The 288358-nt window shown below is 46.8% G+C and overlaps 1 long non-coding RNA gene and 1 pseudogene across 1 annotated transcript; one reads left to right on the plus strand and one right to left on the minus strand.

The window, feature by feature from the left end:
- Window positions 1-58876: 58876 nt before the first annotated feature.
- Window positions 58877-237608, minus strand: LOC138566114 (zinc finger protein 585A pseudogene; annotated as a pseudogene).
- Window positions 129075-140156, plus strand: LOC138566120 (uncharacterized). Its single transcript, XR_011301843.1, has 2 exons — window positions 129075-129266; window positions 139807-140156. It is a non-coding gene; the product is annotated as an uncharacterized lncRNA (long non-coding RNA).
- Window positions 237609-288358: the final 50750 nt, after the last annotated feature.

The raw sequence follows: 288358 nt of genomic DNA on the forward strand, positions 1-288358 counted from the left end.
GCTGCAGAAATTACAAAAGTTACAGACATGCATATTGTATATAGAACGGATTTACAGAGGTAAAACACATAGAATTACAGACAAACAATACTAGTGATACTAACTTATTCGGAATGTGCAGTCATTGATTCGGATTGGGGGTTCGGAAGTGGAAAGGTAGAGAGGAATGTTAAGGTTAATACTACTCAGTTAGCCATTTGATGGAGTTGCTTCTGAAGTTTGCAAATTACTTCAATTTTTTTAAGGATAGAGGGAGCAAGTTCCACAGCTGAGCAGCCATGACTGGGAAGCTAGTCCCACCAGATTTTAGTAATTTATATCTGGGGACTATCAAGCCGAGTGTATTAGTTGACCTAGTGGTTCGGGTAGATGAATTTAACTTGAACTTTTCTGTTAAGTACAGGGGGCTGCATGGTTTAGAGCTTTATAGGCGAGGGACATAGTTTTGAGTTGTAGCTTGTCCTTGATCGACATTCATTTATATTGTCTACTTGTTTCAGATATGTGAGCTCTTCTTGAGATGCTCAGAGCTGATCTAAGAGCATTATTTTGCAATGTTTGTAGTTTATTGAGCACATATTTTCTGGTTCCCAAATAGAGTCCATTGCAATAGTTCAGCTTGGACAGTATTAATGCTCTGGCAAGTGGGATGCAACTTTCCTTAGAGAGCAGGGGTCTGCATGCCCGGATTAGTTTCCCGGTATAAGCCATGGCTGAGGCTGTAGCGTTCACCTGTTTATGTAGATTTAAACAGCTGCACCTCCTCAGAGGTATTCTTCCCTTCCTCTCCTTCCCCCAGAAGCTCACTGTCTCCCGAGCCCTGGTTCTCTCAAGGCTGGACTACTGTAACAGCCTCTATCTTAATCTGCCTGCCTCCACTCTCCGCCCTCTGCAACTTATCCAGAACAGAACTGCGAGACTTGTCCTTGGCCTCAAGCCCAGGGACCGTATCTCTCCAGGACTGAAATCTCTTCACTGGCTCCCAGTGGCTGCGAGGATTAAGTTCAAAACCCTCTGCATTGTCCACAAGGCCTTCTGGGGCCTGGGGCCTAAATACCTTCAACTCTCTCTTCCTAAATATCTTCCTTCACGAGCCCTTCGCTCATCCTTCTCCAACTCCCTCATGGTCAGCCGCTTCTCGAAGCAACGAGCTGGGGGTAGATCTCTCTCCGCAGCAGGGGCCTCCCTCTGGAACAGCCTTCCTGCCTCCCTGAAACTTGAGGAGAACCATCTCCGGTTCCGGAAGCACCTCAAAACCTTCCTCTTCGCTTCTGCCTTCTCTCTCCCTCTCCCCTGCTAAACCTGCTTAACTCCCCACTGAATTCTGCACTAAACCTGCATCTGAGCCACTCTCAGCGACCTCGGTCCAGGTCCCAGCCACTCTCCACTTGCACTGCCTCCCTGGCTCCCCCTGCACTGTGGGACTGTCACTGCATCCCTACAGCCCCCTTCCCAGCACTTGCTCTGCACTTACCTCGCACTTTGCCACCAGCTGGCCCTTTTATTTATTATTTATTATTTATTTATTTTTACGCTACTTACCTTGTACCGCACTTCCCCCCCACCTCCTCCCCCTGCACTTTCTCCTTTTCCCCTTACCTCTGCACTTGCGCGATCTGAATGACACCTGGCCTAGTAGGATCGTTTGTCTGTCTTCCCCTTGTTTCCCTCCCTCCCTGCCTCGTCGCGCCTTGAAACACTTGTGTATAGGCGCGTTACAAATATCATATCATATCATATCATATCAAGGTGGCGTCGAAATAAAAGCCTAGCGTTTTTACCTCTTTGGCCATTGGGATCTTGTTTCCATCGATGTTGAATGATGCGTAATCGGAGTTCCGTATTTTTAGGTTAGCTGTGGAGCCTACGATCAGCAATTCCGTTTTGTCATCATTCAGGCAGGGACTGTGTGTGGCCATCCATGCCTGAATAATGAGGTAGATTTTGTTCACCAATGCTACATCATCTTCATAAATACCCGACAACGGGAGGAGGATCTGGGTGTCATCTGCATAGTTGGTGTAGGTGACACCCAGGTGATCCAGTTTATCGAATAAGGGCTTTGTGAAGCTGTTGTACATAGTAAGTGATACACAGGAGCCTTGGGGAACTCTGCATGTGATGGGAATAGGGTTGGCTGCTGCTGAGGGGGAGAAGACTCTCATAGTCCTATCATTTAGAAAATATGGTATCCAGGTAATGGCGTTCTGGGAGAAGTGGCCTGCAGAAGCGAGGTGGTTGCATAGTACCTTGTGGTCAACCAAGTCGAACGCAGCCCATAGGTCCAATAATAGTAGTAGGGCCATTTTCCCATTGTCCTTCAGTTCATCAATCTGAGCTTTTAGGTCAATGAGTGTTACACTCCCCTGGTCTCTGCGGGGACGTTGGGGCACAGTCGCAGCCCTCCCTGGAAGTGAATTCCCCTCGTCAGGGTCCCTCCCCTGCTCGTGTGCGGTGGACTGCGCTGGTTGTCGGCACTGCCCCTGTTTGATGATGGCGAGCTCTCTGTCCTGCTTCTCACAGCAAGGGCACGTTGACGGGACCGAGTTCCTTCACTGATCCATGTGATGTGCGCGGCAGCCCAGACCGGCTGTGGCTGATCCACTCCTAAAGGTAAGTGTCTTTTGGCTTTTAAAATATTGTAGTGTTGATTATTGATTGATTATTGTCCGTATCCTTGTAATAATGTCTTTCCTCCGCTTTCTCCCAATAGGTGATATGCAGCCCAGCGGTAGTTGCGGTGCATTTGGCGAGGCCAAATGGGAAGAGAATGGAGGTCACGATGTTCCAACAGATGGTGAGTGTTGGTTTTAGGTCAAGCATGAGGATTGGGCTAAGCGCGACCTTAAACGTATTGTCTTATAGGTTTCTCACCTTGTCTTTGTCTTTTTCCCATGCAGGCACTGTCTGTCACAAAGTCGAGTTGGAGCGCCGCTACCCAGAGGTCTGGAGATGGAAGATGGATGTCTGACTCCACGAGGAGGCGTACCGAAGGAAGCGGATGGCAGGTAAGATGGAAGATGAATGCCTGACTCCACAAGGATGCGTGCCGAAGGAAGCAGATGGCAAGTTAAGTGTTGTGGCTGGTAGCTGACGGCAGGTAAGATGCACTCTGGAGAGTTGCTGAATGAAGGTAAGGTGTGCTCTGGCCAGTAGCTGAAGACAGGTAAGATGCGCTCTGGCTGGTAGCTGCGCTTAGGCGGCAGTGAGCGTTAGCAATAGCAGAATAACGCGAAGCGCATGCTGGGAGGCAGAACTGGCTTATATAGCCTGCTCTGGCCACGCCCATAGTCATGACTCATCGGCCCCACACTGGCACTCCTGAAAGGATGCTACCACGTGCATTCAGCCTCTCCAGCAGCCACGCCAGACCCAACGCACATGGGGCCCCCTGTAGGGGAAACCAAGTACCTGCAGCAAATAAAATGTGCTAGTGCACATTTATTTATGAGCCTGGCACCAAAGGTGCCAGGACTGAGTCCAGTTGGGCTCTCCAAGTTGTATTGTCCCCAAAGGACAATAAAAGGTCATGTTGCCCCTTGATCTCATGCCCTGATGGTGCAGGGTCTGGGCTTCTGGGGCCATGGCCATGACAATGAGTGCCGTTTTTCGGTCCCATGTTGGGGTCTAAATCCCGATTGGCGAGTCCCAAGAAGGTGGTTAATCTCTAGGTATTCTTGGATCTGTAGATAAACTACGCTGTCCAGAATCATTAATAAAAATGGGACTCTCGCAATTGGTCTATAATTTGTAGGGATGGTCGGGTCCAGAGATTGTTTTTTAATTAGGGGTAAAAACCCAGGATTCCTTCAGCTTATTACTTACTGTACCCGATGTGAATGAGCCGTTGATTAGTTTGGAAATGAAGGGTGCTAGATCTCTAGCAGCATCTTTAATTATTTGCGCCGGGCAGCTATCGCCCTGGCATCGTATAGGTTTGAGGGAGGCAATGATTTTTTGAACCTCCAAGGCAGAGACTTTAGAAAATGTAAAGTCTGGGAACTTTCAGGTTCACACGCATGCCGTTTGGCCCAGTATCGGCAGCGGCTTTCTTTGAATGAGTTATTCATGTGGTACTAGGACATATAAAGGGGGTGCTGTATTTCCAGATTGACTTCCTAGTGACGGGAAAGACTGGAAGAGCATGGCTATAGGTAGAGTGAGGTACTCAATGAACAGAGCAGGCTTGGACTAACATTACAGAAGAGTAAATGTCACTTCAGGAGTCAGGAGATTGATTATTTGGATCTACGTGATCCGACCGCGGCCAATTTTCCTGCAGCCGAAAGTTTGCATGTGAAATGTACGAACCACCAAAGGTTTGTACATTTCCCATGCGAACACACGCCTAAAACCCCTACATACCCACACCCCCACCCACAACACAGCCAAGACACACCCCGCACCCACACCCTCAACACACCCCCACCTACACCCCCCAATATAAACAAACCCTACTTACCTTTTCTTCAGGCTGTGACCCTGCAGCGCCAGTTCCCTTTCACTTCTGTGATCGGGAACTGGCGCCGCAGGGTCCTTTTCTTTTTTTCTTTTTTTCGGGAGCTGTAGGGGTTTCCCCGCAACCCCTGCTCACTATACTGGGCGGTATAGTGAGCGGGGGACAGCCTGCAGCCTTTTTTTTTTATACTTACCGACATTGCTACCACCAAAGGTTTGAACTTTTGGTGTTTGAACCTTTGGTGGTAGCATTTTTCGGACATTTTCTACGGTCGGACCTTTATTTTTGGTCTGATCGTACAATTCCAATTATTTTGACACAGGCTAAGTGCAATTGATGTGTCTCCAAAGAAGAGCTTGGTCTCTGCCATTTTAGATATTGTGTCGACTACAGGGTCGGACTGGCCCCTCGCCCTTTCGGCCCGTGGCCGGGCCGAAGTCGGCCCTGGGGATTGGGGGCCGGTTTGGCAAAAATAAAATGAGGAAAAAAAAATGTTTTTTTCTTTTTTCAAAAAGCCTTTCATCCTTCTTAGGTCGATAAATGAGTACCAACACATGTGCTATGCAATAACATATCATTTGGCCTTGTACGTCTGCTTGGATTCACAGTAATTTGACAATATGGATCTATACACAAAGATATTAATGATGCATATGGTGATCCATTCTTGTATGAAATCTATATCACATTAGTGAAATCTTAACAATTTTTTTCGGAGTGTGCTTAGGAACAATGCCATTTGATGCCACTTCCTGTTTTGTCAAGGGGTGAAAGGTCATGTTTCATCACTTCCCAGGATGCCACTTTGGGGTGGGGTCAAATGACATCACTTCTGGTGATATCATCAGAGGTCAAGGGTCGTGAGGCAAGGGGTGGGCCACTTTTCTGAGGCGAGGGGTGGGCCTATTTCTTGTCCCAGTCCGACCCTGGTCGCCTACAGACAAGCAGGGTGCGATATCCTTTCTAGGTGTTGAAGAACACTATTCAAAGTTTGTCAGGAATTGTTTTGATTGTTGCAAAAGCATAAGATGGATGTGGCTTTTGTTTGGTCCCAGGAGTGTGACATGGAATTCGAGGAGATAAAAAGAGCTATATCAAATGCTCCCACTTTGGGGAGTTTTGATTCAGAGTGTGACACTTATAGTATGGCGGATGCCAGTAGCACCGGGGTTAGGGGCAGCTTTAATGCAAAAGCAAAATGGTTGTGACAGGGTGATTGCCATCACATCTAGGGTCCTCGAGGGGGTGGAGACTTAGTATTCTGTAATAGAAAAAGAAGCCTTGTGTGTGATGTGGGCAATAACGAAGTTCAAGGCATTGCTGTGGGTAAGGAGGTTTAAAGGGTTCAGTGATCATAAACCCCTGGGTCAGTATTTTTGGCAGTAAGGGCCTGGATGGAGGGTCCCGCAGGATTGTGAGGCGGGTCACAGGGCTTCAAGGACATGAGTTTGTAGTTGAGCATATCCCGGGGAGAGAACATATCTTGGCAGATTTTCTTTCTAGGGCACTGAGCAAGTCTGCTGCATTAGGGGAGGTTGAGGAAGATGGAGAAGTGGAAGATCAGGAGGTATTTGTTATTTGCAGTGGTGCGATACGAGAACAAGACTGGAAAGATGCAGAGAAGGTGGACGAGGTGCTGGAAACATGAAGAGGTGTGTGTTGGACAATTGGTGGAGTTGGACCAGTGAAGATGGTTTAGGCCCCTTCATTGGGTGAGAGTTGAGCTGAGTGTGCAAGGGAACAAAGTGCTGAGATCTGGGCCGGTGATACCGCCGCTTGGGGTGAGGAAGCGATTGTTGGAATTAGGCAACAAAATTCACATTGGAAAGAACAAGACCAAGGGGCGTCTAAGAGCGGACAACTAATGGCTGAGCCGAAATGGAAAGGTGGAGGACTTGGTGAAGAATTGCAGTGTGTGCTGTGATGCAGACAAAGTATTAAAGAATCATGTTCAACCACTGAGGCCTTTAGAGTTTCCAGAAATGCCATCAGAGTTCGTGGCTATGGACATATTTGGTCTGATTGTAGGTAGGGGAGGTGTCAAGAAATATGTTAAAAGTGTTAGTTGACTTCTATTCCAAGAGGTTTGAGGTGGAGATTGTGCAGGAGGCGGATTCAAGGACTGTGGTGGTGTTTTTTCTGGAAAACTGCTCACTGATAATGGTGTTCAGTTCACTTCCAGGATAATGAAAGAGTTTCTGTTAGGCATTGGGGTGGCACATCACAACACGGCAGTGTTCCACCATGAAATCAATGGGGCCGTGGAACAATTAATCGTACAGTGATGTAGGGTACGCACCCGTTTATAGAAGGATATATGCAGTGTAAGGGTGCAGAAGGAGGAGGCTGACACACAGGTGGCATGATTGTTGCTAAAGACTTTCATTGCAATGTAAATTAAGAGAAAACCTACCTTCCCTATTACTAAGAGGGGGTTCTCTACCTTAAGCAAAAACTAAGTGCGATGTCGGAATGTCCGTCTAAACTAAATAGTCCACCGTCTTGGCTCAAAACCTATTTTTGCTGAGTACCTGAGAGGAATCATTTGGAAAAACGAACGTTGTGGAGCAGGGAAACCGGCATTGCGAGCTGGCCAGAGGCTCTTGCCGGCATCCGTTCGCTTCCACGAGGAGGAGGCGGAGCCACCCTTCCCACGTGACCTATCACGTGGTATCACCCGACCTTAAAGCACTGAGGCTACCACCCTTGCGGCGGTAAGCCCGTCGGAGGCAAGCCCACCGGCTGTTGTGCGGCGCTTTGGCGCTGGTGTGCGCTACCGCAATTTGGGGAGACTGCGGAGAAATTATCTCTTTGATCCCCATTCTGAATACCAACTCACGTCAGTCCAGCATCAAAACCCGCCGGAGAGGATCTGTATTTATAGAACCCCGTATTGACTTACCCCTCGGACTCAGGGCCGTGTTCGAACTCTACTAGAAAAGCACAACGGGAGTCCGCAGGAGCTAAGGCTGCATGGTCCGGACCTTGACGAGTGCAAGCAACGGTCCATGTAACACTGCATAGATGGCTCATCTGGAATGCCTCAATGAAGGAGAAATAGAAGAAATCCCAGAAAAAGCTAGAGAAACCGGCGATCCTGACATGGACAATGAACAATCCCGGTGCTGGCTGAGGAGCGACAAAGCAGAAAAATCCCCCCCAAAAAAGCCAAAAGTAAAATCTGTCGGGAGCGAAGAAGGAACCCAGGCAATGAACAGAGTAACACAAGCCCTAAAAGCTCGCCGGAAGGCTCTTGCAAAAGAAGCAGGAAAGTTAGCCTTATCGGGGACGAAATTATTCAATGAAATAAACCCTCCCTCTGCGTTGCACGAAGTAAATGAACAGTACAAATCACATGAAAAGTTGTCTACAGAAAAAAACCACTTACCAGGGCAAGAGGTATCCAACATTCCGAGTTCCGCCGGCAGGGCGAGTGGGTTTCCAGCACTGGCGGCCGTAGGGCCGACAGTGACGGACCCTCAACGGATTTCCAGCGACACTGACGCCAGGGGAAAGTCGCACGCACAGACGCTCACGAGGTGCAGCGAGGAGGACCAGCAACACGTGTTAGAAGCAGGAGAAACGACAGGGACCACCGCGGAGAGGGAAGAGGGGTCTGTCCAATTCTCAAATGAAGAGAACCTTGACAACCAGAAAATCCAGGAAAGATCACATGAGACAATTAGGGCGAATTTAGCCCAGGCTCTGATTCACAGTGCACTGAATCCAATAGAAATTACCGAGATACCAGCAACAAAGAAAAATAATGTGACTCTAAATGAAGAGGACAAAGAAAAAATAGTAAGCGAAAAAAACAACATCGTTGACCAGGCAAATATCACCAATACAGAAGCAAATAAAAAAGGAGGAACAGACACAAGTTCGCAAGAAAGCGAATCTACGTCTTCAGACTCGGACATGGAGCTGGGGAGAAAAGAGCAAAAGGCGAAACAGAAAAAAGGAAAACATTTAAACAAAACAGAGTGGCTAAGAAAAAATAATGAAAATAGCAATGTGACAAAAACAACTAAATGCAACCACGAGAAAGTAGCTAAAGTAAACCTGACAGGAGAAAGCAGTCGTTTAAAGCAGCACAAAGGACACCCACCACCCTTGATTTCAGGAACTTTAAAAGCTTTTTTCTTCAACCAACAGAAACGGAAACGGGACTCAGAAATTGAGGTATCTGATGCGGAAATCTTAGAGGCGGCGATGGACCCAGTACCAGGAAATAGACAACATCTACTAGAACCAGAAATAGCCCAGGAAGGCACACTGAATTCGGACTTAACGAAAGCCTTGATGGAGAAAAGAAAAGCGGCCTTAGAAATTAGACGTCAAATAGTAGAAAGAGATGAACTTCGAAGACAGAGTATGTTGAAAGAACAACAAGAAAAAACACTAGGAAATGAAGAACGCAGCCAAAAAAGCCAACAGACTGATAAGATGGTCGATATCTTACAAGAAAGTAACAATGGAACACAAGGAAAGTCACTAACAAACATGCAGGCATCTATCAGAGAGGAAGTTTTAACCCTCCCTAAACAAACACAACAAGAAAAAGACTCGTGGCTAATCGATCTGCGGCCAAACGGGTCGAAAGGGCAACTAAAACCAAGCCAACAAGAACAGATACCTGTCAAAGCAAGAGCAACAAACGATAAGAGCCAATTAAGAGATAGTGGGGCAGACATAACAAAACAAATGTCCCCAGAGACAGAAGTACACAAAATCAGACTGAGTGAAATCCTATTCATGGAAGCAATGGAAACCCCGAGAAAAATACCCAACATGCTAAAATCAACAAACAATGAAAGGCTGAGTGAACTAACTACTCCAATGCAGAAAGAAACACCAAATAAAAAGACAGATCTTATGACCATCATGTCAGCCATAACAATTGCAAATTATACGAGGCAATTAAAGAAGGAATTCAAGACAACACTTCGATATTAGCATCGATGTCTGCAAAAATTACACACATAGAAAACTGCATGACATCAACAGAAAGCAAGACCATGGATCACCAAAAAGACTGGGAAAAAGAAGTGGAGGAGTTAAAAAAGCAAATCAGGCACCTAAATATGACGAGAAATCAAGAAGAAGAAAAAATCAGAAAATCCCATCTGGATAGACAAAAGGGGGATTCAGTGGGAAGGAAGGAGGAAAGTCACAGAGATAAGGAGGAGAAGGATCCATGTTCAAGTGGTCAACAGCCATACCCAATCAAATCGGGACTTTGTACTAAGGCTAAGAAAAAACCTCCAGTCCTACTAAAACTAACCAACAACGAAAAAGCGCAGAAACAAGCGATGGCAGAAAAGGTAAACCAGCAAGACTCAAACAAACAAAAAGAAAATAAAGAAAAGAGTCGAAAGGATAGCCTAAGAGATACGCAAGAACGGGTAATAAAGGAGAAAAAGATGAGCTCCCCACGATCGACAGAAGACTTCATGTGTGATACAAATATGATGAATATATCCCAACATTGGGAGACGGCTTCGGAAAATTCAGTCATTGAGGTCAGCCAGGATAACCAAGAACTAGAACAACAAGAAAGAGCACAAGAAAAACCAACTTTAGAAGTCATGAAAAAACAAAAAAATATTGAAAGAGAACAAAAGCCTGAAAAGGAAATACAAGAAGAAAAAAAGGAAGACACCGACAATTATTCAAGAGATCATAAACAAAGGCGACAATCACCAATACACCGAAAAGAAAACAAAAAATCAAATGACAATAATGACAAAGCAAGAACAAATAAAACAGAAAAACAAGTACGGATATTCAAAGTCACCCAAGTAGATCCGAACAGAGGACACATGATCCTGAACAGGAGGACATTTCTGAAAATAATGAGCACATATCCATTTGAAAGAAGAATGTGTACAAAATATGGACAAGATAGTAGGCAGAGAGATGGAAGAAAAGGGGCTTGAATTAACTGAAATAACTACAGATAAACAAACAGGGAAATTAGACTCTTATCTCAATCGACAAGGCAAAAGGAAAAACCGTTATACATCACGCACAGACGAGTGCTACCGAGGCAATAGAATCGGAAAAAACCAGGAAGTTGACGACTACAGCAGGGAAAGAGCTTACGTACACGATAAATATCGAAAAGAATACCATAAAAGAACCAGTGATGAGAATAACAAACTTTACGGACAAAGAAGAAATGAGCAACAGGGAACAGAGACAAGTAACCTTAGACACCGATTAAGAAGGGACACCAGATGCGATAAACAACAAGCAAGTCCGAGACATAGATGTCCCTCGGGTGGAAAGGAGAAGTGGGGAAAGCCTGTTCTGGTGAAAATAAAAACCAAGGCACCAGGAACTGGTCCGGTGGCCTGGATAAAAACGGTACTCAATTTGAATTCTGAAAATTAGCAACGAAAACAAACTTCGACATCCACAACAACGAGTTTACGGTATGAAGAGCCAGAAGAAGAAATGACAAGCTTCATACTTGGTTCATGGAATACAAGGGGGCATGTTCATCTAACTAGACCTGGAACCATTGATCTAGGTCAACTAGACATTATATGCCTCCAAGAGACGTGGCTTCAAGTGAAACCTAGCTTAGATGGTTTTGCAGTGGAAATTTCACCAGCAATCAGAGGAACCTTTGGATGTCCGTCGTCTGGTCTTCTAACAGCGATAAAAATGGGAGCAGGGTTGTCAACACCGATAAAATTGCACGAATCCTACGAAACGCTTGTCCTGATGACCGCATGGACGGAACAACGGGAAGGACATAAGAAAAGGCTCACTAACCAAATAATTATAATAAACACTTATTGGAACCCCTTAAAAATGACAACTAAATCCTACTGCACAAAAATGGAAGACCTTATAGATTATCTACACACAGAATACGAGAGTGCCTATTACATAGTGTGTGGAGATCTAAACACGGACTGCATAGAGTGGACCAAAGCGATAAAAAGAGGAAAATCCAGAGAAGCCACGCGAGAGAGAGGAAAAGCTTGGAGAGCCATGATCAAATCTAGAAACCTTCACAACGTCGCTGAATTGTTCCCAAAACAAAAGAACATTCCAACCTGGGAAAATTCGAACTTGAATGCTTCCTTGGATTACATATACGTGGCAATTGAGCCGACAACACGGATCCAGGAGTATAAAGTCATTAAAACAACACAGAGCGACCATAATATGTTAACATGCAAATGGATAGGCAACCATTCACAAAACCCAAGATACAAATATAACTTGGACGTAAATAAACAACAATCAAGAGTTTCTTTGAACGAAGAAGAGATTAAAAGAATAACAGAAAAATACGCACTGCCGGACTTAACTAAAACGCAAGAGACAAATCGACCGAACTATTTACCTTTACTGATCCCATTTAGAAAACCTGTGGGAAGTCAATTGAAAAAGAAATCGACCAACCCGTATGTATACGATAGATTGGTGGTGGAAAAAAGAAAAATTGTCAGGAGACTGAGAAAAAACGCAAAAAAAACAGACTCCAAAGAAGATTGGGAAAAATGGAAGAGGGAGTTGAACTATAAACAGTGGGTAAAACATCATAGGTTACAACTCTACCAGCAAGATGCAGAAAATATGCAAAAATGTCTCAGTTCAATGAAATCAAGTGACTTTTGGTCAATAATCAAAACATCTAACCCTGCAAAAGAAACAGATTTAACGAACGCGGTGGAGGAAAAAAGATGGAAAACATATCTAACGACTCAATTCCAACAACCAGAGACGCGAGAACCACCCCAAATAATTAATCACATAATACCATGGGTAGACGTAGCAGATCCCGAAGAAATCGAAAAAATCATAATCAACTTGAAAACATCAAGGGCCCCAGGACCAGATGGGCTGACTAACGTCGAGCTGAAGCAAGCACCGAAAGCTTGGGCAGCGATTATAAGCAAAATTTTCACACACTGTGCTCAAACAAAAATGGTCCCAGAAACGTGGTTAAAGGCAATAATAGTGCCGATTTATAAAAAGGGCGGAAGAGAAGATCCGGAAAGCTACAGACCCATAGCCCTATTAGACATTGTGGGAAAAATATACACATCACAGCTACTAACCCACTTTAGAACCTGGGCAAGGCAGGCGCCGTGCTTTGACATCTTACAGACTGGTTTTCAAAAAAATGGAAGTACAAGCATTAATATTCTAATACTTCAAATTTTGAAAGCAAAAGTGAGAGAAGGGGCTCCCTGCGTCTATTTGGCCTTTGTAGATCTATCAAAAGCCTTCGATAAAATCGACCGGGAAAAGCTATGGTCTAAACTAGAGAAATGGAAATGTCCAAAATCTATCACGGGACCCATAATAGCACTGCACAAAGATACAAAGATCAGAGTGAAACTAAGCAAACAAGGCGCCCTGAGCGACGAGGTAATGGTCTAGCGCGGCGTTAAACAAGGCTGTCCGTTAGCTCCGGCCTTGTTTATAACCTTCTTGGGAGATTACCAACAAGAGGAAGAAACGGTAAGAAGCTTCCCTCCCAAAATTGGCAAAAGAAGTATTTCGAGGTTGTTATATGCAGATGATGCCATTATCATCGATCAGACGCCCATCGGCCTACAGAGAAAATTGGAAAACCTGGCTAGATACATGAAATCTAATAATCTCGAAATCAATACAACAAAAACTAAAGTGCTGGTTATGGGAAAAAATACGACGAAGCGAAGAAATCTACCAACATGGAGACTTGATGAGTACAAACTAGAAGTAGTGGAAAAGTTTAATTACCTAGGGGTGTCCATAGACGGATCAGCAGTTGAAAAAACAATGCAAGACCACCTATGGGACAAAGTGAAAAGGCTTACGGTTCAAATAAAATTGATCGACAAAAAATTTGGCAAATTCTCCATCATGCCAGCAATAAAATTCTATAACGCAAAGGTGGTGCTGGCGATCATTTATGGTATGGAGGCCTACCTCAACGTGCCCCAACCATTATGGCAAAAACTGGAGGGCTACGTGTGGAAATCTGTCTTGGGTTTACCCAAGTCGACGTCTATGCCAGCAATAAGAAGGGAATTGGGTCTGGTTTCTCTTGCGGCTTTGGTGGAACAGAGCAAGCTAAGGCTTTATAGAAAAATCATAATGGCAGACTCACTCCCAATATTCACAGTGATCGCGGAAGAAGTGAAAGACGGAACCTGCAAAGCTCTCAACAGATGGGTGGCAACAATCCAAGAGTCTTTGAGAGAAATTGCATGTACAGAAGAAGACTTAATAACCAACCCTAATCGAGTAAAAACAAAAATAGAACTCATGGATTGGATTCGATCGATAGAAGCGGCAACCTCGAACAAGCTACTCACTCATCTCCCACCGACATACAACAAAGTAAAAACGCTGCTAAATTATTGCAGGAAATTTCCTAACAAAAAAATGCGAGAAACATTTCTAAAGGCCAGACTTAACTTACTAAGGACACAGCAAATCCTAACAATTAGGTCAACAAAGACAGACAATAGCTGTCGCCTATGTGGAGTAAGAGAGGAAGTGGAAACACTGAAACATCTGGTCCTAAAATGCTCAAAGACACGTCAGAACAGAGACACATACCTGCTGCCCTGTGTGAAAGAGGTGACCACGCTAGATACGGAAGAGGTATGGTGCAGATTGATTTCGGGAGACATGACAAGATGGACAATCGTAATGGTAAAGTTGATAGAACTGGCTTTCGAAATGATCTCAAAAGCACCATTAATTGATCCCGCCTGAGAAGAGATGGATAATTTTAACCCATCCATTAGTTACATTACGTCAACGAGAACTTGAAGACACTGGAAAATTTTAACCCCACAAGAGAGCCCTGAGGCGCATCGGAAGAAGCAAGAAAAACTTTTTCTTCTTTTTGTAAAAATCGTTAAAATCTTTTCGATTAAATTAAAAAAATAAAAATAAAAATAAAACTATTTCCGTCCCTTACACTCTTATCTGAAGTAAGGAAAATGCTGGTCTCCTTGGTCCAGAAGAACGGCTCCCTTTGTGTGGCCTGTTATTTGTAAGACCAAAACTGAAAGTTCCACAAACTTCCCTGGATTGGTACTCTACAGGTGCACACAGAAAAGACAGTCTCTCAAGTTTGCTTCTCAGTCCACACCGTTATTGATATTGATATTGTATTTCTATTGCGCTCGTACACAAGTGTTTCAGAGCGAGACAAGGCAAGGGAGGGGAACAGGGGAGAACAAAACAGCGATCTTACTAGGGCCAGTGACATTGAGAAAGCGCAAGTGCATGGGAGAGGGTGAGGGGGAAAAGTGCATGGAAGGTAGGAGAAGTGGAAAGTGCGAAGCAGAGGAGAAACAGATAAATAACAATAAATAAATAATAAAGGAAACAAACCGTTTTAGTGCAGCCAGCAATTTGCAAGTGCTAGGTTTAAGGCAGCAGACAGGGTAGGTCTGATAAAAGCAGGAAGAAAAAGGGGGGGGCTGTATGGGTACAGATACAGACCCCAGTGCAAGGGGTGGCCCGGAGGCAGTGCGGGAGGGTGAGCAGGTACCTGGGCCCGGAGGACAGAGGGTGGCCAGGTGCACGGTGCCAAGAGAGAACAGATCAGCAGGGGACAGGGGGAGCGAAGGCAGAAGAAAAGAGGAAGGACTTGAGGTGCTTCCGGAACCCGAAATGGTTCTCCTCAGGTTTTAGAGTGGCAGGGAGGCGGTTTCAGAGGGAGGCCCCAGCCAAAGACAGAGATCTACCCCCAGCTCGTTTCTTTGAAAAACGACTGACCCTGAGGAAGTTAGAGGTAGAGGAGCGAAGAGCTCGAGAGGGGAGGTATTTGCGGAGGGATAGCTGAAGGTATTTTGGACCCAGGGCCCAGAAAGCCTTGTGGACAATGCAGAGGGTTTTGAATTTAATCCTTCATCCACTGGGAGCCAATGGGGAGATTTCAGAGCTGGAGAGATACGATCCCAGGGCTTGAGGCCAAGGACAAGTCTCGCAGTCCTTTTCTGGATTAGTTGCATAGGGCGGAGAGTAGAGGCAGGTAGATTTAGAAAGAGGCTGTTACAATAGTCCAAGCTAGAGAGAACCAGGGCTTGGGATACCATGAGCTTCTGGGGGAAGGAGAGGAAAGGCAAAGTACCTCTGAGGAGGTGCAGTCGTAAATGTGACTTTTTAGAGACCTCAGAGATGTGGGCGGAGAAGGAAAGGGTGGAGTCAAAGATGACCCCGAGGTTCTTAGCATCGCAGGTGGGGGTAGGAGGAGGGCCAAGGGACGCCGGCCAGAGAGTGAGGGGAAAGGATGGTGAAGGTGTGCCGATGAGGAGGATCTCCATCTTTCTGCCGTTCAGAACAAGATCATTGGCGGCACACCAATCTTGAATGGCAGTTAGGCAATCAGAGATGGGAGAGGAGGTGGCAGAGGGCAGCCTGAAAATGAGTTGAGTGTTGTCAGTGTAGCACTGGAAATTTGAGCAGAAAATGGCAATGCAGTCGGCGAGAGTTACCAGGTATTGGTTGAAAAGCCAGTGCGAGAGGTTAGACCCCTGGGGAACACCACAGGTAGAGAGGAAGATAGATGATGGGAAGGACCCAAGTTGGACCTGGGAGGGTCGATCTGAGAGGAAAGAGGTCAGCCAGGCCAGAGCCTGATCAGTGATACCCAGGTTTTCACGGAGACGGTTGAGCAGGATGGTATGGTTGACCGTGTCGAAGGCAGAAGAGAGATCAAGGAGGATGAGGACAGAGGGAATGTTAGAGTCAAGGTTGGAGAGCAGATTTTCACGGATGTTCAGGAGAGCAGTTTCCGTGCTTCTGGCAGCTCTGAAGCCAGACTGGTGGTCATGGAGAAAACCAACAGAACTAGAATGAAGGTTAAGCTGAGAGATGGCCAACTTTTCCAGGAGTTTGCCAAGAAAGGTAGAAATGTAAATTGGGCAATAGTTAGCTGGACAAGAAGGATCAGCTGTGGGTTTCTTGAGAAGAGGATGCACAAAGGAGCGCTTCAGAGGGGAGGGGAAGGATCCCAAGGCAAAGGAGTGGTTGCAAAAATCAGCAAGGGCCGGAGCGAGGGTGTCAATGTGGTCCTTGATGGTTTTAGAGGAACATGGATTAAACTGTTTTGACAAGGCTTTCATAGATCGGACTTGTCTAGCGACCTCGTCAGGATTTGTATTTGTATTTGTTTTATTTGTAACACGCACCATCCGGCCTGGAGGCATCAGGGCGCAATTTAGACATGGTTACATAAGCATACAATTAAATATATTCAAAGCATTAAACAGTACATAGTATACAAGGCATACAGCAATATACATATTTACAGAAGGTAAATTAGCGCAGGAGTTTCCCAGGGCTGGTCCGGACATCATGGCTGGTTGGAGAGCCAGGATTTGGTTTTAGCTTTGAAGGCACTAAAGCGTTCTTCGGATCGGATGGTGAGAGGGAGGGCATTCCAAAGCTTAAAGGCTAGGACGGGGAAGCTAGATCCACCCGCCTTTTGTAGTTTGAACCTAGGGATGGTTAGGCAGTGGGTCTGAGCTGTTCTTTGTGGACGGGTGGGCGCGTGTCGGGATAGCCGGCTACAGAGGTATGGTGGGGCTTGGTTAGCTAGGCATTTGTGGGTGAGGCCTAAGGCTTTCAGTGAAATTCTCTGTTTGACCGGTAGCCAGTGTAAGTTAGATCTAGATTCCGAGATGTGGTGGTTTCGTGGGATGTTTAGGGCTGCTCTGATAGCGTTATTCTGGGTAATTTGCAGTTTATTCATATTCTCTTGGCTCGTTCCAAGGTAGAGGGCGCTCGCATAGTCAATTTTGGCCATGATAAGAGTTCTGGCCAGAGTGACTGCATTGGGGGTGGTCAGGAATGGCCTGCAAACTGCAATGAGTTTGCAGGTGTATGCTGAAGAGGATCTGACTGCATTTGTTTGTCTGGATAGGGATAGGGTGGCGTCAAGATAGACACCTAGGGTTTTGGTGTCTTTCGAGACTTGGATGGTGTTGCCATCGATGACAAATGATTGGTAGGATGGCTCAAGTTTACTAAGGCGTTGCGTAGTGCCCAAGATGAGGAGCTCAGTCTTGTCATCATTGAGGCATAACTGGTGTTGTACCATCCAAGCTTGGATAACCAAGTAGACCTCGTTCAAGGCCTTAGTGTCAGCCAAGTAGTCACCAGGGATGGGAATGAGTATCTGGGTGTCGTCAGCGTAGTTCGTATAGGAGACACCCAGATAGTCTAGTACATCAAAAAGTGGTTTTGTAAAGACGTTTTAGAGCGTTGGCGACACACAAGAGCCCTGGGGGATGCCGCAATGAATCGGGGAAGGATCTGCAGCTGCAGATTGAGAGAAGACCTGCATAGATCTATTACTCAAGAGTGATTTGATCCAGGACGTGGCTGATGGTGAGAAATGGGCGGCCGAGTGAAGATGCTTGCATAGGATTTGGTGACTGACCAAGTCAAAGGCCGCAGAGAGGTCAAGTAGGAGTAATAAGGCAAGTTTGCCATTGTCCTTTAATACTTCGATTTGGGTTTTTAAGTCAAGTAGAGCTGTCTCTGTTCCGTGTTTGGGTCGGAAACCAGATTGTCTAAGGCCTAGAAGATTGTTGGCTTCCAAGTGCTCTTGGATTTGCAGGTATGCTGCACGGTGTTGGATTTTTAGCAGGAACGGGACAGTGGTGATGGGTCGGTAGTTGGTGGGTATGCTAGGGTCGAGGGAAGGTTTTTTGAGCAAGGGGATCACCCAAGCATCCTTAAGGTTGTCGGGGACAGTTCCTGTTTTGAAGGATGCGTTGATGAAGGATGTGATAAATGGGGCCAGGTCGTGGGCGGACTCCTTAATAATTGGGGAAGGGCAGGGGTCGCCCTGGCAGTTGGACGGTTTGATCATCAGGATAATAAGGATGGAGAAATGAGGAAAGGACGAGAAGGATGGTGGGGGGGTGGCTAAAGGAGGGTCAGCAAGCACATATGGGGAGGGGAGAGAAGGGGTGTGGGTGGACAGGATGTCCTGGATTTTTTAAATGAAGTGAGAGGCATGGGCATTGCAAAGAGCCTGGGAGGCAACAGGAGGGGTAGAGACTGCAGCAGGGTTGGCCAGCTCCTTGGAGATTCTAAAGATTTCGGCCGAGTTGTTAGATGCCGCAGAGACACGAGCTTGAATGTGGACTCTCGTCTTGGTGAGGACAGAGAGTCGGTATTGCCTTTGTAGCAGGCTGTTAGGGAGAATTCTCTTCTATGGCTAATTTCCCTTACCTATAGAGTCCCCCAGCAGCTTTGCTGGATTTGAAGGGTTTATTTTTTTCTCCTAAGAGTGAGACCCTTTTTTCCCACTCTTAGGCAGATTGCTAGTGTGTGTTTTAGGCTATCTTGTGTGCTTATGGTCTATGGGGTTTTTCTCACCCTCATAGGAATCATCTTTTTACATGTCTGGTACACAGCACCCTCCGTGCTGTACCACAGGGGTGTCATAGTGACCCCCAAACATAGACTCCATACCCTGGGACTGACTACTGTCTCCCAGGGCATGTAAAGTCCCCATTGACTTTACCAGTCAAATCTTATGTTAATGTTAAAGGATATTTGTACCGCGCACTATCACCACCGGAGCAGTCCCCTGGCGCTCTGGCGGCGCTGAAAAAGAAAGGGGGAAGAGGGGGGTGTTAGTGGGAATGAGCTGGAAAAGTGCAAGAGAGCAGTGATGTGCTGTTGGCAGCCTCAGCCCGGTGGTTCTTGGCTGGGCTTGTGGTGTTTTTCGGTCGGTAGTCATCGTGTGCTATTGTGCAAGTCTATGTGCAGTTTGTTTTGTTGTTGCAGTGTAGTGAAGTTTGTCCAGTTTGCTGCGTTTCGGGCTTGTGGTTGCGTTTGGTTCGTGTTTGAGAGGTGTATGCAGAGGAGTGACATTGTTAATGGGTTGGTTATTGTTTCATGATTGCACACTTAGTCTAGGCAGGAGAGTCATATATCAATCATTGAATAACATTTCTATCTAGATGCGACGCCGGCTATGTTGAGGATTCCATCTAAGTGTGGCATATGCTAACATTTATAATTCTATCTAGATGCGACGCAGGCTATGTTGAGGATTCCATCTAAGTGTGGCATATGCTAACATTTACAATTCTATCTAGATGCGACGCCGGCTATGTTGAGGATTCCATCTAAGTGTGGCATATGCTAACATTTACAATTCTATCTAGATGCGACGCAGGCTACGTTGAGGATTCCATCTAAGTGCGGCATATGCTAACATTTACAATTCTATCTAGATGCGACGCAGGCTACGTTGAGGATTCCATCTAAGTGCGGCATATGCTAACATTTACAATTCTATCTAGATGCGACGCAGGCTACGTTGAGGATTCCATCTAAGTGTGGCATATGCTAACATTTACAATTCTATCTAGATGCGACGCAGGCTACGTTGAGGATTCCATCTAAGTGCGGCATATGCTAACATTTATAATTCTATCTAGATGTGGCGCATGCTAAGCTTAGGAGTTCTTTCTATGGCTGCACATGCCAACATTTACGATTCTATCCGGATGCGATGCAGGTTATGTTGAGGATTCCATCTAAGTGTGGCATATGCTAACATTTACAATTCTATCTAGATGCGACGCCGGCTATGTTGAGGATTCCATCTAAGTGTGGCATATGCTAACATTTACAATTCTATCTAGATGCGACGCAGGCTACGTTGAGGATTCCATCTAAGTGCGGCATATGCTAACATTTATAATTCTATCTAGATGCGACGCAGGCTACGTTGAGGATTCCATCTAAGTGCGGCATATGCTAACATTTACAATTCTATCTAGATGCGACGCAGGCTACGTTGAGGATTCCATCTAAGTGTGGCATATGCTAACATTTACAATTCGATCTAGATGCGACGCAGGCTACGTTGAGGATTCCATCTAAGTGCGGCATATGCTAACATTTATAATTCTATCTAGATGTGGCGCATGCTAAGCTTAGGAGTTCTTTCTATGTGTGCACATGCCAACATTTACGATTCTATCCGAATGCGATGCAGGTTATGTTGAGGATTCCATCTAAGTGTGGCATATGCTAACATTTACAATTCTATCTAGATGCGACGCAGGCTACGTTGAGGATTCCATCTAAGTGTGGCACATGCTAACATTTACAATTCTATCTAGATGCGACGCCGGCTATGTTAAGGATTCCATCTAAGTGGGGCATATGCTAACATTTACAATTCTATCTAGATGCGACGCAGGCTACGTTGAGGATTCCATCTAAGTGTGGCACATGCTAACATTTACAATTCTATCTAGATGTGACGCCGGCTACGTTGATGATTCCATCTAAGTGCGGCACATGCTAACATTTATAATTCTATCTAGATGTGGCGCATGCTAAGCTTAGGAGTTCTTTCTATGTGTGCACATGCTAACATTTACGATTCTATCCGGATGCGATGCAGGTTATGTTGAGGATTCCATCTAAGTGTGGCATATGCTAACATTTACGATTCTATCCGGATGCGATGCAGGTTATGTTGAGGATTCCATCTAAGTGTGGCATATGCTAACATTTACAATTCTATCTAGATGCGACGCAGGCTACGTTGAGGATTCCATCTAAGTGTGGCATATGCTAACATTTACGATTCTATCCGGATGCAATGCAGGTTATGTTGAGGATTCCATCTACGTGTGGCATATGCTAACATTTACAATTCTATCTAGATGCGACGCAGGCTACGTTGAGGATTCCATCTAAGTGTGGCACATGCTAACATTTACAATTCTATCTAGATGCGACGCCGGCTTGAGGATTCCATCTAAGTGCATCTTATGAACAAAACCAGTACAACCCATCTTACTATGGAGGTACTAGGAAGGGTTAATAGTTTTTCCCTAGTGTTCATTTTCGAGGGGGTACCGTACAGTCCCTCTCTCAAAAGTTTCTGGCTGGTGGCAGTGTTTACTACCGTAAATATTCGACCGCAAAAATTTCCCTATGGGATTTTCTGATTGTTCGAGGCTACCACTTTTACTGACAGCCTCTAACATACCGCCGGTTTATTTTAATATTAACTTTACTCCGGTAGGATTTTATTGCCAGAACTTTGATTTCATTTCTTTCTCGTGTCTTTCTCTGTAGTCCTAACCCAGATCGGGGATCCTTTGTTCGTCCTTTTGGCAGGCTTCTGCACAGAAGCCCTCCTCTAGGTGCCACTGAGTCTGGGGTACACAGGATGTGTGGGAAGGGGAATAGGCATCCTGGACAGGGTTGCATACGCAAACCAAGTCACACTCTGCCCTGATAGACTGGAGGGGGTTCTCCCACCAGGAGAGGCACCCCATTGTGTGGGTGACAGCTAGGCTGTATGAATGGGGGTATTGCTGCATAAAAGCAGGGACCTGAGGACTGGAGGACAAGATGTCGCCACTGGAACTAAGAAGCCGAAGAGGAGAGAAGCCAGAGACATCTGCAATGACAACCACCGGTGAAGCCCTGCTGCAGATCCTCACCACTTTTCTCCAACGACTCGAGAAGATCTTCAACTGCAAGAGTCTTCTACCCTTGAGCTGGTGGGGCCAACCAGTTCGCCAATCACCTTCCAGGACCTGCCTTGGTCGAATCACCAGTGCCAAGCACTAGGAGACCGGATAGCCAGGCACCCGTCCACCGGAATGCGATTTAAAGGAGCGTACCTTTTATTCGTTTGGCAGCACCGCGGCTGGTTTCATCCCTGGTCAGTGCACTATCTTGAACCTTCCTCCATGAGAAGAGCTTCTCTTCCTCTGCTGATCTCCAGAACTGCAGGAACTACCGCCACCGCAGGAGCCACTTCCACTTTTAAGGTACATTGTTCCGCCAGGCCGCCCTTTTCGTTGGGTACTGCTAAAGATGTTTTAAATCCTTTACTTACCTACTGGGTTGGCCGCCCCTTTCATCTTTCACCTTCTGCAACCGCCTTTTCAAATCCTTTAACAAAGACTTGACTGCAGCTACAAGAACATTTTTGCTCCTGGGCAATTTGCCCTGTACCACTGACTCTTGGACAGGCCTTTTGACTCTGGCTAAATCTGTATCAACTGCCTTCTCTAGATTGCTTCTCACCTAGAAATGTGTTGGTGCACCTAACTCTTATGAACACCTTTTTCTTCCCTCTTTTTAAAGTTGTGAAGTGGCATTTTGCTCGGTTTTCACCTCAGTATTATACATGCTAAAGTTCTGCCTTGCCTAACTTGTTCACAATCTTATTGGGAAGTGTTGCTAGTGTGTTTAAGAGTATATTCCTGTATAACTTGGCGTTTCCCTCCCTTTTGAGAAATTGTTAGTGCCATTTCTGCTTGGATTTCACTGTGCCGTTTTGCTCAGTTTTCACTCTTGCTCAAACTTGTCTACAATTTAATAGGGAGTTGTGTATACTTTTCTTGACTGGTTTAACTTGCTTTTATAATAGTGATTTGTGTGTGAACATCAGAGTGTGTAAAATAAATATATATATTCTTTTTGATACAAAGCTTTGGTCAGTGTTTCCTTGTTCCATAGTATTGTAGTCCTATTGTGTAAACCCTGAATACTGCTCATATCTCCCTCTTGAGATAAGTGACTGCTTAGCCACAGCTACCAACTAAATCTTTGTGGTACAGACTGATACCAAAGGGGATTTATTGCATATACCTGTAGTCCTAATCTTCTGTAGTGCTCCCTAAGGGAACTGCACAGGATTCTGCCCAACAAAGACGACAGGCCAGTTTGTCAGAAGATGAACACGAAGTCCTCCATTTCCTCTCAGCCGCCCTACACTTACGTTTATGTTTAGCTAGGTGACTCCCTCCCCCTAACCTTCTTCAGGTGTCTCTAGGTATTTTGCATTGCCAGGAAGAATGACTCCCGCCCCCTGGACTTTCTCAGGCTTTACAATACATTTCTTAATGCCAGGAGGAATAACTCTCTTCCCCTGGCATTTGACAAGCTTTCCAATGCAGTTCGCAATGCCAGGGAAAGTGACTTCCTTCCCCTGGCCTTTTTCAGAAATGTAGTTCCTTGCGGGTCCTTGTCCCAGGTTTCTTCCGTGGCTCATCTGGGCAGACTCGCTTCTCTACCCTGCCAGGCACGACCACGAGTAGGATCCAAAAGGAGGCTCTCCTGCTGTTCCTGCTGCGGGTGCCAGACCCCTTTCTCTCTATTATTTCTTCTTTCTGTTCTACCTGGGTAACGGATCTGCCTGGTATTATATTTTGTATCAGGGTCCCAGACCCTAGTTATGCAGCGTCTATAATTTCCCTTTCCGACTTAAGCAGCCCCTGTACCTTCTGGGTGGTTGTCGGACCCCTGCTGCAGGTCTCTGGGTCTTCAGATGCCTTTCTGGACTTTCCTGCTCTCTTCCACTGGCTCATGCTGCATGCCACGGCTCTGCAGCACTCCTTCGGGGACCGTCTGCGTGTCTCCCAATGACCGCGTGGTCTTATGGCGTCTCTTGCCGTGACTTACACCTTCTGCTGTGTCCAGTCTGCCTCTGCACAGAGAACCAAATGGGGATGCCTGGGCTTCTCTGCTCGCGTTCCGGTCAGGGATTCTCCTCCCTTTACCAAGGGATGTCCCCCTCGTAGGCAGTGACTCAAGGGAGGGTCTGACTGCTGCGTCAGTCCTGCCTCTCTTTTTAACCACTGTCCAGAGTCGCTAGGTAGGGGACATTTTGTGGAGTGGGATGTGGAGGCATTAGGAGAGCAGGTCAGTGCAAGGAACAAGATGATGGAGAGGTTGGACTACAGAAATGGTGCTTGACTGACAAGGGTGACTGAAGGTGTGGGGGTGTTGGTGCGCAGACCAGGGTTTGTATGCAAGGGGCAGGGCAGGTTTGAAGTGCCGGTGAGAGTGTTGAGTGATGCAATGGTGTTGGAGGATGGTAGGGTATGGAACAAAGGGAGAGTTGCTGTGAAGTAAGGCAGGACGTTGTTTTATTCTTGTCTGGGGGAGGTGAATATATATATTCACTGAAAAAAACATTTTTAAAGGGACGGTATGGTTACAAGTAAAACCGAAAACCCACAGAAATTCACCAGTTATGGCAAGCTAAGAAACCATAACTTGCGCCACCACAGTGCACTGCTAAGACTAACACCCAGGACATCAAAGATGTCATTACAAATGTCATTGATGACATCACATATCTGGGCCACTTCTCTTTGTTCACTGACTTATCTAGGCCACATGGTTTGTTAAAAAATCGAAAGGCATTACATATGTAGACATTGGGCCTCATTACAACCTTTCCGGTCGGGAAAGAACGGTGCCGGTAGCATCGTACCGGCACCCATTCAGACCCACAATGGCGTTAACACCGTCACTGCAAAGCGACCACTGCGGTGCTACCGCACCCGGTAGCCCCGTGACTGCAAACAGCAGGACGATGTGCCGGACGTCCCTCAATTACCGGCACAGCGGTATACCGGGTACATTACGAGTACCACCTAAACAGAAACACCGCCATGAAAATAGTGGTAGCACTGTGACCACTGTGCCTGTAATACTGTCCCTGCGGACCAGGCCTTGTGCAGTGCCAGCTGAGCAGCAACAGGCCCCAGGTGGGCCAAATTAGCCCAGCTGCACACCTTTGGCCACTGGGAATATACAAAAGGACCACACCCACACCCAACCCACCTCCCAACACAACCATGCTGGCAGTCAGTCTAGCAGCAATTAGGATGTAGAACCAGCAAGCAGCAATGGAGTTAGAAGCAGCACTGAGGCAGAGTAGGAGGCGTAGGTGCAGGAGGCAATTGAGGAACCCGTGGCCATCCCAAACATCATTGTACAGCTGGTACCACCCCGCAGGCAACCACCAATAACCCGCATCAGGGCCTCGCCCTGGGACCTGACCCCAAGTCAAATCCACACATTATACCGGCTTGACAGGGACACAATATTATCAATCGTCTCCCTCATCAATGATGACACCTGCAGCATAATTAACATCCGGACTGCAATTCCACCCTTGCTGAAGGTAGTGTCGGTACTGCACTTCCTTGCAACTGGCACCTATCTGTACACCGTTGGTGAGCTGCACGGGCTATCACAACCCTGTTTTTCAAGGATACTCTTCAAGTTACTGGATAGGCTGCTGCGCCATGTGTCAGACCACATCGCCCTACCCCGAACCCCTGCACAGGTCAATGCCACCAAAGTGGCCTTCCATTCCCTGGTACGCATGCCCAATTGCATCGGTGCCTTAGATTGCACCCATTTGGAGTTGACTACAAGACATGTCATTGTGGCTGTCTATCGAAATCGGAAACAATTCCACTCCCTGAAGGTGCAGATGGTCTGTGATGCACAACAACTCATCACACATTGCTGCGCTCTCCCGACTCCATGGTATTGCGGAACTCCACGTTGCCAGGGTACATGGCATGCTACGGGGAGAGCGCACTGGCTGTTGGGGGAGTAGAATGAGCATGTGTTCTCTAGCTCACTCAGAGGTCTCTACTATAGTGCCATTTAGTGATATTTGTCCAACCGTTTCCATTGAGATTGGTACCTCTTACAACCATAGTCCTCCAACTTGCAGCACTCCTTTGCCCACTATTAGCCCTTATGTGCATTTAACAGTATTGCCCACCATGGTTGCATTTCTAGCAATGCTCTTTGCTTGACTCAGTTATGATATGCCTAGCAATGCCTACCCTGTTTGCATTAACCCTCTATTGCTCACTACCTGACTCAGTTATGATATGCATTTAGCCTAGCAATGCCTACCCTGTTTGCATTAACCCACTATTGCTCACTGCCTGATTCAGTTATGATATGCATTTAGCCTAGCAGTGCCCTTCCTGATGCATTAACCTATTACCATCACTACTGCTTTGTACTGCATCTAGTGGTTTACCATTGCTCCACCCGCCCACAAGTGCTGATTTTACGCAGCACTACCCATAACTGGTCGCCACTGCACTCAAGCTGATTCACTTAATTGGCTGTACCCCACAAGCTACCACCATATACAAGTACTCTCAACACAAACCATCTATGGCATGTCTTCAATTTACTATCATCACACTCTCCATATACCTCTACCACATCCATTCCACCACCATACAGCCCCTCCACCCCCCCAAGAGCCAATATGCAACTCCCAACCATCAGTCCACCTTTCCACTATACGACTCACAGCACCATTGGCCCATCCCACCCCCCTGAATTCCACTTCACTCAAGCGCCTTACAATCTCATACGCAGAAACTCCTTCTTAGGATACCATACTTCCCAAGTCCCTGCTAATAAATTCAGCCACAACTCCCAAACAACGCCACATACTAACAATCACAAAAACCTAAGCACCACATCGCTTGACAAACCTAAACGTCCTCTAGACACTCCGCCACCAGCCACCATCAAACTCAATTGTGCCCTCATAAAGGCCAGATCCCTTGTCGCACATGCTCTCAAGATATCAGATCTCATCCTAGCCAACAACCTGGATCTACTACCAATAACTGAAACCTGGTAACATCCAGCAGCAGGACCTGCCCTTATGCTTGCAGTTCCAAAAGATTACACCATCACCAAAGCTGATAGAACTTCCAGCAAAGGGGGAGGAATTGCCTTCATTTCCAAAACCCAGCTATGCCTAAGAGAATTCCCCTCTCTTCCGTTCCCATCTGGGGAACTTATTTCCGCAAAACTGCCACTCTCTGCCCAAAGTACACTTCTGATTCACCTGATCTATAGACCACCAGACCCCACCTCCACATTTGAAGAAGACATTTCTAACCTACTCTTCCACAACACCAAACCCACTCATAAATCCTACTACTAGGAGACCTGAACCTAGACTCCCACGCCCTAACTGTAGAACAATCCCTACTTGAACTAGGCTTCAAACAACACATGTAGGGACCCACCCAAAGCCATGGCAGAACCCTCGACTGGGTTGCCAACTTAAACTGCAATCTGAACCTAATCTCTAATAGCCCATGTGCCTGGTCCGACCATCACTTTATCCGCTTCGAGCTAGATGCTTCAACCAGCATCCCTCCCATGACCACCCATTCTCCTCCAGCTTCCACTAGGAACAATAAGGCCATCACCATGGATTCTATCCACCCACTCATCCGACCCATAATCAATCCATCACATGCCCTTGAACTTGATCCAGAAGCTCTAGTGAACATGTTCAATAAAAACCTACAACTAGCCCTAGACCAAATCGCCCCTATCAAACCCAGAAAAGCCAAACAACCCAACCACCTCAACAACTGGTTCACACCTGAACTACAAGCATTGAGGAAAGCCAAAGGATCTGCAGAATCTACCTGGAAAAAAAAAAAAACATAACCCCACAACAAAGATCTCTTCAAGACAGCAGCCGCCACCTATAAAAAAAAAAGCTATGATCAACACCAAAAGCGACATTTTTAACAACAGGATACAAAATGCAAAATCCAATGTGAAAGAACTTTTCACCATCCTCAGAGAACTGGAAGCGCCCATACCCCCTCAATCCACTTGCATCAAAGACGCCACATGGTGCGCCAAAATCCAAAAGGCACTATTAGACAAAATAGCCCTACTCCAAACTAAAATAGAAGCCAAAAGACTCCTCCTAGCCACTAAAGGTACAAACAACACCAACCAAACCCACCAACCGCAACCCAACAACTCTGATCTCTTCGAATTTGCCCGGTCACCATCGCTCAGGTTGAAGCAATAATTACCAGTCTCAAACCATCAAAATGTCAAGGGGACATCTGTCCCACATCCTTCATCAAAGAAGGAGTTAAAGACGTTGCCCCATTCATCACCATGCTCATAAACACTTCCTTTGCATCATGCACTGTACCCAAGAATCTCAAAGATGCCTGGGTCAAACCACTGATAAAAAAAAACACCCTAGATCCAATCATTCCCACTAATTACTGTCCCATCACCACCGTCCCATTCCTGCTAAAAATCCTTGATAAAGCAGCCTATATCCAAATCCAGAACCACCTCGAAACGCTTAATCTTCTTGGCCTCCGCCAATCTGGTATCAGACCTAGACACGGCACAGAGACAGCCCTTCTAGATCTGAAAATCCAAATGGACGAGGCCAAAGGTAAAGGCCATCCTTCCCTCCTCCTACTTCTTGACCTCTCGGCGGCCTTCAACCTGGTCGACCAAAACATCCTAACTGCACATCTAACCACCTCCGCTTCCTTCTCGCCAAATGCAGCCAAATGGATCCAATCCTTCCTAGCCGAAAGATCTATGAAGGTTTTCTCAGACAACGCATCTGCAGAACCCGCACCCATCACGTGCAGAGTTCCCCAGGGTTCCTGCATCTCCCCCACCCTCTATAACATCTTTTCCAAGATGTTATTTGACCTCCTTGATGACATGAAAGTCCTATAAACCAACTACGCTGATGATACACAGATCCTCATGACGCTCACAGGCTCACATGAAAACGACTCAGCCCTTCTCAATGAAATTTACAGCAAGATACAAAACTGGATGGCCAAGCACGGGCTTTGTCTAAACGATAACAAAACCGAGCTCTTACTCATTGGCTGTAAACAACGCCTCAATAAACTCGACCCAAAACACAACTCATTCAAGCTCGATGGAAACTTTATTAAGGTCTCCAATAATGCCAAAACACTCGGTGTCTACCTAGACTCCACCCTGATACTATCAAGACAGGTCAACGCCACTGCCTCCGCCTCCGCCTCGGCCTACACCACTAAACTTATAACGGCCTGCAGACATTTTCTATCCACCCACTGTTGTATCATATTGGCAAGAGCCCTAATACTTTCCAAACTTGACTATTGCAACACCCTAGATCTAGGCACTAGCAAGCAAAATATCCACAAACCTCAGATTTTGCAAAGTAACACTCTTAGGGCAGCCCTCAACATATCACGCACGGACCACATCTCTCACACAAGACAGACTGCCAACTGGCTCCCTATAAAAGACAGAATCACCTTCAGGACCCTCATGATCACTCACAAATGCCTCAACAACACTGCTCCAAAATACCTTGTCGACAAATTCTGCACCAGGACATCTTCCAGAACCATCTACGCGCATTGCCTCAACATTCCCAAATACAGACTCCAGAAATCAGGCGGCACCAGTTTCCCAGTCTTAGCGGCAAAAACATGGAGCTCTATGCCCACATCACTGAGAGATGAACACTCCTTCCTTGCCTTCCGCTTCAAAGTCAAAGCATGGCTTTTCTCCTCAATCCCTTGCTCATAACCTATACTCATTTCTTCAACCCTCACCTTGTATATAGTTCAAACTCCAGCCTGCACCCTCAGTGTTCCTACTATTTAATTTTGTAAATGACGTTAACACTGCATCTTATTCCTGTCTGTAACCAGCATCCCCGTTCATACGTGTACACTTCTGTATACTGTATTTTATGTAACTGTACATGTATGTAACCTTCACACAAGACCAAGCGCCTAGCTACACCTGGGTTCAGCGCGCTATATAAGCAAATAAAACAAAACAAACAAACAATGCAGGAGCTGTGTGTAGTAGCTGTGTGTAGTGGGGGAGTGGGGCAAATAGACACTCACCAGGGTTCACCCAGCTTACCGCTGCAATAAGCAAATGGCAGTTTGCTGTGTCACAGTAAAACATACTGGCAAATGGAAATACCCTAAGAGAAACAGCACCTCAATTTTGAGAACTCATCTCACTGAAACTCACTGAAACTCTCCCCATCTCCAACGAACACCCTTACTCTCCACCTAATTTACAGACCCCCAGATCCTCTGACATCATTTGAGGAAGACCTAGGCCACCTCCTCACCGCCAACACCAAGCCCCTATCAAAAATCATCCTCTTGGGGGACTTCAACCTAGGCCTCAACGACCCCTCAGTCCCTCAGGCCCTCAGGCCCTCACTCTTGCAAACACCATCGAAGCTCAAGGCTTCACCCAACGAATCTCCAATCCTACACACGACAAAGGAGGCATACTGGACTGGCTAGCAGACCAACATACTAACTAATAACCCATGCCCGTGGTCACATCAAAGTATTAACCATCAGTCATTTTACCCAATCTAACATCCCACTGCAACTCTCCAAAGCAATACCTTCTAGAAACTCTCGAAACATCACCCCAGCCAACATGCTCCCCAGGCTACTACCGCTCACTGCCCACCACCTTAAGACCAGCTCCGATCCCATCTGCATGGTGACACTATACAACCAAACCTTCCTAGGCACTCGCAAAGCCAAACCTACAGATCAGCAAAATTCCTGGTACACCACTAGCCTCAAAGACTTCAACGCTCTAGCTACAGAGTACAAACAAGCCACCATCCAATCGAAAGGCAACTTCTACAATGCAAGAATCGAGGATGCCAAATGAGGCACAAAAGAGCTCTCCTACATACTCTGAACTAGAATCACCAGCCCCACCCCTAACCACTGCATCAAAGATCAACCTTGGTGCCTAAGCATTCAAAACGCCCTCATCGGCAAAATTGCCCGACTCCAAAATAAAATCAACAATTAAAAAAAAACTCTCCATTGCTGCCGAAAGCATTGACCATTGATGCCCCCAGATTCTAATTCACCCCTGTCACCACCACCGAAACCTCAAAAATCATCAAAGGCCTGAAACCCACAAAATGCCACAGAGACGTGTGCCCAGCCTCTCTTATTACAGACTGCGCTGACAAACTCTCTCCATTCATCACAGCCCTGATTACCAACTCCTTCTCATCCAGCAGAGTCCCAGAAGACCTGAAAGAAGCTTGGGTAATCCCGCTACTCAAAAAACCTACACTGGACCTAAATGTCCCGACCGACTACAGCCCCATCACAACAGTTCCCTTCCTTCTGAAAATACTTGACAGAGTTGCTTACTTGCGAATACAAAAGTACCTGGAAACCCACAACCTCCTCCGTCTATGTCAAATCAGGCTTCCGCCCCAGTCATGGAACATAAACTGCCCTTTTGGACCTCAAAATCCAAGTGGAACAGATTAAAGACAAAGGCAACATGGCCATTATCCTCCTACTTGACCTATCCGCAGTCTTTGACCTGGTAAACCACAATATACTCTGCCAACACCCGACTATAGCCGCCAACTTCTCAACCAACGCCATAAATTGTTTTGAATCCTTTCCATCCAACCGAACCATGAGAGTCTTCTCCACACCTGCTGTCCCCCCCCCAAAACCCCAGTCTCCTGTGGAGTGCCACAGATGTCCCGTGTCTCGCCAACACTATATAACGTGTGCACCAAGCCCCTCTTTGAGCTGTTAGACAAACTGGTTGTCACGTACACCAACTATGCAGACAACACCCAAATACTCCTCCCCATTACAGGAGACCATGACACAGACACAAACTTACCTGACCATCCAAGCCTGGATGACACAACACGAACTCTGTCTCAACGACGAGAATACAGAACTACTCATCATTGGCAATCAATCCAAGCTCAATAATCTACCACATTCCTATAATTCTTTCCTTATTGACAAGAGCATCATCAAGGTAGCAAAAGAGGTAAAAACATTAGGCTTATACCTAGATTCCTCACTCTCCCTAACAAAACAAACCACTGCTATTGCAACGGCAGCTGCCTACACTGCCAAACTAATCAACGCCAACAGACCCTTCTTATCCACTGACAATTGCATCACCCTTGCCAGAGTCCTCATTCTTCTCAGCATCGATTACTACAATTCCCTCTTTGCAGGCTCCAGCGCCGGAAACCTAAAAAAAAACTACAAATAGTCCAGAATAATGCAGTCAGAGCTGCACTCAACATCCCTAACTAAGAACATATATCCTCAGCCAGACGTAATATCCACTGGCTACCAGTGCGGTCCGCATCACCTTTAAAACCCTATCACACATGCCTCTCTAACAGTGCACCGATCTATCTAGCCAAACAAATCTCCAAAACACACTCAAAAAGACCCACCTGATCAGCCTACTCCTGCCACCTTGTCCTCCCAAGATTTAGACAGCAAAGAGCTGGAGGGTCCAGCTTCCCTGTGATTGCGGCAAGGCAATGGAACGCCATGCCAATATCCCTGAGATCAGACTCCTCCATCTGGTCCTTCTGCAAAAACCTCAAACCTCGCTCTTCGCTCAAGACAGGTAAGAGTACCTCAGCCCCCCCATTATACCCGCCTCCCCCAACCTCCCATAGCAGTAACTAATATGTCCCAACCTACCTGTATTGAAATAGTGCCCCTCCGGCAAATTTTAATCTGATGTAACCCAACTGTATAATGCAACCACTGTAACCAAGACTGCATCCTAGGTCTGTATTGTTCAGCAACATGTAACCACTGCAACTAAGGTATGTATCCTATGATGTAACCATCCAACCTAAGCAAAAAGTGCCGAGATGCCCATGGGTTTGGTGCCATACAAATGTCAAAATAAATAAATAAAATAAACATCCAATGTTTGAGAGATTCAGGCTCCTCACCCTGAGACGGCATCAACCAGTACCCAGATCTCTCTCTAGTGTGGAATTGATTTAGCTTAAAGCGTGGGAAAACCTGTCAGGTCCTACGACAAGGAAAACACTTCAAATATACAGGTAGATTCCCCCCCGCCCCTTTTTCTGGGGAACTTGGCATATTTGCTACTGAGTGAATATTTAGACAAGGCCTGGATAGTCGGCCTCCAGTCATCTGGAAGAGTTTGAATTTCACTTGATCTGGATTCAACTTAAGTTCTATGTCAGATGAACTGATTGGTTCCAATAATTCCCTCATGCAAGTCCTGAACACATTCACGGAGGGAACTATACCACATCCTGCCATAAGATGAAAGTCCACAAATAAGGAGTTTGCTGGAGGCCTCAAGAACTTGGAGTAGAGCGAGAGTTGTTTCAATTGCAGTTGAGCCTGAAGTGTTACAAGGTTGAGTTCATGGTGAATTATCGCATTAGGGATCGAGGATGCCACCCCAGTACATTCTTCCACAAAATTCCTCGCAAGGTATCAAGAACAGGCCACACATCGACAGCCGCCATATCAAGCCCATACAACAGTACAGGTTCTACCGTACCCAGGTAGTATTTGAGTGCTTGTAGAAGAGAGAAACCACATACTCTCCTAACTATACGTTTCATATGGGACCTCAGAGGGATTAGATTGGCCTTTAACAGATCATTCTACATCTTAATAGAGGATACATATGTCAAATTATACTCCAAATAGCGGATGGAAGCCACCCTCTCCACGTGATCAGTGCCCAGTGACCACTGTTGAACCACCGACTTCTTGCCACTAGAGAAAACCACCACCATGGACTGATCACCATTTACCACCAGATTATTACACAGAGCATACTCATGAAAAATATGAAGCTGACAATATCACCAGCAAAAGCCAACCAGTGACTGTCAAGATGGCCAAGCCTGCCAGTAATCAAACCCTGAGCGCGCCAAATCGCCTCAATATCACTTAGATAGGCATTGAAGAGAGTTGGAGCCAAGGTACAATCCTGCTTGAGTCCCACCTTAACCAATATATGTCCCGTAACAGCACCATCCTTTCTAAGGTGAACCTGAAGGTTGGAATCATGATGGAGTTAAGAAATTAGCTGAACAATCTTCATGGGAACCTTATATCCGAGTAGTTCAGCCCACAGACATTCACGTACTAAGCAGTCAAAAGTCACAGATAAGTCCAACGAAGACATGTATATTTCCAACCCCTGTGTAGCTTTTACTTTCAGCAATAGACGTTTCAGCAGCGTAGCATTTAGAGATGTACCAATTTCTAACCGAAAAACCCACCTGAAAACACGAGTGAGTGTTGTTTTGGTTCAGGGAGATGTTGAGATCCATTAAGAGCAGTATATGTGGAATCAGTCAGAGCGATGGGCCTATAGTTCCGAGGGTCCATAACACAACTTTTTTTGAATATGGGAATAACTATAGACTCATTTCATGACAAAGGAACCTCATTAGTGACATATTTCCTCAAAATAAGGTTTAAGGAAACGCGCCCGAAATTCTGGTTCCCGTTTAAAAAAAAGTGGCGGCAAACCATCAGGACCAGGAGCCCTAGATGGCTTAAGTCTATTTATAGCCCAGACTATATCCTCCATAGTCCATGGGCAGGGTTCATCAGTGATAGGTCGTTAAAGACACTAGGAAAGCGGGCAGCCAATAGAGGAAGCGTACCACATTTATTAGCATAATAGGAAACCCATGTGCTTTCTTGTATAGAATCCACCATGGAATCATAGGCAGAATCTTGTATTTTTAAACATTCTTAATTTTTATTTTAAAATGATTTAGTTTACACATGTTAAACTTTTCATTTATAAAATTTCATTTAAAGTGATGTGATCGAACTTCAAGGGAAACAAAACCTAAGGATAGATAATTGAATACTGTTCAGCCGTTTGATCCTCGCCGAACTTGGGAGAGTTCCGTGATATTTAGAAACTGAATGATAGTGTAAATCGGTGTTTTATCCTTTCGCAGAAGAATCTGTGCCCATCTCGTTTCTGAGTCCATCTGTATGGTTGAGATCTTAAAGTAATCTCTATGTAGGTTTCTCTTTTCTGCTTGGGTGGTACATTCCATTATGATGTGTCGAATTCTCTCTTGTGATTCTTTGTTGAGGCAGAATCTACAATATTGATCCGTGGTAGGAATTGTTCTCATTTTTGCAAGTCTTTGTATGGTAGGAAGAAGATTAAGTCTTAGTTTCAAGTATGTGTCTCGCAATGCTTGGTTTGGAAATAGGATTAGATAACTTGGGAGCTCGTTGATAGCTCTTATTTCAATCTCGCAGTGTAAATTCATGTGGTACGTTGATTTTTCCTAAATTGTTTTGTTCCAGTCATTTCACTTGATCTTTGTGTTTTTGCATTCTGCGGCTGTGCTAAGAGCATTTCAAGTGATATTTCTTCTCTTGCAAAATTCATTTCCATGTCACGTTTCCAGGCATTCAAGACAGTGTTGTTCATACCGGTCAGGTTTGTCTTAAGAATTTCGATTGCCGGAATTTTGTCATTGTTCATCGTTTTTCGAAATAGGTCTAGCTGTTTCCACAATACCATTGATGCAAGTGACAGTTGCAATTTCGAATCTGATTCTTGGCATGGGAAAGGCAGGAGGGAGTGCTAGAATTTTCCTCCTGAATATTCCTTTGTATTTCTGCCACATGGTTTGAGAAAAGTTGATCAAGGTTTCGCTCCCATAATTCAGAACTGGTACGACCCTTTGTCTATAGAAGGCGATGATAGGTTTAAATGAAAACTCTGCAAATTTGCAGTGCAGGAATCGGCCTTGTCTGGAATCCTGTATTTTATTTATACAAGATCAAAATTGTCTATTGTCCGAATGAAGAAGAATCTTTATCATAAACTGATTGTTTTGCCGATAAGGGGCATATTTGAGCACTTTAACCAGATTCCTGTGTTTAGTAGCCTCTGAATGTCATACGTCGATGAAATTCACAATCAGAAAGTTCCAAGCCCCTCGAATGCTTAATAGCCTGTCTCTTTTATCATCCCTAATTCTAGGGTGATATTGTTGAGTGTGGGTGACTGAGGGGAGGAGAAACCTACCACTAGAGGCCATTCTAATGCCGTCAACAATGCATCTGTCCAGGGGTCTGTCACCAATAGTCAGTGAGGAATCAAAACAAATGGAGTTTACAACCCCTATATTGCAAGCCTGCTTCAAGTAGCCTGTGGACGGCCATAGGTCCTATTATGGCATCTACAAGATAAGCCATTCATAGAAGGTTTTACAGGAATCGAAAAGGGCAGAGTATCACATCTATATGTAGATGCCAGCATGATAAAGTGAATAATAAAATGATCACTAATTCCCGGGTCCATCAAACACATAGGAGTACGCCTAGATTTCATGGAAGAAGACAAAAAAAGTAATCGACTGATGAAGTGCAAGGACCCCTATGCCAAGTATAGACAGGAGCGCCAGGTGAGGAGGCGGCCTCAATTTGCAAAAGATCCCAGAAGGTCATGAAAGAATCCCAATCCATACCCGTCCTGAGATTAGGGGAGCATTCACAAGGTATGATAGATTTGCCATTATGGATTTACCCTTCTGCACAATAAGCACTGAAGTCTCCTCCAACAACCATAGTGTGCTGGTATCCATCGGCCAGCCAACAATCAAATAGTCTAGTAAATAGTTCCAGAAATGCCTGGATAGGATGTTTAGCACCTGGATAGGATGTTTAGCAGGATTCCAATGAACCTGTGTGATTTTTCCGTTGCGGAAACGTCTGCGACGGAAAAGTTTGCATGAGAAATGTACGCACCACAAAAAGGTTCGTACATTTCCCATGCCAACATACATTTAATACCCCTACCAACCCACACCCCCCCACACCCACCCAAACCCCCATGCACACCCTACTCTTTCAAGATGCGCTGTGTCCCTGCGGCGCCGGTTCCTTTCACTTCCGTGATCGGGAACCGGCGCCGCAGGGTCCTTTTCATTTTTTTTTTTGTGTTTTCAGGCAGCCCCAGATTTTTCCTCAGGTGTCCCCCCCACAACGCCTGCTCACTATACTGTACAGTGTAGTGAGTGGGGTGTTGAGAGGGACACGCAGCCCCCATTTTTTTTTTTTTTTTTCTCGGGTGTGTGCCCCGCAACCCCCACTCACTATACTGTATAGTATGGTGAGCAGGGTGTTGCGGGGGACAGCCCCCGCAGTCTTTATTTTTAACGTACCTAAAATGCATGCCACCAAAGGTTCGAACTTTTGGTGTTCGAACCTTTGGTGGCCTGCATTTACAACCTTTTTGTATAGGTCGGAACTTTCGGTGTGGTCATTTTGGCCTATACCGATTCCACTAGACATTGACCAGTAGTACATTACCTATACAACCCGACAAGCAAGCATGTATGCCAGGGTGCCTTCAGATATATACCACACTGAGGCTAATATTTAAATACAAATCCTTAAAGGGACAGCGTCCCACGCAAGGAGCACTATGGAGCGCCGGTCCTCTCTACTTCAAACACAAAGAGCAAATGCAGTTAAACTCTGTTCGCACCGGAAGACTTTGCCACACTTCCAAGACTTGAAATTGTTTACTTGTCTTGAGGACGGAGCCTCAGGATATTTTGTGTTTTCAACTGTGCTTTGGAATTTGGGAAAGGGAACCCAGAGTATTGCTCAAACATATGATCTTTTTGGAACGCAAGGCAATCTTAAGACTGGTTATGAGAACTGCTTTATACTTGGGGAAGGGAGCTGAAAGAACATTAACCAAGCACTGTTGGTTTAGTTGTGAGGGCAAGCATAGGTTTTCAACACAGATTCCAAAGTTGAACTTATTGACATCATCATCCCGAGTTCAAAGAAACTCAATAAAAGGGGGGTGTAACATGTCATAGCTGATTGTATGATATGCATTTTGTATATATGTAACTGATGTACGTAATTCGTTCTCTTGCATCCTTCGAGGTCTAGAGAATACACGTCGCGGGGCGTGAGACCATAGTTGACCAATTGGGACTATTTTGCTTGCAATAAACCCTAGCATTGGGAATTTTAACCTCGTGTCTGGCGCATCCTTTCGTGTATGGTTATTGCCTTGTTTCCATATCGCGAGGGACCCCTAAGGGCCCCTTTCAAGATGGCGCCTGAATAGGGACCCTCCCCCACTTGCACCTTCATAGACATAACGGAGTAGAGGCGGAAGAACGGCGAGGACGGGACGATCGAGCCGGGATCAAGAGGTGTACGGGGCGCCCTGTAGAAGTGAAGAGAGATTCCTTCGCAGATCTGCACACATCTGATCCCTGATCGACGTACCGGGCCAGAGGGCAAAGGAGGCGAGGGTCCCGAAACGAGGCAGAAGCCAGAGAAGCACAGACACGACGTTGGGAGGGGTTGCGTCAGGACACAGGTGACTTGTTTTATCAGGTGAGTCATTCCCCGATTCAAACGAAACCCTGATTATTGGTAGAGTGTTGATTTTGCAAATTCAAACATCCAGAGTAAGGTTGGTTAACCAAGTGGAAGGTTAAAAACATGCCTGGAGTACTGTCCACTTTAGCGGGGCTTTTCCGCTGCGGTAGACTGTCCTTGGAAAATGGCCAAAGTGCACCGCATGGGGGTCCGCCGGCTTATGACATGTATGCAAAATATGGTGTGGGTGCGATAATATTTTGTGAAATTTGGCATAGGCAAACTAGAAAGCAACAGGACCATCAGTGGCTGATTAATGGTAGCTTTGAGATTGCAGGAATAGATAACCTAGAAAGGGTGTTGATAAAGGGAAAAAGCGCGACCCGCAGCTTTTGAGACTATCAAAGATTGGAGGAGGGAAGCAATGCTCCGACTTAGGAGTAGAGAGAAGCATGCACGTAGGCACAAATCGAAGCTTGAGGTAGCAGAAGAAAAGGAGGAGGAGGAGGAGTGGACAGCAAGTCTAAGACGGGAAGGGAGACGTGAGCAAATGAACATAGAAGGAATATACCTGCAGCGGGAACTACACATAGCAGACGAATTAATGGAACATTTGCTAACCCATACGGGTCGAGGCCCAAAACCAGGATCGAAACCAAACACGCCAGTAGTGACTGCGCAGGCCCAACCAGTAGCTCTCATACCCCCTCCCGCAGCCCAAGCACTTCCCCTCACGCAAGCATTAACCCACGCCCCACCCACAGCTCGAGCCCTCCCACAAGCGCAGACCACACACGTGCAATTTCCCAGCACCCAGCAAGGCCCTTCACAGATGCCACCTGTGTCTTGACCCATCCGCACCTCCCGCTCCAGAGACAGATTCAGCACCATCCGCCCCTCCCAAAGTCGAAATTGAGACCGGGGAGGCGAGAGGTGGGGCTGAAGGAACAGGATTTGGACGGGTAACTCGCAGAGCGATCAGCAAAGAAAGAAAGGTTGAATTACAGCAAGAGGCAGAAAGCTACATAGAAGGAAATGATGGGACGGCAGCATTGGCCTCATTATATGGGTACCGAAGAAGCAACGAGAGACAGGTAGTGTTGGAATACATGGGGGAATTTTTGGTGGGAGAATGGAAAGAGTTACTTGGGAAACTACCGCCACAACGATTGTTAGATTTGAACCAATTAGCACGTTGTAGAATAAAAGATGAAGTAAAAGAACATGTGAATGGACTTTTTGATCTTAAAAATGAGTTGGATAATGATTATGCTGAAATGTTTGCTGCACCTGGGCACAGGGGTTGGGATATTAGAAGAGATGGGAGAGGGACGGTAGAACCATACATACAGCGGAGACATTCAATGTCATCTGTACAGAGGGGCGACAAGCTGAAAGTATGTATACGGGAAGCGATAAAGTGGATGTCGAATCCTAGTATCCCAACAATGGTCATAAATGACATATTTGACGAATATTCCATGCCAATGAAAAGAAAGGCACTGCAATCGATGGCTGAACATTTAATAGACAAGGATATAAAAAACAATAAGGCTAGCCCACCCGAGATACTAGCGGTATACAAGAGAGCATTTGAGCGAAGTACAGGAGAGACGGGCCTATCACTGGACTTATGAATACTATTGAACCTAAGAGAAGGGGGAGGGATCGTGAGTGGGGCATTTCCAATGAGAGAGGTTCCGCCCACGTTTGTACCAAAAGTAGAGGTCCCTGCGACGGGTACAGTAGGAGCGCAGGTAATACCAGCCCATTTCACCGCCCAGTATGTGCATGTCCCCTTTCCCAGGCAAGAGGTGAATACTATAAAACAGACGATTCCTGATATAAGAAAGAATCCCGCAGGTTTCTACAAGGAAGTAGAGTCAACCCTGAGATCAGCAGTGCTTCCTATGAGCGATATAGATTTGATTTTCCCAGTCATTTTGCCAGCAGATATATGGAAACAGATAAGGACGGTAGATGACGTGGGGGCTTTTGGCGCCACATAGGCGGAGTTACTATTGGAGGACAAGAATAGAAATGTTGGGGAAAATCCAGGAACCCGCATGGCAGACCTACCAGAACGGATAATGCAGAGATTGAGAGAAATAATTCCAAAAAGAAGGATTCAGTGGGACAAATTAACTACATGTGTACAGGGCAAGGATGAGCAAGTAATGGATTATTTCAATAGATTTGAAGGAGTATTCACAGACTTCAGTGGGCAGGATGTGAGCACAGAGTCGGGGAAAAGGCTATTTGTTGATAAATATGTGAGGGGTCTAATATTACCAATTCAAGATATGTTAATGGCGTTGGAAAGTGCCTGGGCAGCAAAACCGGTGAGTGAGATATTACACATAGCCCAATATTACGAGAACAGGGTAAATGAGGCGAAAGAAAGAGATGAAGGATAGAGTAAATTTAAAAACGAGGGTGTTACTGCAGCAGGTAATTGGATACAATAGAGGTAGAGGAAATGCACAAGGCAGGGGAAATTTAAATAATATGCACGGGGTGTCATTGGGATTAAATCAATGTGCGTACTGTAAAGAAGGACACTGGCGAGCGCAATGCACGCACCTACAGAATAGAGGTGGGTTTGGCCAGAGCAGGCCTCATAGAGGACATCAGGGGTCAAACGGCCCAAGCAGAAATAACATGCAGCAGCAGCAGGGATATACCACTGGAGGTACTCAAACCCAATCCTATGGTCAAAACCAAGCGCAACAGAACCAGGCATTGAACTAAAATGTTCCGAACCAAAATCAGGGCGGGCAGGGCCAACAGAGAAATGATCAGAGTGGAGGACACTGAGGGGGAAATGGGAATATTTTTGATACACAGCCAAACACGTATTATAGCAGCAGCGGTGACTACGCATCGGACGATGCATTATTTTCGCAATAGGACAGCCCACGGCAGGGGTCGGAACCAATGTCTATTACCATGAATCAGAGAGGACCCTACGTAGAAATGAGAGTCGGGAATAAGGAGCACCGTTTCCTTGTAGATACATGGGCACAAAAGTGTTCGATAGACCACCACTTGGTTCCGGAGATCCCACTGTCGGGGCAAAAGAATGTTTCTGTAGGTTTAGCAGGTAAACCAGTAATTAACCCCGTGTCCAAAGCTGTCCCAATTACAATAAAACCATTTACGGAACAGTCTGCATTTCTTCTGACAGAAAATTGTGGGGAGAACTTGCTAGGATTAAATTTGTTGAGAAAATTGGGGGCAGTTATACATTGTACGGCAGATGGGGTGTTGCTCACGATTTGGCCTCACGATGCACCGGTGACGGAATTTATGTCAGAAGCGTTACCAGAAGAGCTAAGTAGAGTACCAACCTGTCTGTGGGCAATGCATGATAACGATGTAGGATGCTTGAAAATAGAGCCAGCTAAAATAACTTTGAAAGTAGGTGTTACATTACCACGAATTCCCCAGTATAAAATTTCTGTTGAAGGTGAGAAGGGATTAAAGAGTATTGTTACTGACCTGGTGAGATTGGGGGTGGTTGAAGAAATTGCAGGTAGCACGTGCAACAGCCCGATTCTTCCAGTTTACAAGAAAGGAGGCAATGAAGTACCATATCGTTTCATAATTGATCTGCGCGCATTGAACAAAGTGGTAGACCCACAATTCCCTTTGGTCCCAGATGTCACAACAATACTGACAATGATACCAGCCACTGGAGAATACTGTAGTGTAGTTGATTTGAAGAACGCGTTCTTTAGCATTCCAGTGGATAAAAGCAGTAGATATCTGTTCGCGTTCACTCTAGGAGGTCGATCATTCACATTCACACGCATTCCACAAGGATACACAGAAAGCCCGAGCATTTACAGCAGGGCACTAAAGGAACAGCTAGATATGCTAGAACTACCAACAGGTTGCACACTCTTGCAGTACATAGATGACTTGTTACTAGCTGCTGACACAAAAGAGATCTGCAATAAAAGTACTATATTACTATTGACACACCTAGCGACCCATGGTCACAAGGCAAGTTTGAAGAAATTCCAGTATAATCAAAAGGAGGTGTCTTATTTGGGTTACCTACTTTCGAAAGAAGGGAGAAGATTAACACCAGAATGCATAGAAAGTATTTCTAGTATGCCTATTCCAAAAACTCAAAAAGGAGTGAGAGCTGTAATAGGCATGGCCTCTTATTGTCGGCAGTGGATCAGTAATTTTGCGTTGATTGTGAAGCCGATGATAAAATTAACTAAAAAGGATGCAGTGATGCCTTTGTAGTGGGATGAGGAATGTCCGAAAGCGTTTGAAGAATTGAAAGTTGCATTATGTTCTGCGCCAGTTTTAGGCACACCAAACTACAAAAAAATATTTAGACTATTTGTGAGCGAGAGTGAAGGATGTGCATTGGCGGGACAGGAACAAGATGGAAGAAATAGGCCGTGCGGCTATTATTCTTCCTCGCTGGACCCTGTAGCGGGCGCACTACCACGATGTTTGCGATCTGTTGCAGCGGCTGCTGCATCAGTGAAACAAACTAAGGAATGGTATTGGGGCACACTTTAATTCTGATGGTGCCACATGCTACAGACGTTCTATTAAATAGGACCCAGACGCAACACCTCACCTCCGCGAGATTAACAAGATATGAACTCATCCTGTTTGCACCCCACATCCAAATTATGAGGTGTAGCGCATTGAATCCTGCAGAATTAATGCCATTGCCCATAGCAGAAATTGGTGACAACGAATCACCACCCCATGATTGTTTAATGGTCACCGAGGAAGAAACGAAGGGAAGAGTTGATCTGAGTGTCACCCCACAAAAAGAGCCGGATGGGGAGTTGTTTTGTGACGGCTCTTGTTTCAAATTACCAGATGGCACGTCAACTGCCGTGTATGCTATCACTACTCTAGAAAGGGTTGTGGAAAGTAAAAGAATCCCATATAATTCAGCACAAGCCGCAGAAATTATAGCCTTGACTAGAGCTTGTGAACTCTGAGAATTTGAACGTGAATATTTATACGGACAGCCAGTACGCCTTTGGCATGGTTCATAACTTTGGCCGACTCTGGGCTGAGAGGGGCTTCTTGACATCACATGGGGCCAGGATTCAGCATGGCCCTTTGATTGTACGATTGTTGTCTGCACTCACGTTTCCAAAGCGCCTAGCTATAATAAAATGTGAGGCGCATAAAAAAGTAACATGTAAAGTGGGAGAGGGAAACGCATTTGCAGACAGGATTGCGAAACAAACAGCCACTGATTTGGGAAATAAAATGAGGACAGTACAGACTGAGGAAGTACCTTGTATGATAGAGAATGGAGTTGCCACAGTCAAAGAAATGCAGGCTGAGGCCACGAGCAAAGAGATTCAGGGGTGGGCTGAGGGCTCTGCTGAGTTAGATTTGGAAGGATGTTGGGTGGACAAAGACCAAGAACTGGATGTTGCCAAATTGTTACGTAACCGCAATGGTTACAATGGCGCATAGCCCTACCCACATTTGTGTGAAGAAGATGGTACAGCATTTATCCACAGTATAGAAAAATTAGCACACAAAAAAGAATGCAGAAAGGCTAGTGCAGAATTGTATAACGTGCCTGCAACACAATGTAGGGAAGGGAACCGTGACTCCAGTAGGTAGTTTTGGCCCACCCTCTATGCCATTCGAGGTGATCCATTTTGATTTCATAGAAATGGAAAGGTGCCAGAACTACAAATATGTGTTAGTGGTGATTTGTGCATTTAGCAAGTGGGTGGAGGCATATCCTTTAAAAGACTGTACTGCCATATCAACAGCAAAAGTAATGTTGAAGGAGTATTTCTCCTGCTTCGGGCTAAGCCGTGTCCTGTGGTCAGATAACGGCCCACACTTTGAGGGCGCAGTAGTACTACAGATCTGTGCAGGTCTGCAGATTGACAAGCGATTCCACAGCTCCAGGCATCCGAGTTCCGCCGGACTTGTTGAGAGACATAACGGCATCCTAAAAGCTAAGATAGCAAAAATATGTGCCGGAAGCAAGTTGAGTTTTGTAGATGCATTACCTCTAGCACTTTTATGCATGCGCACATCTGTACAGGCTAAAACTGGGCTCTCTCCCTATGAATTTATCATGGGGAGACCGGCAAATGTATGGTGCGCACCGCAGCCCAAAAGATTAAGTGAGGTCGAGCATCCTGTGTTAAGAACGTACTGTGGCCTTTTAATGCAGAAGTTGCTTTGATTCATCAGCAGGTGCAGGAGGCGTTACCAGTGCGATACACCGGACCGGGGCACGCGCTGGAGCCTGGAAGCTGGGTCCGGATTAAAAACTTTCAACGGAAGACGTCATTAGCACCCAGGTGGCGCGGCCCCTACCAAGTACTTTTGGTGACACAGACGGCCATTCGAGTGGACGGTCGCAACGCATGGATCCATGGGACACATGCCAAAAGATTCCCAGGACTGCTGACAACTTCCGACGACCAGAGAAAGGAAACGGTCTCGGAAACTAAAGAAACTGTTGCCAATCGAATGACACAGCACCAGCCTGAGCGTGAAGTGAAACTCGAAACAAAGCCTGAGCAAGAAGTGAAACAGAAACCAGAGCCTGGAGAAACTGCCAAAAAGGGGGAAGGGGGAAAAGTGCCCCAACGTTGCTCAGCAGAAACAACATCACTGCCGAGCGACACAAACTCTGCATTGCAAACACGAGCAGAAACAACGCGTGTACCCCTTTGGCGCCCAACAGCTTCTGCAAACGCACCAAGGCCAGAGAAAGAAACTACATCATTGCCACGGCGCTCATCTCTACCTATCGTTTCGCCACAGGCTGACACTGAGGCTGATACTGGAAGTGCAACGGCACTATTCACGGATCATACAATACCAGGAGTGAAACGGTATAATTTGCGGCCTCGACAGGCAAAGTGATCCACAGATCTTTGGTGCTTTTCTTTTGCCTTTGGTTCCACTCACAGACGGAGTAGGAACCAAGGGGCGTAGAGGAGAGAAGTGTGGGAGTTGAGCAAGTCGGACAATTCAAGACTCACGGCTCCTCGGTGCGCTTATAATAAAGTACATGTGTCAGGAGCCAGAGCAGGACAAGCTGGATGCACATAGTACTCTGTCAATAAAGAACTGTTCAGAAATCGTCTGAGCAGTGGGAGAAAGAACAACTAATCTTGTTCGGAGTGGATAATTGATCTAGGCTGTGAAAAGGCTGGCAGAATTGAACTGTGACATTTTCATTGAACTTTTGGCCTCAAGAACGAGAGAGATCTGCAACGAACTTTGTCAGCAAGAAGAAGGACGATGAAGAGCAAATCAAGACCGATTTCAGCCTCCTCCTGCACCATTGCTGAAGAAATCATAGTTTTAGAGACTGTAAATTCAGGGAAAACGCATGCAAAGAAAAATCATGTACTGACTTGGACACTGGTCCTGTGTTTCTTAAGTATGGCAATACCAACAATAATAGCTATTAAGCTATGGTTTATGGAGTCAGCACACCCATTAGAAACACTCTTGCGAAAAGTGACTACTGAAAGCCCGGTTCATGTAATCACTGGTACATTGTCCCCAATGGAAGAGAGACATAGAGAAGGGTATGGCAAGAACACATTGTTTGCAGTTTTAAAAAGAAGAGATTATTGGGTTTGTGCCCATTTACCACACAGGGTGGGAAAGGGATAGGCTGGTATGTACAACCATTGCCACTAAATTCTGCATGCAGAGCATCTTTGGGTGCAATGTTTTTCGGGAAATAGAACAGAAGCAGTACAAGTAAATTAGATAAAACAAATATGGATGAATTTGAAGAAATTGTCATGAGACCTGTGGGCTGCTCCATATTCCACAAAACACGTGTAATAATCCCAAAACCCACGCCAAAGATTGCACGAAAGATAACAAACCAATATAGGCAGGATAGATTGTCCCCGTCAGAAAAAACATCAGTAATGACGTTCCGCAAGAGAGCAGAATGGAACAAAGATGCTGTGCCACCTTCCTATGTGGTGAATTACAGCCCAAGAACTGTCCCGTTATGCCTGAAGAAAAAAGGTACCTACTTAATAGGCACCTACTCTGGGTGCATGAATACAGTGGTCTTGAACCAGTATATGTAGGAGACCCTGTTTATTTCATATGTGGGGAAAGAGCATATCCATGGTTACCTAGAAACTGGGGAGGTACGCGTTACTTGGGTCTACTATTCCCAGGAGTGTTCCTCTTGGAAACTGCAGAAGTAGTGAGGCGATTAAAAGGTAGAACCCGAAGGAGTAGTGAAGATGGAATGATAGCAATGGAAGTAGCCAAATCGTTGATACCATTCTTGGCCCAAATAGAACATTCCTATAATATAAGAAAACTGTCTAGAATATTAAAAAATACAATAGATTCAACAACTGATATTTTATTCAATATGACGTTAGAAGAGAAAGATTAAGACTAATGGCACTACAAAACAGAATGGCTCTTGACATAATATTAGTTGATCGTGGGGGAGTTTGCAAACTCGTAAAAACTGCATGCTGTGTGTTCATAGATGACTACTCCCCTACCATATTCAGAGCCATCAGGAAACTACATGTCCTTAGTTCCACACTCTCTAATGAAGAAGGGGGTTGGGGGATAGGATCCTGGTTTTTGGGGACTATTGCGGTCCTGGGGCTGGAAGCTAATTTTGATACTAATGGTGGTACTTGGTATATTCATAACATGTTGCTGTTGCATACAATGCCTACCAATAGTATGCACTGAGATAACTGAGGGATGTACTAAGGGATGTATGCACATGGTGTCGAGAGGAAAACAAACGCATGGCCGGAATAACAGAGACACTGATGAAACAAAAACAGTAAAACAATTCATGGCTATAGACATTAATGATGAAGATGATGCTTATGATAACATGAAAGGTTCAGGCATAGATACCCAGACTTATCCTCATCAGAGGAGGATACAATGAATGAATAAGACGTTTGGCATACGGCCAAAAGGAGGGTTTGTCAATCTCGAAAAGTGAATACCCTTCATTTGGATGATAAACGTATCTTGATGGCCGAAGGCCAACCGTTTTATGCACAGAATTATAGAAATACAGACTGCTATGCTTGACCAACAAGCGGCCATTTTAAACGTAGCAGGAATCGCCATTTTGCTTGTTAACCATTGCTCATTGCTTTCTGTCTAAACTGCTTTGCCGCTTGCAATTCTTGCGAATTCTGCTTACTCTGCTCAACTGTTAACATTGTTGTCTGAATATGAAAGGGCAAGGCCGCGGGACTGAGGAGTTCGTTGAAACTCCTCATGAGCAGCCCAGAAAGGAATGCTCACGCTCCCTCTCTGTAGCCTTGAGGGAGAGCTGCAGGGCATTTAATCATTTCACAGCTGCCAGCCAGTCTCGTACTGTGATAGAATATGTTAGAATAAAGCAGCTAAAGGCTTGAATTATGCTCCTCTTACGGCCCCCCTTCACAAAACCCTTTAGAGCGTGTCGGCTCCCAGGACACGAATAGCACCTCATAGATGGCAGAGCTTGGAATGTGACTCTTCCCCCGTGTGCGGCTTGCTTCCAAGAACAGAAGCACCGTGTTCTGTTCAACAACTAGAAGATGCCTCCGCACTTTCTAAATTGCACATTGTTACTAGAATAGACATCGAAAGTGTCATAATTGTCATACTTGTCGGAAATGTCCATCATCATCCCGAGTTCAAAGAAACTCAGTAAAAGGGGGGTGTTAAACATGTCATAGCTGATTGTATGATATGCATTTTGTATATATGTAACTGATGTACGTAATTCGCTCTCTTGCGTCCCTTGAGTTCTAGAGAATACACGCCGCGGGGCGTGAGACCATAGTTGACCAATTGGGACTATTTTGCTTGCAATAAACCCTAGCATTGGGAATTTTAACCTCGTGTCTGGCGCATTCGTGTATGGTTATTGCCTTGTTTCCATATCGCGAGGGACCCCTAAGGGCCCCTTTCATTGTGAGTATTCATAACAAGCAAGTGCAGCAAGGAAGAGGGATGGCGGGGGTGTGCTAAAGTGTCCGTGAGTGAGCCACCGATAAATGCAAGCTGGAAGTGCATGTTGAGGAGAAAGCTATACGTCCTGGGGCCGCCATGGGTAAGTGTGAGCCTCCAAGGCAGAAGGAGTGCAAGGGCAAGTGCTGAGGGTAGACAGGAGCTGGGACAATTGGTTGTGGGAGGTCAGGGGTCCCGAGCATGCATGAGGGCCCAGGACACTAATCACAGCAGCTGTGCAAATTAGTAGAGAGAAAAAAAGAAGGAGGTAAAGAGGAACGTCTTGAGTAGCTTCCTGAATTTAAGGAAGTCCTGCTGAAGGCGCAGAGAGAGGGCGAGGCTGTTCCATAGGAGGGAGCCAGCAGAGGAGAGTGATCAACAACCTACTCCCTTTTCTCTGTACGCTTTACACAGAGTTGGTGCCAGAGGAACGTTAAAGGAGAGTATTTAGTGAGATAAAGTTGAAGATAGTGTGGTCCGCAGCCCAGACAGCCTTATGGATGATACAGGAGGGATTTAAATTTAATCCACGCAGTAACCGGGAACCAGTGAAGACTTTTTAGGGCAGGAGAGATGCAGTGCCAGGGCTTAAGGCCAACGATAAGATTTGCTGCCCTATTCTGGATTAACTGGAGGGGTCGCAGAGTGGAAGAAGGGAGATTCAGGGGAAGGCTATCGCAACAGTGAAGCCTAGAGAGAACCAGGGCACGGGTAACTTTGAGCCCCTTACGGAAAGTGAGAAAAGGGAGAATTCCTCTGAGAAGGAAGAGCTGAAAGTGGGACTTCTTGGCAATGTGCTAAGTGTGAGGGAGGAAGGAGAGAGAGGAGTCGAAGATGACTCCAAGGTTTCCGTCTTCAGAGGAATGATCAGGGGGAAGAGCCCATTGTGGAAGGCCAGAGTGAGGATAAGAAGGAGGAACAGGGGTTGTGGCAGAGATCATTGGCAGTGAACCAGGATTAGAAGGCAGATAGGCAGTCAGGGATGATGGAAGGTGCAAAAGGGTCAGCAGGAACTTTGAACAAGAGTTGTGTGTTATCAGCATAACACTGGAGAGAAAGAGGAGATGAGGCGAGCAAGCAGAGCAACGATAGATGTTGGAGCCAGGGGGAGAGGATAGAGCCCTGGGTGACACCACAGGAGGAGAAGGAAGTAGGAGAGAAGAAGCCTGGGATGACCTAGGACGTGTGTCACATAGGAAGGATGTCAGCCATTGCAGTTCCCAGTCCGAGATACCAAGGGTATCGTGGAGCCTTTGTATGAGGATGGAATGGTTGACCGTGTCAAAGGCGGTGGAGAGATAGAGTACGATCTGTACAGCTGGGGAGTTGGAGTCGAGAGATGCGAGCAGTTCTTCACAGGTGTTCAGAAGAGCAGTTTGTGCATCTGGAAGCTCGGAATCCAGATTGATGGTCGTGGAGACCACCAACAGGTTCTGTGTGCGAGCTGAGTTGGGGCAAGGCCAGCTTCTGCAGAAGTTTCCCCAGGAAGGGGGTGATGGAAATAGAGCAGCAGTTGGCTGGACAGATAGGGTCTGCTGAAGGTTTTTTCAGGAGGGGATGCACAAAGGAGTGCTTGAGCGAGGAGGGCAAAGATCCAGTGGAAAATAGTAATGACAGAAATCAACAAGTGTGGGAGCAAGAGAGCCAATGCTGTCCTTAATGGTTCTGGATGAGCAAGGGGAAGCCTGTTTAGAAGAGACCTTCATGGAGCGGACAACTCTGCTACCCTCTTTAGGTTTAACAGGGCAGAGGGAAGAATGTGGAAGGTGCACAGCCAAGGGAGGCAAGGGGGAGTGGCAAGGGCTGGGCCGGTGAGTAGCAAGGGTGTACAGGATGTCATGAGTTTTTGTGGAGAAGTGAGTGGCCAGAGCATTGCAGTGAGCCTGGGAAGGGGAAGGGGAGGAGGAGGAGACTGCGGAAGGGTTGACAAGTTCCCAACAGATCTTGAAAAGTTCAGCCGTGTTGTTGGATTCACTGGAAATTCGTGCCTGTATGTGGGCTCTTTTCTTGGCTCAGATGGAGTCTGTATTGCCTTTGGAGCAGACGACAGGCCATTTTGTCAGAGGATGCACCAGAGGTTTGCCACTTACGTTTGGCCAATGTGCACTTTGTTTTCAGGTGCGCAAGTTCAGAATCATACCAGGTGTTACACTTAGAGGCGGGTTTGAGGCGGATCCTCATGACTAGGGCAAGAATGTCAAGAGTATTGGTAATGGACAAATGGAGGTTGCTGAGGGCAGAGTCAGTGGTAGGGGGTGTGGTGGGATGAACGCAGAAACTGACACTTTTCTTTGGGCAGATGTTAGTGTATGAAGTTGGCAGGGCTTTTGGGGGTGCGGTCACAGTGCCAAAGTACCCAAATGGGAGGAGAGAAGAGAATGGCCTGACAAGGGGGGAGAAGAGAAAAAGAGAGGTCAGAGTGAATGAGGGCATCAAGAGTGTGTCCAGCAGAGTGGGTTGGACCAGAAGGGAGAATGGAGAGGGACAGAGAGGTGCAGAAGCGTAATGAAGAGTAGATGTTGCGACAGGGGAGTGCAACTGGATGTTGAAATCCCCCAAGAGGAGGAGATTGGGGGTGGAGGAGATTAAGGAAGAACAGAAATCATCCCATTCAGAGGGGAACAGGGTGGTAGTGTCTGGAGGCCTGTAAGGGAGGAGGGAGTCAAAAGCAATGGCTGAGCTGGCATTGAACCAAGTGTAATGCTCACCTGATTCTCGCAGAGGCGCCGGTCTTGACTGGGCGACTACCATATCTTCAAAGGTGATGTGTAGCACCCGGTTGGCTCTTTGGGCTGGACCTCTGTGCACTGTATGCCTGACTTCAAGAGTAAGATGTCTGCAGATAGAATATGGGATTAATGAACTGGGGTTATTGGGGTGTCCCTATCTCTTTCCTTTTTTGCTCTCCTGTAGACCCCCAAAGGTTAACGCTCTCACCTTAGGTAAGTGAATGCCGAGCTCTCCATCTGCCTCGGGGCAGGGTGCTGTAATCAGTTTCTTCACTGGATCGGTAGCGCAGGCCTCTTGACTTCAGAGGACTGCTGTCCGTCGTTTACTGCACGAACGGTAAGTTTCGAGTAATTCTATTGTCTTTAAAGTCTTTAGTAATGATGTCTCTTGTTTTGCAGGTTCCGGCGATGGCGGATGACGGGCTGAAGTGAGTTGAAGATGGAGTCCGTGTGATGAATAGAAGCGCCTGGAAGCACGTAAGTAAGCGCTTGTTGCCTGCTTCACGATGCGCTCTAACTGTCTTTTATTTTGCAGGTACGAGTTCGGAGCGGCTGCAGGGTGCCGGAATACCCACTGGGGTTGATGTGGAAAGGAGTAATGGCACGTGAGTATCAAAGTTCCCCAATGTCTTTAAACGCACCTTGTTTTGTCTTTCAGATGCAGGATGCAGCGCCGAAGGCCTCCGGAGCGTGCGAAGAGTTGGTAAGCTTTTGTCTTTCAGATGCCGGAATGCAGTGTGAAGACCTCCGGAGCGCACGAAGAGTAGGTAAGCCTTTGTCTTTCAGATGCCGGAATGCTAACCTGTTCTTTCTTGTCTTTATAGGTGTTGCTGAAGACTGGATTCAGGATGGTAAGCCTTTTTCCTTAGGCCCAGGATCCGATGCAGAAGACACGATGAGCGTTCTGCTGCAGAGGATGCAGAATAACGCAAAGCAAGATTCATCCACCGGGTGTGGTTTAAATAGCCTCCTGTAGTGCCTAGGTGTCTCCTTCCACAGCCACGCCTAGGTAAGAAAAGAGTTCCTGCTTTCCAGAAGAGTTCCAGTGTTCTGAATCTAGGAAGTGGCTCCTGCCCCACCCAACAGGAAAAGTAGTTCCAAACAGAAGAGGATCAGAGGCTCAGCTGGCAGGCAAGTAAGCAGCATGGTCTGCTGCAGGTAAGTCCACCCAAGCATTATGAGCCCGGCGCTTCCAGCGCTGGGACTGGGCATATTTATGAGCCTGGTGCCACTGGCGCCAGGACTGGGTCCAAAAGGTCCCAATTGGGACTGGTTGGCCCTCGGAACCTGGGTTATGGATCTGCTTCCAAGGGAGTTGGGAAAACCCTGACCTTTTGGAAGCAGAGATCATGACACCAAGTCTCGGTAAGAGTGAGAATGTCGAGATCAATGTCTTCAAGGAGGAGGCAGATGTCAGCGGAGTGTTTGTTGGCTGAGCGGGCGTTAAGAGTAGCCAGGTGAAGGAGGTCTTTGCCTTTGAAAGTTTTCTGAGGAGGGGTACGAGGGCGTGGTACACTGGTAGAATCTGGTCAATGAGAAGGAGGTTGGTTTGAGGGCCCCGACCCAAGATAGTGCCTGTGTGGTAGACATTAACGAAGCAACGTGTAGATGTGAAGCCAGCCAAGAGGACTTCCCACTTGGAGCCACCGTTAATGGTAGAGGTTGTGGAAGGAGAAAGAGCGGCGATGAGATGGGAGACAGAGAAAAGGATGTCAGCGAAAACCTCTCTGGAAGAAGCGCTGTCTTAGGTGTCCGCGATGGTAAGGCCAGGGTTTAACTCAAGATGTCTTTTTGTGCTTTTGTCTTCCTGATTTTGAGAGTGGGGGGGATAGGTGATAGTGTAGCAGGTAGAGAAGATGGGAGAGATGTGAGATCCATAGGGGGCGAAAGAGGATAGTAGAGGAATGAGGAAGAGTGGCTGCACTGCACAGTTCTAGCTAAACCCACCATGTGGCCTAGTAGACACAAAAGGCAAAAAGTGAAAATCAAAAGGAAAGCGACTTTTCAAAAATAGGACTTAAATGCAAACCAAAAAAGAGGTGCACAGATGAAAGGGCACAGCTAAAATCGATTTTCAAACATAGGCCTTAAATGCAAATGCAGTGAGAGAAGTGGTAGGATTAGGTGTGGGCAGGGAGGCAGTAAGGCAGAGAACAAAGGCACATGACAAAGTTCAGTTCGTGGAGCAGGCAAAGAGATAGTTCAGCCATCACTCACTAGTAAGTGTGCATGGAGCGTGGTGATCCATAGGTCCGATGTCAATGGAGAAGCAGTCATGACGTCTGGAGGTAGAATCATACTTTGAGAGGGGGCAAAGTGCAGAGAAGGACCACCAGGCCCTCCTTGGCCCGGACAGGCACAGACAGGGCCTTAGGTGAGGGCCATAGTTAGGGGCCGGCTTGCCGGCACCAATTGGGTTTATGAGGCCCCATGGTGGCCAATCACAAAGACTGTAGGGTTTGCAGGAGAGCCACTGCTGGAAGACAGATGGCATCTCTGTTACGCTCATCTGGTATCCACGGGGACGCCACCCAGCCCTGGTTGGATGATTTGCACCCTCGAACTCTCTCCCGGTCCCTTGGTAAGGCCTCTGGTTAAAGATGGGTCTGCAATATAGGAGAGCTGGATTCAATACCAGATTGTCTTTATGTGTTCCCACCTCCCTTGACCTCAACTCCTTCCACCCCCTTGGGCCTTCTCCTCACCTTAATATTGTAAAAGGTGGATTCTCCATCCTGCTCCTCATGGCAGGGGCGTGTAGATGTGGGGAGCGAGCATCGACCAAGTGACTTCACTGGTCAAGCCCCCTGTGGGAATCCAGGCCTGCTGCGACTCCGTAGATTTGCTGTTTTACAGTCTTTATATGTAGTTTTTATGTTGCTCTTAGTTCGAATAATAATGTCTTGCTTCTTTCCTTTTAGGTATGGAAAGGCATTTTGGTGTTGTCATGCAGTTTGAAGATGAGCATGGGCCGGTAGATGAAAGCACAGTGTGCGCGATGCTGTCCGGTGAGTAATGCGCGATGCACGGCGCTGTTTCGCCTTTTATATTGCTAACCTGTGTCTTTTCTCTCCTTGCAGGTTGCGATGTTCCTCGCTGAGCACCGTAACATTCCAGCAATGATACTGACCAGGAGATGACTACCCAGGTAGGAATTGTGTGGCTTTCTTCAATGGGAGGAAACGTGAGTAAACGCTTACTAATGCTGTCTTTCTTTCTCCTCTTTCCAGGTTATGGTATTCCAGGATGCATGCGGTGCCAGATGATGGAGTTCGTACCTTCAGGTGAGTGGACCTGAAGTCAGCGATGGATTGAAGACCGGATCCTGTTGCAGGTAAGTTTCGCAGTGTTCTTTCTCTCTCTGCAGGTCCTTGGTTTCACGCAAAGCATGTTCTGCTGTTTGGGTGTGGTTTAAATAGTCTCAAGTAAAGTAGTCCAGGTAAAATAGTCCCAGGCCTGCCACAACCAAAGTAGTCCAGGTAAAATAGTCCCAGGCCTGCCACAACCAAAGTAGTCCAGGTAAAATAGTCCCAGGCCTGCCACAACCAAAGTAGTCCAGGTAAAGTAGTCCCAGGCCTGCCACACCCAAAAGACTAGACCGCATAGCTCAGTTCCTTGTAACTGAGCTATGTTTGTGCCTCCATGTTGGCTGACTCCCCCCCCCCCCAAAAGTTAAATAATCCCAAGTAAATAGTCCCATTCTAATGTTGGTCTTCATGATGGTTATGCGCCAGGACTGACTCCAAGAGAGTCTTGGATGAGGATTTAAGGCCTTTGACCTGGTCCTAACTGGAAGGCTGACTTGCCAGTAAGGGCCAGGGGCAAGGGTCATGACAGTCGGCCATTTTAAAATGGGAGCCCCTGGAAGCAAGGAGAAAGCCAGGGGGACTAGCAGCACCAATAGTTCCAATATGCACCCTTGCATCACAGATAAAAAGACAAAAATAATCACGCTGATCCCACAGCGAATATTAAATGCTAAATGTGTCTAGAGATGAAAAGCGCCACAAGTGCACCACAAATTGCAGGCGCGCAAAGCCCAATACTCCATCTGTTCCTTCATACACCACCTAAAATATAGGACATCACTTCTCACAGCTGTCAGACGGTGGGACGATGAGGTTGTTGGCTGGAGCCCTACGGTAGACATTTTTCTTCTGATACACCGGGGAAGAGCAAGAGAACACACTGCCCTTCCCAGTGAAACAGAATCAGAATACCAGGCATTCACCGACAGTAGCCTCATGAGTGCGCTCCAGAATCCTGAGATGAATTGTGACCCTCCAGCTGAGATATAATAATAATAATAGAATTATAATAATAATGGCTGGTAGACCAAAAAAGACAGAACATGTGTTGAAAATAAATACATTTTAAATCGTTTATGACCGGGGAGGAAGGCAGTCCCTTGCACGGTATGAACCGAGCCATCTTGATGAATACATCCACCACAACCCACGCAGGTTTTATTCCTCGCACATCCAGGAATTCGCAGATGAAGTCTGTGATGATCGTAACCCAAGTCTTTTGGGGTATGAGCATGTTCATTAAAACCCCATGGGTCACCCCAGTTGTTTTTGTCCCTGAAAACAAACGTAGCAGGACGAGACATTTTCCTCAACAGAATTGAGGCACACCCAGCGACCAACACCATTGGTGTAACATTTCTCCTGTCTGCTTGGTTCCTGGGGGGAGCACTGACCGAATCCTGACACCACTGTAATGCATTCAATCACACCTTATCAATAGAAAGGAAGCGCCTGTCCTCTACATACGGTAATCCCTCTAATGGTATCACAGGCAGCTTCTCCAGTACTTAGGGATGGGCTTGCACTCGGATCTCTTGCCACACGATGGAGTTTGGGAATTTGGACAGAGGAAACGCTGAGATGGCAGTTACTTCAGGAGAACGCGATAAGGCATCAGCTTTTCTGTTCCGTGAGGCCGGGCGGTATTTGATCACAAAGTCAAACGTAATGCAAAACAGGTGCCATCATGATCAGCAGGCCAGAACACACTGAAGCAGCACAGTTTCTTTTTACTTTGAATATTAGTGAAATTGGATCTGTACAAGGTTCCTGGTGCCCATTTACTGCTGCATAACCAGGCCTGGTTGCATATTTATATATCCCATATAATTCTGGATTATGTACACTTTGAATTGGTTTTACAAACAGTTGACGCACACCAGGGCATTTATTTCTATATTCTTTTTTTCTGTTTACCAACATAGACCATGTCATATGACATGCATACAGGCATGTTGTTGAACAATGGTAGTATTATTTCTAAAAGATTATCTCCTGTGGAGGAGACACATCATACGTTTATTTGTTTGTATCATAATTGTTCACAGTGAGAGGCCCTGAAGATGGACTCCCCAGTCCTAATGCATTGGCCAACACAGGATGCCTTGCAAAAACATTGAAATAAACAAAAATCTAATACAAAAATCTACATTATTTTTAAAAAGGGAGAGTTGGATCTAATGAGCCTTGTGTGAATGTTTCTCACCTGCAGTAGTTATACACTACAGGGGTGCAGCCAGAACTGCGAGTGCTTCCCACAGTAGTTTTTGATCATTTGATAGTGGTAAATCTGCCATAAGTAGCCGCTGAACCCTTCTCTGTGTGTTCCATCGTGTGCCATTTTCTCCTCTGCCTCACCTATCGCACTTTCTGTCCTTCCTGGAAGTAGTGGTGTGCTTTTAGAGGAGTGCCAACACCTAGGAGTTGTAGTAAAAACAGAACTGAAGCCAACGGACGCTGCGCGCACTATGTGTGCCTTCAGTGACGTCGACATCGAGACAGAGGCCTCCGAGGGACATCAAGATCAGAGCCCTCTGCTGGAAAACTCTTCCGAAGCAGCTAAGCTGGATATTGGAAATATCTTAAGATAAGGAATAGGTGGGCAGAACATGCAGTCGTAAGAACGTTACCAGTGGCAAGTAACTTGTTCATCCAGTGAGTACACACAATGAGCAGATCAAGGTGACCTGCTTTGGGAAGCCTACTACAGCATGGTTTTAGCACACACATACTCTGGGTTCTTGGACTTCAAGATCTAGCACCTCTGTGTGGGAAAAGGTTGGTAAACAACTATTCCAGGTAAACCAGCAGCCTTCGCTGTGGCACACCTACAACAATCCCACTGCACCCGCCACTCATCAGAACCTTCCACAAGAGAGACCACGAAAAATGAGATAAATAGCCCATGGAAGCCCACACCCATCACTAAGACAGCGCAATATACCCACCCATGCCCGGCGCATCCTAGGACACTTTTCACCGAGAGACCATGAATGACAAGACCCCGCCGTCTGCTCTGAACGGGGATCACACCAGCCATACAACTCCGAAGGCCACAGTGTGTATAATCCCTGAAGTCCTTCGGTATGTAGACCTACACCACATATGTGGACACAGGCTGCAGGCACGACCAAGCACCCATGCACCATAGAATGCAGCTACAGCTAGGCTTTCCGGTCTAGCAGCACATACAACTGTCCACATTGAAACACCAGACGTACCTCAACACCTCTGCCACTAGCATACAGCGACTACAAACAAAAAGAAATTCAGTATAGCCAGCCACACACCGAATCTCTCAACAATAGCTCTCCATTACAACCTCCAACAGCGCCCTCCTACATGCCTAGACCATTCAGGCTGCTTAGTCGAGCCAGGCCAGCCACCCAAGTCCAACAAAAAATATATATAACACACACACACCTCCTAACCTAAACCTCTAACTTTCCTTGACATATGGACTACGGTCACGGAGGGCGTTCCATTCCGGTAAAAGCACATTGAGGTCATACAAATGGGGAAGAGCGCTATAAAAATAACCAAATACAATATAATACATCATCATCATCTTCCCCTGTATTTTCAGAGCACCCAATGTCCAATCAGCACAAATCACACTGTGTACATGTTTACACAAGACTTTCTGGGGCCTGGGGCCAAAATAACTTCAGCTATCCCTCCGCAAATACCTCCCCACTCGAGCTCTTCGCTCCTCGACCTCCAACTCCCTGCGGGTCAATTGTTTTTCAAAGAAACGAGCTGGGGGTAGATCTCTTTCTTCGGCTGGGGCCTCCCTCTGGAACAGCCTCCCTGCCACTCTAAAACATGAGGAGAACCATCTCCGGTTTCGGGAGAACCTCAAGACCTTCCTCTTTGCTTCTGACTTTGCTCCCCCTCTCCCTTGCTGCTCTCTTGGCACTGTGCACCTGGCCACCCTCTGTCCCCTGGGCTCAGGTACCTGTTCACCCTGCTAACATCCTGCACTGCCTCCTGGCCACTCCTTGCACTGGGGACTGTATCTGTACCCATACAGCCCCGCCCCCCACTTTTCCTTATCAGACTTACCCAGTCTGCTGCCTTAAACACAGCACTTGCCGGCTGCACTACCACTGTTTATTGCCTCCATGTTCTATTTATTATTTTTTTATCTACTCCGCACTTCCAATCTCCCCCTTCCATGCAGTTTTTCCCTGTTCCCTTTCCCATGCACTTGCGTGTACTCGATGGCACTGGGCCTAGTAAGATCGTCGTTATGTGTTCTCCCGTTCCCCTCCCTTGCATTGACAAATAAAATATCATATCATACATTGGCTGAATTGATCATTGCATATACCAATATTCCTATTGCAGTCAGAATCGTGTAGCCTCAAGGAAAATTCGGAGAGATACAAACATGATAAGAACGCTTAAAAAGTTGACAATCACATTCATTCTAACAAAGAAATCAAGACAGTCACCCACTACCTAGAACACATCAATCGCCTCTGTTACAGGAATCAGTTTACTCCAGAGTAAAGACAGAAAATAAACAGATTTACCATACAAATGTAGGTTCTACTAAAGATTTATTTGTAATGTAACACAGCAACATATTGGCTGAAGTGCAATATTCTTTTAATCAGCATTTCATTCAATGTGTGAATACCAGTGGGTAACGTTTAAATTCAGCTTGTCAGTTTTCCAGGATTACTTTAATTTGGTAAACATTTGTGTCCACTATTCCTGCTCAGAATTCAGAGAGCACGGCTATGATATCATTACACCCAAAACACGTTCATTTCAGACAGAAAGGCACCATTTCATTTCCATGTTTTCATGGATTTCATTGTCTCACAATTTATTCCATGTGTCCTTTCTACTCTATTCATAAAATGTCACTTTTCTAAAACACACGTCCACATAATATAATGGAACTCTTGACTTCTTCCCCAGGCCCTTCACACCAGGCCAGTTTCTTATAAGACAGTGCTTTGACAGAGGGCCTTCACCCTCCCGCTTATGTAACTGCACCTCCATATTGTAGATATAGGAAACCGTGAAATACACCAGAAGGGATCCTGAGAAGAGTCTTGGCAACAGTGTAATACACTAGAGGGGATCCTGAGGAGAAGAGTGTTCCACTAGAGACGGGCAATAGTGTAATACACTAGAGGGGATCCTGAGGAGAAGAGTGTTCCACTAGAGACAGGCAATAGTGTAATACACTAGAGGGGATCCTGAGGAGAAGAGTGTTCCACTAGAGACAGGCAATAGTGTAATACACTAGAGGGGATCCTGAGGGGAAGAGTGTTCCACTAGTGTTCCACTAGAGATGGGCAATAGTGTAACACACTAGAGGGGATCATGAGGGGAAGAGTGTTCCTCTAGAGAGAGGCAACAGTGTAATACACTAGAGGGAATCCTGAGGGGGAAGAGTGTTCCACTAGAGATGGGCAATAGTGTAATACACTAGAGGGGGTCCTGAGGAGAAGAGTGTTCCACTACAGATAGGCAATGGTGTAATACACCAGAGGGGGTCCTGAGGAGAAGTGTGTTCCACTACAGATAGGCAATAGTGTAATACACTAGAGGGAGTCCCGAGGAGAAGAGGGTTCCACTAGAGATAGGCAATGGTGTAATACACCAGAGGGGGTCCTGAGGGGAAGAGTGTTCCACTAGACATGGGCAATAGTGTAATACACTAGAGGGGGTCCTGAGGGGAAAAGGAGTAGAGTGTCGCAGAATGTGCTGCCAAAGCCTTTTCACATGTGTGTTGCCAAGCTTAGTCTAATTATCCATATGAGAATCCAACTTTCTCCCAGTGTATTAAGGAGGGCTCCAATGTGGAATGTTTTAATCCATATGTTGTGAAGTTGAAAGTAATATTACTTTATGGGGGTGTAAAAGTAGGATTCTCATTTTCAGTAGAATTTTTTTACTTAAGCTGAAAGAAATGTAATTGTTTGTTTTTCACGCATCTCTGTATCTAGCAATTCATGTAAAAGAAAATATGCCTTCTTCCTTTAGAGTTTCTCTACATATCAGTCAGTAACACCTGTAGAACACCTCCGAGTGGTGAAGCGTGGCTGGTATCACCGGGCTGAACATATCCATTGAACTGAGGGGTGAAATCAGGAAAGCCGGCAGCTATGTGCCCATTGCTTCCGATGTTATAGCTGGGAGCATTGCTACTTTTACATTGAGAGCGTTTGAAAATTCTTGGGGAGTAAATGTGATCAATACACCGCTTATCTGTAGGGCTGGGATTAAGAGATGCCTTCTTTAAAAAAACTAAGAAAGCTTTCTCTACGGTACTTATTCATCCAAAGGTCACATGGTCTGTGGTGGCGTGCATTCTTAGAAGGCATTCCAGATAGGAGGAGCTAAAACCCAAAAAGCTACACCACCTGGTTACCTTCTGAAACAAGAAATCCTCGTCTAGAGGGGTAGAACTAAAAATACAGGCAGGACAAGGGTGGAAGGATGGACTGCAGAAAAGGGGGAAAGTGTGCCATACAGTACACAATGGGATAGACACAGCACCTTAAACCCAATGAGCGGTCACATGACCTCTCGCATTAGCCAGTGCAGATTGTAACAGACCAGAGTGATATGGTCACATTTCTGAACACCTGAAAGAAGCAGGTTGGCACGTTCTGTGCCACCTGAAGTTAGTCACATATGCCAGGGTGCACAGAATAAATGGCATCGCCATAGTCACGTCTGGAAATAATGAGGGCTATAGCAAGTGAGTATGAAGGTTAAGAAATGGGAGGTTATTGTGCAGCAACTTAAAGGAATAGTGCGCTCTAAAATTGCCTTAAGAGATGGGCAATAGTCTAAAACATACTTTAAACATATTTTTAATGAAAGTTCCTATGTAAACACTTTTGAGCAAACGAGGCTCAAAGCGTTTACATGGGAGCATCCATTTTGCCATTTCAGGCAGCCTCCTCAGCTCATGTTAAGCTCTGCCCTGGAGGCACTAAACAAGCAGCAAAAGCCCCCTACTGGGAGCTTTTGTTTACGGCAGCCAGAGCAGAGCTGCATGAGCTGAGGAGGCTGCCTTCACTTTCATTTTACGTTTTCGGTGCTCCCCAAGCCCAGGGAAGCACAGAAAACAAAATGAAGGCAAAAAGCAAAGGGACAGCAATTACAAATACAACGTTGTTGTATTTGTGATTGCCTTGGTTGGAAAACCACGGAAATCAAATACAAGAACGTATTTCTGACCGTGGCTCCTGGGCTCCAGGAGACACCAAGCGAAAGCCGCCGCTGTCAGAATAATAACGTTCCTGTATTTGTAAATACAGCGGAATTTGCAAATACAACAATGTTGCATTTCTCACTGCGGCACCTTTCGCTTGGAGTCTCCTGGGCTACCCTGGGGGAGCCCAGGAGACTGAAAGTGAAATCCATGGCAGGCAGAAATAGAACGCGGTTGTATTTAAAAATGCTGCGGTTTTTCTTTCTAAGTTTCTCGGGCTCCCCCGGCTCAGAGGAACGCGAGAAATTTGGAATGAAAATCACAGCGTTTTCAAATAATACAACGTTGTATTTATGTTTGCGGTAGCCTCCGCTTGGAGCCCAGGGGGCTACAAGCAGAAGCCACCGCAAACATAAATACAACATTTTAAAAGCTGCGGTTTTCTTTCTAAGTTTTCCATGCTCCTCCAAACTTGGAAAGAAAACTGCAGCTAGTGCTAAGTTAAAAAAAGAAATAAGCACTTACCCAGATGCAGCTTTCCTGCCTGCAGTCTCTGGTCTCCAGCACCAATGAAGCAAAAGCCACCCAGTGGTAGCTTTTGTTTATTACAGCTGGCTGGCTTTTGCTTCATTAGTGCCGCATGGGCAAGCACAGGAGGCATCCATTTCACAAAATGGATGCCTCCTAGTGCTTCACATTTTTGAGTTTGAGCTTCATTTGCTCAATACTTTACATAGGGACTTTGTTTAAAAATATTTTTTAGATATATTTTTGATTATGGGCCATCTTTTTAGCCAATAATATTTTAGAGCACACTATTCTTTTAATCTGGGAATAAACTGCTGCCAGCCACAGCATCTCAGATACAAGTGAGAGCTCACAGGCAGATGGCGTGAGCACCAAGCTCGGAGGAATGTCAGGGAAGCATGCCAAGTGCCCGGTGCAACCCCAACAACCAATATATACTGGTCAGTCACTGAGAAACCATTCACTCGTTCACAGTTATCAGACAGCTGGTATAGTGATACCTTTGCTGAGCTCCCAAATAAGCAGAAGAGGATCATCCTGTTAATAAGGGACTCTGATATCAAATGCAGCATCGTAACCGCTAATGTTCTATTATCCTGCAAGGATTTTACAAAGGATAAGTCTGAATCCCAGTGCAGGCATCTCATAGATTAAGCAGGAGCTGATGATTAATGGCGTCAAAGCAAACAGAGAGGTCCAAGAGAATTAGAAAGGTTTCCCACAATCACTTCACCAACGCGGGCTCTCATCTGCATATGTTCTCTTGCACCATCTACACAAATGACTACTCATTTAGTGCTAGGTGGCCACTTAGAAAATAATTCATAGGACAGTTCCCCAAATAAATCCAAAGAGTGTCTATAGTTATTGATTCAACTACTGAGTCTTTAAACTTTTTCAAAATGCTGTTGCACATTAATCTGCATGAGTTCCTTAGGCAAAGTGTTGTATAGGATGGGTACCTTAGTACAGAAAGTCTCCTTTTAGAATATTCCAGAAGGTCTGCATTTGAAATAGCAGGAATTCAACCAATCATATTCAGCCACCATTTGTGTGCCAAAGGAAACTGGGAACAGCTGTGGTGATAAGTTCACAGTTTTAGTAAATAGCCATGCCAAAGTCAGGCCCATTGAAGAATCACCACCTCCTCTCTGAAGCTTCAATTGCAGAGGGGACTTCACCACATGTCCTCTCGTCTGGCAGATGAGAACACTGGAGTATTTTCCACATTCACTACACTGCAATCATGCCTCACACATGTTTATCTGGTGCCTAATAAGGTTACTGTTCACAATGCAGCTCTTTCCATGTTCTGCACACGAAATTTCTGGGCTCACATGACGTTTCTCAACTGTATGTGTTCGCTGGTGGTGCTTAAGGTCTTGTTTCCAAGCAAACCCTTTCCCATTCAGTGCACTCATGAGGTTTCTCACTTGTATGTGTTCTCTGGTGACGAGTAAGAGCTTGTTTCCCAGCAAACCCTTTCCCACATTCAGTGCACTCATGAGGTTTCACACCTGTATGTGTTCTCTGGTGACGAGTAAGATCTTGTTTCCCAGCAAACCCTTTCCCACATTCAGTGCACTCATGAGGTTTTACACCTGTATGTGTTCTCTGGTGGCTAGTAAGAGCTCCCTTCAGAGCAAACCCTTTCCCACATTCAATGCAATCATGAGGTTTCTCGCTTGTATGTGTTCTCTGGTGACGAGTAAGATCGTGTTTCGCAGCAAACCCTTTCCCGCATTCAGTGCACACATGAGGTTTCTCTCCTGTATGTATTCTCTGGTGACAAATAAGTTGTCCCTTCTGAGCAAACCCTTTTCCACATTCAGTGCACTCATGAGGTTTCTCACCCGTGTGTGTTCTCTGGTGAAGAGTAAGATCGTGTCTCCGAGCAAACCCTTTCCCACATTCAGTGCATTCATGAGGCTTCTCACCTGTGTGCGTTCTCTGGTGAAGAGTAAGATCTTTCTTCAGAGCAAACCCTTTCCCACATTCAGTGCACACATGAGGTTTATCACCTGTATGTGTTCTCTGGTGGCGAATAAGAGCTCCCTGCTGAGCAAACCTTTTCCCGCATTCAGTACACACATGAGGTTTCACACCTGTATGTGTTCTCTGGTGACGAGTAAGATCTTGTTTCCCAGCAAACCCTTTCCCACATTCAGTGCATTCATGAGGCGTCTCACCTGTATGTATTCTCTGGTGACGAGCAATATCTTGTTTACCAGCCAACCCTTTCCCACATTCAGTGCACTCATACAGTTTCTCACCTGTATGTGTTCTCTGGTGGCGAATAAGATGTCCCTTCTGAGCAAACCCGTTCCCACATTCAGTGCACACATGAGGTTTCTCACCTGTATGTGTTCTCTGGTGGATAGTAAGATCTCCCTTCAGAGCAAACCCTTTCCCACATTCAGTGCACTCATGAGGTTTCTCACCTGTATGTGTTCTCTGGTGGGTTATAAGACTTCCCTTCTCAGCAAACCCTTTCTCGCATTCAGTACACACATGAGGTTTCTCGCCTGTATGGGTTCTCTGGTGGTGAATAAGACGTCTCTTCAGAGCAAACCCTTTGCCACATTCAGTGCACTCATGAGGTTTCTCATCTGTATGTGTTCTCTGGTGACGAGTAAGATCTTGTTTCCTAGCAAACCCTTTCCCACATTCAGTGCACTCATACAGTTTCTCACCTGTATGTGTTCTCTGGTGGCTAATAAGATGTCCCTTCTGAGCAAACACTTTCCCACATTCAGTGCACACATAAGGTTTCTCACCTGTATGTGCTCTCTGGTGGATAGTAAGAGCTCCCTTCAGAGCAAACCCTTTCCCACATTCAGTGCACACATGAGGTTTCTCACCTGTATGTGTTCTCTGGTGGCTAATAAGACCTTCCTTCCTAGCAAACCCTTTCCCACATTCAGTACACACATGAGGTTTCTCGCCTGTATGTGTTCTCTGGTGGTGAATAAGACCTCCCTTCTGAGCAAACCCTTTCCCACATTCATTGCACACATGATGTTTCCCACCTGTATGTGTTCTCTGGCGACGAGTAAGATCTTGTTTCCCAGCAAACCCTTTCCCACATTCAGTGCACAGGTGATGTGTTTCACCTGTATGCATTGTTTGGGGGCAGACAGGTGTATCATGCAAATGGACACTATTCTCAAATTCAGTGAACGGATAAGGTTGTTCACCCATGTTCGCACGTGGGCAATATCTATGTTCTTGAGATGGCAACTTTTCCCCTATTCTGTGCATGTGCACGGTTTCTTGTCAGTTTATTGTGTCAGGTGCTAAATAAGAGGACACGTCCCACTGAATCTTTTGCCAAATTCAGAGCACAAATGAGCTCTCTCGTGTAAAGAACATTTCTGGTGACAAACACGATTTTTCCTCTGACTGAAAGTTTTAAAACATTCAGCCCAAGGATACATTTTGTCCAGTCACATTAGAAACTACCTTTACATTCAGAATGCATATAAAATAACACTCACATGTGTGTTATCAGGAATACTAGTAAAAAAAAATGTATTTTCTTACTGCACATCAAACATTGTGGCTGTCATGCCCACTATCCCTCAACCCCAGGATTGACAGAAGAAACAAGCTTGGTTACTGGATGTAACCAGGAAGGAGTTGCATGGACAGAAGCCTGACAGCTGGAATCCAAACTTGCACACTTGTCAGGTGCTTGGAAGTTGCATATTCTAATAATGACGCTTTCCACTGCATTAGTCCAGAGAATCTAACAATCACTGCGGTTGTATTTCTGGGGCATCAGTCACCTGTTAAAATAAAAGGAGAATGTTTCAACACAATCACAGGCATCACATGTAAAAGGCAGACTGGTTCTCAGTAGTAGTGATGTGCACTAGTTAATTACTCACACAATAGCTTATAAGACTTTGAATACTAGGGTGCCATCTATTGGGGACACAAAGTCTAGACGGCAGAGTAGTGGTTCTCTGATGATAACATAATCTGATGGAGGCAAATGCAGCAGGAACAGAGGAATTGATTTTTACGAAGACCATTTTAGTATCCAAGAATAGGAGAATGAAACACAGGGTGAACACAATTTAAGTGGGAACTTTAATGATCAGGGCCGTGCATATACATTCTACCATTTTATTTATTCAGACATGACTAAAGTAGTTTGAAAGCGCCACATTTCCATAAACAAACGATAAAGGCAGGTGTTTGACACTAGGTCAGCAGTTTGACACCAATCGGGCACATGTTTGTCTATTTTGTAATCACAGATTACTGTCTTACATTTAGGCAAATGTATATTCACCCAAACACAGACTGATAGAAAGCAATAAGGCAAATTGTACGGTAGACTCCCCTCCTACTTTTTTATTTATACATATGCCCCATTGCCATGTACTGAAGATAATTTGCCAAAGGGATACTACTTTTGTTGCCTTTTAAATATACCACTGGATAGCGTTCAGGAGGGGGGAGAAACACGGTTTCATTGTTGAGTTGGTGTAAATGGGCCTGTTACTTGCCAATTTCCCATAACCCGGTCCAGACCCCCCTTTTTTGTGGACTCTGATTATTGCACCCTAGGTTGCATCTCAGCAGCCCCTGTACCCTCTGCACTGTGAGCAAGGATTGCTTTCATGACATCTCCAGTAACCAATGGGAATGCAGCCCCAACATTGTAAATAAACAAGAAGAGATCAGCACCATTTACTGATTACACACCAGTTGTTTGTGTCCTATATGGCATAGATCCTGGAATAAGATTTATGTACTTGTGAATAGTATGCATAGTTAGTCACCCCATGATGAGCGGGCCGCCAGTTGTCTGCCTGTCTGTCAGACAGTCCTAGATTATTCGTTGTGTGACAGACTATATGAGAAACTATGAGCATTCCGGTATGGGACCCAAGCAGTAGTTTTAGGAGAACCGATGCAATCATTTCCCTTTTTGGCTTCCCCTTCTTGCAACTTCAAGAAATACAATGTATGTACTTGCGTGCGTGTATGTGCGTGTGCACGCTGATAGGAAAGATTTCCATTTACATGTAATTTTCCCTCCAGTTGGGCCCCCCCCCAACTTTTTGCTGTTGTCGGACCATCTTAGCCTGATTTTTGCCAGTGGAGCCCAGGCTTCTGCTGCACTGCGCTGAATTTTCGATCACTTTGTTATGTGGAAAATGACATGCCCTTGAAGACAGTCAGTACTGGGAGACTTGGTTTCCCTTAGTCTTTCACTTTGTTGCAAGTTCTGTGCAACATGTTTACCAGTGCAGAAAGTACCTTACAGTATAGTGCGCGGGGGTCTTCCTTTCATTTCATTTTCTAAGGCCCTAGACACCCTCAAATGATTTATGTTGAACTACAGATGTGCCTTGGACAGAGCTGTTGACAACTGTTAATTTCACATATGTTTAACCCTTTCTTTCGGTCCATATCGCGTTTACCACGTTTGGCCTTGGACAGTGGCTTGGCCCCAAAATAGCCATTCCACAAGATCTTTTGTTCTTTCCTTTGGCCATCTTGTCCCTTTGCCTTCCCCAGGTGGAGCTGACACGGGCCAGTGCTTATTTGGTCATGCATTCTCCCACGAAACTGCAACCTTTCGCAGGCTTCTGCATGCCTTGTGTTTGTGCCTCCAGGATGTGGGCTGGACTGTCTAGTTCCAATACACATCCTGGGTGCCAGAGAGTCTGGTGTGCTGGGAATGACTGGGACCACCGCGGTCCGTGATTGGTCCACGTCTGGCATGGCTGTATGTGAGCAGGTCTCTCATTGGGTCCTCTTCATTTTGGCACGAAGGAGTTTCTGGATAATATAAGGGCCCAAACACCCACACCAGGTCAATCTCTTGAGTTCTCACTGAACCTAGGATAGGACCCATGCATCCTGAAGCTAAGAAGCTGAGTCAAGGAACCGCTGGTGACTCACTGGAAAGTTTGGCACCATGAGCCTGCTGTTGTCCCGCAGGACCCTTCTGACTCTGATCGAACTAGGTCTGCAAAGGCGCTTCAACCCATTTAAATAGTGGGAACAACTATTCACAGCACCTCCACCTTTACCTGCAAGTGAGCCTTTTCGGATGTGTCCCTGGGCCAACCAGTGAACTGACCAGCTTGCGCAGGACCTTTGCCCCGGACCTGCCACCGCCTCGAGTTAACTCTTGAGACTTTGGAGATTGTAAGTACTGGTCCAAGGCACTCTCTAGCCGTGTTTCGTACACCTAGGTGCCCTAGGTCTGGAATTAGGAGAGTATGCCTGAACCCGTGTACACATGGGCACCGTGTCGCCCAACTTCATGGGTGCACTGCTGCTGTGCCTTCCTCTGCCTTGCGACGAGATGCAGTGACATTGAGTTGATCCCTTCACCAGGAGAGGAGAAATCGCCACTGTCTTCACTAGTGAGAAAAGGACCTTGGTAATGAGCTAGCGGCACTCCCAAATGACAAAAAACATTAATATATTTTTTGACTTCCTTAATCTTGATAAATTACACTGATTTGTGTTTCTTCACACCAGTTGTGATTTATTCTTCAATCAATCTCTTTACTCAATTGTCGTTATTTTCAACTTTGCCTAGACAAGGGCCCATGCATTTCGTACATCACAGTCTTTCATCAGGGCCGGTTCCATCTTTATCAAGAAGCTCGAAATCATGATATTGAAAGAACCAAAGTAAAACTAAAATTAAAATAAATATTTCCATTTCGTCAGAATATTCAGTGTGTTCGCAACTCGCTATTCAAATAAATTCACATTATTCAATGCATTTACCCCAAATAACAAATGGATATTGAAACGATATGAAGCATATACATACGTATTGTGGAGTACCCATGTAGCGGTGCACCAAAAAGGAAAGTAAAAAAAGTCCTGTTAAATGCTGTACATATGGTAACTGACTCATAATTTGTTCTGTAGAGTGAATAATCTACCTATATTGAAAATCTCTCTACTGACCGACATACTTAGTAAGTGTAGCTTACGTTCTGTGAAGGAGTCTCCGTCATCCACGGAGAAAGAATGTTCAGCTATGCTATCTTTGTGTCCGCTCGTCACTGTTAATAAGGGCTAAATGTAAAACTTGTCTGTCACTATCATGTATTTAGATGACAGTATAAAGTGCATCTTACCCAAAGGTTTGGCATTATGTAGACTTCGTGCGGGGCACTGTACGAATTCTTCCTGCTGGCTGTGCCGATAATCGTATGCACGTCCTAGGTGTAAATCAGCACTCGTTTAATACGTGTACATGCCTTATATTGTGAATAGAATAGTGTATAACTATAGAGTTCGAAATACTCAAATCGCATTCCTGCAGTGAAACGCCAACACCACAGCAAAAAAGTCTGTAGTTGTGCGTTCCTGTAAATGTAAACTCATGGTTACCATGGAGCTGGACCATGTGTTCAGGACAGCCATGTTGGGGTGGGAAAAGTGAAGTGAATATCCAACAAAATAGTGCATATATGTTGACACATAGTTCGTATAGAACAAACTCATCAGAATATTGTCTAGATGCATAGGACAGTGTAAAAATATAAATATAATTGTGACCCCTACTAGGTCATGGCTGATCTGTATTATCTAGGGAGTGCAGCCCACACTGCTGGCTCATTAGCCATGGCCCTTTTCTCACTATTTTGGAGTGCTGTTCACGGAGTCACCTTTTTTACTGGGTTTGCACCCCACGCAGACACAAATTCAACAAATAATTAAGGAATACATTGAAAAAATTGCTGTGCACACCCCCCACTCTTATAAATTACATCTGTGTATTTCTTTGAGTGGACGCACCCCTAACATGTTTTATGAGGAAATTGATCATCTTACAGAGAATAGAGCAACCACACTCGGCTTCACAGCTGACAAAGCAGATGCGATCCTAAGACTGATCAAGGAGACGACTATATCAAGAACAGCTACTACTAATCCGCAAAGCAAAATCAAGCACTTACAATACGCAATTCACAAAACAATTAATAGGAAACTTAACTCAGCTACATTAGGAAGATATTACAAAGCTCAAAGGATTCCGAGAGGACTAAGGGTTCCGTTATGACCAACCCTTTGTAAAGAAAGCAAAGATTTTGTGGCCAGATGGGAGCAGATATTGAACAAATGTTCCCTGGACTTAACTCTATTGACTATTCAAGAATTATCTAACAACATAGCACAACTTGACAAAGAAATTGAAACATTGAGTTAAGAAATCACTGATTTGACGGATGCGGCTTCTTTCAGCGAAATATTGTTAGACATTAATACCAAATTAGAGGGATACACAGATCTAGAAGCCTGTAAGGTTAAGAAATTTAAGCGGGATACATATGAATATTTAAATAATCAGGTCTAGACATGGGCCGACAAGTGTCAGCTTCAAGGAGCTAGACCCAGTAAGACATCCACAGATAATAGCAGTTCCAAATCTGATACCACAGAACCAAGAGACAACACAACAACAGATAGTCAAACAGCAAGCACTTCAGGTGCAACAAGAAAAACCACTAATCAAAAAGGAAAAGGACGAGGAGGGGGCCAAGGAAAGAAATCAAGGAATGCAAACCAGATTCCAAACACAGCGGAATTAGTGGTTAACTTATCCAAAAGGAGACTGTCTAATCATGAAATTCAAAGACTTAAAAAAGGTCTGAAGTATGTGCCCACGTATAGTACCAGTAGGTTTAATACTCAAGACGAACTACACAAATTAATACGTAAGCTTAAGCTGAAGGTATTTTTTGTTGAACTTCCACCCTCTACAAATCTGAATCTGGCAGAGAATGAATACAACAGGGTCGCATATGGGGACACTTTTTAGAGACATGGGGTCTTCATTATGCCTGAGATCTTTTGAAGAATGACTCAGATCACTTTACTTGGTTCAGGTGTGTTTACCACTGTAATTCATGATATTTTTTTCTCTGCACCAATGATGAATTCGGCAATGGACTATAAGCTGCTGAGAACCAGATGTAGTAACCACAAGATTCTACAGCTAAAATGTGTGGGGGTGTGGAGTAATGCGTGTGATACTTTTTGTGAATCCAATTTACAGGTTATATACTGAAAACTTGGTGTTAATTATTCAACAACTTGAAGTTACTCTGCGACCCAATTATAACTTAATCGTCTATGAATGTGTCGCACTTCCAGGAGGGTTAGAGGCCCAGACCCCACCTCTAAACTTGAATCATAATGAAGAAAAACACCCTCCTGTATAGGAATGCGCCACACAAAGGAATTGCGTGATTCTGGACAAGTGTTTATTGTCACACTCAGTTCAAAATGCATGCTACATTGATAGCCCTGTATCGGTGACACGTGTTTCAGGGCTCTGTTCCAGAAATTAACAGTTTTATTTGTGCAGTCTGTAGATGCACGTAATAACTGGGTTAAATCCCCTGCATGTTTGTGGTTCTTCAGGTCGTCATAGTAATCTTACGTCGTTGTAGTAGTAAGTTTACTACGACGACGTGAAGAACCACAAACATGCAGGGGATTTAACCCAAAGCACGATTCATTGATCTAGGGTTATCACTGATGTGCATTTTGAACTGGGCGTGACAAACACTTGTTCAGAACGACGCAATTCCTTTGTGTGACGCATTCATATACAGGAGGGTGTTTTTCTTCATTATGATTCAATTTACAGGTTAATGTAGCAAAAACGAGAATCATTTGGCATAAAGGCAATGTTGTGAAATTGAATGCAGATTTCCCGTCTGATTTTACCACCTTTAGCTATGGGAAAAAAACAGTGTACACTAATGATTCCTTTTGCTATTATGTGGGGAATGTAATTAGGCAGTCTTTGGGTCGATCTGCAAATTCTGGTGTTCGGAAAAAACATTTGCATATCTATGATCATGTGATTAGAACCTTTAAGAACAATAGAGCCAGGGAGCTGCGTACCCAAACAAAAACCAGTTTTCCATTGTCTAAAAGATTGAAATTAAGGAAAAAGATTAACAGCAAATGGAAATACAATATCAAGGCTCAACGTGCTGCACTTTATCAGGCAGACAGTGAAAATATGATTTCCTCTTTGAAAGACAACACAGCTAAAACCTTTTGGGCTCTTATGAACAACCAAATTAGCCAGGAACTGTGAGGCCCTTTCCTGCTCTATTTCTGAACTACAATGGGCTGGACATTTTGGGGATCTGTACAAACCAGCACAGTGTCATTTGTTACTCCCAGAGGGTGTACGAGATGCCGTGTGGCTAATTAAGATCCAACAGGCGGATGTTGAAGCTCCGATTCAGAAGGTATCAGCATCTAGGGCGGCAGAACTGAATGGTCTTGCAAACACCGTCTTTAAGCAAAATCATGGTCTCAGGGCAAAAATCGTGTATATACACTTTAATGACATTGTTAGGACTCGCACAATTCCCCTCTCATGGCACATTTCCTTTGTTGTGCCCATCTAGAAGAAAGGTGATCGGTCTTGTCCTAAAAACTATAGGCCAATCGCCCTTACAGATGCAGACTCCAGCTATTCTCTGGAATTATCTTAAAGTATATCCAAGATTGGATTAGGTCTAACAGCATTTTGTCCAGATTTCAATTTGGCTTCAGGAGAGGTGTGGGAACGGATGCTTGTGGTCTGCTCTTAAATGTTATGCAGGCAAAGGCGTGGAGAAAGGGCTCGGTACCAATCTATATCGCCTCCATCGATTTATCGATGGCGTTTGACAAGGTGGACAGATGTGTGCTTTGGGGAAAACTATTTTATTTTTTTACATTTGTAAAGCGTCACACAGCCCAGAGGCATCGGGGCGCTGTTGCACGAAAATGTCTTAGTTGCAGTGCAGGGAGGGGTAGATCGAGGGTGTTACAGCGAGATCCTGTCTACCAAAAGCCAAGAAAAAAGGACGTTTGCATTTACAGAGGTTATACAGTTGACAGGGCCCAGGTGGGGTTTATACAAACAGCATAGTGTTTATCGATTAGGGATGCCTTTGGACCTCCTTTCTATATTAGTTCATTTACATGAGGGGTCAATGCTGCAGGTTAGGCAGGATAATCAGGGCGGTTTATCCCCTTTGATTGATGCCTCGAACGGCCTCCGACAAGGGTGCATATTCGCACACACCATCTTCAACCTCTGTTTCCGATGCCAAAGCTAAACTAGAAGAAGCTGCATTCGCTCCACCAATGGTGGAAGGAGTCAAAATATGTTGGACCGCATATGCAAATGACTGTTTGCTCTTCGACCATACTCCAATTGGTTTACAGCGTTTACTGAGTACATTTAGAGACTACACTGTTGCCAACTTTCTCACCATAAATGAATAAAAGACAGTAATCATACGGTTGCACCCTAGGTCCTATGCAGTGGAGTAACTTTGCTGAAAATGTTGGGGGGGGCCTGTGGGAGGGCGAATGGTGGCTCTTAGGGATTGTTACAGCCAAATTGTTCGTAAAAATGTGGTCGAATGGTAGATTTCACTGAATTCGGTCACCACCATTAGTTCAAAGCCGAAGATACCGAACATGAAGAGCTGGGGTTGCGGGGGCGTCTCCCATTCCCTATGTTTGGTATTTTTGGCTTCAGCAGTTGCTGGGGTGTCCCCTGCGTCCTCAGCATTGGTGGCGTGGGACCCAACAAAAAACGGGACCCTGCAGCGTCAGATCCAACCCGCGTTGGATGGATCTGACGCTCCAGGGTACAGGAGAGGCAGCCGATGGAGAAAAGGTAAGTTGGGGGGCGGCGGGGGGTTTATGGGTGTACTGGCGGTTTGGGGGATATGGGTTTGGTTTTTTGTATCGAGGTAAAAACGTAGTCACAGCGAAAATGACAACTGTCAATTCCGCTGTGATTTTGTAGATCAGTCAAACAACAAAAACACTGAGGGATAATAGACTACTACACCACAAGAGTCCATTGCTAACGCTCTGTTGTAACTTTCATGATAGGACTGGTGGAGTATCTTTAAAATTCAACTGGGCCCCCACACATCTTCAGCAAGCCTGCCATGCACCCAGTGACACAACATAACATTCACAAACTTACTTCCAATAGAACATACAAACAATGCATTATTTATCATTCATTCAGACACAAAAGACAACACACACATGCTTGCATACACTCTCACTCATACACAAATGCACCCAGCACCTCCATTGACATGTATATGTACATATACAATAACACGTGGAAACAGTGGCGCAACTTCCATTGAGCAGACCAGACTTCATCACCCCTGAAATTTTGGGCTAAATTGACTTGACCTAGCTGAACTATGAAGCCATGGCCGAAAGGACCAGATTCACTGGAATGTCAGCAATTCCCTTGATATTTCCTTTCATTCAAAGGCAGTAGCCATTCGTTAATGCAGTGCAGTGGGTGACCAAGTATACTGGGTATCAATTTCTAAATGCCATATATCTCCAAACTTGGGCTCTGCACAGCACCTTATACGTGTACATGCTGAAAGATTTTTTTCTACAAGATTCTGACAGATCAAAATTAAGGTATGTTTTCCTGTGTTCAAATGGCTCCAAGCAGTGGACTACCAAGCGGGAGAGGCAGTGGAAGGGCAAGCTGACCCCCATGTCTCTTGTAAGAGCCAGAGTGGGACATTTGTCATTGGAACACCTCTCCCGTACGGCACCTCAAAGAGGGTGCCCAACAGCAAAGGTGTCTCGCTGGTAGGACAATGTGCGTGCTGAGCAATTCCTGCTCAGCACGCTCATTGTCCTGGCAGAAGGACACCTTACCCGTTCGGAATGGTAGAGGTGTCCCGCTGCCAGGACAATATCCCAAGGAAGTCCGGGCAGCAGAGGGTCCTCACGTTGGAGGATTAGAATGTGAGCCATAAGGCACTGGTGGGAGGGGGGGGGTACAATAGCAGGGTCTTTTGTCCCTTTAGAAATGAGAATGGGGGGGGGGGGGGGAGTGATCAGAAGTGAGAAGGGTGCATAATGTTGCATACTTTATGAAATAATGACTATGGTTATACAACCCAAGGGGGATTTGTTTTGCTCACTTTAATCTACATGATGCTTTTGAGACTTTGCTTGCAGGATGGGGAGAATAAAACTAAAGCCATACTCCCATTGCTCAACATATTTCTATGTCAATGTATATAGCGTATGGTTAGTTTACTATGAAAGGCTAGTTTATTATGTAATGTGGTTTGCTTCCAAGGCATTGCTATAAATAATGAAAGCACATGAAATGTAAAGCAAAACCTTCTTTTTATTAAGTGTATATGGTTTATTACAAATCTTTCACAATCTACAGTTTAATTTTAAAAGATCATACACAGCAGACAAATCCAGCCGAATCAGATACAAACAGTAGTCAATTTACACTTTAACGCTAATCTAAAATAAACATTAAAGTTTTGTGCAGCAGAGTTTTTGTGCAGCAGAGTTTTAGTTGATTTTGCTTAGTTTACCAACTTTTGGTAGTCCTAGTTGTCATCGTTCTCGCTAGGGTGTGCTAACACTTTAAATAATTGTTAGAGGAATTTGGATTTCGCATAATTAAATCTCGTTGTTCCACAATCATATCAAATTCCACCATTTTATTGAGTCTAGGTCGCATAGATCTACGAGGTTACACCTGAGATATATATTTCTTACATCTCTCAATTCTGTGCAGAATAATATCAGGTGACTTAGGGTTTCTTTTTGTTTGCGGAATCTGCATTTTTTACATATTGGTTCTTTATTGTATCTCACCATAGTTGTTTTGTTATGTGAGATATTAAGGGGGTAATTCATAGAATTTAGCGCACAAGTGGCGCACGCGGCTGGCGCACAGTGTGCGCGTGCGAGTGTCTGCGCCAGCCGCGTGCACAGCGTATTCGTGGATTTTAGCTACCAAAACCAGCCGTAGCGCAGTGGCGCAGCGACCATGCAGCAGCGCCAGCTACGCCCCCAAGAATGCCCCTAGCGCAGGGAAAAGCCATCAAAATCCCCAATCCAGCGCAAAGGACAGCGCTAACCCTGTACCAGTATACATGGCCGCCACACAGCACACGGCAAGCGGGGAATGCGTATTACTGGGGTGGGCGGGAAGTTCCACACGCGATTGGCCCTGTGCGAGTGGGGTACATGTATTACTGGGGTTCGCGGGACGTTTCACACGCGAAGGGTCCTGTGCGAGTGGTGTATGTGTATTACTGGGGTTCGCGGGAAATTTTACACGCTAAGGGCCCTGTGCGAGTGGGGTACGTGTATTACTGGGGTGTGCAGGAAGTTTTACACGCGATTGGCCCTGTGCGAGTGGGGTACATGTATTACTGGGGTTCGTGGGACGTTTACATGCGATTCCGCTGTCAAAGCAGGTACGTGTATCTAGTGGAGTGCACGGGGAGTCCCACACGTGAATTGGCAGTGTAGGTCCTCCCAGGTGTGCCCTCCACCCCATCCACGGCCCCTGCAGGCAACCCACAACACAGGGGACTACCCTGCACCCCTGGCCATGCCCCCCAGCCAGCACACGTCACCTTCCACTAGTGATCACCAACTCATATCCCCCTGCACCCCCAATCAGTCAGGGGCACCTGCCAGCAGGCCCCCACTCATGTCCCCCTGCACCCCCACACCCCCAGCAGTGAAGGGCACCTGCCAGCAGGCCCCCACTTATGTCCCCCTGCACCCCCACCCCCCAGCAGTCAGGGGCACCTGCGAGCAGACCCCGCACTCATGTCACCCTGCACCCCCCACCCCCCCATCAGTCAGGGGCACCTGCCAGCAGGCCCCAACTCATGTCCCCCCACCCACTCAGCAGTGACATGCCCATCTCATGACACAAACCAAGAGTCAACTATGTACATCAACACATGTCCGTCACACACAAACACACACACACACACACACACACACAGGTTGCCATTTGTATTTATTTATTTATAAAGCACAGCCAGGCACGGGGGCATAAGGGCGCGTAAGTTAGATCCGGTTACAGTTACAATTAAAACAGTCAACAATGGTTACGTTACAGGTAGGTACAAACATAGTATTGAGTAGCATTGAGTAAACCCACATGTCAACATGCATGAACCCAATGAGTGAATCCCACACATTGAAGTAAAAGATCAAAATGTATTAACATGAAAAACAATTGAAAGTACTAAAAGCATAACATAATGGCAAACATGAAATTAAATGCATGTCCAAATTAAAAAAAAAAAAAAATCCTCAAAAAGATCCAAGTCCAAAAGAAAAATGGCCAAACCTCTCTGTCCACCAAACCAAATCCAAATGAAACGCAAAAAGGTAAATCCATTGATCCATGGTGAAATGAAATTAAAATGTCCAAATAAATCCAACGTCCAACTATGTACAATACAATTTTCAAGGGTCCATGAGCCCAACGAAACAAATGAAACCTATCTAATAGCCTACCTAACAAGAAAAACTATTTACAAAAGTGTGGGGCATAGTCCAAAAGCCCCAAAATAAAAGGAAACCTAACACTATAAACTATTTACAATGGCGACGGGCAAGTCCTGCGGCTCACTCATTGATGTTTTCGGCCAGGGCATCATCGAACTCCATGTCTATTTGCTGGAGGCGGGCCTCTGTCCTGGCCCCAAGGTCTCGCCTCGAGGCACTCTGCCCGCCTCAACGCCCGACGCATGGAGAATTCCGCCCTGACCATGGTGAGCCATGCCTCTTCCGCCCGCCGCCGCCGCTCCGCACCTATACGCTGGCCCAACCGCAGCCACACGGAAGACACACCCATTCCAGGGTCCTCCTGCCCTCTGGCCGATGCCTGCCCCTCAGATGTTGATGGCCCCGAGCCATCATTGCTCCCACCTAGAGCCTGCTCCTGCTGCTGATGTCCATGTGCCCTGTCCGATGGTGCCTGCACATCCTCCATCTGCTGGTGTCCACCCCTGCTGGACCGCCAACTCCCGACTGTGGCAGGGATGGGATCTCCACCAAGCTGGCTGTGTTGTTCAGGCCAGGTCCACAGCGGGCCCTGTTGGAATCTGGGCCGGAAGACGGCAGGGAGAACGACTGGCGCATAGTCTCCACAGAGGAGAGGTCCGCCAGAGTGCGCATCACATGTAGGAACCCACCAACCAGGGCCCCTCCCAACAGTTCCACGTCGCAACGCTGCTCTTCGTGATGGCGGGCGTTGTCTGCCCAGGAAGAACGCACGTCATCACGAATGTCACGTGGTCGCAACGCGACACCAATCAGGATGGCGCCCATACGTCCATGGGACCCCTCGTCCACAGGTAGTGGAGAGGCAGATGACATGGCACTCTCCCCTTTCTGCGGACGGGCCTGGGACGGGGCCTCCCTGCTGGTGCATGGTGGTGCAGTCACAAGGTCAAGGACAGGGACATGCACAGGCCCCTCCGCGGTGACCTGTGCTGCCTCCTGACCCTGGCCCTAGACTGCAAAACTTGCACCAGTGGTAAAACCCCCACCAGGCCCAATGTGCGGCTCAGTAGCGGGCTCCTCTTCCTCTGTGGAGACCACCAACCTGGATGTCTCGTACCGTCTTCCGCCATTGCAAGCCCCTGTGGGGGCTCACCCGGCCCTTCCGCCACAGCCATAGTGGCAGACGCGGCACCAGCCCCTTCGCTCCCGGATGATGGTAAGTCCTGGGAGGGTGGCTGGGCCATGCGTCGCCGCCCAGTGGGGGCATCCCCGCCGCTTGGCTCCACAGCGCCTTCTCCGCCCTCTTCTTCACTTGACGCTGCGTAGAGGGAGACATAGAACACAAGCATCAGGGTACAGTACAATATTCCCCTAGACAGGAAGCAATAACACATGAGTGGCAGTGTCTAACGTCACTTCCATCCTGTCCCTCCACAACACATGGGTGAATGCCCGCAAAACACATACATAAACAGGCATTGCGCCTGCAATCAGCATCCATGTACAAGGGCCTCTATTAATCAAAATGTTGCCTTCAAACTTACATGCATCCTGGCTCACACTGATCCCATGCACACACATCACCGGAGGGTCATGCATCATGCCTTGTACACCACAGACACAGTGGATAGACACAGTGCATACAACGGTGACCGCACTGCATGAGTGAATCTACACATCATCACGGACATGTGTCATGAATCCATGGCATATCGAAGTCACAGACACTTCTCAGACACACACACATGTGCACCATGCATGTATATGACATCCGCACCCATCCCTCACACCCCCAACATGTGCAAGAACAGACACTGGAATGCTTTCATGTGTGCATTTACCATACAGCTTCCCATGTAGCAGTGGAACTCATGCACCAACCATGTGGTTCGCACATTACTGGTCTCACATGCATGACCAGGATGTCCCTGCACACATACATCCATACATGGCCCATGTCAACCATACAGGCAAGTATCAGACTACCAGCACACTGCAACATGCCCTGTCTCGCACACCAATGCTTGGCCACTTACCGCTCAACTCCAGACGGGTCTTACTCCGAAGGATCTGGGCGTGGAGCGCTGGGCATACGTGTTCCAGGACCCTCATCTGGATGTCACTCATGCTGACCCGGCCCCCCTCCGCGAGGCTCCGGGCCTTGTGTAGGGTCCTGGACCTGGAGTAGTCCTAGCGCTTCTTGACGTGCTTGATGTCGCGGGTTGCCACCCTCTTGTGTTGATGGCAACCACTACATCATCACAGATCCTCTACCGTCCTTCCTTGTTGGCGCGTGATATTCCGAAGAGGGCATCATAATGCCCCAGGGCATGCTCCACCAGGACACCAACTTCCTTCACACTGAAGCTGGTGGCCCTCTGCCTCTCTGACTGGGGGTCACCAGTGGTCTCAGATGGTGTTTGCCCCGACATGGCGACCCGCGAGGCAGGCGTGGGTGGGCAACTGGGTCCTGGGGCTGTGGAGCGATGGTATCCCAGTCGGGAGTCTTCTGTTCCAGCAGGGGTGGACAGAGCAACTGGAACCCTGGTTGACGTGCAGGCACCAAATAGAAGGGCACGTGGGCAGCAGGCAGTCAGGCAGCAGCAGAGGGCAGGTGGGAGCATGCTCGGGGCTCTGGGGGGCAGTAATTCGGCCTTCTGGGCAGGAGCGTGGTCTTCCGTGTGTTTTCGCGTGGCCAGCTTGATACGGAGTGATTTGGCACATGAAAAAATTGCATGTCAGTGTGTAATTGGAGGAAAGGCCCTTAGCGTGTAAGCGCGTCAGCACATGTACGCATTTTCATTGGACCAAAGGCCCTTAGTGCGTAAGCGCTTCTCTGATGTTACGTGCACAGGCGTTTCCCTCGTGACGTGGGCATAGTGGTTCAGCGCACGTGAAAAACTGCATGTCCGTGGGTGAATGCGTGGAATCCGAGGAAAGGGCCTACGCGTAAGTGACGTGACGCGCTTGGGCATTTCCCTCAGCACGGGTTAAAGGTGAGCGGGGCCAGCAGTTCGATGTACGTGCCTTTCGTTGAGACCGACGTGTGTAGCTGCTTCGTGATGTTTCGCGCGCCATCACATCTTCACAGCGATCGAGGACGTATCTCTTCTTTTGGCGGGGGGTATTGGCTACGCGTGTTTTTCATTATCACGCTATTCAGACGGTGAGTCGCGCACACTATTTTTCCCACTGCGGGTGCCCCTGTGTATCGCACCCGTTTTCAAGGTCATAGTAGCCTGCGTGTCCCACGCGTACGCATTTTTTGTGTTACTGGGTGCCACCGCGTACTGTGGGAGGTTGATTCCACACGCATAGGCTGCAGGGTTGCGTGCACTGTTTTACTGCAGTTTTGGGGTGCCTGAGCGTAGCGTGACCCATCACTACATCTCTGACTGGGGTCACATACAGCCTTGCAGGTGCAGGGGGGCTGTTAACATCTTGCATCCCACCCCCTTCACCCAATTGCCCAGGTCAATTGTGGTGTACACCTCCCATTGGCACTACTCCATCTGTGCCGGCACTACTCCATCTGTGCCATGGTTGGGAGGCCACCAAAGGTGAGGGGCGCCCCAGCTGGGCGTACTCCTCGTGGCAGGCGTGGTCAGGGATGTGGCCAGGGTGACCAGGGAGTAGGGGGACTCCAGGGTGGCCGCAGAGGGGTGTTAGGGAGAATTCTCTGTTTAGGCTGAATTTCCTAACCTAGTGAGTCCCCCAGCAGCTTTGCTGGATTTCTGGAGTTTGTCTTTTTTTCATCCTGCCAAGAGTGAGACTCTTTTCCTCCCACTCTTGGACACGATTGTGGTATTTCTTTGAATGTTAATGTGTTCTATGGGCTCTTTTACTCCATAGGGTCTCATGTGTTTTGCTATGTGTGTTACACCACACCCTCCGTGCCGTAACACTGGGGTGTCCTAGGTGACCCCCACCATAGAATCCATACCCTGGGACTGACTACTGTCTCCCAGGGCATGTAAAGTCAACATTGGCTTTACTAGACCTAAATTTACTAACAGAACCAGTACAAACCATCCTATTGTGGATGCACTGGTAAGGGTAATTCGATTACCCCTGGGTCTGTTGTTCGAGGGGGTACTGTCCCCCCTCGTCAGGTTTTGGCTGGTGGCAGTGGATACTACCTTTTTATATTCGACCGCAAATATATCCCTATGGGATTTTCCCATTGTTCGAGGCTAATACTTGTTCTATGTAGCCTCGGTCATACCGCCGGTTTATTAAATTAATATAAATTCACCGGTTGGTATTTTCTGCCAGAACTCAGTTTTTAAAATGGCGTATGTATTCGCCTCTGTAACTCCAAACCAAAGGTTGAGCCCTTTGTTCCACTTTTGGCGGGCTTCTGCACAGAAGCCCTCCAGAGTGGTGCCATTCTGTCTGGGTGCCGCAGGGGGGGTGGGAGGGGATTTAGGCACCCTGGACTGAGTTGCCTTGCCAACTCAAGTCGCACTCTGGTGTGATTCGCCCAAGTGGTGATCCGCCCCGCTCACCACTTAGCATGTTTGATTGACAGCTAGGCAGAATGAATGGGGGTTTTCTGCATAAAAGCAGGGCTTTGGGGACTGGAACTTCAGAAGTCGCCACAGGACCTAAGAATCCGACGAGGGTAAAGCTGAGCCGACCTGCAATGACGACACCTCCGTTGGAGCCCTGCTGAACCGACTCACCACTTCCCAACGACAGAGGAGATCTCCCTGCTGGAGAGTCTTCTTCCCCTGACTGGTGGGAACAACCAGTCCCTTGCTTTTTCTTCGCTTCCAGGACGTCTAGTGGTCGAATTGCCCGTGCCGAGCACCCCGGCAACCGGATAGCCACTAACCACTGTACCGCAACCAAAAGGTGGTGCCTTGTGACTCAGCACTCCGCGGCTGGTCTCTTCCCTGGTGGTGCAACGATCTTCAACTTTCCTCTACGACGAGATCATTTCTTCTTCTGGCAAAGCCCCGACTTGCATCCACCACCAGGAACAACTGCCCCCGCTGGAGCTGTCTCTTCACTCTCAAGGTACTGTGTCCGCCTGGCTTCCCTTGAAACGGTTAGCGTGAGGGGTCTTAAATCCTTACCTTTCCACTGGGTCGCCTCCAGACGTTCTTAACTTTCGTTCTAAAACTGGTCCAACCTTGCTGTGACATTTTTGCTACAAAGACGAAAGTGCATTTCCACTGTGGTACTTTTGGGACATACCGCCTTGCCTCTCTCCGAGTGGGCCTGGCCTCTGAACTTTGTGATCTACAGTAGACCCCGCCTTGCTTGCCTTGCATTTGTTTCGTAAAAGTGTTGGTACTGAGTTGGTTTCATACCCTGCCTTTTTCTCTCCCTTTCTAACGAATACTAGAGTGCCATCTAGGTTAAGCACTCACCTCTGTCTGCAAATAAGTGGTGCCTTTGAACCTAGACTTGTCGAAATATTGTAATGGGATTGATATATACTTATAATAACTGTGATTGAAGTTGTTTGCCATATTAGTGCCAGTGTGTTGTTCATAGATGTGTTTTTAAAATAATTATATATCTTTACACCCAAGCTCTGATCCGTGTCTGCTTGTTCTACTGTGTAAATTGCCCCATCTTGTATACTCCAAATACTGCCTAACTCGTCTTGAGTGAAGTCTGACTGCGCAGCCACAGCTACCAGGTAAATCTGGGTGGTATAGACTGCTACCAATTGGGTTTACTGCTAACTCCTGTAGTCTTAAACTTTTTGCAGTGATCCCAGAGGGAACTGCACAGGTTTCTGCCTAACAAGGGGGAAAAGGCAAGGGTGCGCCACTTTAGCACATTGTTGTGCCGGTGCAGTCATGCCACCACCCCCTGTGGTTCTGGGAGATGCAGCTTCTGCATCTGGCACTGGCGCCCGTGTGACCCGGCAGTCCGTTTCATCGACTGCCACGGGCCCACGGGTAGTGGTAGCTGCAGGTGCAGCTGTGGACAACACCACCCAGGCTCAGGGTCTGCCAGCGCAGGCTGCGTTGGCAATTGAAGAGCCCTTGGAAGATTTCCAACAGGCCCGGAGGGAAACCGTAGGGGCACGCAGGGCTGCCCTGACCAAGACACGTGTCCCTGGGGCAGTAATGTCATCTGCTGCCCCGAACAGCCGGGTGTTGGCAAGTGCAGGGGCAGCCAACAACACCCCGGTTGTGAGTCTGCCAACCAGGACATTCGAGGTCAATGACCCTGCCACAGCGGATGTAGCTGCGCAGGATCCATTAGAGGGCACCGAGCTGCCACTGACACAAGTCAGCCCTTTGGTCGTCCCGCCACCTGCCACTCACTTGTCTCAATCCACCGGTCCCACTGGCCATACTGATCAGGGCGGTATCAGCCAGCCAGGGTCTGCGCCACAATCCAAGAGGAGGAAGGTTGCACCTGCAGCACAGGCTGGGAACACACGCACAGGCTGGCACCCCACACACAGCCACGACCTCCTGCACATCGAGGAAGAAGCCTTTCTGCAACCAGGAACTGGACTACCTCGTGGACTACGTGAGGGACCACAGCCGTGACATGCTAGTGTGTGCTAATTGTCAGACCACGGCTGCCCACCGTGATACCCACTGGAAGCAAGTTGCAGAACATGTGAGTGCATTCGGTCATGAGGTGTGCACGGCGCAAGAGTGCAAAAAGCGTTGGAATTACCTCAAACGCAGCGCTAAGGCTAAGTGTGCCTCAAATTACAACTTGACTCTGGTGACTGGCGGTGGGCCTGCACCGGCGGAGGGTGACCACACTCTGCATGAGTCACTCGTTACGGAGCTCATACCATCAGAATCAGTCGAAGGAGTGGGAATGATGCCGGACTTTGATGCACAGTCCAGTGAGTGTTGATGCATGTTTGTCGAGGACGTGTGCGTTTTACTTGTGTGATGTGATGTGCATGACTGCCACTACATGTCATGTGTGCATAGTTATGATGTGTGAGTAATGCAATGCTTCCCTGATGCATGTCTACTCTGCTGGATGGTGGACATGTGGAGCAGACTGGGACTGTCCACATCACCACTTTTGCACCCTACTCACATGCTGGTTACCAGTTTGCCCCTCCAGTCCATGTTCCAGCTCACTGGCACTTCTGCATGTAGCGTGGGGTGAACTTCCTATCAGCCCAGGAACTATGCATAGCATGACTGACTTGCATGTGTACGCTGCCTGCAAGGGGGTACCCAATGTAGGCATGCTCCCTTGCCCTCAACCCCCTGCTCTGCACCCCAATTCCATCTTAGCACTGGTCTGCTACTATATTGCCGTTGGGTACTTCCCTGGTCATGCCTCCTGTGTACATGCTAACATCCAGCGGCCAATCTGCCAGACATATCCTTTGTGGTACATCCTTAGTACTTGATGCAGGGTGTCTCACTTGGACTGTGCAGAGGTCAAATGCCCCGCAGGGACATGAGTGCCCATTCATGCTCCATGTGCATTCCACGCATGCCCATATGTGTCCATGACTGGATGATCACTGTTACACAAGTCCATGATGACCCAAATTGCAGGGAGTTTCGTCTGCCTTCCCATGTAAACTGTGGCTCAGTTCTGCGTTGCACACATGTTTAGGGTCTGACAATCTGAAGGTCACAGGCCTCAGCCTATTTAATGGCCAATGACTCTGTCCAACTGCTGTAGGGCCTTCTTCACACGTGGGTGGACTCCAGAGGTTTCATCATGTGTCCTGCTTACTGTCCCATCATCATTTGCAGTGTTGTTACTTGACTCACATGAAGCTGTTGATGCCAGTCAACACTGCCTGTCAATACACTGGTCTATGGTCAGCCTTTTGATACCATGCTAGGCATCCCTGCTTTTGCACTTGGGTGGCGGGGTGCTTTGCTTGTACATATGCTACCCATAGAATGCACATTGCACACAATGCCTGAAGTTGACCTTGCACTGCCTTCACATTTTCTGACACACACCATGGAGTCCTTGTACATGTAGGTAGTGAGTAACATACATATTTGCTGCACTGCATAGACCCACTTCTGTGCAAACTGCCACCTTTCAACAGGTCTAATCACAGAAGCAATTTCAAGTTGACCCAGCATGCATGCCAGGTTCTATTTTGTGTGTCACATGTCTGCCTGATGTGTTTGTTGTCGGTGTGTGTGTGTTTTGTGTGCTTCATGTGTAGTGACCTTTTTTCTCTCTATTTTTCAGATGATGACGCAATGGAGCCGGAGGATGGTGTTGTCATGCCAGGCACAGGGTTGTTATCACTACATCAACCCAGCACAAGTGGGGGTAGTGGGGTGGTAGGCCACGAAAACCCCCAAGTGCTACAGTCCATCTTGTCTCTGGCTGCCTATGAGTCCAGCCCTGATGACGACTCTGACGCCCATGTTGAATTGGATGAGCATCAGGTCCATATGTTAGGGGCGAGCGATTCTGATGTGGACACTCCTCTGTCCGCGACACCTGCACTGAGGGGTCAGACAGTCTTGGAACCTCTGCCTGTGGTGGATCGGGATGCAGGGCCATCCTCCACACCAGTCACTGATGTGCCTGGGACATCACATTGACAGGGGCATGTAGTAGTGCAGCCACGGGCAGTGCCAACACAATGAGGACACCCGGTCCTTGGGTCCCACAGGGATCAAGCCCAGCAACGTGGTCGCCGCGCACAACCACAGCATACTGAGTGGGAGCAAGACATGACTGCCAATTCTGAATGGCAGGGGACAGCAATGGAGCATGGAGCGTGTGGCCCAATCTGTGCTCCCCCCCCTGCTAGGCAGGTGCTTCTCCAGCAGCAGGTGGCACGGTCCACGGCCCGCTCTCAGGCTGGGCATGGCGGCCTCAGACGTGGCACGCCAGGCTGAAATGTCTCTGCGTCAAGCAATTGCAGCTCACGCAGAGGCACACATGAAGGCCCTGAGGGAGGCGCATGCTTCCCTCAGATCCACTCTGGGTGTCATTCTGATGTCCCAGAGGGAGCGGGCAGAGGAGAGGTTCGCACAGCATGAGCGTACCATCTCAGCTGAGCTACATGCTTGCTGGGAGGTGCAGCGGTTGTCAAGCCAGGCCGTGCAGGAGGAACTCTGTGTTACACGTGCTACCTTGCAAGAGGAAGCACGTGTATCACGGGAGGTTCTGCATGCAGACCTACATGTCATCACCACACAGAACCAGGCTCACCAGTCTGGCAGACCTGCTGCCGATGAGGGGCAAGCAGCGGCAAGGCGTGGTCATGCTCCTGTGCCACGTCCTCCTTTCCAGGAAGAGCCAGACTCGGACGACAATCTATCTCACATAGGTCGGGCTGTGCAGGCGTTGAGCCCATGGAGTTTTTTTTTTCCTCAGCATCATCGCATGTGGGTGTTGAGCAGAACCCTGTACCTCCCCCCTCCTGGGTGCCTCCCCCCCTGGGTCGTATGTGGCCATTTTTGATTTTTCTTTTAGTTTAGTTAGTTAAGTTTCTGTTTGATAGTTAGTTTAAATAGGTAAAGTAGGTTTTTCATAGTTAGTGTAATTAGTTAATATAGTTTAAAATTGCTAGTCTATTGTGCTTTCATGTGACTGTGTGGTGCTTTGTGGCTTTTGAAAGCATCCACTGTCTGTTCCAGCTGGGCCCTTCAAGCTTGTCTTGTGTATGTGTTTGCTGCTTGTGGTCCTTGACTCACATGCCACTCCTGCTTCCCATATCAATGGGCTCGCAAGGATGGTTCGGTGTAACAGCCTATTACACAAGGGCAATTGACTGTCATATCTGTGGCATGTCTGCTGCTGTGGAACTTGTGCTAACACCCCTAGTGGGGATGATTGGGGTGTAATTGTCCACTGTTCTTCTTTTGCTAGATGGGGTGTTTAATGATTCATGTGTACATTCATTGCTATGCATTGTGTAGTATGTTTCTTATCTTTAATGAACATGTGCTTGTTGCAAATCATGCCATAGATAGTGTGTTCCACACTGTTGCTGTGAAAGACGGACTGATGGTGTGATTTCTGATGTACGTCTCTGACATGGTCCAGTCATGTAATGCCTGAAGAGATACACACAGATGAATATTAAGCATTAATCATGTGTTTCATGCACTTTCTGCAGGGGGATGAGCCTCAAGACCACCTTTGCCAGCAGACATGGGCCATTGGACGTCTGGAATCAGGACACGTTTGGTGCTGCCGACATGCGCATGTGTGCGCAGGCAGAGGCACAGGGATTGCGATCATACATCCGAAAATCAATGACGTGTTTCAAGGGACTCCAGGCAAGGTGAGCAGCACAGGAAGGTCACAACACAGCAAACCTTCCACCTGGCCAGTTGAACATGCATGCTTAGTAGCAGAACTGATGGTGAACTTGGACAAATATTGGTGTAGAAGCGCACAATACAGCTCAGATGTATTAGTGGACTGATGGCTTGTGCAGTGCATTTCATTTCCAAGTACAAATTGATACATGCACTGGCTACTTTATTTTGGTCATGGTGGTACAGGACTTGTTCTGAAGTCAAACCTTGATATATGCGTCTGTCTGCTTACACAGGGAACATTGCATGTTGTGTGAATCGTGACACATCGGTGTTCCATTTGCCACGCACCCACCGGTGCCTGACTTACTGCATTGACTGTGTATGAACCATCAGAGGGGTAATGTTACGTATGGGTATGAAGCATCCACACAAGTTTGTCTGTTTGTAGTGTATTTTGTTACTTTGGGGCATATTTGGTAGTGTGTTTGTGTGTTTTGGCATTGAAATGCTCCTGTTACCGGACCTGAGAGTGCGCAGGCAGGAGGCCAGCACTCACCCCAGAGATAAGTTTCTCTTTGTCTTACATTTGAGTAATTTGGTGCTATGTGCATGTGAACAAGTTTACTTTCCCGTGTCAATCTTACTGCCCTCTCCTGCCCTTCATTCCGGTTATCCAGTATGCCAATGCCTGTCCCGACTGCATATCCCTGACCCTCCTTCCCCACCAGGGTCTCACCATGCAGGCACCCAGACCACGGTGTGGGTGGTTGTTTGGTGCCACTCCTGCGCCTGTACACTGGAGCTGTGACAGTAGACATCCATTTGTGGTGCATCATTCTATGTTATGTGCCACACATGGTTCAGATCCTGTTGTGACATTGTTTTACTGTGCTACCTTGGTTGTTAACATCATTGTGGTAGTACTTGGCCTTTGTGGCGTACTGCTACTTCAATTCATCTACTGGAGGCTGTTCTGGTTTGTTTTACTGCCTGTAGGCTATTTGCTTGGCTTCTGTGTTGTCCTGATTTGATTTCTGTTGGATTTTGTACTTTTGCAAATTGAGGTGGACTCTGAGGGTGCTGACAACTTTTTACACACAAGGTGGGAGATGGTGACAAAGGGGAAGGGTGATCCTGTGGCCAGGTTGAATTCAAGGATGTCGGATGAATAACCCAGATGCAGCTCAGTGGGTCGTGGTGATTTGTGAGAGAGAGTGGGGGGTGTTTTGTTGTTGATAGTTGCCTTGCCCTGCAGTGTGATGGGCACCCTGAAATTGTAATTGTGCTTTCCTATTTACATGATGTATTCTGCTGATCAATGCCTGTTCATGTGTTGTGTTTACCTTTCAGGTGTGAGGGGATAGTTGTGATTTGACATGCTGGGGTATACACATGGTGAATGTTCACATGTGATGTGTAGAGGACACTGATGGTCACTTGATTTCACATGCATATGTTGAATGCATGTCCCTACTGACCCACACACTCGCACTATGATCCACTACATGTACAACCACCCTTCCATGTCCACGTGTACACTCTGTTTGCCTTCTGGTGCCCACTGTGTCCCTGCAGCACATGTTCGATGACCATTTGTGGATCCTGTACATGCCTATTTTGTTTTTTTTAATGTAGTTTGTCGCTTAGATGTGATGCTCAGGGTGTGCATCACACACAATGGCTGTTCACTGTGCTGTGCGCTGAGCAGTGTGTTGCAGGAGGTGGACACGGCACACAGTAGCTGCAGTGTTGATTTTGCAATGCACATTGTGCATGTGGACAGGCATTCATTGTTATGTTTAAAATACGACTTTTAGAATGCATTTGGTTATGTCTTATTTTGGGGGGGGGGTTGTTGGTCAGTCATTTCATCTGATTCCATGTCAGGCATCATTCTCTGATGCCCATTTAAATGTTTCACATGGCAATGTGTACCTTTTTGGTACTGTGTTGGTGTATGGCTATTGCCTGCCATGTCATGTTGTGGTGTGGTTTTGGAGGGTTTGAGTGACATACCAGTGATAGTCATGTCCTGTTTTTGCAGGTGTGTGTGATTCACACCTTGCATGTGTGCCTTTTGGTCACACAGGATTGCTTGTGTTTAAGTAGCTAGGGATGTACACAATGTGGCAATTCCATGGCAACAATCTCAGGGTGGTAAGGTTGTGACAGTTGACTGTCTCTTTGCCATCATCGATTGTCACCTGGTATGTGCCAGGCCTGTGTGCACTCCGCAGGGTTGGGAGTTTAGGTGAAGAATCTGGCCACAAGCTGGGTCCGGACTTCCTCGCCACATGCCCTATCCCCTCCCATGGGCAGCGCCTGTGCTTGGGGATGTGGGGGCACCACCATGTCCACCGGTACGCCCTGTCGTGTTGCAACATTGTGCAGGACACATGCTGCCACAATGATCCTGCACACTACTGGGGGTGCATAGAGTAGCTGCCCGCCAGAGCGGTCAAGGGAGCGGAAGCGTGACTTGAGCACTCCGAATGTGCGCTCCACTATGGCCCTGCTTGCAATACAGGCCACGTTGTATCTTACCTGGGGTGGTGTGGTGGGGTTCGGATTGGTGTCATGTGGTTGCTCAGAGGGTAGGCACTGTCCCTTGGAGAGGTGATAATGGTTGTGATTATTTTGGGGGGGGGGGGGGGGTGTGTGCGTGTGCGTGCGCGCGCACACAGGCATTTGTATTCACCTAGGAGCCATGTGTCACCATGCTGCCCAGCTTCCAGGGCCCGGCTCAGGGTGGACATTCTGTATATGAAACTGTCATGGGTAGACCCAGGGTAGTTTGCATACATGGGCATCGCATGCAACCTGTACATTGATGGAATGCCAATGCTTGCGGTTTTGGTAGATGTGCTCAGTGGCCCTAGGTGGACGTAGGGCCACATGGGTGCAATCTACGGCACTGAGCACTTTGGGGAAGTGTGCCACCCTGTAAAAGTCCTGGACAATGGCCTGCCTTTCTGCGGGTGTTCTGGGCATCTATATGTGCCTGCGGACTGAGGGGCGCGCTGTCATGATTGCCAATACCTGGTGTAGGCAGCGTGACTGTGTGGCCTGTGAGACCCCCCACTATGGCAGTAGTCCGCTGAAAAGACCCAGTCGCCAAAAAATGCAGGACATTGAGCACCTTCTCCAAGCGGCTCAATGCTTGGGAGCAGAGGGTGGGGGATGTTAGGTCATCTTCCCACTCCCTGACCAGGTCTAGGATGATATGGGGTGGAAACCTATACCTGCCATAGACCTGGTCGTCTGGCATCCCAAAAAGGCTCGTCCGTGGTGAAAAAATGCACGCCCTGGATATTCTCCTCCTCCTGCGGTGTCCCACGATCAGTGCTGCGACAAAAGGGGCATTAATCGCAGATGTATATACGCGTTTGTTGTTTGCGCGCACTTTTATGCTGTGTACGGGGACGCTTCCGCCTGCCTTCGTGTGGCGGACGCGTTGACGCCTGTGCGCGCCTTTTGCCGTGCGCGGGTTTCCCGTATTCGAATCCATGAATACGGGTTGTTCGCGTGCGTGTGGCCGTTCTGTGTAGTTCCCTGCAGTACTTCCCCAGTTACGCCTTCTTTTTCACGCGTTATTCCCTTTTGCGCGTGTTACACCCACTGTTCCGCCCACTTTTGTTGTGTGCGCTGCGCTATGTGTGCTTTCGTTGTGCGCTTAACGCACGCTGTTTGGAGGCGCGTGCGCCATGCACGGATTTGGCGCACAACCAGTGTGAAAGTAGCGTTGCGCCTTCATTGAATCGCATGCGTGCGCGTGCTTTCTCCCGCTTGCGCCTCCTTGCACTGGGATTTTCGGCGCACGTTTGTTCCATGAATCGGCCCCTTAGTCTGAAGCGCAGCAGTAGGCCTCTGTTTGCAGTTTGGACATTTTCTCAGATATTCAGGTGTTATTGACATCACTCCACAGTTTGTTTTTAGAAGTGAATGAGTCTTTGATGTTCCTCTTTTTATTTCAATTTTGAACCAATCTTCAGCCCATATCATTCTTTTGACCAAATTTGAATTTTCTGCTAGGATGCTTGCGTCAAAGCCCAAAGCTTCAAGCGTCTGGGTGTACTCTTTTTTTCCAGTCTTCCACTGAAATTGTTGTTTTCACGTAGCACTTCAAATTGTGGTGGTATAGTGCTAATCATTGACTTTCTGTAAAGCATAAGCTTATTATATGTAATGTGCGCATACAAGGCCGTTAAGCCAAGTTCACAACGGATCACAATCATTGGAGTGGTTTTCGGTATTGGTAGAATGGTTTTCTAAAATAGCCCTTCCAGGGCGATCCAAAAATCTTTCTTGCAAGTAGCTCCGCCATATGTTAGTGTTGGTATTACTTTGAGCCTGTAGAATGTGATTACAGGTTGGAGCGAGAACTTGCCGTATCTTTTATCAATGATGTTGGCTTGTGCAGTTAGTTGTTTTGTTTTTATCTTTAGCATCTTTTTCCAAGGCTCTTTGTTCCTTGTCCCGCTTAGTTGTACACCTAAGTATCTTATTTCACTACTTCGCTCTATTTGCTTGTTGTTCTGATTCCATTTGGCGCTTTTACTCCTTTTCCATCTTCTGTCACCAAATAGCAGGATTTCAGACTTTTCTGCATTTATTAAGTCTTTATCAGAAAAACATCTTTCGACCTGGGCCAAGGCGTTTGTAAGCCAACTTGGGTGTGATCTAGTATGATCAGGTCATCTGCATATAATAAACGACTGACTAGTCTGCCATTTATTCTTGGCAGAAAAGATCTTTCAAGGGACTATTGCATGTCTTCAATATAAAAGAAAAAATACCTTAATAAATATCTATATGAACTAAACCTGGAAAGATGGGCGCGGTCGCTTAAATTGTCCACATCCCAGTTTCACCATTTAACCAAGTGTGCGATCCTGAGCACTTCATTTAATCACATTGGGCCTCATTACGACCCAGGCGGTAAGTTACCGCCTGGGCAGTGACTTTACCACCATGGCGTAAACTACGTTTACGCCATGGTGGTTGGCGGACTTACCGCCCCATTCCGAGGTTGGCGGGGGCGGTAAGTCCCCAATCCCCATTTACCCTTCCCCATTCCCATTTTTGCCCCATAGGGCATAATGGGAGTGGGGAAGGCGTTAATTACGCCACCGTAAATTACGGTGGCGTAATTAACTCCATGGTCCCTTAGCGCCATGGATTTTAACACCTGCTAAAAGCAGGTGTTAAAAGCGCCATGGCGCTAAGGGACCTCGTAATTGGCGGTAAGGGGTCGGCGCAGCTAACGCTGGCGTTAACCCCTTACCGCCAGGGTCGTAATGAGGCCCATTGTGCCTTATCTGCAGCTCTGCAAGTGACTCTGATTCACTTCAAAGCTTATGTTAATGTATCATGGTATTATAATGGACAATTCTAGTGATTATAGAGTTGCTCCACATATAACAGTGCAATTTAGGTATTTTGCACCACAAAGTTATTTGTCACTTGGCTTATTTCTGGCAACTTATTCTAAAGTCACTTTCATGGTGCCTCCAAGTATAGACTGATGATGCACCTGCACCTTGCAATGTGCTTTTACGTGAAGTCACTTCTGTTGGTGCAATCTATATAATAATTAGGAAGTTTGCATGTATTTTACCTCAGCGGGCTTGGGCAGAGCTCTAATAGAGGAGTTTCCTGCATCTGGAATGATCATGCAGTTTTATTTTTGTTGTGTGTTAAAATGCCATCTTCCACTAATGTTACCAAAAAGGTAGAGTGGGGCAGGGGTGGGCGTCAATGAGACCATGTGGAATTCCACACATTGCATTCCGTTGCTCACTCCCCCTCCCTGTGCCCCCCCCCACACTCCTGCAACACCCAGTTCAGCACCCTGGCTGCTGACGGCCAGCCAGGGTGAGGGACTGAGCCATGCAGGGCATCCCAGCCCTGAATGTGTTGCAGTGCGACTGCCAGGCATCTCAGCATTATGTAATGAGACAGCGCAAGCCTTGCTGGGCACCCCAGCTGGGCTTGCGCTGTCCAATTACATAATTGATGATTGTGGCCCCCCTGCACTCCCTCCAAAAGATGGGGGGGACAAAAAGGCATGCCACAGAAGTTGGGGGGGACAAAAACCCCTGCCCCCCCCCCTAGAATTACGCCCATGGCCCTATGTCAAACAGTTCTCTTGGTTTCTGGATCACATAAAGTTAGTGGTGCGACCATGTTTAAGATACTTGGGCTACCCCATTTATGGGAGTTATCAGAAATCCCACTATAGGGAGTATATGGAGATGAAGGTAGCGCCCCTGATCGTACAACTATAAAAATTTGACAGTAAATGTGTAAAGTTTTCATTTGTGCCTTTTCTTGGCTATTATAAACTGAAGACATTACCTCAACTGTGCTATGGCCTTGAGCTGTTTCCAAAATGGATGCTAGCTGAATTTCCTAAATTTGAAGCTTGTCTTTTAAGGGCATCTGTCAAGTGCTTACCCAGTTGGGTACCGGTGGAAGCTATCGGCATGAACTTGGCCTCATGTCTATTGTCAGAACAATTATATGGAGAAGGTCGAGGCTGTTTAGGAAATTAATAACTTCTCCTAAGGACTCTCTGTATGATCTTCTGGGCTCGGGGCTCCGTTTTGATGCCACTGGATCAGAGTATCTGTTAAAACTGAAATTCGATTGCTTTGAATATCTGAATCATTTGGATATTCTAATATTTAACCCACTAAAAGTGAAAAAAATATTTGAATGGTGGGATTGGAGTGTCACTTCTAAAAATGTAGTTGCAACACGTCTTTACAAACGTGCCACTCTAAACAAATGGGCACTCTTGAATCATATTTAATTCTGTTCCCAAATAAGCGTGCTCGTCAGAAATGTATGCGTTTCAAATTGAATGTACTACCAACACGTGAAATTTTACATGCACAAAACGTGGGAGGGGGGGGGGGGGTCGAGTACCCGTTAACATGTAGATATTGTAACACGGTAGACATAATTGAAAATCTAGAACACCTAATGGTGGACTGTGTTACACTTAGGAATGTACGCATTCAGCATTTTGGGAAATGTGTTACTACTACTGGTTTTGTTAACCTGGATCAATTGTGGTGGAAAATGTTGCATGGTAAAGGTAAACCGTTACAGCTTGCTGTAGTCAGGTTTTTAGAAAGCATATGTAAATTGACAAATGAATACGAAAATTCAATCATTATGTTGATTGAAATTTCTTTTAACTGTCTGTATTGGATGCTCTGTTCAGTTTTGTGTGTCATCTGTAAATATTCAATGTTGTTTTAAATCTGGTTCTTATTTTGTTTTATACTTTTGTAAAGGTTATGTTTATAACCATCAACAAATACATAAATAATAACATCACTGATGACATCACATGTGAAATAAATTTTGATGAAAAGTCCCTACAAGGAGTTGTGTTTATATTGTTGGTAACAAGATGTCAGGAGTGATCGGGAGACCTATCATAAACTACTTAATCTATTGTGGCGATGTGAGGGTGGACGGAGAGGGAGAGCGGGACGCACGGCCAGAAGAGCCCGCTGTGCCGCGGGCGTCTGCGGCGCCGTACGCGGGCGCCGGGAAGGCGTCCCTCTTAAAGGGAGAGCCTTGTCGGCGTCCCGCGACGGTGCCGACGTTGCAGCCGCAGCGCCGCGGGTGCTCACAGCCGCAGCGCCGCGTGTACCCACGAGGAACGGGTTCACTGGCGCTGCGGCTGGGAGACCCGCGAGCACAACGCACCTCGGCGGCCTCCGGCGGCGAGGCTCGGGAACTAGAGAGCCCGACTTGTGCCGACCGCTCGGCGTCGGAGGTGCGCCAGACAGCTGGGCCAGGACCCATAGGGGGCAGCCAACCAGAACCCCCTCCTTACCTCATGCAGGGCAGACCCAGAGCGGCAGCGTGGGGCCTCAGGCAGGATGGGCCTCCGGGAGACATGCCTCGAGAGAGACACAGTGTTGGGGGGCGGGGCCAATGGAGAGGGTGTGGTTGACAGCAGGGAGGGGAAGCTAGAACCAGGCAGCCAGAATAAGGGAGGAGGTGGGGAGGAGGCAGCCCTATTCATAGAGGGTGGGTGCCTAGGGTCCCCACCAATCAGACAGGGGGGGAGGGAAGTTGTCCCCGATTGGCCCTTTTTCCCACCAAACCCCAGGTATAAAAGGCACTGGCCTAATGGCGTTTTTGTTGCTTTTTGCAGGGGGAAGGAGAGGAGAGTGAGAGCAACTGGTGGGCCTATCCGGGTCCGTGAGAGTAGGAGACACTCAAAGAGAAGAGGAACTCCTGGTGCCTTTTACTCACAGTGAAGTAACTGTGGGATCAACCTGGAGTCCAACTACCTTGGTTAAGACATTGTGTAATAAAGGTCTACAAAACTCCACTTCGCCTACTGTCCTGATTTCTACATCTATTAAAGAATGTACTCATCTAAAATCATTGTATTAAATCGTACATATAAAATCATATATGAACATAGGCAATGACTGCAGCATGCACCATAGAAGTACACTATTTATAATCTTGTCATTTTGGATAGTACAATAACGAATGCTACCTTATCAGAGTTTTGAGTAATGTTAACCATGTAATAACTAGCTAACAATTCAAGACTTACTACACACTTGTGCTAGTACAAACAATACATATGAAGAACCACAATGCATATAAATGAGAGGCACATACAGGGAAACTAAAGTAACGAAGAAAGAAACACTGTCATCAGAAAATGTTAAATGACATTAAAAGTTTATCTTCATGTATACAAATGAATTGTGCGTTTGAGGCCTGCTCATTTCCCCATGTATGTGCACCATGAGCTGAGACCAAACCCTAAGGAAAGAACTAAATATATGACAAGGTTAACGTCTAGATATATAGCTTCTTTTTCAATTTTAATATTCTGACTGTCAGTGAACAACACCACCTGGCCTATATATGTCAGTGAACAAAAACAAGTGGCCCATATATGAGAGGTCATCTGTGATGTCATCAATGACATTTGTGATGTCATCTTTCATGTCCTAAGTGTTCGTCTAAGCAGTGCACAGTGGTGGCGCGATTGGTTAGCTTACCATAATTGGCGAATTTCTGGGGGGAGGAGGGTTGTTTCGATTTTACTGGTAACCAGAACGTCCCTTTAACAAAGGTTTTTCATTGAATTTCATAGATTTTTAACAGTGCAACTTAACCATAACGTCCCTTTAACAACGTTTTTTTTCATTGAAATATATATATATATATATATATATATATATATATATATATATATATATATATTCATTATTTGTTTTAGATGTTTTTAATTGTTACCAGGAAGGTGTCTCCCACCACAGCAACATTTTCACCCTCCCAACACACCATTAACTTCAAGGAAATCAACGTGCCAGCAAAACCTTAAAGAGTCAAAGATAATTTATCACCTGTAGGAGTGAACGGAACAAACTGCCAGACACACCCTATTTGGTTCCATGTGATTTCATCGCGGGATGTTTTTTCCTGCAGATTTTAAAAAAAATAATTACAGAATAATTTTTTTTGGGGGGGGGCGGATTACCCCCTAACCCCCGATCCCCTTTAATTTTTTTTATATCCCCGTACACCCTCACCCAATTTATATAATTTTTTTAACCCCCCAAAAATGCGATGATATTTTTTAAAAAAATATCTGCACCAAAAAACCCAGTGAAAAAACATCCGGCGATGAAACGCCGTCATACCCCCTATTTCACCTGCCTTAGGTCGTCAATCCCATTCTAAGGGCAGAACTAGCGGAAGGCTTCTTAAATGATGTGTGTGAACATTTCCATAGGCCTTCATACTGCAGCCTCCCCCCACCCCCAAACACCTGTCCCCGCAAGGTGTTTCCACAGCCTTACAAGTGTTTCTATTATTATTTTGTTAAGCTGGCATGAAGATGTGATGTTGTGCTCCCTTCAATTCAATGCACTTTATAGGAGAGGTGAATGAAGGGACGGGTGGAAATCAGATGAAAATCAATTATGAGTTACTTATTGGACATTTGTATGGCGCCTATACACAAGTGTTTCCAGGCGCCACAGGACAAATTGGGGGGTGGGAGGCATAGGAAAGAAAATTACAAAAACAATAACAGTAGTTATATTGGCCTTGTGACAATCCTACTGTCCAAGTCCAAGACAAAAGGTGGTAAGTGTGGGGGAGGGGGAGAAGTGCAGGAGGGGATGCCCAAAAAAGGGGGAAGGATATGAGCAAGTGCTGGGGGAGGGCCAGGATGGCAAGTGCCTGGGGAAAGAGAAGGGAAAGGGGGGGTTTGTGCGATGCACAGGGTGGGCCAGTCCAGGGAGAGGGTGCAAGTGCTGGGAGGACTTGTGTGGTGGTGCGGGGGTGGTCTGGCGCCCGTATGATTCAGAAGGGACCAGGCCCCAATCATAACGGCAAAGGGACATTAGCTGGGGTGGGGGAGAGGGAAGGAAGAGGAGAAAAGGAAAGTCTTGAGAGGTTTATGGAACTAAAAAAGATCCGGCTCAAGTCTGAGGTGGGACACAGAGGCGGTTCTAAACAGAGGAACCTGCTGAGGAAAGATCTACGGCCCACACTCTGCTTGGAGAAACGTTTGACCAGCAGAGAGTTTAAGCCTGATGACCAAAGAATTCTGTCAGCGAGGTATTTAGAGAGGGAAAGGTGGATGTTGAGAGGTCCCAGGCCCCAGACAGCCTTGTGGATGATGCAAATGGTCTTCTTTTTGATCATTGTGGTCACTGTGAGCCAGTGGAGAGACGCAGTCCCTGGGTTTGAGGCCAAGGATAACTCTTGCAGTCCTAGTTTGGATTAGCTGAAGGGGCAGAGGGAGGAGAGAGGCAGATTGAGGAAGAGGTTGTTACAGTAGTCCAGCCTGGAGCGACCCATGGTTCTGGAGACGGTGAGCTTCTGGGGGGAAGGTGAGAAAGGGTAGAATGCATCTCAGGAGGTGGAGCTGAAAGTTGGACTTCTTGGCTAGGTCCGCGATGTGTGGAAAGAAAGAGAGGAGTCATAGAACCCCAAGGAGATTGGGGGGGGGGTGCCTAAGGAGGGTGGCCAGAGAGCGGAGGGGGGAACAAGGAGCAGGCATCCCATTGAGAAGGATTTCTGTCTTACTGGCATTAAGTCAGAGATCGTTGGCAGGGCACCATGCCTAACTGGCAGTCAGGCATGAGAGGAAGGAGAGGAGGGCGAGGACGGCAACTTAAAGGAGAGCTGTCTGTCATATGCATAACAGAATGGAATTCTGCAGGAAGAACACATTTTCCAGAGAAAATAATTAAATGAATCACGCAGACTCATGAAGATTGGGGGATAGGCGGCATAAGAAAGGTATCCTCGCAAAAAGGGACCATACTTTTTGGAGCAGGAAAAAGAAATTGCGAGAAGATCTTTGTGTTTTATTAAGCAAGGAAGACTGCTGCAAGCCTATCCAAACTGGGGTGTAAGAGATTGTTACATTCTGCCAGAAACAGCGAGTTCCGACAATGACATAACATGGAGGGAGTCAAAGAGTCACTGATGAAATAGAATGGGTACAGCTTTATGAAGGACATAGGCATGAGCAAAGATTTCTTCATGCATATAGGTCTTTGGAATTTCATTAGTCTAAAGAAGAAACAGGTGAAGCTAGAGGAACATTAAATTCCACCGGGCAAGCAGGTCCAGGATTCTGACCTGGGTATAATAAAATCAAACTCTAAACCCTGGACTGTCATTTGTGAAGCGTCATTTAAAACGGTGCCAAAAAATCTTTTGTTCCGGATTCATAGAAAGAAAGGGGTTCTTGCAAACTCCTTGTCTATTGGAGAAATTACAGGAGTGTTCTAAACAGAAAGCTGCTTTAGACGCCTTGCAAACGGGATTCAGGAAGGAGCTCGGCAGCTCTTGAATAATGTGATATATGAGCAATGTAGCGCCAAGAAGACCCCTTTATATGTTGCCTTCCTAGAATGTAAATCAGCCTTCGATAATATTGAAAGACATGTTATGAAGAAAATAAAATAGGGAAAAAGATCCGAGCCGGTCTGCTGAAATCGATCATTAATTTGCATGAAAATAATAGATACAAATTCAAACACACAGGGTGCTCTCTCAAGTAAAATGTCTATACAGAGGGGCGTGAAACGGGTGCATTTTGGCACCCTTTCTTTTTAGTCATTATTTAGCAGAATGAAGGCAGCGATTGAGCTTTGCGATACATTTTCCTCCTAAAAATGGGATATCTTTGTACATCTTGGCTGGTGTACGCGGATGACATCAGTGGGGGTCCAGAAATGTTTAGAAGTGATATACATGCACGTACAATAGAAAACTCACTTGAAGTACATCCTGAAAAAAACAAAAGTGATGATTATAGAGCCGCCGGCAAAGTATAAATGTGGATCATTGGCATCTAAGCTTTTGCATTCTCAATTAGAACTGGGGGATGAATTTACCCATGTGGGATTTCAAATCAAATCTAGAATGCTTAAGATAAGGAATACATTTATTTATTTGCATGTGTATAGTGCACAGGGGCCCTGAGACATCATGGCGTGGGTACAGAGAGTTTGCTTAGTACATACATGAATGAGTCAAAACATAATACAAAAAAGGAAAAGGATACATTATATACAGAGAGAGAAGATGTGTGTGATATTTGTCAGGAGGTACAGCTTCCTGTGGCAGTGCCAAAATCTTTTCAAATGCATAGTGGGGACATGGTTAGTTGAACAATTTGGTTTTTAGCAATGTGCACAAGACATTGTAGGATTCTTCATTTCTAAGTGCAGTGGGGAGGGCATTCCAGTTCATGGGGGCTTGGTGTTGGAAGCTGGAGCCTTCTGCTTTTACCCTTTTGAAGGGGAAGGATGGGGGGACATGGATCTGGTTGTCGAGATGTGTTCTGATGGGTCTGGATGACGGGTTGCGGGTGATCCTTTCTGAGAGGTAAGGAGGGGCGTTGAGTGACAGGCACTTGCGTGTGATGGCCATTGTTTTAAAGAGGATGCTTTCTCTGATAGGTAACCAGTGCACGTCTTTCCTGGCCTGGGAGATATGATTCATTTTGGGAATGCTCAATGCTGGTTTGAAGGCATTGTTTTGTGTTACCTGGAGCTTATTGATGTTTATAGCTGATGTGCCAAGGAAGATTGCATTGCAGTAGTAGAGCTTGGTGCCTACTGTGGCTCTGGCAATTGATAGGCGGTTTTTGACAGACAGGAAGAGCTTGTCGGTGTTGATTTTAATAGTCAGGGCAGCGGAGGAGGCTATTGCGCTGACCTGACGTGTCATGGTCAGGGAGGAGTCGAGGTGTACCCCTAGGGGTTTGACTGATGACGCAGTAATGCGGTATTGTCAATGTTAAAAGGTGCTGTATTGGGGGGAGAGTTTCTTAAGTGTTTTAGTGCCTACCACGAGGATCTCCATTGAGACAGAGGCCATTGGCTGCCGTCCATGTTTGGATAGCTGTGTAGATGTTGGTTAGCGCAGTAGCGTCTTGTTCGTAGATGCCAGTTAGGGGGAGAAGGACTTGGATATCGTCGGCATAGTTTGTGTAGGCTATGTCACGTCGATCCAGGTCATTGAAAAGGGGAGGGAGAAGATGTTATAGAGGGTGGGTTCCGTGCATGAACCTTGTGGAACTCCACAGTGTATGGTGGTAGGAGAGGCAGAGTCTGAGAATATTGTCATGAGTCTCCCTTTGAGGAATGACTCAATCCAGACAGTGGCTTGTGGAGAGAAGTGGGGCGCATTTATTAATTGCTTGCCGAGAATATCATGGTTTACAAGATCAAAGGCAGCCGAGAGATCTAGCAGAAGGGGAAGTGTTGGTTTGCCTTTGTCCATGATGTCGTCCAATTGGAGTATAAGACCGAGAAGGGCAGATTCCGTTCCATGGCCTAGGCGGAAACCAGATTGCCTTTTTCCTAGGATCTTGTTTTCTTCCAGGAATTGCTGGATTTGAGTGTATGCCACCTTGTCTAAAATGTTGAGCAAGAATGGGACGGTGGTGATGGGCCTGTAGTTGTTGGCTATTTCAGGGTCCAGAGAAGGTTTTGATAGGAGTGGGTGTACCCACGCCACTTTAAAGTGGACAGGAACGGAGTTGGTTTTGAAGGATCCATTGATGAATGTTTTCAGAAAGGGGGCGAGGGTTTCTGCGCAGTTTTTGATTAGTTTGGCTGGGCAGGCATCACCTTTGCAGTTTGATGGCTTGTTTTTGTTGGCGATCTCTAAGGGCCTCATTACGAGGAGGGCGGTAAGGGGTTAACGGCACCGGTAAAGGTGCCGGAGCCGTTAACCCCTTACCGCCTATCGCGGGACCCGCTCAGGACGCCTGGTTTTACCGTCACTAACGGGCCCGTTGTTAGCATGCTCCCCATTCCCATTGAGCCCTATGGGGGCTCAATTGGGAATGGGGATGGAGCAGCTCCGGGTTCCCTGAATTGGGAAATACCGGGCCCTCCAAGGTCGGAATGGCCCGGTATTTAACCATTCAGGGAACGCGGATCAGAGTTTGGGGGTATTATGGGCGTGGCTACCCCCAAACTCGTAATGAGGCCCTAAGACTTCAGATTCAGTGACCTCCCTTAATGAGAAAGGTTTTATGTTGTTGAGAGTGCTTTTAGTATCTGGGCAGGGAGTTGGGTTGGTCTGTTTAGAGAGGTTATTATGATGCTCTTCTATTTTCTTTTGCATCTGATGAGATTTAGTAGCTGGGCTGGATAGCTCTTTGAAGATGGCAAAGAGTTTCTTAGACTCGGAGGTGGTGTTGATGAAGCGTTCGTTGTAGCAGGATGATTTGGCTGTCATTATTGCTTTCTTGTATTGAGTGGCTAAGGTCTTGTAGGAGGATAATGTGGATTACCTTGGGAAACATAACCACTTCCTTAGGGCTTTATATTTTGGGTATGCAGTGCTTTCAGTTCTGTGGAGAACCAGGTATTGCAGCGTTTGATTTCTTTGTTTTTTTTACTTTGTAGGGGTGCAATGGTATTGACCACTGTGGTCAGAGTGGCGTTGAAGATGTCCGCCAGTACCGAAAGGTCTGGGGAGGTTAAGTGCTAGTGGGTCAAGGTGAGGGAGGATCCTTTCTTTGGTAAGGTTCCATGCACTTCTTGCTAATGCAGGTGGGATAGGGCTGAGATTTTTAGGTCACCTAGCACCGGTCGGTAAGAAGAAGTCTATAAGGTGGTGGTCAGACCAAGGAGTAGGGGTGTTGGAACGGACGTGTATACCACCGTTAAGATCTACCAGACAATCAAGGGTGCCTCCTATACAGTGGGTGGGAGGGAGGATTTTTGGTAGGAAGCCGAGTTCCTGCAACGCCTGGGCCAAGGCTTTAGATGGTTTATCTTTCTGGTTGTTAGGTCCCAGGTTGAAGTCACCTAGAAGAATGAGGTTTTCACCTAGGAGGTAGGGTACCCGCTGTAGTGAGTGTTGCTCTCTGTGGGAAGTGCATTGTAGCTCGGGAAGGCAGGGCCGGTGTAAAAGAGATATCTGTGTGGTAGGTTGTGGTGTTGGGCTAAGGGCTGGCTAGGGCAGCTATGAGTCAGTGTGCGCAAGGAGTTAGTAGTAGGGTAGGCTAGCGCAGAGCGCTCCAGGCAAGGAACTAGTATATCAAGGCAGTGGGGAGCAGTGCAGAGCGATTAGAACCTATACAGTACATTTTGCAACCTGTGACAAGCAGAATATTATCTACATAATTAAATGTCCATGTGGACTTTATTACTCAACTCAAATAGAGGACTTAAAAGATAATGGCAAACTAGCCCTACTACTACTCTTGGACCTCTCTGCAGCCTTCGATCTGGTCAATCACCAGATCCTATGCCAACACCTGAAATCGGCTGCCCATTTTTCAGAAAACGCCACTAACTGGATCAGATCCTTCCTGGACAATAGACTAATGAGAGTATTCTCACCCACTGCATCTGCAAGCCCATCGCCGGTCCCATGCGGAGTCCCTCAAGGGTCGTGCGTATCTCCTACGCTCTACAATGTTTTCACCAAACCATTGTTTGATGTGCTTGACTATCTGGGTGTCACCTATACCAACTATGCGGACGACACCCAGATACTCATCCCCATCACTGGTGACTACATTGCAGATGCCAAAGCTCTGAACGACGTATACCAAGTTGTACAAGCTTGGATGGCTCACCACGAGCTCTGTCTTAATGACGACAAGACAGAGCCCCTCATCCTTGGCACCCAACAAAAACTTAGCAAACTGGACCCATCCTTCAGCACCTTCAACATTGATGGTAACTCCATCAAAGTGGCGAAAGAGACCAAAACTTTAGGTATCTACCTTGATGCCACCCTATCCCTAAATCGACAAACTAATGCAGTCGCCGCAGCCTCGGCTTACACTTGTAAGTTGATTACAGCCTGTCGCCCATTCCTCTCTACCCAGAACTGCATCACTCTTGCCAGAACGCTGGTGATGTCAAAACTCGACTGTTGTAACACACTTTATCAAGGCACCAACCAACGTAACCTTAACAAATTGCAGATCTCCCAAAACAATGGTATCAGAGCAGCCCTCAATATTCCTAGGTCAGCGCACATATCCGACACTAGGAAGAGCTTACATTGGCTCTCGGTAGCCCAAAGAATATCGCTCAAATCACTGACTCTCACCCACAAATGTGTCAACCATCAGGCCCCCATCTACTTAACTTCCCGCTTTTCTCAGTACATTCCTGCACGGACTCTAAGATCTGCCCAAGCACAATCGCTCACCATTCCTAAATACAACTTACAGACTGCTGGAGGCGTTAGCTTCCCAGTCCTCGCTTCCAAACTTTGAAACTCCGTGCCACTGTCCATCAGAACTATCCCGTCCGCCACGCTCTTCAAACGCAAAGCCAAGCTCTGGCTAGCCTCTACTTCTCACCCACTACCAGCCTAGCCACATGTTTCACTACCCTTGAACTACTGGTATTGTTTGCATGAATAGTTAACTCTGCCTGCACCTGCTTTTATGCTCTTATGCCTAATGTGTACCTCGCGACCTAAGTTATGCTCCTGTGAATTTAATCTGTAACTGTATCAATGCCAGTATTGTACCCTGTGCCTCTAAGATATGCGCCTGGTTGCCCTCGGGCCTAGCGCGCTATACAAATAAACAAAATACAAATACAAAATACGTAGGACAATCAAAGAGAACTGCGAAGATCAGGTGGAACGAACACAGATCATGTATCCGAGATCACATCAACTAGGCAGTGGCGAGACACTGGTGGGAAAAAAACATTATCTTGCTCAGATCCGATTCCTGATCTTGGAAGTGGTAAGAAGAATGAATGCCCATGAGAACATCCAGAAAAGACTTGATCAAAGAGATGATCTTGGAACATTGACACCAAAAGGTCTCAATGAGGAGATAAACTAGATGTGTTTTTTTGAACTGGTTGTAAATGAGAACAATATAGGCTGCATATGAAAGAATGATTTGGGAATGCTCGAAAAACCATGTGGTGTGGGATCATGCCTATTAGAGATATACAAAATCGCTCCCAAGAGAATGAATAGGGTCCTCTCTGCTAAACAGCTCTTTGGGCTTATAGTGGGGGAGAATATGCATTGGGTTCTGAAGCAATATGAAGGAAAGAAGACTAGAGTAGTGGAAATAGGCACACAACATCATGGAGATCGGACATTGATTGAATCTCCATTGACACACAGAACCGAACCACAGGGAAGCATGTTAATGGTGTACACCCCTGAGAGCTTAAAAGGTAACAGTTAAACTGAGTGTGTTATGTTTATTTTGTTAGATTCACGCATAACGGTAAGATTACCTTGAATACACAATGCGTAGCCATGGAAACTATCCCACCCTCCCGTTGCCATGGGAGGGTGAGATGCGAGGCATACGGGCACTGGCTCCGAGGAGCCGGAGCACGAACCCTCGTTTGGTCGCCAGGGCTACACATAAAAACCGAGAAGAGTAGCGTGTCCACGCAGCTCTCCCTCGGTTCGTGTAATGACAACAGAACTACGAGGGTAAGTGAAATGATCCTCGAAACTGTAATGCATGAACCAATTGCTGTTAATTCGCCGAATTGCTAAATATACACGTCTCTAGGTTACTACATTTTACGTATGTATCAGAATATGGGTTACACGTGTTTAAGAACACACAGCGGCACAGACTGGGGAATGAGGTACGATGTCTCTGTTAATGCGAGTTCTTTAAGATTGTGTAACAATGGATGACCAGTGGATAATTGCTGACCTAGTTTCTTTTGTCTATGGGCCTCATTACACGGTAGGTGGTGGACCAGGTGCTAATAGCACCTTGGTCCATGCCGGTAAAATACTGGCACCGCCTTGGTGGAAAGGGGAATTACCGCCCCATTCCAAAGTTGGCGGGGCGGTAATTCCCCCTTCCACCATTGCCCTTCCCCATTTTTGCCTCATAGGGCATAATGGGAATGAGGAAGGTGCTAATTACGGTACCGCAAATTTGCGGTGCCGTAATTAGCACCAAGGTCCCTTAGCGGGTTGGTTTTTAACGCCTGCCACCCATGTCCTGCACTTCTCCCCCCCCCTTACCTCGGCACTTCCCCTTCCCCTGGAACTTTTCCCCCTTCCCTCTCCCATGCACTTGCGCAATCTCAATGTCACTGGGCCTAGTAAGATCGTTGCCTTGTCTCGCCCCAACCCCCCCATTGCCTTGTTGCGCTTTGAAACATTTGTGTATGGGCGCGCTATAAATAAAATATCATAAAACTGCTATTGCATGGGGGCCACCCCTTATGTAGTGGCAACATTCCATTATTGATGGATTATGGTGGCTTTTAAACGACTTGAGTCCATATTCAATAGACAATATGCCTTACAGTCACTACGCAATGAGTTTATGGGCATCAGTCAGGGAACCGCAGATCGCCTATTGTATATAGCTCATTTACGAGGATTTGTGGTGCAAACTAAGTGGCCTGAAGACGCCCAGCTATCCATATTCAATTAGAGGCTAAGAGAAGACTTAAAGAATGCACATAGTACCGCTGTAGCCCCTCCTGATAATATGAATGACCTTGTCTCTCTCATGATCAGAATAGACCAGAGAACTAAATTATATAGGAAGGGCAAAAAAAAAAGATGGGAAGATAAAAAACCAAACCCCCGATGGGAGAAAGGAAATCCTTCCTCAGCCGACCCCATGCAGCAAGGGAGTATTCAAGGTCTGATTACCATGGAAGAGAGCGAGGGAAAGGAAAAGAGAAAACAGAACATGTGTTATATTGCAGGGTCATTCCGTGTGAGTGTGCCCTAAAAAGCCCTCTTCAGCGGGAAACACCCTGACTCGTTCTTGAAGGGGAATGCCAGTATGCGTTGATGTGAAAGATATTCCCCACATTATCTTTGCCCTGTTACACCTAGTCAATCAGAACATGTGTTTATACACATGTCACTCTCATGGGAAAATCAAAGAAGGCATATGGTCACTGCTTTAATAGCTAGTGGGGCCACAGGGAATTTCATGGATATCATGATCCCCTTGATTCCCAAACCTCATACTGATATCCATGGGCGGCTCGCCCCTCATTTCCGGACCCATTACTCTCCAGACCCCTAGCTTACTTGTGACTGGTGCCACTTACCACGATGAATATATGGCGTTTGAAGCCGAGCCGCTCCACACTACCAGATAATTCTTGAATACCCTGGCTAAAGCATCACAACCCCCATATAGATTTGAAGAAACAAAATGCCTTAAATTCCAAGGCGATCAATGCCCCTTATCTTGATCACAGACTCAGCCTCCTTTCTTCTATACTGATAAGATGACTGTTAGGAGGAGCTTAGTGTCATCCATGTACATCTCCTCTCATGTATTGTTGATACCATGCTACCTGCATCATGTATCCTAGTTACCGTGGAACCTACTTGTTATCCTTCAGGAAAGGTTCCGGATTCTAGACAGTGAGAGTTGGAGGAGGAGGGAGAGAGGTGGACAAGGCAGTCCATGGCTGGGGCCTGTTTCTCCTGGATGAACCTATCTTTTGAATAAACCCTTCAACCCAAGTCATGTCTTTGGAGTGTACCCTTACAATTTAACATTGGCGACGAGGACTGGCCCAGGGAGTCACGGCCCCTGGCAAACAGCAGGAATTTATTAGCAGTTTGGAGTTCACCAGACGTGCGGGTGAACAGGAACAGTGTCACCGGCGCTTGGAAATCGCATACCAGTGAGGAGAGCCTGGAGAACCAAGCATTTTTCCCCAGAGCGGAATGCTGGTACCGAAGAGACACCGCTCCTCGACATTGGAAAGAGAGTGCCCGAGAATTCCAAGGACAGCGTCGTGGACGAAGGTCTGGATATATCAAGTTTAATGTGTACAGAGATTTTAACTGCTTGGTTGACAAAACGGTACTGTTACCTGATTGTGACCTGATACAGTCCCTGGATGCTATAATTGCACCCGCCGCCCATTTTTTACTTTTGAGGAGGCGAACGGAACTGTGCGTTGCCATTCTCCTGTTCCACATCTGCACGTCACTGCAGTCCCGAGGAAGGAACCCTGGAGCGTGACAGCCGCCGTCTTTGTCGATGCTCTCGCTGCGGCCGCACATCAACACGCTCTTAGAATAAGGGACCCTAAAACATGGCTTCCATCTTTGGCCTGTTTCAATTTCCTGCTTCTCGGAGCGATGCAACAGTTTCTTAATGTTGAAGGGCACTTGTGATTAACAGAGCGATAGTTTGCGGCTGCGAACTCATGTGTGTGATGACATTGGTGGGTGCATGTATGGAAATTCTGATAATTTTTCTTTGCAGATTGGGGATGCGTCTCTAAGTACTTATAACTTTAAGGTGCTCTACTCTTGAACAGAGTAATTGCTTGTATCTGAAGGTGATATTATACAGTCTTGAGCATGGCTAATGTACCAGCTCCGATATTCTTTCTTCCAACACCAGGCGAACCTAGAGTGCGTTGGTTGGACTGGAAGGAGGGATTTCATAAGTATGTGTTGGCAGTGTTTGGGCCTAACTTCTCCAATGAGCACACAAAGAGGTGTTGCTCTTTCATTGTTTGGGTGCTTCAGGGCAGGAGGTATTGAAAAAAACTCACAGAACCTTCAGATATTCCTGAGGGGGACCTTATGAAAAAACATTCGCAAAATTGGATAAGCATTATTGTGTTCAAGAGAACATAATACTGGAACGATACAAGTTTGCTACAAGGAACCAGAAGAGTGGAGAGAGCATTTAGGATTTTGTTACTGCCCTGAGGGGTTTGGCCGTTAAATGTAGATTTGACCATTGTCAAGACGAGCACTTAAGGGATCAGTTGATGATCAAGTGTTCTAATAACAATATCAGAAAGGAATTGTGGAAGGAAAGAAACCCTTCTCTAGACAGAGCAATTTAGATTGTGAAAACAGTAGAGCATACAGATAAATGCATAAGAGCACTTCAAGTTGACAAACCATCTCTTAATAAACCCAAGTCAGATGACAATGAAGGAGCAATACAGAAGGTTTCCAAAGTGGTGCAGAGACATGGTGCAGGGCCTTCACCACACTCTACACAAATGTGCAGAAGGCCAGAGAGTCGTCAAGGTCCTACCCCCAGAGCGAGGGGCCCAACAATGGTCATCCATGAGGGTGACCAAAGGACCACCCAGCGAGACTAATGTTTTTAGGAGTGTTAGAGACTCTGGTTGCTCCATGGTTCCTCCAGGGAGGAGGTGTTTCAAGTGTGGGAGCCTGTCACATCTGGCATCTGATAAAGAGTGTTATGCAATTCACATTATATGTAATGACTGTGGGGTGAGAGGACACATTGCCAGGTTTTGTAGGAATTTCAATGCAAATACGGGTCAAGTACATGAAGTTAGTGTAGAATATGAAGATGACCCAGACGGTGATACTGGGAGAGAGGTTGTGTTTCAGTTAATGCCAATGATGGTAAGGTAAAGAAAAAAAGAAACCTTATGCCACTGTGATAATTGGAGGGGTACCAGTCTCGATGCTCATGGATAGTGGAGCGGATTACACTTTGATAAGTGTGCAAGTGTGGAGAGAAAAGTTTGGATGCTGTAATTTGTGGGAGAACATTGTGAGAGCGAATGCTTATGGAAACGTCCCCATAAAAATCATAGGATATTTTGAGGCGGAGTTGCAGTTTAAAGACAGATGGTCGACAGGGACTGTCCATGTGGCCAATAGAGGTGGAGAACTTCTGTCTTGGAGTGATCAAGCAGAACTTAGAATACGACTTGAAGCAAGCCACCCTGATCAGGTGTTGGCGGTGGGGAGTGAGAGCACCACCACCACCAGCATCACTGTGGGTGACACAAGAGTACAGACCAATTCCACATCTGATAAGTTAGGATGTTTGAAGGGGTTTGTGCATAAAATTCATTTAAGGGGAGATGCCATTCCAAAAATTGCCAAGCTGCGTACAATTCCTCTAGCTCTCAGAGAAGGTGTAGAGAAAGAATTGAAGAGGATGGAAAGAGAAGGAGTGATAGAGAAGATTGATTCTTCAGAGTGGGTTAGTCCTATAGTAGTAGTGTAAAAAAGTAATGGGCCTTTACGACTATGCATTGACCTCAGACATTTGAACAGATAGGTTTTCCCTTGCCCAGGATAGAGGACCTTTTAGTGGGTGTGTCTGGTTCTAGGGTCTTCCCCATTCTTGACTTAAAATCTGCCTACCATCAGGTGGAGTTGCATCCCGACTCCAGGGAACTCACAGCATTCATTACACCAATTGGTCTTTTCAGATGTGTGCGTATGCCATTCGGATTGGTTTCGGCAGCAAAGTGTTTTTCAAAGCATAATGTACAAGTTACTAGGAAGCGAGAGAGGCGTCATGTGTTACCAAAACGATGTGCTTGTGTGTGGGAAAGATGAAATGGAACATGATAAGCGACTAGAGAGAGTTTTAAATATACTTAAAGAAGCAGGTCTCACGGTGTCTTTGGAGAAATGCACTTTCAAAGCTGACAAAGTAGTGTATCTTGGCCACAAAATCACAGGGGAAGGGGTCAAACCCAAAGAGCAAGCCATAGAAGCCATTTGTAGGATGGAAGCACCCAAATCTTTTCTTGGCCTAGTTGAATTTTATGGCAAGTTTATTAGAGGCCTGTCTGATATGTCAAGAAATATGAGAATGTTGACTCGCAAGGGTATTCCACTCCAGAATCTAAACAAGAGTTTCTGCAACAAGACAGGTCCAGTACCGAAGAACAAGGGTTACTTTATCATGAGCAATGGTTAACCACCCGATGTATTTTGATGTGTGTTTTACTTTTGTGTTCTTTGGATATGGCGGGGTCAGTGTTGAAGCCCTCCTCTGGCACCCGAGTGTCTGGGGTGGACAGGATGTGAGGGAGGTGCCCGAAACTCCCTGTGCTTAGTCTCCTAGGAGACCTGAATGCACTCTGGTGTGATTGGCTGGCTGACAGTCCGGTAAGGACAGCCCTCCTACTGGGTGAGTGACAGCCAGGCTGAATGAATGGGAGAAAACTGTTTAAAAGGCGAGTCTCCAGGACTGGAAGGCAGAGTCGACCACTGGAACGAAAGAATCGAAGACGAGCTGAAGGAAGACAACTGCTGCAACTCCTGGACCTTTGGTTTGCCCGGTGAAGCCCTGCTGCAGGTCCGAATTGCCTGAAACTCCCTAGACAGAGAAGCTCCTTCAAGGACAATTTCTTCCTTTGAGCTGGTGGGAACAACCAACTCGTAAGCCACCTGGACACCGTCTCCATACTGGCTGAATTTTCATCAGAGTGCTGTTGAAAACCGGATAGCCAGTGAGAAGGATACCAGTTTAGTGGCTTTAAAGGCACTCGCACCTTAAAACCGACGCTTAGCCAAGCCTGTGGCCTCTTCCCTGGGCAGTGCAGGAACCTCGCGAGGTCATCCTTGTCCCCACGACTGAAGCTCAGGAACAGCGAGATCTGCAGGAACAACTGCCTTAGCTACAGCTTTTCTTCATATTAAGGTACTGTGCAAACGCGGTGTGGAAATCCTTTCTGCCGCAGTGAAAGTTTGAGAAACTTTCCTAACTTTGGGGCCTTGTTTGCTCCTAAACCGACATAACTCTTTTTCTGGCAAACTACTTCCTCGAACATTGGCAAAGACTTAACCGTTTACTACCAGAACCGTGCTATCCTATCCAATATTCTGAACCATTGGGGTTATTACAAGGTTGGAAGTAGCCATGCTGCTATTAGCGGCATGGCTACCCCCTTACCGGGTACCGGGTCCCTCGAATGAGGAATTACCAGCCCATTCCAACCTTGGAGGACCCGTTAATTCCTCTTTTAAGGAATCCGGACCCGGTACCTCCCCATTCAAGCCCCCATAGGGCTCAATGGGAATGGGGAGGGTGCCAACAACGGGCCGGTTGTTAGCACCCTGTTCTGCTCGCGGGACCCGCTAAGGGTGCCTGGTCACCCTTACCGGGTCTCGTGAGCTCTACCGGCCCCGTTAAACCCCTACCGCCAACCTTGTAATGACCCCCATTGACTTTGGCCCAGGCCTATTGAATTGCTGGTTGTAGTGAAGTGAAACTATTCGCCCAGCCTATGGAAGTCATTGTGCTTTAAATTCTTTTAACCCTATCTTTCTACACCTTTTGAAAGTAACTGAAGTGCCATTTTGCTCCCACTTACAAGGGAGCTTAACTTGTTCAGAGATGTAGTGGTTGTGTACAGTAGTGTATAAGATTGCGATATTGAGCTGCTTCCCTACTAGTGGAATGTTTTCCAAATGACTGTGTAAATAAATGTATATTCTTTTACCAAGAAACCCTGAATAGTGTTTGTTTGAACTACTATGATTGCAAGTCCTTTGTGCAACATCTTGTACTGCTCACATTACTCTTGAGATAAGTCTGGCTGCTCAGCCACTGCTACCACATAACTGTGTAGTACAGGCTTGTACCAAAGGGTACTGCATGTAATTCTGCCTAACAACCATTAAGAAAGATACCATAGATTGCGTTCAAGGGTGTGGGTATGTGCCCATTCCAAAACAGTTTGAAACAAACCTATGGGGTTACTTCATCCCTTACAGATTCCTGAAGACCCTTGGCAGACCTGCACTATGGATTTTATAACAGATCTAATGAAATAAAACAGATGCACCGGCATCATGACCATGTTAAGATTCCTTCACCAAGACGGCTCACTTTGTCGCATTAAAAAACATACCGTCAGCTCCTACGTTGGCTCTGTTTTTTTCTAAATAGCCATATACACGAGTACCTCACAACATCATAACTGATAGAGGAACTCCATTTGTATCGTATTCTGGAAGGCTCTAGGTAAAAAGAGTTGGTTATCCAACTTCATTACTCTGCTGCCTACCATCCCCAGAGCGAAGGTAAAAGCAAAAGAGCAAATCAAACTGTGGCTCAATACCTCTGGTGTTTCGTGACGGATTATGAAAAAGAATGGACCTGGTTATTGGCCCTTGCTGAATTCACCTATGATTCGTTTCATACTTCCATTCAGTACACCACTTTTCATGTAAACTCGGGCAACCATCCCATGTCCATTCCGATATCTCTTCCAACAAACAGTTTAGTACCAGCAGTTCAGGATCATGCTTCTCTTATGCATCAGAGAGCGACTCTGTTCCCTTCCTCAGCATCATGCTCTTGCAATGGTCTTACTTCCCTGGGAGAACAACACCTCCAACCTGCTAATCCTGACTCATAGGTATAAAATTGCTAGGTATTTAGGATCCTATTAATTTGGTCTTAGTACGGTTTCTACTTCTCAATGGTGTATTTCAAGCAATCTTAGATTTACTTGCGAGGTTGCACAGATAGCAGGTACCTACTTTTCTGTTACTTAAGGGGATACCTGTTGTCATACAATTTTCACTCTATTAATCCCTGTTTTTGTTCTCATCCGCTTTAATTTCCTATTCCACATTGAATTCAAGGGAATGGAGCGTGTCACATAGCAACTCCTGTCTACGGGGAGGGAGGGTCCACTGGGGGTGACCTTAAGGGTCCTGGAAGATTCTTCCCTGTGCATTGGGGCTGTGCTGTCTCCAGAACTCCTGAGAATATTCTCAACTGCCTCGATCGTCCAGGTACCTGACATTAGGCCTGTAAACCAGCCTCATACCTGCTATTATTGGAATAGGTCCGATGCCTGTACCTGGGTAGATGTCCTACAGCTATACTACAGTCCGTACACATGCCTTGCACCTGCTATTATTAGGCTGGGTCCTGTGCCTATGCTAGAACACAAATACCTGCACTGCGAAATGCTAATGGTGTCCAGCACAGATGAGGGAGTCAGGGGACTTCCATGCAGCTGGTTGTGATTGCTGCAGGTCAGCTTATTAAGGAGCAGGTATTAACAGGTGCGAAGAGGTCCGGGGAAAAGAGATTCTTGGATTTCTACATTTCCTTTGATTGGATTGAAAGACGAATGTGGCTGCATAGGGCCCCCAAAATAGGTCGAAGAGGGTTACAACATGACTTTTTAAAAACTGTTCATGGATAGCCTCATCCAAACGCTCTGTGGCGGTGCTGGGATGGCTCGCTATCCATCTTTGCTCCACGCAACATGTGGCCATTTGCAAAAGATTTTCCAGGGCCAATTTTGGTTCCTAGTCTACCCCTGGGAACGAGCGGAGGGAAAAAAAAGTAACGAGAGGGAACGGGTACACAGGTCAGTAGACGGAAGCAGAGAGGCATACATATATTACATTAGTTATTTATGTTTGGTAGCCTTTTCTCCTTACCTTTTGCTGAACATGACCAAACACCTAATGTATTCCTGTCTGGAGAAAGAAAAGATTATAAGAGTTACATAAATGAAACTCTCCACACATTCATCACATTTAATTGAAAAGAGGTCGCTGCCGATTGACCCCGTCACTTGCTCCGAACCTCCCGCCAAGACCGGCCTCCATTTCAGAATAAACCCTGAGATTCCTGCAGCCCGCGATGTGCGCACACGTTGCAGCACCTGTGGGTACCATAAACTCTGCCCTCATCACTACCCTAGCTAGAAAGGGTGAGATTATATATAAATAATTACATACACACAATGAAATAATGCAGCAACAGTAATTTAACACACTGTTGTAGCTTTTTCCTCCTAGCTCTTGAATGCAGGAATCTAAGTTCCAGAATGCAAAGCAATGCCAGTTAAAAAATGACCCTTATATTTTGCAGATGTGCTCTCAACATGTAGAGCTCCATTACAAAGGATATAGTGATGCCCATGTCTGCTTCGCTATGCCAGGCATCCTGATTGCTTACAGGTAGTGTGAAGAAAAAGTTACATTCTGCATAAATGCAAACCCTCCTTTGTGGGGTTCAAAATAGGAACGAATAAAGGTATTGAAAGACAGTTTAAATGCTTTTGCCTTGAAATAAGGCACAGACTTGGGCATACATCAATTATGATGCAAAATAGCTAATGGCGCCCCAAGTTCTTATCTATGGCCATAAACAACGCTGTTAAATGTTTAAAGGTCCCCGTGGGAGACCTGTGAACTTTGCTGCCCCTCCACAGACATCTTCTAATCACTGTCAAAGGAAGACAGCCAAGCATTGCATTACAGCCTCGAAAACCCTGAAGCTTTCATGCTCTTTCCCAGAGACCTGGAGGGGGCATGAAAACCCAGAGGCTCAGGGCAAAGCCGAAAGCTAGGCAGCGCCCCCCCACCAGCATCACCGGCCCCATGCACAGGTGAAAGGCTTAATGTAAGGCTAGGCAGCCCCCTCCCCGCCGCACCAGCATCACCCCCCCTCCATCCCATGTACAGGTGAAAGGCTTAATGTAAGGCTAGGCAGCTCCCCCCGCCCCACCAGCATCACCCCCCTCCATCCCATGCACAGGTGAAAGGCTTAATGTAAGGCTAGGCATCACCCCCCTCCATCCCATGCACAGGTGAAAGGCTTAATGGAAGGGTAGGCAGACCACCCCCCTCCATCCCATGCACAGGAGAAAGGCTTAATGTAAGGCTAGGCAGCCCCCTCCCCGCCGCACCAGCATCACCCCCCCTCCATCCCATGCACAGGTGAAAGGCTTAATGTAAGGCTAGGCAGCCCCCTCCCCCCGCCCCACCAGCATCACCCCCCTCCATCCCATACACAGGTGAAAGGCTTAATGTAAGGCTAGGCAGCGCCCCCCCACCAGCATCACTGGCCCCCCAACCCATGCACAGGTGAAAGGCTTAATGGAAGGCTAGGCAGCCCCCCCCCCGCCCAACCAGCATCACCCCCCATGCACAGGAGAAAGGCTTAATGGAAGGGTAGGCAGCCACCCCCCCCCCCATTCTATCCACAGAATGTGCCCCGTCTCTGGAGTGCTTCCTCCTTGCCCTTCTTTGGTGAGGATCCACTTCAGGCTCCTGTCGCCAAAGAGGCCTTCTTGCTCTGGGTCCATACGGCGTGTGCCTCCTCCACTTGCAGCCCCTTCCATGCCCACTTCCATCTGGCGGGTGTAGAAGGCACCCGAGCAGCCCGTCGGAGCTGGAATGGGTCATAGACGTTTCTACAGATAACGATTTAATTGGTTCCTCAATGCCTGAGTTTTCATCGAGGTGAATGTTCACCCTCCCAGTGAGGCCCACCACTGGTGGAGGGCATACTGGGAGTGTCCAGGCCATTACTTTAACTAATCCACCCGAGGACGTGCTGCTTTCATCATTTTGGGCACGGATGATGATGAACTACCACTTGTGTGGGTCAGCACAGCGCAGGGTGTGGAGATCCTCGAGAGCAACCGATTGCAAAACGACCCGAAGGTGAGGGAAGCACCAAGGCTACACAATGTACGCGAAGTGGCTTCAGGTTTGCCACTCTACCCCTGGAACTTACAGCACTGGCACCGCCTTGGGCCCCAAAGAGCCCCACAGCAGTAATAGAAAACGTGGACATAGATGATCAGGCTAACTTGTGTGTTGGTAAAGTTGCAAGCCCCACCTCCATGGACAGACTCAAATAGGAATGGGGCGGCTGAATATGCACCCACTATACCCACCCACCTGGTTTGGCCGATGTGCATATTTTGCAAGCGGGGGGCACCTGGGGCGAGTGGGTGCAGATGTACAGCTGCAAGGGGGGGCACCTGGGGCGAGTGGGGGCAGATGTACAACTGCAAGCGGGGGGGCACCTGTGGCAAGTGGGTGCAGATGTAGAGCTGCAAGGGGGGGGCACCTGGGGCGAGTGGGTGCAGATGTAGAGCTGCAAGGGGGGGCACCTGGGGCGAGTGGGTGCAGATGTAGAGCTGCAAGGGGGGGGGGGGGCACCTGTGGCGAGTGGGTGCAGATGTAGAGCTGCAAGGGGGGGGGCACCTGTGGCGAGTGGGTGCAGATGTAGAGCTGCAAGGGGGGGGCACCTGTGGCGAGTGGGTGCAGATGTAGAGCTGCAAGGGGGGGCACCTGTGGCGAGTGGGTGCAGATGTAGAGCTGCAAGGGGGGGGGCACCTGTGGCGAGTGGGTGCAGATGTAGAGCTGCAAGGGGGGGCACCTGTGGCGAGTGGGTGCAGATGTAGAGCTGCAAGGGGGGGGCACCTGTGGCGAGTGGGGGCAGATGTAGAGCTGCATGGGGGGGCACCTGTGGCGAGTGGGTGCAGATGTAGAGCTGCAAGGGGGGGCACCTGTGGCGAATGGGTGCAGATGTAGATGCAAGGGGGGGCACCTGTGGCGAGTGGGGGCAGATGTAGAGCTGCAAGGGGGGGGGCACCTGGGGCGAGTGGGTGCAGATGTAGAGCTGCAAGTGGGGGGGGGGCACCTGTGGCGAGTGGGTGCAGATGTAGAGCTGCAAGGGGGGGGCACCTGTGGAGAGTGGGTGCAGATGTAGAGCTGCAAGGGGTGGGGGGCACCTGTGGAGAGTGGGTGCAGTTTAGTCTTGGCCTAGCTTAAGAGGTCCTGCTCGATGCTCATGGAACGGAGGGGCGGGGGGCATCCATTGGGGGCTCCTCTGCGAGTGTAGCCCCCCGCCCCCCATCATGTTCTGACTCACGCCCCTGTGGCATTGGCCACGGGCCTGGAGACCAGGGAGAGGGACCCCCCACAAGCCCCCCCCCTCTGAGGCCATGAGTTGGGCTCTGGATTCAGGCGCGCGGGGGGTGAGGAGTTTGGGGGGCTGGCTGCGTGTACTGACCTCGGTCCCCGGAAGTGCTGCCTTCTCCTCCTCCGCAGACTCGGGGCTCCTCCTCGCCGCTGCTGCTGCTGCTGCTTCCCGCCTTCCCAGATCCAGGGGGTTCAGGGGGTCCAGGGGGTTCAGGCTCGCAGAGGCGCTGCACATCCGCCCCATCTCCTCCAGCCCTGAGAACGCTCCCGTGCACCACAACCCGGAAGTCTGTCTCCTGCGCATGCTCAGTACTCAGCAAGCCTCTGCGCATGCTCCTAACCCCGAAGCGTCTCTCCTGCGCATGCTCAGTACTCAGCAAGCCTCTGCGCATGCTCCATGCTCCTAACCCCGAAGAATCTCTCCTGCGCATGCTCACTACTCAGCAAGCGTCTGCGCATGCGCCATGCACCTATAGACTCTCCTGCGCATGCTCAGTACTCAGCAAGCGCCTGCGCATGCTCAGTACTCAGCAAGCGCCTACGCATGCTCAGTACTCAGCAAGCGCCTGCGCATGCTCCATGCACCTAACCCTCAAGTATCTCCTGCGCATGCTCAGTGCTCAGTACTCAGCAAGCGCCTGCGCATGCTCCATGCACCTAACCCTACAGTCTCTCTCCTGCGCATGCTCAGTACTCAGCAAGCGTCTGCGCATGCTCCATGCACCTAACCCGGAAGTCTCCTGCGCGTAACTGCAGGCACGTGATCAGAAAGTGGCTGCGCATGCTCAGTGCTCAGACATTTCTGCGCGTGCTCAGGATACTCCTGAGTGGCGCCTCAGGGGCAATTCAAGAAACACAACAATAATCCACAGGGAAATGTTCACTTCCCCATTGCTGCCAAGTTTCAGTGATTGAATGAATGAATAAACAAACAAATGAATGTGCTCTCAGAATCACTTAAAGGAATGGGCCTTTGCCATAGCTCTCAACCATTTGTGTCGCAAAGGCGGGTGAAAGCACCCGATTTTATTTTTGGCGGGTGAGAGGCCCATTGAAACGAATGGGCGTGCAGGAGGCTTGGCGGTGAGTCCGCTGGTTACAAGGTCTTATACCTGGAGGGGGCATACGAAATTAAGGACAGACACACCGAGTTGGATTGCACGTCTTACTTTATTGGCGTACATACAAATCTGATTCTATGGCAAGACAGGAGGCTCATATTATGCATTACAATCTTTACTCTGAACCACAGCAGCAAAAAATAAAAAACTTTGTAAAAAAATTTTTTTCCAATAAACATAACGTTATAACAATGCAATGGGAAACATCCCAGTCCAACATGGTGGGCAGGTCATGCCCTGGGGGTAGCCAATAGGGAGCGAGCCAGTACCAATATAGGTCCATTCCTTTAATAACTTCCCCTCTTTCTTTGCTGCTGACCCACAGCTAAGTCACACCTCCGGTTTTCTCTTAGACTGTGTGTTCAAAGTGTTACTTGTATCACTTGGTTTCAGGAAGCAGCGTTTGGGAGAACACGTTTCTTTTTTCTTGTTACATTGTATATGCTGCGACTTTCCTCAAGCAGGCAAGCGGAGCGTTTGTTTATCTCGCCCGCGTTCACCTGAGGTGATTTATTCGAGCGTGGCGTTCGCTCGCATTGTGTGGCACTCTTCGTGACCTTTCCTTGGGGAACGCTGCAGCGTTCTATTTACTCGTGCGCCTGTTGTGAGGCCGCGAGCATTTGCTTTGTTTGTTGCGCGCGTCGACCGGCTCAGAACAGTTACATTCTGACGGACGACGCGCGTTGCCTAAGGAGCTCTGTGGCACACGCGGTAAGCGTGCTGCTAGTGAAAGGCAGGTTTAGCAGATCCGCCACAAAAAATGTATATATATTTATTTTTTCCGTAATATGTTCCATTTTCTGTTATAAATTGGTAATAGTTTTACAGTTGTTTTGTATGGTAAAATTTTGCTTCTTTGCCCTCACACGCTGCTCGCGTGTTTGTCTGTGGGAATTCAGACACTGCCCATGTTCTGCCTTGGTGGCCCTTACCTGAGGTTTGTGGCACACTATTAACTTGAGTCCTTACAGCCTGCTCGGCTTGTGTGAGTGCAGCTTTGACCCGGCTGTGTTTAATTAACGGTATATATATATATTTATATCTATTTTACCAAAGAAATTGGTGCTGTCATGGACAAAGGAGTGCTTCCCTCCTCTGCAGATGCCAGCACTCAAGTGCGCACTGCCAAAAAAAGTGAGAAGGTTCTTGAAAACATTGGGGATCAAGCCTGTCATTCCCAGCCTTTAGTGGCACAAGCTATTCAGTCCTCTTTGGACTCCGCTTTAACTGATTTGAATAATACTTTGGCGTCAGCCTTTGACAGATTGATTACCCGCATTGCGGATTTTCATCCCTCCCAGGACGCTGTCCCATCTGTGGCGTCCCAGGCACCCAGAAAATGTAAAGTTAAAACTAAACATACCCAGGGACAACTCAGTCCCCTAGTGGCCATATCTCCTATTGCTTCCCCTAAGGGTAATTTAAAGCGTGGGTCGGAAGAATCTCGACCTATCTCTTCCACCCCCTGACCGGCCCCGCGCCTTTCGCGCCGGTGGAGCCCCCTATTGATGTCTCATCCTCTGACAGTGCAGAGGATTCTGATTCGCCCCCTAAGAGGCAAAAAAGGAAGGTGACCTCGGTAGCCCCTCAAGGGGGTCCCCTGCTGGATGGTAGTGGTGTACCTTTCTTTGATCCTGCCCTGATTCAACACCCCAGGTCTGCTGAGTGGCAACCCTCTGAGGAGGTTTCCTCTTTCCTCAAGTTCTGGATCCGGCGCCCTATGGCCAAAGAGGATCGTAATAAATTACGGGCGAAATGTCCTAGACCGTTGCTCGCCGACAAGGTAGCTCTAGCGCCAGAAATAGACCAGTCTATGGCGGCTTTTCTTTCCCAGAAAGGGAAGGACCCCAAGAAGGGGGTCGATAAAGCGTGGCGTAGTTGTCAAGACAGACTATTGGACATCCTGGGTCCAGTCACGCAGATTTTTGAAATGGCAGAAGAGGCGGCATCCTCTAATACCCCGATAGATGTTGACGCATTAAGGGGTTGGATCCAACATACGGTATGCCTGCTCGGCAATGCTAATGCCTCCATATGTAGGGAGAGGAGAAAATCATTATTAATGAGGTTGGATTCCAAACTGGCAGATATGTCGGAGAGGGAAGGTGGCCCTGCAGCTCAGGGTAATTTGTTTGGGGATTCTTTCCTGAAAGATTTGTCAGCTTATGTTCACACATTTACAGCGCTGGACAAAGCGCAGGTTAATATAAAAAAGGTTTTTGCCCCAAAGGTTTTTAACAAGGCTGGGCGAGGTAGAGCCCGCTCCTCCGGCCGTTTTTCCCAGGGCTCCTCCCGCCCCTGCCAGTTTGCGCCCCGTGGCGCATACCATACCTCCTCTGCTCGAGGAGCACATAATCAGTTCTATCCGCAACAAAACTCCAGTTGGAGAGGACGTGCCGGCAGGGGAGCCGGAAGATCAAGAGGGCCATCAGGTAATTTCCGAGGTGCTAAAAGTTTTTTCCCTCAAAAGTTTAGGTGGCAGACTAGCCAGGTTCCTTCCACAGTGGGAGGCTCTCACTTCGGATCCTTGGGTGCTACAAACGATTCAGGGTTATCAGATAGAGTTCTATGCCCCTCCTTGCCAGTTGTCCTTTCCCCTTCCTTTGGTGTTCGACGAAGTCAAACAATCCCTTATAGATGGGGAGGCACGGGATCTCATCTCCAAAGGGGCGGTAGTCCCGGCCTCTTACAGGGCCTCTCAGTTCCTGAGTACCATTTTTCTAGTTCCGAAACCGGACCAGGGGTTTCGCCCAGTAATCAACCTGAAAGCTCTCAACTCTTTTGTGGTTTATCACCACTTCAAGATGGAGGGAATTCATTTACTCAGGGATACTCTTCTCCCTGCAGACTGGATGGTCAAATTGGACCTCAAGGACGCTTACCTAGTGGTTCCCGTCTTTCCCCCACATCAGGAGTATCTTCAGTTTCAGTGGGGGGGTCGGGTGTGGCAGTTTGCATCCCTTCCGTTTGGCCTGTCCTCGGCCCCATGGTGTTTCACCAAGCTCATGCGCCCTGTGATGGCTCTTCTCAGATCCAGGGGGATTCGGATCATAGTTTATCTGGACGACATGTTGCTCCTAGCCCAGAATTATCAAACTCTGTGTTCTCATCTGAAATTTACTGTGACCCTCTTACAGGATCTAGGTTTTGTGATAAATGTAAAAAAATCCATATTGAAGCCTACGCAATGTATCCAATTTCTGGGCTTCAATATAGATTCAAAGCTTTGCATCCTTCTTCTCCCAGACAGCAGACTGTCCAAGATAAAGAAGGAAATTCGTCTACTCCTCAGGAGAGCGAGGATCTCCCTCAGGCAGTTGGCCAGAGTTGTAGGGATGTTGTCGGCATCCATTCAGGCTATCTTCCCTGCTCCCCTACATTACAGAGCACTGCAACGCTTAAAGGCCAAGCATTTGCGCAAGTGTCTCTCTTACTCCCAAATGGTGGAATTGCCGCCAGAGGCCAGGTTGGAACTTCTGTGGTGGCTCAGGCACATGGAGGCCTGGAATGGCAAGGCAATTTTTGGCCCATCGCCGGATGTCGTTCTGGAGTCAGATGCGAGCAGATCGGGTTGGGGAGCCAGATTGGGTCAGGTCTCCACGGGAGGGAAATGGTCAGAGTCAGAGAAACTACTCCATATCAATTGCCTAGAGTTGTTAGCGGGGTCTTTTGCTGTTCGGAGTCTCCTCAAGGATCAGGGAAATTGTTGTGTTCTCCTCCGCATGGACAACATATCTGCGGTGAGGTACATCAATCACCTGGGGGGTACCAGGTCCAAAGTCTTGGCGGATTTGGCGAGAGAGTTTTGGCATTTTTGCCTCGACAGGGATATTCTCTTGAAAGCGGAATACCTTCCAGGAGTCAGCAACGTAGGAGGAAAGGAGCGATTGGATGCTGAACAGGTCTCTTTTCGCCCGCATAGAGTCCCTCTGGGGTCCTCTGATGATAGACTTGTTTGCCTCCAGACTGAATTGTCAAGTTCCCAGGTTTTACAGTTGGAGACCAGATCCGTTAGCTCTAGCCACTGACGCTTTCCTCCAGGATTGGTCGGGTCAGTTGGGGTATGCCTTTCCTCCCTTTGCAATGATAGCCCGGGTTCTGGTCCAGGTTCGCACTCAGGCGGTGTCTCTGGTTCTGGTTACCCCCTTTTGGCCTTCTCAAGTGTGGTTCCCGGCCCTTCTAGAATTGGCAATAGATATTCCCCGTCTTCTCCCTCGCGATCCCCTGTTGCTAGTGGATCCAGAGGGTCTCCCTCACGAGTTGGTCTCGCAGGGACACCTTGCCCTTATGGCTTGGAAGATTTCAGCTCTTCCTGGTGCTTCAGAGGCCTGTCGCAAGACTCTATGGCGGTCATCCGGGACTCCTGGACGGTGAATGTAATGCAAGGGCTTTGAACTTGCATAATATGAGCCTCCTGTCTTGCCATAGAATGTCTAATCCCCCACACTAGCGTGAGATGGGGGTTTAGATTCTATAAAAGACAAGGAGGCGAGTATTATCCCACCCACCCACCCACCCACCCTTACTGGTGTCGGTTGTTGTTTCAGAGGGCAGTTGATGACTTCGATGCAGGAGGAAGTGGGAGATTGAGCTCCAGGTTGCAGAAGGTTTCAGCCCCGGCGTCTCCATGGGAGTTTGTTCTTCGTTCTACGTGGAGAAGGTGTTCGGTGGTCGTGTGAGACAGATCAGCGTCAGAAAGAGGGGGAGTTATTAAAGGAATGGACCTATATTGGGACTGGCTCGCTCCCTATTGGCTACCCCCAGGGCATGACCTGCCCACCATGTTGGACTAGGATGTTTCCCATTGCATTGTTATAACTTTATGTTTATTGGAAAAAAATTCGTTTTACAAAGTTTTTTATTCTTTGCTGCTGTGGTTCAGAGTAAAGATTGTAATGCATAATACTCGCCTCCTTGTCTTTTATAGAATCTAAACCCCCATCTCACGCTAGTGTGGGGGATTAGACATTCTATGGCATGACAGGAGGCTTCATATTATGCATTTCCATCTTTACTCTGAAACCACAGCAGCAAAGAAAAAAACTTTACAAACAAAAAGTTTCAACAACAGAACTAGATGAGTTCAATGTCCATGCATGGGGACCTCCCCAAACCATCATGGAGGACAGGTCATGCCCTGCAGGGAACCAATGAGCAGGGACCCTCCTCTATATATATACATTACTCTAACCCCAACCCCTCTTTCTTTGCTGCTGACACCACAGAGCTAAGTCACCCCTTTCAGTTGTGTCTTACATGTTAGTCAGTGTTTGCCATATTAATTGGTGTTGCATATATATGTGTGCCTTGCGGCTTTCACTTTGGAAAATTGTGTTTCCTTATTTTAAATTTATTTGCTGTGTTATTTGAACGGCCACTTACTTTGTGGCGTCTAACAGAATTAATGGGCCTCGAGCGCCCGTGCTTCTTCCTGCAGTATGGTTCCTTTTATTGGTTTGGGGCGCCTGGCAGCGCCGAGCTGTGTGTTTATTTTACTTTCTTTCTGAGATAATGCGAGCAGTCGCATGGGCCCTTGTGGACGCTAAAGCTTTAGCTTCAGGCCTGTCCAGCGTGATTTATGTACAGAATGTCAGCTGTGCTGGGTCTTTGAAGCCTGGGCTTCAGACCTCCCGTCCACACCCTTTGTTTATCTTGTTTATTTTTCGCGTGAGGCCCATTTAGAAGCTGTTGCTTACAGGCCTGTCACGCGTGGGTTGGTGTGCCTAGTGCGCCCAGTTATGTTTTCTTTTATTTTGAGAGTCTTTGTCAGCACAGGTCTTTGAAGCCTTTGCTTCGGACTTCGCACGCACAGCCAAGGGGTAGGGCTGAGCAGCGCTTTTTTCTCCTGTAGCTAGTACAGCCACCAGTGGCTCAAATGGTAAGTGCTTGGTCTTGGAATGCTGGAGACCTGAGTTCTAATCCAAGGTCTGGAACATCCTTGGCATGATTTAAAAACAAATTTAAATCTTTTTATGCTGAATTATGAATGTCAAATTTTTGAATTAATCCATAAGGGAATTTTCCTTTCTTATACGCTGCCCTGACCCAGGGGTAGGGTTGAGCAGCGCTTGGATACCTGTGGGTTTGTAGCGCTATATATATAATTGCTGACTTATGAATGCTAAATTGTTCACTTTATACCAAATGAGATAAAAGGGGTTTTTCCCTTTAAAGTAATCCTTATGGGAAAGGTGCAGGCTTCCACATATGGGTCTCCCATTTCAATCCCCATGCGCGCCCTGGCAACAGCTTTGCTTACTGAAGCGCAGGTGAGGGGAGCGCCATGCACCACCTTTACATTTTAGAAATGAAATACAAAATGCTACCAAGTGTATCTTGCGTCAGAATTTCAGCACCTTTATTTTGAGTGCCGCTGCCTGCTCGGCTTCAGGTTTCACCTGAGTTTGGATGCGAGGGTTCTTCCCTGGCGTGCTGCTGACTTCCATACCCTGCTCGGGTAAGCAGCTTGTGGTGCGCTTGCTTGCTGGCGTATTCCTTTGACACAGCAATGGTTAAGCTGTGTGTGAAGCATTGCCGCTTCTCTTTGTTTAAACAACTATTTTGTTTGTTTTATTTGTTTTCTCACTTTATCCTTCAAAGAAAAGACAGGGGTTGGTGGAGGAGGTTGTTAAATGACCTAAAGGGGGCTTGGGCCTTCCTATCCAGCCATCATTCAGGCACAATCCTGTACTAGAATGATATTTCATGTGCCTTTACGGGGGAAAAGAAATGTCTGCTTAATTACCCCTCTCTCTCTCTTTTTCCGTTAGGTAAGTTCAGGACAACTCAGTCCGTTTTCCTTTAGGTTTCTCCTCCCCTGAAGGGGTTAAGTTCGCAGGTTAGGGGGTGTACCTACAGTTCTGGTCTGTTCCTCATATCCTGTTTTCTTAATATATATCTCCCCTAATACATGGTCCTTGTTTTCTGTGTCAGTTAATTTGGCGGACCCTACTTGCCTTCATGAGGCGTTAAGAACCTCATCAGGGGGGCGGTCTTGGGAGACAGTGCAATCCTCTTGTTTTGTGAGCTAACCCTGTCGACATTGATTGCACAGTCCTGGGTATCCTTCTTTGCCCTAGGGGACATAAGGGGTAGGACCCTACGAAGGAAGAGGGTATCTGGGTTTTTTAGGACATGTATAACCCAGTTTGCTCACTGGCTAAAGAGGGATGTAACCTCTATGTTCACTATTTGATGTGCAAGTACTGGGCTACTTGATCGAGATCCGTTTGCCTGCTCGGCAACGACGGCGCCTCTGCTCTTACGGAGCGGCGTAGTTACCCCTCTTGTGAGAAGGGATGGCTCAAGGGCAACGCACTCCTCTGAGAGGTTAAACTATACAATCCAGGTTCGGATTATAATACTAGCACTTGAAAATGTGCGGATCATGAAGGACTGGATTATAAGAGCAATTGCCTGCTCGGCTTCGATGGAAAACCTTCACGGCCACAGAATGACCTACGCCCTTACCCGTGCAATTTCATCTCAAATTATTATTGAACATGTGGCTTTATTAAGATCTTGCCCCTCAGGAGAAGGAAGCAGCGCCTTTGGAGGTTTTCCTGAGTCTACCTATCCGGTAGAAGGTGCATCAAGAAGTGCGCACAGTTACTCCTCTGCTCGAGGGGCTTGAGCACGGTGTTTTTTGTTCCTTTGGAAGGATTGTGCCGACAGCAGTCCTGCTAGTCATAGGATATCTCCTGTAATGCCTTTGGTGTTCACTAGGTTTTTCGTAGATGATGTTCATCTCAAACCCCTGGGGGTTGCTGTGGGTTAACAAGGATCCTATTTGTGCTCTTCCTCTGTCAGTTTTTCCCTTGCCCTCATTTTAGAAGGGGCGGTGATAACAACCTCCCTCGCGGTTTCTCAATTATGAATGAGATAAATATGCTCTCACTAATTGGGAGTGGACATATAGGATACTTCTAATAATAAGTATTTTACACATTTTAACATATATTCATGGCACTCTTTAAATGGAAGTATTGTTATGCTCATTGTTTCCTGTCTCCTGGCAGATGGTATGGTCGTATTAGACCTCGAGGGTTAGTGTTGGGGGGTTTCCTCCATTATTCCTCCCCTCAGGAGTTTCCGCGTCAGTTCTACTGATGGGTTCACTCTTATCATTGTCCCTCCCTTTCGGTTTGGCCTTTCCCTTCAGCCCCTGGTGTCACCAAGTTAATGAAGAAGGTGATAACTCACCGAGGTTGAGTGAGTGAGTGAGTGAGTGAGTGAGTGAGTGAGTGAGTGAGTGAGTGAGTGAGTGAGTGAGTGAGTGAGTGAGTGAGTGTGTGTGTGTGTGTGTGTGTGTGTGTGTGTGTGTGTGTGTGTGTGTGTGTGTGTGTGTGTGTGTGTGTGTGTGTGTGTGTGTGTGTGTGTGTGTGTGTGTGTGTGTGTGTGTGTGTGTGTGTGTGTGTGTGTGTGTGTGTGTGTGTGTGTGTGTGTGTGTGTGTGTGTGTGTGTGTGTGTGTGTGTGTGTGTGTGTGTGTGTGTGTGTGTGTGTGTGTGTGTGTGTGTGTGTGTGTGTGTGTGTGTGTGTGTGTGTGTGTATATATATATATATATATATATATATATATATATATATATATATATATATATATATATATATATATATGTTTCTTGGATACAGTTAGAGATGTCCCTTCCGCAATCACAGAGTTTGTTCTTGGTTTTAGGCACGTCATTATAACTCTGCATCTTATCCTTTGGGATGATAGACTGTACTTAAGTAAGGAGTTAGCAGTTTTCTCCCCTGGAAAGGGTGATTTTTTTTTTTTCCCTTAGCTAGTTAACCTAGATGGGCAGAGGGCCAGCTCCTTCAGTGTCATTGTTCCAAGCACCCCGCGAGAATCTATTGCTCTCGCATTTAGATCAGCCTTTGGAACAGTTACCTAACCCTGTTACACACAAGAGCCTTTCTCTAAGATCAATTCCAGTTAGCGCCGTGACTGGAGCAACATATTGTCAATCAGGATGTCGGTCCGATAACTCAGCAAGTGCATCACTCGCTTTAACATCTGTGCAAAGCCTGCTGATGCAGGATCCAATGGGCAGAGCCACACTCAGCCTTTCATACTTGCGAGATCGATAAATGAGCTCCACACACCGTGTGTTATAACAAGCAGGGCTCAGATGACTGATGGTTTGTAGCGCTTTATGAAAGCTACATTATTAGCTCTCTTTGGCCTCAATCTGGTACGGTTGGAGTTCCAATTGGGTAATCTCTTTTCCTTGTGAGAAGGTGGATGCCAGTCCACTGTCTTCGGACGGTTCCTCCGGGATTGCTCGGTTCCTTTTGGGGCCTTCTCGGGAGGGGGATGGTTCCCATCCCTATAGCATTTTACGGTGCATGTTGTCTAGTGTCATCCCTATCCACCTTTCTCTATCCCTGCCCTTCACTTCTCTCTTATGGTTCCTCTGTTATTCATTAGAATATATTTTCATCTCTTCCTGGGGCTTCAGAAGTTCTTTGCGCAGTGCACTATCTGGGTCGTCAAGGACTTTTGGAAAGCCTTTAATAAGCCTGTTTTCTTTAGATGGCGGCTATTCAGTGAATGGGTATGTGATAAGATTTTGCTTCTGTTTCTCCCTTAACGGAAATAGGTTGTTCTGGTAGAACGGTCTACGAAGGCTACTTTACATGGCAACGATTGCACTTTATCGCAGCGAAACATGGTCGCTAAGGGTAAAAACGGTGGTTGGCAGTACTTGGTGCGCGGGACCTTCAGGTCCATTGGTTTTGGGGTTCCACCTTGACTAGGTGTTTCTTATCGGCTTCGATTATATCATCTGGTATTACCACATCTTTGTTTTTTCAAGTAAGGCTTGTCTGTGCTACAACGGTTTTCAAAGTTATCCATGTGGAGTTTCTTTCCTGTTAAAGTACATCTCCTGTTTCAGCCCTTTAGATATGGACAGTGGAATGTTCTCCCGGGGGTCAGGATTTAGTGCCCGATTGGGTACCCATAGGGTTTCCTCCATTTATTATCCAGGTCTGGGTCATTTTCTAATGTGTACGTTTTTAAGTGTTTATAAATGCTTAAGTTGGACTTAACCCCTAAATACCTCTCAGCTGCTTTCCTGTGGGAACATTATTGCGGGGTCTCTTACCCTTGGGCCATATGGATTAAGTAGATTTGCAGAGAAAGGGAGTTAATTGCTCCTTGGTCCTTCAATGGAAGATGCTATAGTGTTTAAGATGCTCTCCTGGGGGAGGGAATTGTCAAAGCAGCCGTTTGGTCATGGGAATAATATGAGGAATAATAATTGTATTTTATCACTAGTGTATTGCTCAGGGTGGGATTTGGATTGGGATGCAAGGGCTTTGAACTTGCATAATATGAAGCCTCCTGTCATGCCATAGAATGGGAAATCCCCCTCACTAACGTGACAGGGGGTTTAGATTCTATTAAAGACAGGAGGCGAGTATTATCCCACCCACCCTCCCTTTGTATTGGCTGTTCTGCTTCCACCCACCCACCCTGTTATATTTCATATTGTTTCAGATTTGGGTGAGAAGTCCTATCCAGAAGAACTTCGTCATAGATTCAGGCTGTGGGAAGGTGAGATCTCCAGTTTCTCTAGATCCTTTCTCCGCGCTACGCAGTTCAACCGTTTCATTGGACGTCTGGTGCAAGACAGCTGCAGAAAGAGGGGTTGGGGTTAGAGTAATGTGTATATATATATATATATATATATATATATATATATATATATATATATATAGAGGAGGGTCCCTGCTCATTGGTTCCCTGCAGGGCATGACCTGTCCTCCATGATGGTTTGGGGAGGTCCCTATGCATGGACATTGAACTCTTATCTAGTTCTGTTGTTGAAACATTTTGTTTGTAAAGCTTTTTCTTTGCTGCTGTGGTTTCAGAGTAAAGATGGAAATGCATAATACTCGCCTCCTGTCTTTAATAGAATCTAAACCCCCTGTCACGTTAGTGAGGGGGGATTTCCCATTCTCCTTTGCACCCCCTCCCCCTTACATGCTACGTCTCACGTGACATGGTGTCGTTCTCTTAAGGAGACACAAACACTCTAACATCACCCCGGACGAAATGTCCTTACAACGTTCTCAGCACTCTTCAACCAGGCGTGCTGGCTTCTTCACGGCTCGTTGGGCACGACTGCTAGTGCCTTCTCCTGGATCCTCATCAGGCTTCTCTGTTCTCTTCATTCCTGGACGAGGGGAGAATCTTGGAGGTGTCCACAGTGTGTCTCGAGAATCTATTGACATTGGTTCAGGATCTGGAGGCTGACGTCTCTCATTTTCCGTGGTTGTTGCAAGCTTGAATTTTGAGCTGTTCCGTGTTATTTGTCGTTCTTCATTTTCAGCAGTCACCATTGTTCCTTTGATGGCCGTGACTTGTAGTGTCTGTGGGGCGAATCTTGACTTAGTCTTCTTAACTGTTGACTGTTGCACCAGTACCTCGTCTCCTAATTGAAAGTCCTTTGGACGCGCTCCTCGTCTTTCATCTGTTTGGATGCAGGCTCGTTCCTTCTTCTCTGCATCTCTCCATAGGATTTGTGGATCTGTTTCTGGTTTGTTTATCGGATAGTGTATGATTCGTGTGCGAACTTGGTACTTTACCATGAGTTCGGCCGGGGTCTTGTTTGTGGCTTCATGAGGCGTATTTTGATAATATCCTCCTACATAAGGCTTGGTGTGGATCAACATTTTCCAGTCTGGCTCTTTGCAACATCTTTTTATTCGATGACATGAATCTCTCGGCTATCCCGTTCGTCTGGGGCCACAGGGGTGTTATCTTCTGGTGCTTGAACCCTAAGTACTTGGCGAATGTCGTGAAATCGTGGCCGCAGAAGGGCGGGCCATTGTCTGACTTGATAACGTCCGGTATGCCCCATTCTCTACACAACTTCATCGAAGATTACTGCGACTTGTGCAAAGGCTGTGGATGATCTTTTTGCAATTGGGAACCTTGAATGTTCATCCATGAATAAAAGTAGGTATTCCCCTGATTCTAGGGGACCATAAAAGTCTACCACCACTGTTTCCCATGGATGTTCTGGTATCTGTGTCAGCAGTAGGGGTACTGGTGTTTCGGCTCTGGTCGTGCACTGGCACGCCATGCAATGCCTATCCCACCGGTCGACTAGGGCGTCAAGGAAGGGGAACCACATATGGCAGCGTAGTTGACATTTGGTGTTGTCTGCTCCTCAGTGTCCCTCATGGGCTGTCTTAATTATTTCTGATCGCAAGGCCGCTGGGATTACTATTCTGCACCCTCTGAGGAGTATGGGTTTGTCTTTTACAGCCAGCTCGGATTGGATTCTTGCGAGCCTCTCCAGTTCGTCTCGGTTTGCCCCTGGATGCATTGACAGCGATCTCTTGTAGTCTTTCCACTTGTGTTCCGTGAGTTCAATCGCCAGGGCCATGGATGGATCAGCAGCTGTCGCAAGTGCGACGGTTTCTAATGATAACCCTGGGGGTAGTGTGCTTTTGGTAACATAGCTTATATATTCCATGTCACCCTTTATAGCTTATATATTCCATTTCACGACATACAAACCTGTGTCTGCACTCCTCCCTTGAACCTTCTGGATACTTGTGCCACCCCGCCTTTTCCTAGGGTGGCAACACCACATACAATGCCGTCACCAAAGCCATCCTAAACTCACAGGCATGAGTCATACCTCACTCCCCCACATCGTGCTTGTCCGCATTTTTATTTTGCTGACCTATAGTCCTAATGCAATACCCAAAGTTAGCTGCCACTACCACTGCATTGTGCCTCTACTTATTATTACTTGTTAACAGTGCACATTGCCTAACTGTGTTAACAAATCACGCTTACAGCCCTTATCTATGTTTAATATGTTATGCATTCTTCTTCCTGCCTGATTATATACGTAATGGTCCTCAGAGTACCCCTACAATTGTACCTAGACTGACTATTTGCTCGCCTTCTGGCCACTCGACCAATTTATAATAGTAGCATAATCCAACTGTATGTCACCAAATGCCCTGACTACTAACCCTGCCAAACTTAGATGCCCTATCGCTGTGTGCATGTTAGTCACCTCTAGGTTTGCCAAATTTGGAGGCCTTTCTCTTCGCTGTCTGCATTTTAGCCACTGTCAGGAATGCCAAATCTAGACGTCTCTGTGTTATTCGCATGTTAGTCACCATTAGGATTGCAAAATCTAGATGCCTTCTTTTCACTGCTTGCATTTTAGCCACTGTTAAGAATGCCATATCTAGCTGTCTTTTTGCTGCATGTATTTTAAATCACGGCCAGGTCTGCCAAAGTTAAATGCTTCCTATTGCGTATATCCTAGGCACAGATAAGACGGCCAAATCCAGATGCGCCTGCTGTGTACTTCTCAGTCAATGTTAGGATTGCCAAACTTTGAAGCCCTGTGCAGCGCACACCCTAGGCATTACTGGACTGCGAAACCCAGTAGCCCCTTCGCTTAATGCCACTGTCCACTTTGTGCATCTCTAAGACCTACCTCTTATACGCACTTTACTCCCTCCTCTGGACCATACTAACTATTATCTTAACAATGGACCAGTTCAATACCACTCCATGTAACCTGCTAGAGAGAAACATCCGGCTCAGAGCTAGACTGCCCCGTCTATATGACCTTAAAAATAAAAGAACTATTCCTCTAGGGGCCAATCCTATCATGACTGCTCCCAACTGCAACTTGCCTACCCGATCTGCAGATAGACGACCCAAGATACAAATAGACCAACCGAAGGTCCAGAAGAAGCCTAACCTTCCCCCGCCTAGAATCACACAAGGGGAAAACTATATCCTCCACCCTGCCAGGTGCCCTCATCAACGCTAGATCCCTCGTAGCACATAATACTGAAATTGCCGACATACTTGCCTCAGCTGACTTAGATCTTTTTGCGATCACTGAGACATGGCTCCATGATGCCGCAAGTCCCGCACTCATGATTGCCATACCCGACAATTACAATATACTAAGAGTCGATCGCCCCAACTCCAGGGCCAACTCCAGGGGAGGTGGCCTTGCTATAATTTCCAAAACTAAATTAGCTGCTAGACTCTGCCCTCACCCTGAAATCACATCCTGCGAACTTCTCTCGGCTAAAATTCCTATTTCAAACAACAGTATCCTAACGGTCCTCCAGTATACAGACCACCAAGCCGATTTGGGTAATTTTGAAGAAGACCTATCCAGCCTCCTCAATAACATCATCAAAGACCCCACCCAGCTCCTTCTGCTAGGCGACTTTAATCTGGGCTTTAATGATGTTGAGGATAAACAGACCCATTCTATCCAATCTATCCTAACCGATCATGGCCTTACCCAAAAAGTCTTAGCCCCTACATACATGAAAGGTCGCACATTAGACTGGATAGCTAACAGAAACTGCACTACCACCATTTCTAATATACTACCTCAGACATGGACTGACCACCACCTCATCTGCTTCTCATCCACCATAGAGCCTCCTAAACCAGCCAACCTGGAAACAGCTCCACCTGTGCATACAAGAAGCAAAAGAGACATTACGGTTGAAAAAATAATTCCGCTTCTCCTACCAGATCTTAGAGCTAGTACTATTGACACTAATCCAAATACGCTAGTGGAGACATTTAACAATACTATGTCCAAAGCATTGGATGCCATTGCCCCTATCAAAGAACGCAAAAGTAAACGAAAGGCCCACCTTAACTCATGGTTTACCCCCTATCTTAAAAAATTACGAACCCAAAAACGTAAACTACAAGCCATTCGGAGGCACACACCCTCAATAGAGAATAAAACTCTACTTGACAATCTTGCCAAACATTACAAGAAGGAAATAATTCAAACTAAAAAAAGATACATTCAACAAGAGAATCAGCAAAGCTAACTCCAACTCGAAAGAACTCTTTTCCATCCTTCGGGAAATGGAAAATCCGATTGCTCCCATTGACAACGTTCCCAAGGACAAACAATGGTGCACAAGTATCCAAAATGCCTTAGCGAACAAAATTACAACTCTCCAATCTAAAATTGCTAAATAAAAACCCTACCTGAGTGCCACTGCAACCCAGACTACCCAATTGCCTGATACACCTAGAACAGTCACCCAATTCAACTGTGAACCATTCAGATTCACCAATATATCCATAGCGGAAACTGAAAAGGTGATATCTTCCCTGAAACCTTCCAATTGTCAAGGCGACAGCTGCCCTGCACAAGTCATTAAGGACGCAGCCAGAGACTTAGCACCCTTCATAGCTAAGCTAATTAACGCATCCTTTAGAACTAGCACTGTACCCACTAACCTCAAAGAATCTTGGGAACTGCCCCTCCTCAAAAAACAGGCCCATGGCCCAGCCATCCCTACTAATTACAGGCCCATCATTACGGTACCATTTCTCCTTAAAATCATCGACAGAGTAGCCTACCTCCAGATACAAAACTAGAGACAAACCAATTACTAGGATCACGCCAATCTGCTTTCAGACCACTACACAGCACTGAAACGGCCCTAATTGCCCTTAAGACTCAAATCGACGAATTGAAGGATAAAGGCAACACAGCTATGCTCCTCCTCCTTGACTTATCGGCGGCCTTTGACCTGGTGGACCATGCAGTGTTATGCAACCACCTAGCGTCTGCCGCCTACTTCTCAAGTGAAGCGATAGCTTGGGTACAATCCTTCTTGGCCAACCGAACGATGAGTGTTCTCCCCTTCAGCCTCGGCAGACCCAATACATATCACCTGTGGTGTCCCACAAGGTTCATGTGTCTCCCCCACAATGTATAATATCTTCACTAAGCCACTCTTCGACAAACTTGACAGACTGGGGATAACATACACCAACTATGCGAACGATACTCAGATCCTCATACCACTTTCTGGCAACTTTGTCGAAGATACAGCTCTAGTAAATAAGATTTATCTCCTCATTCAGGCATGGATGGCCTCACACGCCTCTGCCTGAACGATGACAAAACAGAGATACTGATCTTGGGCTCCGACTCCAACCTCAAAAAACTCAGTCCCAATTACCTTGCCTTCAATATTGATGGCAATTTAATCAAAGTGGCAACTGAGGTAAAAACTCTAGGTTTCTACCTTGACGCTACACTTTCTCTCAAAAAACAAACCAATGCCCTCGCATCGTCGACGGCCTACACTTGCAAATTAATCAGGGCTTGCAGACCTTAACTCTCCAAATCCAACTGCATAACATTAGCCAACGCCCTAGTAATGCCGAAATTAGACTACTGCAACGCCCTCTACTCGGGGGCCCGCAAGTCTATCATAAACAAAATGCAAACACTACAAAATAATGCTCTTAGAGCAGCTCTGGACATACCTCGCAGAGCACACATATCCAAAACTAGGAAAGAGCATCACTGGCTGAAAATTAGCGACAGAGTCCTCCTTAAAACACTATCCCTAACAAAGGACTGAACAACAATGCACCTCCATACATTTCGGATAAACTAAATAGAAAATCGTTCACATACCACACGAGAGCAGCTAACCACCTCTTGCTTGTGATTCCGAAATTTAGATAAAAAAACAGGCGGAGCCAGTTTCCCTGTAAAAGCTGCTTGCACATGAAACGCCCTCCCCGCTGCACTGAGAGCTAATCTACCATACTCGAGCTTTAGACGCCACGTAAAAAAGTGGCTCTGGTCTAACGCCAACTAACTAACTAACTCTCTTGGCCTGGACTCACCATTGGCTACCCACGGTGAATAACTACTTTGTCATTCCTGTTCCCTGACCTGACTTCCTCGTGGTATAGGAACCCCCCTCCTCCTGTACCCTTATACATGCCTGCTAAATTGTTAATAACATTTGTTCTGTATGCACTATTGTATGTAACTAAGCTCAAATATTCTTGTAACTGCTGCGCCCGGCTACCCCTGGGTTTTGGTGCGCATTATCAAATAATAAACTAAACTAAACCCTGTCTTGGTGTCGGCTTTCCTGTAGGGTGTCTCGACAGATAATCGGCTGGGTTGTGCTCACCCCCCGGACGATGTATTATGTGGTAGTCATATTCTTGTAGGCAGATGCCCCACCGTTCAATTCTGGGGGGCATCTTTGTTCGTGGGTTTCCAAACAATGACAATAGGGCTTGATGGTCCGTAATAAGGGTGAATCTTTTTCCTATAATGAAGTTGTGAAAATGTTCACATGCCCAGACTGCCACCAGACTCACTTTTTCCACCTGGGAGTACGCAGATTCGGGGGGGTGCCAGAGCCCTGCTGGTGTAGGCCACAACGTGCCTCGTGTGAGTGTCGATTCCGTTGGTCTAGGCGAGTATGGCGAGTATGGCTGCTAGCCCCACCGGGCTTGCATCGACCACAATTTTAGTGTGCTAGTCCGGGTTGAAGTAGGCCAGTTTCCTGGCTTCTGCTAGGGACTGCTTGATGGTGTCGAATGTCCATTTGGTATTCTGCCGTCCAGGCGAAGAGCATGTCCTTCTGGAGAAGTTTTCAGAGAGGTTCAGTCTAGAATTATTGATTAATTAATTGGAAAAGCTGCCAGGAAAAGATCCTGGACATGGCGGGTCCATTGGTGAAAATTGGCGAAAATTATGGACCTGGCAGAACGGGCTAAGGACACCGGAGAAGAGGTGGACCCAGGTGTCCTAGCAAACTGGGCGCAAAGAGCCGTATGCCTTCTAGGCAACGCGAACTGCGCAATTTCTTCGGAGCAAAGAAGAGGCCTCCTGCTGAAAATAGACAAGAAACTAGGAGATCTGTCGTTTTATGAAGCAGGCGAGGCAGCGCAAGGCCTTTTATTCGGTGACATTCGGCAAAGAAATGGGGAGGTTCGTGGGAACTTACGCCTCCCTAGAAAAGGCGCAAGCCTCGATGAAGAAAATCTTTCCTGAAACAGTTTTCAGTGGGACCGGTCGGTTCAGAGGCCGAGCGGCCGGTCGTTTCCAATCGTACAGAAGGCCTCAAGGAAATAGAAACAACTACTGGGAGAGCCGACAACCAGACTCATTCTTCCCACCATGAGGACGCTTCCCGAGAGGGAGGAGAGGCAGAGGACAGGGAAGAGGACACAACTTCCCCACAGGTGAGAGTTTCTGCATACCCACCAGTGAGAGGGAGAACAGCGATGTTCTGGGAAAGCTGGCGCTCGCTTTCCAGCGATGTCTGGGTCCTTCAGACAGTACAAGGCATGCACATAGAGTTCATAGGGACCCCCTACCAAAGCCAAACACCCCACCCTCTCGTCGCAACGCAGATAGAGAAAAAGCTATTATACGCAGAATTGCAGAAGCTAGCAGAGAAGCGAGCGATAGAGCGATGCGTCACACACCCAAAATTTGTGAGCAATATGTTCTTAGTCCATCGAAAGGACAAAGTAAGACCGGTAATAAATCTAAAGAGCATGAACAGATGGGTAGTTTACAACCATTTCAAGATGGAAGGGACCCATCAGCTCAGGGATACACTCGGGCAAGACGACTGGCTAGTAAGGATAGACTTAAAAGATGCATACCTGACAGTACCAGTCCACAAGGAGTTTCGTCCCTTTCTGGCATTCGACTGGGAGGGCAATTATGGCAATTCGCCACAATGCCTTTTGGGCTGGCATCAGCGCCATGGGTGTTTACAAAGATCATGAATCCAGTAGCAGCAGCGATCAGTTAGAAGGGGATTTGTATGATCATATATCTGGACGATATCCTACTGATGGCCGGCTGCAAAGAAACACTCCTCTACCAAGCCGACTGGGTGGCGAAACTCCTGACGTCTCTAGGTTTCCTAGTGAACAAGGAGAAGTCGGAGATGATACCAACCAAGAGGATAGAATTCCTAGGATTCATGTTAGATACCTGAACGGCAACTCTAGAGATTCCGGGTAGGAAGATAAGAGACATAAAGAAAGAATTGAGAGCATGCCTCAACGAAATAGTTATATGCCTCCGCACAGTGGCACGAGTGGTAGGCTTGTTAGCAGCCTCGATACAAGCAATCTTTCCGGGTCCACTTCACTATCGAGCTCTGCAAAGGTTAAAAATAAGACATTTGCAGCAGGGCCTCCAGTATCACCACTTAGTACACATCGATCAACAGTTCAGGATGGAGTTACAGTGGTGGCTGGCGAACATGGAAGCATGGAACGGAAGAGCCATTTTCGGCGACCGCCCCGATCAGATAATAGAGTCGGATGAAAGCCGAGCAGGCTGGGGAGCCCGATGCAGGGATCTCCAGACAGGGGGGAGGTGGAGCGCGGAAGAACTCCAGCTGCACATCAACTGTCTGGAACTATTAGCCGGATCTTTTGCGATCAAGGCTTTGACCAAAGGGAGAGTGAACTCCTGTATTCTGCTGAAGATGGACAACATTTCAGCAGTCAAATACATAAATCATTTAGGTGGAACGAGATCCAGATTACTGGCAGAAATAGCCAAGGATTTTTGGCACACCTGCCTGGAATCGGGGATTTCAGTGGTAGCCGAGTACCTCCCGGGATCGCTGAATGTTATAGCGCATTGGAACTCCAGATACCTATCAGACTCCAGCGATTGGATGCTGGAGAAGAGCATATACTGACAGCTGGAAGAACTGTGGGTACCGATTCACACAGATCTGTTTGCGTCCAGACTGAACGCACAGAAAGAGAGATTCTTCAGCTGGAGATTAGACCCAGCGGCAGTGGGAGCGGATGCTTTCCTGCAGGACTGGAGAGAACAAGTACTCTACGCTTTCCCGCCATTTATAATGATTAGCAGGGTACTGGCGAAAGTACGCAGAGAGGCAGCGAGCCTCATAGTAGTAGCCCCGATCTGGAAATCGCAAGTGTGGTTTCCGATGCTCATGGAGCTGTTAATAGACTGCCCGAGATTACTACCTCAAGAAGCGAGCCTGCTCACGGACCCGGCTGGGTCATATGACCCTCTGAGGGTGAAGGGGACACTGCCGCTGATGGCTTGCAGGATAGCAGGAGACGCTGGAATCTCCCAGGAATTTCGGCACAGGCTGCGAGCCTCATCGCCGAGTCTTGGGCACCCTCTACCAGAAGGAGCTACGATGCAGCTTTGAATAGGTGGGCGTCGTGGTGCAGAAGGAGAAATATTCATCCCGTTTCTGCCCCTCTAGTCGAAATAATACATTTCCTAGCAGAGCGGCTCCAAGACGGTAAAGCTTACAGGACTATAGGAGTGTATAGGTCTGCAATCTCAGCAGGACATCTGCCTATAGAAGGGGTTCCAATGGGAGAAAACATAGCTGTGATAAGGCTCTTGAAAGGGATAAGATTTAGGAAACCCCCACAACCAAAGTACGACACACTATGGGACATGTCGATAGTGTTAAGATTTCTGGCAGGCTGGCCGAACAATAGGTATCTGTCCCTGGCGCAGTTGTCTGGTAAGCTTGCTATGCTCCTGTGCTGGATATCATGTAGGAGAGTAGCAGACGTTAAAGCATTAGAGATCAATCGGAAGACTTATGGCCCCGAGGGAGTGACATTCAACATAGCCAGGAGAACAAAGACAGATTCTGCTACTATCACTTACCCGTATATGCAAGAACATCCCAAGTGGTGCGGGGCATCATGTATTAAGGAATACGAGAACAGGACGGCGGAAGTGAGGCCAGCGGGAATAACCCAACTATTAATAGCACGTAGGAAACCACATAGAGGAGTAGCAACAGCCACTATAGCGAGATGGGTCAGAGACATCATGAATCTGGCAGGCATTGACAATTCAAATTCGGTGCACATTCAGTCAGAGGAGCTATGGCCTCGAAGGCAGTAGGGCAAGGTGCAGCATTACAAGACATCATGAAAGCAGCTGACTGGGCTAACGGTTCAACGTTCAGGACGTTTTATTTTAGACCAATAAATGTGATAGCAGAGACAGTGGCGCGAAGCTTTGAACAAGCTTAATGCTCGCCTCCGTCTTGACATAGAATGAAGATTCCCCCTGCTAATAGCGCAGGAAGCTCTTGATTCTATTAAAGACAAGGAGGCGAGCATTAAATTCCCGTCCCGAATACACAAATTAATGAAGTAAATGATGTAATGCATTGTTGATAATTAACATGACTATTTCTTCCAGAATAGGGTGTGTATTCCCCGCCCTAACATACACAATTTTGTTTCTTCCTGGCATAAGGAGATGAGCAAAAGAACAGCTGAAGATCCTGATTAGATCAGTTATCTGGAACAAGCTCGCAAGTTCGAATGTGAGAGTCCAATCCAGCACAAAGCAGGAAGTTCAGAGCAAGTTGGACAGTTTTTACACAGTTAAGAAGGATTGCAGTTCAAGCAGTCAAAGAAGAGGAAGGACAGAGGAACAGGAAGGACTAGGTCACATGGCCAGAGACTGTGGGACTACAGGAATGATGGGACTTGAAGTTTCTTTGTAAAACAAAAACAAAATGTTAAATTTTAAAGGAAAGTTTTACAAAGTTTATATTTGTTGAGACTGCTGGAGAGTGAAAAATAAAGAAGATGAAAGCTTAATGCTCGCCTCCTTGTCTTTAATAGAATCAAGAGCTCCCTGCGCTATTAGCAGGGGGAATCTTCACTGTATGCACAGTGTTGACCATGTTAAATGAAAATGTGCACATTTGTATAAATAACACTAAAGTCATTCAGTAAAGTCACCCTGACGTTACTCCAGCAGCAGTGGCAGACTGGCAGTGGCACCTGATCACTTGCCAGTTGCCAGCCAGCCTGCCAGCATCTTGCTTGCTTCCAGCGATTGCCTTCAGAAAGGTAAGACAAAAGGTAGGACCCGGGTCGACTCATAAAAAAACAAGCATTGGCAATGCCAACAGTTTGGGTCTGTGTTACCTGCCAAATGCCTTATATTTCTACAATAGCCAAAACTATTGGCTTTGCCAATGTTTGTAACAGGACTCCAGAGAAGGACACACAGTGCGCATACATTGAGTGGCTGAAGCAGATTCGGTTTTATTACACCAATAGCGGGTTTATAGCTCGAAATGAAGCCATTAACTCTGGCATGACTGCTTTGAAAAAACACTGGCAGGCACTTCCAGCCCCAAGTTTAATGTTAAGGCTGGATTAAAGTGAGCAAAAAAAATTCCCACGAGGAGGTGTTTTGGATGGGGAGGGGTAGGAACTGGGTGGGAATGGCCATAGGGATTAGCATGACCAGTCAATGGATGAGCAAATAAACAAACCATGTCTCCCTCCTCATGTAGCATGTTTCCCTAGCTGTAGTCTAATGCTTTATTTTAAAGAAATAGCCAGTTTCTAACAGGTATAATAGTGGCCCCAGTTCATAATTCTGAATGGCCCCCATTTCTGCATGGCTTAGTTGTAGCGCTACAATGCCTCACAGGCTTAAGTTTTTAGTTTTAACACGTGATTTAACACGTGCATGCTATCGTCATACCCATGCCCCTCCCTGTTTATCAGTAAACTGCAAAGTAATGGCATTTGTGTCGGAGAACTTTGCCAAACCTGCCAACACTAGCCTACCGCATAGGCAATTGCATGGGAAGTACAATGAACTATGGTGGTTGCATAACCTATAACAGGTGGACTGTATAGTGGGAGACATGTGCCAAGATCACTGGCAGTAATAGCCCACGAAGTCAAGCAGGCCGAAGGAAAGTGGAAGCAGAAAGTGAACGAACAAACCCGCAATCCCGAGTGATGCGTCCCCCCAGAAGGTAACAGGAACAGTAATAAGTCCAGGAGGCAGCCGGGAAAACTTGAGCAGGTGATAACATAAGACGAGAGAGAAGTAGACCATTTTGTGAGGCAACTTCCTGGTCAGTTTCATAAGATCATGCAAGTGGCGCATCGAGAAAGACTGGGGAAACGTCTTCCTTGTCATCGTTTGTGGGTGCACTGAAGGACATCTGTGAAATCTTGAGGAAGCAAAGAGTGCTTGAGGAGCATCTCCTTAGTCCCGATAGGGGCAAGTCGAAGGACAGTGTGCAAGTAAAGTCAGGAGTGTGGGGGAATGCAGTTTTAGTCAGTGTGGCCGTAACCATCAGTGGTGGGCTAATAAGCCCTGATGTTGTATCTTAATGGCCCCCAGAACTATATTATCCAGGAGAACGAGGGGCCAGCATGCATTGCTAGATGCTTACCATCTGCAACGAGTAAAAGAGGGAGATGAGTGGAAAATGGCATTTAGGACAAAGTTCGGGTTGCTCAAATATTTGCTAATGCCATTTGGGCTGTGTAACCTCCCTGCTACATTTCAACATTTTATACAGGAAGTGTTAAGGGACTATATTGATGTGTTGGTCATTGTATACGTTGAAAATATTTTGATGCACTCTGAGTCAAGGGAACAACACGTCTTATAAGTTAAGGCAGTGCTTAAATGGTTGCAATTATATCAAGTGTATGCTAAATTGAAGAAGTGTGTGTGTGTTGCAGAAAAGGTGTAGTTCTTGGGATGTGTTTTGGGAGTGGTCATGCACAAGGAAAAGGTGCAGTCTACAGTAACTGAGTGGCCCTCACTACAGTGCTTGAAGGATATGCAGTCGCTTTTGGGTTTTGCACATTTTAATCTGAGATTCATTACCATTTTCCCCCAATGATGACACCTATTAGACAGTAACTTAGGAAGAACAAGCATTTTCCATGGAATAAGGAGGCAGATGGAGCATTTCATGAGCTAAAGACAGCTTTCACGAGAGCACTAGTATTAGGACACCCAGTGGTAGAGAGACCTTTTCAGGTTGAGACAGATGCGCCGAATTAGTCATTGGGGGCGGTATTGTCTCAGTGGCATTTTATTGCAGGAAATTTACGGGTTGAGAGCAAACTATTCAATTACTGACACAGAGTTATTGTCCATTAGAGCAGCTTTTCAGGACTGGAGGCATTACCTCATGGGGGCATGTCACCAAGTCACAGTGGTGACGGACCATAAGAATATGCAGTATTTGGAGTCAGCTAAAACATTGAGTCAGGCTTTTGAGGTGATCCCAATACTTTAATGAATTCGATTTTGTGGTGACCTATCGGCCTGGAAAGAAGAATGGGAAGACAGATGCATTGACTAGCAACATCAGTAGGTTCCTATTACAGAAAGCAATGCAATAGTTCCCCCACAGAGTGACAGAAGGCTTACTAAAACAAGTATGGACGAGTACTCTCCTGGGTGGCAGGTCATCCTTTAAGAACCCTTCGGGATGGGCTTTCTTACCATGCCCAGCATCTGCATTTGCCTATGTAGGCATTACGAGAGAAAGCCTTGTATTGGTGCCAAAACTCACGATTGGCAGTTCATTCTGGGGAATGAAATACCCAATGCATGCTGGGAAAATATTTCTGGTGCCCTGATATGAATAGGCATGTACATAAATATGTGGAGGGTTGTGATGTATGCATGTGGAGCAAGTCGGATCATTCTAGCTTGGACTATTGTAACAGCCTCTTTCTAAATCTACCTGCCTCTACTCTCCACCCTCTGCAACTAATCCAGAGCAGGACTGCTAGCCTTGTCCTTGGCCTCAAGCCCTGGGATCGTATCTTTCCAGCTCTGAAATCTCTCCACTGGCTCCCAGTGGATGCAAGGATTAAATTCAAAACCCTCTGCATTGTCCACAAGGCTTTCTGGGGCATGGGTCCAAAATACCTTCAGCTGTCCCTCCGCAAATACCTCCCCTCTCGAGCTCTTCGCTCCTCTACCTCCAACTCCCACGGGGTCAGTCGTTTTTCAAAGAAACGAGCTGGGGGTAGATCTCTGTCTTTGGCTGGGGCCTCCCTCTGGAACAGCCTCCCTGCCATTCTAAAACTTGAGGAGAACCATCTCTGGTTCCGGAAGCACCTCAAGACCTTCCTCTTTTCTTCTGCCTTCGCCCCCCCTCTTCCCTGCTGATCTGTTCTCTCTTGGCACTGTGCACCTGGCCACCCTCTGTCCTTCGGGCCCAGGTACCCGCTCACCCTGCCACCCTCCCGCACTGCCTCCGGGCCACCCCTTGCACTGGGGTCTGTATCTGTACCCATACAGCCCCCCCTTTTTCTTCCTGCACTTATCAGACATACACTGTCTGCTGCCTTAAACCTAGCACTTGCAAATTGCTGGCTGCATTACCACTGTTTGTTGCCTTTATTATTTATTGTTATTTATCTCTTTCTCCTCTGCTTCACACTTCCCACTTCTCCCTCCTTCCATGCACTTTTCCTCTCCCCCTCTCCCATGCACTTGCTCGTTCTCAATGTCATTGGGCCTAGTAAGATTGCTGTTTTGTTCTCCCCTGTTCCCCTCCCTTGCCTTGTCGTGCTCTGAAACACTTGTGTACGAGCGCGATAGAAATAAAATATCAATCAAAATTCTAAGAAGATGGATTTGATGCAACCACTGCCGACTCCTGATGTTCCTTGGACACACATTTCTATAGACAGTGACGGATTTACCGAAGGATCATAGAAATGACATAATTATGGTGGTTGTTGACTATTTCTCTAAACAGGCCCATTTTGTTCCATGTAGAGGAATACCTAGTGCTAGTCAATTGGCAGAATTAGTCTTACAACACATGTCACAAGGCCTAGTAGGACCATTACTGTTATCCTCTCCCTTGCCCCCCCCTTTTTTTGTCTTGTGGTACCTTGAAACAACTTTTGTTGTACAGGCGCCTTACATTGATCCAATAAATAAAATAAGATATAGCGCAATTACATGGTTTGCCTAAGACTATAGTGTCGGATCAGGGTTTGCAATTTACCTCTCGGTTTTGGCAGGCCTTCTGCAGAATGTTGGGAATCAACTGTGCACTTTCAAGTAGTTACCATCCGCAAACGGATGGACAAACGGAAAGGGTGAACCAGACCATGGAGCAATACATAGTGTTTTTTGGTTCATGGAATGACCTCTTGGGTACAGGCGTTGTGGTTAGCAGAATTTACATATAACAAGACTGAGTAAGTCTCATTAGGAACAGCGCCAAATGAATGTCTATATGGATTGGCACAAAATATGCTTCCTGAAACGAACCTGATGTGGACACAGTTACTGTGTTAATAGAGCACAAACAGGTACTTCTTGATATCAGGCAGAGGGCACGACAAAACTTGGACAAAAAGCTAAAGAGGTATAGAAGAAACAAGCAGATAAGAAACCCTGATTGGTTCCCACATATGGGGTAGGAAACAAGGGGCCTCGTTATGAGTCAGGCAGTAACCCTGTCGGTGCTAGCGGCGGGTTGCTGCCAGACTCGTAACATTTTACTGATGCCCGACTTCCTGGTACCACCGGGACATTACAAGTCTGGCGGTCCGGGAAGTCAAGCGCTGGGTAAAATGTTAGTCCCCATTCCAATAGGACTCTATGGGAGTGGGGACTCGGAAGGAAGGGCACCGTTGCTACCGGTGCAGGCGCTTCTGTGAAGTCTACCCATCGTGGCCGATGCGCCTGGCATGGTCAGACCTCTTGAGCGCAGCAGGCCCGACAGGCAAACTTGTAGTTTGCCGGTCTGGAAACAAGGGTGCCGGTGAGCTTACCAGTACCCTGGTTTCCGGACCGGCAAACTTGTAATGAGGCCTAAGGTGTTGTTATCGACTCAATATTTAGGGCTACTGGGGCCATGGAAATTCATGCCTAGGTTCATTGGGCCTTATGTGATCAATAAATGTGTGTCGCAATCAGCAATGAGATTGTAATTGTCTAGTCATTTAAAAAACCATCTAGTCTTTCACGTGTCTCTGCTTAAACCTGCAGCTCCTGATGTCCGTGCTGAAAGAGCACTGGTCATCATGAAGGATGGAAAAGAGTAATGTGAAGTCTAAAGTATTTTGCATTCAAGATGGCAAAGACAATTGTGGTACCTTGTGGAGTGGTTGGGGTATGGACACGAGGACTGCTCATGGGAACCAGCCGATACGGTACATGACCACGTCTGGGGAGACAATTCCATACTTGCTTTCCAGGAAAGCCAGGGCCGGATCGGCCCCCTGAGATGGCGGGTACTGTCAGATGTGTGGTGGCATGTAGTATTAGTCACTGTGTCTGCAGCCATCAGTGGGGGGCTAAAAAGCACTAGTGTAACTTACTAGACCCCCAAACTACATTTCCCAGGAGTCTGGGGGCCAGCGTGCATTGCTTCGTGTTTAGTCCGTATGGGCTTTTAAGGCCCTCCTCCGCCTGTGCAAGGTGCTGATGATTGATGTTTGGAGGCACGGGCGGAGGTCATCATGGACAAACGCTTATACTCACTGGCAGGCTGCCTTCCACGGGCTTTAGCGATGAGCATATTCATCCCGGGTGCTGTAGTCAACAGTGTAAGCGCACTGTCAGTGGTGGGACCGCCTCGTGGGGCTACCGGCGACACGAAGTAACTCTAGGTCCTCGGCAAAATATCACGAGTCCCTCACTATTCGGCTGAGTAGACTGAGAATCTTCCCGTGGACAATGATAGTGTAAGTCCATAAAAAACTGCAGTGGGTCTGAAGGAACCCGTCTTTCAAAGCATAACCCTTCTCATTCCTATGGGCAGCCGATCAGAAGAAAAGACCGAAGGAGGCGGTAAAGGAGGGGTGGTGATCCCGAAGATCGAGAGGAACCATGCGAGCGGTGAGTGAACCAAGAAATTCAATACTGGCAAATGTCTTATAGGCATTAGAACAAGTAAGGGAAAAGGTAACGGAGGGAGGCGGAAAATAAAAATAGTCAGAAGTAGAGAAGAATATATATATATATATATATATAGGGATAATGACTCAAGCATAAGAGAGAAAACAGTGGTTACCGGGAGGACACCCGAGAGAAAAAAATGAGAGGAATCGCCTTGTTCCTGCACTTTAATATAGCGGTCAGAAGAAACGTGAACTCATAGTCCCATATAATAGGGAAAAATTAGGCTACCATGACGATTAAAGATGTCATAAAAGGAGTTTGTTTAAACTCCATGGGCCTCATTACACGGAAGGCGGTAAAGGTTAACGGTCACCGGTAATGGTACCGGTGACTGTTAACCCTTACTACCTTACTACGAGGTCCCTTTGCGGGTTGGCACTTTAACGCCTGCTTTTTAGCAGGTGTTAAAAACCAACCCGCAAAGGGACCAGGGTGCTAATTACGGTACCGCAATTTGCGGTACCGTAATTAGCACCTTCCCCATTCCCATTATGCCCTATGGGGCAAAAATGGGAATGGGGAAGGGCAATGGGCGAAGGGGGAATTACCGCCCCGTCAACCTCGGAATAGGGCGGTAATTCCCCTTTCCTCCAAGGCGGTGCCGGTATTTTACCGGCATGGACCAAGGTGCTAATAGCACCTTGGTCCACCGCCTACCGTGTAATGAGGCCCTATGTCGGGTAATTGATTAGAAGGCAGAGATGTAGGTGTCCAGCTGGTGTCTGTCTAGTCTGTCAAGTGTCTATTGTACGTGTTCTGTTGAATGTCACATGTAAAGAATTGTGTATCATTGATTGGTTGAAGCGAAGTTTTTGGGTTTGAAGCGATTCTGTAACTGAGTGGGAATCGCACACAGATTGATGTTCTTGAAGTAAATTGATGACATAAAATTTTGACGAGGAAAGATTGGATTGGAGCTTGCGGTATTTGGTGCTCGCTCATATTGTGGAAGTGGTGAAGTTGCATGAAAGTATTGCTAGAACCAGAGTACAAGCATGGAAGAGATAACCCCACTTGCTCACTTATATAAGCAATTGCCTAAACATGCACCCAAGCTTAAGAAATACAGCACCGAGTGGGTTAAGGGCACCGCCCACAAGATGTTTATGCCGTGGCCACAGAACGGGTCCTTATCTAAAGCCGTTTTACAGCATATGACGACTTATCTACATGCCACATATACAGGGAAAAACCTAGAGAAACGCCTCGCTGTTCTACAACTTTGGAAAATGTACAACCGCAGACTGGCTATTAAATGTATGCACGGAGGAGGGTGAGACGCCTACCGCGCCACCAGCCCCGCCTGAGCCAGAAATCGAGGGAAGTCAGAGGGACTCTACCCGCTAAGAGAGCTGAAGGCAGCTACTGGGTATAGTAACCCCGCATATGAGTCACCCACGTACAGTAGTGACGAAATTAAGGGGAAGGATCAGGAAATTAATCTTACCTCCGCAGTCCTGAGGGACAAGGAGAGATGCGATGAGGGAAGGGAGGATAAGGCACAGTTTAGTGCACCTCTCGATAAAGAGAGAGAAGGGAAAAAATGGAAAGGAAGTGAAGACAGAACTGATGAGATAGGATTCGCAAAAGATGAATGGATGGGAGGACCGATATTGTTGAAACTCCATGGTAAAGGAAGTTATGACGTGAGACCGAGAGAGAGGTCTGATGAGGCACAGAGAAGGGAAAAGGAGAAGGAGAAGGAAATAAGGGATGAGAGAATAAGAAAGAAAGATAGGCTGAGGCGAGAACAGCTATATCGCAAAGAGCAAGAAAAACAGCTTGTTCGCAAACAGAAGGCAGCCTATGACCAGTACAGACAGAATCAGCAAACTTTGGAAGAAGAGCAAAGAGTATGTGAAAAAAGGATAAAGAGGCGAAAGGATGAGGAAGTTAGAAGGGCAAATGAACGTAGAGATGAAAGGAGAAGGGAAGAAAATGAGACCAGAGAAGAACCGAGGAAGCGCACGGAAGTTGATGATGAATTGGAACGTAAGCGTAGACAGAGGGCACGCGATCTTCAATATTTGGAGCGATAAGTTAAAAAACCCAATCCCGTTGTAGAATGGGAAGATATTGAAGAATTCTTTCCTGCATTCGACTCAGTACCAGGCATGAGTGGGGCAAATATTGAAGATGACTTCGACACCAGAAGCATCGGGGAAACGATTGATAAAATATACGATGAAATGGGGCTAGAATCAAATTCCCATGGGGGAAGAGAAGACAAGCGCTTGGAAAGCACACAGCTGTCGGACACTGAGGATGTCACCCGAAGTAGTGGAAGCAGGGGACTGTCCCTGGACAGGCTAGAAATTAGTAAGAACGACGAAGATGCAAGGAGTTGCGTGAATTGGGAACAATCAATGTCCGACTCCAGAGGAGAAATGGAGGACGAGACAAATGAAGAAGAGAGACTGCGCGAAAGCGACTCCCAAGGGACAAAGGGGTAAGATGGTCAGGCGCTAGCAAGTCTTCACCTAGGGCATCAGAGTCTGCCGCGCAGCCTAGCCAGCATGAAGGAACACCCCATGGTCAGAGGGGGATGTCAGCACCCGCCTATGTAGACAGATTGAGGACATTGCCAGGTAAACAGCAATGTGGGAATATTACCCAGGCAATAGACAGGAGGGCCATGGGGAAAGAAGGAAGACTGCGCTTTCCAATTCCCGCTGAAAAAGGGGGAGTAAGACCACAATATATTCCATGGCCACACATGGATTGAGAGAACCTGAAAAACAAGCTTCCAATGCGGACAACGGGAGCTGGGAAGTGGATACATGAGTTAGAAAAAATGACAGGGGGTGTCACGTTAGCTATAGGGGACATCGAGTGTCTCCTAATCGCCATACTTGGTGAAAGAGCAGACTATGTGTGGAAGCGGGCAGGATACCCTGGGGTAACCATAATGAACACTACCCATGACGGAGAACCATTCAATAACTGTAGAGCTGCAGTGTGGAAAGCGCTACGAGTGCTGTATCCAGACACTTCCGATATGGGAGCTATAATGACTCGGAAAATGAAAGCGTCAGAAGAACCGTTGATTTACATCCAGAATTTTCAAGACGCGTGGGTGCTCAAAAAGCATGAATCTTGGACGAAATCTATCCCTGTATTCTACCACATATTGTGCCTAGGGTTACCAGAACCGGTGCAGAAACAGCTCAAGAAATTGGTAGGAGTACAAGCTAAACCGTGGGCCGAAATACAGTTGACTATTCCACATTACTGTAGATTGTTGCAGGAAAAGAATCGGAAAAAGGAGACAACTCGTAAGGGTGAGGAAGCGAAGCTGGTGCAAAAGAAATTATCAAAGTATGCTCTCGAAGGTGCCATGCTATAATCAGCTGAACAGAACGTACAACAGGCGACTAACCCGCCACAGAACAACCAGGGTAACGCAGGATTTTACCCCAGAGGAAGGGGATTTAGAGGAAGAGGATGGCAGAGTAACCAGGAAGGGTTTCAAAGTAATCAAGGAGGCTTTCAAAACGTGCAGATGGGCAGTCCAGATATGTCAAATGGGCAGATAGCCCGACCACCACCAGTGCGTTGGCTGTGTGGAATGACAGAACATGTGGCGCGCTCGTGCAGAAACCAAGGGGCGTTGCAAAATGGTCAAGGAATGGGAGCAGGCACGGTGAATCCACCTGCTATTCCACAACAGGGCGGTGCACAGAATCACACAGTGCAGCAGCAAGCACCGGGCTTGCAGCAAGGTGCACAGCAAGGTGTCCAACCCTCGAACATGGGGAACCTGCCACAGGGGCAATCTCAACAGGCACCAACGCAAATGTCTTAGGGCACAAACTCCGGAAGGGGAGGCAACCCTGGGAATGGAGAAAATCCACAAGCATACAGTGGCCCGAACTTATATATGAACTAGGACAGCTCACTGGGAACTCTGATGTGCTCTATCCTATCAGTGACACCAGACCCTAACAGGGAACCAAGGGTGAATGTCGTCATAGGGTGGAAAGAATATTCCTTCCTAGTTGACACGGGTGCAACACGCTCGTGCATACGAGAAGGCAAGTTTTCCTTGTCCGGCCAGGCCATAGATACTCAGTTTTACAGGAGCTCATAGTCGAGTTCCCTTCACGGACAATCTCCCAGTCTCCGTAGGAGAGTGTGAAATGAATGTACCTTTATTGTATTCACGTCAGACCCCAGTAAACATTTTGGGTCGAGACTTAATGACAAAGTCGAATATGACAATCTCGTTCATGGAGGAGGGCATAGTATGCTCCACTCCTGGAATGCATTATTGAAACGTGTGCGAAATGATCAGAGCATACTCCGGACGCATAGCCATGAGAGCTATGCCATTAGAACCAGAAGTCTATCGGGATTGCCAGGCCTTGCAGATAGGGCCATGAGAACCCCCGACGAGTTTCTATTCAGACCAAGAATACCTATGCATGAAGAAGGGGGACAGGTATTTCCCTTGACGATACATATTGCAGCAGTACGAGAGAAAGTAGCGTTGGTCGAAGGGTATGATGACGAAGGCAGGCAATGGTGTGCGATTATCGCCATTGAAGAAGGGTTTCAAGTCACTGACGTCTCCGATGAGGATCTGTTCGAAGAACACCCTAACTTGGATGAGACAAGGGTGGAAGTAAGTCTAATATTCTGGGTCAAAATGATCGAACGAGAAGTGCCACAAAGAATGATGTTGGCACTGACCCGTCCCGCATATTTTGATGACAACATAGCCCAGGTGCCTGTCTCAGTATGGACTATGGGACCCTATGACGTAGGCCTCCTAAAGGGGGTGGGAGAAGTGAAAATCAAACTGAAACCAGGATCAATTTTACCAAGAGCGTGACAATATCCCATGTCTAGAGAAGCGGATGAAGGGATCACGAAGACAATTTCCGCCATGATGGACCAGTTTTAGTGACGTCAGAGTCACCATGTAACACAGCGGTTTATCCTGTCAAAAAATCAAAGGGGGGGGTCTTGGCGTTTAATCCAAGATTTAAGAGCATTAAACAATATTGCCAAAGCCAAATTCCCTCTGGTCCCTAATCCATCTATGATCCTGTGTAATATACCGATCAAGACGCAATATTTCACGGTGATTGACTTGAAAAATGCTTTTTTCTCAATCCCGTTGCACCGTGACTCAAGATCTGACGTCATTTACTTTCAGACAAATGCGTCCGAAAAGCACGAGGTTGCCACAGGCTATTGTGAGTCCCCATCCATTTTCAACAGAGTCTGACAAATGGACCTTAGCAATATTGCTGTAGACAGTGTTGTGTTGCAGTATGTGGATGACATTCTGATCTGCAGCACCACTGAAGAGCAATGCAGGCGCGATTCTATCCGGCTACTGACTATACTGGCTGAGAAAGGATATAAGGTTGACAAGGAAAAACTACAATACTGTCAACAAGAGGTGCTGTACATAGGCCAGTTAATCTCACATGAGAGGAAAATAGTCACCCCAGAAAGGGCTGAAGCTATCATGAACACGGCTAAGCCACTCACGATAAAGCAAATGCAGAGCTTCCTAGGCTTGTGCAATTATGTTAGAGCATGGATCTTCAATTACAGCACGTATACCAAGCCTTTGCTCCAGGCCCTAAAGAAGGACCAGGCGACAAAGGAAAAAAATTGAATTGACTGAGGCAATGGAAAAAGGGTTTGCAGAACTCAAGAGAGCAATTTGCTCGCCTCCGGTTCTCGGGATTCCTAATTATGCAGAGGAATTCTACCTGTTCTCACACACAAATGGCAGCGTTATGACAGCAGTGCTCGCCCAAAGAATCTCGTTGGGGTACAAGCCCCTAGCGTATTACAGTGGGAATCTGGACCCAGTAATGAGAGGCCAGTTGCCATGCGAACAAAGCTTAGCTGCCGCAGCGTTCGCCATAGAGAAGGCGGCAACCATAGTAATGGGATGCTCCATGACGTTATACGTCAATCACTCATTATTTGCCATTTTAGAGAAACCAAAAGGCACATTGACATCTCAGAGAGCTTCTGTATATGAAGTGATCATATCTAATCCATCGATCAAAATAGTTCGATGTAAAACAGTAAACCCAACTACGTTCATAGCTGAGCCAGTCACTGAAAGAGAGCCTATACATGACTGTGCGAACTACGAAGAATTCTATGATGAAATCCCCAGGGTGAAAGAAAATGCCCTGGCGGGAGGGGAAATCATCTTTATTGATGGGTCTTTGAGAATCGACCAAGAAGACGGACAAAGATATACAGGCGTGGCCGTAATAAAACACATAGCACACAGAGAATTTGAAGTACTTGTCAGTGCATGAATACCATCTCACTATTCAGCACAGGCTGCAGAACTTTTGGCGTTGATACTCGCCATTGAGAATCACGCAGATCAGGAAGTAACGGTGTACAGTGACTCGGCCTATGTGACGTCAACACTGCACGCTGGTTTAGCGTGCTGGAAAAGGAGGGGCTACCTCTGAGCGGACAGCACGCCCGTGCAACACGCAGCCTTATTGGACAGGCTGATTAAGGCACTACAGCTCCCAGTAGGCATAGCGGTCATGAAATGCGCCGCCCACACCTAAGGGACAGATTTCGTGTCACGCGGAAACCATGCAGCAGACACGGAGGCCAAGCGTATGGCGTCTAAAAGTGAGACGATCATGGAAGTAGAAGTGGCACACACCCATGAACGAATGATGGTAGCTCGAGCCACACCAGAGTCCTACAGTAATATGGGGCAGACTCAACTAATGGAGCTTCAAGGGGAGGGACCACAGGATGAAAAGAACCTGTGGAAGCGTCAAGGGTGTTCTTTAAACCTCTCAAACGTATTGTGGCGGCAAGACAGCACTGGTAAACCAGTAATGCCTGTAGCCCTATTAAAAATAGCATTGGAACAGTTCTATTACCCATTTCATTTGTCAAAAGAAAATCTTGCTGCAACACTCGCAGAAGACTAGTTTATACCAAATTTAGCGGAGCATGTTGCATTCTTTATGGTGAACTGCATAATCTGCCAGCAATTCACTGCTTGGCACACATTAAAAGTAGTGAGAGGAATCCTCCCCCGGCCTAATGGGCCTTTTCAGCACTTACATATCAATTATGTCGACATGATTCAAGTGTGTAACAGGTACTTAATTGTAGTGGTGTGTCCATTCTCTAGATGGATAGAAGCAGGCCCCTGTACACACCCAGACTCAACCTGTGTTGTCAAATTCCTGGTGAGGGAGGTGTTCCCTAGATGGGGGGTACGTGAGGTGATGAGGTCAGAGAACAGGGCTCATTTTGTCAATGCAGTCTTTGAACAGATCAGCTTGCTGCTTGGTATAAAGCGCAAGTTCTCGTCGGCGTAGCATCTGGAAGGTAACGGTCTTTGTGAGAGGCTCAACAGCTTGTTAAAGGAAAGGATAGCCAAGTTGAAGCTTACTCTAAAGAGGGGATGGCTGCACTGTCTACCACTGGCATTTTGTGCTCTTCAGAACCAACCAGGCTCCGACCATCATCTTATGCCGCAAGAGATAGTCACAGGGTGGAGAATGAACACCCCCTACCCCTCGAAGTAGAGCTAGATGTGATGCCCAGGCTACCAGAAAGGTCTTGGGAACCAAGCTGCAGGAATACCTGAAATGCATGACATCAAGCCTTCATATCATTTCAGACCAACTACAGCGATGACGAAAAGGGTGCAGTGCAGCACAAAACACAGCAGGAGATGCTGAAACAGACGCAGTTCAAGGTCTATGTGAGATTCTCATCTTCCCTGGAGATGCCGTGTTGGTAAAGAACAACATGAGTGTTAGGGAGAATTCTCTGTTTAGGCTGAATTTCCCTACCTAGTGAGTCCCCCAGCAGCTTTGCTGGATTTCTGGGGTTTCTTTTTTTTCTCCTGCCAAGAGTGAGACTCTTTTACCCTCACTCTTGGACATGTTGAAGTGTGTTTTCTTGGTTAAACCTTGTGTTGAATGGGCTATGGGGTCTTTTACCCCATAGGGCCTCATGTATTTTTGTGATGTGGGTTACACAGCACCCTCTGTGCCGTGACCCAGGGGTGTCCTAGGGACTCCCCAACATAGACTCCATACCCTGGGACTGACTACTGTCTCCCAGGGCATGTAAAGTCACCAAAGACTTTGCTAGTCTTGAATCCTGAACAGAACCAGTACAAACCATCATATTGTGGACGTACTGGCTGGGGCAATTCGATTGCCCCAGGGTCTGTTATTCGAGGGGGCACGTCTCCGTCCCCCCTGATCGAGTTTTGGCTGGTGGCAGTGGAAACTACGTTTTATATTCGACCGCGAATATTTTCCTATGGGATTTCCCATTGTTTTAGGCTAACACATTTAATTATTTATTTACGGTAGCCTTAAACATACCGCCGGTTTATATATTTATTTTTATAACTCCGGTTGGGACTTTTTGCCAAAACTTGATTCTAAAATGGCGTTGGTGTTCGCCTCTGTAACTCTGACCCAAAGTGGAGCCCTTTGTTCCACTTTTGGCGGGCTTCTCCACAGAAGCCCTCCAAAGTGGTGCCACTCTGTCTAGGGTACTTAGGAGGGGTGGAGGGGGATTTAGGCACCCTGGACTGAGTTACCTTGGTAACTCAAGTCGCACTCCGTCCTGATTGGCCCAAGTGGTGAGCCGGCCGGCTCACCACTTAGCATGTTTGAGTGACAGCTAGGCTGGGTGAATGGGGGTTTGCTGCATAAAAGCAGGGCTTTGGGGACTGGAACTTCAGAAGTCGCCACAGGACCAAGAATCCGATGAGGGAAGAGCTGAGCCGACCTGCTTCGACGACACCACCCGGTGGAGCCCTGCTGAACCGTCTCACCACTTTTCCCGACGACCGAGGAGAACTCTTAACGGAGTGGCTCCTTCCCTTGACTGGTGGGGACAACCAGTTTTCGCCTTCTTTTCGCTTCTCGAGGTATCTCGTGGCCGCCTTGCCAGTGCCAAGCACCCCGGCAACCGGAACCCCACCACTTTTACCCCAACCACGAAAGTCGGTACAACCCTTTAACCGGAGGACTCCGCGGCTGGTTTCTTCCCGGGCAGTGCAACGACCTTCTTCTTCTGCTCTTCAGCGAGAACTTCTTCTCCCCTGACCGACGTCGAGCCTTGCTGCCACTGCCTGGAACAACTGCCACCGCTGGAGGATCCTTTCCGCTTAAGGTACCGTGTTCCGCCTGGCTTCCCTTGCTACCGACTGTACGGGGTAGATTTAGCCCCCGGCTTTCGACCCTGGGAGTGCCTGGGACACCCTGGCTAAACTTTCTAAACCACTCTAAACTCTTTCTAACTCTTTGCAAGACTTTGAATCCCTAATAACAGTGTGATCTTGGGCACATTTTCGCTCCGGCTACTCTAAGAGTGGGCCCTGCCTAGTGACTTTTGCTCACCTGTGACTTTGTGTTTCTTTGAGCCTATTGCAAGTGTTCTGGACCTTAGAGTGGTGTGTTTAACCCATTTCTGTTTCTTTTTATCCCTTCCTTAAACCTACTAGAGTGTCATCTAACGTTAAGCGCTCACCTCTGTTTTAATTATGTGGAGTTAACTTAGAGTTGTCTAGATAGGAGTAAGGGTTGAAACTGCTTTCATTATAACTGTGTTTTAAGTGTTTTTACTATACTTTGCTAGAGTGTTTTCAACTTATGTGTTCTTAAAAAATAAAATAACTATATACTTTTGAAACCAAGCTCTGGTCAGTGTTTGCTTGTGCTATTGTGTCTGAGTACATATTGTGTATACTTTGCATACTGCCTAACTCTTCTTGAGGGAAGTCTGACTGCTCAGCCACAGCTACCAGGTAAATCTGGGTGGTGCAGACGGCTACCAAGTGGGTTTACTGCTATACCTGTAGTCTTAAATCTTTTGCAGTGTTCCCCAAGGGAACTGCACAGGTTTCTGCCTAACAATGAGAAAAAGGTGGGACGAGCCAAGATTCAACCGCCCTTTCATCGTAGAGAACTGCACTCCATCAGCCGTTAAATTGCAAGGCAGGCGAGCATGGATCTTCCTTAATGACATGAAACCCTATATCGGTGAGATCCCTCTAGCTGCAGCCCACTGCGAAGAAATCACAGACAACGGGGAAGAACCACAGCACGTGCAGACAAGATCCATGATGAGGAAGAAGGACGCATGAGCCGCAAAGCCAAGACAAAAGAACTCTGTTTGAAAGTTGTGGCTTTAAACCGGACATTTCCTCGAAGCATAAAAAGGGGCTAAGGACAATAAAACGGACACTCTGTGCAGCCTAGTTGCAGGGTGAAGAAGAGAATTGTACACCCAAAGCTACAACACACTGATATTACGAACGTTTGAATCAAGCCACACTTAAGCATTTTTGAAAAACAAGACTCCGATAGGCAGTGAGCAAAGACTTTTCGTTTAAGAGTGTAAAACAGTCACCTGAAGCAACCAACACCAAGACTTTGCTTTGCAGAACTTATGGTATCCCCCAGCAGGAATATCACAAGGGATGTGCTGTCCTGTTTCCACTTAGTACTAGAGACATACCCGTTACTTGTAGGGAGAATAACCAGTGTCACAGACTTTGTTCAAGATCCTGCTAACAAGAAAGTAATACAGCAACTGCTGACTGTCCTCGCGGAAGCCTTCGCCGAGCTGCCCAAATACAGTGATAAGGACACAAATGCTTCCACCACAGGTGATCATAGATGAATTCACTTATACATTTTTCTTTCGTATCATAGAGGAGTGCCCAGGACTCGTCGGGAGAACCATGGACACACTTGCGTACATTAGTGATCCAAGAAACACTGAGCATTTGAACCAACTGTGAATCAAGCACAACTACATGGTCGCAATCCACGCAGCCGGAAAGTGTAGAGACTGTTCACGTCAAAAGAAAGTATGATCTAGAGACCAGCAAAGCAGAACAATGTCCCTTTCACCCGAGGACAGCCGGCTGGCTCACAACGTCCTATTCCGGCTAGTCACTGACTTTCCCGAAATGGTTGGGTGACCTACCGAGGTTGACGTCATCACCTTCATCAGAGATCCAGCTAATGTTGCACACATGGGAACACTCCTCCATGGATTCATGCTCCAAGTGGAGCTGTCCAACTTTCAACAAGGATATCTACGGAGATTCCAGTGAAACCTTCCGTCGAGGGACAGATCGAAACGAAGGCAGTTCTTCATCTTTCTGCTGAGGGACAGATCCAGGAGATGGAGAGACAGTTCTTCACCTTTCCACCGAGGGACAGTTGAGAGCCGAGACGTGGACGCCACCATTTATTTTTATTTTTTATTTTTATGACTGATTTGAATTGATTGCTATTTTTCTATTTATTTATTTTAACAGAACCCAGCATGTCTTCTGGACTGAAGCAAATTCGGGGGGTGGACTGGGAATGGACCTATTTTGAATATGCTCAATGAATGTGACTCACCAAAGGGGATAGTCTAATCTTTTTCCATAGTCTAGCAAGGGAACTGCATCCCGTAACCAGAGACAATTGACACCCTCGAGAGGGAGGACACTTACGAAGCACAAGACACTTTATGTTACAAACTTTGAGAGACAATAATGGAGTAAGCGAAAAGTACAGAACTTTATAAAGCTACTATGATTGAAATGGGGGCCCAAAACAGTAACTTATTCCTCCCACAAACAGAGGGGCGCACCCGCTTCCCTGAAAGGAAATGCTGCAAATTGTCATACCGCACAATTATGTGCATATGTATAGTGATTGTCATTGTCTTTGTCATTAACAATCAGACCTGCATTCTTTATTGGTGCACAAAACAATCCAATTTCGTGCACCCACCAGATAATGTATGCATAATTCCCACGAAAGCACCCAGGCCCTATATAGTTATTCCAGTTCCAAGAAAATCTGATGGTAAAGCGAACTAACTAAAATTTAATGTAATTAGCAGTGATTCATACACACTTGAGGTAACGAATGAAGAGAAAAGCTGGAGACAGGGTCAGCACGGAATTAATTAAAACGTAGCACTGACCACTACACGCACACACACACTGAATGCACATGAACAATGGCAAGTGTCAATGGCTGCAGAACCTCGAACAAAGGCAGCATAGAGCACAAGGCTGCCTACCGAACAATCAGTTCCAGAAAACGATAAAGGAGACCGAGAAAAGCTGAGCGAAGGGCTGACCAAAGTAGATATAGCAAAAGTTCTCGAAAGGACAGAAGTGGCTACAAGAGAATTCACTGCAAGGACACAAGTGCTAATAGATCATCTATTCCCGTTCATAGCTAGAGCAAAGAAACTACATGATGAACTGAAAACTAAATCTGCAAGGATGGGATTGACAAGCACACAAGTTCCAACCCAAGGAACAAGCTTCAGACCGACCATACAGCCACATGCAGGACCAGTGTCAGGCTGGATAACATGGACACTTGCACACCGAAAAGAAAAGATGCATGAGGACCAGGAAGGAGCCAACACATGAAGGAGGTCGGAAGAAGAAATCAGAAGGAGAATGCTTCGTCTGTGCACTTCTACCGTACAGCATGGGAAAATCCAAGATCTTTGTGGCTGTAGAAATTGATGTCCAGACAGCACACTGCATGTCGCACGTAGCAATGTGCAAGACCAGAGGCCAGTTCATGGCGATTGATGCCTCCCTGAAATGGGCAACTGAAGCAACTGATCCTGACGAGGATGATTATGTTCAAGACATAAGACAAGAAACAGAGCTCCTACTAAGAATCATGTAATCAGGTACGAGAACCCTGGAGTAAAAGGGGCTGGAATTAGATGGGAAGTGAATCAGAAGCTAAATGTCCGAGGAAAAACTCCAGAGGAGGCTTGAAGTTGGAAGAACAGAAGCCAAAGGCATATTTGGGGGACAGTGCTTTCACCAGACGGATGGGAGAAAGGAGTGGTGATCTGCAGAGCTTGGATGGTCATTGGACAGTACAAACCTACCATCAACATTGTTCGGAACGGATGCAAGCCATTATGGCCGAAACTTGCAAAACTACTCACATGGGTCGAAGACAGAGGAGGACCAATGCAGATAGTGCCACTAGAAAACCCAAAACTCTGTTTCAGAAACAATTGCACAAGGAAGAAGGGAGAGAATGAGAACTGCGGACGAGTCTTCGACACTCCAGGAATGGTACATTGAACCGCAGTAATTAAGGATCATTACTGGGCGTGTGGATCTAAGGCATACATAAGACTGCCGAAAAACTGGGGAGGCATATGCACAATAGTGAACGTCCACGTTCCTGCACTAGTGAGCACAAAAAGAGATCCGAGTATTGACAGTTTCCCGAAAGCAAATGATCACCTAAGGAAGGGGAGGTCTGTGGAACTGGTATCCCGAATCAAGAGAGAGAATTACTTTTCTGCTAAATCAGAAGTAGCATTTTATGCTATCCCATATGACCACAGGCTGTTTAGCCTCACCTAATCAGTATTCACAACAATACTCTTGCCACACATCCAAGTAGGAGCAAATACTAAATGGTTGCAGATAACCAGATGGGAGTTATTGCAGGCCATTAACACCACCATAAAAGGATTCAACGCGATCAAAGAAGAACTAAGAGCAATCCGATTGATGACCCTCCAGAACAGATATGTACTTGACATGATCACAGCGATGGATGGAGGTGTTTGCACAAAAATCGGAGAATCATGTTGCACATTTACACCTTCGCATGATGAAGAAAATGGAACCCTAACAGAAGCCATAAGTATGCTGACAACCCTGCAGAACCAGATGATTGATGAAACTGACAAATTAGATGATGACAGCTGGTTTGGAAGAATATTCTCATGGGTCCCACAATGGATGGCGGATATAGTCAAGTTTCTGGGAGCCTTCCTAGTATTGATACTGCTAGGATCCTGTGTTATCAAGATAATCATCACACAGTGCCAGAAAACTGTGAAGAAAGCCATTGGAATGAAAAGCATGGTCGATGTCGAACCAGGATGGAAGCCCAGAGACCTGACTGATGAAGAAATAAGAGACTTTGTGAAGGCCAGCGAATTTGCGCCAGTAAGAACAAAGTTTGTATATCCCAGAAATCGAAGATAATATGAAGGAAAATTGATCTATTGTAGCCCAAACAGACAGTGTCAGCTTATGACCTGGAACAAAGACGAACACAAAAAAACAGCAGGAAGCCTGAAAGGAGTGATAAAGATATGGACCCCTAAGAAACGCACGTTCACGCCCTCGTGTACAAACCCAGAAGACGAAGAAGTGGATACGGAAGAACAAAGTAACAAGAATTCAAAGGGGGAAGCAGAAGTGGTCGATGAACCGACCAGAGGGGGGTGTGTAGATGAGGTCCGGGATACGGCCTGCCCTCCAGTCCCCCATTTTGAGGTACCTGAAGCCTACTCGCCAAGGTATGTGACGTATAAGGAGCAAATAAACCAACAGAGAGCCACAGTGGGGCTCTGTCCAGTACCAGTCAGAAGGACTTGTATACCTATTGAAGCACCAATCACCAGACAACCATGGGCTGCACAGTATCCCTTGAAACAACCATACCAGCAGTTGACATGAAATGAAGATTACGTACAACCTGTCCCCGAAGAGACCCAAAGGGCCTTAATCGAAGGCAAATGGTGAACAACACAAGGGCCCGGAGAGACGCACGGACGAACAAGACACGGATTAAAGAAGTCACACAAGGATGAAATGCTATGAATAATGATGTAATGAACAGTGAAGAAGAGACGCATTGAAATGTAAGGAGACGTAACCATGATCAAATTATGCAACTGGCTAAATGTCTGTAAATAGGCTCGGAACGCAAGAAGCTAAGCAAACTGTACTGCTTGCAATGCTTAGTAGAATAATAGAGTGGCAAGCGCCAAGTATATAACTACCTCAATGAAGCACAATATACAAGTGCGACTCCATTTTGTAAAAGCAGAATTAAGCCCAGGCTGCAAGGGACTAACAAGGCCAAGATTCATATTCCAGCCAGAGCAAAAGGAAAGAGCAGAATCGAAACTCAGTAAGAAGTAGCTCATGCCTGGGAATTCGAGGTCAACTCCAAGAGGGGAGGAGAGAGGCAGCTTCGAAGAATCGAAACTTCAGAGCATACCAGCCAGCCAGTGAAGGTCGAGATAAAGAGGCCCCAGGCAAGAGGCGAGGATATGGAAGAATCAAATACACGAATAACAGGAAAATGAAGCAGATTCACGGTGAACAGACACGTGACCAGCCATGGGCGAAGAGGTAGCAACTTCTGATGTCACCCAGAACCCGAGGATGCCCTATCTTTTCTTGATATGAAGCTACAGTTTGAGGCCATCCCTAGCCAACTAATTGACACATAGCCCTAAAAATGCTGATTGATGGAAGAGAGGCAGGGTGAATCCTGGGGCACAAGGCATCTGGATGTCCATTCTGCATGCTGCTAATTAAAGTGGAGATTTATGTCTAGGGGTGTAACCTACCCATTCACAATGGACCAAATAATCTGGGGTCCTATAGTTTGTAGAACCAATTAGACGTTGTACTTGTAGTGACGTCTATCACGAGTGATGTAGAGGGATGGGCATAGACACCCACCCGATAAGAGTTATCCAATCCTCACGCTCTGTTACAATATACAGATATAGCACCTATACTCAAGTTACCTTTCCCGACCAATAGAAGTGCATGATAAACTTTGAGTGTTACATGTCAATGATGACGAGAATTCGGTATAACTATTGCTGACTGAATGAAGAAGTTGGAAGTTGAAGCGAGACAGGTGATCGCATCACTGATGATTTCATTTGTTTCCCCGTTTTTTGTACTGGTCATTAAACGGACTTCCCTTTGCCAAACTACTGAGTTGTCCTTATTGATTTGTGTTGGAGTAAGATAATCCTGCACCCTCATCCACCTCAAGGTGCAGCTATCTCATCTTAAAAGTACTCGAGGGTGAGCTCTGATCCCATGGGCCCGTCAGAGGTCACTCCGCCCTCTTGTACAAAGTTTTAAGTGGCAAGAAACGGAGGTAATTTTCTGGGGTGGTATGAGCAATGTGAAATGGGCATAATTATTGATCACAAAATCCCTCAACATATTGCCACAGTTCAACAGAGTCAAAAAAACCTGACTATGGCTTTGAGGAAGTTTTCAGTGACGTCATTTGTTGTTTGAAGGGTTTCTGTCATAAGATGCAAATACACAAAGAGGCAGTTCTTGCAGCAGCTGGGAGCAGATGTGTACCTATAGAGATCAGGAATGATGTTTCTAAAGAAATAAAAAGACTTTCTGAGAAAGTGATTATTGAGGCAGTGGAAGCTTCAGAATGGATTTTCCAGTTGTAATTGTCAGAAGGAGCTATGGTAGTGTCAGACTTTGTGTGGACCTTCGTGACCCTAACAAATGTGTGGTGGTAAACACGTTTTTTCGTTACCCAATTTAGGGGAACTTGTGAGTATGACAGCCGTGCCACTGTGTTCAGCACCTTAGACTCACCCCCCACCCCCCCACCATCAGGTAGTACTACAACCGGAGAGCAGAAACTATATCACTTTCATCACACGTTTGTTTGTTTTACTTATTTCTATAGCACATGTTAACCCGGAGGTTTCTGGGCGCATTGGACGGCTGCAGAAATTACAAAAGTTACAGACATGCATATTGTATATAGAACGGATTTACAGAGGTAAAACACATAGAATTACAGACAAACAATACTAGTGATACTAACTTATTCGGAATGTGCAGTCATTGATTCGGATTGGGGGTTCGGAAGTGGAAAGGTAGAGAGGAATGTTAAGGTTAATACTACTCGGTTAGCCATTTGATGGAGTTGCTTCTGAAGTTTGCAAATGACCAATTTCTTTAAGGATAGAGGGAGCGAGTTCCACAGCTGAGCGGCCATGACTGGGAAGCTAGTCCCACCAGATTTTAGTAATTTATATCTGGGGATTATCAAGCCGAGTGTATTAGTTGACCTAGTGGTTCGGGTAGATGAATTTAACTTGAACTTTTCTGTTAAGTACAGGGGGCTGCATGGTTTAGAGCTTTATAGGCGAGGGACATAGTTTTGAGTTGTAGCTTGTCCTTGATCGACATTCATTTATATTGTCTACTTGTTTCAGATATATGAGCTCTTCTTGAGATGCTCAGAGCTGATCTAAGAGCATTATTTTGCAATGTTTGTAGTTTATTGAGCACATATTTTCTGGTTCCCAAATAGAGTCCATTGCAATAGTTCAGCTTGGACAGTATTAATGCTCTGGCAAGTGGGATGCAACTTTCCTTAGAGAGCAGGGGTCTGCATGCCCGGATTAGTTTCCCGGTATAATCCATGGCTGAGGCTGTAGCGTTCACCTGTTTATGTAGATTTAAGGTGGCATCGAAATAAAAGCCTAGCGTTTTTACCTCTTTCGCCACTGGGATCTTGTTTCCATCGATGTTGAATGATGCGTAATCTGAGTTCCGTATTTTTAGGTTAGCTGTGGAGCCTACGATCAGCAATTCCGTTTTGTCATCATTCAGGCAGGGACACTGTGTGGCCATCCATGCCTGAATAATGAGGTAGATTTTCTTCACCAATGCTACATCATCTTCATAAATACCCGACAACGGGAGGAGGATCTGGGCGTCATCTGCATAGTTGGTGTAGGTGACACCCAGGTGATCCAGTTTATCGAATAAGGGCTTTGTGAAGCTGTTGTACATAGTAAGTGATACACAGGAGCCTTGGGGAACTCTGCATGTGATGGGAATAGGGTTGGCTGCTGCTGAGGGGGAGAAGACTCTCATAGTCCTATCATTTAGAAAATATGGTATCCAGGTAATGGCGTTCTGGGAGAAGTGGCCTGCAGAAGCGAGGTGGTTGCATAGTACCTTGTGGTCAACCAAGTCGAACGCAGCCCATAGGTCCAATAATAGTAGTAGGGCCATTTTCCCATTGTCCTTCAGTTCATCAATCTGATCTTTTAGGTCAATGAGTGTTACACTCACTTGGTCTCTGCGGGGACGTTGGGGCACAGTTGCAGCCCTCCCTGGAAGTGAATTCCCCTCGTCAGGCTCCCTCCCCTGCTCGTGTGCGGTGGACTGTGCTGGTTGTCGGCACTGCCCCCGTTTGATGATGGCGAGCTCTCTGTCCTGCTTCTCACAGCAAGGGCACGTTGACGGGACCGAGTTCCTTCACTGATCCATGTGATGTGCGCGGCAGCCCAGACCGGCTGTGGCTGATCCACTCCTAAAGGTAAGTGTCTTTTGGCTTTTAAAATATTGTAGTTTTGATTCTTGATTATTGTCCGTATCCTTGTAATAATGTCTTTCCTTCGCTTTCTCCCAATAGGTGATATGCAGCCCAGCGGTAGTTGCGGTGCATTTGGCGAGGCCAAATGGAAAGAGAATTGAGTTCACGATGTTCCAACAGATGGTGAGTGTTGGTTTTAGGTCAAGCATGAGGATTGGGCTAAGCGCGACCTTAAACGTATTGTCTTATAGGTTTCTCACCTTGTCTTTGTCTTTTTCCCTTGCAGGCACTGTCTGTCACAAAGTCGAGTTGGAGCGCCGCTACCCGGAGGTCTGGAGATGGAAGATGGATGCCTGACTCCACGAGGAGGCGTACCGAAGGAAGCGGATGGCAGGTAAGGTGGAAGATGAATGCCTGACTCCACAAGGATGCGTGCCGAAGGAAGCAGATGGAAAGGTAAGTGTTGCGGCTGGTAGCTGACGGCAGGTAAGATGCACTCTGGAGAGTAGCTGAATGTAGGTAAGGTGTGCTCTGGCCAGTAGCTGAAGACAGGTAAGGTGCGCTCTGGCTGGTAGCTGCGCTTAGGCGGCGGTGAGCGTTAGCAATAGCAGAATAACGCGAAGCGCATGCTGGGAGGCAGAACTGGCTTATATAGCCTGCTCTGGCCACGCCCATAGTCATGACTCATCGGCCCCACCCTGGCACTCCTGAAAGGATGCTACCACGTGCATTCAGCCTCTCCAGCAGCCACGCCGGACCCAAAGCACATGGGGCCCCCTGTAGGGGAAACCAAGAACCTGCAGCAAATAAAATGTGCTAGTGCACATTTATTTATGAGCCTGGCGCCAAAGGTGCCAGGACTGAGTCCAGTTGGGCTCTCCAAGTTGTATTGTCCCCAAAGGACAATAAAAGGTCATGTTGCCCCTTGATCTCGTGCCCTGATGGTGCAGGGTCTGGGGTTCTGGGGCCATGGCCATGACAATGAGGGCCGTTTTTCGGTCCCATGTTGGGGTCTAAATCCCGATTGGCGAGTCGCAAGAAGGTGGTTAATCTCTAGGTATTCTTGGATCTGTAGATAAACTACGCTGTCCAGAATCATTAATAAAAATGGGACTCTCGCAATTGGTCTATAATTTGTAGGGATGGTCGGGTCCAGAGATTGTTTTTTAATTAGGGGTAAAAACCCAGGATTCCTTTAGCTTATTACTTACTGTACCCGATGTGAATGAGCCGTTGATTAGTTTGGAAATGAAGGGTGCTAGATCTCTAGCAGCATCTTTAATTATTTGCGCCGGGCAGCTATCGCCCTGGCATCGTATAGGTTTGAGGGAGGCAATGATTTTTTGAACCTCCAAGGCGGAGACTTTAGAAAATGTAAAGTCTGGGAACTTTCAGGTTCACACGCATGCCGTTTGGCCCAGTATCGGCAGCGGCTTTCTTTGAACGAGTTATTCATGTGGTACTAGGACATATAAAGGGGGTGCTGTATTTCCAGATTGACTTCCTAGTGACGGGAAAGACTGGAAGAGCATGGCTATAGGTAGAGTGAGGTACTCAATGAACAGAGCAGGCTTGGACTAACATTACAGAAGAGTAAATGTCACTTCAGGAGTCAGGAGATTGATTATTTGGATCTACGTGATCCGACCGCGGCCGATTTTCCTGCAGCCGAAAAGTTTGCATGTGAAATGTAGGAACCACCAAAGGTTTGTACATTTCCCATGCGAACACACGCTCAAAACCCCTACATACCCACACCCCCACCCACAACACACCCAAGACACACCCCGCACCCCCACCCACAACACACCCCCACCTACACCCCCCAATATAAACAAACCCTACTTACCTTTTCTTCAGGCTGTGTCCCTGCAGCACCAGTTCCCTTTCACTTCTGTGATCGGGAACTGGCGCCGCAGGGTCCTTTTCTTTTTTTCGGGAGCTGTAGGGGTTTCCTCGCAACCCCTGCTCACTATACTGGGTGGTATAGTGAGCGAGGGACAGCCTGCAGCCTTGTTTTTTATACTTACCGACATTGCTACCACCAAAGGTTTGAACTTTTGGTGTTTGAACCTTTGGTGGTAGCATTTATCGGACATTTTGTACGGTCGGACCTTTATTTTTGGTCTGATCGTACAATTCCAATTATTTTGACACAGGCTAAGTGCAATTGATGCGTCTCCAAAGAAGAGCTTGGTCTCTGCAATTTTAGATATTGTGTCGACTACAGGGTCGGACTGGCCCCTCGCCCTTTCCGCCCGTGGCCAGGCTGAAGTCGGCCTTGGGGATTGGGGGCCGGTTTGGCAAAAATAAAATGAGGAAAAAAATATGTTTTTTTCTTTTTTCAAAAAGCCTTTCATCCTTCTTAGGTCGATAAATGAGTACCAACACATGTGCTATACAATAACATATCATTTGGCCTTGTACGTCTGCTTGGATTCACAGTAATTTGACAATATGGATCTATACACAAAGATATTAATGATGCATATGGTGATCCATTCTTGTATGAAATCTATATCACATTAGTGAAATCCTAACAATTTTTTTCGTAGTGTGCTTAGGAACAATGCCATTTGATGCCACTTCCTGTTTTGTCAAGGGGTGAAAGGTCGTGTTTCATCACTTCCCAGGATGTCACTTTGGGATGGGGTCAATCACTTCTGGTGATATCATCAGAGGTCAAGGGTCATGAGGCAAGGGGTGGGCCACTTTTCTGAGGCGAGGGGTGGGCCTATTTCTTGTCCCAGTCTGACCCTGGTCGCCTACAGACAAGCAGGGTGCGATATCCTTTCTAGGTGTTGAAGAACACTATTCAAAGTTTGTCAGGAATTGTGTTGATCGTTGCAAAAACATAAGATGGATGTGGATTTTGTTTGGTCCCAGGAGTGTGACATGGAATTCGAGGAGATAAAAAGAGCTACATCAAATGCTCCCACTTTGGGGAGTTTTGATTCAGAGTGTGACACTTATAGTATGGCGGATGCCAGTAGCACCGGGGTTAGGGGCAGCTATAATGCAAAAGCAAAATGGTTGTGACAGGGTGATTGCCATCACATCTAGGGTCCTCGAGGGGGTGGAGACTTAGTATTCTGTAATAGAAAAAGAAGCCTTGTGTGTGATGTGGGCAATAACGAAGTTCAAGGCATTGCTGTGGGTAAGGAGGTTTAAAGGGTTCAGTGATCATAAACCCCTGGGTCAGTATTTTTGGCAGTAAGGGCCTGGATGGAGGGTCCCGCAGGATTGTGAGGCGGGTCACAGGGCTTCAAGGACATGAGTTTGTAGTTGAGCATATCCCGGGGAGAGAACATATCTTGGCAGATTTTCTTTCTAGGGCACTGAGCAAGTCTGCTGCATTAGGGGAGCTTGAGGAAGATGGAAAAGTGTAAGATCAAGAGGTATTTGTTATTTGCAGTGGTGCGATACAAGAACAAGACTGGAAAGATGCAGAGAAGGTGGACGAGGTGCTGGAAACATGAAGAGTTGTGTGTTGGACAATTGGTGGAGTTGGACCAGTGAAGATGGTTTAGGCCCCTTCATTGGGTGAGAGATGAGCTGAGTGTGCAAGGGAACAAACTGCTGAGATCTGGGCCGGTGATACCGCCGCTTGGGGTGAGGAAGCGATTGTTGGAATTAGGCAACAACATTCACATTGGAAAGAACAAGACCAAGGGGCGTCTAAGAGCGGACAACTAATGGCTGAGCCGAAATGGAAAGGTGGAGGACTTGGTGAAGAATTGCAGTGTGTGTGAATCATGTTCAACCACTGAGGCCTTTAGAGTTTCCAGAAATGCCATCAGAGTTCGTGGCTATGGACATATTAGGTCTGATTGTAGGTAGGGGAGGTGTCAAGAAATATGTTAAAAGTGTTAGTTGACTTCTATTCCAAGGGGTTTGAGGTGGAGATTGTGCAGGAGGCGGATTCAAGGACTGTGGTGGTGTTTTTTCTGGAAAACTGCTCACTGATAATGGTGTTCAGTTCACTTCCAGGATAATGAAAGAGTTTCTGTTAGGCATTGGGGTGGCACATCACAACACGGCAGTGTTCCACCATGAAATCAATGGGGCCGTGGAACAATTAATCGTACAGTGATGTAGGGTACGCACCCGTTTATAGAAGGATATATGCAGTGTAAGGGTGCAGAGGAGGAGGCTGACACACATGTGGCATGATTGTTGCTAAAGACTTTACTTGCAATGTAAATTAAGAGAAAACCTACCTTCCCTATTACTAAGAGGGGGTTCTCTACCTTAAGCAAAAACTAAGTGCGATGTCGGAATGTCCGTCTAAACTAAATAGTCCACCGTCTTGGCTCAAAACCTATTTCCGTCCCTTACACTCTTAGCTGAAGTAAGGAAAATGCTGGTCTTCTTGGTCCAGAAGAACGGCTCCCTTTGTGTGGCCTGTTATTTGTAAGACCAAAACTGAAAGTTCCACAAACTTCCCTGGATTGGTACTCTACAGGTGCACACAGAAAAGACAGTCTCTCAAGTTTGCTTCTCAGTCCACACCGTTATTGATATTGATATTGTATTTCTATCGCGCTCGTACACAAGTGTTTCAGAGCGAGACAAGGCAAGGGAGGGGAACAGGGGAGAACAAAACAGCGATCTTACTAGGGCCCAGTGACATTGAGAAAGCGCAAGTGCATGGGAGAGGGGGAGGGGGAAAAGTGCATGGAAGGTAGGAGAAGTGGAAAGTGCGAAGCAGAGGAGAAACAGATAAATAACAATAAATAAATAATAAAGGAAACAAACAGTTTTAGCGCAGCCAGCAATTTGCAAGTGCTAGGTTTATGGCAGCAGACAGGGTAGGTCTGATAAAAGCAGGAAGAAAAAAGGGGGGGCTGTATGGGTACAGATACAGACCCCAGTGCAAGGGGTGGCCCGGAGGCAGTGCGGGAGGGTGAGCAGGTACCTGGGCCCGGAGCACAGAGGGTGGCCAGGTGCACGGTGCCAAGAGAGAACAGATCAGCAGGGGACAGGGGGAGCGAAGGCAGAAGAAAAGAGGAAGGACTTGAGGTGCTTCCGGAACCGGAAATGGTTCTCCTCAGGTTTTAGAGTGGCAGGGAGGCGGTTTCAGAGGGAGGCCCCAGCCAAAGACAGATCTACCCCCAGCTCGTTTCTTTGAAAAACGACTGACCCTGAGGAAGTTAGAGGTAGAGGAGCGAAGAGCCCGAGAGGGGAGGTATTTGCGGAGGGATAGCTGAAGGTATTTTGGACCCAGGCCCCAGAAAGCCTTGTGGACAATGCAGAAGGTTTTGAATTTAATCCTTCATCCACTGGGAGCCAATGGAGAGATTTCAGAGCTGGAGAGATACGATCCCAGGGCTTGAGGCCAAGGACAAGTCTCGCAGTCCTGTTCTGGATTAGTTGCAGAGGCCGGAGAGTAGAGGCAGGTAGATTTAGAAAGAGGCTGTTACAATAGTCCAAGCTAGAGAGAACCAGGGCTTGGGATACCATGAGCTTCTGGGGGAAGGAGAGGAAAGGCAAAGTACCTCTGAGGAGGTGCAGTCAGAAATTTGACTTTTTAGAGACCTCAGAGATGTGGGCGGAGAAGGAAGGGTGGAGACAAAGATGACCCCGAGGTTCTTAGCCTCGCAGGTGGGGGTAGGAGGAGGGCCAAGGGACGCCAGCCAGAGAGTGAGGGGAAAGGATGGTGAAGGTGTGCCGATGAGGAGGATCTCCATCTTTCTGCCGTTCAGAACAAGATCATTGGCGGCACACCAATCTTGAATGGCAGTTAGGCAATCAGAGATGGGAGAGGAGGTGGCAGAGGGCAGCCTGAAAATGAGTTGAGTGTTGTCAGTGTAGCACTGGAAATTTGAGCAGAAAATGGCAATGCAGTGGGCGAGAGTTATCAGGTATTGGTTGAAAAGCCAGTGAGAGAGGTTAGACCCCTGGGGAACACCACAGGTAGCGAGGAAGATAGATGATAGGAAGGACCCAAGTTGGACCTGGGAGGGTCGATCTGAGAGGAAAGAGCAGCCAGGCCAGAGCCTGATCAGTGATACCCAGGTTTTCACGGAGACGGTTGAGCAGGATGGTATGGTTGACCGTGTCAAAGGCAGAAGAGAGATCAAGGAGGATGAGGACAGAGGGAATGTTACAGTCAAGGTTGGAGAGCAGATTTTCACGGATGTTCAGGAGAGCAGTTTCCATGCTTCTGGCAGCTCTGAAGCCAGACTGGGGGTCATGGAGAAAACCAACAGAACTAGAATGAAGGTTAAGCTGAGAGATGGCCAACTTTTCCAGGAGTTTGCCAAGAAAGGTAGAAATGTAAATTGGGCAATAGTTAGCTGGACAAGAAGGATCAGCTGTGGGTTTCTTGAGAAGAGGATGCACAAAGGAGTGCTTCACAGAGGAGAGGAAGGATCCCGAGGCAAAGGAGTGGTTGCAAAAATCAGCAAGGGCCGGATCGAGGGTGTCAATGTGGTCCTTGATGGTTTTAGAGGAACAGGGATGAACCTGTTTTGACGAGGCTTTCATAGATCGGACTTGTCTAGCGACCTCTTCAGGGGAGAAAAGAGGAAAGGACGAGAAGGATGGTGGGGGGGTGGCTAAAGGAGGGTCAGCAAGCACATATGGGGAGGGGAGGGGAGGGGTGTGGGTGGACAGGATGTCCTGGAATTTTTAAATGAAGTGAGAGGCAAGGGCATTGCAAAGAGCCTGGGACGCAACAGGAGGGGTAGAGACTGCAGCAGGGTTGGCCAGCTCCTTGGAAATTCTAAAGATTTCGGCCGAGTTGTTAGATGCCGCAGAGACACGAGCTTGAATGTGGACTCTCTTCTTGGTGAGGACAGAGAGTCGGTATTGCCTTTGTAGCAGGCTGTTAGGGAGAATTCTCTTCTATGGCTAATTACCCTTACCTATAGAGTCCCCCAGCAGCTTTGCTGGATTTGAAGGATTTGTTTTTTTCTCCTAAGAGTGAGACCCTTTTTTCCCACTCTTAGGCAGATTGCTAGTGTGTGTTTTAGGCTATCTTGTGTGCTTATGGTCTATGGGGTTTTTCTCACCCTCATAGGAATCATCTTTTTACATGTCTGGTACACAGCACCCTCCGTGCCGTACCACAGGGGTGTCGTAGTGACCCCCAAACAGACTCCATACCCTGGGACTGACTACTGTCTCCCAGGGCATGTAAAGTCCCCATTGACTTTACCAGTCAAATCTTATGTTAATGTTAAAGGATATTTGTACCGCGCACTATCACCACCGGAGTGGTCCCCTGGCGGCTCTGAAAAAGAAAGGGGGAAGAGGGGGGTGTTAGTGGGAATGAGCTGGAAAAGTGCAAGAGAGCAGTGATGTGCTGTTGGCAGCCTCAGCCCGGTGGTTCTTGGCTGGGCTTGTGGTGTTTTTCGGTCGGTAGTCATCGTGTGCTATTGTGCAAGTCTATGTGCAGTTTGTTTTGTTGTTGCAGTGTAGTGAAGTTTGTCCAGTTTGCTGCGTTTCAGGCTTGTGGTTGTGTTTGGTTCGTGTTTGAGAGGTGTATGCAGAGGAGTGACATTGTTAATGGGTTGGTTATTGTTTCATGATTGCACGCTTAGTCTAGGCTTGGCAGGAGAGTCGTATATCAATCATTGAATAACATTTCTATCTAGATGCGACGCCGGCTACGTTGAGGATTCCATCTAAGTGTGGCATATGCTAACATTTACAATTCTATCTAGATGCGACGCCGGCTACGTTGAGGATTCCATCTAAGTGTGGCACATGCTAACATTTATAATTCTATCTAGATGCGACGCAGGCTATGTTGAGGATTCCATCTAAGTGTGACATATGCTAACATTTATAATTCTATCTAGATGTGGCACATGCTAAACTTAGGAGTTCTTTCTATGTGTGCACATGCCAACATTTACGATTCTATCCGGATGCGATGCAGGTTATGTTGAGGATTCCATCTAAGTGTGGCATATGCTAACATTTACGATTCCATCCGGATGCGATGCAGGTTATGTTGAGGATTCCATCTAAGTGTGGCATATGCTAACATTTACAATTCTATCTAGATGCGACGCAGGCTACGTTGAGGATTCCATCTAAGTGTGGCATATGCTAACAGTTACAATTCTATCTAGATGCGACGCAGGCTACGTTGAGGATTCCATCTAAGTGTGGCATATGCTAACATTTACAATTCTATCTAGATGCGACGCAGGCTACGTTGAGGATTCCATCTAAGTGTGGCATATGCTAACAGTTACAATTCTATCTAGATGCGACGCAGGCTACGTTGAGGATTCCATCTAAGTGTGGCATATGCTAACATTTACAATTCTATCTAGATGCGACGCAGGCTACGTTGAGGATTCCATCTAAGTGTGGCACATGCTAACAGTTACAATTCTATCTAGATGCGACGCAGGCTACGTTGAGGATTCCATCCAAGTGTGGCGCATGCTAACATTTACAATTCTATCTAGATGCGACGCCGGCTACGTTGAGGATTCCATCTAAGTGCATCTTATGAACAAAACCAGTACAACCCATCTTACTATGGAGGTACTAGGAAGGGTTAATAGTTTTTCCCTAGTGTTCATTTTCGAGGGGGTACCGTACAGTCCCTCTCTCAAAAGTTTCTGGCTGGTGGCAGTGGTTACTATCGTAAATATTCAACTGCAAAAATGTCCCTATGGGATTTTCCCATTGTTCGAGGCTACCACTTTTACTGACAGCCTCTAACATACCGCCGGTTTATTTTAATATTAATTTTACTCCGGTAGGATTTTATTGCCAGAACTTTGATTTCATTTCTTTCTCGTGTCTTTCTCTATAGTCCTAACCCAGATCGGGGATCCTTTTTTCGTCCTTTTGGCGGGCTTCTGCACAGAAGCCCTCCTCTAGGTGCCACTGAGTGTGGGGTAGACAGGATGTGTGGGAAGGGGAATAGGCATCCTGGGCAGGGTTGCATACGCAAACCAAGTCGCACTCTGCCCTGATAGACTGGGGGGGTTCTCTCGCCAGGAGAGCCACCCCATGGTGTGGGTGACAGCTAGGCTGTATGAATGGGGGTATTGCTGCATAAAAGCAGGGTCCTGAGGACTGGAGGACAAGACGACGCCACTGGAACTAAGAAGCCGAAGAAGAGAGAAGCCGAAGACATCTGCAATGACAACCACCGGTGAAGCCCTGCTGCAGATCCTCACCACTTTTCTCCAACGACTCGAGAAGATCTTCAACTGCAAGAGTCTTCTTCCCTTGAGCTGGTGGGGCCAACCAGTTCGCCAATCGCCTTCCAGGACCTGCCTTGGTCGAATCACCAGTGCCAAGCACTAGGAGACCGGATAGCCAGGCACCCGTCCACCGGACTGCGATTTAAAGGAGCGTACCTTTTATTCGTTTGGCAGCACCGCGGCTGGTTTCATCCCTGGGCAGTGCACTAACTTGAACCTTCCTCCATGACAAGAGCCTCTCTTCCTCTGCTGGATCTCCAGAACTGCAGGAACTACCGCCACCGCAGGAGCCACTTCCACTTTTAAGGTACATTGTTCCACCAGGCCGCCCTTTTCGTTGGGTACTGCTAAAGGTGTTTTAAATCCTTTACTTACCTACTGGGTTGGCCGCCCCTTTCATTTTTCACCTTCTGCAACCGCCTTTTCAAATCGTTTAACAAAGACTTGACTGCAGCTACAAGAACATTTTTGCTCCTGGGCAATTTGCCCTGTACCACTGACTCTTGGACAGGCCTTTTGACTCTGGCTTAATCTGTTTCAACTGCCTTCTCTAGATTGCTTCTCACCTAGAAATGTGTTGGTGCACCTAACTCTTATGAACACCTTTTTCTTCCCTCTTTTTAAAGTTGTGAAGTGCCATTTTGCTCGGTTTTCACCTCAGTATTATACATGCTAAAGTACTGCCTTGCCTACTTGTTCACAATCTTATTGGGAAGTGTTGCTGGTGTGTTTAAGAGTATATTCCTGTATAACTTGGCGTTTCCCTCCCTTTTGAGAAATTGTTAGTGCCATTTCTGCTTGGATTTCACTGTGCCGTTTTGCTCAGTTTTCACTCTTGCTCAAACTTGTCTACAATTTAATAGGGAGTTGTGTATACTTTTCTTGACTGGTTTAACTTGCTTTTATAATAGTGATTTGTGTGTGAACATCAGAGTGTGCAAAATAAATATATATATTCTTTTTGATACAAAGCTTTGGTCAGTGTTTCCTTGTTCCATAGTATTGTAGTCCTATTGTGTAAACCCTGAATACTGCTCATCTCCCTCTTGAGATAAGTCTGACGGCTTAGCCAGAGCTACCAACTAAATCTTTGTGGTACAGACTGATACCAAAGGGGATTTATTGCATATACCTGTAGTCCTAATCTTCTGTAGTGCTCCCTAAGGGAACTGCACAGGGTTCTGCCCAACAAAGGCGACAGGCAAGTTTGTCAGAGGATGAACAGGAAGTCCTCCATTTCCTCTCAGCCTCCCTACACTTACGTTTATGTTTAGCTAGGTGACTCCCTCCCCCTAACCTTCTTCAGGTGTCTCTAGGTATTTTGCAATGCCAGGAAGAATGACTCCCGCCCCCTGGACTTTCTCAGGCTTTACAATACATTTCTTAATGCCAGGAGGAATAACTCTCTTCCCCTGGCATTTGACAAGCTTTCCAATGCAGTTCGCAGTGCCAGGGAAAGTGACTTCCCTTCCCCTGGCCTTTTTCAGAAATGTAGTTCCTTGCGGGTCCTTGTCCCAGGTTTCTTCTGTGGCTCATCTGGGCAGACTCGCTTCTCTACCCTGCCAGGCACGACCACGAGTAGGATCCAAAAGGAGGCTCTCCTGTTCCTGCTGCGGGTGCCAGACCCCTTTCTCTCTATTATTTCTTCTTTCTGTTCTACCTGGGTAACGGATCTGCCTGGTATTATATTTTGTATCAGGGTCCCAGACCCTAGTTATGCAGCGTCTATAATTTCCCTTTCCAACTTAAGCAGCCCCTGTACCTTCTGGGTGGTTGTCGGACCCCTGCTGCAGGTCTCTGGGTCTTCAGATGCCTTTCTGGACTTTCCTGCTCTCTTCCACTGGCTCATGCTGCATGCCACGGCTCAGCAGCACTCCTTCGGGGACCGTCTGCGTGTCTCCCAATGACCGCGTGGTCTTATGGCGTCTCTTGCCGTGACTTACACCTTCTGCTGTGTCCAGTCTGCCTCTGCACAGAGAACCAGATGGGGATGCCTGGGCTTCTCTGCTCGCGTTCCGGTCAGGGATTCTCCTCCCTTTACCAAGGGATGTCCCCCTCGTAGGCAGTGACTCAAGGGAGTCACCACTGTCCAGAGTGGCTAGGTAGGGGACATTTTGTGGAGTGGGATGAGGAGGCATTAGGAGAGCAGGTCAGTGCAAGGAACAAGATGATGGAGAGGTTGGACTACAGAAATGGTGCTAGACTGACAAGGGTGACTGAAGGTGTGGGGGTGTTGGTGCGCAGACCAGGGTTTGTATGCAAGGGGCAGGGCAGGTTTGAAGGGCCGGTGAGAGTGTTGAGTGATGCAATGGTGTTGGAGGATGGTAGGGTATGGAACAAAGGGAGAGTTGCTGTGAAGTAAGGCAGGACGTTGTTTTATTCTTGTCTGGGGGAGGTGAATATATATATTCACTGAAAAAAACATTGTTAAAGGGACGGTATGGTTACAAGTAAAACCGAAAACCCACAGAAATTCACCAGTTATGGCAAGCTAAGAAACCATAACTTGCGCCACCACAGTGCACTGCTAAGACTAACACCCAGGACATCAAAGATGTCATTACAAATGTCATTGATGACATCACATATCTGGGCCACTTCTCTTTGTTCACTGACTTATCTAGGCCACATGGTTTTTAAATAATCGAAAGGCATTACATATGTAGACATTGGGCCTCATTACAACCTTTCCGGTCGGGAAAGAACGGTGCCGGTAGCATCGTACCGGCACCCATTCAGACCCACCATGGCGTTAACACCGTCACTGCAAAGCGACCACTGCGGTGCTACCGCACCCGGTAGCCCCGTGACTGCAAACAGCAGGACGATTTGCCGGACGTCCCTCAATTACCGGCACAGCGGTATACCGGGTACATTACGAGTACCACCTAAACAGAAACACCGCCATGAAAATGGTGGTAGCACTGTGACCACCGTGCCTGTAATACTGTCCCTGCGGACCAGGCCTTATGCAGTGCCAGCTGAGCAGCAACAGGCCCCAGGTGGGCCAAATTAGCCCAGCTGCACACCTTTGGCCACTGGGAATATACAAAAGGACCACACCCACACCCAACCCACCTCCCAACACAACCATGCTGGCAGTCAGTCTAGCAGCAATTAGGATGTAGAACCAGCAAGCAGCAATGGAGTTAGAAGCAGCAGTGAGGCAGAGGAGGAGGCGTAGGTGCAGGAGGCAATTGAGGAACCCGTGGCCATCCCAAACATCATTGTACGGCAGGTACCACCCCGCAGGCAACCACCAATAACCCGCATCAGGGCCTCGCCCTGGGACCTGAACCCAAGTCAAATCCACACATTATACCGGCTTGACAGGGACACAATATTATCAATCGTCTCCCTCATCAATGATGACATCTGCAGCATAATTAACATCCGGACTGCAATTCCACCCTTGCTGAAGGTAGTGTCGGTACTGCACTTCCTTGCAACTGGCACCTATCTCTGTACACCGTTGGTGAGCTGCACGGGCTATCACAACCCTGTTTTTCAAGGATACTCTTCAAGTTACTGGATAGGCTGCTGCGCCATGTGTCAGACCACATCGCCCTACCCCGAACCCCTGCACAGGTCAATGCCACCAAAGTGGCCTTCCATTCCCTGGTACGCATGCCCAATTGCATCAGTGCCTTAGATTGCACCCATTTGGAGTTGACTACAAGACATGTCATTGTGGCTGTCTATCGAAATCGGAAACAATTCCACTCCCTGAAGGTGCAGATGGTCTGTGATGCACAACAACTCATCACACATTGCTGCGCTCTCCCGACTCCAAGGTATTGCGGAACTCCACGTTGCCAGGGTACATGGCATGCTACGGGGTGAGAGCACTGGATGTTGGGTGAGTAGAATGAGCATGTGTTCTCTAGCTCACTCAGAGTTCTCTACTATAGTGCCATCTAGTGATATTTGTCCAACCGTTTCCATTGAGATTGGTACCTCTTACAACCATAGTCCTCCAACTTGCAGCACTCCTTTGCCCACTATTAGCCCTTATGTGCATTTAACAGTATTGCCCACCATGGTTGCATTTCTAGCAATGCTCTTTGCTTGACTCAGTTATGATATGCCTAGCAATGCCTACCCTGTTTGCATTAACCCACTATTGCTCACTGCCTGACTCAGTTATGATATGCATTTAGCCTAGCAATGCCTACCCTGTTTGCATTAACCTATTATTGCTCACTGCCTGATTCAGTTATGATATGCATTTAGCCTAGCAATGCCTACCCTGTTTGCATTAACCTACTATTGCTCACTGCCCGACTCAGTTATGATATGCATTTAGCCTAGCAGTGCCCTTCCTGATGCATTAACCTATTACCATCACTACTGCTTTGTACTGCATCTAGTTGTTTACCATTGCTCCACCCGCCCACAAGTGCTGATTTTACGCAGCACTACCCATAACTGGTCGCCACTGCACTCAAGCTGATTCACTTAATTACAAGCTACCACCATATACAAGTACTCTCAACACAAACCATCTATGGCATGTCTTCAATTTACTATCATCACACTCTCCATATACCTCTACCACATCCATTCCACCACCAAACAGCCCCTCCACCCCCCAAGAGCCAATATGCAACTCCCAACCACCAGTCCACCTTTCCACTATACGACTCACAGCACCATTGGCCCATTCCACCCCCCTGAATTCCACTTCACTCCAGTGCCTTACAATCTCATACGCAGAAACAACTCCTTAGGATACCACACTTCCCAAGTCCCTGCTAATAAATTCAGCCACAACTCCCAAACAACGCCACATACTAACAATCACAAAAACCTAAGCACCACATCACTTGACAAGCCTAAACGTCCTCTAGACACTCCGCCACCAGCCACCATCAAACTCAATTGTGCCCTCATGAAGGCCCGATCCCTTGTCGCACATGCTCTCGAGATATCAGATCTCATCCTAGCCAACAACCTGGATCTACTACCAATAACTGAAACCTGGTAACAACCAGCAGCAGGACCTGCCCTTATGCTTGCAGTTCCAAAAGATTACACCATCACCAAAGCTGATAGAACTTCCAGCAAAGGGGGAGGAATTGCCTTAATTTCCAAAACTCAGCTATGCCTAAGAATTCCCCTCTCTTCCGTTCCCATCTGGGGAACTTGTATCCGCAAAATTGCCACTCTCTGCCCAAAGTACACTTCTGATTCACCCGATCTATAGACCACCAGGCCCCACCTCCACATTTGAAGAAGACATTTCTAACCTACTTTTCCACAACACCAAACCCACTTCATAAATCCTACTACTAGGAGACCTGAACCTAGGGTACAAAGACCCCCTAGACTCCCACGCCCTAACTGTAGAACAATCCCTACTTGAACTAGGCTTCAAACAACACATGTCGGGACCCACCCAAAGCCATGGCAGAACCCTCGACTGGGTTGCCAACTTAAACTGCAATCTGAACCTAATCTCTAATAGCCCATGTGCCTGGTCTGACCATCACGTTATCTGCTTCGAGCTAGATGCTTCAACCAGCATCCCTCCCATGACCACCCATTCTCCTCCAGCTTCCACTAGGAACAATAAGGCCATCACCATGGATTCTATCCACCCACTCATCCAACCCATAATCAATCCATCACACGCCCTTGAACTTGATCCAGAAGCTCTAGTGAACATGTTCAATAAAAACCTACAACTAGCCCTAGACCAAATCGCCCCTATCAAACCCAGAAAAGCCAAACAACCCAACCACCTCAACAACTGGTTCACACCTGAACTACAAGCATTGAGGAAAGCCAAAGGATCTGCAGAATCTACCTGGCAAAAAAAAAACATAACCCCACAACAAAGATCTCTTCAAGACAGCAGCCGCCACCTATAAAAAAAAAAGCTATGATCAACACCAAAAGCGACATTTTTAACAACAGGATACAAAATGCAAAATCCAATGTGAAAGAACTTTTCACCATCCTCAGAGAACTGGAAGCGCCCATACCCCCTCAATTCACTTGTATCAAAGACGCCACATGGTGCGCCAAAATCCAAAAGGCACTATTAGACAAAATAGCCCTACTCCAAACTAAAATAGAAGCCAAAAGACTCCTCCTAGCCACTAAAGGTACAAACAACACCAACCAAACCCACCAACCGCAACCCAACAACTCTGATCTCTTCGAATTTGCCCCGGTCACCATCGCTCAGGTTGAAGCAATAATTACCAGTCTCAAACCATCAAAATGTCAAGGGGACATCTGTCCCACATCCTTCATCAAAGAAGGAGTTAAAGACGTTGCCCCATTCATCACCATGCTCATAAACACTTCCTTTGCATCATGCACTGTACCCAAGAATCTCAAAGATGCCTGGGTCAAACCACTGATTAAAAAAAACCACCCTAGATCAAATCATTCCCACTAATTACTGTCCCATCACCACCGTCCCATTCCTGCTAAAAATCCTTGATAAAGCAGCCTATATCCAAATCCAGAACCACCTCGAAACGCATAATCTTCTTGGCCTCCGCCAATCTGTTATCAGACCTAGACACGGCACAGAGACAGCCCTTCTAGATCTGAAAATCCAAATGGACGAGGCCAAAGGTAAAGGCCATCCTTCCCTCCTCCTACTTCTTGACCTCTCGGCGGCCTTCAACCTGGTCGACCACAACATCCTAACTGCACATCTAACCACCTCCGCTTCCTTCTCGCCAAATGCAGCCAAATGGATCCAATCCTTCCTAGCCGAAAGATCCATGAAGGTTTTCTCAGACAACGCATCTGCAGAACCCGCACCCATCACGTGCAGAGTTCCCCAGGGTTCCTGCATCTCCCCCACCCTCTATAACATCTTTACCAAGATGTTATTTGACCTCCTTGATGACATGAAAGTCCTATAAACCAACTACGCTGATGATACACAGATCCTCATGACGCTCACAGGCTCACATGAAAACGACTCAGCCCTTCTCAATGAAATTTACAGCAAGATACAAAACTGGATGGCCAAGCACGGGCTTTGTCTAAACGATGACAAAACCGAGCTCTTACTCATTGGCTGTAAACAACGCCTCAATAAACTCGACCCAAAACACAACTCATTCAAGCTCGATGGAAACTTTATTAAGGTCTCCAATAATGCCAAAACACTCGGTGTCTACCTAGACTCCACCCTGATACTATCAAGACAGGTCAACGCCACTGCCTCCGCCTCCGCCTCGGCCTACACCACTAAACTTATAACGGCCTGCAGACCTTTTCTATCCACCCACTGTTGTATCATATTGGCAAGAGCCCTAATACTTTCCAAGCTTGACTATTGCAACACCCTAGATCTAGGCACTAGCAAGCAAAATATCCACAAACTTCAGATTTTGCAAAATAACACTCTTAGGGCAGCCCTCAACATATCACGCACGGACCACATCTCTCACGCAAGACAGACTGCCAACTGGCTCCCTATAAAAGACAGAATCACCTTCAGGACCCTCATGATCACTCACAAATGCCTCAACAACACTGCTCCAAAATACCTTGTCGACAAATTCTGCACCAGGACATCTTCCAGACCCACCAGAACCATCTACGCGCATTGCCTCAACATTCCCAAATACAGACTCCAGAAATCAGGCGGCACCAGTTTCCCAGTCTTAGCGGCAAAAACATGGATCTCTATGCCCACATCACTGAGAGATGAACACTCCTTCCTTGCCTTCCGCTTCAAAGTCAAAGCATGGCTTTTCTCCTCAATCCCTTGCTCATCACCTATACTCATTTCTTCAACCCTCACCTTGTATATAGTTCAAACTCCAGCCTGCACCCTCAGTGTTCCTACTATTTAATTTTGTAAATGACGTTAACACTGCATCTTATTCCTGTCTCTAACCAGCATCCCCATTCATACGTGTACACTTCTGTATACTGTATTTATGTAACTGTACATGTATGTAACCTTCACACAAGACCAAGCGCCTAGCTACACCTGGGTTCAGCGCGCTATATAAGCAAATAAAACAAACAAACAATGCAGGAGCTGTGTGTAGTAGCTGTGTGTAGTGGGGGAGTGGGGCAAATAGACACTCACCCGGGTTCACCCAGCTTACCGCTGCAATAAGCAAATGGCAGTTTGCTGTGTCACAGTAAAACATACTGGCAAATGGAAATACCCTAAGAGAAACGGCACCTCAAGCTTTCCCATTATGAGAACTCATCTCACTGAAACTCTCCCCATCTCCAACGAACACCCTTACTCTCCACCTAATTTACAGACCCCCAGATCCTCCGACATCATTTGAGGAAGACCTAGGCCACCTCCTCACCTCACCGCCAACACCAAGCCCCTATCAAAAATCATCCTCTTGGGGGACTTCAACCTAGGCCTCAACGACCCCTCAGTCCCTCAGGCACTCACTCTTGCAAACACCATCGAAGCTCAAGGCTTCACCCAACGAATCTCCAATCCTACACACGACAAAGGAGGCATACTGGACTGGCTAGCAGACCAACATACTAACTAATAACCCATGCCCATGGTCACATCAAAGTATTAACCATCAGTCATCTTACCCAATCTAACATGCCACTGCAACTCTCCAAAGCAATACCTTCTAGAAACTCTCAAATCACCACCCCAGCCAACATGCTCCCCAGGCTACTACCGCTCACTGCCCACCACCTTAAGACCAGCTCCGATCCCATCTGCATGGTGACACTATACAACAAAACCCTCCTAGGCACTCGCAAAGCCAAACCTACAGATCACCAAAATTCCTGGTACACCACTAGCCTCAAAGACTTCAACGCTCTAGCTACAGAGTACAAACAAGCCACCATCCAATCGAAAGGCAACTTCTACAATGCAAGAATCGACGATGCCAAATGAGGCACAAAAGAGCTCTCCTACATACTCTGAATTAGAATCACCAGCCCCACCCCTAACCACTGCATCAAAGATCAACCTTGGGTCCTAAGCATTCAAAACGCCCTCATCGGCAAAATTGCCCGACTCCAAAATAAAATCAACAATAAAAAAAAACTCTCCATAGCTGCCGAAAGCATTGACCATTGATGCCCCCAGATTCTAATTCACCCCTGTCACCACCACCGAAACCTCAAAAATCATCAAAGGCCTGAAACCCACAAAATGCCAAGGAGACGTGTGCCCAGCCTCTCTTATTAGAGACTGCGCTGACAAACTCTCTCCATTCATCACAGCCCTGATTACCAACTCCTTCTCATCCAGCAGAGTCCCAGAAGACCTGAAAGAAGCTTGGGTAATCCCGCTACTCAAAAAACCTACACTGGACCCAAATGTCCCGACCGACTACAGCCCCATCACAACAGTTCCCTTCCTTCTGAAAATACTTGATAGAGTTGCTTACTTGCAAATACAAAAGTACCTGGAAACCCACAACCTCCTCCGTCTATGTCAAATCAGGCTTCCGCCCCAGTCATGGAACATAAACTGCCCTTTTGGACCTCAAAATCCAAATGGACCAGATTAAAGACAAAGGCAACATGGCCATCCTCCTCCTACTTGACCTATCCGCAGTCTTTGACCTGGTAAACCACAATATACTCTGCCAACACCCGACTATAGCCGCCAACTTCTCAACCAACGCCATAAATTGTTTCGAATCCTTTCCATCCAACCGAACCATGAGAGTCTTCTCCACACCTGCTGTCCCCCCCCCATAACCCCAGTCTCCTGTGGAGTGCCACAGATGTCCCGTGTCTCGCCAACACTATATAACGTGTGCACCAAGCCCCTCTTTGAGCTGTTAGACAAACTGGTTGTCACGTACACCAACTATGCAGACGACACCCAAATACTCCTCCCCATTACAGGAGACCATGACACAGACACAAACTTACCTGACCATCCAAGCCTGGATGACACAACACGAACTCTGTCTCAACGACGAGAATACAGAACTACTCATCATTGGCAATCAATCCAAGCTCAATAATCTACCACACTCCTATAATTCTTTCCTTATTGACAAGAGCATCATCAAGGTAGCAAAAGAGGTAAAAACATTAGGCTTATACCTAGATTCCTCACTCTCCCTAACAAAACAAACCACTGCTATTGCAACGGCAGCTGCCTACACTGCCAAACTAATCAATGCCAACAGACCCTTCTTATCCACTGACAATTGCATCACCCTTGCCAGAGTCCTCATTCTTCTCAGCATCGATTACTACAATTCCCTCTTTGCAGGCTCCAGCGCCGGAAACCTAAAAAAAAAACTACAAATAGTCCAGAATAATGCAGTAAGAGCTGCACTCAACATCCCTAACTAAGAACATATATCCTCAGCCAGACGTAATATCCACTGGCTACCAGTGCGGGTCCACATGCCTCTCTAACAGTGCACCGATCTATCTAGCCAGACAAATCTCCAATACACACTCAAAAAGGCCCACCTGATCAGCCTACTCCTGCCACCTTGTCCTCCCAAGATTTAGACAGCAAAGAGCTGGAGGGTCCAGCTTCCCTGTGATTGCGGCAAGGCAATGGAACGCCATGCCAATATCCCTGAGATCAGACTCCTCCATCTGGTCCTTCTGCAAAAACCTCAAACCTCGCTCTTCGTTCAAGACAGGTAAGAGTACCTCAGCCCCCCCATTATACCCGCCTCCCCCAACCTCCCATAGCAGTAACTAATATGTCCCAACCTACCTGTATTGAAATAGTGCCCCTCCGGCAAATTTTAATCTGATGTAACCCAACTGTATAATGCAACCACTGTAACCAAGACTGCATCCTAGGTCTGTATTGTTCAGCAACATGTAACCACTGCAACTAAAGTATGTATCCTATGATGTAACCAACAAACCTAAGCAAAAAGTGCCGAGATGCCCATGGGTTTGGGGTGCCATACAAATGTCAAAATAAATAAATAAAATAAACATCCAATGTTTGAGAGATTCAGGCTCCTCACCCTGAGGCGGCATCAACCAGTACCCAGATCTCTCTCTAGTGTGGAATTGATTTAGCTTAAAGCGTGGGAAAACCTGTCAGGTCCTACGACAAGGAAAACACTTCAAATATACAGGTAGATTCCCCCCGCCCCTTTTTCTGGGGAACTTGGCATATTTGCTACTGAGTGAATATTTAGACAAGGCCTGGATAGTCGGCCTCCAGTCATCTGGAAGAGTTTGAATTTCACTTTATCTGGATTCAACTTAAGTTCTATGTCAGATGAACTGATTGGTTCCAATAATTCCCTCATGCAAGTCCTGAACACATTCACGGAGGGAACTATAACACATCCTGCCATAAGATGAAAGTCCACAAATAAGGAGTTTGCTGGAGGCCTCAAGAACTTGGAGTAGAGCGAGAGTTGTTTCAATTGCAGTTGAGCCTGAAGTGTTACAAGGTTGAGTTCATGGTGAATTATCGCATTAGGGATCGAGGATGCCACCCCAGTACATTCTTCCACAAAATTCCTCGCAAGGTATCAAGAACAGGCCACACATCGACAGCCGCCATATCAAGCCCATACAACAGTACAGGTTCTACCGTACCCAGGTAGTATTTGAGTGCTTGTAGAAGAGAGAAACCACATACTCTCCTAACTATACGTTTCATATGGGACCTCAGAGGGATTAGATTGGCCTTTAACAGATCATTCTACATCTTAATAGAGGATACATATGTCAAATTATACTCCAAATAGCGGATGGAAGCCACCCTCTCCACTTGATCAGTGGCCAGTGACCACTGTTGAACCACCGACTTCTTGCCACTAGAGAAAACCACCACCATGGACTGATCACCATTTACCACCAGATTATTACACAGAGCATACTCATGAAAAATATGAAGCTGACAATATCACCAGCAAAAGCCAACCAGTGACTGTCAAGATGGCCAAGCCTGCCAGTAATCAAACCCTGAGCGTGCCAAATTGCCTCAATATCACTTAGATAGGCATTGAAGAGAGTTGGAGCCAAGGTACAATCCTGCTTGAGTCCCACCTTAACCAATATATGTCTCGTAACAGCACCATCCTTTCTAAGGTGAACCTGAAGGTTAGAATCATGATGGAGTTAAGAAATTAGCTGAACAATCTTCATGGGAACCTTATATCTGAGTAGTTCAGCCCACAGACATTCACATACTAAAGCAGTCAAAAGTCACAGATAAGTCCAACGAAGACATGTATATCTCCAACCCCTGTGTAGCTTTTACTTTCAGCAATAGACGTTTCAGCAGCGTAGCATTTAGAGATGTACCAATTTCTAACCGAAAAACCCACCTGAAAACACGAGTGAGCGTTATTTTGGTTCAGGGAGATGTTGAGATCCATTAAGAGCAGTATATGTGGAATCAGTCAGAGCGATGGGCCTATAGTTCCGAGGGTCCATAACACTACTTTTTTTGAATATGGGAATAACTATAGACTCATTTCACGACAAAGGAACCTCATTAGTGACATATTTCCTCAAAATAATGTTTAAGGAAACGCGCCAGAAATTCTGGTTCCCGTTTTAAAAGAAGTGGCGGCAAACCATCAGGACCGGGAGCCCTAGATGGCTTAAGTCTATTTATAGCCCAGACTATATCCTCCATAGTCCATGGGCAGGGTTCATCAGTGATAGGTCGTTAAAGACACTAGGAAAGCGGGCAGCCAATAGAGGAAGCGTACCACATTTATTAGCATAATAGGAAACCCATATGCTTTCTTGTATAGAATCCACCCTGGAATCATAGGCAGAATCTTGTATTTTTAAACATTCTTAATTTTTATTTTAAAATGATTTAGTTTACACATGTTAAACTTTTAATTTATAAAATTTCATTTAAAGTGATGTGATCGAACTTCAAGGTAAACAAAACCTAAGGATAGATAATTGAATACTGTTCAGCCGTTTGATCCTCGCCGAACTTGGGAGAGTTCAGTGATATTTAGAAACTGAATGATAGTGTAAATCGGTGTTTTATCCTTTCGCAGAAGAATCTGTGCCCATCTCATTTCTGAGTCCATCTGTATGGTTGAGATCTTAAAGTAATCTCTATGTAGGTTTCTCTTTTATGCTTGGGTGGTACATTCCATTATGATGTGTCGAATTCTCTCTTGTGATTCTTTGTTGAGGCAGAATCTACAATATTGATCCGTGGTAGGAATTGTTCTCATTTTTGCAAGTCTATGTATGGTAGGAAGAAGATTAAGTCTTAGTTTCAAGTATGTGTCTCGCAATGCTTGGTTTGGAAATAGGATTAGATAACTTGGGAGCTCGTTGATGGCTCTAATTTCAATCTCGCAGTGTAAATTCATGTGGTACGTTGATTTTTCCTAAATTGTTTTGTTCCAGTCATTTCACTTGATCTTTGTGTTTTTGCATTCTGCGGCTGTGCTAAGAGCATTTCAAGTGATATTTCTTCTCTTGCAAAATTAATTTCCATGTCACGTTTCCAGGCATTCAAGACGGTGTTGTTCATACCGGTCAGGTTTGTCTTAAGAATTTCGATTGCCGTAATTTTGTCATTGTTCATCGTTTTTCGAAATAGGTCTAGCTGTTTCCACAATACCATTGATGCAAGTGACAGTTGCAATTTCGAATCTGATTCTTGGCATGGGAAAGGCAGGAGGGAGTGCTAGAATTTTCCTCCTGAATATTCCTTTGTATTTCTGCCACATGGTTTGAGAAAAGTTGATCAAGGTTTCGCTCCCATAATTCAGAACTGGTACGACCCTTTGTCTATAGAAGGCGATGATAGGTTTAAATGAAAAATTTGCAGTGCAGGAATCAGCCTTGTCTGGAATCCTGTATTTTATTTATACAAGATCAAAATTGTCTATTTTCCGAATGAAGAAGAATCTTTATCATAAACTGATTGTTTTGCCGATAAGGGGCATATTTGAGCACTTTAACCAGATTCCTGTGTTTAGTAGCCTCCGAATGTCATACGTCGATGAAATTCACAATCAGAAAGTTCCAAGCCCCTCAAATGCTTAATAGCCTGTCTCTTTTATCATCCCTAATTCTAGGGTGATATTGTTGAGTGTGGGTGACCGAGGGGAGGAGAAACCTACCACTAGAGGCCATTCTAATGCCCTCAACAATGCATCTGTCCAGGGGTATGTCACCAACTGTCAGCAAGGAATCAAAACAAATGGAGTTTACAACCCCTATATTGCAAGCCTGCTTCAAGTAGCCTATGGACGGCCATAGGTCCTATTATGGCATCTATAAGATAAGCCATTCCTAGAAGGTTTTACAGGAATCGAAAAGGTCAGAGTATCACATCTATATGTAGATGCCAGCATGATAAAGTGAATAATAAAATGATCACTAATTGCTGGGTCCATCAAACACATAGGAGTACGCCTAAATTTCATGGAAGAAGACACAAAAAAAGTAATCGACTGATGAAGTGCAAGGACCCCTATGCCAAGTATAGACACGAGCGCCAGGTGAGGAGGCGGCCTCAATTTGCAAAAGATCCCAGAAGGTCATGAAAGAATCCCAATCCATACCCGTCCTGAGATTAGGGGAGCATTCACAAGGTATGATAGATTTGCCATTATGGATTTACCCTTCTGCACAATAAGCACTGAAGTCTCCTCCAACAACTATAGTGTGCTGGTATCCATCGGCCAGCCAACGATCAAATAGACTAGTAAATAGTTCCAGAAATTCCTGGATAGGATGTTTAGCACCTGGATAGGATGTTTAGCAGGATTCCAATGAACCTGTGTGATTTTTCCGTTGCAGAAACGTCTGCGACGGAAAAGTTTGCATGAGAAATGTACGCACCACAAAAAGGTTCGTACATTTCCCATGCCAACATACATTTAATACCCCTACCCACCCCCACCCAAGCCCCCATGCACACCCTACTCTTTCAAGATGCGCTGTGTCCCTGCGGCGCCGGTTCCTTTCACTTCCGTGATCGGGAACCGGCGCCGCAGGGTCCTTTTCATTTTTTTTTTTGTTTTTTCAGGCAGCCCCAGTTTTTTCCTCAGGTGTCCCCCCCACAACGCCTGCTCACTATACTGTACAGTGTAGTGAGTGGGGTGTTGAGAGGGACACGCAGCCCACATTTTTTTTTTTCTCGGGTGTGTGCCCCGCAACCCCCACTCACTATACTGTATAGTATGGTGAGCAGGGTGTTGCGGGGGACAGCCCCTGCAGTCTTTTTATTTTTAACGTACCTAAAATGCATGCCACCAATGGTTCGAACTTTTGGTGTTCGAACCTTTGGTGGCATGCATTTACAACCTTTTTGTATAGGTCGGAACTTCGGTGTGGTCATTTTGGCCTATACCGATTCCACTAGACATTGACCAGTAGTACATTACCTATACAACCCGACAAGCAAGCATGTATGCCAGGGTGCCTTCAGATATATACCACACTGAGGCTAATATTTAAATACAAATCCTTAAAGGGACAGCGTCCCACGCAAGGAGCACTATGGAGCGCCGGTCCTCTCTAGTTCAAACACAAAGAGCAAATGCAGTAAAACTCTGTTCGCACCGGAAGACTTTGCCACACTTCCAAGACTTGAAATTGTTTACTTGTCTTGAGGACGGAGCCTCAGGATATTTTGTTTTCAACTGTGCTTTGGAATCTGGAAAAGTGAATACTCTTCATTTGGTTGACGGACGTATCTTGATGGCCGAAGGCCAACTGTCTTATGCACAGAATTATAGAAATACAGACTGCTATGCTTGACCAACAAGCGGCCATTTTAAACGTAGCAAGAATCGCCATTTTGCTTGTTAACCATTTCTCATTGCTTTCTGTCTAAACTGCTCTGCAGCTTGCAATTCTTGCGAATTCTGCTTACTCTGCTCAACTGTCAACATTGTTGTCTGAATATGAAAGGGCAAGGCCGCGGGACTGAGGAGTTCGTTGAAACTCCTCATGAGCAGCCCAGAAAGGAATGCCCACGCTCCCTCTCTGTAGCCTTGAGGGAGAGCTGCAGGGCATTTAATCATTTCACAGCTGCCAGCCAGTCTCGTACTGTGGTAGAATATGTTAGAATAAAGCAGCTAAAGGCTTGAATTATGCTCCTCTTACGGACCCCCTCACAAAACCCTTAAGAGCGTGTCGGCTCCCAGGACACGAATAGCACCTCATAGATGGCAAAGCTTGGAATGTGACTCTTCCCCCGTGTGCAGATTGCTTCCAAGAACAGAAGCACTGTGTTCTGTTCAACAACTAGAAGATGCCTCCGCACTTTCTAAATTGCACATTGTTACTAGAATAGACATCGAAAGTGTCATAATTGTCATACTCGTCGGAAATGTCCATCATCATCCCGAGTTCAAAGAAACTCAATAAAAGGGGGGTGTTAAACATGTCATAGCTGATTGTATGATATGCATTTTGTATATATGTAACTGATGTACGTAATTCGTTCTCTTGCGTCCCTCGAGGTCTAGAGAATACACGTCGCGGGGCGTGAGACCATAGTTGACCAATTGGGACTATTTTGCTTGCAATAAACCCTAGCATTGGGGATTTTAACCTCGTGTCTGGCGCATCCTTTCATGTATGGTTATTGCCTTGTTTCCATATCGCGAGGGACCCCTAAGGGCCCCTTTCAAGATGGTGCCTGAATAGGGACCCTCCCCCACTTGCCCCTTCGTAGACGTAACAGAGTAGAGAGGGAAGAACGGCGAGGACGGGACGATCGAGCCGGGGTCAAGAGGTGTACGGGGCGTCCTGTAGAAGTGAAGAGAGATTCCTTCGCAGATCTGCACACATCTGATCCCTGATCGACGTACCGGGCCAGAGGGCAAAGGAGGCGAGGGGTCCCGAAATGAGGCAGAAGCCAGAGAAGCGCAGACACGACGTTGGGAGGGGTTGTGTCAGGACACAGGCGACTTGTTTTATCAGGCGAGTCATTCCCCGATTCAAACGAAACCCTATTTATTGGTAGAGTGTTGATTTTGCAAATTCAAACATCCAGAGTAAGGTTGGTTAGCCAAGGGGAAGGTTAAAAATATGCCTGGAGTACTGTCCACTTTAGCGGGGTTTTTCCGCTGTGGTAGACAATCCTTGGAAAATGGCCAAAGTGCACCGTATGGGGGTCCGCCGGTTTATGACATGTATGCAAAATATGGTGTGGGTGCGATAATATTTTGTGAAATTTGGCATGGGCAAACTAGAAAGCAACAGGACCATCAGTGGCCGATTAATGGTAGCTTTGAGATTGCAGGAATAGATAACCTAGAAAGGGTGTTGATAAAGGGAAAAAGCGCGACCCGCAGCTTTTGAGACTATCAAAGATTGGAGGAGGGAAGCAATGCTCCGACTTAGGAGTAGAGAGAAGCATGCACGTAGGCACAAATCGAAGCTTGAGGTAGCAGAAGAAAAAGAGGAGGAGGAGTGGACGGCAAGTCTAAGACAGGAAGGGAGACGTGAGCAAATGAACATAGAAGGAATATACCTGCAGCGGGAATTACACAGACAAATTAATGGAACATTTGCTAACCCATACGGGTCGAGGCCCAAAACCAGGATCGAAACCAAACACGCCAGTAGTGACTGCGCAGGCCCAACCAGTAGCTCTCATACCCCCTCCCGCAGCCCAAGCACTTCCCCTCACGCAAGCATTAACCCACGCCCCACCCACAGCTCGAGCCCTCCCACAAGCGCAGACCGCACACGCGCAATTTCCCAGCACCCAGCAAGGCCCTTCACAGATGCCACTTGTGTCTTGACCCATCCACACCTCCAGAGACAGATTCAGCACCATCCGCCCCTCCCGAAGTCGAAATTGAGACCGGGGAGGCGAGAGGTGGGGCTGAAGGAACAGGATTTGGACGGGTAACTCGCAGAGCGATCAGCAAAGAAAGAAAGGTTGAATTACAGCAAGAGGCAGAAAGCTACATAGAAGGAAATGATGGGACGGCAGCATTGGCCTCATTATATGGGTACCGAAGAAGCAACGAGAGACAGGTAGTGTTGGAATACATGGGGGAATTTTTGGTGGGAGAATGGAAAGAGTTACTTGGGAAACTACCGCCACAACGATTGTTAGATTTGAACCAATTAGCACGTTGTAGAATAAAAGATGAAGTAAAAGAACATGTGAATGGACTTTTTGATCTTAAAAATGAGTTGGATAATGATTATGCTGAAATGTTTGCTGCACCTGGGCACAGGGGTTGGGATATTAGAAGAGATGGGAGAGGGACGGTAGAACCATACATACAGCGGAGACATTCAATGTCATCTGTACAGAGGGGCGACAAGCTGAAAGTATGTATACGGGAAGCGATAAAGTGGATGTCGAATCCTAGTATCCCAACAATGGTCATAAATGACATATTTGACGAATATTCCATGCCAATGAAAAGAAAGGCACTGCAATCGATGGCTGAACATTTAATAGACAAGGATATAAAAAGCAATAAGGCTAGCCCATCCGAGATACTAGCGGTATATAAGAGAGCATTTGAGCGAAGTACAGGAGAAACGGGCCTATGACTGGACTTAGGAATACTATTGAACCTAAGAGAAGGGGGAGGGATCGTGAGTGGGGCATTTCCAATGAGAGAGGTTCCGCCCACGTTTGTACCAAAAGTAGAGGTCCCTGCGACGGGTACAGTAGGAGCGCAGGTAATACCAGCCCATTTCACCGCCCAGTATGTGCATGTCCCCTTTCCCAGGCAAGAGGTGAATACTATAAAACAGACGATTCCTGATATAAGAAAGAATCCAGCAGGTTTCTACAAGGAAGTAGAGTCAACCCTGAGATCAGCAGTGCTTCCTATGAGCGATATAGATTTGATTTTCCCAGTCATTTTGCCAGCAGATATATGGAAACAGATAAGGACGGTAGATGACGTGGGGGCTTTTGGCGCCACATGGGCGGAGTTACTATTGGAGGACAAGAATAGAAATGTTGGGGAAAATCCAGGAACCCGCATGGCAGATCTACCAGAACGGATAATGCAGAGATTGAGAGAAATAATTCCAAAAAGAAGGATTCAGTGGGACAAATTAACTACATGTGTACAGGGCAAGGATGAGCAAGTAATGGATTATTTCAATAGATTTGAAGGAGTATTCATAGACTTCAGTGGGCAGGATGTGAGCACAGAGTCGGGGAAAAGGCTATTTGTTGATAAATATGTGAGGGGACTAATATTAGCAATTCAAGATATGTTAATGGCGTCGGAAAGTTCCTGGGCAGCAAAACCGTGAGTGAGATATTACGCATAGCCCAATATTACAAGAACAGGGTAAATGTGGCGAAAGAAAGAGATGAAGGATAGAGTAAATTTAAAAACGAGGGTGTTACTGCAGCAGGTCATTGGATACAATAGAGGTAGAGGAAATGCACAAGGCAGGGGAAATTCAAATAATATGCAGGGGGTATCATTGGGATTAAATCAATGTGCGTACTGTAAAGAGGAAGTACACTGGCGAGCGCAATGCCCGCACCTACAAAATAGAGGTGGGTTTGGCCAGAGAAGGCCTCAGAGGACATCAGGGGTCAAACGGCCCAAGCAGAAATAACATGCAGCAGCGGCAGGGATATACCACTGGAGGTACTCAAACCCAATCCTATGGTCAAAACCAAGCGCAACAGAACCAGGCATTGAACTAAAATGTTCCGAACCAAAATCAGGGCGGGCAGGGCCAACAGAGAAATGATCAGAGTGGAGGCCACCGAGGGGGAAATGGGAATATTTTTGATACGCAGCCAAACACGTATTATAGCAGCAGCGGTGACTACACATCGGACGATGTATTATTTTCGCAATAGGACAGCCCACGGCAGGGGTCGGAACCAATGTCTATTACCGTGAATCAGAGAAGACCCTACGTAGAAATGAGAGTCAGGAATAAGGAGCACCGTTGCCTTGTGGAAACATGGGCACAAAAGTGTTCGATAGACCACCACTCGGTTCCGGAGATCCCACTGTCGGGGCAAAAGAATGTTTCTGTAGGGTTCGCAGGTAAACCAGTAATTAACCCTGTGTCCGAAGCTGTCCCAATTACAATAAAACCATTTACGGAACAGTCTGCATTTCTTCTGACAGAAAATTGTGGGGAGAACTTGCTAGGATTAAATTTGTTGAGAAAATTGGGGGCAGTTATACATTGTACGGCAGATGGGGTGCTGCTCACTATTTGGCCTCACGATGCACCGGTGACGGAATTTATGTCAGAAGCGTTACCAGAAGAGCTAAGTAGAGTACCAACCTGTCTGTGGGCAATGCATGATAACGATGTAGGATGCTTGAAAATAGAGCCAGCTAAAATAACTTTGAAAGAAGGTGTTACATTACCACGAATTCCCCAGTATAAAATTTCTGTTGAAGGTGAGAAGGGATTAAAGAGTATTGTTACTGACCTGGTGAGATTGGGGGTGGTTGAAGAAATTGCAGGTAGCACGTGCAACAGCCCGATTCCTCCAGTTTACAAGAAAGGAGGCAATGAAGTACCATATCGTTTCATAATTGATCTGCGCGCATTGAACAAAGTGGTAGACCCACAATTCCCTTTGGTCCCAGATGTCACAACAATACAGACAATGATACCGACCACTGCAGAATACTTTAGTGTAGTTGATTTGAAGAACGCGTTCTTTAGCATTCCAGTGGATAAAAGCAGTAGATATCTGTTCGCGGTCACTCTAGGTGGTCGATCATTCACATTCACACTCATTCCACAAGGATACACAGAAAGCCCGAGCATTTACAGCAGGGAACTAAAGGAACAGCTAGATATGCTAGAACTACCAACAGGTTGCGCACTCTTGCAGTACATAGATGCCTTGTTACTAGCTGCTGACACAAAATAGATCTGCAAAGAAAGTACTATATTACTATTGACACACCTAGCGACCCATGGTCACAAGGCAAGTTTGAAGAAATTCCAGTATAATCAAAAGGAGGTGTCTTATTTGGGTTACCTACTTTCGAAAGAAGGGAGAAGATTAACACCAGAATGCATAGAAAGTATTTCTAGTATGCCTATTCCAAAAACTCAAAAAGGAGTGAGAGCTGTAATAGGCATGGCCTCTTATTGTCGGCAGTGGATCAGTAATTTTGCGTTGATTGTGAAGCCGATGATAAAATTAACTAAAAAGGATGCAGTGATGCCTTTGTAGTGGGATGAGGAATGTCAGAAAGCGTTTGAAGAATTGAAAGTTGCATTATGTTCCGTGCCAGTTTTAGGCACACCAAACTACAGAACAATATTTAGACTATTTGTGAGCGAGAGTGAAGGATGTGCATTGGCGGTTTTGACACAGGAACAAGGTGGAAGAAATAGGCCGTGCAGCTATTATTCTTCCGCGCTGGACCCTGTAGCGCACGCACTATCACGATGTTTGCGATCTGTTGCAGCGGCCGCTGCATCAGTGAAACAAACGAAGGAATGGTATTGGGGCACACTTTAATTCTGATGGTGCCACATGCCATAGACGTTCTATTAAATAGAACACAGACGCAACACCTCACCTCTGCTAGATTGACAAGATATGAACTCATCCTGTTTGCACCCCACATCCAAATTATGAGGTGTAGCGCATTGAATCCTGCAGAATTAATGCCATTGCCCATAGCAGAAATTGGTGACAACGAATCACCACCCCATGATTGTTTAATGGTCACCGAGGAAGAAACGAAGGGAAGAGTTGATCTGAGTGTCACCCCACAAAAAGAGCCGGATGGGGAGTTGTTTTGTGAAGGCTCTTGTTTCAAATTACCAGATGGCACGTCAACTGCCGCGTATGCTATCACTACTCTAGAAAGGGTTGTGGAAAGTAAAAGAATCCCATATAATTCAGCACAAGCCGCAGAAATTATAGCCTTGACTAGAGCTTGTGAACTCTGAGAATTTGAATGTGAATATTTATACTGACAGCCAGTATGCCTTTGGCGTGGTTCATAACTTTGGCCGACTCTGGGCTGAGAGGGGCTTCTTGACATCACATGGGGCCAGGATTCAGCATGGCCCTTTGATTGTACGATTGTTGTCTGCACTCACTTTTCCAAAGCGCCTAGCTATAGTAAAATGTGAGGCGCATAAAAAAGTAACATGTAAAGTGGGAGAGGGAAACGCATTTGCAGACAGGATTGCGAAACAAACAGCCACTGATTTGGGAAATAAAATGGAGGACAGTACAGACTGAGGAAGTACCTTGTATGATAGAGAATGGAGTTGAAACAGTCAAAGAAATGCAGGCTGAGGCCACGAGCGAAGAGATTCAGGGGTGAGTTAGATTTGGAAGGATGTTCGGTGGACAAAGAGACCAAGAACTGGATGTTGCCAAATTGTTACGTAACCGCAATGGTTACAATGGTTACAATACAACGGCACATAGCCCTACCCACATGTGTGTGAAGAAGATGGTACAGCATTTATCCACAGTATGGAAAAATGAGCACACAAAAAAGAATGCAGAAAGGCTAGTGCAGAATTGTATTACGTGCCTGCAACACAATGTAGGGAAGGGAACCGTGACTACAGTAGGTAGTTTTGGCCCACCCTCTATGCCATTCGAGGTGATCCATTTTGATTTCATAGAAATGGAAAGGTGCCAGAACTACAAATATGTGTTAGTGGTGATTTGTGCATTTAGCAAGTGGGTGGAGGCATATCCTTTAAAAGACTATACTGCCATGTCAACAGCAAAAGTAATGTTGAAGGAGTATTTCTCCCGGTTCGGGCTAAGCCGTGTCCTGTGGTCAGATAACGGCCCACACTTTGAGGGCGCAGTAGTACTACAGATCTGTGCAGGTCTGCAGATTGACAAGCAATTCCACAGCTGCAGGCATCCGAGTTCCGCCGGACTTGTTGAGAGAGATAACGGCATCCTAAAAGCCAAGATGGCAAAAATATGTGCCGGAAGCAAGTTGAGTTTTGTAGATGCATTACCTCTAGCACTTTTATGCATGCGCACATCTGTACAGGCTAAAACTGGGCTCTCTCCCTATGAATTTATCATGGGGAGACCAGCAAATGTATGGTGCGCACCGCAGCCCAAAAGATTAAGTGAGGTCGAGCATCCTGTGTTAAGAACGTACTGTGGCCTTTTAATGCAGAAGTTGCTTTGATTCATCAGCAGGTGCAGGAGGCGTTACCACCAGTGCGATACACTGGACCGGGGCATGCGCTGGAGCCTGGAAGCTGGGTCCGGATTAAAAACTTTCAACGGACAACGTCATTAGCACCCAGGTGGCGCGGCCCCTACCAAGTACTTTTGGTGACACAGACGGCCATTCGAGTGGACGGTCGCAAGGCATGGATCCATGCGACACATGCCAAAAGATTCCCAGGACTGCTGACAACGTCCGACGACCAGCGAAAGGAAACAGTCTCGGAAACTAAAGAAATTGTTGCCAATCGAATGACACAGCACCAGCCTGAGCGAGAAGTGAAACTCGAAACAAAGCCTGAGCAAGAAGTGAAACAGAAACCAGAGCCTGGAGAAACTGCCAAAAAGGGGGATGGGCGAAAAGTGCCCCAACGTTGCTCAGCAGAAACAACATCACTGCCGAGCGACACAAACTCTGCATTGCAAACACGAGCAGAAACAACGCGTGTACTCCTTTGGCGCCCACCAGCTTCTGCAAACGCACCAAGGCCAGAGAAAGAAACTACATCATTGCCACGGCGCTCATCGCTACCCATCATTGCACGACAGGCTGACACTGAGGCTCATACTGGAAGTGCAACGGCACTATTCACGGATCATACAATACCAGGAGTGAAACGGTATAATTTGCGGCCTCAACAGGCAAAGTGATCCACAGATCTTTGGTGCTTTTCTTTTGCCTTTGGTTCCACTCACGGACGGAGTAGGAACCAAGGGGCGTAGAGGAGAGAAGTGTGGGAGTTGTGCAAGTCGGACAATTCAAGACTCACGGCTCCTCGGTGCGCTTATAATAAAGTACATGTGTCAAGAGCCAGAGCAGGACAAGCTGGATGCACATAGTACTCTGTCAATAAAGAACTGTTCAGAAATCGTCTGAGCAGTGGGAGAAAGAACAACTAATCTTGTTCGGAGTGGATAATTGATCTAGGCTGTGAAAAGGCTGGCAGAATTGAACTGACATTTTCATTGAACTTTTGGCATCAAGAACGAGAGAGATCTGCGACGAACTTTGTCAGCAAGAAGAAGGACGATGAAGAACAAATCAAGACCGGTTTCAGCCTCCTCCTGCACCATTGCTGAAGAAATCATAGTTTTAGAGACTGTAAATTCAGGGAAAACGCATGCAAAGAAAAATCATGTACTGACTTGGACACTGGTCCTGTGTTTCTTAAGTATGGCAATACCAACAATAATAGCTATTAAGCTATGGTTTATGGAGTCAGCACACCCATTAGAAACACTCTTGCGAAAAGTGACTACTGAAAGCCCGGTTCATGTAATCACTGGTACATTGTCCGCAATGGAAGAGAGACATAGAGAAGGGTATGGCAAGAACACATTGTTTGCAGTTTTAAAAAGAAGAGATTGTTGGGTTTGTGCCCATTTACCACACAGGGTGGGAAAGGGATAGGCTGGTATGTACAACCATTGCCACTAAGTTCTGCATGCAGAGCATCTTTGGGTGCAATGTTTTTCGGGAAATAGAACAGAAGCAGTACAAGTAAATTAGATAAAACAAATATGGATGAATTTGAGGAAATTGTCATGAGACCAGTAGGATGCTCCATATTCCACAAAACACGTGTAATAATCTCAAAACCCACGCCAAAGATCGCACGAAAGATAACAAACCAATATAGGCAGGATAGATTGTCCCCGTCAGAAAAAACATCAGTAATGACGTTCCGCATGAGAGCAGAATGGAACAAAGATGCTGTGCCACCTTCCTATGTGGTGAATTACAGCCCAAGAACTGTCCTGTTATGCCTGAAGAAAAAAGGTACCTACTGAATAGGCACCTCCTCTGGGGGCATGAATACAGTGGTCTTGAACCAGTATATGTAGGAGACCCTGTTTATTTCATATGTGGGGAAAGAGCATATCCATGGTTACCTAGAAACTGGGGAGGTACGCGTTACTTGGGTCTACTATTCCCAGGAGTGTTCCTCTTGGAAACTGCAGAAGTAGTGAGGCGATTAAAAGGTAGAACCCGAAGGAGTAGTGAAGATGGAATGATAGCAATGGAAGTAGCCAAATCGTTTATACCATTCTTGGCCCAAATAGAAAATTCCTATAATATAAGAAAACTGTCTAGAATATTAAAAAATACAATAGATTCAACAACTGATATTTTATTCAATATGACGTTAGAAGAGAAAGAATAAGACTAATGGCACTACAAAACAGAATGGCTCTTGACATAATATTAGTTGATCGTGGGGGAGTTTGCAAACTCGTAAAAACTGCATGCTGTGTGTTCATAGATGACTACTCCCCTACCATATTCAGAGCCATCAGGAAACTACATGTCCTTAGTTCCACACTCTCTAATGAAGAAGGGGGTTGGGGGATAGGATCCTGGTTTTTGGGGACTATTGCGGTCCTGGGGCTGGAAGCTAATTTTGATACTAATGGTGGTACTTGGTATATTCATAACATGTTGCTGTTGCATACAATGCCTACCAATAGTATGCACTGAGATAACTGAGGGATGTACTAAGGGATGTATGCACATGGTGTCGAGAGGAAAACAAACGCATGGCCGGAATAACAGAGACACTGATGAAACAAAAACAGTAAAACAATTCATGGCTATAGACATTAATGATGAAGATGATGCTTATGATAACATGAAAGGTTCAGGCATAGATACCCAGACTTATCCTCATCAGAGGAGGATAGAATGAATGAATAAGACGTTTGGCATACGGCCAAAAGGAGGGTTTGTCAATCTCGAAAAGTGAATACCCTTCATTTGGATGATAAACGTATCTTGATGGCCGAAGGCCAACCGTTTTATGCACAGAATTATAGAAATACAGACTGCTATGCTTGACCAACAAGCGGCCATTTTAAACGTAGCAAGAATCGCCATTTTGCTTGTTAACCATTGCTCATTGCTTTCTGTCTAAACTGCTTTGCAGCTTGCAATTCTTGCGAATTCTGCTTACTCTGCTTAACTGTTAACATTGTTGTCTGAATATGAAAGGGCAAGGCTGCGGGACTGAGGAGTTCGTTGAAACTCCTCATGAGCAGCCCAGAAAGGAATGCCCACGCTCCCTCTCTGTAGCCTTGAGGGAGAGCTGCAGGGCATTTAATCATTTCACAGCTGCCAGTCAGTCTCGTACTGTGGTAGAATATGTTAGAATAAAGCAGCTAAAGGCTTGAATTATGCTCCTCTTACGGCCCCCTTCACAAAACCCTTTAGATCGTGTCGGCTCCCAGGACACGAATAGCACCTCATAGATGGCAAAGCTTGGAATGTGACTCTTCCCCCGTGTGCAGCTTGCTTCCAAGAACAGAAGCACCGTGTTCTGTTCAGCAACTAGAAGATGCCTCTGCACTTTCTAAATTGCACATTGTCACTAGAATAGACATCGAAAGTGTCATAATTGTCATACTTGTCGGAAATGTCCATCTTCATCCAGAGTACAAAGAAACTCAATAAAAGGGGGGTGTTAAACATGTCATAGCTGATTGTATGATATGCATTTTGTATATATTTAACTGATGTACGTAATTCGCTCTCTTGCGTCCCTCGAGGTCTAGAGAATACACGTCGCGGGGCGTGAGACCATAGTTGACCAATTGGGACTATTTTGCTTGCAATAAACCCTAGCATTGGGAATTTTAACCTCGTGTCTGGCGCATTCTTTCGTGTATGGTTATTGCCTTGTTTCCATATCGCGAGGGACCCCTAAGGGCCCCTTTCATTGTGAGCATTCAGAACAAGCAAGTGCAGCAAGGAAGAGGGATGGCGGGGGTGTGCTAAAGTGTCCGTGAGTGAGCCACCGATAAATGCAAGCTGGAAGTGCATGTTGAGGAGAGAGCTACACGTCCTGGGGCCGCCATGGGTAAGTGTGAGCCTCCAAGGCAGAAGGAGTGCAAGGGCAAGTGCTGAGGGTAGACAGGAGCTGGGACGATTGGTTGTGGGAGGTCAGGGGTCCCGAGCATGCATGAGGGCCCAGGACACTAATCACAGCAGCTGTGCAAATTAGTAGAGAGAAAAAGAGAAGGAGGTTAAGAGGAACGTCTTGAGTAGCTTCCTGAATTTAAGGAAGTCCTGCTCAAGGTGCAGAGAGAGGGCGAGGCTGTTCCATAGGAGGGAACAAGCAGAGGAGAGTGATCAACAACCTACTCCCTTTTCTCTGTAAGCTTTACACACAGAGTTGGTGCCAGAGGAACGTTAAAGGAGAGTATTTAGTGAGATAAAGTTGAAGATAGTGTGGTCCGCAGCCCAGACAGCCTTCTGGATGATACAGGAGGGATTAAAATTTAACCCACGCAGTAACCGGGAACCAGTGAAGACCTTTTAGGGCAGGAGAGATGCAGTGCCAGGGCTTAAGGCCAACGATAAGTTTTGCTGCCCTATTCTGGATTAACTGGAGGGGTTGCAGAGTGGAAGAAGGGAGATTCAGGGGAAGGCTATCGCAACAGTGAAGCCTAGAGAGAACCAGGGCACGGGTAACTTTGAGTCCCTTACGGAAAGTGAGAAAAGGGAGAATTCCTCTGAGAAGGAAGAGCTGAAAGTGGGACTTCTTGGCAATGTGCTAAGTGTGAGGTAGGAAGGAGAGAGAGGAGTCGAAGATGACTCCAAGGTTTCCGTCTTCAGAGGAATGATCAGGGGGAAGAGCTCATTGTGGAAGGCCAGAGTGAGGATAAGAAGGAGGAACAGGGGTTGTGGCAGAGATCATTGGCAGTGAACCAGGATTAGAAGGCAGATAGGCAGTCAGGGTGATGGAAGGTGCAAAAGGGTCAGCAGGAACTTTTAACAAGAGTTGTGTGTTATCAGCATAACACTGGAGAGAAAGAGGAGATGAGGCGAGCAAGCAGAGCAACGATAGATGTTGGAGCCAGGGGGAGAGGATAGAGCCCTGGGGGACACCCCAGGTGGAGAAGGAAGTAGGAGAAGAAGAAGCCTGGGATGACCTAGGACGTGCGTCACATAGGAAGGATGTCAGCCATTGCAGTTCCCAGTCCGAGATACCAAGGGTATCGTGGAGCCTTTGTATGAGGATGGAATGGTTGACCGTGTCAAAGGCGGAGGAGAGATCGAGTACGATCTGTACAGCTGGGGAGTTGGAGTCAAGAGATGCGAGCAGTTCTTCACAGGTGTTCAGAAGAGCAGTTTGTGCATCTGGAAGCTCGGAATCCAGATTGATGGTCGTGGAGACCACCAACAGGTTCTGTGTGCGAGCTGAGTTGGGGCAAGGCCAGCTTCTGCAGAAGTTTCCCCAGGAAGGGGGTGATGGAAATAGAGCAGCAGTTGGCTGGACAGATAGGGTCTGCTGAAGGTTTTTTCAGGAGGGGATGCACAAAGGAGTGCTTGAGCGAGGAGGGCAAAGATCCAGTGGCAAAATAATAATGACAGAAATCAACAAGTGTGGGAGCAAGAGAGCCAATGTTGTCCTTAATGGTTCTGGATGAGCAAGGGGAAACCTGTTTAGAAGAGACCTTCATGGAGCGGACAACTCTGCTACCCTCTTTAGGTGTAACAGGGCAGAGGGAAGAATGTGGAAGGCGCACAGCCAAGGGAGGCAAGGGGGAGTGGCAAGGGCTGGGCCGGTGAGTAGCAAGAGTGTACAGGATGTCATGAGTTTTTGTGGAGAAGTGAGTGGCCAGAGCATTGCAGAGAGCCTGGGAAGGGGAAGGGGAGGAGGAGGAGGAGGAGACTGCGGAAGGGTTGACAAGTTCCCAACAGATCTTGAAAAGTTCAGCCGTGTTGTTGGATTCACTGGAAATTCGTGCCTGTATGTGGGCTCTTTTCTTGGCTCAGATGGAGTCTGTATTGCCTTTGGAGCAGACGACAGGCCATTTTGTCAGAGGATGCACCAGAGGTTTGCCACTTACGTTTGGCCAATGTGCACTTTGTTTTCAGGTGCGCAAGTTCAGAATCATACCAGGTGTTACGCTTAGAGGCGGGTTTGAGGCGGATCCTCATGACTAGGGCAAGAATGTCAAGAGCATTGGTAATGGACAAATGGAGGTTGCTGAGGGCAGAGTCAGTGGTAGGGGGTGTGGTGGGATGAACGCAGAAACTGACACTTTTCTTTGGGCAGATGTTCGTGTATGAAGTTGGCAGGGCTTTTGGGGGTGCGGTCACAGTGCCAAAGTACCCAAATGGGAGGAGAGAAGAGAATAGTCTGGCAAGGGGGGAGAAGAGAAAAAGAGAGGTCAGAGTGAATGAGGGCGTCAAGAGTGTGTCCAGCAGAGTGGGTTGGACCAGAAGGGAGAATGGAGAGGGACAGAGAGGTGCAGAAGCGTAATGAAGAGTAGATGTTGCGACAGGGGAGTGCAACTGGATGTTGAAATCCCCCAAGAGGAGGAGATTGGAGGTGGAGGAGAGTAAGGAAGAACAGAAATCATCCCATTCAGAAAGGAACAGGGTGGTAGTGTCTGGAGGCCTGTAAGGGAGGAGGGAGTCAAAAGCAATGGCTGAGCTGGCATTGAACGTCTCGGTAAGAGTGAGAATGTCGAGATCAATGTCTTGAAGGAGGAGGCAGATGTCAGCGGAGTGTTTGTTGGCTGAGCGGGCGTTAAGAGTTGCCAGGTGAAGGAGGTCTTTGCCTTTGAAAGTTTTCTGAGGAGGGGTACGAGGGCGTGGTGCACTGGTAGGATCTGGTCAATGAGAAGGAGGTTGGGTTGAGGGCCCTGACCCAAGATAGTGCCTGTGTGGTAGACATTAACGAAGCAACGTGTAGATGTGAAGCCAGCCAAGAGGACTTCCCACTTGGAGCCACCGTTAATGGTAGAGGTTGTGGAAGGAGAAAGAGCGGCGATGAGATGGGAGACAGAGAAGAGGATGTCAGCGAAAACCTCTCTGGAAGAAGCGCTGTCTTAGGTGTCCGGGATGGTAAGGCCAGGGTTTAACTCAAGATGTCCTTTTTGTGCTTTTGTCTTCCTGATTTTGAGAGTGGGGGGGAAAGGTGATAGTGTAGCAGGTAGAGAAGATGGGAGAGATGGTGAGATCCATAGGGGGCGAAAGAGGATAGTAGAGGAATGAGGAAGAGTGGCTGCACTGCACAGTTCTAGCTAAACCCACCATGTGGCCTAGTAGACACAAAAGGCAAAAAGTGAAAATCAAAAGGAAAGCGACTTTTCAAAAATAGGACTTAAATGCAAACCATAAAAGAGGTGCACATATGAAAGGGCACAGCTAAAATCGATTTTCAAACATAGGCCTTAAATGCAAATGCAGTGAGAGAAGTGGTAGGATTAGGTGTGGGCAGGGAGGCAGCAAGGCAGAGAACAAAGGCACATGACAAAGTTCAGTTTGTGGAGCAGGCAAAGAGATAGTTCAGCCATCACTCACTAGTAAGTGTGCATGGAGCGTGGTGATCCATAGGTCCGATGTCAATGGAGAAGCAGTCATGACGTCTGAAGGTAGAATCATACTTTGAGAGGGGGCAAAGTGCAGAGAAGGACCACCAGGCCCTCCTTGGCCCGGACAGGCACAGGCAGGGCCTTAGGTGAGGGCCATAGTTAGGGGCCGGCTTGCCGGCACCAATTGGGTTTATGAGGCCCCAGGGTTGCCAATCACAAAGACTGTAGGGTTTGCAGGAGAGCCACTGCTGGAAGACAGATGGCATCTCTGTTACGCTCATCTGGTATCCACGGGGACGCCACCCAGCCCTGGTTGGATGATTTGCACCCTCGAACCCTCTCCCGGTCCCTTGGTAAGGCCTCTGGTTAAAGATGGGTCTGCAATATAGGAGAGCTGGATTCAATACCAGATTGTCTTTATGTTTTCCCACCTCCCTTAACCTCAACTCCTTCCAGCCCCTTGGGCCTTCTCCTCACCTTAATATTGTAAAAGGTGGATTCCCCATCCTGCTCCTCATGGCAGGGGCGCGTAGATGTGGGGAGCGAGCATCGACCAAGTGACTTCACTGGTGCAAGCCCCCTGTGGGAATCCAGGCCTGCTGCGACTCCGTAGATTTGCTGTTTTACAGTCTTTATATGTAGTTTTTATGTTGCTCTTAGTTCGAATAATAATGTCTTGCTTCTTTCCTTTTAGGTATGGAAAGGCATTTTGGTGTTGTCATGCAGTTTGAAGATGAGCATGGGCCGGTAGACGAAAGCACAGTGTGCGCGATGCTGTCCGGTGAGTAATGCGCGATGCACGGCGCTGTTTCGCCTTTTATATTGCTAACCTGTGTCTTATCTCTCCTTGCAGGTTGCAATGTTCCTCGCTGAGCACCGTAACATTCCAGCAATGATACTGACCAGGAGATGAGTACCTAGGTAAGAATTGTGTGGCTTTCTTCATTCGGGAGGAAACATTAGTAAACGTTTACGAATGCTGTGTTTCTTTCTCCTCTTTCCAGGTTATGGTATTCCAGGATGCATGCAGTGCCGGATGATGGAGTTCGTACCTTCAGGTGAGTGGACCTGAAGTCAGCGATGGATTGAAGACCGGATCCTGTTGCAGGTACGTTTTGCAGTGTTCTTTCTCTCTCTGCAGGTCCTTGGTTTCACGCAAAGCATGTTCTGCTGTTTGGGTGTGGTTTAAATAGTCTCAGGTAAAGTAGTCCAGGTAAAATAGTCCCAGGCCTGCCACAACCAAAGTAGTCCAGGTAAAGTAGTCCCAGGCCTGCCACACCCAAAAGACTAGACCGCATAGCTCAGTTCCTTGTAACTGAGCTATGTTTGTGCCTCCATGTTGGCTGACTCACCCCCCCCCCCAAAAGTTAAATAATCCCAAGTAAATAGTCCCATTCTAATGTTGGTCTTCATGATGGTTATGCGCCAGGACTGACTCCAAGAGAGTCTTGGATGAGGATTTAAGGCCTTTGACCTGGTCCTAACTGGAAGGCTGACTTGCCAGTAGGGGCCAGGGGCAAGGGTCATGACAGTCGGCCATTTTAAAATGGGAGCCCCTGGAAGCAAGGAGAAAGCCAGGGGGACTAGCAGCACCAATATGCACCCTTGCATCACAGATAAAAAGACAAAAATAATCACGCTGATCCCACAGTGAATATTAAATGCTAAATGTGTCTAGAGATGAAAAGCACATATTGCAGGCGCGCAAAGCCCAATGGGCCTTACCCGCAGAATTATGACATTTTCCGAGGTAAAGACTCCTTTGATGATGTCTCGTGTCGGGGAGCCTCTCCGGTGTTGCTGGGAATCCTCCCTCGATCAGGCTACAATACCTGTTAACACAAATACAAAAACAAGAAAACACAAGATGATACTCCATCTGTTCCTTCATACACCACCTAAAATATAGGACATCACTTCTCACAGCTGTCAGACGGTGGGACGATGAGGTTGTTGGTTGGAGCCCTACGGTAGACATGTTTCTTCTGATACACCGGGGAAGAGCAAGAGAACACACTGCCCTTCCCAGTGAAACAGAATCAGAATACCAGGCATTCACCGACAGTAGCCTCATGAGTGCGCTCCAGAATCCTGAGATGAATTGTGACCCTCCAGCTGAGATATAATAATAATAGAATTATAATAATAATGGCTGGTAGACCAAAAAAGACAGAACATGTGTTGAAAATAAATAAATTTTAAATCGTTCATGACCGGGGAGGAAGGCAGTCCCTTGCACGGTATGAACCGAGCCATCTTGATGAATACATCCACCACAACCCACGCAGGTTTTATTCCTCGCACATCCGGGAATTCGCAGATGAAGTCTGTGATGATCGTAACCCAAGTCTTTTGGGGTATGAGCATGTTCATTAAAACCCCATGGGTCTCCCCAGTTGTTTTTGTCCCTGAAAACAAACGTAGCAGGACGAGACATTTTCCTCAACAGAATTGAGGCACACCTAGCGACCAACACCATTGCTGTAACATTTCTCCTGTCTGCTTGGTTCCTGGGGGAGCACTGACCGAATCCTGACACCACTGTAATGCATTCAATCACACCTTATCAGTAGAAAGGAAAAGCCTGTTCTCTACATCCGGTAATCCCTCTAATGGTATCACAGGCAGCTTCTCCAGTACTTAGGGATGGGCTTGCACTCGGATCTCTTGCCACACGATGGAGTTTGGGAATTTGGACAGAGGAAACGCTGAGATGGCAGTTACTTCAGGAGAACGCGATAAGGCATCAGCTTTTCTGTTCCGTGAGGCCGGGCGGTATTTGATCACAAAGTCAAACGTAATGCAAAACAGGTGCCATCATGATCAGCAGGCCAGAACACACTGAAGCAGCACAGTTTCTTTTTACTTTGAATATTAGTGAAATTGGATCTGTACAAGGTTCCTGGTGCCCATTTACTGCTGCATAACCAGGCATGGTTGCATATTTATATATCCCATATAATTCTGGATTATGTACACTTTGAATTGGTTTTACAAACAGTTGACGCACACCAGGGCATTTATTTCTATATTCTTTTTTTCTGTTTACCAACATAGACCATGTCATATGACATGTATACAGGCATGTTGTTGAACAATTGTAGTATTATTTCTAAAAGATTATCTCCTGTGGAGGAGACACATCATACGTTCATTTGTTTGTATCATAATTGTTCACAGTGAGAGGCCCTGAAGATGGACTCCCCAGTCCTAATGCATTGGCCAACACAGGATGCCTTGCAAAAACATTGAAATAAACAAAAATCTATATTATTTTTAAAAAGGGAGAGTTGGATCTAATGAGTCTTGTATGAATGTTTCTCACCTGCAGTAGTTATACACTACAGGGGTGCAGCCAGAACTGCGAGTGCTTCCCACAGTAGTTTTTGATCATTTGATAGTGGTAAATCTGCCATAAGTAGCCGCTGAACCCTTCTCTGCGTGTTCCATCGTGTGCCATTTTCTCCTCTGCCTCACCTATCACACTTTCTGTCCTTCCTGGAAGTAGTGGTGTGCTTTTAGAGGTGTGCCAACACCTAGGAGTTGTAGTAAAAACAGAACTGAAGCCAACGGACGCTGTGCGCACTATGTGTGCCTTCAGTGACGTCGACATCGAGACAGAGGCCTCCGAGGGACATCAAGATCAGAGCCCTCTGCTGGAAAACTCTTCCGAAGCAGCTAAACTGGATATTGGAAATATCTTAAGATAAGGAATACGTGGGCAGAACATGCAGTCGTAAGAACGTTACCAGTGGCAAGTAACTTGTTCATCCAGTGAGTACACACAATGAGCAGATCAAGGTGACCTGCTTTGGGAAGCCTACTACAGCATGGGTTTAGCACACACAGACTCTGGGTTATTGGACTTCAAGATATAGCACCTCTGTGTGGGAAAAGGTTGGTAAACAACTATTCCAGGTAAGCCAGCAGCCTTTGCTGTGGCACACCTACAACGCCACTCATCAGAACCTTCCACAAGAGAGACCACGAACAATGAGATAAATAGCCCATGGCAGCCCATACCCATCACTAAGACACAGCGCAATAGACCCACCCATGCCCGGCGCATCCTAGGACACTTTTCACCGAGAGACCATGAATGACAAGACCCTGCCGTCCGCTCTGAACGGGGATCACACCAGCCATACAACTCCGAAGGCCACAGTATGTATAATCCCTGAAGCCCTTCGGTATGTAGACCTACACATATGTGGACACAGGCCGCAGGCACGACCAAGCACCCATGCACCATAGAATGCAGCTACAGCTATGCTTTCCGGTCTAGCAGCACATACAACTGTCCACATTGAAACACCAGACGTACCTCAACACCTCTGCCACTAGCATACAGCGACTACAAACGAAAAGAAATTCAGTATAGCCAGCCACACACCGAATCTCTCAACAATAGCTCTCCATTACAACCTCCAACAGCGCCCTCCCACATGCCTAGACCATTCAGGCTGCTTAGTCGAGCCAGGCCAGCCACCCAAGTCCAACAAAAAATATATATAACACACACACACCTCCTAACCTAAACCTCTAACTTTCCTTGACATATGGACTACGGTCACGGAGGGCGTTCCATTCCGGTAAAAGCACATTGAGGTCATACAAATGGGGAAGAACGCTATAAAAATAACCAAATACAATATAATACATCATCATCATCTTCCCCTGTATTTTCAGAGCACCCAATGTCCAATCAGCACAAATCACACTGTGTACATGTTTACACAAGACTTTCTGGGGCCTGGGGCCAAAATACCTTCAGCTATCCCTCCGCAAATACCTCCCCTCTCGAGCTCTTCGCTCCTCTACCTCCCACTCCCTGCGGGTCAATTGTTTTTCAAAGAAACGAGCTGGGGGTAGATCTCTTTCTTCGGCTGGGGCCTCCCTCTGGAACAGCCTCCCTGCCACTCTAAAACATGAGGAGAACCATCTCCGGTTTCGGGAGAACCTCAAGACCTTCCTCTTTGCTTCCGACTTTGCTTCCCCTCTCCCTTGCTGCTCTCTCTTGGCACTGTGCACCTGGCCGCCCTCTGTCCCCTGGGCTCAGGTACCTGTTCACCCTGCTAACATCCTGCACTGCCTCCTGGCCACTCCTTGCACTGGGGACTGTATATGTACCCATACAGCCCCGCCCCCCACTTTTCTTATATTTCTGCACTTATCAGACTTACCCAGTCTGCTGCCTTAAACACAGCACTTGCCGGCGGCACTACCACTGTTTATTGCCTCCATGTTCTATTTATTATTTTTTATCTACTCCGCACTTCCAATCTCCCCCTTCCATGCAGTTTTTTCCTGTTCCCTTTCCCATGCACTTGCGTGTACTCGATGACACTGGGCCTAGTAAGATCGTCGTTATGTGTTCTCCCGTTCCCCTCCCTTGCATTGACAAATAAAATATCATATCATACATTGGCTGAATTGATCATTGCATATACCAATATTCCTATTGCAGTCAGAATCGTGTAGCCTCAAGGAAAATTCGGAGAGATACAAACATGATAAGAACGCTTAAAAAGTTGACAATCACATTCATTCTAACATAAATAAATCAAGACAGTCACCCACTACCTAGAACACATCAATCGCCTCTGTTACAGGAATCAGTTTACTCCAGAGTAAAGACAGAAAATAAACAGATTTACCATACAAATGTAGGTTCTACTAAAGATTTATTTGTAATGTAACACAGCAACATATTGGCTGAAGTGCAATATTCTTTTAATGAGCATTTCATTCAATGTGTGAACACCGGTGGGTAACGTTTAAATTCAGCTTGTCAGTTTTCCAGGATTACTTTAATTTGGTAAACATTTGTTTCCACTATTCCTGCTCAGAATTCAGAGAGCACGGCTAGGATATCATTACACCCAAAACACGTTCATTTCAGACAGAAAGGCACCATTTCATTTCCATGTTTTCATGGATTTCATTGTCTCACAATTCTATTCCATGTGTCTTCTACTCTGTTCATAAAATGTCACTTTTCTAAAACACACGTCCACATAATATAATGGAACTCTTGCCATCTTCTCCAGGCCCTTCACACCAGGCCAGTTTCTTATAAGACAGTGCTTTGACAGAGGGCCTTCACCCTCCCGCTTATGTAACTGCACCTCCATATTGTAGATATAGGAAACCGTGAAATACACCAGAGGGGATCCTGAGAAGAGTCTTGGCAATAGTGTAATACACTAGAGGGAGTCCTGAGGAGAAGAGCGTTCCACTAGAGATAGGCAATGGTGTACAGAGGGGGTCCTGAGGGGAAGAGTGTTCCACTAGACATAGGCAATAGTGTAATACACTAGAGGGGGTCCTGAGGGGAAAAGGAGTGGAGTGTCGCAGAATGTGCTGCCAAAGCCTTTTCACATGTGTGTTGCCAAGCTTAGTCTAATTAGCCATATGAGAATCCAACTTTCTCCCAGTGTATTAAGGAGGGCTCCAATGTGGAATGTTTTAATCCATATGTTGTGAAGTTGAAAGTAATATTACTTTATGGGGGTGTAAAAGTAGGATTCTCATTTTCAGTAGAATTTTTTTACTTAAGCTGAAAGAAATGTAATTGTTTGTTTTTCACGCATCTCTGTATCTAGCAATTCATGTAAAAGAAAATATGCCTTCTTCCTTTACAGTTTCTCTACATATCAGTCAGTAACACCTGTAGAACACCTCCGAGTGGTGAAGCGTGGCTGGTATCACTGGGCTGAACATATCCATTGAACTGAGGGGTGAAATCAGGAAAGCCGGCAGCTATGTGCCCATTGCTTCCGATGTTATAGCTGGGAGCATTGCTACTTTTACATTGAGAGTGTTCGACAATTCTTGGGGAGTAAATGTGATCAATACACCGCTTATTTGTAGGGCTGGGATTAAGAGATGCCTTCTTTAAAAAAACTAAGAAAGCTTTCTCTACGGTACTTATTCATCCAAAGGTCACATGGTCTGTGGTGGCGTGCATTCTTAGAAGGCATTCCAGATAGGAGGAGCTAAAACCCAAAAAGCTACACCACCTGGTTACCTTCTGAAACAGGAAATCCTCGTCTAGAGGGGTAGAACTAAAAATACAGGCAGGACAAGGGTGGAAGGATGCACTGCAGAAAAGGGGGATGTGTGCCATACAGTACACAATGGGTTACACACAGCACCTTAAACCCAATGGGAGGTCACATGACCTCTCGCATTAGCCAGTGCAGATTGTAACAGACCAGAGTTATATGGTCACATTTCTGAACACCTGAAAGAAGCAGGTTGGCACGTTCTGTGCCACCTGAAGTTAGTCACATATGCCAGGATGCACAGAATAAATGGCATCGCCATAGTCACGTCTGGAAATGAGGGCTATAGCAAGTGAGTATGAAGGTTAAGAAATGGGAGGTTATTGTGCAGCAATTTAAAGGAATAGTGCGCTCTAAAATTGCCTTAAGAGATGGGCAATAGTCTAAAACATACTTTAAACATATTTTTAATGAAAGTTCCTATTTAAACACTTTTGAGCAAACGAGGCTCAAAGCGTTTACATGGGAGCATCCATTTTGCCATTTCAGGCAGCCTCCTCAGCTCATGTTAAGCTCTGCCCTAGCGGCACTAAACAAGCAGCAAAAGCCCCCTACTGGGAGCTTTTGTTTACGGCAGCCAGAGCAGAGCTGCATGAGCTGAGGAGGCTGCCTTCACTTTCATTTTACGTTTTCGGTGCTGCCCAAGCCCAGGGAAGCACAGAAAACAAAATGAAGGCAAAAAGCAAAGGGACAGCAATTACAAATACAACGTTGTTTTATTTGTGATTGCCTTGGTTGGAAAACCACGGAAATCAAATACAAGAACGTATTTCTGACCGTGGCGGCTTTCGCGTGGAGTCTCCTGGGCTCCGGGAGACACCAAGCGAAAGCCGCCGCTGTCAGAATAATAACGTTCCTGTATTTGTAAATACAGCGGAATTTGCAAATACAACAATGTTGCATTTCTCACTGCGGCACCTTTCGCTTGGAGTCTCCTGGGCTACCCTGGGGGAGCCCAGGGGACTGAAAGTGAAATCCACGGCAGGCAGAAATAGAACGCGGTTGTATTTAAAAATGCTGCAGTTTTTCTTTCTAAGTTTCTCGGGCTCCCCCGGCTCAGAGGAACGCGAGAAATTTGGAATGAAAATCACAGCGTTTTCAAATAATACAACGTTGTATTTATGTTTGCGGTAGCCTCCGCTTGGAGCCCTTGCTCCTCCAAACTTGGAAAGAAAACTGCAGCTAGTGCTAAGTTAAAAAAAGAAATAAGCACTTACCCAGATGCAGCTTTCCTGCCTGCAGTCTCTGGTCTCCAGCACCAATGAAGCAAAAGCCACCCAGTGGTAGCTTTTGTTTATTACAGCTGGCTGGCTTTGGCTTCATTAGTGCCGCAAGGGCAAGCACAGGAGGCATCCATTTCACAAAATGGATGCCTCCTAGTGCTTCACATTTTTGAGTTTGAGCTTCATTTGCTCAATACTTTACATAGGGACTTTGTTTAAAAATATTTTTTATATATATTTTTGATTATGGGTCATCTTTTTAGCCAATAATATTTTAGAGCACACTATTCTTTTAATCTGGGAATAAACTGCTGCCAGCCACAGCATCTCAGATACAAGTGAGAGCTCACAGGCAGATGGCGTGAGCACCAAGCTCGGAGGAATGTCAGGGAAGCATGCCAAGTGCCCGGTGCAACCCCAACAACCAATATATACTGGTCAGTCACTGAGAAACCATTCACTCGTTCACAGTTATCAGACAGCTGGTATAGTGATACCTTTGCTGAGCTCCCAAATAAGCAGAAGAGGATCAGGCTGTTAATAAGGGACTCTGATATCAAATGCAGCATCATTACCGGTAATGTTCTATTATCCTGCAAGGATTGTACAAAGTCTGAATCCCAGTGCAGGCATCTCATAGATTAAGTAGGAGCTGATGATTAATGGCGTCAAAGCAAACAGAGAGGTCCAAGAGAATTAGAAAGGTTTCCCACAATCACTTCACCAACGCGGGCTCTCATCTGCATATGTTCTCTTGCACCATCTACACAAATGACTACTCATTTAGTGCTAGGTGGCCACTTAGAAAATAATTCATAGGACAGTTTCCCAAATAAATCCAAAGAGTGTCTATAGTTATTGATTCAACTACTGAGTCTTTAAACTTTTTCAAAATGCTGTTGCACATTAATCTGCATGAGTTCCTTAGGCAAAGTGTTGTATAGGGTGGGTACCTTAGTACAGAAAGTACAGTCTCCTTTTAGAATATTCCAGAAGGTCTGCATTTGAAATAGCAGGAATTCAACCAATCATAATCAGCCACTATTTGTGTGCCAAAGGAAACTGGGAACAGCTGTGGTGATAAGTTCACAGTTTTAGTAAATAGCCATGCCAAAGTCAGACCCATTGAAGAATCACCACCTCCTCTCTGAAGCTTCAATTGCACAGGGGACTTCACAACATGTCCTCTCGTAGGGCAGATGAGAACACTGGAGTATTTTCCACATTCACTACACTGCAATCATGCCTCACACATGTTTATCTGGTGCCTAATAAGGTTACTGTTCACAATGCAGCTCTTTCCATGTTCTGCACACACAATTTCTGGGCACACATGACGTTTCTCAACTGTATGTGTTCGCTGGTGGTGCTTAAGATCGTGTTTTGCAGCAAACCCTTTCCCGCATTCAGTGCACACATGAGGTTTCTCTCCTGTATGTATTCTCTGGTGACAAATAAGTTGTCCCTTCTGAGCAAACCCTTTTCCACATTCAGTGCACTCATGAGGTTTCTCACCTGTGTGCGTTCTCTGGTGAAGAGTAAGATCTCGTTTCCCAGCAAACCCTTTCCCACATTCAGTGCATTCATGACGTTTATCACCTGTATGTGTTCTCTGGTGGATAGTAAGATCTCCCTTCAGAGCAAACCCTTTCCCACATTCAGTGCACTCATGAGGTTTCTCATCTGTATGTGTTCTCTGGTGACGAGTAAGATCTTGTTTCCTAGAAAACCCTTTCCCACATTCAGTGCACTCATACAGTGTCTCACCTGTATGTGCTCTCTGGTGGCTAATAAGATGTCCCTTCTGAGCAAACACTTTCCCACATTCAGTGCACACATGAGGTTTCTCACCTGTATGTGCTCTCTGGTGGATAGTAAGAGCTCCCTTCAGAGCAAACCCTTTCTCACATTCAGTGCACACATGAGGTTTCTCACCTGTATGTGTTCTCTGGTGGTGAATAAGACTTACCTTCTGAGCAAACCCTTTCCCACATTCAGTACACACATGAGGTTTCTCGCCTGTATGTGTTCTCTGGTGGTGAATAAGACCACCCTTCTGAGCAAACCCTTTCCCACATTCATTGCACACATGTGGTTTCCCACCTGTATGTGTTCTCTGGCGACGAGTAAGATCTTGTTTCCCAGCGAACCCTTTCCCACATTCAGTGCACTCGTGAGGTTTCTCACCTATGTGTGTTCTCTGGTGGATAGTAAGATGTTCCTTCTGAGCAAACCCTTTCCCACATTCAGTGCACAGGTGATGTGTTTCACCTGTATGCATTGTTTGGGGGCAGACAGGTGTATCATGCAAATGGACACTATTCTCAAATTCAGTGAACGGATAAGGTTGTTCACCCATGTTCTCACGTGGGCAATATCTATGTTCTTGAGATGGCAACTTTTCCCCTATTCTGTGCATGTGTAAGGTTTCTCGTCAATTTACTGCACCACGTGCTTAATAAGAGGACACTTCCCACTGAATCTTTTGCCAAATTCAGAGCACAAATGAGCTCTCTCGTGTGAAGAACATTTCTGGTGACAAACACGATTTTTCCTCTGACTGAAAGTTTTAAAACATTCAGCCCAAGGATACATTTTGTCCAGTCACATTAGAAACTACCTTTACATTCAGAATGCATATAAAATAACACTCACATGTGTGTTATCAGGAATACTAGTAAAAAAAAAAAAATGTCTCTTCTTACTGCACATCAAACAATGTGGTTGTCATGCCCACTATCCCTCAACCCCAGGATTGACAGAAGAAACAAGCTTAGTTACTGGATGTAACAAGGAAGGAGTTGCATGGACAGAAGCCTGACAGCTGGAACCCAAACTTGCACACTTGTCAGGTGCTTGGAAGTTGCATATTCTAATAATGACGCTTTTCACTGCATTAGTCCAGAGAATCTAACAGTCACTGCGGTTGCATTTCTGGGGCATCAGTCACCTGTTAAAATAAAAGGAGAATGTTTCAACACAATCACAGGCATCACATGTAAAAGGCAGACTGGTTCTCAGTAGTAGTGATGTGCACTAGTTAATTACTCACACAGTAGCTTATAAGACTTTGAATACTAGGGTGCCATCTATTGGGGACACAAAGTCTAGACGGCAGAGTAGTGGTTCTCTGATGATAACATAATCTGATGGAGGCAAATGCAGCAGGAACAGAGGAATTGATTTTTACGAAGACTATTTTAGTATCCAAGAATAGGAAAATGAAACACAGGGTGAACACAATTTAAGTGGGAACTTTAATGATCAGGGCCGTGCATATACATTCTACCATTTTATTTATTCAGAAATGACTAAAGTAGTTTGAAAGCGCCACATTTCCATAAACAAACGATAAAGGCAGGTGTTTGACACTAGGTCAGCAGTTTGACACCAATCGGGCACATGTTTGTCTATTTTGCAATCACAGATTACTGCCTTACATTTAGGCAAATGTATATTCACCCAAACACAGACTGATAGAAAGCAATAAGGCAAATTGTACGGTAGACTCCCCTCCTACTTTTTTTTTATACATATGCCCCATTGCCATGTACTGAAGATAATTTGCCAAAGGGATACCACTTTTGTTGCCTTTTATATATACCACTGGGTAGCGTTCAGGAGGGGGAAGACACACGGTTTCATTGTTGAGTGGGTGTAAATGGGCCTGTTACTTGCCAGTTTCCCATAACCCGGTCCAGAACCCCCTTTTTTGTGGACTCTGATTATTGCACCCTAGGTTGCATCTCAGCAGCCCCTGTACCCGCTGCACTGTGAGCAAGGATTGCTTTCATGACATCTCCAGTAACCAATGGGAATGCAGCCCCAACATTGTAAATATCCAAGAAGAGATCAGCACCATTTACTGATTACACACCAGTTGTTTGTGTCCTATATGGCATTGATCCTGGAATAAGATTTATGTACTTGTGAATAGTATGCATAGTTAGTCACCCCATGATGGGTGGGCCGCCAGTTGTCTGCCTCTCTGTCAGACAGTCCTAGATTATTTGTTGTGTGACAGACTATATGAGAAACTATGAGCATTCCGGTATGGGACCCAAGCAGTAGTTTTAGGAGAACCGATGCAATCAATTCCCTTTTTGGCTTCCCCTTCTTGCAACTTCAAGAAATACAATGTATGTACTTGCGTGCGTGTATGTGCGTGTGCACGCTGATAGGAAAGATTTCCATTTACATGTCATTTTCCCTCCAGTTGGGCCCCCCTCCCCCAACTTGTTGCTGTTGTCGGACCATCTTAGCCTGATTTTTGCCAGTGGAGCCCAGGCTTCTGCTGCACTGCGCTGAATTTTCGATCACTTTGTTATGTGGAAACTGACATGCCCTTGAAGACAGTCAGTACTGGGAGACTTTGTTTCCCTTAGTCTTTCACTTTGTTGCAAGTTCTCTGCAACATGTTTACCAGTGCAGAAAGTACCTTACAGTATAGTGCGCGGGGGTCTTCCTTTCGTTTCATTTTCTAAGGCCCTAGACACCCTCAAATGATTTATGTTGAACTACAGATGTGCCTTGGACAGAGCTGTTGACAACTGTTAATTTTCACATATGTTTAACCCTTTCTTTCGGTCCATATCGCGTTTACCACGTTTGGCCTTGGACAGTGGCTTGGCCCCAAAATAGCCATTCCACAAGATCCTTTGTTCTTTCCTTTGGCCATCTTGTCCCTTTGCCTTCCCCAGGTGGAGCTGACACGGGCCAGTGCTTATTTGGTCATGCATTCTCCCACGAAACTGCAACCTTTCGCAGGCTTCTGCATGCCTTGTGTTTGTGCTTCCAGGATGTGGGCTGGACTGTCTAGTTCCAATACACATCCTGGGTGCCAGAGAGTCTGGTGTGCTGGGAATGACTGGGACCACCGCAGTCCGTGATTGGTCCACGTCTGGCATGGCTGTATGTGAGCAGGTCTCTCATTGGGTCCTCTTCATTTTGGCACGAAGGAGATTCTGGATAATATAAGGGCCCAAACACCCACACCAGGTCAATCTCTTGAGTTCTCACTGAACCTAGGATAGGACCCATGCATCCTGAAGCTAAGAAGCTGAGTCAAGGAACCGCTGGTGACTCACTGGAAAGTTTGGCACCATGAGCCCGCTGTTGTCCCGCAGGACCCTTCTGCCTCTGATCGAACTAGGTGTGCAAAGGCGCTTCAACCCATTTGAATAGTGGGAACAACTATTCACAGCACCTCCACCTTTACCTGCAAGTGAGCCTTTTCGGAAGTGTCCCTGGGCCAACCAGTGAACTGACCAGCTTGCGCAGGATCTTTGCCCCGGACCTGCCACCGCCTCGAGTTAACTCTTGAGACTTTGGAGATTGCAAGTACTGGTCCAAGGCACTCTCTAGCCGTGTTTCGTACACCTAGGTGCCCTAGGTCTGGAATTAGGAGAGTATGCCTGAACCCGTGTACACATGGGCACCGTGTCGCCCAACTTCGTGGGTGCACTGCTGCTGTGCCTTCCTCTGCCTTGCGACGAGATGCAGTGACATTGAGTTGATCCCTTCACCAGGAGAGGAGAAATCGCCACTGTCTTCACTAGTGGGAAAAGGACCTTGGTAATGAGCTAGCGGCACTCCCAAATGACAAAAAACATATGAATATATTTTTTGACTTCCTTAATCTTGATAAATTACACTGATTTGTGTTTCTTCACACCAGTTGTGATTTATTCTTCAATCAATCTCTTTACTCAATTGTCGTTATTTTCAACTTTGCCTAGACAAGGGCCCATGCATTTCGTACATCACAGTCTTTCATCAGGGCCGGTTCCATCTTTATCAAGAAGCTCGAAATCATGATATTGAAAGAACCAAAGTAAAACTAAAATTAAAATAAATATTTCCATTTCGTCAGAATATTCAGTGTGTTCGCAACTCGCTATTCAAATAAATTCACATTATTCAATGCATTTACCCCAAATAACAAATGGATATTGAAACGATATGAAGCATATACATACGTATTGTGGCGTACCCATGTAGCGGTGCACCAAAAAGGAAAGTAAAAAAAGTCCTGTTAAATGCTGTACATATGGTAACTGACTCATAATTTGTTCTGTAGAGTGAATAATCTACCTACTGACCTACATACTTAGTAAGTGTAGCTTACGTTCTGTAAAGGAGACTCCGTCATCCACGGAGAAAAAATGTTCAGCTATGCTATCTTTGTGTTCGCTCGTCACTGTTAATAAGGGCTATTTAGATGACAGTATAAAGTGCATCTTACCCAAAAGTTTGGCATTATGTAGACTTCGTGCGGGGCACTGTACGAATTCTTCCTGCTGGCTGTGCCGATAATCGTGTGCACGTCCTAGGTGTAAATCAGCACTCGTTTAATACGTGTACATGCCTTATATTGTGAATAGAATAGTGTATAACTAACCAGAGTTCGAAATACTCAAATCGCATTCCTGCAGTGAAACACCAACACCACAGCAAAAAAGTCTGTAGTTGTCTGTTACTGTAAATGTAAACTCATGGTTACCATGGGGCTGGACCATGTGTTCAGGACAGCCATGTTGGGGTGGGAAAAGTGAAGTGAATATCCAACAAAATAGTGCATGTATGTTGACACATAGTTCGTATAGAACAAACTCATCAGAATATTGTCTAAATGCATAGGACAGTGTAAAAATATAATCATAATTGTGACCCCTTATACTAGGTCATGGCTGATCTGTATTATCTAGGGAGTGCAGCCCACACTGCTGGCTCATTAGCCAAGGCCCTTTTCTCCTATTTTGGAGTGCTGTTCACGGAGGCACCTTTTTTTACTGGGTTTGCACCCCACACAGACACAAATTCAACAAATAATTAAGGAATACATTGAAAAAATTGCTGTGCACACCCCCCACTCTTATAAATTACATCTGTGTATTTCTTTGAGTGGACGCACCCCTAACATGTCTTATGAGGAAATTGATCATCTTACAGAGAATAGAGCAACCACACTCGGCTTCACAGCTGACAAAGCAGATGCGATCCTAAGACTGATCAAGGAGACGACTATATCAAGCACAGCTACTACTAATCCGCAAAGCAAAATCAAGCACTTACAATACGCAATTCACAAAGCAATTAATAGGAAACTTAACTCAGCTACATTAGGAAGATATTACAAAGCTCAAAGGATTCCGAGAGGACTAAGGGTTCCGTTATGACCAACCCTTTGTAAAGAAAGCAAAGATTTTGTGGCCAGATGGGAGCAGATATTGAACAAATGTTCCCTGGACTTAACTCTATTGACTATTCAAGAATTATCTCACAACATAGCACAACTTGACAAAGAAATTGAAACATTGAGTTAAGAAATCACTGATTTGACAGATGCGGCTTCTTTCAGCGAAATATTGTTAGACATTAATACCAAATTAGAGGGATACACAGATCTAGAAGCCTGTAAGGTTAAGAAATTTAAGCGGGATACATATGAATATTTAAATAATCAGGTCTAGACATGGGCCGACAAGTGTCAGTTTCAAGGAGCTAGACCCAGTAAGACATCCACAGATAATAGCAGTTCCAAATCTGATACCACAGAACCAAGAGACAACACAACAACAGATAGTCAAACAGCAAGCACTTCAGGTGAGACAAGAAAAACCACTAATCAAAAAGGAAAAGGACGAGGAGGGGGCCAAGGAAAGAAATCAAGGAATGCAAACCAGATTCCAAACACAGCGGAATTAGTGGTTAACTTATCCAAAAGGAGACTGTCTAATCATGAAATTCAAAGACTTAAAAAAGGTCTGAAGTATGTGCCCACGTATAGAACCAGTAGGTTTAATACTCAAGACGAACTACACAAATTAATACGTAAGCTTAAGCTGAAGGTATTTTTTGTTGAACTTCCACCCTCTACAAATCTGAATCTGGCAGAGAATGAATACAACAGGGTCGCATATGGGGACACTTTTTAGAGACATGGGGTCTTCATAATGCCTGAGATCTTTTGAAGAATGACTCAGATCACTTTACTTGGTTCAGGTGTGTTTACCACTGTAATTCATGATATTTTTTTCTCTGCACCAATGATGAATTCGGCAATGGACTATAAACTGCTGAGAACCAGATGTAGTAACCACAAGATTCTACAGCTAAAATGTGTGGGGGTGTGGACTAATGCGTGTGATACTTTTTGTGAATCCAATTTACAGGTTATATACTGAAAACTTGGTGTTAATTATTCAACAACTTGAAGTTACTCTGCAACCCAATTATAACTTAATCGTCTATGAATGTGTCGCACTTCCAGGAGGGTTAGAGGCCCAGACCCCACCTCTAAACTTGAATCATAATGAAGAAAAACACCCTCCTGTATAGGAACGCGCCACACAAAGGAATTGCGTGATTCTGAACAAGTGTTTATTGTCACACTCAGTTCAAAATGCATGCTACATTGATAGCCCTGTATCGGTGACACGTGTTTCAGGGCTCTGTTCCAGAAATGAACAGTTTTATTTGCGCAGTCTGTAGATGCACGTAATAACTGGGTTAAATCCCCTGCATGTTTGTGGTTCTTCACGTCGTCATAGTAAGCTTACGTCGTTGTAGTAAGCTTACTACGACGACGTGAAGAACCACAAACATGCAGGGGATTTAACCCGAAACACGATTCATTGATCTAGGGTTATCACTGATGTGCATTTTGAACTGGGTGTGACAAACACTTGTTCAGAACGACGCAATTCCTTTGTGTGGCGCATTCATATACAGGAGGGTGTTTTTCTTCATTATGATTCAATTTACAGGTTAATGTAGCAAAAACGAGAATCATTTGGCATAAAGGCAATGTTGTGAAATTGAATGCAGATTTCCCGTCTGATTTTACCACCTTTAGCTATGGGAAAAAAACAGTGTACACTAATGATTCCTTTTGCTATTATGTGGGGAATGTAATTATGCAGTCTGTGGGTCGATCTGCAAATTCTGGTGTTCGGAAAAAACATTTGCATATCTATGATCATGTGATTAGAACCTTTAAGAACAATAGAGCCAGGGAGCTGCCTACCCAAACAAAAACCAGTTTTCCATTGTCTAAAAAATTGAAATTAAGGAAAAAGATTAACAGCAAATGGAAATACAATATCAAGGCTCAACGTGCTGCACTTTATCAGGCAGACAGTGAAAATATGATTTCCTCTTTGAAAGACAACACAGCTAAAACCTTTTGGGCTCTTATGAACAACCAAATTAACCAGGAACTGTGAGGCCCTTTCCTGCTCAATTTCTGAACTACAATGGGCTGGACATTTTGGGGATCTGTACAAACCAGCTCAGTGTCATTTGTTACTCCCAGAGGGTGTACGAGATGCCGTGTGGCTAATTAAGATCCAACAGGCGGATGTTGAAGCTCCGATTCAGAAGGTATCAGCATCTAGGGCGGCAGAACCGAATGGTCTTGCAAACGCCGTCTTTAAGCAAAATCATGGTCTCAGGGCAAAAATCGTGTATATACGCTTTAATGACATTGTTAGGACTCGCACAATTCCCCTCTCATGGCACATTTCCTTTGTTGTGCCCATCTAGAAGAAAGATGATCGGTCTTGTCCTAAAAACTATAGGCCAATCGCCCTTATAGATGCAGACTCCAAGCTATTCTCTGGAATTATCTTAAAGTATATCCAAGATTGGATTAAGTCTAACAGCATTTTGTCCAGATTTCAATTTGGCTTCATGAGAGGTGTGGGAACGGATGCTTGTGGTCTGCTCTTGAATGTTATGCAGGCAAAGGCGTGGAGAAAGGGCTCAGTACCAATCTATATCGCCTCCATCAATTTATCGATGGCGTTTGACAAGGTGGAGAGATGTGTGCTTTCGGGAAAATATTTTATTTTTTTACATTATTATATTTTACATTATTATATTTTATTTTTTTACATTTGTAAAGCGCCACACAGCCCAGAGGCATCGGGGCGCTGTTGCACGAAAATGACTTAGTTGCAGTGCAGGGAGGGGTAGATCGAGGGTGTTACAGCGAGATCCTGTCTACCAAAAGCCTAGAAAAAAGGACGTTTGCCTTTACAGAGGTTATACAGTTGACAGGGCCCAGGTGGGGTTTATACAAACAGCATAGTTTTTATCGATTAGGGATGCCTTTGGACCTCCTTTCTATATTAGTTCATTTACATGAGGGGTCAATGCTGCAGGTTAGGCAGAATAATCAGGGCGGTTTATCCCCTTTGATTGATGCCTCGAACGGCCTCCGACAAGGGTGCATATTCGCACACACCATCTTCAACCTCTGTTTCCGATGCCAAAGCTAAACTAGAAGAAGCTGCATTCGCTCCACCAATGGTGGAAGGAGTCAAAATATGTTGGACCGCATATGCAAATGACTGTTTGCTCTTCGACCATACTCCAATTGGTTTACAGCGTTTACTGAGTACATTTAGAGACTACACTGTTGCCAACTTTCTCACCATAAATGAAAAAAAGACAGTAATCATACGGTTGCACCCTAGGCCCTATGCAGTTTAGTAACTTTGCTGAAAATGTTGGGGGTCGAATGGTAGATTTGACTGAATTCGGTCACCACCATTAGTTCAAAGCCGAAGATACCGAACATGAAGAGCTGGGGTTGCGGGGGCGTCTCCCGTTCTCTATGTTTGGTATTTTTGGCTTCAGCAGTTGCTGGGGTGTCCCCTGCGTCCTCAGCATTGGTGGAAGGGGACCCAACAAAAACAAAGAAAACGGGACCCTGCAGCGTCAGATCCAACCCGCGTTGGATGGATCGGACGGTCCAGGATACAGGAGAGGCAGCCGATGGAGAAAAGGTAAGTTGGGGTGCGGGGGGTTTATGGGTGTACTGGCGGTTTGGGGGATATGGGTTTGTTTTTTTGTATCGAGGTAAAAAGGTAGTCGCAGCGAAAATGACAACCTTCAATTCCGCTGTGATTTTGTAGATCAGTCAAACAACAAAAACACCGAGGGATAATAGACTACTACACCACAAGAGTCCATTGCTAACGCTCTGTTGTAACTTTCATGATAGGACTGGTGGCGTATCTTTAAAATTCAACTGGGCCCCCACACATCTTCAGCAAGCCTGCCATGCACCCAGTGACACAACATAACAGTCACAAACTTACTTCCAATAGAACATACAAACAATGCATTATTTATCATTCATTCAGACACAAAAGACAACACACACATGCTTGCATACCCTCTCACTCATACACAAATGCACCCAGCACCTCCATTGACATGTATATGTACATATACAATAACACGTGGAAACAGTGGCGCAACGTCCATTGAGCAGACCAGACTTCATCACCCCTGACCCCTGAAATTTTGGGCTAAATTGACTTGACCTAGCTGAACTATGAAGCCATGGCCGAAAGGACCAGATTCACTGGAATGTCAGCAATTCCCTTGATATTTCCTTTCATTCAAAGGCAGCAGCCATTCGTTAATGCAGTGCAGTGGGTGACCAAGTATACTTGGTATCCATTTCTAAATGCCATATATCTCCAAACTTGGGCTCTGCACAGCACCTTATACGTGTACATGCTGAAAGATTTTTTTCTACAAGATTCTGACAGATCAAAATTAAGGTATGTTTTCCTGTGTTCAAATGGCTCCAAGCAGTGGACTACCAAGCGGGAGAGGCAGTGGAAGGGCAAGCTGACCCCCATGGCTCTTTTAAGAGCCAGAGTGGGACATTTGTCATTGGGACACCTCTCCCGTACGGCACCTCAAAGAGGGTGCCCAACAGGAAAGGTGTCTCGCTGGTAAGACAATGTGTGCTGAGCAATTCCTGCTCAGCACGCTCGTTCGCAATGGTAGAGGTGTCCCGCTGCCAGGACAATATCCCAAGGAAGTCCGGGCAGCAGAGGGTCCTCACGTTGGAGGATTAGAATGTGAGCCATAAGGCACTGGTGGGAGGGGGGGGTACTATAGCAGGGTCTTTTGTCCCTTTAGAAATGTGAATGGGAGGGAGTGATCAGAAGTGAGAAGGGTGCATAATGTTGCATACTTTATGAAATAATGACTATGGTTATACAACCCAAGGGGGATTTGTTTTGCTCACTTTAATCTACATGATGCTTTTGAGACTTTGCTTGCAGGACGGGAGAATAAAACTAAAGCCATACTCCCATTGCTCAACATATTTATGACAATGTATATAGCGTATGGTTAGTTTACTATGAAAGGCTAGTTTATTATGTAATGTGGTTTGCTTCCAAGGCATTGCTATAAATAATGAAAGCACATGAAATGTAAAGCAAAACCTTTTTATTAAGTGTATATGGTTTATTACAAATCTTTCACAATCTACAGTTTAATTTTAAAAGACCATACACAGCAGACAAAGCCAGCCGAATCAGATACAAACAGTAGTCAATTTACACTTTAACGCTAATCTAAAATAAACATTAAAGTTTTGTGCAGCAGAGTTTTAGTTGATTTTGCTTAGTTTACCAACTTTTGGTAGTCCTAGTTGTCATCGTTCTCGCTAGGGTGTGCTAACACTTTAAATAATTGTTAGAGGAATTTGGATTTCGCATAATTAAATCTCGTTGTTCCACAATCATATCAAATTCCACCATTTTATTGAGTCTAGGTCGCATAGATCTACGATGTTACACTTGAGATATATATTTCTTACATCTCTCAATTCTGTGCAGAATAATATCAGGTGACTTAGGGATTCTTTTTGTTTGCGGAATCTGCATTTTTTACATATTGGTTCTTTATTGTATCTCACCATAGTTGTTTTGTTATGTGAGATATTAAGGGGGTAATTCATAGAATTTAGCACACAAGTGGCGCACGCGGCTGGCGCACAGTGTGCGCGTGCTAGTGTCTGAGCCAGCCGCGTGCACTAAAATCAATTTCCGCGCACAGCGTATTCGTGGATTTTAGCTACCAAAACCAGCCGTAGCGCAGCGACCCTGCAGCAGCGCCAGCTACGCCCCCAAGAATGCCCCTAGCGCAGGGAAAAGCCATCAAAATCCCCAATCCAGCGCAAAGGACTGCGCTAACCCTGTACCAGTATACATGGCCGACACAGCACACGGCAAGCGGGGAACGCGTATTACTGGGGTTCGCGGGACGTTTTACACGCGACTGGCCCTGTGCGAGTGGAGTATGTGTATTACTGGGGTTCACGGGAAGTTTCACACGCGATTGGCCCTGTGCGAGTGGGGTAGATGTATTACTGGGGTTCGAAGGACGTTTCACACGCGAAGGGTCCTGTGCGAGTGGTGTATGTGTATTACTGGGGTTCGCAGGAAATTTTACACGCTAAGGGCTCTGTGCGAGTGGGGTACGTGTATTACTGGGGTGTGCGGGAAGTTTCACACGCGACTGGCCCTGTGCAAGTGGGGTACGTGTATTACTGGGGTTCGGATTCCGCTGTCAGAGCAAGTACGTGTATCTAGTGGAGTGCACGGGGAGTCCCACACGTGAATTGGCAATGTGGGTCCTCCCAGGTGTGCCCTCTACCCCATCCACGGCCCCTGCAGGCAACCCACAACACAGGGGACTACCCTGCACCCCTGGCCATGCCCCCCAGCCAGCACACATGTCACCTTCCACTAGTGATCACCAACTCATATCCCCCTGCACCCCCAATCAGTCAGGGGCACCTGCCAGCAGGCCCCCACTCATGTCCCCCTGCACCCCCACCCCCCAGCAGTGAAGGGCACCTGCCAGCAGGCCCCCACTCATGTCCCCCTGCACCCCCACCCCCCCATCAGTCAGGGGCACCTGCCAGCAGGCCCCCACTCATGTCCCCCCACCCATTCAGCAGTGACATGCCCATCTCATGACACAAACCAAAAGTCAACTATGTACATCAATACATGTCCGTCTCACACACACACACACACACACACACACACACACAGGTTGCCATTTGTATTTATTTATAAAGCACAGCCAGGCACGGGGGCATAAGGGCGCGTAAGTTAGATCCGGTTACAGTTACAATTAAAACAGTCAACAATGGTTACGTTACAGGTAGGTACAAACATAGTACTGAGTAGCATTGAGTAAAGCCACATGTCAACATGCATGAACCCAATGAGTGAATCCCACACATTGAAGTAAAAGATCAAAATGTATTAACTTAAAAAACAATTGAAAGTACTAAAAGCATAAAATAATGGCAAACATGAAATTAAATGCATGTCCAAATTAAAAAAAAAAAATCCTCAAAAAGATCCAAGTCCAAAAGAAAAATGGCCAAACCTCTCTGTCCACCAAACCAAATCCAAATGAAACGCAAAAAGGCAAATCCGTTGATCCATGGTGAAATGAAATTAAAATGTCCAAATAAATCCAACGTCCAACTATGTACAATACAATTTTCAAGGGTCCATGAGCCCAACGAAACAAATGAAACCTATCTAATAACCTACCTAACAAGAAAAACTATTTACAAAAGTGTGGGGCATAGTCCAAAAGCCCCAAAATAAAAAAAATAAAAGGAAACCTAACACTATAAACTATTTACAATGGCGACGGGCAAGTCCTGCGGCTCACTCATTGATGTTTTCGGCCAGGGCATCATCGAACTCCATGTCTATTTGCTGGAGGCGGGCCTCTGTCCTGGCCCCAAGGTCTCGCCTCGAGGCACTCTGCCCGCCTCAACGCCCGACGCATGGAGAATTCCGCCCTGACCATGGTGAGCCATGCCTCTTCCGCCCGCCGCCGCTCTGCACCTATACGCTGGCCCAACCGCAGCCACACGGAAGACACACCCATTCCAGGGTCCTCCTGCCCTCTGGCCGATGCCTGCCCCTCAGATGTTGATGGCCCCGAGCCATCATTGCTCCCACCTAGAGCCTGCTCCTGCTGCTGCTGTCCATGTGCCCTGTCCGATGGTGCCTGCACATCCTCCATCTGCTGGTGTCCACCCCTGCTGGACCGCCAACTCCCGACTGTGGCAGGGATGGGATCTCCACCAAACTGGCTGTGTTGTTCAGGCCAGGTCCACAGCGGGCCCTGTTGGAATCTGGGCCGGAAGACGGCAGGGAGAACGACTGGCACATAGTCTCCACAGAGGAGAGGTCCGCCAGAGTGCGCATCACATGTAGGAACCCACCAACCAGGGCCCCTCCCAACAGTTCCACGTCGCAACGCTGCTCTTCGTGATGGCGGGCGTTCTCTGCCCAGGAAGAACGCACGTCATCACGAATGTCACGTGGGCGCAACGCGACACCAATCAGGACGGCGCCCATACGTTCATGGGACCCCTCGTCCGCAGGTAGTGGAGAGGCAGATGACATGGCACTCTCCCCTTTCTGCAGATGGGCCTGGGACGGGGCCTCCCTGCTGGTGCATGGTGGTGCAGTCACAGGGTCAAGGACAGGGACATGCACAGGCCCCTCCGCGGTGACCTGTGCTGCCTCCTGACCCTGGACTGCAACACTTGCACCAGTGGTACTACACCCACCAGCCCCAATGTGCGGCTCAGTTGCGGGCTCCTCTTCCTCTGTGGAGACCACCAACCTGGATGTCTCGTACCGTCTTCCGCCATTGCAAGCCCCTGGGGCTCACCCGGCCCTTCCGCCACAGCCATAGTGGCAGACGCGGCACCAGCCCCCTCGCTCCCAGATGATGGCAAGTCCTGGTAGGGTGGCTGTGCCTTGCGTCGCCGCCCAGTGGGGGCATCCCCGCCGCTTGGCTCCACAGCGCCTTCTCCTCCCTCTTCTTCACTTGACGCTGCGTAGAGGGAGACATAGAACACAAGCATCAGGGTACAGTACAATATTCCCCTAGACAGGAAGCAATAACACATGAGTGGCAGTGTCTAACGTCACTTCCATCCTGTCCCTCCAAAACACATGGGTGAATGCCCGCAAAACACATACATAAACAGGCATTGTGCCTGCAATCAGCATCCATGTACAAGGGCCTCTATTAATCAAAATGTTGCCTTCAAACTTACATGCATCCTGGCTCACACTGATCCCATGCACACACATCACCGGAGGGTCATGCATCATGCCTTGTACACCACAGACACAGTGGATAGACACAGTGCATACAACGGTGACCGCACTGCATGAGTGAATCTACACATCATCACGGACATGTGTCATGAATCCATGGCGTATCGAAGTCACAGACACTTCTCACACACACACACACACACACACACACACACATGTGCACCATACATGTACATGACATCAGCACCCATCCCTCACACCCCCACCATGTGCAAGAACACACTGGAATGCTTTCATGTGTGCATTTGCCATACAGCTTCCCACGCAGCAGTGGAACTCATGCACCAACCATGTGGTTCGCACATTACTGGTCTCACATGCATGACCATGATGTCCCTGCACACATACATCCATACATGGCCCATGTCACACATACAGGCAAGTATCAGACTACCAGCACACTGCAACATGCCCTGTCTCACACACCAATGCTTGGCCACTTACCGCTCAACTCCAGACGGGTCTTACTCCGAAGGATCTGGGCGTGGAGCGCTGGGCATACGTGTTCCAGGACCCTCGTCTGGATGTCACTCATGCTGACCCGGCCCCCCTCCACGAGGCACCGGGCCTTGTGTAGGGTCCTGGACCTGAAGTAGTCCTAGCGCTTCTTGACGTGCTTGATGTCACGGGTTGCCACCCCCTCGTGTTGATGGCAACCACTACATCATCACAGATCCTCTACCATCCTTGCTTGTTGGCGCGTGATATTCCGAAGAGGGCATCATAATGCCCCAGGGCATGCTCCACCAGGACACCAACTTCCTTCACACTGAAGCTGGTGGCCCTCTGCCTCTCTGACCGGGGGTCACCAGTGGTCTCAGATGGTGTTTGCCCCGACATGGCGACCCCCGAGGCAGGCGTGGGTGGGCAACTGGGTCCTGGGGCTGTGGAGCGATGGTATCCCAGTCGGGAGTCTTCTGTTCCAGCAGGGGTGGACAGAGCAACTGGAACCCTGGTTGACGTGCAGGCACCAAATAGAAGGGCACGTGGGCAGCAGGCAGTCAGGCAGCAGCAGAGGGCAGGTGGGAGCATGCTCGGGGCTCTGGGGGGCAGTAATTCGGCCTTCTGGGCAGGAGCGTGGTCTTCCGTGTGTTTTCGCGTGGCCAGCTTGATACGGAGTGATTTGGCACGTGAAAAAATTGCATGTCAGTGTGTAATTGGAGGAAAGGCCCTTAGCGTGTAAGCGCGTCAGCACATGTACGCATTTTCATTGGACCAAAGGCCCTTAGTGCGTAAGCGCTTCTCTGATGTTACGTGCACAGGCGTTTCCCTCGTGACGTGGGCATAGTGGTTCAGCGCACGTGAAAAACTGCATGTCCGTGGGTGAATGCGTGGAATCCGAGGAAAGGGCCTACGCATAAGTGACGTGACGCGCTTGGGCATTTCCCTCAGCACGGGTTAAAGGTGAGCGGGGCCAGCAGTTCGATGTACGTGCCTTTCGTTGAGACCGACGTGTGTAGCTGCTTCGTGATGTTTCGCGCGCCATCACATCTTCACAGCGATCGAGGACGTATCTCTTCTTTTGGCGGGGGTATTGGCTACGCGTGTTTTTCATTATCACGCTAGTCAGACGGTGAGTCGCGCACACTATTTTTCACACTGCGGGTGCCCCTGTGTATCGCACCCGTTTCCAAAGGTCATAGTAGCCTGCGTGTCCCACGCGTATGCATTTTTTGTGTTACTTGGTGCCATCGCGTACTGTGGGAGGTTGATTCCACATGCATAGGCTGCAGGGTTGCGTGCACTGTTTTACTGCAGTTTTGGGGTGCCTGAGCGTAGCGTGACCCATCACTACATCTCTGACTGGGGTCACATACAGCCTTGCAGGTGCAGGGGGGGCTGTTAACATCTTGCATCCCACCCCCTTCACCCCAATTGCCCAGGTCAATTGTGGTGTACACCTCCCATTGGCACTACTCCATCTGTGCCGGCACTACTCCATCTGTGCCGGCACTACTCCATCTGTGCCGGCACTACTCCATCTGTGCCGGCACTACTCCATCTGTGCCGGCACTACTCCATCTGTGCCGGCACTACTCCATCTGTGCCATGGTTGGGAGGCCACCAAAGGTGAGGGGCGCCCCAGCTGGGCGTACTCCTCGTGGCAGGCGTGGTCAGGGATGTGGCCAGGGTGACCAGGGAGTAGGGGGACTCCAGGGTGGCCGCAGAGGGGTGTTAGGGAGAATTCTCTGTTTAGGCTGAATTTCCTAACCTAGTGAGTCCCCCAGCAGCTTTGCTGGATTTCTGGAGTTTGTCTTTTTTTCATCCTGCCAAGAGTGAGACTCTTTTCCTCCCACTCTTGGACACGATTGTGGTATTTCTTTGAATGTTAATGTGTTCTATGGGGTCTTTTACTCCATAGGGTCTCATGTGTTTTGCTATGTGTGTTACACCACACCCTCCGTGCCGTAACACTGGGGTGTCCTAGGTGACCCCCACCATAGACTCCATACCCTGGGACTGACTACTGTCTCCCAGGGCATGTAAAGTCAACATTGGCTTTACTAGACCTAAATTTACTAACAGAACCAGTACAAACCATCCTATTGTGGATGTACTGGTAGGGGTAATTCGATTACCCCTGGGTCTGTTGTTCGAGGGGGTACTGTCCCCCCTCGTCGGGTTTTGGCTGGTGGCAGTGGATACTACTTTTTATATTCGACCGCGAATATATCCCTATGGGATTTTCCCATTGTTCGGGGCTAATACTTGTTCTATGTAGCCTCGGTCATACCGCCGGTTTATTAAATTAATATAAATTCACCGGTTGGTATTTTCTGCCAGAACTCGGTTTTTAAAATGGTGTATGTGTTCGCCTCTGTAACTCCAAACCAAAGGTTGCGCCCTTTGTTCCACTTTTGGCGGGCTTCTACACACAATGGTGCCATTCTGTCTGGGTGCCACAGGGGGGGTGGGAGGGGATTTAGGCACCCTGGACTGAGTTGCCTTGCCAACTCAAGTCGCACTCTGGTGTGATTGGCCCAAGTGGTGATCCGCCCCGCTCACCACTTAGCGTGTGTTGATTGACAGCTAGGCTGAATGAATGGGGGTTTTCTGCATAAAAGCAGGGCTTTGGGGACTGGAACTTCAGAAGTCGCCACAGAACCTAAGAATCCGACGAGGGTAAAGCTGAGCCGACCTGCAACGACGACACCTCCGGTGGAGCCCTGCTGAACCGACTCACCACTTCCCAACGACAGAGGAGATCTCCCTGCTGGAAAGTCTTCTTCCCCTGACTGGTGGGAACAACCAGTCCCTTGCTTTTTCTTCGCTTCCAGGACGTCAAATGGTCAAATTGTCTGTGCCGAGCACCCCGGCAACCGGATAGCCACTAACCACTGTACCGCCACCAAAAGGTGGTGCCTTGTGACTCAGCACTCCGCGGCTGGTCTCTTCCCTGGTGGTGCAACGATCTTCAACTTTCCTCTACGACGAGATCATTTCTTCTTCTGGCAAAGCCCCGACTTGCATCCACCACCAGGAACAACTGCCCCCACCGGAGCTGTCTCTTCACTCTCAAGGTACTGTGTCCGCCTGGCTTCCCTTGAAACGGTTAGCGTGAGGGGTCTTAAATCCTTACCTTCAACTTCAGCTCCCAACCCATTTCAAGATACATCCTGTATTCCATGTGCCCCCCCCTGAAGCCTGTTCTCCCGTCCTCTGTCTACCCCCACCCCATTGTCACTAATCTTCCTGCAGTTGGTACCCAAGAAGAATATGAGGTTCATCATATAGTTGATTCCGGGTTATATTGATGACAACTACAGCTGGAAGGGCTATAATAACAGTCCGTACACATGCTATGGGGTGGAAGATAGATCCTGGATCCCTGTTAAGGACGTGACCGCACCAAGCCTTGTGGCCACGTACTAATGTGGACAGTCGTCCTTTCTGGACACGTACCAGCTGGAGACTGGGAGGCCGTTACAGTGATTCCCGACAATAGCATCAGGAGTTAAAAAAGGGGGGGACGCTGTGTGATGCAGTAGGGTCCTTTTTTTCTAACCCGCTGTTCAGCGCATCACCGGTATGCATCAGAGAGCGACTCTCTTGCTCAGTTCACTATAAAGACTGTTCCCTTCCTCAGCATCATGCTCTTGCAATGGTCTTACTTCCCTGGGAGAACAACACCTCCAACCTGCTAATCCTGACTCATAGGTATAAACGTGCTAGGTATTTAGGATCCTATTAATTTGGTCTTAGTACGGTTTCTACTTCTCGATGGTGTATTTCAAGCAATCTTAGATTTACTGGCGAGGTTGCACAGATAGCAGGTACCTACTTTTCTGTTACGTAAGGGGATACCTGTTGTCATACAATTTTCACTCTATTAATCCCTGTTTTTGTTCTCATCCGCTTTAGTTTCCTATTCCACATTGAATTCAAGGGAATGGGGCGTGTCACATAGCAACTCCTGTCTACGGGGAGGGAGGGAGGGTCCACTGGGGGTGACCTTAAGGGTCCTGGAAGATTCTTCCCTGTGCATTGGGGCTGTGCTGTCTCCAGAACTCCTGAGAATATTCTCACCTGCCTCGATCGTCCAGGTACCTGACATTAGGCCTGTAAACCAGCCTCATACCTGCTATTATTGGAATAGGTCCTATGCCTGTACCTGGGTAGATGTCCTACAGCTATACTACAGTCCGTACACATGCCTTGCACCTGCTATTATTAGGCTGGGTCCTGTGCCTATGCTAGAACACAAATGCCTGCACTGCGGAATGCCAATGGTGTCCAGCACAGATGAGGGAGTCAGGGGACTTCCATGCAGCTGGTTGTGATTGCTGCAGGTCAGCTTATTAAGGAGCAGGTATTAACAGGTGTGAAGAGGTCCGGGGAAAAGAGATTCTCGGATTTCTACATTTCCTTTGATTGGATCGAAAGACAAATGTGGCTGCATAGGACCCCAAAATAGGTCGAAGAGGGTTACAACATGACTTTTTAAAAACTGTTCATGGATAGCCTCATCCAAACGCTCTGTGGCGGTGCTGGGATGGCTCGCTATCCATCTTTGCTCCACGCAACATGTGGCCATTTGCAAAAGATTTTCCAGGGCCAATTTTGGTTCCTAGTCTACCCCTGGGAACAAGCGGAGGGAAAAAAAAGTAACGAGAGGGAACGGGTACACAGGTCAGTAGACGGAAGCAGAGAGGCATACATAGATTACATTAGTTATTTATGTTTTGTAGCCTTTTCTCCTTACCTTTTGCTGAACATGACCAAACACCTAATGTATTCCTGTCTGGAGAAAGAAAAGATTTTATGATTAATAAGAGTTACATAAATGAAACTCTCCACACATTCATCACATTTAATTGAAAAGAGGTCGCTGCCGATTCACCCCGTCTCTTGCTCCGAACCTCCCGCCAAGACCGGCCTACATTTCAGAATAAACCCCGAGATTCCTGCAGCCCGCGATGTGCGCACACGTTGCAGCACCTGTGGGTACCATAAACTCTGCCCTCATCACTACCCTAGCTAGAAAGTGGGAGATTATATATAAATAATTACATACACACAATGAAATAATGCAGCAACAGTAATTTAAACACACTGTTGTAGCTTTTTCCTCCTAGCTCTTGAATGCCGGAATCTAAGTTCCAGAGTGCAAAGCAATGCCAGTTAAAAAATGACCCTTATATTTTGCAGATGTGCTCTCAACACGTAGAGCTCCATTACAAAGGATATAGTGATGCCCATGTCTGCTTCGCTATCCCAGGCATCCTGATTGCTTACAGGTAGTGTGAAGAAAAAGTTACATTCTGCATAAATGCAAACCCTCCTTTGTGGGGTTCAAAACATGAACGAATAAAAGGTATTGAAGGACAGTTTAAATGCTTTTGCCTTGAAATAAGGCACAGACTTGGGCATACATCAATTATGATGCAAAATAGCCAATGGCGCCCCAAGTTCTTATCTATGGCCATAAACAACGCTGTTAAATGTTTAAAGGTCCCCGTGGGAGACCTGTGAACTTTGCTGCCCTTCCACAGACATCTTCTAATCACTGTCAAAGGAAGACAGCCACGCATTGCATTACAACCTTGAAAACCCTGAGGCTCCGGGCAAAGCCGAAAGCTAGGCAGCACCCCCCCCCACCAGCATCACCGGCCCCCATCCCATGCACAAGTGAAAGGCTTAATGTAAGGCTAGGCAGACCCCTCCCCGCCCCACCAGCATCACCCCCCCTCCATCCCATGCACAGCTGAAAGGCTTAATGTAAGGCTAGGCAGCCCCCTCCCCACCCCACCAGCATCACCCCACCCCCCCTCCATGCCATGCACAGGAGAAAGGCTTAATGGAAGGTTAGGCAGCCCCCTCCCGACCCCCACTAGCATAATCCGCCCTCCATCCCATGCACAGGAGAAAGGCTTAATGGAAGGGTAGGCAGCCGCCCCCCCCCCCCCATCAGCCCCCCCCATCCTATACACAGCAGACAGGGAGGGTGTCCCGGGAACGCGACCCCCACCGCTCAGAGCCTCCCAGAGTGACTGAGGATGGCTGAGCTGTCAGTCCTGCTTTGTGGCACCTACCACACTACCACCCTCTTACCACACACAGCCCCACATGTGGCAACCCCCCCTCCACAGAACGCGCCCCGTCTCCTTGCCCTTCTTTGGTGAGGCTCCACTTCAGGCTCCTGTCGCCAAAGAGGCATTCTTGCTCTGGGTCCATTCGGCGTGTGCCTCCTCCACTTGCAGCCCTTCCATGCCCACTTCCATCTGGCGGGTGTAGAAGGCACCTGAGCAGCCCGTCGGAGCTGGAATGGGTCATAGACGTTTCTACAGATAACGATTTAATTGGTTCCTCAATGCCCGAGTTGTCATCGAGGTGAATGTTCACCCTGCCAGTGAGGCCCACCACTGGTGGAGGGCATACTGGGAGTGTCCAGGCCATTACTTTATAACTAATCCACCCGAGGACGTGCTGCTTTCATCATCTTGGGGATGGATGATGATAAACTACCACTTGTGTGGGTCAGCACAGCGCAGGGTGTGGAGATCCTCGAGAGCAGCCGATTGCAAAACGACCCGAAGGTGAGGGAAGCACCAGGGCTACACAATGTACGCGAAGTTTGCCGCTCTACCCCTGGAACTTACAGCACTGGCACCGCCTTGGGCCCCAAAGAGCCCCACAGCAGCAATAGAAAACGTGGACATAGATGATCAGGCTAACTTGTGTGTTGGTAAAGTTGCAAGCCCCACCTCCATAGACAGACTCAAATAGGAATGGGGCGGCTGAATATGCACCCACTATACCCACCCACCTGGTTTGGCCGATGTGCATATTTTGCAAGCGGGGGGCACCTGGGGCGAGCTGCAAGGGGGGGGCACCTGGGGCGAGTGGGGGCAGATGTAGAGCTGCAAGGGGGGGGGGGGCACCTGGGGCGAGTGGGTGCAGATGTAGAGCTGCAAGGGGGGGGCACCTGGGGCGAGTGGGTGCAGATGTAGAGCTGCAAGGGGGGGGCACCTGGGGCAAGTGGGTGCAGATGTAGAGCTGCAAGGGGGGGGCACCTGGGGCAAGTGGGTGCAGATGTAGAGCTGCAAGGGGGGGGGCACCTGGGGCGAGTGGGTGCAGATGTACAGCTGCAAGGGGGGGCACCTGGGGCGAGTGGGTGCAGATGTAGAGCTGCAAGGGGGGCACCTGTGACGAGTGGGTGCAGATGTAGAGCTGCAAGGGGGGGGGCACATGTGGCGAGTGGGTGCAGATGTAGAGCTGCAAGGGGGGGCACCTGGGGCGAGTGGGTGCAGATGTAGAGCTGCAAGGGGGGGGGCACCTGTGGCGAGTGGGTGCAGATGTAGAGCTGCAAGGGGGGGGCACCTGTTGCGAGTGGGTGCAGATGTACAGCTGCAAGGGGGGGCACCTGTGGCGAGTGGGTGCAGATGTACAGCTGCAAGGGGGGGGCACCTGGGGCGAGTGGGGGCAGATGTAGAGCTGCAAGGGGGGGGCACCTGGGGCGATGTACAGCTGCAAGGGGGGGACCTGTGGCGAGTGGGTGCAGATGTAGAGCTGCAAGGGGGGGGCACCTGTGGCGAGTGGGTGCAGATGTAGAGCTGCAAGGGGGGGGCACCTGTGGCGAGTGGGTGCAGATGTAGAGCTGCAAGGGGGGGCACCTGTGGCGAGTGGGTGCAGATGTAGAGCTGCAAGGGGGGGGCACCTGTGGCGAGTGGGTGCAGATGTAGAGCTGCAAGGGGGGGCACCTGTGGCGAGTGGGTGCAGATGTAGAGCTGCAAGGGGGGGGCACCTGTGGCGAGTGGGTGCAGATGTACAGCTGCAAGGGGGGGACCTGTGGAGAGTGGGTGCAGATGTAAATCTGCAAGGGGGGGCACCTGGGGCGATGTAGAGCTGCAAGGGGGGGCACCTGGGGCGAGTGGGTGCAGATGTAGAGCTGCAAGGGGGGCACCTGTGGAGAGTGGGTGCAGATGTAAAGCTGCAAGGGGGGGCACCTGGGGCGATATACAGCTGCAAGGGGGGCACCTGTGGCGAGTGGGTGCAGATGTAGAGCTGCAAGGGGGGGGGGGACCTGTGGCGAGTGGGTGCAGATGTAGAGCTGCAAGGGGGGGGCACCTGTGGCGAGTGGGTGCAGATGTAGAGCTGCAAGGGGGGGGCACCTGTGGCAAGTGGGTGCAGATGTAGAGCTGCAAGGGGGGGGCACCTGTGGCGAGTGGGTGCAGATGTAGAGTTGCAAGTGGGGGGGGGCACCTGTGGCGAGTGGGTGCAGATGTACAGCTGCAAGGGGGGGGCACCTGTGGCGAGTGGGTGCAGATGTAGAGCTGCAAGGGGGGGGCACCTGTGGAGAGTGGGTGTAGTTTAGTCTTGGCCTAGCTTAAGAGGTCCTGCTCGATGCTCATGGAACGGGGGGGCTTCCATTGGGGGCTCCCCCATGACCCTCTGCGAGTGTAGCCCCCCGCCCCCCATCATGTTCTGACTCACGCCCCTGTGGCATTGGCTCACGGGCCTGGAGACCAGGGAGAGGGGCCCCCCACAAGGCCCCCCCTCTGAGGCCTGGGGCCATGAGTTGGGCTCTGGATTCAGGCGCGCGGGGGGTGAGGAGTTTGGGGGGCTGGCTGCGTGTACTCACCTCGGTCCCCGGAAGTGCTGCCTTCTCCTCCTCCGCAGACTCGGGGCTCCTCCTCGCCGCCGCTGCTGCTGCTGCTGCTTCCCGCCTTCCCAGATCCAGGGGGTTCAGGGGGTTCAGGCTCGCAGAGGCGCTGCACATCCGCCCCATCTCCTCCAGCCCTGAGAACGCTCCCGTGCACCACAACCCGGAAGTCTGTCTCCTGCGCATGCTCAGTACTCAGCAAGCCTCTGCGCATGCTCCTAACCCCGAAGCGTCTCTCTCCTGCGCATGCTCAGTACTCAGCAAGCCTCTGCGCATGCTCCATGCTCCTAACCCCGAAGTTCCTCTCCTGCGCATGCTCAGTACTCAGCAAGCGTCTGCGCATGCGCCATGCCCCTAACCGGGACGTGACTCTCCTGCGCATGCTCAGTACTCAGCAAGCGTCTGCGCATGCTCCCTGCACATAACCTCCAAGTCTCTCTCCTGCGCACGCTCAGTACCAGTGTTGCCAGGTCGGAAGGAAAAAATAAGCTGAATGCCTTTCCAAAACAAGTCCAAATAAGCGGAAAAAACAAGCGCGCACCTAAAAAGTAAGAAACATAACACAACAAGAAAAACATACATAGAACACTACATAGTGTGTTAGAACAACAATATTTTATTGCATGGTGACTAGAAGTCCCAAATTGCAAAACAATACGGCCCTGAAATACATTGTATTTGTATTTATTGTTTTATATAGCGCCTTAATCCAAGGCGCTATATAAAATTGTAACATGGCCAATTGAAAGCTGAAAAGAAACATGGCCTTCCTGAATACATCTCTCTGAGAAAATGTTGTATATAGATTCCAATAATCCTCTAACCCAGTCTTGCAAAAAAAGTTTTCAAAAAATAAATAAATAAAGGATTTTAGTGGATAATGCGTCAGCACTGGGGTTATCACCAAGATAATATTGCTATAGAGTGACGCTTGCTAAACTAAACCAATCCCCTTCTTTACATGTCAGTGTGTCGGCCTGCATGACAAAACTTTTAAAGTGCGCTTTTTTTGCATATGTTTAGGCATTTGGCATTGATGGGCCACCTGGTGGGCAAGTAACGATCCCATCAGTGCCAAACACTTAAGCATATTCAAAATACAGGGCGCACCCGAGAGCAAGACAAAGCAGCAACTGCCGTCAAGTGCTGCCAGCAGCCCAGTGCAGGACGCTCTGTGCCACGTGTAATGGGCTTAACAGCAATATAAACAAGCCCAATTACACGCACACAGACGGTCCAACAAGCGGACAAAAACCGCGACAAACGACCTCCAAATATTATAAGCGACGTTGGGCAAAAACAAGCCCAAAGTCGCTTATAATAAGCGGACCTGGCAACACTGCTCCCGTGCACCACAACCCGGAAGTCTCTCTCCTGCGCATGCTCAGTACTCAGCAAGCGTCTGCGCATGCGCCATGCACCTAACCCGGAAGTCTCTCTCCTGCGCGTAACTGAAGGCACGTGATCAGAAAGTGGCTGCGCATGCTCAGTGCTCAGACATTTCTGCGCGTGCTCAGGATACTCCTGAGTGGCGCCTCAGGGGCAATTCAAGAAACACAACAATAATCCACAGGGAAATGTTCACTTCCCCATTGCTGCCAAGTTTCAGTGATTGAATGAATGAATGAATAAACAAATGAATGTGCTCTCAGAATCACTTAAAGGAATGGGCCTTTGCCATAGCTCTCAACCATTTGTGTCGCAAAGGCGGGTGAAAGCACCCGATTTTATTTTTGGCAGGTGAGAGGCCCATTGAAACAAATAGGCGTGCAGGAGGCTTGGCGGTGAGTCCGCTGGTTACAAGGTCTTATACCTGGAGTGGGCATACGAAATTAAGGACAGACACACCGAGTTGGATTGCACGTCTTACTTTATTGGCGTACATACAAATCTGATTCTCCTTTGCACCCCCTCCCCCTTACGTGCTACGTCTCACGTGACATGGTGTCGTTCTCTTAAGGAGACACAAACACTCTAACATCATCCCGGACGAAATGTCCTTACAAACGGGCGTGCTGGCTTCTTCACGGCTCGTTGGGCACGACTACTAGTGCCTTCTCCTGCATCCTCATCAGGCTTCTCTGTTCTCTTCATTCCTGGACGAGGGGAGAATCTTGGAGGTGTCCACAGTGTGTCTCGAGAATCTATTGACATTGGTTCAGGATCTGGAGGCTGAAGTCTCTCATTTTCTGTGGTTGTTGCAAGCTTAAATTTTGAGCTGTTCCGTGTTATTTGTCGTTCTTCATTTTCAGCAGTCACCATTGTTCCTTTGATGGCTGTGACTTGTAGTGTCTGTGGGGCGAATCTTGACTTAGTCTTCTTAACTGTTGACTGTTGCACCAGTACCTCTTCTCCTAATTGAAAGTCCTTTGGACGCGCTCCTCGTCTTTCATCTGTTTGGATGCAGGCTCGTTCCTTCTTCTCTGCATCTCTCCATAGGATTTGTGGATCTGTTTCTGGTTTGTTTATCGGATAGTGTATGATTCGTGTGCGAACTTGGTACTTTACCATGAGTTCGGCCAGGGTCTTGTTTGTGGCTTCATGAGGCGTATTTCGATAATCTCGAAGCATCCTACATAAGGGCTTGGTGTGGATCAACATTTTCCAGTCTGGCTCCTTGCAACATCTTTTTAATCGATGACATGAATCTCTCGGCTATCCCGTTCGCCTGGGGCCACAGGGGTGTTATCTTCTGGTGCTTGAACCCTAAGTACTTGGCGAATGTCGTGAAATCGTGGCCGCAGAAGGGCGGGCCATTGTCTGACTTGATAACGTCCGGTATGCCCCATTCGCTACACAACTTCATCGAAGATTGCTGCGACTTGTGCAAAGGCTGTGGATGATGATCTTTTTACAATTGGGAACCTTGAATGTTCATCCATGAATAAAAGTAGGTATTCCCCTGATTCTAGGGGACCATAAAAGTCTACCACCACTCTTTCCCATGGATGTTCTGGTATCTGTGTCGGCAGTAGGGGTACTGGTGTTTCGGCTCTGGTCGTGCACTGGCACGCCATGTAATGCCTTACCCACCGGTCGACTAGGGCGTCAAGGAAGGGGAACCACATATGGCAGCGTAGTTGACATTTGGTGTTGTCTGCTCCTCAGTGTCCCTCATGGGCTGTCTTAATTATTTCTGATCGCAGGGCCGCTGGGATTACTATTCTGCACCCTCTGAGGAGTATGGGTTTGTCTTTTGCAGCCAGCTCGGAGTGGATTCTTGCGAGCCTCTCCAGTTCGTCTCGGTTTGCCCCTGGATGCGTTGACAGCGATCTCTTGTAGTCTTTCCACTTGTTTTGTTCCGTGAGTTCAATCGCCAGGGCCATGGATGGATCAGCAGCTGTCGCAAGTGCGACGGTTTCTAAGGATAACCCTGGTGGTAGTGTGCTTTTGGTAACATAGCTTATATATTCCATGTCACCCTTTATAGCTTATATATTCCATTTCACGACATACAAACCTGTGTCTGCACTCCTCCCTTGAACCTTCTGGATACTTGTGCCACCCCGCCTTTTCCTAGGATGGCAACACCACGTACAATGCTGTCACCAAAGCCATCCTAAACTCACAGGCATGAGTCATACCTCACTCCCCCACATCGTGCTTGTCCGCATTTTTATTTTGCTGACCTATAGTCCTAATGCAATACCCAAAGTTAGCTGCCACTACCACTGCATTGTGCCTCTACTTATTATTACTTGTTAACAGTGCACATTGCCTAACTGTGTTAACAAATCACGCTTACAGCCCTTATCTATGTTTAATATGTTATGCATTCTTCTTCCTGCCTGATTATATACGTAATGGTCCTCAGAGTACCCCTACAATTGTACCTAGACTGACTATTTGCTCGCCTTCTTGCCACACGACCAATTTATAATAGTAGCATAATCCAACTGTATGTCGCCAAATGCCCCGACTACTAACCCTGCCAAACCTAGATGCCCTATCGCTGTGTGCATGTTAGTCACCTCTAGGTTTGCCAAATTTGGAGGCCTTTCTCTTCGCTGTCTGCATTTTAGCCACTGTCAGGAATGCCAAATCTAGACGTCTGTGTTATTCGCATGTTAGTCACCATTAGGATTGCAAAATCTAGATGCCTTCTTTTCACTGCTTGCATTTTAGCCACTGTCAAGAATGCCATATCTAGCTGTCTTTTTGCTGAAAGTATTTTAAATCACTGCTAGGTCTGCCAAAGTTAAATGCTTCCTATTGCGTATATCCTAGGCACAGATAAGACAGCCAAATCCAGATGCGCCTGCTGTGTACTTCTCAGTCAATGTTAGGATTGCCAAACTTTGAAGCCCTGTGCAGCGCACACCCTAGGCATTACTTGCCTGCGAAACCCAGTAGCCCCTTCGCTTAATGCCACTGTCCACTATGTGCACCTCTAAGACCTACCTCTTATACGCACTTTACTCCCTCCTCTGGACCATACTAACTATTATCTTAACAATGGACAAGTTCAATACCACTCCATGTAACCTGCTAGAGAGAAACCTCCGGCTCAGAGCTAGACTGCCCCGTCTATATGACCTTAAAAATAAAAGAACTATTCCTCTAGGGGCCAATCCTATCATGACTGCTCCCAACTGCAACTTGCCTACCCGATCTGCAGATAGACGACCCAAGATACAAATAGACCAACCGCAGGTCCAGAAGAAGCCTAACCTTCCTCCGCCTAGAATCACACAAGGGAAAACTATATCCTCCACCCTGCCAGGTGCCCTCATCAACGCTAGATCCCTTGTAGCACATAATACTGAAATTGCCGACATACTTGCCTCAGCTGACTTAGATCTTTTTGCGATCACTGAGACATGAGTCCATGATGCCGCAAGTCCCGCACTCATGATTGCCATACCCGACAATTACAATATACTAAGAGTCGATCGCCCCAACTCCAGGGGAGGTGGCCTTGCTATAATTTCCAAAACTAAATTAGCTGCTAGACTCTGCCCTCACCCTCAAATCACATCCTGCGAACTTCTCTCGGCTAAAATTCCTATTTCAAACAACAGTATCCTAACGGTCCTCCAGTATACAGACCACCAGGCCCTTTGGGTAATTTTGAAGAAGACCTATCCAGCCTCCTCAGTAGCATCATCAAAGACCCCACCCAGCTCCTTCTGCTAGGCGACTTTAATCTGGGCTTTAATGATGTTGAGGATAAACAGACCCATTCTATCCAATCTATCCTAACCGATCATGGCCTTACCCAAAAAGTCTTAGCCCCTACATACATGAAAGGTCGCACATTAGACTGGATAGCTAACAGAAACTGCACTACCACCATTTCTAATATACTACCTCAGACATGGACTGACCACCACCTCATCTGCTTCTCATCCACCATAGAGCCTCCTAAACCAGCCAACCTGGAAACAGCTCCACCTGTGCATACAAGAAGCAAAAGAGACATTACGGTTGAAAAAATAATTCCGCTTCTCCTACCAGATCTTAGAGCTAGTACTATTGACACTAATCCAAATACGCTAGTGGAGACATTTAACAATACTATGTCCAAAGCATTACATGCTATTGCCCCTATCAAAGAATTCAAAAGTAAACGAAAGGCCCACCTTAACTCATGGTTTACCCCCTATCTTAAAAAATTACGAACCCAAAAACGTAAACTACAAGCCATTCGGAGGCACACACCCTCAATTGAGAATAAAACTCTACTTGACAATCTTGCCAAACATTACAAGAAGGAAATAATTCAAACTAAAAAAGATACATTCAACGAGAGAATCAGCAAAGCTAACCCCAACTCGAAAGAACTCTTTTCCCTCCTTCGGGAAATGGAAAATCCGATCGCTCCCATTGACAACGTTCCCAAGGACAAACAATGGTGCACGAGTATCCAAAATGCCTTAGCGAACAAAATTACAACTCTCCAATCTAAAATTGCTAAATAAAAACCCTACCTGAGTGCCACTGCAACCCAGACTACCCAATTGCCTGATACACCTAGAACAGTCACCCAATTCAACTGTGAACCATTCAGATTCACCTATATATCCATAGCGGAAACTGAAAAGGTGATATCTTCCCTGAAACCTTCCAATTGTCAAGGCGACAGCTGCCCTGCACAAGTCATTAAGGATGCAGCCAGAGACTTAGCACCCTTCATAGCTAAGCTAATTAACGCATCCTTTAGAACTAGCACTGTACCCACTAACCTCAAAGAATCTTGGGAACTGCCCCTCCTCAAAAAACAGGCCCATGACCCTGCCATCCCTACTAATTACAGGCCCATCACTACGGTACCATTTCTCCTTAAAATCATCGACAGAGTAGCCTACCTCCAGATACAAAACTAGAGACGAACCAATTACTAGGATCGCGCCAATCTAGTTTCAGACCACTACACAGCACTGAAACGGCCCCAATTGCCCTTAAGACTCAAATCGCCGAATTGAAGGATAAAGGCAACACAGCTATGCTCCTCCTCCTTGACTTATCGGCGTCCTTTGACCTGGTGGACCATGCAGTGTTATGCAACCACCTAGCGTCTGCCGCCTACTTCTCAAGTGAAGCGATAGCTTGGGTACAATCCTTCCTGGCCAACCGAACGATGAGAGTGTTCTCCCCTTCAGCCTCGGACCCAATACATATCACCTGTGGTGTCCCACAAGGTTCATGTGTCTCCCCCACAATGTATAATATCTTCACTAAGCCACTCTTCGACAAACTTGACAGACTGGGGATAACATACACCAACTATGCGAACGATACTCAGATCCTCATACCACTTTCTGGCAACTTTGTCGAAGATACAGCTCTAGTAAATAAGATTTATCTCCTCATTCAGGCATGGATGGCCTCACACGCCTCTGCCTGAACGATGACAAAACAGAGATACTGATCTTGGGCTCCGACTTCAACCTCAAAAAACTCAGTCCCAATTACCTTGCCTTCAATATTGATGGCAATTTAATCAAAGTGGCAACTGAGGTAAAAACTCTAGGTTTCTACCTTGACGCTACACTTTCTCTCAAAAAACAAACCAATGCCCTCGCATCGTCAACGGCCTACACTTGCAAATTAATCAGGGCTTGCAGACCTTAACTCTCCAAATCCAACTGCATAGCATTAGCCAACGCCCTAGTAATGTCGAAATTAGACTACTGCAACGCCCTCTACCCGGGGGCCCGCAAGTCTATCATAAACAAAATGCAAACACTACAAAATAATGCCCTTAGAGCAGCTCTGGACATACCTCGCAGAGCACACATATCCAATACTAGGAAAGACCATCACTGGCTGAAAATTAGCGACAGAGTCCTCCTTAAAACACTATCCCTCACTCACAAAGGACTGAACAACAATGCCCCTCCATACATTTCGGATAAACTAAATAGAAAATCGTTCACATACCACACAAGAGCAGCTAACCACCTCTTGCTTGTGATTCCGAAATTTAGATTAAAAAAAAAACAGGCGGAGCCAGTTTCCCTGTAAAAGCTGCTTGCGCATGAAACGCCCTCCCCGCTGCACTGAGAGCTAATCTACCATACTCGAGCTTTAGACGCCACGTAAAAAAGTGGCTCTGGTCTAACGCCAACTAACTAACTCTCTTGGCCTGGACTCACCATTGGCTACCCACGGTGAATAACTACTTTGTCATTCCTGTTCCCTGACCTGACTTCCTCGTGGTATAGGAACCCCCCTCCTCCTGTACCCTTATACATGCCTGCTAAATTGTTAATAACATTTGTACTGTATCTTCTGTATGCACTATTGTATGTAACTAAGCTCAAGTATTCTTGTAACTGCTGCGCCCGGCTACCACTGGGTTTTGGTGCGCATTATCAAATAATAAACTAAACTAAATTAAACCCTGTCTTGGTGTCGGCTTTCCTGTAGGGTGTCTCGACAGATAGTCGGCTGGGTTGTGCTCACCCCCCGGACGATGTATTATGTGGTAGTCATATTCTTGTAGGCAGATGCCCCACCGTTCAATTCTGGGGGGCATCTTTGTTCGTGGGTTTCCAAACAATGACAATAGGGCTTGATGGTCCGTAATAAGGGTGAATCTTTTTCCTATAATGAAGTTGTGAAAATGTTCACATGCCCAGACTGCCGCCAGACTCACTTTTTCCGCCTGGGAGTACGCAGATTCGGGGGGTGCCACCGCCCTGCTGGTGTAGGCCACAACGTGCCTCGGGTGAGTGTCGATTCCGTTGGTCTAGGCGAGTATGGCGAGTATGGCTCCTAGCCCCACTGGGTTTGCATCGACCACAATTTCAGTGTGCTAGTCCGGGTTGAATTAGGCCAGTTTTCTGGCTTCTGCTAGGGACTGCTTGATGGTGTCGAATGTCCATTTGGCATTCTGCCGTCCAGGCGAAGAGCATGTCCTTCTGGAGAAGGTTTCAGAGAGGTTCAGTCTAGAATTATTGATTGATTGATTGGAAAAGCTGCCAGGAAAAGATCCTGGACATGGCGGGTCCATTGGTGAAAATTGGCGAAAATTATGGACCTGGCAGAACGGGCTAAGGACACCGGAGAAGAGGTGGACCCAGGTGTCCTAGCAAACTGGGCGCAAAGAGCCGTATGCCTTCTAGGCAACGCGAACTGCGCAATTTCTTCGGAGCGCAGAAGAGGCCTCCTGCTGAAAATAGACAAGAAACTAGGAGATCTGTCGTTTTATGAAGCAGGCGAAGCAGCGCAAGGCCTTTTATTCGGTGACATTCGGCAAAGAAATGGGGAGGTTCGTGGGAACTTACGCCTCCCTAGAAAAGGCGCAAGCCTCGATGAAGAAAATCTTTCCTGAAACAGTTTTCAGTGGGACCGGTCGGTTCAGAGGCCGAGCGGCCGGTCGTTTCCAATCGTACAGAAGGCCTCAAGGAAATAGAAACAACTACTGGGAGAGCCGACAACCAGACTCATTCTTCCCACCATGAGGACGCTTCCCGAGAGGGAGGAGAGGCAGAGGACAGGGAAGAGGACACAACTTCCCCACAGGTGAGAGTTTCTGCATACCCACCAGTGGGAGGGAGAACAGCGATGTTCTGGGAAAGCTGGCGCTCGCTTTCCAGCGACGTCTGGGTCCTTCAGACAGTACAAGGCATGCACATAGAGTTCATAGGGACCCCCTACCAAAGCCAAACACCCCACCCTCTCGTCGCAATGCAGATAGAGAAAAAGCTATTATACGCAGAATTGCAGAAGCTAGCAGAGAAGCGAGCGATAGAGCGATGCGTCAAACGCCCAAAATTCGTGAGCAATATGTTCTTAGTCCATCGAAAGGACAAAGTAAGACCGGTAATGAATCTAAAGAGCATGAACAGATGGGTAGTTTACAACCATTTCAAGATGGAAGGGACCCATCAGCTCAGGGATACACTCAGGCAAGACGACTGGCTAGTAAGGATAGACTTAAAAGATGCATACCTGACAGTACCAGTCCACAAGGAGTTTCGTCCCTTTCTGGCATTCGACTGGGACGGGCAATTATGGCAATTCGCCACAATGCCTTTTGGGCTGGCATCAGCGCCATGGGTGTTTACGAAGATCATGAATCCAGTAGCAGCAGCAATCAGGGAGAAGGGGATTCGTATGATCATATATCTGGACGATATCTTACTGATGGCCGGCTGCAAAGAAACACTCCTCTACCAAGCCGACTGGGTGGCGAAACTCCTGATGGCTCTAGGTTTCCTAGTGAACAATGAGAAGTCAGAGATGATACCAACCAAGAGGATAGAATTCCTAGGATTCATGTTAGATACCTGAACGGCCACTCTAGAGATTCCGGGTAGGAAGATAAAAGACAAAGAGAGAATTGAGAGCATGCCTCAACAAAATAGTTATATGCCTCCGCACAGTGGCACGAGTGGTAGGCTTGTTAGCAGCCTCGATACAAGCAATCTTTCCGGGTCCACTTCACTATCGAGCTCTGCAAAGGTTAAAAATAAGATATTTGCAGCAGGGCCTCCAGTATCACCACTTAGTACACATCGATCAAGACTGCAGGACGGAGTTACAGTGATGGCTGGCGAACATGGAAGCATGGAACTGAAGAGCCATTTTCGGCGACCGCCCCGATCAGATAATAGAGTCGGATGAAAGCCAAGCAGGCTGGGGAACCCGATGCAGGGATCTCCAGACAGGGGGGAGGTGGAGCGCGCAAGAACTCCAGCTGCACATCAACTGTCTGGAACTATTAGCCGGATCTTTTGCGATCAAGGCTTTTACCAAAGGGAGAGTGAACTACTGTATTCTGCTGAAGATGGACAACATTTCAGCAGTCAAATACATAAATCATTTAGGTAGAACGAGATCCAGATTACTGGCAGAAATAGCCAAGGATTTATGGCACACCTGCCTGGAATCGGGGATTTCAGTGGTAGCCGAGTACCTCCCGAGATCGCTGAATGTTATAGCGGACTGGAACTCCAGATACCTATCAGACTCCAGCGATTGGATGCTGGAGAAGAGCATATACTGACAGCTGGAAGAACTGTGGGGACCGATTCACACAGATCTGTTTGCGTCCACACAGAACGCACAGAAAGAGAGATTCTTCAGCTGGAGATTAGACCCAGCGGCAGTGGGAGCGGATGCTTTCCTCAGGACTGGAGAGAACAAGTACTCCACGCTTTCCCGCCATTTATAATGATTAGCAGGGTACTGGCGAAAGTACGCAGAGAGGCAGCGAGCCTCATAGTAGAGTACCCGATCTGGAAATCGCAAGTGTGGTTTCCGACGCTCATGGAGCTGTTAATAGACTGCCCGAGATTACTACCTCAAGAAGCGAGCCTGCTCACGGACCCAGCTGGGTCATATGATCCTCTGAGGGTGAAGGGGACACTGCAGCTGATGGCTTCCAGGATAGCAGGAGACGCTAGAATCTCCCAGGAATTTCGGCACAGGCTGCGAGCCTCATCGCCGAGTCTTGGGCACCCTCTACCAGAAGGAGCTACGATGCAGCTTTGAATAGGTGGGCATCGTGGTGCAGAAGGAGAAATATTCATCCTGTTTCTGCCCCTCTAGTCGAAATAATAAATTTCCTAGCAGAGCGGCTCAAAGACGGTAAAGCTTACAGGACTATAGGAGTGTATAGGTCTGCAATCTCAGCAGGACATCTGCCTATAGAAGGGGTTCCAGTGGGAGAAAACATAGCAACCCCCGCAACCAAAGTACGACACACTATGGGACGTGTCGATAGTGTTAAGATTTCTGGCAGGCTGGCCGAACAATAGGTATCTGTCCCTGGCGCAGTTGTCTGGTAAGCTTGCTATGCTCCTGTGCATGATATCATGTAGGAGAGTAGCAGACGTTAAAGCATTAGAGATCAATCGGAAGACTTATGGCCCGAGGGAGTGACATTTAACATAGCCAGGAGAACAAAGACAGATTCTGCTACTATCACTTACCCGTATATGCAAGAACATCCCAAGTGGTGCGTGGCATCATGTATTAAGGAATACGAGAACAGGACGGCGGAAGTGAGGCCAGCGGGAATAACCCAACTATTAATAGCACGTAGGAAACCACATAGAGGAGTAGCAACAGCTACTATAGCGAGATGGGTCAGAGACATCATGAATCTGGCAGGCATTGACAATTCAAATTCAGTGCACATTCAGTCAGAGGAGCTATGGCCTCGAAGGCAGTAGGGCAAGGCGCAGCATTACAAGACATCATGAAAGCAGCTGACTGGGCTAACGGTTCAACGTTCAGGACGTTTTATTTTAGACCAATAAATGATGGGACTTGAAGTTTCTTTGTAAAACAAAAAAAAAAAGTTACATTTTAAAGGAAAGTTTTACAGTTTATATTTGTTGAGACTGCTGGAGAGTGAAAAATAAAGAAGATGAAAGCTTAATGCTCGCCTCCTTGTCTTTAATAGAATCAAGAGCTCCCTACGCTATTAGCAGGGGGAATCTTCACTGTATGCACAGTGTTGACCATGTTAAATGAAAATGTGCACATATGTATAAATAACACTAAAGTCATTCAGTAAAGTCACCCTGACGTTACTCCAGCAGCAGTGGCAGACTGGCAGTGGCACCTGATCACTTGCCAGTTGCCAGCCAGCCTGCCTGCATCTTGCTTCCTTCCAGCGATTGCCTTCAGAAAGGTAAGACAAAAGGTAGGACCCGGGTCGACTCATAAAAAAATAAGCATTGGCAATGCCAACAGTTTGGGTCTGTGTTACCTGCCAAATGCCTTATATTTCTACAATAGCCAAAACTATTGGCTTTGCCAATGTTTGTAACAGGACTCCAAAGAAGGACACACAGTGCGCATACATTGAGTGGCTGAAGCAGATTCGGTTTTATTACACCAATAGCGGGTTTATAGCTCGAAATGAAGCCATTAACTCTGGCATGACTGCTTTGAAAAAACACTGGCAGGCACTTCCAGCACCAAGTTTAATGTTAAGGCTGGATTAAAGTGAGCAAAACAAATTCCCACGAGGAGGTGTTTTGGATGGGGAGGGGTAGGAACTGGGTGGCAATGGCCATAGGGATTAGCATGACCAGTCAATGGATGAGCAAATAAACAAACCATGTCTCCCTCCTCATGTAGCATGTTTCCCTATCTGTACTCTAATGCTTTATTTTAAAGAAATAGCCAGTTTCTAACAGGTATAATAGTGGCCCCAGTTCATAATTCTAAATGGCCCCCATTTCTGCATGGCTTAGTTGTAGCGCTACAATGCCTCACAGGCTTAAGTTATCAGTTTTAACACGTGATTTAACACGTGCATGCTATCGTCATACCCATGCCCCTCCCTGTTTATGAGTAAACTGCAAAGTAATGGCATTTGTGTCGGAGAACTTTGCCAAACCTGCCAACACTAGCCTACCACATAGGCAATTGCATGGGAAGTACAATGAACTATGGTGGTTGCATAACCTATAACAGGTGGACTGTATAGTGGGAGACATGTGCCAAGATCACTGGCAATAATAGCCCACGAAGTCAAGCAGGCCGAAGGAAAGTGGAAGCAGAAAGTGAACGAACAAACCCGCAATCCCGAGTGATGCGTCCCCCCAGAAGGTAACAGGAACAGTAATAAGTCCAGGAGGCAGCCGGGAAAACTTGAGCAGGTGATACCATAAGACGAGAGAGAAGTAGACCATTTTGTGAGGCAACTTCCTGGTTAGTTTCATAAGATCATGCAAGTGGAGCATCGAGAAAGACTGGGGAAACGTCTTCCTTTTCATCGTGTGTGGGTGCACTGAAGGACATCTGTGAAATCTTGAGGAAGCAAAGAGAGCTTGAGGAGCATCTCCTTAGTCCCGATAGGGGCAAGTCGAAGGACAGTGTGCAAGTAAAGTCAGGAGTGTGGGGGAATGCAGTTTTAGTCAGTGTGGCCGTAACCATCAGTGGTGGGCTAATAAGCCCTGATGTTGTATCTTAATGGCCCCCAGAACTATATTATCCAGGAGAACGAGGGGCCAGCATGCATTGCTAGATGCTTACCATCTGAAACGAGTAAAAGAGGGAGATGAGTGGAAAATGGCATTTAGGACAAAGTTCGGGTTGCTCAAATATTTGCTAATGCCATTTGGGCTGTGTAACCTCCCTGCTACATTTCAACATTTTATACAGGAGGTGTTAAGGGACTATATTGATGTGTTGGTCATTGTATACGTTGAAAATATTTTGATGCACTCCGAGTCAAGGGAACAACACGTCTTATAAGTTAAGGCTAAGGCAGTGCTTAAACGGTTGCAATTATATCAAGTGTATGCTAAATTGAAGAAGTGTGTGTGTGTTGCAGAAAAGGTGTAGTTCTTGGGAGGTGTTTTGTGAGTGGTCATGCACAAGGAAAAGGTGCAGTCTACAGTAACTGAGTGGCCCTCACTACAGTGCTTGAAGGATATGCAGTCGCTTTTGGGTTTTGCACATTTTAATCTGAGATTCATTACCATTTTCCCCCAATGATGACACCTATTAGACAGTAACTTAGGAAGAACAAGCCTTTTCCATGGAATAAGGAGGCAGATGGAGCATTTCATGAGCTAAAGACAGCTTTCACGAGAGCACTAGTATTAGGACACCCAGTGGTAGAGAGACCTTTTCAGGTTGAGACAGATGGGCCGAATTAGTCATTGGGGGCGGTATTGTCTCAGAGAGATCATGACGGAGTTTTGCAAACAGTGGCATTTTATTGCAGGAAACTTACGGGTTGAGAGCAAACTATTCAATTACTGACACAGAGTTATTGTCCATTAAAGCAGCTTTTCAGGACTGGAGGCATTACCTCATGGGGGCATGTCACCAAGTCACAGTGGTGACGGACCATAAGAATATGCAGTATTTGGAGTCAGCTAGAACATTGAGTCAGGCTGTTGAGGTGATCCCAATACTTTAATGAATTCGATTTTGTGGTGACCTATCGGCCTGGAAAGAAGAATGGGAAGACAGATGCATTGACTAGCAACATCAGTAGGTTCCTATTACAGAAAGCAATGAAATAGTTCCCCCACAGAGTGACAGAAGGCTTACTAAAACAAGTATGGACGAGTACTCTCCTGGGTGGCAGGTCATCCTTTAAGAACCCTTCGGGATGGACTTTCTTACCATGCCCAGCATCTGTATTTGCCTATGTAGGCATTACGAGAGAAAGCCTTGTATTGGTGCCAAAACTCACGATTGGCAGTTCATTCTGGGGAATGAAATACCCAATGCATGCTGGGAAAATATTTCTGGTGCCCTGGTATGAATAGGCATGTACATAAATATGTGGAGGGTTGTGATGTATGCATGTGGAGCAAGTCGGATCATTCTAGCTTGGACTATTGTAACAGCCTCTTTCTAAATCTACCTGCCTGTACTCTCCACCCTCTGCAACTAATCCAGAGCAGGACTGCTAGCCTTGTCCTTGGCCTCAAGCCCTGGGATCGTATCTTTCCAGCTCTGAAATCTCTCCACTGGCTCCCAGTGGATGCAAGGATTAAATTCAAAACCCTCTGCATTGTCCACAGGGCTTTCTGGGGCATGGGTCCAAAATACCTTCAGCTGTCCCTCCGCAAATACCTCCCCTCTCGAGCTCTTCGCTCCTCTACCTCCAACTCCCACGGGGTCAGTCGTTTTTCAAAGAAACAAGCTGGGGGTAGATCTCTGTCTTTGGCTGGGGCCTCCCTCTGGAACAGCCTCCCTGCCATTCTAAAACTTGAGGAGAACCATCTCTGGTTAAGGAAGCACCTCAAGACCTTCCTCTTTTCTTCTGCCTTCGCTCCCCCTCTCCCCTGCTGATCTGTTCTCTCTTGGCACTGTGCACCTGGCCACCCTCTGTCCTTCGGGCCCAGGTACCCGCTCACCCTGCCACCCTCCCGCACTGTCTCCGGGCCATCCCTTGCACTGGGGTCTGTATCTGTACCCATACAGCCCCCCCTTTTTCTTCCTGCACTTATCAGACATACACTGTCTGCTGCCTTAAACCTAGCACTTGCAAATTGCTGGCTGCATTACCACTGTTTGTTGCCTTTATTATTTATTGTTATTTATCTCTTTCTCCTCTGCTTCACACTTCCCACTTCTCCCTCCTTCCATGCACTTTTCCCCTCCCTCTCCCTCTCCCATGCACTTGCTCGTTCTCAATGTCATTGGGCCTAGTAAGATTGCTGTTTTGTTCTCCCCTGTTCCCCTCCCTTGCCTTGTCGCGCTCTGAAACACTTGTGTATGAGCGCGATAGAAATAAAATATCAATCAATCAAAATTCTAAGAAGATGGATTTGATGCAACCACTGCTGACTCCTGATGTTCCTTGGACACACATTTCTATAGACAGTGACGGATTTACCGAAGGATCATAGAAATGACATAATTATGGTGGTTGTTGACTATTTCTCTAAACAGGCCCATTTTGTTCCATGTAGAGGAATACCTAGTGCTAGTCAATTGGCAGAATTAGTCTTACAACACATGTCACAAGGCCTAGTAGGACCATTACTGTTATCCTCTCCCTTGCCCCCCCCCCCTTTTTTTGTCTTGTGGTACCTTGAAACAACTTTTGTTGTACAGGCGCCTTACATTGATCCAATAAAAAAAATAAGATATAGTGCAATTACATGGTTTGCCTAAGACTATAGTGTCGGATCAAGGTTTGCAATTTACCTCTCGGTTTTGGCAGGCCTTCTGCAGAATGTTGGGAATCAGTTGTGCGCTTTCAAGTAGTTACCATCCGCAAACGGATGGACAAACGGAAAGGGTGAACCAGACCATGGAGCAATACATAGTGTTTTTTGGTTCATGGAATGACCTCTTGGGTACAGGCGTTGTGGTTAGCGGAATTTACATATAACAATACTGAGCAAGTCTCATTAGGAACAGCGCCAAATGAATGTCTATATGGATTGGCACAAAATATGCTTCCTGAAACGAACCTGATGTGGACACAGTTACTGTGTTAATAGGGCACAAACAGGTACTTCTTGATATCAGGCAGAGGGCACGACAAAACTTGGACAAAAAGCTAAAGAGGTATATAAGAAACAAGCAGATAAGAAACGCTGATTGGTTCCCACATATGGGGTAGGAAACAAGGGGCCTCGTTATGAGTCAGGCAGTAACCCTGTCGGTGCTAGCGGCGGGTTGCTGCCAGACGCGTAACATTTTACTGATGCCTGACTTCCTGGTACCACCGGGACATTACAAGTCTGGCGGTCCGGGAAGTCAAGCGCTGGGTAAAATGTTAGTCCCCATTCCCATAGGACTCTATGGGAGTGGGGACTCGGAAGGAAGGGCGCCGTTGCTACCGGTGCAGGCGCTTCTGTGAAGTCTACCTATCGTGGCCGATGCGCCTGGCATGGTCAGACCTCTTGAGCGCAGCAGGCCCGACAGGCAAACTTGTAGTTTGCCGGTCTGGAAACAAGGGTGCCGGTGAGCTTACCAGTACCCTGGTTTCCGGACCGGCAAACTTGTAATGAGGCCTAAGGTGTTGTTATCGACTCAATATTTAGGGCTACTGGGGCCATGGAAATTCATGCCTAGGTTCATTGGGCCTTATGTGATCAATAAATGTGTGTCGCAATGAGCAATGAGATTGTAATTGTCTAGTCATCTAAAAAACCATCTAGTCTTTCACGTGTCTCTGCTTAAACCTGCAGCTCCTGATGTCCGTGCTGAAAGAGCACTGGTCATCATGAAGGATGGAAAAGAGTAATGTGAAGTCTAAAGTATTTTGCATTCAAGATGGCAAAGACAATTGTGGTACCTTGTGGAGTGGGGGGTATGGACACGAGGACTGCTCATGGGAACCAGCTGATACGGTACATGACCACGTCTGGTGAGACAATTCCATACTTGCTTTCCAGGAAAGCCAGGGCCGGATCGGCCCCCTGAGATGGCGGGTACTGTCAGATGTGTGGTGGCATGTAGTATTAGTCACTGTGTCTGCAGCCATCAGTGGGGGGGCTAAAAAGCACTAGTGTAACTTACTAGACCCCCAAACTACATTTCCCAGGAGTCTGGGGGCCAGCGTGCATTGCTTCGTGTTTAGTCCGTATGGGCTTTTAAGGCCCACCTCCGCCTGTGCAAGGTGCTGATGATTGATGTTTGGAGGCACGGGCGGAGGTCATCATGGACAAACGCTTATACTCACTGGCAGGCTGCCTTCCCCGGGCTTTAGCGATGAGCATATTCATCCCGGGCGCTGTAGTCAACAGTGTAAGCGCACTGTCAGTGGTGGGACAGCCTCGTGGGGCTACCGGCGACACGAAGTAACTCTAGGTCCTCGGCAAAATATCACGAGTCCTTCGCTATTCGGCTGAGTAGACTGAGAATCTTTCCGTGGACAATGATAGTGTAAGTCCATATAAAAAACTGCAGTGGGTCTGAAGGAACCCGTCTTTCCCTTCTCATTCCTATGGGCAGCCGATCGGAAGAAAAGACCGAAGGAGGCGGTAAAGGAGGGGTGGTGACCCCGAAGATCGAGAGGAACCATGTGAGCGGTGAGTGAACCAAGAAATTCAATACTTTGGCAAATGTCTTATAGGCATTAGGCATTAGGGAAAAGGCAACGGAGGGAGGTGGAAAATAAAAATAGTCAGAAGTAGAGAATATATATATATATATATATATATATATATATATATATATATATATATATATATATATATATATATATATATATAATGACTCAAGCATAAGAGAGAAAACAGTGGTTACCGGGAGGACACCCGAGAGAAAAACAGAGGATACCAGGAAGGACACCTGAGATAAAAAAGTGAGAGGAATCACCTTGTTCCTGCGCTTTAATATAGCGGTCAGAAGAAACGTGAACTCATAGTCCCATATAATAGGGAAAAATTACGCTACTATGACGATTAAAGACGTCATAAAAGGAGTTTGTTTAAACTCCATGGGCCTCATTACACAGAAGGCGGTAAAGGTTAACGGTCACTGGTAATGGTACCGGTGACCGTTAACCCTTACCGCCTTACTGCGCGGTCCCTTTGCGGGTTGGCACTTTAACGCCTGCTTTTTAGCAGGCGTTAAAAACCAACCCGCAAAGGGACCAGGGTGCTAATTACGGTACCGCAATTTGCAGTACCGTAATTAGCACCTTCCCCATTCCCATTATGCCCTATGGGGCAAAAATGGGAATGGGGGAAGGGCAATGGGCGAAGGGGGAATTACCGCCCCGCCAACCTCGGAATAGGGCGGTAATTCCCCTTTCATCCAAGGCGGTGCCGGTATTTTACCGGCATGGACCAAGGTGCTAATAGCACCTTGGTCCACCGCCTACCATGTAATGAGGCCCTATGTCGGGTAATTGATTAGAAGGCAGAGATATAGGTGTCCAGCTGGTGTCTGTCTAGTCTGTCAAGTGTCTATTGTACGTGTTCTGTTGAATGTCACATGTAAAGAATTGTGTATCATTGATTGGTTGAAGCAAAGTTTTTGGGTTTGAAGCGATTCTGTAACTGAGTGGGAATCGCACACAGATTGATGTTCTTGAAGTAAATTGATGACATAAAATTTTGACGAGGAAAGATTGGATTGGAGCTTGCGGTATTTGGTGCTCGCTCATATTGTGGAAGTGGTGAAGTTGCATGAAAGTATTGCTAGAACCAGAGTACAAGCATGGAAGCGATAACCCCACTTGCTCACTTATGTAAGCAATTGCCTAAACAGGCACCCAAGCTTAAGAAGTACAGCACCAAGTGGGTTAAGGGCACCGCCCACAAGATGTTTATGCCGTGGCCACAGAACGGGTCCTTATCTAAAGCCGTTTTACAGCATATGACGACTTATCTACATGCCACATATACAGGGAAAAACCTAGAGAAACGCCTCACTGTTCTAGAACTTTGGAAAATGTACAACCGCAGACTGGATATTAAATGTATGCACGGAGGGGGGTGAGACGCCTACCGCGCCACCAGCCCCGCCTGAGCCAGAAATCGAGTGAAGTCAGAGGGACTCTACCCGCTAAGAGAGCTGAAGGCAGCTACTGGGTATAGTAAACCCGCATATGAGTCACCCACTTACAGTAGTGACGAAATTAAGGGGAAGGATCAGGAAATTAATCTTACCTCCGCAGTCCTGAGGGACAAGGAGAGATGCGATGAGGGAAGGGAGGATAAGGCACAGTTTAGTGCACCTCTCGATAAAGAGAGAGAAGGGAAGAAATGGAAAGGAAGTGAAGACAGAACTGATGAGATAGGATTCGCAAAAGATGAATGGATGGGAGGACAGATATTGTTGAAACTCCATGGTAAAGGAAGTTATGACGGGAGGCCGAGAGAGAGAGGTCTGATGAGGCACAGAGAAGGGAAAAGGAGAAGGAAAAGGAAATAAGGGATGAGAGAATAAGAAAGAAAGATAGGCTGAGGCGAGAACAGCTATATCGCAAAGAGCAAGAAAAACAGCTTGTTCGCAAACAGAAGGCAGCCTATGACCAGTACAGACAGAATCAGCAAACTTTGGAAGAAGAGCAAAGAGTATGTGAAAAAAGGATAAAGAGGCGAAAGGATGAGGAAGTTAGAAGGGCAAATGAACGTAGAGATGAAAGGAGAAGGGAAGAAAATGAGACCAGAGAAGAACCGAGGAAGCGCACGGAAGTTGATGATGAAATAGAACGTAAGCGTAGACAGAGGGCACGCGATCTTCAATATTTGGAGCGATAAGTTAAAAAACCCAATCCCGTTGTAGAATGGGAAGATATTGAAGAATTTTTTCCTGCATACGACTCAGTACCAGGCACGAGTGGGGCAAATATTGGAGATGACTTCGACACCAGAAGCATCGGGGAAACGATCGATAAAATATACGATGAAATGGGGCTAGAATCAAATTCCCACGGGGGAAGAGAAGACAAGCACTTGGAAAGCACTCAGCTGTATGACACTAAGGATGTCACCCGAAGTAGTGGAAGCAGGGGACTGTCCCTGGACAGGCTAGAAATTAGTAAGAACGACGAAGATGCAAGGGGTTGCATGAATTGGGAACAATCAATGTCCGACTCCAGGGGAGAAATGGAGGACGAGACAAATGAAGAAGAGAGACGGCGCGAAAGCGACTCCCAAGGGACAAAGGGGTACGATGGTCAGGCGCTAGCAATTCTTCACCTAGGGCATCAGAGTCTGCCACGCAGCCTAGCCAGCATGAAGGAACACCCCATGGTCAGAGGGGGAGGTCAGCACCCGCCTATGTAGACAGATTGAGGACATTTCCAGGTAGACGGCAATGTGGGAATATTATCCAGGCAATAGACAGGAGGGCCATGGGGAAAGAAGGAAGACTGCACTTTCCAATTCCTGCTGAAAAAGGGGGGAGTAAGACCACAATATATTCCATGGCCACACATGGATTGAGAGAACCTGAAAAACAAGCTTCCAATGCGGACAACGGGAGCTGGGAAGTGGATACATGAGTTAGAAAAAATGACAGGGGGTGTCACGTTAGCTATAGGGGACATTGAGTGTCTCCTAATCGCCATACTTGGTGAAAGAGCAGACGATGTGTGGAAGCGGGCAGGATACCCTGGGGTAACCATAATTAACACTACCCATGACAGAGAACCATTCAATAACTGTAGAGCTGCAGTGTGGAAAGCGCTACGAGTGCTGTATCCAGACACTTCCGATATGGGAGCTATAATGACTCGGAAAATGAAAGCGTCCAGAATTTTTAAGACGCGTGGGTGCTCAAAACGCATGAATCTTGGATGAAATCTATCCCTGTATTCTACCACATATTGTGCCAAGGGTTACCAGAACCGGTGCAGAAACAGCTCAAGAAATTGGTAGGAGTACAAGCTAAACCGTGGGCCGAAATACAGTTGACTATTCCACATTACTGTAGATTGTTGCAGGAAAAGAATCGGAAAAAGGAGACAACTCGTAAGGGTGAGGAAGAGAAGCTGGTGCAAAAGAAATTATCAAAGTATGCTCTCGAAGGAGCCATGCTAACTAACCCAGCTGAACAGAACGTACAACAGGCGACTAACCCACCGCAGAACAACCAGGGTAACGCAGGATTTTACCCCAGGGGAAGGGGATTTAGAGGAAGAGGATGGCAGAGTAACCAGGAAGGGTTTCAAACTAATCAAGGAGGCTTTCAAAACGTGCAGATGGGCAGTCCAGATATGTCAAATGGGCAGATAGCCCGACCACCGCCAGTGTGTTGGATGTGTGGAATGACAGAACATGTGGCGCGCTCGTGCAGAAACCAAGGGGCGTTGCAAAATGGTCAAGGAATGGGAGCAGGCACGGTGAATCCACCTGCTATCCCACAACAGGGCGGTGCACAGAATCACACAGTGCAGCAGCAAGCACCGGGCTTGCAGCAAGGTGCACAGCAAGGTGTCCAACCCTCCAACATGGGGAACCTGCCACAGGGGCAATCTCAACAGGCACCACCGCAAATGTCTTAGGGCACAAACTCCGGAAGGGGAGGCAACCCTGGGAATGGAGAAAATCCACAAGCATACAGTGCACCGAACTTATATATGAACTAGGACAGCTCACTGGGAACTCTGATGTGCTCTATCCTATCAGTGACACCAGACCCTAACAGGGAACCAAGGGTGAATGTCGTCATAGGGGGGAAAGAATATTCCTTCCTAGTTGACACGGGTGCAACACGCTCGTGCATACGAGAAGGCAAGTTTTCCTTGTCCGGCCAGGCCATAGATACTCAGTTTTACAGGAGCTCATAGTCGAGTTCCCTTCACGGACAATCTCCCAGTCTCCATAGGAGAGTGTAAAATGAATGTACCTTTATTGTATTCACGTCAGGTCCCAGTAAACATTTTGGGTCGAGACTTAATGACAAAGTCGAATATGACAATCTCGTTCACGGAGGAGGGCATAGTATGCTCCACTCATGGAATGCATTATTCAAACGTGTGCGAAATGATCAGAGCATACTCCGGACGCATAGCCATGAGAGCTATACCATTAGAGCCAGAAGTCTTCGCATACGGCATGCGTGTGCTCATGGCGGGATTGCCAGGCCTTGCAGATAGGGCCATGAGAACCCCCGACGAGTTTCTATTCAGACCAAGAATACCTATGCATGAAGAAGGGGGACAGGTATTTCCCTTGACGATACATATTGCAGCAGTACGAGAGAAAGTAGCGTTGGTCGAAGGGTATGATGACGAAGGCAGGCAATGGTGTGCGATTATCGCCATTGAAGAAGGGTTTCAAGTCACTGACGTCTCCGATGAGGATCTGTTCGAAGAACACCCTAACTTGGATGAGACAAGGGTGGAAGTAAGTCTAATATTCTGGGTCAAAATGATCAAACGAGAAGTGCCACAAAGAATGATGTTGGCACTGACCTGTCCCGCATATTTTGATGATAACATGGCCCAGGTGTCTGTCTCAGTATGGACTACGGGACCCTATGACGTAGGCCTCCTAAAGGGGGTGGGAGAAGTGAAAATCAAACTGAAACCAGGAGCAATTTTACCAAGAGCGTGACAATATCCCATGTCCAGAGAAGTGGATGAAGGGATCGCGAAGACAATTTCCGCCATGATGGACCAGGGCGTTTTAGTGACGTCAGAGTCACCATGTAACACAGTGGTTTATCCTGTCAAAAAATCAAAAGGGGGGTCTTGGCGTTTAATCCAAGATTTAAGAGCATTAAACGATATTGTCAAAGCCGAATTCCCTCTGGTCCCTAATCCATCTATGATCCTGTGTAATATACCGATCAAGACGCAATATTTCACGGTGATTGACTTGAAAAATGCTTTTTTCTCAATCCCGTTGCACCGTGACTCACAAGATCTGACGTCATTTACTTTCAGACAAATGCGTCCGAAAAGCACGAGGTTGCCACAGGCTATTGTGAGTCCCCATCCATTTTCAACAGAGTCTGACAAATGGACCTAAGCAATATTGCTGTAGACAGTGTTGTGTTGCAGTATGTGGATGACATTCTGATCTGCAGCACCACTGAAGAGCAATGCGGCGCGATTCTATCCGGCTACTGACTATACTGGTTGAGAAAGGATATAAGGTTGACAAGGAAAAACTACAATACTGTCAACAAGAGGTGCTGTACATAGGCCAGTTAATCTCACATGAGAGGAAAATAGTCACCCCAGAAAGGGCTGAAGCTATCATGAACATGGCTAAGCCACTCACGATAAAGCAAATGCAGAGCTTCCTAGGCTTGTGCAATTATGTTAGAGCATGGATCTTCAATTACAGCACGTATACCAAGCCTTTGCTCCAGGCCCTAAAGAAGGCCCAGGCGACAAAGGAAAAAGATTGATTTGACTGAAGCAATGGAAAAAGGGTTTGCAGAACTCAAGAGAGCAATTTGCTCGCCTCCGGTTCTCGGGATTCCTAATTATGCAGAGGAATTCTACCTGTTCTCACACACGAATGGCAGCGTTATGACAGCAGTGCTCGCCCAAAGAATCTCGTTGGGGTACAAGCACCTAGCGTATTACAGTGGGAATCTGGACCCAGTAATGAGAGGCCAGTTGCCATGCGAACAATGCTTAGCTGCCGCAGCGTTCGCCATAGAGAAGACAGCAACCATAGTAATGGGATGCTCCATGACGTTATACGTCGAGCACTCATTATTTGCCATCTTAGAGAAACCAAAAAGGCACATTGACATCTCAGAGAGCTTCTGCATATGAAGTGATCATATCTAATCCATCGATCAAAATAGTTCGATGTAAAACAGTAAACCCAGCTACGTTCATAGCTGAGGCAGTCACTGAAGGAGAACCTATACATGACTGTGCGAACTACGAAGAATTCTATGATGAAATCCCCAGGGTGAAAGAAAATGCCCTGGCGGGAGGGGAAATCATCTTTATTGATGGGTCTTTGAGAATCGACCAAGAAGACGGACAAATATATACAGGCGTGGCCGTAATAAAACACATAGCACACAGAGAATTTCAAGTACTTGTCAGTGCATGAATACCATCTCACTATTCAGCACAGGCTGCAGAACTTTTGGCGTTGATACTCGCCATTGAGAATCACGCAGATCAGGAAGTAACGGTGTACAGTGACTCGGCCTATGTGACGTCAACACTGCACGCTGGTTTAGCGTGCTGGAAAAGGAGGGGCTACCTCCGAGCGGACAGCACGCCAGTGCAACACGCAGCCTTATTGGACAGGCTGATTAAGGCACTACAGCTCCCAGTGGACATAGCGGTCATGAAATGCGCCGCCCACACCTAAGGGACAGATTTCGTGTCACGAAGAAACCATGCAGCAGACACGGAGGCCAAGCGTATGGCGTCTAAAAGTGAGACGATCATGGAAGTAGAAGTGGCACGCACCCATGAACGAATGATGGTAGCTCGAGCCACACCAGAGTCCTACAGTAATATGGGGCAGACTCAACTAATGGAGCTTCAAGGGGAGGCACCACAGGATGAAAACCTGTGGAAGCGTCGAGGGTGTTCTTTAAACCTCTCAAACGTATTGTGGCGGCAAGACAGCATTGGTAAACCAGTAATGCCTGTAGCCCTATTAAAAATAGCATTGGAACAGTTCTATTACCCATTTCATTTGTCAAAAGAAAATCTTGCTGCAACACTCACAGAAGACTAGTTTATACCGAATTTAGCGGAGCATGTTGCATTCTTTATGGTGAACTGCATAATCTGCCAGCAATTCACTGCTTGGCACACATTTAAAGTAGTGAGAGGAATCCTCCCCCAGCCTAATGGGCCTTTTCAGCACTTACATATCAATTATGTCGACATGATTCAAGTGTGTAACAGGTACTTAATTGTAGTGGTGTGTCCATTCTCTAGATGGATAGAAGCAGGTCCCTGTACACACCCAGACTCAACCTGTGTTGTCAAATTACTGGTGAGGGAGGTGTTCCCTAGATGGGGGGTACGTGAGGTGATGAGGTCAGAGAACAGGGCTCATTTTGTCAATGCAGTCATCTTCCCTGGAGATGCCGTGTTGGTAAAGAACACGAGAAAAAGGTGGGACGAGCCAAGATTCAACAGCCCTTTCATCATAGAGGACTGCACTCCGTCAGCCGTTAAATTGCAAGGCAGGCGAGCATGGATCTTCCTTAATGACATTAAACCCTATATCGGTGAGATCCCTCTAGCTGCAGCCCACTGCGAAGAAATCACAGACAACGGGGAAGAACCACAGCACGTGCAGACGAGATCCATGATGAGGAAGAAGGACGCATGAGCTGCAAAGCCAAGACAAAATAACTCTGTTTGAAAGTTGTGGCTTTAAACTGGACATTTCCTCTAAGCATAAAAAGGGGCTAAGGACAATAAAACGGACACTCTGTGCAGCCTAGTTGCAGGGTGAAGGAGAATTGTACACCCAAAGCTACAACACACTGATATTACGAACGTTTGAATCAAGCCACACTTAAGCATTGTTGAAAAACAAGACTCCGATAGGCAGTGAGCAAAGACTTTTCGTTTAAGAGTGTAAAACAGTCACCTGAAGCAACCAACACCAAGACTTTGCTTTGCAGAACGTATGGTATCCCCCAGCTGGAATATCACAAGGGATGTGCTGTCCTGTTTCCACTTAGTACTAGAGACATACCCGTTACTTGTAGGGAGAATAGCCAGTGTCACAGACTTTGTTCAAGATCCTGCTAACAAGAAAGTAATACAGCAACTGCTGACTGTTCTCGCGGAAGCCTTCGCCGAGCTGCCCAAATACAGTGATAAGGACACAAATGCTTCCACCACAGGTGATCATAGATGAACTCACGTATACACTTTTCTTTCGTATCATAGAGGAGTGCCCAGGACTCGTCGGGAGAACCACGGACACACTTACGTACATTAGTGATCCAAGAAACAGTGAGCATTTGAACCAACTGTGAATCAAACACAACTGCATGGTCGCAATCCACGCAGCCGGAAAGTGTAGAGACTGTTTACGTCAAAAAAAAGGCCTATGATCTAGAGACCAGCAAAGCAGAACAATGTCCCTTTCACCCGAGGACAGCTGGCTGGCTCACAACGTCCTATTCCGGCTAGTCACTGACTTTCCCGAAATGGTTGGGTGACCTACCGAGGTTGACGTAATCACCTTCATCAGAGATCCAGCTAATGTTGCACACATGGGAACACTCCTCCATGGATTCATGCTCCAAGTGGAGCTGTCCAACTTTCAACGAGAATATCTACGGAGATTCCAGTGAAACCTTCCGTCGAGGGACAGATCGAAACGAAGGCAGTTCTTCATCTTTCTGCCGACGGACAGATCCAGGAGATGGACACAGTTCTTCACCTTTCCACCGAGGGACAGATTGAGAGCAGAGACGTGGACGCCACCATTTATTTTTATTTTTTATTTTTATGACTTTGATTTGAATTGATTGCTATTTTTCTATTTATTTATTTTAACAGGACCCAGCATGTCTTCTGGACTGAAGCAAATTCGGGGGGTGGACTGGGAATGGACCTATTTTGAATATGCTCAATGAATGTGACTCACCAAAGGGGATAGTCTAATCTTTTTCCATAGTCTAGCAAGGGAACTGCATCCCGTAACCAGAGACAATTGACACCCTCGAGAGGGAGGACACTTACGAAGCACAAGACACTTTATGTTACAAACTTTGAGAGACAATAATGGAGTAAGCGAAAAGTACAGAACTTTATAAAGCTACTATGATTGAAATGGGGGCCCAAAACAGTAACTTATTCCTCCCACAAACAGAGGGGCGCACCCACTTCCCTGAAAGGAAATGCTGCAAATTGTCATACCGCACAATTATGTGCATATGTATAGCGATTGTCATTGTCTTTGTCATTAACAATCAGACCTGCATTCTTTATTGGTGCACAAAACAATCCAATTTCGGTGCACCCACCAGATAATGTACGCATAATTCCCACGAAAGCACCCAGGCCCTATATAGTTATTCCAGTTCCAAGAAAATCTGATGGTAACGCGAACTAACTAAAATTGAATGTAATAAGCAGTGATTCATACACACTTGAGGGAACGAATGAAGAGAAAAGCTGGAGACAGGGTCAGCACGGAATTAATTAAAACATAGCACTGACCACTACACGCACACACACTGAATGCACATGAACAATGGCAAGTGTCAATGGCTGCAGAACCTCGAACAAAGGCAGCATAGAGCACAAGGCTGCCTACCGAACAATCAGTTCCAGAAAACGATAAAGGAGACCGAAAAAAGCTGAGCGAAGGGCTGACGAAAGTAGAAATAGCAAAAGTCCTCGAAAGGACAGAAGTGGCTACAAGAGAATTCACTGCAAGGACACAAGTGCTAATAGATCATCTATTCCCGTTCATAGCTAGAGCAAAGAAACTACATGATGAACTGAAAACTAAATCTGCAAGGATGGGATTGACAAGCACACAAGTTCCAACCCAAGGAACAAGCTTCAGACCGACCATACAGCCACATGCAGGACCAGTGTCAGGCTGGATAACATGGACACTTGCACACCGAAAAGAAAAGATGCATGAGGACCAGGAAGGAGCCAACACATGAAGGAGGTCGGAAGAAGAAATCAGAAGGAGAATGCTTCGTCTGTGCACTTCTACCGTACAGCATGGGAAAATCCAAGGTCTTTGTGGCTGTAGAAATTGATGTCCAGACAGCACACTGCATGTCGCACGTAGCAATGTGCAAGACCAGAGGCCAGTTCATGGCGAGTGATGCCTCCCTGAAATGGGCAACTGAAGCAACTGATCCTGACGAGGATGATTATGTTCAAGACATAAGACAAGAAACAGAGCTCCTACTAAGAATCATGTAATCAGGTACGAGAACCCTGGAGTAAAAGGGGCTGGAATTAGATGGGAAGTGAATCAGAAGCTAAATGTCCAAGGAAAAACTCCAGAGGAGGCTTGAAGTTGGAAGAACAGAAGCCAAAGGCATATTTGGGGGACAGTGCTTTCACCAGACTGATGGGAGAAAGGAGTGGTGATCTGCAGAGCTTGGATGGTCATTGGACAGTACAAACCTACCATCAACATTGTGTGGAACGGATGCAAGTCATTATGGCCGAAACTTGCAAAACTACTCACATGGGTCGAAGACAGAGGAGGACCAATGCAGATAGTGCCACTAGAAAACCCAAAACTCTGTTTCAGAAACAATGGCACAAGGAAGATGGGAGAGAATCAGAACTGCGGACGAGTCTTCGACACTCCAGGAATGGTACATGGAACCGCAGTAATTATGGCTCATTACTGGCCGTGTGGATCTAAGGCATACATAAGACTGCCGAAAAACTGGGGTGGCATATGCACAATAGTGAACATCCACGTTCCTTCACTAGTGAGCACAAAAAGAGACCAGAGTATTGACAGTTTCCCGAAAGCAAATCACCACCTAAGGAAGGGGAGGTCTGTGGAACTGGTATCCCGAATGAAGAGAGAATTACTTTTCTGCCAAATCAGAAGTAGCATTTTATGCTATCCCATATGACCACAGGCTGTTTAGCTTCACCTAATCAGTATTCACAACAATACTCTTGCCACACATCCAAGTAGGAGCAAATACTAAATGGTTGCAGATAACCAGATGGGAGTTATTGCAGGCCATCAACACCACCATAAAAGGATTCAACGCGATCAAAGAAGAACTAAGAGCAATTCGATTGATGACCCTCCAGAACAGATATGTACTTGACATGATCACAGCGATGGATGGAGGTGTTTGCACAAAAACCGGAGAATCATGTTGCACATGTATACCTTCGCATGATGAAGAAAATGGAACCCTAACAGAAGCCATAAGTATGCTGACAACCCTGCAGAACCAGATGATTGATGAAACTGACAAATTAGATGATGACAGCTGGTTTGGAAGAATATTCTCATGGGTCCCACAATGGATGGCGGATATAGTCAAGTTTCTGGGAGCCTTACTAGTATTGATACTGCTAGGATCCTGTGTTATCAAGATAATCATCACACAGTGCCAGAAAACTGTGAAGAAAGCCATTGGAATGAAAAGCATGGTCGATGTCGAACCAGGATGGAAGCCCAGAGACCTGACTGATGAAGAAATAAGAGACTTTGTGAAGGCCAGCGAATTTTCGCCAGTAGGAACAAAGTTTGTATATCCCAGAAATCGAAGATAATATGAAGGAAAATTGATCTATTGTAGCCCAAACAGACAGTGTCAGCTTATGACCTGGAACAAAGACGAACACATAAAAACAGCAGGAAGCCTGAAAGGAGTGATAAAGATATGGACCCCTAAGAAACGCACGTTCACGCCCTCGTGTACAAACCCAGAAGACGAAGAAGTGGATACGGAAGAACAAAGTAACAAGAATTCAAAGGGGGAAGCAGAAGTGGTTGATGAACCGACCAGAGGGGGGTGTGTAGATGAGGTCCCGGATACGGCCTGCACTCCAGTCCCCCATTTTGAGGTACCTGAAGCATACTCGCCAAGGTATGTGACGTATAAGGAGCAAATAAACCAACAGAGAGCCACAGTGGGGCTCTGTCCAGTACCCATCAGAAGGACTTGTATACCTATTGAAGCACCAATCACCAGACAACCATGGGCTGCACAGTATCCCTTGAAACAACCATACCAGCAGTTGACATGAAATGAAGATTACGTACAACCTGTCCCCGAAGAGACCCAAAGGGCCTTAATCTAAGGCAAATGGTGAACAACACAAGGGCCCGGAGAGACGCACGGACGAACAAGACACGGATTAAAGAATGAATAATGACGTAATGAACAGTGAAGAAGAGACGACATTGAAATGTAAGGAAACGTAACCATGATCAAATTATGCAACTGGCTAAATGTCTGTAAATAGGCTCGGAACGCAAGAAGCTAAGCAAACTGTACTGCTTGCAATGCTTAGTACAATAATAGAGTGGCAAGCGCCAAGTATATAACTACCTCAATGAAGCACAATATACAAGTGCGACTCCATTTTGTAAAAGCAGAATTAAGCCCAGGCTGCAAGGGACTAACAAGGCCAAGATTTATATTCCAGCCAGAGCAAAAGGAAAGAGCGAAATCGAAACTCAGTAAGAAGTAGCTCATGCCTGGGAATTCGAGGTCAACTCCAAGAGGGGGGGAGAGAGGCAGCTTCGAAGAATCGAAACTTCAGAGCATACCAGCCAGCCAGTGAAGGTCGAGATAACGAGGCCCCAGGCAAGAGGCGAGGCTATGGAACAATCAAATACACGAATAACAGGAAAATGAAGCAGATTCACGGTGAACAGACACGTGACCAGCCATGGGCGAAGAGGTACCAACTTCTGATGTCACCCAGAACCTGAGGATGCCCTATCTTTTCTTGATAAGAAGCTACAGTTTGAGGCCATCCCTAGCCAACTAATTGACACATAGCCCTAAAAATGCTGATTGATGGAAGAGAGGTTAGGTGAATCCTGGGGCACAAGGCATCTGGATGTCCATTCTGCATGCTGCTAATTAAAGTGGAGATTTATGTCTAGGGGTGTAACCTACCCAATCACAATGGACCAAATAATCTGGGGTCCTATAGTATGTAGAACCAATTAGACGTTGTACTTGTAGTGACGTCTATCACGAGTGATGTAGAGGGATGGGCATAGACACCCACCCGATAAGAGTTATCCAATCCTCATGCTCTGTTACAATATACAGATATAGCACCTATACTTAAGTTACCTTTCCCGACCAATAGAAGTGCATGATAAACTTTGAGTGTTACATGTCAATGATGACGAGAATTCGGTATAACTATTGCTGTCTGAATGAAGAAGTTGGAAGTTGAAGCGAGACAGGTGATCGCATCACTGATGATTTCATTTGTTTCCCCGTTTTTTGTACTGGTCATTAAACAGACTTCCCTTTGCCAAACTACTGAGTTGTCCTTATTGATTTGTGTTGGAGTAAGATAATCCTGCACCCTCATCCACCTCAAGGTGCAGCTATCTCATCTTAAAAGTACTCGAGGGTGAGCTCTGATCCCATGGGCCCGTCAGAGATCACTCCGCCCTCTTGTACAAAGTTTTAAGTGGCAAGAAAGGGAGGTAATTTTCTGGGGTGGTAAGAGCAATGTGAAATGGGCATAATTATTGATCACAAAATCCCTCAACATATTGCCACAGTTCAACAGAGTCAAAAAAACCTGACTATGGCTTTGAGGAAGTTTTCAGTGACGTCATTTGTTGTTTGAAGGGTTTCTGTCATAAGATGCAAATACACAAAGAGGCAGTTCTTGTAGCAGCTGGGAGCAGATGTGTACCTATAGAGATCAGGAATGATGTTTCTAAAGAAATAAAAAGACTTTCTGAGAAAGTGATTATTGAGGCAGTGGAAGCTTCAGAATGGATTTTCCAGTTGTAATTGTCAGAAGGAGCTATGGTAGTGTCAGACTTTGTGTGGACCTTCGTGACCCTAACAAATGTGTGGTGGTAAACATGTTTTTTCGTTACCCAATTTAGGGGAACTTGTGAGTATGACAGCCGTGCCACTGTGTTCAGCACCTTAGACTCACCCCCCCCCCCCACCATCAGGTAGTACTACAACCGGAGAGCAGAAACTATATCACTTTCATCACACGTTTGTTTGTTTTACTTATTTCTATAGCACATGTTAACCCGGAGGTATCTGGGCGCATTGGACGGCTGCAGAAATTACAAAAGTTACAGACATGCATATTATATATAGAACGGATTTACAGAGGTAAAACACATAGAATTACAGACAAACAATACTAGTGATACTAACTTATTCGGAATGTGCAGTCATTGATTCGGATTGGGGGTTCGGAAGTGGAAAGGTAGGGAGGAATGTTAAGGTTAATACTACTCAGTTAGCCATTTGATGGAGTTGCTTCTGAAGTTTGCAAATGACTTCAATTTCTTTTAAGGATAGAGGGAGCGAGTTCCACAGCTGAGCAGCCATGACTGGGAAGCTAGTCCCACCAGATTTTAGTAATTTATATCTGGGGACTATCAAGTCGAGTGTATTAGTTGACCTAGTGGTTCGGGTAGATGAATTTAACTTGAACTTTTCTGTTAAGTACAGGGGGCTGCATGGTTTAGAGCTTTATAGGCGAGGGACATAGTTTTGAGTTGTAGCTTGTCCTTGATCGACATTCATTTATATTGTCTACTTGTTTCAGATATATGAGCTCTTCTTGAGATGCTCAGAGCTGATCTAAGAGCATTATTTTGCAATGTGTGTAGTTTATTGAGCACATATTTTCTGGTTCCCAAATAGAGTCCATTGCAATAGTTCAGCTTGGACAGTATTAATGCTCTGGCAAGTGGGATGCAACTTTCCTTAGAGAGCAGGGGTCTGCATGCCCGGATTAGTTTCCCGGTATAAGCCATGGCTGAGGCCGTAGCGTTCACCTGTTTATGTAGATGTAAGGTGGCGTCGAAATAAAAGCCTAGCGTTTTTACCTCTTTGGCCACTGGGATCTTGTTTCCATCGATGTTGAATGATGCGTAATCTGAGTTCCGTATTTTTAGGTTAGCTGTGGAGCCTACGATCAGCAATTCCGTTTTGTCATCATTCAGGCAGGGACTGTGTGTGGCCATCCATGCCTGAATAATGAGGTAGATTTTGTTCACCAATGCTACATCATCTTCATAAATACCCGACAACGGGAGGAGGATCTGGGTGTCATCTGCATAGTTGGTGTAGGTGACACCCAGGTGATCCAGTTTATCGAATAAGGGCCTTGGGGAACTCTGCATGTGATGGGAATAGGGTTGGCTGCTGCTGAGGGGGAGAAGACTCTCATAGTCCTATCATTTAGAAAATATGGTATCCAGGTAATGGCGTTCTGGGAGAAGTGGCCTGCAGAAGCGAGGTGGTTGCATAGTACCTTGTGGTCAACCAAGTCGAACGCAGCCCATAGGTCCAATAATAGTAGTAGGGCCATTTTCCCATTGTCCTTCAGTTCATCAATCTGAGCTTTTAGGTCAATGAGTGTTACACTCACCTGGTCTCTGCGGGGACGTTGGGGCACAGTCGCAGCCCTCCCTGGAAGTGAATTCCCCTCGTCAGGGTCCCTCCCCTGCTCATGTGCGGTGGACTGCGCTGGTTGTCAGCACTGCCCCTGTTTGATGATGGCGAGCTCTCTGTCCTGCTTCTCACAGCAAGGGCACGTTGACGGGACCGAGTTCCTTCACTGATCCATGTGATGTGCGCGGCAGCCCAGACCGGCTGTGGCTGATCCACTCCTAAAGGTAAGTGTCTTTTGGCTTTTAAAATATTGTAGTTGTGATTATTGATTGATTATTGTCCGTATCCTTGTAATAATGTCTTTCCTCCGCTTTCTCCCAATAGGTGATATGCAGCCCAGCGGTAGTTGCGGTGCATTTGGCACGGCCAAATGGGAAGAGAATTGAGTTCACGATGTTCCAACAGATGGCGAGTGTTGGTTTTAGGTCAAGCATGAGGATTGGGCTAAGCGCGACCTTAAATGTATTGTCTTATAGGTTTCTCACCTTGTCTTTGTCTTTTTCCCTTGCAGGCACTGTCTGTCACAAAGTCGAGATGGAGCGCCGCTACCCAGAGGTCTGGAGATGGAAGATGGATGCCTGACTCCACGAGGAGGCGTACCGAAGGAAGCGGATGGCAGGTAAGATGGAAGATGAATGCCTGACTCCACAAGGATGCGTGCCGAAGGAAGCAGATGGCAGGTTAAGTGTTGCGGCTGGTAGCTGACGGCAGGTAAGATGCACTCTAGAGAGTAGCTGAATGTAGGTAAGGTGTGCTCTGGCCAGTAGCTGAAGACAGGTAAGGTGCGCTCTGGCTGGTAGCTGCGCTTAGGCGGCGGTGAGCTTTAGCAATAGCAGAATAACGCGAAGCGCATGCTGGGAGGCAGAACTGGCTTATATAGCCTGCTCTGGCCACGCCCATAGTCATGACTCATCGGCCCCACCCTGGCACTCCTGAAAGGATGCTACCACGTGCATTCAGCCTCTCCAGCAGCCACGCCGGACCCAAAGCACATGGGGCCCCCTGTAGGGGAAACCAAGTACCTGCAGCAAATAAAATGTGCTAGTGCACATTTATTTATGAGCCTGGCGCCAAAGGTGCCAGGACTGAGTCCAGTTGGGCTCTCCAAGTTGTATTGTCCCCAAAGGACAATAAAAGGTCATGTTGCCCCTTGATCTCGTGCCCTGATGGTGCAGGGTCTGGGGTTCTGGGGCCATGGCCATGACAATGAGTGCCGTTTTTCGGTCCCATGTTGGGGTCTAAATCCCGATTGGCGAGTCCCAAGAAGGTGGTTAATCTCTAGGTATTCTTGGATCTGTAGATAAACTACGCTGTCCAGAATCATTAATAAAAATGGGACTCTCGCAATTGGTCTATAATTTGTAGGGATGGTCGGGTCCAGAGATTGTTTTTTAATTAGGGGTAAAAACCCAGGATTCCTTTAGCTTATTACTTACTGTACCCGATGTGAATGAGCCGTTGATTAGTTTGGAAATGAAGGGTGATTCTTTAATTATTTGCACCGGGCAGCTATCGCCCTGGCATCGTATAGGTTTGAGGGAGGCCATGATTTTTTGAACCTCCAAGGCGGAGACTTTAGAAAATGTAAAGTCTGGGAACTTTCAGGTTCACACGCATGCCGTTTGGCCCAGTATCGGCAGCGGCTTTCTTTGAACGAGTTATTCATGTGGTACTAGGACATATAAAGGGGGTGCTGTATTTCCAGATTGACTTCCTAGTGACGGGAAAGACTGGAAGAGCATGGCTTTAGGTAGAGTGAGGTACTCAATAAACAGAGCAGGCTTGGACTAACATTACAGAAGAGTAAATGTCACTTCAGGAGTCAGGAGATTGATTATTTGGATCTACGTGATCCGACCGCGGCCGATTTTCCTGCAGCCGAAAAGTTTGCATGTGAAATGTACGAACCACCAAAGGTTTGTACATTTCCCATGCGAACACACGCTCAAAACCCCTACATACCCACACCCCCACCCACAACACACCCAAGACACACCCTCAACACACCCCCAGCTACACCCCCCAATATAAACAAACCCTACTCACCTTTTCTTCAGGCTGTGTACCTGCAGCGCCAGTTCCCTTTCACTTCTGTGATCGGGAACCGGCGCCGCAGGGTCCTTTTCTTTTTTTCGGGAGCTGTAGGGGTTTCCCCGCAACCCCTGCTCACTATACTGGGTGGTATAGTGAGCAGGGACAGCCTGCAGCCTTTTTTTTTAATACTTACTGACATTGCTACTACCAAAGGTTTGAACTTTTGGTGTTTGAACCTTTGGTGGTAGCATTTATCGGACATTTTGTACGGTCGGACCTTTATTTTTGGTCTGATCGTACAATTCCAATTATTTTGACACAGGCGAAGTGCAATTGGTGTGTCTCCAAAGAAGAGCTTGGTCTCTGCCATTTTAGATATTGTGTCGACTACAGGGTCGGACTAGCCCCCCCCCCTTTCGGCCCTTGGCCGGGCCGAAGTCGGCCTTGGGGATTGGGGGCCGGTTTGGCAAAAATAAAATGAGGAAAAAAATATGTTTTTTTCTTTTTTCAAAAAGCCTTTCATCCTTCTTAGGTCGATAAATGAGTACCAACACATGTGCTATACAATAACATATCATTTGGCCTTGCACGTCTGCTTGGATTCACAGTAATTTGACAATATGGATCTATACACAAAGATATTAATGATGCATATGGTGATCCATTCTTGTATGAAATCTATTTCACATTAGTGAAATCCTAACAATTTTTATCGTAGTGTGCTTAGGAACAATGCCATTTGATGCCACTTCCTGTTTTGTCAAGGGGTGAAAGGTTGTGTTTCATCACTTCCCAGGATGTCACTTTGGGGTGGGGTCAAATGACATCACTTCTGGTGATATCATCAGACGTCAAGGGTCATGAGGCAAGGGGTGGGCCACTTTTCTGAGGCGAGGGGTGGGCCTATTTCTTGTCCCAGTCTGACCCTGGTCGCCTACAGCCAAGCAGGGTGCGATATCCTTTCTAGGTGTTGAAGAACACTATTCAAAGTTTGTCAGGAATTGTGTTGATCGTTGCAAAAACATAAGATGGATGTGGCTTTTGTTTGGTCCCAGAAGTGTGACATGGAATTCGAGGAGATAAAAAGAGCTACATCAAATGCTCCCACTTTGGGGAGTTTTGATTCAGAGTGTGACACTTATAGTATGGCGGATGCCAGTAGCACCGGGGTTAGGGGCAGCTTTAATGCAAAAGCAAAATGGTTGTGACAGGGTGATTGCCATCACATCGAGGGTCCTCGAGGAGGCGGAGACTCAGTATTCTGTAATAGAAAAAGAGGCCTTGTGTGTGATGTGGGCAATAACGAAGTTCAAGGCATTGCTGTGGGTAAGGAGGTTTAAAGGGTTCAGTGATCATAAACCCCTGGGTCAGTATTTTTGGCAGTAAGGGCCTGGATGGAGGGTCCCGCAGGATTGTGAGGCGGGTCACAGGGCTTCAAGGACATGAGTTTGTAGTTGAGCATATCCCGGGGAGAGAACATATCTTGGCAGATTTTCTTTCTAGGGCACTGAGCAAGTCTGCTGCATTAGGGGAGGTTGAGGAAGATGGAGAAGTGGAAGATCAGGAGGTATTTGTTATTTGCAGTGGTGCGATACGAGAACAAGACTGGAAAGATGCAGAGAAGGTGGACGAGGTGCTGGAAACTTGAAGAGGTGTGTGTTGGACAATTGGTGGAGTTGGACCAGTGAAGATGGTTTAGGCCCCTTCATTGGGTGAGAGATGAGCTGAGTGTGCAAGGGAACTAAGTGCTGAGATCTGGGCCGGTGATACCGCCGCTTGGGGTGAGGAAGCGATTGTTGGAATTAGGCAACAAAATTCACATTGGAAAGAACAAGACCAAGGGGCGTCTAAGAGCGGACAACTAATGGCTGAGCCGAAATGGAAAGGTGGAGGACTTGGTGAAGAATTGCAGTGTGTGCTGTGATGCAGACAAAGTATTAAAGAATCATGTTCAACCACTGAGGCCTTTAGAGTTTCCAGAAATGCCATCAGAGTTCGTGGCTATGGACATATTAGGTCTGATTGTAGGTAGGGGAGGTGTCAAGAAATATGTTAAAAGTGTTAGTTGACTTCTATTCCAAGAGGTTTGAGGTGGAGATTGTGCAGGAGGCGGATTCAAGGACTGTGGTGGTGTTTTTTCTGGAAAACTGCTCACTGATAATGGTGTTCAGTTCACTTCCAGGATAATGAAAGAGTTTCTGTTAGGCATTGGGGTGGCACATCACAACACGGCAGTGTTCCACCATGAAATCAATGGGGCCGTGGAACAATTAATCGTACAGTGATGTAGGGTACGCACCCGTTTATAGAAGGATATATGCAGTGTAAGGGTGCAGAAGGAGGAGGCTGACACACAGGTGGCATGATTGTTGCTAAAGACTTTACTTGCAATGTAAATTAAGAGAAAACCTACCTTCCCTGTTACTAAGAGGGGGTTCTCTACCTTAAGCAAAAACTAAGTGCGATGTCGGAATGTCCGTCTAAACTAAATAGTCCACCGTCTTGGCTCAAAACCTATTTTTGCTGAGTACCTGAGAGGAATCATTTGGAAAAACGAACGTTGTGGAGCAGGGAAACCGGCATTGCGAGCTGGCCAGAGGCTCTTGCCGGCATCCGTTCGCTTCCAGGAGGAGGAGGCGGAGCCACCCTTCCCACGTGACCTATCACGTGGTATCACCCGACCTTAAAGCACTGAGGCTACCACCCTTGCGGCGGTAAGCCCGTCGGAGGCAAGCCCACCGGCTGTTGTGCGGCGCTTTGGCGCTGGTGTGCGCTACCGCAATTTGGGGAGACTGCGGAGAAATTATCTCTTTGATCCCCATTCTGAATACCAACTCACGTCAGTACAGCATCAAAACCCGCCGGAGAGGATCTGTATTTATAGAACCCCGTATTGACTTACCCCTCGGACTCAGGGCCGTGTTCGAACTCTACTAGAAAAGCACAACGGGAGTCCACAGGAGCTAAGGCTGCATGGTCCGGACCTTGACGAGTGCAAGCAACGGTCCACGTAACACTGCATAGATGGCTCATCTGGAATGCCTCAATGAAGGAGAAATAGAAGAAATCCCAGAAAAAGCTAGAGAAACCGGCGATCCTGACATGGACAATGAACAATCCTGGTGCTGGCTGAGGAGCGACAAAGCAGAAACATCCCCCCCAAAAAAGCCAAAAGTAAAATCTGTCGGGAGCGAAGAAGGAACCCAGGCAATGAACAGAGTAACACAAGCCCTAAAAGCTCGCCGGAAGGCTCTTGCAAAAGAAGCAGGAAAGTTAGCCTTATCGGGGACGAAATTATTCAATGAAATAAACCCTCCCTCTGCAGTGCACGAAGTAAATGAACAGTACAAATCACATGAAAAGTTGTCTACAGAAAAAAACCATTTACCAGGGCAAGAGGTATCCAACATTCCGAGTTCCGCCGGCAGGGCGAGTGGGTTTCCAGCACTGGCGGCCGTAGGGCCGACAGGGACGGACCCTCAACGGATTTCCAGCGACACTGACACCAGGGGAAAGTCGCACGCACAGACGCTCACGAGGTGCAGCGAGGAGGACCAGCAACACGTGTTAGAAACAGGAGAAACGACAGGGACCACCGCGGAGAGGGAAGAGGGGTCTGTCCAATTCTCAAATGAAGAGAACCTTGACAACCAGAAAATTCAGGCAAGATCACATGAGACAATTAGGGCGAATTTAGCCCAGGCTCTGATTCACAGTGCACTGAATCCAATAGAAATTACCGAGATACCAGCAACAAAGAAAAATAATGTGACTCTAAATGAAGAGGACAAAGAAAAAATAGTAAGCGAAAAAAACAACATCGTTGACCAGGCAAATATCACCAATACAGAAGCAAATAAAAAAGGAGGAACAGACACAAGTTCGCAAGAAAGCGAATTTGCGTCTTCAGACTCGGACATGGAGCTGGGGAGAAAAGAGCAAAAGGCGAAACAGAAAAAAGGAAAACATTTAAACAAAACAGAGTGGCTAAGAAAAAATAAAGAAAATAGCAATGCAACAAAAACAACTAAATGCAACCACGAGAAAGTAGCTAAAGTAAACCTGACAGGAGAAAGCAGTCGTTTAAAGCAGCACAAAGGACACCCACCACCCTTGATTTCAGGAACTTTAAAAGCTTTTTTCTTCAACCAACAGAAACGGAAACGGGACTCAGAAATTGAGGTATCTGATGCGGAAATCTTAGAGGCGGCGATGGACCCAGTACCAGGAAATAGACAACATCTACTAGAACCAGAAATAGCCCAGGAAGGCACACTGAATTCGGACTTAACGAAAGCCTTGATGGAGAAAAGAAAAGCAGCCTTAGAAATTAGACGTCAAATAGTAGAAAGAGATGAACTTCGAAGACAGAGTATGTTGAAAGAACAACAGAGTATGTTGACAGAGTATGTAGGAAATGAAGAACACAGCCAAAAAAGCCAACAGACTGATAAGATGGTCGATATCTTACAAGAAAGTAACAATGGAACACAAGGAAAGTCACTAACAAACACGCAGGCATCTATCAGAGAAGAAGTTTTAACCCTCCCTAAACAAACACAACAAGAAAAAGACTCGTGGCTAATCGATCTGCGGCCAAACGGGTCGAAAGGGCAACTAAAAACAAGCCAACAAGAACAGATACCTGTCAAAGCAAGAGCAACAAACGATAAGAGCCAATTAAGAGATAGTGGGGCAGACATAACAAAACAAATGTCCCCAGAGACAGAAGTACACAAAATCAGACTGAGTGAAAGCCTATTCATGGAAGCAATGGAAACCCCGAGAAAAATACCCAACATGCTAAAATCAACAAACAATGAAAGGCTGAGTGAAATAACTACTCCAATGCAGAAAGAAACACCAAATAAAAAGACAGATCTTATGACCATCATGTCAGCCATAACAATTGCAAATTATACGAGGCAATTAAAGAAGGAATTCAAGACAACACTTCGATATTAGCATCGATGTCTGCAACAATTACACACATAGAAAACTGCATGACATCAACAGAAAGCAAGACCATGGATCACCAAAAAGACTGGGAAAAAGAAGTGGAGGAGTTAAAAAAGCAAATCAGGCACCTAAATATGACGAGAAATCAAGAAGAAGAAAAAAATCAGAAAATCCCATCTGGATAGACAAAAGAGGGATTCAGTGGGAAGGAAGGAGGAAAGTCACAGAGATAAGGAGGAGAAGGATCCATGTTCAAGTGGTCAACAGCCATACCCAATCAAATCGGGACTTTGTACTAAGGATAAGAAAAAACCTCCAGTCCTACTAAAACTAACCAACAACGAAAAAGCGCAGAAACAAGCGATGGCAGAAAAGGTAAACCAGCAAGACTCAAACAAACAAAAAGAAAATAAAGAAAAGAGTCGAAAGGATAGCCTAAGAGATACGCAAGAACAGGTAATAAAGGAGAAAAAGATGAGCTCCCCACGATCGACAGAAGACTTCATGTGTGATACAAATATGATGAATATATCCCAACATTGGGAGACGGCTTCGGAAAATTCAGTCATTGAGGTCAGCCAGGATAACCAAGAACTAGAACAACAAGAAAGAGCACAAGAAAAACCAACTTTAGAAGTCATGAAAAAACAAAAAAATATTGAAAGAGAACAAAAGCCTGAAAAGGAAATACAAGAAGAAAAAAAGGAAGACACCGACAATTATTCAAGAGATCATAAACAAAGGTGACAATCACCGATACACCGAAAAGAAAACAAAAAATCAAATGACAATAATGACAAAGCAAGAACAAATAAAACAGAAAAACAAGTACGGATATTCAAAGTCACCCAAGTAGATCCGAACAGAGGACACATGATCCTGAACAGGAGGACATTTCTGAAAATAATGAGCACAATGCAGTCCTTAAAAAAAATAAGGACAGAAGACATCACATTAGTGGAACCCTATCACAGAGGAAAAACCGCAAAGGCATATATCCATTTGAAAGAAGAATGTGTACAAAATATGGACAAGATAGTAGGCAGAGAGATGGAAGAAAAGGGGCTTGAATTAACTGAAATAACTACAGATAAACAAACAGGGAAATTACACTCTTATCTCAATCGACAAGGCGAAAGGAAAAACCGTTATACATCACGCACAGACGAGTGCTACCGAGGCAATAGAATCGGAAAAAAACAGGAAGTTGACGACTACAGCAGGGAAAGAGCTTACGTACACGATAAATATCGAAAAGAATACCATAAAAGAACCAGTGATGAGAATAACAAACTTTACGGACAAAGAAGAAATGAGCAACAGGGAACAGAGACAAGTAACCTTAGACACCGATTAAGAAGGGACACCAGATGCGATAAACAACAAGCAAGTCCGAGACATAGATGTCCCTCGGGTGGAAAGGAGAAGTGGGGAAAGCCTGTTCTGGTGAAAACAAAAACCAAGGCACCAGGAACTGGACCGGTGGCCTGGATAAAAACGGTACTCAATTTGAATTCTGAAAATTAGCAACGAAAACAAACTTCGACATCCACAACAACGAGTTTACGGTATGAAGAGCCAGAAGAAGAAATGACAAGCTTCATACTTGGTTCATGGAATACAAGGGGGCATGTTCATCTAACTAGACCTGGAACCATTGATCTAGGTCAACTAGACATTATATGCCTCCAAGAGACGTGGCTTCAAGTGAAACCTAGCTTAGATGGTTTCGCAGTGGAAATTTCACCAGCAATCAGAGGAACCTTTTGTCAAAACTACTTCCCAAAGTTCCTTCCCCTGGAGTCTCCTCACCTTGGTCTTCACTGTGACTGGTGGCTTTCTGTCTTCTCCTCCGGTCTTTCGGGGTTTTCTCCTCTTCAGTGTCCTTCTTAAGGATTCCTTTACCCTTCTTGCGTTCGAAGAGATAGGGACGGTCTTCTCCGGAGGCCACCTTGACCGTTATTAGAATATACCGTCAGGTGAACCCTGGGGAGTCCGCCCCTCCCAAAACAGGGAAAAAGCCAGTAAGGCAGAAAAAACCCTGTGAGGCTGCTGGCGAGGATAGATTGGAGTAACAGCGGATCCAGATGCCTTAAGAGTCTTGAGACAATGTCCAGTTGATCAAACAGTAACAGGACTGTGATTCCTTGGCAGGGATGAGGGCGCCTTGGAAGAGGCGATGGGATGAGGATCCACGAAGGAGGACTTTTCAAACTCCGAAGGATCGAACAGAGGCTCCGAAGACTGCTGACGGAGGTAAGTTGGTATGGAGAGAGAATGCACGAGAGCAAAGGAGAGTAGCACAGAGTCCGTGAGGGTGAGAGAGAGTGAACGCGAGAGAATATGAATGAGAGAGAGCAAGTGATTATGAGAGTGCGCGAATGCGAGGTAGAGTGAATGCGAGAGAGTAAGAATGAGAGAGAGCAAGTGATTATGAGAGTGCGCGAATGCGAGGTAGAGTGAATGCCAGAGTACACGAAAGAAATAGGAGTGAAAGAGAGGGATGGTAAGACCGAAGGAAAATGGGAAGGCAAGAGAGAACGGCCTTCGCCTGGCGGGAAGGCGAAGGGCCGCGGAAAGTAAACAAGAAAGCACAAGAGGAGCTCGGTAGGTCAGGAGCTATCGCAGGCTCGAAATCGAAAGTAGCATAGCGAGTTGCAACGCAACTCGCAGGGGGGGCGTGGCTCCCTTATATGCCGCGACAACCAAAAAGACTGGACCGCTCACCGACAGACCATCAGGACCTAATAACGCCTCCATCTTGCCCATAACTTCCACGGTCTCAGCGGCGTGACAGTATGCCCTCTCCTTATCCCGTCTCCCCCAGGCTTCCCTGGGTGAAGGCGATGGAACAGTCTGAGAAGGCGTGGGGCATGGATGTTACGTCTGGGCTCCCAAGATCGTTCTGCTGTGGAGTATCCTTTCCAATGGACCAGGTATTGTACGGTGCCATGTCTGTAACGGGAATCCACCAGCCTTTCCACCTCATACTCATCAGGGTCCGGGTCCTCGATCCTTAAAGAAGAGGGTCTACGATGACTCGTAGGATCGGGAACGTAAGCCTTTAGGAGAGACGTATGAAAAACAGGATGAATCCTCTTCATCTTGGGTGGTAATTGTAATCGAAAGGCCACAGGATTTACTTGGGATGCAATGGGGAACGGACCTATGAAGCGGGCCGAGAATTTTCCTGGGTGAACCCAACGTGGGAGATATTTGGTTGATAACCACACCTTGGTTCCTACAACCCAGTTAGGGTTGGGGGATCGCTTCTTATCAGCATACTTCTTGTAATGTATCCGACTTGCCTCCAACTTCTGTCCCGCTTCCTTTTGGATGATACGGAGATCATGAAGATGTCGATCCACCGAGGACACAGTAGTAGAAGGACTCTCGAAAAGAGGTATATGTCTCGGATGATACCCGTAGGTAAAAAAGAAGGGACTGATACCTGTAGCAGAGTGTTGGGTGTTGTTATATGTAAACTCCGCCAGTGCTAGATAGGACTGCCACTTATCTTGCTCCTGACTGCAGAAACAACGTAGGTATTGTTCAACGGTGGCATTGAGGCGTTCGGTCTGGCCGTTACTCTGGGGATGGTAACCAGACGACAATGCCCTCTGAATCCCCAGAGAGCTGCATAATGCTGACCAAAAACGGGAGGTAAATTGGGTACCCCTATCAGACATAATGGTCCGAGGCAAGCCATGTAGTCTCACTACGTCTCTCAGGAACACCTCGGCAGTCACAGGGGCGGAAGGCAAGTCATGTAAGGGAGAGAAATGTGCCATCTTGCTCAGGGAGTCAATCGTCACCATAATTGCTGTGTAATCCCCTGAAGGGGGAAGATCTACAATGAAATCGGTAGATACATGTATCCAAGGCTGGGATGGTAGAGGCTCTTGTTGGAGCAGGCCCAAAGGTCTGTGAGTGGTATTCTTGTTGGCAGCACAGACTGGACAACTCATCACGTATGTCTTAGTGTCCTTTACCATTGTCGGCCACCAGAAATATCTAGAAGCCAGGCCTAGGGTTGCCCTCTGTCCCTTGTGACCCGCAGACGGAAGGTCGTGACACCAATATAGGGCTTGCGTTTGGAATTCCTTGGACGGTAGGAATAGAGCGCCTTGATGAAAGTACAATCCACCCTTCTTCTCCAGAAGAGGTTGATACTCTGAAGAGACCTCGATATGGTTAGTGGCAAGCTTTACTTCTTGTAGGAAAGAGTTGACCATTCCCAGGATTCTCTTGCCAGCAAACATCCCATCCTGGCCCTGTTTCTCTTCCTCTCGGTACTCCAGGCTCCGAGAGAGAGCGTCTGCTAAGGCGTTCTCCTTTCCGGGAAGATATGTGATTTCAAAGTCATATTGGGAAAAGAAATAGGCCCATCGAGCGTGTCTGGAATTACGACACTCCATTTGCTGCAGTATCTTCAGATTCCTGTGGTCAGTACGAACCAGAAAGGGATGGGCAGCTCCCTGTAACAAATGTCTCCATTCGATGCAGGCCTGTCGGATAGCCAGTAACTCTCGTTCCAAAACCGAGTAATTCCTTTCGCTAGGTGTAAGGGTTCTAGAATAATAAGCCACCGGATGTTCCACTCCATCTTTGCCGGTTTGTAGAAGGGCAGCTCCAATAGCCCCTCCAGAGGCATCTGTTTCAACCACAAAGGGGAGAGACTGGTTAGGTTGCACCAGAATGGGTGCTGTAGTAAAGGCTTTCTTGAGTACCAGGAAGGCTTGGTCGGCATCCTCATCCCATTCAAACTTCTGGCCCTTCTTTAGAAGACGAGTGATGGGTAAGACTATGTCAGAGAAGTTTGGGATGAATCTTCTGTAGAAGTTGGAAAGACCCAAAAACCTCTGTATGTCCTTAGGACTCTTCGGAACAGACCATCTAAGGACTGCCCTTACCTTCTCAGGATCCATCTGTACCCCTTCCTTGGAGACGATAAAACCTAAGTATGACACTGAGGCAGCCTCGAAAGTGCACTTTTCTGGCTTAACCAGAAGCTGATTTTCCCTTAATCTTTGAAGGACTAGGGAGACATGTCTTCGGTGTTCCGAGAGAGAGGAGGAAAAGACCAAAATATCGTCTAAATAGACTACCACTGAGGCATACAGTAAGTCAGAGAAAATCTTATCTACAAAGCGCTGAAAGACTGCCAGACCAAAGGGCATGACTCTATATTCAAAGTGTCCCAGAGGAGTTCGAAAGGCAGTCTTCCATTCATCCCCTTTCTTTATTCTCAGCAGATGGTAGGCTCCCGAAGGTCTAATTTGGTGAATATAGAGGCTCCTTCTACTGCTTCGAGTACCTCCTTTATGAGAGGCATAGGGTATCTGTCCCGTATAGTCAAGCTGTTCAATCCTCGATAATCAATGCACGGCCTGAGTTCAATGGAGCCCTTCTTTGGGATGAAGAACATTGAAGCCCCAGCAGGGGGAATGAGATTCCTGGATCAGGCCGTTCTGTAGATTAGCATCTAGATACTCCTTCAATGCCCTTCTTTCTGGTAGGGACATCGGATACATGCGTCCAAAGGGTACAGATGCTTCGGGTTTCAAATTGATGGCACAATCCTCTGCACGATGAGGAGGTAAAGTACGGGGAAGTTTGTCCTCAAATATCTCGGCATACTGCTGATAATAAGGAGGGATTGTTTGAACCACAGCCGAGGAGGTTGGAATAGCAGCTCCCTTTCCCCTGAAAGGAGATGTCTGGGGAAGACACGAAGTGTAACAATATGAAGACTGAAAACTCACAGTATTAGTAGCCCAGTCTATCCTGGGATTGTGCTTACGCAACCAGGGTATGCCCAGGATGACGGGAAAATGGGCAGCTCTGATGACATCAAAGGTTATTTGTTCCTGGTGTTGGAACAAGGACATAGTGGCTGGACAAGTCTCTTGAATGATAGGTCCAGAAGAGAGAGGAGCTCCGTCTACACCCTCTACCGGTAAAGGACAGACTTTCTGGATTAGGGGAATCGCTTGTTCTCGAACCCACTGAATGTCTATAAAATTTCCAGCAGCACCGCAATCCAGCATAGCCAAAGTATCAAATGAAGCAAGAGATCCGAACGTCAGATGTACTGTAAAAACCATGAGTCTATGGTCCTCCTTCGACTTATCCTGTTGCCTGGAATTGCAGGGATTAATCGATTCCACCCGGTGCCTTTCCCTGCTTAAGACCGGGGAGACGCGTTTCCCGACCGTCTCGGGGGAACTTCGGGACAACTCCGAAGCAGATGCTTAGAGGATCCGCAGTACATGCAGAGACCCTGCTCTCTGCGTCTTTTTCGTTCCTCGGGAGTCAATGGGCCCCTAGTTGATCCTATTTGCATAGGTTCCTCTGGCTGCGATCGATTAGAAGGGTTTGAGGCGGGTACTCCGAAGGTCTGATGTGGTCTGAACTTCCTCCTTTCTAATCTTCGCTCTTGCAATCTAAACTCCAATTGCAGGGACAGCGTGACCAACTCTGGGAAGGAAGCAGGACGTGCCATCCGGGCTAGTTCGTCTTTAAGTTCATCATGTAATCCTCGTCGGAAGAGGGTCTGCTGGGCTGAATCTGGCCACCCTGCCTCCGTCGCCAACTTCAGAAATGCAGAGGCGTATGTCTGTACTCCTTGATTCCCCTGACGGAGATCTAGAAGGGCTTCGTATGAAGAATATTGGACCTCTGGTCGTTCAAATCTGTTCCGCATCAATAGAAGGAACTGTGCGTAATCATTAATCGCAGGATTTGCTTGCGCTATCAAGGGAGTAGCCCACGCTAAAGCATTACCTACTAGGTTGGAGACCAAAAACCCAACCTTAGCCCTATCGAGTTCATAGGCCTTAGGTCGAAAGGTAAAGTAAATCATACAGGCATCCAAAAATTCTTTCAGGAGTTGTGGACTGCCATCATACTTCCCAAAGGAAAACGTCAGGGGAGGCAGGTCGCCTCGGAAATCCTCTCGAGTTGCCACCTGCTGTCGTAAGTTGATGTTCTCTGTTCGAAGGCTCTGAACCTCCGTCTGGAGACCCTGAATCGCTGTTACCATCTCCTGGTATTGTTCCAAGGAGGCCATTGTATTTGCCGGGCGTTGCAAACTGTCAAAACTACTTCCCAAAGTTCCTTCCCCTGGAGTCTCCTCACCTTGGTCTTCACTGTGACTGGTGGCTTTCTGTCTTCTCCTCCGGTCTTTCGGGGTTTTCTCCTCTTCAGTGTCCTTCTTAAGGATTCCTTTACCCTTCTTGCGTTCGAAGAGATAGGGACGGTCTCCTCCGGAGGCCACCTTGACCGTTATTAGAATATACCGTCAGGTGAACCCTGGGGAGTCCGCCCCTCCCAAAACAGGGAAAAAGCCAGTAAGGCAAAAAAAACCCTGTGAGGCTGCTGGCGAGGATAGATTGGAGTAACAGCGGATCCAGATGCCTTAAGAGTCTTGAGACAATGTCCAGTTGATCAAACAGTAACAGGACTGTGATTCCTTGGCAGGGATGAGGGCGCCTTGGAAGAGGCGATGGGATGAGGATCCACGAAGGAGGACTTTTCAAACTCCGAAGGATCGAACAGAGGCTCCGAAGACTGCTGACGGAGGTAAGTTGGTATGGAGAGAGAATGCACGAGAGCAAAGGAGAGTAGCACAGAGTCCGTGAGGGTGAGAGAGAGTGAACGCGAGAGAATATGAATGAGAGAGAGCAAGTGATTATGAGAGTGCGCGAATGCGAGGTAGAGTGAATGCAAGAGAGTAAGAATGAGAGAGAGCAAGTGATTATGAGAGTGCGCGAATGCGAGGTAGAGTGAATGCCAGAGTACACGAAAGAAATAGGAGTGAAAGAGAGGGATGGTAAGACCGAAGGAAAATGGGAAGGCAAGAGAGAACGGCCTTCGCCTGGCGGGAAGGCGAAGGGCCGCGGAAAGTAAACAAGAAAGCACAAGAGGAGCTCGGTAGGTCAGGAGCCATCGCAGGCTCGAAATCGAAAGTAGCATAGCGAGTTGCAACGCAACTCGCAGGGGGGGCGTGGCTCCCTTATATGCCGCGACAACCAAAAAGACTGGACCGCTCACCGACAGACCATCAGGACCTAATAACGCCTCCATCTTGCCCATAACTTCCACGGACTCAGCGGCGTGACACCTTTGGACGTCCGTCGTCTGGTCTTCTAACAGCGATAAAAATGGGAGCAAGGTTGTCAACACCGATAAAATTGCACGAATCCTACGAAACGCTTGTCCTGATGACCGCATGGACGGAACAACGGGAAGGACATAAGAAAAGGCTCACTAACCAAATAATTATAATAAACACTTATTGGAACCCCTTAAAAATGACAACTAAATCCTACTGCACAAAAATGGAAGACCTTATAGATTATCTACACACAGAATACGAGAGTGCCTATTACATAGTGTGTGGAGATCTAAACACGGACTGCAGAGAGTGGACCAAAGCGATAAAAAGAGGAAAATCCAGAGAAGCCACGCGAGAGAGGAAAAGCTTGGAGAGCCATGATCAAATCTAGAAACCTTCACAACGTCGCCGAATTGTTCCCAAAACAAAAGAAAATTCCAACCTGGGAACATTCGAACTTGAATGCTTCCTTGGATTACATATACGTGGCAATTGAGCTGACAACACGGATCCAGGAGTATAAAGTCATTAAAACAACACAGAGCGACCATAATATGTTAACATGCAAATGGATAGGCAACCATTCACAAAACCCAAGATACAAATATAACTTGGACGTAAATAAACAACAATCAAGAGTTTCTTTGAACGAAGAAGAGATTAAAAGAATAACAGAAAAATACGCACTGCCGGACTTAACTAAAACGCAAGAGACAAATCGACCGAACTATTTACCTTTACTGATCCCATTTAGAAAACCTGTGGGAAGTCAATTGAAAAAGAAATCGACCAACCCGCATGTATACGATAGATTGGTGGTGGAAAAAAGAAAAATTGTCAGGAGACTGAGAAAAAACGCAAAAAAAACAGACTCCAAAGAAGATTGGGAAAAATGGAAGAGGGAGTTGAACTATAAACAGTGGGTAAAACATCATAGGTTACAACTCTACCAGCAAGATGCAGAAAATATGCTAAAATGTCTCAGTTCAAAGAAATCAAGTGACTTTTGGTCAATAATCAAAACATCTAACCCTGCAAAAGAAACAGATTTAACGAACGCGGTGGAGGAAAAAAGATGGAAAACATATCTAACGACTCAATTCCAACAACCAGAGACGCAAGAACCACCCCAAAAAATTAATCACATAATACCATGGGTAGACGTAGCAGATCCCGAAGAAATCGAAAAAATCATAATCAACTTGAAAACATCAAGGGCCCCAGGACCAGATGGGCTGACTAACGTCGAGCTGAAGCAAGCACTGAAAGCCTGGGCAGCGATTATAAGCAAAATTTTCACACACTGTGCTCAAACAAAAATGGTCCCAGAAACGTGGTTAAAGGCAATAATAGTGCCGATTTATAAAAAGGGCGGAAGAGAAGATCCGGAAAGCTACAGACCCATAGCCCTATTAGACATTGTGGGAAAAATATACGCATCACAGCTACTAACCCACTTTAGAACCTGGGCAAGGCAGGCGCCGTGCTTTGACATCTTACAGACTGGTTTTCAAAAAAATGGAAGTACAAGCATTAATATTCTAATACTTCAAATTTTGAAAGCAAAAGTGAGAGAAGGGGCTCCCTGCGTCTATTTGGCCTTTGTAGATCTATCGAAAGCCTTCGATAAAATCGACCGGGAAAAGCTATGGTCTAAACTAGAGAAATGGTAATGTCCAAAATCTATCACGGGACCCATAATAGCACTGCACAAAGATACAAAGATCAGAGTGAAACTAAGCAAACAAGGCGCCCTGAGCGACGAGATAATGGTCCAGCGCGGCGTTAAACAAGGCTGTCTGTTAGCTCCGGCCTTGTTTATAACCTTCTTGGGAGATTACCAACTATAGGAAGAAACGGTAAGAAGCTTCCCTCCCAAAATTGGCAAAAGAAGTATTTCGAGGTTGTTATATGCAGATGATGCCATTATCATCGATCAGACGCCCATCGGCCTACAGAGAAAATTGGAAAACCTGGCTAGATACATGAAATCTAATAATCTCGAAATCAATACAACATAAACTAAAGTGCTGGTTATGGGAAAAAATATGACGAAGCGAAGAAATCTACCAACATGGAGACTTGATGAGTACAAACTAGAAGTAGTGGAAAAGTTTAATTACCTAGGGGTGTCCATAGACGGATCAGCAGTTGAAAAAACAATGCAAGACCACCTATGGGACAAAGTGAAAAGGCTTACGGTTCAAATAAAATTGATCGACAAAAAATTTGGCAAATTCTCCATCATGCCAGCAATAAAATTCTATAACGCAAAGGTGGTGCCGGCGATCATTTATGGTATGGAGGCCTACCTCAACGTGCCCCAACCATTATGGCAAAAACTGGAGGGCTACGTGTGGAAATCTGTCTTGGGTTTACCCAAGTCGACGTCTATGCCAGCAATAAGAAGGGAATTGGGTCTGGTTTCTCTTGCGGCTTTGGTAGAACAGAGCAAGCTAAGGCTTTATAGAAAAA

This window comes from Ambystoma mexicanum, chromosome 2p, assembly GCF_040938575.1.
Source record: "Ambystoma mexicanum isolate Mex_15411 chromosome 2p, UKY_AmexF1_1, whole genome shotgun sequence".
Classification (NCBI taxonomy): Eukaryota; Metazoa; Chordata; class Amphibia; order Caudata; family Ambystomatidae; genus Ambystoma; species Ambystoma mexicanum.